The sequence below is a fragment of the Rattus rattus genome, chromosome 8 (assembly GCF_011064425.1).
Source record: "Rattus rattus isolate New Zealand chromosome 8, Rrattus_CSIRO_v1, whole genome shotgun sequence".
Classification (NCBI taxonomy): Eukaryota; Metazoa; Chordata; class Mammalia; order Rodentia; family Muridae; genus Rattus; species Rattus rattus.
The window spans coordinates 113,788,459-114,076,816 of NC_046161.1; the positions used below are offsets into that span (position 1 = coordinate 113,788,459).

The 288,358-nt window shown below is 44.1% G+C and overlaps 7 protein-coding genes, 1 long non-coding RNA gene, 1 other non-coding gene and 2 pseudogenes across 10 annotated transcripts in view; 8 read left to right on the plus strand and 3 right to left on the minus strand.

The window, feature by feature from the left end:
- LOC116908002 overlaps positions 1 to 7,266 on the plus strand; it is a 19,149-nt gene extending 11,883 nt beyond the window's left edge. The window contains exons 2-4 of the long non-coding RNA XR_004388867.1: positions 190 to 317; positions 4,480 to 4,545; positions 7,066 to 7,266. This is a non-coding gene — a long non-coding RNA (uncharacterized LOC116908002). The remainder of the gene's footprint in view (positions 1 to 189; positions 318 to 4,479; positions 4,546 to 7,065) is intronic.
- Positions 7,267 to 66,068: 58,802 nt separating this feature from the next.
- Topaz1 (testis and ovary specific PAZ domain containing 1) lies at positions 66,069 to 121,162 on the plus strand. The gene is made up of 20 exons (XM_032911269.1): positions 66,069 to 67,232; positions 67,908 to 70,335; positions 76,526 to 76,590; positions 77,722 to 77,846; positions 84,756 to 84,820; positions 89,163 to 89,299; positions 92,782 to 92,867; positions 93,500 to 93,625; positions 94,285 to 94,348; positions 99,059 to 99,210; positions 99,410 to 99,502; positions 103,221 to 103,336; positions 107,095 to 107,161; positions 108,225 to 108,399; positions 109,218 to 109,318; positions 114,400 to 114,565; positions 115,188 to 115,352; positions 116,804 to 117,007; positions 118,493 to 118,676; positions 120,877 to 121,162. The coding sequence occupies exons 1-20, from the start codon at positions 67,016 to 67,018 to the stop codon at positions 121,094 to 121,096; spliced, it is 4,956 nt and encodes a 1,651-aa protein (XP_032767160.1). The 5' UTR covers positions 66,069 to 67,015; the 3' UTR covers positions 121,097 to 121,162.
- Positions 121,163 to 123,081: 1,919 nt separating this feature from the next.
- On the plus strand, positions 123,082 to 154,179 carry Tcaim (T cell activation inhibitor, mitochondrial). The gene is made up of 11 exons (XM_032911262.1): positions 123,082 to 123,241; positions 126,238 to 126,307; positions 129,265 to 129,400; positions 132,511 to 132,667; positions 137,631 to 137,883; positions 142,860 to 142,982; positions 145,188 to 145,285; positions 145,659 to 145,750; positions 149,828 to 150,060; positions 151,455 to 151,586; positions 152,624 to 154,179. Exons 2-11 carry the CDS (start codon positions 126,249 to 126,251, stop codon positions 152,862 to 152,864), a joined length of 1,524 nt encoding a protein of 507 aa, XP_032767153.1. The 5' UTR covers positions 123,082 to 123,241; positions 126,238 to 126,248; the 3' UTR covers positions 152,865 to 154,179.
- Positions 154,180 to 155,777: 1,598 nt separating this feature from the next.
- C8H3orf86 (chromosome 8 C3orf86 homolog) lies at positions 155,778 to 157,004 on the minus strand. Its single transcript, XM_032911263.1, has one exon. The coding sequence runs from the start codon at positions 156,710 to 156,712 to the stop codon at positions 156,287 to 156,289; it is 426 nt and encodes a 141-aa protein (XP_032767154.1). The 5' UTR covers positions 156,713 to 157,004; the 3' UTR covers positions 155,778 to 156,286.
- Positions 157,005 to 162,607: 5,603 nt separating this feature from the next.
- On the minus strand, positions 162,608 to 182,010 carry Znf445 (zinc finger protein 445). The gene is made up of 7 exons (XM_032911264.1): positions 181,934 to 182,010; positions 176,629 to 177,268; positions 170,341 to 170,488; positions 169,965 to 170,023; positions 169,561 to 169,687; positions 168,365 to 168,475; positions 162,608 to 167,617 (listed from the first exon to the last, which is right to left on the minus strand). Exons 2-7 carry the CDS (start codon positions 177,049 to 177,051, stop codon positions 165,543 to 165,545), a joined length of 2,943 nt encoding a protein of 980 aa, XP_032767155.1. The 5' UTR covers positions 177,052 to 177,268; positions 181,934 to 182,010; the 3' UTR covers positions 162,608 to 165,542.
- Positions 175,167 to 175,268, minus strand: LOC116908325. The gene has a single exon (XR_004388882.1). It is a non-coding gene; the product is annotated as a U6 spliceosomal RNA (small nuclear RNA).
- Positions 180,623 to 181,132, plus strand: LOC116908274 (annotated as a pseudogene).
- A 28,772-nt stretch (positions 182,011 to 210,782) lies between the features above and the next one.
- On the plus strand, positions 210,783 to 240,122 carry LOC116908010 (zinc finger protein 660). 2 transcript variants are annotated; one of them, XM_032911268.1, is made up of 7 exons: positions 210,783 to 211,018; positions 212,392 to 212,915; positions 215,433 to 215,598; positions 217,047 to 217,120; positions 217,418 to 217,511; positions 219,776 to 221,180; positions 238,484 to 240,122. In XM_032911268.1, the coding sequence occupies exons 2-7, from the start codon at positions 212,508 to 212,510 to the stop codon at positions 239,352 to 239,354; spliced, it is 3,018 nt and encodes a 1,005-aa protein (XP_032767159.1). In that variant the 5' UTR covers positions 210,783 to 211,018; positions 212,392 to 212,507; the 3' UTR covers positions 239,355 to 240,122. The 2 variants fall into 2 exon arrangements, with proteins under 2 accessions (XP_032767159.1, XP_032767158.1); XM_032911267.1 differs by lacking the exons at positions 210,783 to 211,018; positions 212,392 to 212,915; positions 215,433 to 215,598; ... (1 more) ...; positions 217,418 to 217,511; positions 219,776 to 221,180 and adding exons at positions 228,274 to 228,480; positions 229,304 to 229,413 and having other exon boundaries at positions 238,046 to 240,122.
- A 10,043-nt stretch (positions 240,123 to 250,165) lies between these two features.
- Positions 250,166 to 263,840, plus strand: Znf197 (zinc finger protein 197). The gene is given in 24 exon segments (XM_032911520.1): positions 250,166 to 250,171; positions 251,500 to 251,700; positions 253,475 to 253,639; positions 253,881 to 253,997; positions 254,385 to 254,409; positions 254,412 to 254,452; positions 255,139 to 255,236; positions 261,421 to 261,579; positions 261,581 to 261,828; positions 261,831 to 261,872; positions 261,875 to 261,955; positions 261,958 to 262,005; positions 262,008 to 262,216; positions 262,689 to 262,779; positions 262,782 to 262,866; positions 262,868 to 262,882; positions 262,989 to 263,071; positions 263,074 to 263,143; positions 263,145 to 263,184; positions 263,187 to 263,345; positions 263,347 to 263,426; positions 263,428 to 263,587; positions 263,590 to 263,635; positions 263,638 to 263,840. Coding segments are annotated over 24 exon segments (2,472 nt in total).
- Positions 263,841 to 266,943: 3,103 nt separating this feature from the next.
- Positions 266,944 to 277,288, plus strand: Znf35 (zinc finger protein 35). The gene is made up of 4 exons (XM_032911266.1): positions 266,944 to 267,086; positions 270,327 to 270,615; positions 271,990 to 272,134; positions 275,853 to 277,288. The coding sequence occupies exons 2-4, from the start codon at positions 270,427 to 270,429 to the stop codon at positions 277,097 to 277,099; spliced, it is 1,581 nt and encodes a 526-aa protein (XP_032767157.1). The 5' UTR covers positions 266,944 to 267,086; positions 270,327 to 270,426; the 3' UTR covers positions 277,100 to 277,288.
- A 2,212-nt stretch (positions 277,289 to 279,500) lies between these two features.
- On the plus strand, positions 279,501 to 280,707 carry LOC116908009 (annotated as a pseudogene).
- The last annotated feature ends 7,651 nt before the right edge of the window (positions 280,708 to 288,358 follow it).

Here is a 288,358-nt window from a genome sequence, read left to right on the forward strand (position 1 = left end):
ATGTGTGTTCCTGTGTGCATCCCCATGTGTGTGTATGTGTGGCCTGTGTGCATACCCATGTGTACACATGTGTGTGTTCCTGTGTGCATGCCCATGTGTACACATGTGTGTGTGTGTTCCTGTGTGCATGCCCATCTGTGCACGTGTGTGTTAGAGACCAAAGATCAATATCAGCTGTCATTCTTCCAGGAGTCATCCATCTTGTTTTTGAAACGGGGTCTTTCATTGAACCTGGAACTCACTGACTGAGCTAGAGTTGCTGTTGAGAAAGCCCCAGGAATCGTTTCGTCTTCCACCCCTCAACATTTTCAATACAGGTAAGTGCCACTCCTGGAGATCTAACTGAGGTTCAAGGACTTGAACCCAAGTCCTGATAGCCTTGCATGAACCACTTTCCTGAGACTGAGTCGTTTTTCCCAGCCCCTTAAACACACTGTTGAAGTGTAGTCCAGGACTCCAGACGACCTCAGTGCCAGCTACAGGGCAGCATCACCAGCTGCTGCAGTAAACCCCACAAAGTCCAATCACAGTCTGCAAGGCCAGTAGTCCCTGTGCCAAGGTAGCCGTTAAGCTGCCTGGAGTAGTCGGGACTTGCGGCTTGGTCTTTGATTTGCTGGTCATTGTGCCACACAGCGGCTGGGCAGTGTGCTGGGTGTCTGCAGGTCTGAACGTGATGCAGGTGTGAGGCTGTGTTTCCATTGTCTTCCCGGCTCAGGGCTGCACGTGCAAGAGGTGGGGACTCCCTCGTTCACTCTCAGAAGCCATCCCTGAGCACTGGTTAGCCTCTCAGTAACTTATTCTATCCTGGAGCAGATCTGTGAATGTTCCTTCCTTCCGTTAAAGATTTATTATCCTCCACGACTTCACTGATGGCTGCACTTTTAAGAAGAGGATGTCTTGGGAGAAATACTGGACAGAAGGCAAACCTATCATGGCAAAAGTCATGGGTCCTTTCAAGAGAAGCATCGCAGGGCCTCACAGTGGGATTGTGGGAAGGAAGTGGGTCTGCTGAGGACAGATGCAGTCAACCAGGCAGTTCAGGGCCTCATATGCTGGGCCAGGTCCCCAGACCCTAACTTCGTTTCCTCCATGAGAAAAACTACTCCTCCAGCTCCATAGTTGTGTGTTTTATCTGACAAGGGAGCATTTGGTGCTGTGAAAATGGAATTGCCAAGAACCCCCGCTCGCCAAGGAAGAGACAACAGCTCGTTTGCTCTGGGCCTTGAGCCTTTCAGAAAGTCTAGAGCTTCCCCGGAAGTTCTGATGGAGCAGGCAGGGACGGGGCCCTGTAGGTAATGACCTTGCAGCCAGCATGATTGAGAAGAATTGTCTCAGCTTTGAACTGTGTTTGTGCTATGTGTTTGTCCTCCCTTGTTGATTTGCCTCCCCGGGCTGGCGAAGGGGTTGTGGATTTCTGGAGATATGTGCAGACCGCAGCTCTTGTTACCCAGGGGCATGTCCCTAAAATAGAGTGTCTTATAGGAAGTTCCAGGGGGAGCAGGGAGGTATCTTTCAGCAGAGCCTTACTAGAGCTCTGAAGGAAGTAGCTTTGTGTGTGTGTGTGTGTGTGTGTGTGTGTGTGTGTGTGTGTGTGTGTGTGCACATACGCACCTCTATGGTATGTGGAGGCATCCAGGTAACATGATTGGGGAAGGCAAGGGACCCACAACCCATCCCACAGTTCCTCAGGGTTGATGGATTCCCACAGGGTTCTTCACTTCCTGTTGTTATCCAACCCCCTTAACTAGCCCAGGACAGAGATGAGGACAGTGCTCAGGAGAGGGGGGGGGGGAAGTGTGGGAGGATGACACAGATTCAGATTCAGAAAAGCAGAATTTCAACAGCAAAGTAAAAGGAAGTCAAGATGTCTTAAAATCACCATATTTGAATTATTTGAGTAGAGACCACTAAGGACCCTGCCCCTCAACTCGGGCCCTAGGATCCCAAAGACGTGGAGACCTGGCGCATAGCCAACACTGATTTGGATAAAAAGAGAAAGGGACATATCACACCCATGCACACGTGCGCACAAATACACACACACTCATACACACACACACACACACACACACACACACGCATGCACACGCGACACCGGACTTGAGATGTGGAAATAACTCCAGTAGCATGTATAGAACGAATTTGCTGACTGCGATTTGCTCACATGACACAGACATTGTCCTCCCAAAGCCCTACTTATCGTTATGCTACCAAACCTAATTTTCCTCTGCTCTCCCCACGAAAGCTACACCCACACCCCTAGACCCATCACAGAAAAAGCTATGCCTCCCAACCTCCCAAGATGAATTACGAGCCAGGGCCATGTGTCTGGCTTGGAGCGTGATTGATCTTTGCAGAGGAAATGTTCAGGGTTGCTAATGGGAAGCTAATGTCTCTTATCCGGGTGCACAACGTTCAGAGATGTTCGCAGTCGCTAGGTAGGCAAGACTTGCTCCAGACCACGATGGAGAAACTGTTTTCTCAGCAATGCAGAGGCAGGCTTCGGTGGGCCTCCCCTGGGCCACCGAGGCCAGACAGTCAGAACTGCTAATTTTTGCAAATAGCCTGATTCCACCGTGTTTAATTAGCGTGGAATCGCAGACTGATCCTACTCAACAGATTGGCAAGTGAAAACTGGGTTAAGGTAGGGGTGTGTGTGTGTGTGTGTGTGTGTGTGTGTGTGTGTGTGTGTGTTCGTTCATGTTCTAATCATTGTGGTATGTGAGGTGCTGGGGTTATCATAAGACTATTTTTACATGTACCCTCATCCTACTTCCCCCCCAAAACACCTCAAATACAATATTCATCAAAATAATGAAGAAGACCAGGATGTAGCTCTGTTGATAGAGTCCTTACCGAGTAAGCACAAAGCTGTGGGTTCAGTCCCCAGCATAAACATAGCCTTGTGCTGGATACTTATAATCCCAGCACTTAGGGGTTACAGGCCGAAGGATCAGAAGTTCAAGACCATTCTCAGCTACATAAGAAGTTGGAAACAAGCCTGGGATGTATGACACCCTGTCTTTAAAATACATAATAAAAAAAAAGAAAGAGCAAACATGAGGTTGAAATTTTTGCAGGAGGCATAGCTCCAACTTGGAATTGGTGACTTGGGAAGCCCATCCATGCCCCCAGAAGCCATCATATCACATGAAAGATGTATGTCTGTATGTCGCAGCTCAGTGGCCTAGAGAGCCAGCAGCTCAGGGTTCAAGCCTGGGCTCTGTGGCATCTGCTAGCTACAGCCGCAGCTAACATGATCGATCGTCATGCCTATGCCCCAGTTTCCCTGGATGGGAAACTGGTAAAACAATAGCCTCTCTTTCTGGTCAAAACTCAGAATGACAAGGCAAGGCCTGACAGCTGAGTAGTTAAAGGCACCTTCTCCAGAACCCATATGATGGGTGGGGAAAAAAACAAATCCCACACGTTGTCCTCTAACCTCTGTACAAGCTCCCTGGTTTGCACACCCCCCACATAATAAACAAACAAACAAATGGTTTTGTTCTTTTTAAGAAAAGGTAACAACGTGGTGCAGAATCTGATGACATGAGCATAGTGTGGGTTCTGAGGAGCTCTATCAGGATCCGGGAGAGGAAAAGAAAGGAGTGGAGGTGGCTGGGTTGCTGAAGGCAGTGTACTGTACCTGCCTCTACCAAAATAAGTCTGTCTTCACGGCAAAGGTGGAGAATCCTGAAATGACACATCTGACCCCAGATAGTTTTAAAGCTCTACGTCAAGGCCATCAGGAAGACATGTGAACATTCACAGCAGGTCCGTGGTCAGCCGTGCCTCATTTGGGGCAGTTTCAAATCTACACATGGATGCCACAAGTTAAAAGTACATCCCATATGCTCGAGTCAACAGACAGGCTGCGTGGGGCTTAGGCTGTTCAGACACAAGCCGTTCAGTAACGCGTCCATGATGAGACAACGGTATGGCCACTTTACTTCCTGAGCCTGAGTCAGAAGCCCAGTGCTATGTTAGTGGGTTTTCACCTCCTCCAGTGTAGTGGTCTCTCCATGAATGCTGTGGAGAGACTAGAAGGCAGGAGCCCAGGGATGTAGTTCAGTTGGTAGAGTCATGGACTAGTAAGCACAAAGCTGGATGAGGACCAGAAAACAAAGCCCTGGTCCCTTGCAGGGGACTCCATAGCCACAAAGCCACAAGAGGTATTTCCTGTGTTTTTAGAAGTATGCCAGGCAGGTTCTACCTTTTGGGTTGAGGCTATTGCTTTGGGTCATTTATTTTATTCTTTGGTGTGTTTGCTGTTGTTGTTGTTGTTGTGTTTGGTGTTTTGTTGTTATTTTGTTTGCCTTTTTGTTTGGTTTTGTTTTTGAGACAGGGTCTTGGTATGTAGCCCAGCCTAACCTGGAACTCAAGATCCTCCTGCCTCAGGTTAACTAATTTGCCCAGAGTCACAGCAGCGACCCAGGGGCTGGGATAGAATCACTGGGCCTGTGCTTACTTTCCTTACAGTGCATCCTCAGGCCCACCAAAGTCTGCCAGGATGATGCAGAAGGCCACACCACAGGAAGAAGTGAGGTAAACAGGTTTCCTCGTTGCTTTGTTTCTGTAATGATCAGACAGGAGAGTGGAGTTCCTGTCCGAAGATCCTCAAAGATATGCCTGTGTGACGCTTTACCACCTACTCAGTGTAGGCTCAATCAGTTTCCAGACCCATGCAAGTGTGAGCTCTCCTTCTCCCAATGTTTGCTGAGTATATGCCAATACTGTTCTGCATGGCTAACATGTATTCTGCATGGCTAACATGTATTCTGCATGGCTAACATATCCCCGAGCTGTCATATGCAGAGGGTTTGTGGTGTGGCCCTTTTATAAATGAGCCCCCATGAAGGCCAGGAAAAGATACCATGTGTTCCAAGTCAGAGCAGAAGGTAGCTTCCCTAGGATCTGTTTTAATGTTTGCTTCTCTACAACACAGGGTCTCATGAAGCCCGAGCTGGCCTGGGACTCAGCTGTGTAGCTGAGGCTAGCCTTGAACTTGATTCTCTAGTGTCTCTACCTCTGGATACTGGGATTATAAGCATGTACCACCACGCCCAACTCATGAGGTGCTGCAAAAAGAACCCAGGGCTTCCTGAATGCTAGGAAGGCACGCTACCAACTGAGCTACATCCCCACACCCTTCTCTGGGGATATACCCAGGTTCAGATCCAAGGACTTAGCAACACACATGCTATGGGATCTGGGCATGCTTCTAACCTGTCTACTGATGGCGAAAGCCAGAGAGCCCAGCTTCCCGTTTTAAGCCGTCCTTGGCACGTTTAACTGATGGCCATGTGGGACTGCTGGAAAAAGTTTTTGAGATCACCAAGAGCTTTGACTTTCCTGCCCACAAAAACACAATCGGCCTTGGCAGATGTCCAACACGTGACCTTAGGTCCATTTAATGAAAACTGTATTGATTCAAAAAGAAAGAAAGAAAAACAAGATGAGGTAGGACAGGCAGCAGAGAGATCATGACAAAAATCTTATGTGTCCTTCCTTCCACCATTGCCGTGACCAGACAGGGCCAGGGAACCCATGTGACGGGATCAGGACAGTTGCTTTGTTAACACACAAGCGCAGCGTGACACGAACTCCAGAAAAGAGTCATTGGCAGGATTAACCTGCTGGGGATAAAGATGCAGCAGACAGGGCCTGAATTAATGGATCCCTGTGGCCGAAGTGAAAAAAATCAATTTGCATGTAATATTCACCGTGCTAATAAACTCCACGCCCGGCCCCTACAACCCAGGAGCCTCTGTGAACCAGGACTTCATTCCTGCACATCTTATCTCCAGCATCTGCCAAGATGTGTGAGTGCAAGCCGGCCGCCTCCAGATAACCACTCGCCCTTGGCGCCTGCTATCACACAGGCCCTTTACTGACTCCGGACTCAGGTAGACCCCATTTACAAGATTCTATTACCTATGGAAAAGCAATGAAGAAATGCGGGTTCAACACATTCAGAAAATATCCACCTGGGTCTGGAGGGATGGCTCAGAAATTAAGAGCTCTGGCTACTCTTCCAGAGGACCTGGGTTCAACTTGTAGCATCCACATGGCAGCTAACAGTCATTTAACTCTAGTTCCGGGGTGGGGGGGTGGAATCTGAAACCCTCTTCAGACATCTGCAGGCACTGTGCATACATGATGCATACACACACATGCAAAACACATAAAATAAAATATATAATTTAAGAAGAAAATGCCTACCTGTCCCAGGCTGTTGGCCTGACTTGTACATTCTGATTCCTTGAAAGTCTGTGTGGGACTAGGGTGAGCCTGCGAGTCTCCCGGGATGTGACATTTCAGTCCGGCTCATTCTCAGAACAGGGTGAGTGAGCACCCAGAGATCCATGCATTGCCCCAGACTGCCCTACTGCAGGTTACCATAGGAACGGTGTAACCTATATCCATTCGAAATCAATACACTTACAACAGACAGCTGGATGCTGGGCAGTGTGGGGGAGGAGAAGAATGTGGGCAGGTGGGGACCCCTGAGGGGGTCCCATAAAACACAGCTCAGATCATTCCAACCAAAGAGCAAAAGAGCCTGGTATTTACCCACCGGCTCTTTACTGTGCGTGGCTGGTAAGCTGTCCATGGAGAGTAATGCCCCACCATGCAGACCAGACAGAAGCCAGGAAACCTAGAGCCACGGCCTTCGTACAAGAATGCCTAGGCCATGTGGAGCGTAAAAAGGTGTGAGTCCAGGTGTGAATGACACCCACTGAATGACAACCAGCTTCTTGTGTACTTCAACAAAGAACTGGACCAGGAACGTAGAATAAAGATAAGAAATAAAAAGAAGAGAAAGTGAGCCGCAGAGCTGGAACAGGTCTGAGATTCAAAAGTCCCAGGCCCCAGGCATCATGGGTCATTTACACAGCACCTGCCTTCCCTTGCATTTGGAAGCGGCTTTTTCTCTTGTGGTCTGTTTCGTTGTAGGCAAAAGGGATATTCCCTCCCAACTGGTTTGGGGGGAGGGGGTTGAGGGAGGCAGGGTGGACACAGGGAGTCTTCCTAAACAGATCTCTACCTCTTTCACTGACACAGGGCCTCTCAGCGAATCCGGAGCTCACCAGAATGGACTAGTCCAGCTAGCCAACTTGCTCTGAGGATCCTCTGCATCTGCCTCCGGAACGCTGAGATTGCACTCTGCCAGCCGCCATTTCTAAGGTTCTACATCATCAGGCTTGCCCCAACAGAGGAACAGAGTTTTAAAGATCAGAGGGCTAGGGAGATGGCCCAATCAGTGAAGTGCTCACTACACATCCATGAAAACATGAGAGTGGTGGTGCAGCCCCATAATCCCAGCGCTGAGAAGTAGAGACAAGACTGTCCTGGGACTCCCTGGCCAGCCAGCCTAGCCTAATGGGTCAGTGCTTGGGCCAGCAATTAACCCTGTCTCAAACAGACAAAGTAGGTAGCTTCTGAGGAAGGAAATCCTAGGTTGACCTCTGATGTTCACATGCACATCTGTGATCTGTGTGTGTGTGTGTGTGTGTGTGTATGTGTGTGTGTGTGTGTATGCGTGTGCACGCACGCGTGAATCCATGACTCTGACAGGAATGCTGGCAGAACCTCCATGCTAGGGCTAGGAACTTGCTAGGTTTGTGTCCTTAAAGCTGATTCTAAGATAGATGGCAGAAAGTGGGAAATGTGACTTTTTACTGGATGACTAAGAACCACAAAGCAGGCAGGAGCCACTGGGGCCAAAGAGCTGTTCATTTAAAGCATTTATTGACATCTGGAAATGGGAATTAAACCTCTAATGCTATCTCATGTCAGTTGGTGCTTAGAAATCTCATAAAAGTAATAAGATCCAGGCAGATACTGAAAGGAAAAACTTCCAAGGTTACCTGCTGACAAAGAGACCAGTTGCTATGATGGCTCATTGGTGTGTGTGTGTGTGTGTGTGTGTGTGTGTGTGTGTGTGTATGAATATATGTGAGTGTGTGAATGTGTAAGTGTGTGTGTGTGTGAGGGCATGTGAGTGACAGTATATGAGTATATGTGTAAATGTGTGTGTGTCTGTGTGTCTATGTGTGTGTGTGTGTGTGTGTGTGTGTGTGTGTGTGTGTGTAGCTCAGAAGTCAACCCTGGGTGTTGGTTCCCAGGACACTATCCTCCTCAGCTTTTGAGGAAGGGTCTCTGGTTGGTGGAACTCACCAAGTAGGTTAGGCTGAGGAATCCATCTGTCTCCACCTCCCAGTACTGGAATTACAAACGTGCACCACTATGTGAGGCTTATATGTGAGTTCTAGGAATCTAATTTAGGTCCCTGCAGCAAGCATTTTATCAACAGACATCTCCCCAATCCCTGGGTTTCCTGAGGGCTACTTGATAACTATCTCAGTTTGTTTTTTCTTTTCTTTTTTCTTTTTTTTTTTTTTTTTTTTGGTGGGGGGGGTTGTCTGACAGTTTGAGTCCTTAGCAGTAATCCTTGTCATGTGTGGATGGCTCCTGAGGAATGACAAAAAGATTGACCACACACACATATATACATGCACACTCACATGCACACACTCTCACACACATTCACACACTCACACATACACATTCACACACATTCACTCACACACATTATACACATACACACTCACACACATTTACACACTCACAAATACACTCGCACACACTCACACATATGCACTCTCTCACTCTCATTCATACATCTGCGCGCGCGCACACACACACACACACACACACACACACACACACACCACAGGTCCTGGTCCTATCTTACTCCTCACTGTCACCCTGTCTCCACCTCCTCCCAGCAGCAGCATGCAGAGCAGCCCACGGATCATCAACTGTCTGCCCTCCTAGGACCACCCAGCAGCAACGCACATTCTACACTGGCCACTTCAGAGACCTCTGGCATGGTGTTGTGGGACAGCTGGTGTTGTGAATCAGGCCGTTGCCAATCAGAGAACGGCTACTTCACAACACCAGGGTCTCACTGCACTGCAGGCATCTGGCAGCAAGCAGCAAGCATCCAGACACCTGAGCACCAGGACACCAGCAAGAGCACCTGCCTGGGAGGCAACCTCCCCACCCAGGGTCACCCAGGACTCCTCCAGCTGTCTCCAGACCACAGGTGGCCACTCTCCAGCTCCTGCCCCGGTGGTGTAACTGGAGCTGATGTTGATTGCGACACAAATAGCTCAACTTCAGAAGAGAGCACCAACTCCGGGCAGCAGTAGCTTCCCACAAAGCAACAGCACAAACAGGTCTCCCAGGGTGAGGGAAGAAGATGTTCCCAGGCCCTTAGACAGGCTGAGGGCTCTTAATTGAATGTCTCCTCAGAGGGTCTGGAAACGCATGGAGATTATAGAACCGGGCCCTTTCCCCCTTTGTTTCCTTCCCTTTTTATTTTTCTGTTACTTTTTCTTCAAATTGTCTACATGTGTGGGTGTGGATGTGCATGCGTATGTAGGGGTGGGAGGGTGCGAAAGCCAGGGGTATCTTCCTCAATTTAACTGTACTTATTATTCATGTATGCATGTGTGCCTGTGTGAGTTTATGTGTGCCGTGTGTGCAGTTGCCCTAGGAGTTCCAAAGACCGGTGTTGAATCTCCTGAAACTACAGATATAGGGATTATGAATGGGCATATGAGTTCCACAAGGGCAAAAAGAAAAGTTCTTAAATCTCTTAACCATCTCCTCAGACCCATATCTATTCACTTGTTTAGTGTCTCTGTGTACGTGTGCTGCCAACACACGGGTAGAGTGATGGATTCTCCACCCAGGGGTCATTGACCCAGCAAATGACCCTCTCCTAGGGGTCAACCTAAAACCATCAGAAAACAGTGATGAAGTAGCAACAAAAATGGTTTCGTGGTCGGGGTCACCACCACATGAGGAGCTGTACATTAAAGGGCCGCAGCATTGGGAAGGTTGAGAGTGCTGATGTAGAGGTCAGAGAACAGCTTGCAAGAGTTGGTTCCCCCTTCTATCCTGTGGGTCCTAGGTTTGGCAACAACCTTCACCTGCTGAGCCAACCCACCAACCATCCAGCTTGTTCTCTTAATAAGAGTCTTAACTGAGCCTGGAGCTCATGAATTCAGCTAGAGTGGCCGGTGAGCAAGCCCTGGGGATCCTCTTGATTCTGCCTCTCCAGCACGTGTGCCCCCATGGCTGGCTTTCAGGTGGGTGCTAGGGACCTAACTCAGGTTGTCATGTGTCTTAGTTAGAGTCTTATTGCTGTGAACAGACACCGTGACCAATGTAAGTTTTATAAAGGACAACATCTAATGGGGGCTGGCTTACAGGTTCAGAGGTTCAGACCATTATCATCAAGGCAGGAGCATGGCAGCAGGCAGGCAGGCCCAGTGCAGGAGGAGCTGAGTTCTACATCTTCACCCGAAGGAAGCCAGGAACAGACTGAGCATCCTCAGGCAGCTAGGAGGTCTCCAAGCCCACCCCACAGTGACACACCTCCTCTAACAAGGCCACACCTTCTATCAGTGCCACTCCCGGGGGCCAAGCATATGCAGACCATCACATCACGCCCGAAAGCACTTAACTGACTGAGTCAACTCTCCACCTCATTAGCAATGGTATCTTTGACTTGGGCAGTGGAGGAGGGAGACGAGGTTACAGAGTGACTGTCTTAGAGAGTGACTCCACTGTAATCTGCTAAGGGCTCCCCTAAGGGGCAGCTGGTGTTTGTGTCCCAAATGGTCCCTGATTCCCTACACGGCTGACTCCATCCTTTGACAGCAAGATTTCCACGCTCTCCACTGGGCCCGTGCACGCATGCACACATACGTACGAGCCTGTCTGTGACAAAGACTGACCAAAGCCACACACTTGGCGTCACTAGGGCACTGAGATGGCAGAGGCTCCTGTAAGGTCACACACATGCTGTTACTTGTGTGGTTTTCTGGCCCCAGGCCATAGCCAGAGACCCTTTAGACCTGAAGACCTAAGGTCTCCTGAACTTGTATATTTTTGTGTCTAACAAAATTACTTGTGGCACTATTTTTTTCAGAGCCCAGGCAGACTCTTTTTTTTTTTTTTTTTTTTTTTGGTTCTTATTTTTGGAGCTGGGGACCGAACCCAGGGCCTTGCGCTTCCAAGGTAAGCGCTCTACCACTGAGCTAAATCCCCAGCCCCACAGGCAGACTCTTAAGAGCTGTATAGTATCCTTTCTGACATACTAAGGAAAAATAAAGATCTCCCTCTCTGCGTTTGCGTAGGATAAGGACACCCTTATCCCTGTGCTGCAAGCTGTTTGCACGAAGGCTTGTGCTGGGGCCCCATAGGAAGTGGACAAAAGCCAGAACAAAACCTCTGCAAACACTGCCCTGCGTGAAGGTCACCCAGACAGATCCCGGGCGAACCAGAGCCACTTAGGTCTCTGTCACCTTAGAGTTGGAAAGAAGAGCTTCTTGCTTCCGACAATCTCCTGTCCCTAACATTCCTAAACCTCCTTAAGTCCTCTCCTAATCCTCTCCAAGTTCCCATCTACTCTCTTCCGAGATCCTCCTGCCCTCCCCGTGCCCCGGCTTTAGATGCCCAGCCCACCCTCTCGTGAGTGATGCCTGATTGGTGTCCCCATAGATACTTCAGAAAGATCTAGTTTCCCAGTCGAGAGGAACAGGTAGGTGCTGGTCCATGACTGTGGCAGGAAGCAGTCCCTATCCTTTGGAGCCTTCCACCCTTCTGCATTCCATTGCAGGGTTTGTCTTTGCCTGGGGGCAGGGCTTCTGCTCATTGACTGTTACAGCCTTCTCCCGGCTCAATGGGCACTGAGAACGACAATGTCTGCTCAATGAATGGGTGAGTGTGCCCAAGCCATGAGCATCCTCCCTGAGCCTCCCTTGCTTTTTATTTTTGTCCTGCATCTTTTATCCCCCTTTGGGGGTGTTGTGCCTACAGCTACTGGTAGAGTGGGTCTTCTGCCAGGCGCTGCCCCATTCCTCTGTTTTTCCTATCAGGTGAGCTGTGGATCCACGCTAACAGAAAGTGCCACCGAGGTAACATCCGTGCCATCGGTCACCAGTGTCCCTGCTGTTCAAACCTAGGCCCTAAAGTCTGTCCCCTGAGCCACCGTGTCATGATGCGGAGAAGCTGGTCACTCCCAGTGACCCAGGAAAGTCCTCCAAATTCTCAGAATTGTCTACCCTAGTGTCTTTAACTAGGTGCCCCCAGCACCGACACACAGTCCTTTATAAGAGGCCTTAACCTTGTTTGAAGGGCTTCGTAATGGAATGTGATTCGAAACCTTGTAAAATATGGAACGAGGTCACATCCTGAGAAAATGAGGGAATCTTTTAAGGCCTAGAAGAAAGTCGATTTGGATTTGGCGTGACACCAGAAGGTTCTTTTGAGGTTTATATATGACCTTCAAAGGCCGAAGCTGCAAATTCTGCAAAGGCCTGCTTGGAACTCAGTGTTTGGGGGAGCACAGTTTGGGGTTCTCTTCTCAGTTCGTAACTCCACCAGAGCACCACTCCAAGCCACACGTGTCTGCCCATAGTGTGTCCTTCATTCCAAAGTACATTGTGCCTCACTGAAAGCATCATCAATCCCAGCCCCAGAACATTCCAGACCCTCCACTTGGGTGGATAACGCCTAAGGGAAAGAATCAAGACGGTGCAATCCGGCCTTTCTTAGCAGTCCGTGCTGTAGGAAGTGGTAAGCTTTTTTTTTTTTAATTGCATTTACTCATCCACTTTACAACCTGATATCAGCCTTTCCTCTTCTCCCAGTTCCCCCTCATATAAGTCTTCCCTATTCCACCCTCCGAGTGTCAACCACACCCCCACCCCCTACACATCAAGTGGCTGTGGGACTAGGCACATTCTGTCCCACTGAGGCCAGACTAGGCTGTCCAGTTAGCGGGCTCCACAGACAAGCAGGCACCAGGCGCAGGGTCAGTCCCTGCTACGTTGGGGGACCTCTGTGAAGACCAAGCTGCTCATCTGCTACATGGGGCCTAGGTCCAGCCTGTGCCTGCTCTTTGTGGTCCAGCCTGTGCCTGCTCTCTGGTCGGTGGTTCAGTCTCTGAGAACCCCCAAGAGTCCAGGTTAGTTGGCTCTATTGGTCGTCCTGTGGAGTCCCTGTCCTCTCCGCGTCCCTCAGTCTTTCTCCCAGCTCTTCTGCTTACTTCTTACTCCCGAGCTCCATCTACTGCTTGGCTGTGAGTCTCTGCATCTCTTTCAACGGCTGCTGGGTGGAGCCTCTCAGAGGACAGTTATGCTGGGTTCCTGTCTGCAAGCCTAACAGAGCATCATTAACAGAGTTGGGGATTGATTCTTGCCTGTGGGGTGGGTCTCAATTTGGGGCAGTCATTACTTGGCTATAGCCTCCGTCTCTGCTCTGTCTTTGTCCCTGCACATCCTGCAGCAGCACACGTTTGAGTTGGAAGGTTTGTGGGAGAGCTGCTGTCCTTATCCTCCCACTGGGGGTCCTGCCCGGCTGCAGGAAGCGGCCATTTCAGGTTCCATATTCCCCATTCCTAGGAATCTCAGCTAGAGCAGCCCCCTTGGACCCTCTGGGGCCTCTCCCCATCCCAGTTCTCTGGCACATCCTAGAAGTTGCCCCCCTCTCCAGCCGACCCCCTTCTTTTCCCCCTGCTCTCCCTATATATGATCTCCCCAGGAAGTGGTAAGTTGAGACTTTCTGTATCATAACTTCTGTGAGGCCTATGTTTACAGCCCAATTCCAAAAAAGCAGACTTTCTAAAGTGGTCCAGTGCAGACCACAAAAAAGTGTGTGCACAGTAGGCTTGTCACATGGGCATGTACACATATGGACACACACACACAAACACACACACATCCACCCTCATATTCACACACATACATACAACACTCATGCACACACACCCAAATTCACACATACTCACAGACACACACATCTACTCACACACACACACCCTCACATTCACACACACACACACACACACACACACACACATCTACCCTCACATTCACACACACACATACATACACACATCCACCCTCACATTCACACACATACACACACAGACACACACACTCATGCACACACACACAAATTCACACACACTCACAGACACACACATCTACTCACACACTCACACATGCACACTCACATACATGCACACTCACAGACACACATACACTCACATACATCAACACTCACACATTCACAGACACACTCAAACACATACAAACATATATCCACACACTCACACACATCCACACTCACACACACACATCCACACACACACACACACACACACACACACACACACACACTTCAATACCCAGTGTCTTGTCCTTTCCGACTGGTTATCATCAGCTGGCCTTGGCCAGTGCTTTTGGGAAAAACTGGATTCAGAAAAGAAGTTTCCTTCTAACACTGAATAACAAATAGAAGAGTGTTTTCCTTATTTGTTTCTGGGACCTGCAACCTGGCACCCCTGGGAACTTACTGGGCATGCAGTTAACCAGCCATACCCCAGCTGTGCTGAGTGTTGGCAAGCACCCCATGGAGTTCCACAGCACATTGATAGAAAGAAAAAGAAATGTTGAGACATGGTAAAGTGAGAGCACACGCGCACACACACACACACACACACACACACACACACACACACACACACACTCCAAACCAAGCCAGCAGGACCATGTTGGAAAGGAATGAGCCAAGAAAATGGTTTGAACATTGTACACCGGGGAAGCTTCCCAGCCTACCGTCTGCAGCCGTGTGAGATGCTTGTGGCTTTCACTGAATACTGAGTAGCAGTTTCTGAAACTCATTCTTCAAATCATAGCAGTGAGTCTCCAGGGACCCTGGGCTGTGGAGTCCTGACCCCTCTTATGTTCTGAACAAATATGCCCAAGGCATGTCTGATTCCTGCCACAGGGAGGCTGCAGGTACTGATGAAAGCCTTAGCTTGTTTCACACTCCGCATGCTGCAAAGGCGTACATGCTCTACGGAGTCCGCAGCAGCCTCCTTTAAAGAAGGGGATCTTGAGACTGAGAGGTTCGATGACCTCCCCGGGGGTCGAAGTGGCTGCTTACCATTGCAGAGTCATGAGCCTTCTGCTGTCTCCAACGCTTTGCTAGGCCCTGCCTTTGATGTGACCCCTCTTCCATGAACGCATATGAAACAGAGAAGCCATCGTGTCCAGCATAGAGTCCCCATGTCCATGGCATCCCAGAAAAATCACTCCTAATCAGCCTCTGGGCTGACGACCAAACATTAGGTGGTGGCGACAGTTAAATGTGAACATCTTGTGCCTCTTTGACCTCAGAATGTGTTTGTTGTCGTCCATGTTGCCTTGGTGATAGTTTTCGGTAACCTTTATGTTCACCGTGTGGATGATCTCATTCATTCTGGATAAACCAGAGGCAAAGACCTTCTAGCCCTAAACATAGCCTCTTGGTTGGTACTGGCCCAGACAAATACTTTTTCCCCTAAGAAAACCATAGTAATTCAGACCAAGAGTTCTGACCTTTTCCATGATGTGCACTGTGTTCAGACCAGGAGGAAGCTGTATTCCACTTCCAGTCGCTACCCAGGAAATTGCACGTATTGCTAATGGTGAGAGAAGAGCATGTGGGCCTTGGAGATAGGGTTGAAGTCCCAAGGTCTTCACCATAAGTTTGATTTTCAGTGGAAAAATAAAAAAATCTGACCTCCTGTTCCCTCTATCCCCTAAAGGGGTGTCCAATGGCGTTGGAAATGCTATTTTTAAAGACATTAGCACGAAAGGGGCTGGGGACAGCACTCGATTGGTAAAGTGCTTGCTGTGCAAGCATTAGGAACAGAGTTTGGTCCCCAGCATTCACATAGAAAAGGTGGTTGGAGCAGCATGTCCTTGTAATCCCAGCAGTTGAGAGGCAGAGACAGGCAGACCTCTGGATCTCACTAGGTAACCAGCTAAGCAGCAGCATCTCAGAGCCAAGAGGTAGATGAGGAACGCTAAGAAACCTGCCCTGGGCCATGCGGCCTGACCCTTTGTTTCCAGAACCAGAGTTTTTCACGTCTAGTACAAAGACAGTGCCCCCAGGACCCTGGTTGAATTTACCATGTGCTAACATGTGTGTCATCTCAGAGTCCCCTAAGAAGGCAAGCAGATTCTTCCCAGATTTATATGAGGACCAGTTCAGGTCCCATAGCTGGGCAGTGGGCTATCATACCCTCGGAGGTGGGCTAATCAACTACCTAAAGGACATTCTGCTTATACTCTGTAAACAACCCCTGTCATGCACCCCCAGGCTGTGTAGACTTGACTGATTTCAAAGGTTCCTAACTGTCTCCAATTTGAAACCTGGGGCTTGGGGCCAGCATGCTGAAAGTGAGAAAAAATGCAAATTAAAACAACCATCAACCATGCCTTTTGGGAAGAAAGGTCATGTGGACCCACAGAAGTCACCTGTGATCCAGTCTTCTCCCACTGGACCGTGAGTCCCTAGGGCAGGATTCACTGTCTATTTTGTTGCATGGGTGTACCCAAAGGTCACACGGTAGGGCTTAGGAGACAGCTGGCGTTTGGTGCAAGACTGTGCTGTGAACAGCCATGGGTTCCTCTACTGACAATGGAATGCTGGAAGCCCAGCCTGCCAAATGTATACGGTTCTCATGGGAGACTCAGGCTGTCTGCATATTAGCTCAGCTCAGCAGAAAAGGAAGGCCTCTGGGCCCAGAACCCCGTATTGGTAATCTGGGCACTAAAGCCTTCAGCAGAGGCCTCTAGCAGTGAACCTGGGGCTGTCCCAGACAAGCTTTGTAACTGGTTGCAACTTGCTGACCTTATTAAACACAGGAAACAATTCTTATGCTGCCTTTCATGAGCTCCAAAGCCGACCTGGCTCCTCTGATGTGCTCACATGGTGCCACGCCCTTTAACAGGGTGCACAGCCACCACTGTGCAAGATAAACCTCTGGAACGCAGAGCGTGGGCTGGCTCCCCCATCAGGTTGGCATGGTAGTCGGTATGGTACGTCTGCAGGACCGCTGACTTGCCACTCATACAGTGTCCTGCTGGGTCTGTTAGCAGGAAGGTTGCTTGTGTTCCTCAGTATGTCAAACACGGGCAGTGCTAACAGCCAAGTGGATGCCCTTTCAGGCGGCTTGGGAAAAGAGCATCAACAGCAACAACAAGAACACAGTGTCTCTCTACTCAGGCACAGAGGAAAGTAAGATGGTGTGTCCTAGGGCCTAGAGGGGAGGTCTCAACAGCCAAATCTTAAGTAACAGCTAACCCAGCTGTTCTGTCTGCATTGTCAACTGGAACAAGAAGCCAGGAGACAAGGAGTTAATGCAAAGCTCTGACCTTGTCTTTCTATGCCACCACCCTCTGTGATCACAAAGGGATGCTGGCCTTCTACTCAGAACCCCCGTGTGTTCCAGGAGAAAGAAAGGGACTTGGAAATCCTGGGCAGAACTCCATCTCTGGTGGGGAAAGCCAAAGTGTCACGGTGTTGGAGATTGGTTCTAATGCCTTAATTCAATCTGGAAACTGCGTGTCCAAATGCTAAGGTCCTTGTCACCAACTGGTTTTTGATTGATCAATAAAGATGCCAGCAGCCAATGGGACCCTTAGGGTTTCGTGGGCTAGGATACGGGAGAGAGGAATCAACGTGACTTAGGGCCGGAGAGAGAGATGGATCAGATTTAGAGATACAGAGGGAAGATCATCTGAAATGTAGGTGTAAAGGGAGGAAAAGTGGCCCCCAGAAGGGCTGCCCAGAAGCATCTTGGGCAGCAAAGAAACTAACAGGGCAGCAGAGTTAAATGTAGATCTAGAAGCTGTTGAGCGAGGAGTCCTGGACGGTAAAGCAAGCTACCCAAGGGAGGCTTAGAACTGGCAAACCCTTGAGTAGCCAAGGCATTTCAAAAGTAAGCTTGTGTGTGTGTGTGTGTGTGTGTGTGTGTGTGTGTGTGTGTGTGTGTGTGTGCGCTTCATTCTCCATCCAAAGAGTTCCTAGACAGGCAGCTAGAATCACGTGACCCGCCTCTACATCACGGTAGAGAATAAAAAAGCTAGAGCTGCAAGAAAGACGGCTCCTGAGCGCCCTCACCGCTAATAACCAGCAGTGTCTGAAGAAATGGGCGACAAGTTAACAACTGTTTTGTGGGGCTTCCTACTACAGTTAAGACATAAAAATGTGAGGGGCCGGAGATGCCTCAAAGCTAAATGCCCTCGCTGGTCCTTTCATTCTCAGCATCTTAGAACCATCTCAACTGTTCTAAGGGATACAGCGCCCTCTTCTGGCTCCCATGGGTACTGCATGCATGTGATACAAATACAGACATACAGGCACTCATTCATACAGACAAAATAAAAACAAGTAAATAAACTTTAGCTGCTAGGCTAACATACCTCGGGGAGTGGGGGAGGAACCTAAAACCTCCACACCCTTCACAAATAAGCCCTGAGTTCTCCTGCCTTACTCATCTGACTCCCATACTTAACAGGGATAGAACCACAACTCTGAACTTCGACTTTTCTGGTAGTATGGAGAATTATAATAATAATAATAAATCCAGGTCATTAAATGTCCTTTGCTGAACTGTGCATTGTGGCTGAACACTCCCTTGAACAAGGTTCCACGATTTGTTTGTCTGGTCCCTTGATACTAAGCATTCCGACGCTAATAAAGATAAAAATGAGAGGGGTTACAGGGCTTCTCCTCACAGCTCAATATTGGATCCAGTAACTCCCTTCTGAGAACATGGTGAAAAGGAGACTTGGGGGTCATACTTTCAGGAGCTTCTGAAATATCAGCCAAGTTGCCTTCCTTGTGGAAGTGCCCATGACCCCCAAAGTTTTCTCCTACCTGATAAATGGGTGACAGGGGAAACAGACAACTGTTGCCCAGCTAGCCTGGCTCCCTGATTGCCCAGCTGAGGTGGGGAGGAGTCACCTGCACAGGCATGAGGCAATGCTAGCCCTGGAGCACAGGCCTCAGGACCGAAGATTGGCCCCAGGTTCTCAGCCTGGGACACACAGTGGATGATGTGGGGTAGGCCACAGGTCTGAAGGTGTCTGTTAGGCAACCTGGGAAACGGCTTTGATTCCAGCTTAGCATGATGTTGCCCCTTAAGCTGTGTGATCTTGGGCTTCTCACCTCTGTGTTCTAAGACCTGTAGAGAGAAATGGAGACTAATAATGTCTCCTCTTTCCTCTGTCACGTCGTGGACCGAGTTGTGTCTGCCTAAGAGAATATGATGAAGCTCTGAGTCTTGAATGGGACCTTTAAAGAATTAATACTAAACGAGGCCATAAGGGTAGGGTCTCAATCCAATACCACCAGTATCCTCATAAAAAGCGACTCCAAGGCAGATTCAGAGTAAAGGCCTTGTGAGCACTCAGCAACCGTGTGTCAGTCTGCAAGGAAGGATCGAGGCCCCGGAAGAAACCAAACCATCGTACACCCTGGCTCTGGACCACCGGACTGCAGATTAAGGTCCCTAAGACACAGCTGCTGCTTCTTTAGCTAACCTGAAGTGGGTTAGGTTAGGAAAGCCACGGGCAGTAAGAAGCCCATGGCTGCTGCTTGCTCGCACCAAAACCTGAGTCTCAGGGCCACATACCCTGAGATACACACACGGCAAGTGTGGTAAATGGTATGCCATCATTCCACCCAACGCCGTGTTCCTCAGTATTACCCCAGCCGTCCTAAGCTGTGCCCGTACCCCAAACCCAGCACAGCTTGTCCTGGCCTCACAAGTAACAGCATTGCCACCATGCCCAGCTTCAAACCCTACCAACGAGCTCTAGTAGGCTCAATCAGGAAGTGCCTGGGAGCTAACGCCTCCCCTCCTGCTCCCTCTGCTCCTGAGACTGCAGCTGCCCTCTGCCTTGGAGGACAGGGCAGCAGATCACCTCCCCATTCAGCACAGCTCCTGGGCATTCTGCTACAGATGGAGCCCCATTGCCCATGCCGCCTCTTGTACGGCTCCTCCCTCGCTTCTCTCTCTGGCCCCAGACTTGTGATTCTGGAATGTTCTATCAAATAAACCATCTCCTCAGGGTCTGCTTTGAGGGAATCCCAACAGAGGGAAGGCAGCTATGGAGATTCCTGTTTGGTTTGCTGTATTTTTTTTCCATTTTTGCTTTATTTTATGTTTATTTATTTGTGGGGTGAGCACAGGCCAGGGCACATGGGCGAAGGTCAGAGGACGAATTGTAGAAGTTGGTTCTCTCCTTCCACCACAGGGCCCCACGGACTGACCTCACGTTGCCAGGCGACAAAACACCTTTAGCAGCAGAGCCCACTCATTGACCACCTGCTCCTTTTTTTTGTTTTTTGTTTGTTTGTTTTGTTTTGTTTTAGTCATTTTCTGTGGGGTTTTTTTTTGTTGTTGTTGTTTTGTTTTAGTCATTGATTTTTGGTTGTTTTTTTTTTTTTTAAGAGTAGTTTGAGCTGACAGCAAAACTGAGTGAAAGGTACAGACATTCACTCAACCCCTTGCCTCCACTTTTGTCAGCATTCCCCACCAGAGTGACATGTTTATTATTATTACTGTGAGCCCACACAGAGGCTCATCATCACCTGAAGTCGGTAGTTCGCATCAGGGTTCATCAATGTGCACTCTGTGGTGAGTCTGTCATTACCGTGTAAGTAGCAGTATTGCCTCCACCTACACACACACACACACACACACACACACCCACACACACACACACACACACACACACACACACACACACACATACACACATACTCACATTTACACAGTCACATACACACATACCTACACACTCACACTCAACATATATATATACACACACATATACACTCACACACATACACACACATACACTCACATACACACACACATACACTCACACAAACATGCTCATACTCACATTCACACAATATCACACACACATACATACACATTCACACACCTACACTCACACACACATACACATCCATATACCCACACATATACTTACACACAATCACACACTCACAGACTCACACACTTACACACACAAACACACACTCATATATACAAACATACAGTCTCACACACATACCTACACGTTCTCACACATACTTACATGCACACATGCTCATACACACACACACATACACATACACACACACACACACACACACACACACACACACACACACACCTGGCAACCACTTTTCTCTGCTGCCCAGAGGGGATATGTAGTTGAAATTGTGCATTATGGTGCATTTTAGATTAATTTTATGATCATTTTATATTGAACTCATGGCTCACCTGTCCTGGCTTCACCATGCCCAGCTTCAAACGCTACCAACGGGCTCCAGTAGGCTCAAGCATGGCAAACATGACTCTGGCCTGCAGGCCTTGCCCTTCCCCATTCCTTCTCCCCAATGCTAAAAACTGTTAGATTAGATTCCTAAAGCTAGCCCCCAAGGTCTATTTCCTTATTTGCTATCTCCTCCTCTTCCTTGGGCTGACTACCAAGGTCCAGCTATCAAAGTATTGAAGTCCAGCAATCAAAATCCCTTTTGGCTCACCTGATTGATCTACCCAATCAAAGCAAACCAATTCATCCTAACACAGGGATGGGGGAGGGTTTCCTTTCCCGTTATAAACAGCCATTTGCCTACTGGCCCCATCTGTCTCCTCTCTACCCAGAGGCAGTTCTTTGTCCCTCTGGGGCAAATAAGTCTCCTTTGTGTTGAGAGCTTGGCGTTGATGTGTCCTGGGCTGGCTCTGGCCGTCACCTTCCAAAACCAGAAAACACCTGTTTGGGTTGCCCCCTCTAATGCACTCAGCCCTTGCCCAGTTGCTGTGATGTACGGCAGCTGACTTGGGGACACCAATAGACACTCACTCAGAGAACCCGGATGACCGGTCCCTTAAAGGTTGTTTCAGATTCCCCCACATTTTTAGATCAGCTGCTCATCTCAACACAGAATGATCCGGTCTCTAGGGAGACCACCCTGTTACAGCTGGGCGGGGACGCCCCCTGCAAGCGATGTTGTCCCAGGCTCACAGCTGCTTAAGCCACTCTCTGCCCAGGGGGGCTTTGTGTGTTTTTAGAAGTTTTTGCTTTGGTTGTTTGAAAAGTCAAGCTGGATGCACAGAGCCAATGCCTCGGAGAGGAACACCAAGTAATGACAGTTGAGGAGCGCTGCTCTCTCGCCACTCTCGCCCCAGGGGACAGACACCTCAGCAACCTGGTTTTGGCAAGACTGTCCTCTGTTTGTCCACACAATCACTCTTACAAAATGACCTTAACCAACCTCCTCCTGCACTGACAGGGCCCCAGAGCCAGGCATCTGTCAAAGCAGCCAGTCCTGCCCCCGAGGCCTGGGGAAGTGCCAGAGGTGGATGCTGGGAGCTGGAGAAATAAGATACCCCCAGCCCTTCCTGCAGATAGGCACATTTCACACTGACAGGCTACCGGGGGTGTAGCACTATTTTTATTTAAACCACCAGTTGCCATGGAAACATCTACATAGCCCAATCTTTATTCTAAATCACACAGAAAATACCCTCAGGAAGTGAGAGAGAGAAGCCCTGGTGAGCAGGGGCCACCCTGGGACTCAAACAGCAAACAGGCAATTCCTGGTGTGAGAAGGTCACTGAGACCATCTGTCTGAGCGGCAGCCACGTCTCTCCCTGTGCCTCACTTTGCAGTTGGAAAGAAGGTTCAGAGAGGCATGGGGGAAGCCTGCGCTCTGTTCGGGTGGCTTGCAGACTGCAGCTGCTCCCTGAATGTTTCTTCTGCAATGAATCCAGCCATTTGTCCAGACTCTAATGGATAAAAGGGAGAGGAGTGGCCAAGAGGCCCTGCTCATAGCCCCACTTAGCTTCCCATACCCTGTAGGGAGCCCGCATCACCAACATCAACTGCAGTGGGGGAACCAGGAAGGCACAGGAAGTCATCAGTGTGGTGGACTCTTTATTCAGGGTACCAACTACTCAACACCACTGACTCCGGATAATCCTTGGCCGTGGATTTTAACAGAGGGCATCTCGATGCATTCACAAGCTTGTTAGACATTCCCTACTCTCTGAACAGCTTCTTCTGCTTTGGGATCCTATTGGGCAACAAATGCTCCCGTGACAAATTCTTTTAACATATAAAGATGGCAGAAAAAGATTCCCTGCACTCAAGAGACAGGCAGGTGCGTCTCTGTGAGTTCTAGAGCAGACAGGGCTACATAGTGAGACCCTGTCTTAAAAAGAAGAAGAGGAGGAGGAGGAAGAGGAGGACAAGGAGGAAGAGGAGGGGGGAGTTCCATCTTTGAGAACGATTTCTCTGATAAAAAGCCCCAATAACACAAAGCGAACAGATCTGCCCTGAACAAACCTACACTAAGGTGTAGCTGCTCGTCTCTAACTGTGGGGGAGAAGGTGTACAAACCATGGCTATCTTGGGCAGGTCACTAGCAAGCCATCCCTTCCCCCTCACGCTTTGGTGTCCAACCTTGATTTTAAAGGCAAACCTAGAGTTCACAAATGGGGTGAGACTAGCAAGCCCCAGGGGTCCTCCTGCCTCTGTCTTCCCAGGCCTGTGCCTAGAAGTGAGCATCACCTCATGCCCAGCTGCTAGGAGCTTCAGGAGTCTAAGGATCAAGCCCAGGTCTTCCGGTCTATGCAGCAGGCACCTTTTTGACTGAGCCTTCTCCCCCAGCCACTAGCATGGACTTTTTTTAAATTCTCATCTCCCATACTTTAGAAAAAAAGAATTGGAACCTGCAAACACATTGAACAGGAGCCGCATTTGTGACCTCCACTGTGAAACTCCTTGGTTCTGTTTACCACCAGCCTTTGTGTCTTTAATTCCACCCGGCCCGCTCTGTGCGTTTACAGAGAAGAAAGCAAAGGAAGATCAAACACCTACAGCAGAGGATTTGAATCAGAAACCTGAACTGAGGTCGGCGTGCTTCATCCGGTACACTCATTCTCACTCAGAGCAAGAGATGAGTTAGAGGAAGGCTGGGGACTCTTGAATCCAGTTTCTCTGCCCCATCCCAGGAGGCTTTGAGATTTGTTACCACGAGAATTCGGGTCCTTCCAGTGAAGGTCACCTTTAGATCCTGGCAATGTTCCCTTTTACATTAGCATTTCTCACTAGAACATCCCTCACCCCCTCCCCGTTCCAGCCGGTGCCCACAGGTATTTGAACAGATCACAGGATACCACCGCTTGTGTATCAAAAGCAAACAAAACAGTTTGGAAACCTGATCCTCCATAAAGCATGTGTGCCTCAAGGATTAAAAGCCCGCAAATAAACCAGTTTGTTCATTCCTGCTCCGGAGAATAAACATGACTTTTAAATCTGTGGTTATTTATAGATTTCGGGAATTTGAGCTTGCCGTGGGGAGTGGCCTCTGAAGAGAACACACATCCCACCCGACAGAGAGATATGCAGGCTGCCCTCAGAGGTGGTTTGCCAGGTACCTGGCAGGTGAGCACTGCATAGACAGCTCCTGGGGTTCCTACGTCAGATCTCCACTCAGTTCTTATGCCCAGCATAATCCTCAGGTTTTTGTGTGTTTGGTACATAGTGACCTTCATTTGGATCAAAATCCAAGAGAACATATACTCATAGCATTAAAATAGTTAATGAAGGGCTGCTGGGATGGCTCAGTGGGTAAAGGTGCACACTGACAACCTGGGTTCCATACCTGGGGCCCCCATGGCGGAAGGAGATAGCCAATCCCACAAGCATCTCATGATGTCTACACACTTGCCAGGTCACATGCACACAGGAACACAAATAAATAAATGACTTAGGTAAATAGGTACCTTTTTTTTTTTTTTTTTTTTTTTTTTTTTTTTTTTTAGAGCTGGGAACTGAACCCAGGGACTTGCGCTTGCTAGGCAAGGGCTCTACCACTGAGCTAAATCCCCAACCCCAATAGGTACCTTTTTAAAGATAGAGCATGATGTTATAAGTAAAAAGATCTCCATGTTGGTGTGGCGGTGCCTGCCTTTAGTCCCAGCACGGGGGAGACAGAGGCAGGCACATCTCTGACAGCTCAAGGCCAGCCTGTGCTCCACAGCAAGTTTCATGGAGAGACCCTGTCTGTGTCTTAGTTAGGGTTTCTATGGCTGTGATGAAATACTGTGACCAAAGCAGCTATGGGAAGAACGAGTTTATTTTACTTATATTTCCGCATCCCTGTTTACAATCAAAGGGCATCAGGACAGGAACTCAAGTCGGCAGAAGCTAATAAAGAGGCCATGAGGGAGTGCTGCTCACTGGCTTACTCCCCATGGCTTGCTCAGTCTGCTTTCTTATAGAACCCAAGACCACTTTACTTCTCCAGAGGTGGCATCACCCATAAGGGGCTGGGCCCTCTTGACACCAACCGCTAATTAAGAACACGACCTTCTGGCTTGTGTGCAGCTGGTTCTTATGGAGGCATTTTCTCAGCTGCGGCTCCCTCCTCTGAGATGGCTTTCGCTTATGTCAGGTAAAGCTAGCCAGCATATCCTGCCTTTACAAACAGACAATGCCTCCTCCAAACCCTCTGGATTCGTTCCTGCCCATCTTAGGTAGCATTGTTAAGTTTTGCCTCCTGGCAGTGTCTCACTATGTATAAGCTAGCCTCTAACTCACAGAGATCCAACTGCCTCAGCATCCCCAGTGCACGGCCGGTAGCTTAGTATAGGAAAGCTTTAGGAAAGTGTGCGAGACAGATGTTCAGTATCCACTGAACAGTGCCCAGTGCAGCTGGCCCAGCAGCAGCAGCCGCGGAGGAGTTAGTGCCCTCAACAAAAGCTTCCTCTTTTGCAGTGGGTGAAAGGAATGGCACATAGGAGCTTCAGGACACATATTTCCAACTAGACTGATAGGAGGGTCAGGGCCAAAGGTCAGGATGCCCATAACTCCAAGTAAAGAAGGCGGCAATGAGTTCCTCCCCTCACCATCAATGCTGTAAGAGATATATGGGGAGCCTTAGATACCCGCCCAGATACAGAAGGCAACCACTGTCCTGGGTTTATTTGTTGGTGTCACAACACATTCTGACCAGTAGGCAACTTGGGAGAGAAAGGGATTTATTTGTCTTACAAACTCCAGGTTATAATCTACCACTGCAGAAGTCACGGAGGCAGGAGCTTGAGGCAGCTAATCACATGACAGCCACGTCCACGAGAACAAAGAGAAATGAGTGTATCTATCCTGCCTGCTCAGTATTTAGTACTTAGCTCAGCTGGCTTTCTTCACAGTACTTAGTACTTAGTACTTAGCTCAGCTGGCTTTCTTCACAGCACTTAGTACTTAGTACTTAGCTCAGCTGGCTTTCTTCACAGTACTTAGTACTGAGCTCAGCTGGCTTTCTTCACTGTACTTAGTACTTAGTACTTAGCTCAGCTGGCTTTCTTCACTGTACTTGGTACTTAGTACTTAGCCCAGCTGGCTTTCTTCACAGCACTTAGTACTTAGTACTTAGCTCAGCTGGCTTTCTTCACTGTACTTGGTACTTAGTACTTAGCCCAGCTGGCTTTCTTCACAGCACTTAGTACTTAGTACTTAGCTCAGCTGACTTTCTTCACAGCACTTAGTACTTAGTACTTAGCTCAGCTGACTTTCTTCACAGTATTCAGTACTTAGCTCAGCTGGCTTTCTTCACTCACACAGTTCGGGGCCCATGAAGTCGTGCTGCCCACATTTCAGGCTGGATCCTCTCACCTCAACCAATAATCAAAACAACCCCCCAACAGACAAGCCTACAGAGCAATCTATTTCCCGTGAAGACCCTCTTTCCAGATAATTTTGGGAATGTCAGGTGGACAGTGAAAACTAACCCCGCCCACCCTCAAAGCCAGCTTCGTCCCAAAGAAGGGGCAGGCTCATCAGCTTCCAGCAAGGGCTGTCCTTAGACAAATTTTTGGTCACATGGAAAATGTACAAATATCCACCACCTTGTTGTTAGTTCCTACTGGATGAGTGTCTAGAGCCTTCCCACTACCTTCGTCCCTTCTTTGATTTCACAATCTTGCTTAAGAGTACAAGTGTGGGGGCTGAAGAGGTGTCTCAGTAGTAAACCACTTGTCTTGCAAGCATAAAGACCCGAGTTCAACCCCAAAATCTAGTCAAGGATACATAGTAACATGTACCTGCCCCCATCCCCATACCTGCCCAACCATCACTCTCTTAGTTCTTCAAGATAGGGTTTCTCTGGCTGCCCTGGGACTTGCTCTGTAAATTAGGCTGGCCTCAAACTCAGAGATCAGCCTACCTCTGCTAGGTTTAAAGGCAAGAGTCCCCATCCCACCTAAGCCTGTCTCAAATAATAGACAAATACATACACAGATGTAGACATACAGACACACACTGAAAAAGAGATTATGTTGCCTGTCCAGTGTCAGACCACTCTAGGTCTTTATGTGCACCTACACACACATGCACCTGTAAGCTCTCTTACTCCAAACACTGCCACTGAGCTCCTCTACAGTGCTCAGCCCTTCAGTCAGACTATTCTTGTCTCTCTCTAAATTCAGATTTTAAACAAAGGGCTCGCATTGCATACAGGGCATCTAAAGAGTGACCTTACAAAGCAGGAGACAAGCAATGGGATGTGGGGGAACTAACCATAGAGAGAACTGTGTACAAATGAGCAAGTCGCTGCTGTGGACAGTGAACTCGGTCCTGCTGGGACCCTGCATCAGAGGTGGGGCTGCACGCTCAGGTCCCCATCCCCGCAGTCCATGATCTCTCTGGCACATTTTTACAAGTCCCATGAGGAAAGCTTGGGTTTCCTTGGAGCATCCATAGAAGTTTACTATGAGTTTCTGTGGAACCTGGTTTGAGGGATAAGTCACCTGGTGGACCCTGCCCCCATGTGCCATAGTATACTTATCCCATGGTGAGTGTATTGCACCCCAACAATATTGAAACCATGGCCTCTTGACCTTGTGCAAAGCCCCTCTTGAAAGACAGTCTTTTTGCTCAGGGTTTCTCTGTCAAGAGAGATAGCCTGGTCAAGACAGATATGACAGGAGCCAAAGACAGCACAACACAGACACACAGACACACAGACACACAGATACACACACACACACACACACACACACACACACACACACACACACACACACACACACACACACACACACAACGCACATGCACACGCACACACACCGAGGTGAGGTGGAGGGGTAACCATTCAGAGGTCTGAGGCTTCCCCCAGATGATTCTCTACCTCTTTTCTTACACAAGTGGTAGATCCACGTTGTCATCTAAGGCTCTCGACTCCTGCTTCCTCCCCCCATCCTTCACAGCTTCCCCCCCCCCCCCGAATAAATCCCTTTCTCATCTAGTTCTGTTTTAGCATCTACTTCTAAGGGCTGAACTGTCAAGCAAGCTGGCTTGGAGCTGTCCGACACCATGGTGCTGAAATCAGAAACCGTACTGAGAAAACACAATGCAGACACAAAGCACCCGTGTTCCCCCTCTGTGATTGGGTGACTATTGTGTGAATTCTGTTGGTTATCCTTATCAAGGGAACACACAGCTGGTGTTTTCAAAGGACTTATGCAAGTGCAGAGGGTGGAGCATAAAGACATTGCAAGGATCATGAAAGGTAGTTTCCTTGTATGCCTCTCTGGAAAACGCAAGTGCTGTTGAAATCTGCAAAGTCACCCTCAGTCAATCACATCTCCAGAAATAGGTTCATGCTGGCTTCTGTCTCTCCTACTCTCCACCCTCCTTCAAGTGCCTTACACTGAAATCCAACAGGAAAAATCTCATCTGAAAATGCAGTTTCATGTGGCAGAAGAGGAGAGACCACAGGAAGAGTGAGAATAACAAGATTCTGCCAAGATGGTCAGCAGTGTGCCCTTTAGTGCCAGCAGATGTCACCAACTATGTGAGGTCATGTGTCTTAGTACCAAAGAGGTGGTGAAGTGGACAAAGAGAGCTTCTTTCTTATCAATGAGGCTTAAGGGCCATTACTGCCAGGGGCCCGCTGTCTGACATTGGACAGGCAACTAATCTGAGAGTCTCTCTCAGCGTATGTCTGTGTGTCTACATCTCTTGTTTGTCCACTATTTGAGACAGAGTCAGCCAGGCCTTATGACTCTTGCCTTTAATCCTAGCACTGGGAAGGCAGAGGCAGGCTGCTCTCCAAGTTTGAGGTCAGCCTAATCTACAGAGCAAGTCCCAGGACAGCCAGAGAACACTGTTTTTGAAAAACCAAGAGAAAGATGATGACAGTGTGTGTGTGTGTGTGTGTGTGTGTGTGTGTGTGTGTGTGTGTATCATACTATGTAGCCTTGGCTGGATCAGAAATCACCATGTACACCTGCATGGCCTCTGACTCATAGAGATTCCCCTGCTTCCACCTCCAAAATGCTAAAATTAAAGGTATGTGCCACCACATTAATATCTTTCTCTCCCTCTCCCTTTCCCTCTCCCTCTTTTCTCCCTTTCCCTCTCCCTCTTCTCTTCCTTTCTCTGTTGCTTTATATATAAAGAAGAATGAAATCCTGTCGTCCATTTGCATCAGTAAGAATGAGTCTACAGTGTGACAGTTACATAGTTACATGAAAGAAAATAGACACAGGAAAAGAAATAACATATTTTCCCCTCACATACGGAAGGCTATCTAAAAAGAAAAGTCAGCCTGGAAGTAGAATAGAGATTATTAGAAGTTTTGTGAGAAATGAGGGTAAAAAAAATGGGAGAATTGGAATTGATCCGTGTTTGCATGTAAGAAAAACCACTCTGAACCCCATTAGTATGCATGATTTATGTGTTACCTTTTAAAGTAAATAATAAACAAGATAAAACCAGAAAGGTACCTGACCCTGACTGATTTATATAAGGAATAAGAAATTCTTGATTCCTTGATGTAGATGTTAACAATAGCCCCTAGGATTCAGTAACTAATTAATAAATGCAAAGTAAATAAAATGTAGGGAAACAAGAAAATACCTCCCCAAAGTAATCAAGGCCACTGATTCACTATCCCTTGAACAACACTTTATCCCAGCTTAAATTTTCACAAGAAATATTCAGGAGAATATATGATATATGTGGAATGGTGTAGAGGACTCACCACATTGATAAATTATCATAAACGCTGTATCTACTTGGAGATGTTGTAACAAACAAAAGGAAACATTGTTACAATGTCAAGCCTCGTTAGCCTACGTGGGAATCCGAGGGGAAACATGAGAGTCTGGTGGTTTACCACAAGCTCTTGGCCACGAGGAGTGTTTTCTTTGGCTGTGTATTTAGTTCTGAGGTTCCAGAAATGTTACCAGGAAAATTAGAGCTTTCTACCATCTTCTAGACAATTCCACATAATCCTTTTAAAACCATCAACTGTTTATGGTTTTGGGTTTGTTTTGTTTTCTTGGTTTTCTGGACAGGGTCTCTTTATAGCCCAGACCATCCTAGAAATCCCTGTGGTGTTCCCACTTCAGCCTTCTGAGTGCTGGAACTGCAGGCAGTGCAGACTCCTCCCAAGTGTCTCTTCTATCTGTGTCAAAACAGCAGAGTGTATGCAGATTCCAATCCCTGGTGTGAGGAGGACAACATTTAAAATGACAGAGAAGAAAAAGGTTTAACAAAGGCCCAACTCAAGCAAGAAGAATGTGAAGCAACAAGCAGGAAACTCTGTCCCCTGTGTCATGGTCCTATAATCTTCCGACTTGCTAAGAAAGAGATGGATGGACACAGACGCCATCTCCTGACAGGGTCACAGCCTCTGGTTTCCAGACGCAGCATCTAAAGGCTTTGAAAGACTTATTTGTAACTCAGTTATAAACCCTTGCCCTCCACTGATGGGAGGTTATTTTTAGTTTTGATGCTATGCTACATGAATATTCATGAGTTTGGTTGCAGAAATATTAATATGTTGATGATGTCGTGCCTCTCTAGACTCGGCTGGAGGTGACAGGAACATGATATTCATGCTGGATTGCCTTCCTACAACCCCCAAAAATCTGACCTCTGGATATATTGAGGTTTTGAGACAAAAGATTAGATTTATATTTCACACAGTCCGCAGCAGTAGTAATCTCTTTTAAAGATAGCAAGCTAGACTCAGAGATGTTAAGTAACTACACAAGAGCACCCAGTCAAGAGTAAAATGCAAAAATAGACAGAACAAAGTATGTGGACTATAACTCACAGAAAACCAGATGTGGTACAGACAGGGGCTGATTATTCCTTAAGGTGAGGCTGGGACTTGTGTGTGTGAGCTTGTGTGTCAGAGGTCAGCTAGCCTGTATGGATATCACGTCCCAGGGACCTTCCTGTCTCTGCCTCACAACCACTAGGACTATAAACCATGCTACCATCCCCAACTTTTTTTTTAATTGTATGGGTTCTGGGGTTGAATTTATGCTTGCACAGCAAGCACTTTACTGACTGTGGGCTGGCACTGTTTAATAGACTGAACAGTATAAAAAGAGTCTTGCCACTGGCTAAGCCATGCTGTTGGCATTTCGTACCAGTTCTGAGAGGCCTTCCCATCTGCAGCCTCTGAATCCAAGAAGATGAGTTTCTTCTTGTCCTTTAAAAGCAAAGGAACTTGCCTTGAAAAAAAGGAGGGGGAAGCTTACTACACTGGAATCAAAACAAATCATTTTGCATATTAATCAGGTGCCTGATTGAAACTACACTAGATGCTTCAAGAGAAGAATATTAAAAGCAAATTACTGCTAATTTAAGCATAACTAATTTAAAAAACATACCTAGAAATAGACACATGGAGATTCTCTTAACTCTATCACCTGCTTTGTTTGATGGGGCATGCCTAGATTGGGAGTCCCAGTGTCATGGCCTTTATTCCTATAGGGTAGGTGGTAATGTTGACCATCCCTATAGACACAGGACTGTGGATTTCACCAATCCATCCCAATTTATTCCTGCTTCCTGAATAACCAAAAGGAATCCAAAGGAAAGACCAGAAACAGAGATCCAAGGATCATGAAGCCAGTCTCCCTCAGAACTGGGAGCTACTCCTCCCAAGAATGAGGTCCCATAAGAACAATCACTGGCTCTGGACAGCCCTTCTATAGCTGTCCCTACTCTGAAGCTGACGGGAAAAGGAAATGCAAGATCATTCGGCTTCCATGCCTCTATTCCAATATGCTCCAGGCTCCAAGACCTCTGGATTAAGACAAGAGAAAATGCAGCTTCTTCAGAACTCTTTTCTGTCTTTTTTTTTCCTTTTAAAATCTGTAGCTGGTCAGTGGTGGTGCACGCCTTCTATCCCAGCACTCAGGAAGCAGTGACAGGAGAATCTCTGAGTTCAAAGTCAGTTGGATCTACAGAACAAGTTCCAAGACAGCCAAGATACATGCAGAAACTCAGTCTCAAAAATCCAAAAATAAACAAACTAATTAATTAAGTTTATATTCAGTGTGTGTGTGTGTGTGTGTGTGTGTTTGCATGTGTGCAGCATGCATGCTGAGGTCAGAGAACAATTTGCAAGTGTTGATTCTCTACTGCCATGTGGGTACCAGGGATCAAAATCAGCTTATCACATTTGGCAGCAATCTCCTTTACCCACTGAGCCACAACACTGACCCAAATCTCGCCTTCTGCATTTCCCTCTCTCTTTTCCTGCTTCACCCACTCCTCTCTGCTCTCTTAGCCTACAGAAATTTAAACAACAGCAACGGCGGCAGCAGCAACAGCAGCAGCAACAACAACAACAACAAAAACCCAAGCAAAATAAAATACCTCTGCTTTCACGTTACTCTGCCTATGATCACTGCTCCCAGGTTTCAACATCTCTGTACAGAAGCTAACTGACATGCTTTGAGGTGAAGGACAAACTTGGACTAAATTCCATTTCTGGCAAGGACCAGCTTAGAAGATCAGCTCTCCCTGGAGAATTCACAGCTCAGCATCACGGCTGCATGGGGACAGGAGAAGGGAAGAGAAAGGAGCTGATCGGACCTCTCTCCAGGGTAAGGGAAAACACAAGCAAGCTGTGGGCGTACTTCACGGGACTGCTGGCTGAGAAGTCTCTTCTCCATCCTCCCCATCCTCTCCAGCAATGAAAGCCCAAAACCATAAACCAGATGTGTTCACTCAGCTAGTCTCCATTCCTGTGAGATGCGGCCATGCATCTAAGAAGACAGCCATTTACACACCTTCCTCATGTCCAGGGCGTGCCAAGGAGAAGAAGCAACTGACCCTGAGAATGGAGGGAGCCAAGAGTAGAGAATCTCGCAACCTAGGTCTCAATGTCATGGATCCCCCAAAACTGTCTCAGGACCACAAAAAGCACTCCTCACAATAAATCAAGTTGTTTGAAGTTCTGTTGAGTAGTCAGATCAATAACCCAGATAATGTGGTTGCTTAGGGTAGAGTGAAATTACTGAGTTTCTAACTAGATGGTGAATGAGAAGAGATGAGGCTGCCTCAGCCTCAATCTCCCCTAAAAGCCCCCAAAGTGAGGATTAACCAAGTGTTGTGTTTGAGAGAGAGAGAGAGAGAGAGAGAGAGAGAGAGAGAGAGAGAGGAAATGGAAGGGAAGAAAGAAAGAAAGAAAGAAAGAAAGAAAGAAAGAAAGAAAGAAAGAAAGCAAGCCAGGGATATGTTTGGTAGAGGCAAGGTATGGGGGGAGTGGCAGGGGGTTGGTGTTGGAGCCTCTGTGGGCCCATGCTGAGGCATCCCTTAGGGCATGGAGAGGGGAGTTGAGGGAGTAGTGGAGACAGAGAAAGGTAGAGAGAGAGAGAAAGAGAGGGGGGGCAGACAGACAGACAGACAGACACACAGAAGGAATAGGTCGGCCATGAACACATGGAGAGAGGGGGGAAGGGGACAGAGTGGAAAGAGGGTAAGAAAGCAAGAGGGTGAGGAGAGGGCAAGCAGCCCCTTTTATAGTAAGTGAGTCAGGCACACCTGGCTATTGCCAGGTAACTTTGGGGCAGAGCCTAGAAGCTATGCTAAGGTATGCCAAGTGTTTATCAGAAAACACTCCCAGGACACAGAAGACAGAGAAGTGGAAGAAATCGGACCACAAACAGCAGCAGGCAACGCCCTCCCAGGGAACTGTGGGATCGGCGTTTCTAAGGACACTTTAGGTCCAGTTGAAGCATGTCAAAAACATGGGCAAAGACCTGCCCTCACCGGCCTTGAGGTGACACAAGCTGAGAGCTCTCTCCTCACATCAGACTTTTCTGTAAAGCTCTGTCTCCAAGTCTCAGCCAGGGATGTAATGATTTCCTGAGAACAGACAGAGGTGGATGTCAATGTTACCGGTTGCATCCTGTTCCTGCTACCACAAGATGGACCATTCTCCTTCACACTGTGAGCAAAGCAAACGTTTCATTGTTTAAATTGCTTTTGTCGGACATTTCCCCACACCACCCGAACAGTGGTTAACACACTCTTCCATCAAGGGTTCCAGGAACCATGTGATGGGTTGTATCTTGGAAAACACGAGCTTCGGATATATTGTCAGCTATCTATACTCTCCCCCAGCCCACTCCCCCCCACGTGCCTTTCCCCCTCCCTCTTCCATTCCCTTTTATCTTTTCCCTTCTCAAAAACCACAAATAACCAGCAAATTCCTGCTCTTTTCTTTCTCAGACTATTCTGTTCTCAGGCCCCTCCAGATTCCTAACACTTCCCAAGGGGCTGACAAAAGCGCTGCTCTCAAACGCACCCCGTGTCTCTGCAGGAGAGCATCTGGTAAATAGCGCACTCTTTCAAAAGCAACCGTTGCTGTACTTCTTCTTATTCCTCTAATGGGTTTTCTCAGTTAATGAAAAATTGCTAGGAAAGCAACAAGCAAATGATTCAACCTACTTAAAGGGAGAGAGGTGAGACTGGATGGATACCCTGAAGAACTGTATGAAAGAGGAGCTCAGCAGTCAGGATGCTCTGAGGATCACCACACTGGGGAGAACAGCCGCTAAAAATAGCCCTTGACCCTGGGTACTTGAAGGGAAGTGATGAAAATGGTAACCAAAGAGTTTAAAGTCTCTTTGAAGAAAAAAGAAACAGAAAAGCACACCCAACTTTTTAAAGGTGCATGGGCGTCACCCACCCCACACTATCTGGAAAGGAAAACTTATTTAACCAAGATGTGGATTTTTAGGGATAACCTTTAGCTACCCTTCGAGCAGATGCTGCGAGCACCAGAGTAGCAAAGAGAATAGTAGGTGTCCCCAAACATTAAAGTGGTCACAAAAAAAGAGTGGCTAGGTCAGAAGCACAGCCATCACTGAGGCATCAAAAGTAGCCAGAGCTGCTTCTGTTGTCTGTGGAGGGAGGAATGGGGGGGTGGGGGCTGCAGGAGCTGGGACATCCGGAAGCTGAACCAGGGCTTCAGGGATGGACTCTGATCCTAACCTCTTACTACAATTGTGCTTACACCTGGGTCATAGTCCAGCCACCTTGCAAAAGGGCTCTGATCCTCTCCCAGGCCATAAACTGCCTGTGTAAGGACAGTCTCATCTTCCAGTTCTCCAGAGTTCCTCGTGTGTGGTGAACCCTTCACTATTTAAGAGAAAGGGAGCTCTCTCTGGGCTCAAGCCTAGGCCTTGGTGATAAGTCTCTGTGCACCAGTAAGTGAGCATCCCTAATAAACACCCGGTCCACTAGGGGGCCTCTCTCCGGAAGCCAGCTACAGTCATGTACACTTGGTCCTTCTGTCGCAAGACCAAGCTGAAGAGATGGGCTGTTGGCCTCTGGCACTGTGGTTTCTTCATGGAAACAGTGTCTGATGGGGCCTGGACCTGCAATATCACTTCTGCAGCCAACGCCAGAGGACTGAAGGTCGTGAGTTGTCCCCAGCCTACAATAACTGGGTTAATTTATGTAGCCAATGATGGGGCAGCATGTGGTAATAGGACATTTCACCTATAGATTTGTTTGGGAGAACTGACGTCCTTACTGTGTTAAATTCAACTTTCCACTGTTTAGACCTGGCCTTTGATTTCTTGTGCCAGTATTTTGCTATTCTCAACGAAGGGCTCCTGTGCACACTCTAGTTTTATACCCTAAGCATTTATTTTTCAAAATATTATAAATAGTATTGTGTTTTATTCGTGTGTTAGTTTCCTTGAGTTTGTTGTTGGTGTATAGATTTCAAGTTCTCCTATAGGCTCCTGTCTCACCAAAATCACTTACTAGTTCTGAAAGGTTTTTGTTTTGTCTTTTTCTGTACCTTGGGTTTTCTGCTTGTTTTTTCACACAGAAAAACATATCACCTATAAATAAAGTCAGTTTTAAATCTTTGTTTCCAATCTGTATTGCTTTCTAAAATTTTAAATGTTTATTTTAGTATACATTAATTTACTATCTATATTAAATATATTCTCAGAGGAGAAAGCAAAGATTGAAATAAAATTTGGAAGAGTCAAACATTAGTCCAAGAAACAACGCAGATGTCAGTCATCAAAGAGGGTGCAGAGGGGCTGGGGATTTAGCTCAGTGGTAGAAGCGCTTACCTAGGGCGCAAGGCCCTGGGTTCGGTCCCCAACTCCGAAAAAAAAAAAAAAAAAAAAAAAAAAAAAAGGGTGCAGAGCTGAGCCCTGAGGGGCCACTGATATTTAGAGAGCCCATGAAGCAGCATACGGGTCTCCTTGTCCCACCCTCACCTCAGAACATGAGACTTCCTGAAATACACACCAGTTCCTCTTAATAACACAAGAAACACAACTGGCAGCTTGCCGGGTCCATGGCAGCCAGTCAGCCCTCATAGCTACTTCAAACAGTGGTTTTTCCAGCTCACTGCATTACAAGTTGCCCAGCCTTCCACTTGCTCAAGTCATTTGACAGCAATATCTCTTAGGAAATCAAAACACGAACCTGCGCTCTGATGAGCAACCCAAAGGACTTCCCACAGTAATCCCTGGGGCACAACAAAGGGCAAAGGCAAAGGAGAAGAAGAATCAGGGCTTTCTTGCCCCCAAAACTCTCATCCGAATCCTGCCTCTGTGGGCTGGCAGCTGGGTAATTTCAAGCAACATATTTAACCTCAGAAACTACTTTCCCATATAAAATGGAAACAATGTTGCCTAACACAGAGATTGTTTCTTTTCTGATGAATGACTGGAAATCTTTCTCTGCCTGCTGTCCTGGAGACATCTAAGTACTGACAACAACACTATAGAAGTTTCAACACACAGAGAGACTTGTCTTTCTCTTTGTACTTCTCAAGATCACCTTAATTCCTCTTTGGACTAATACAGAATAACAGAGCGAGATTTTAGTAATTACACTGGGGGAGTAGGAGCTCCGCTGCCCATTTGGCTGGGGTTAGAAAGTAATCTGTAATTCAGAGACAGACTAGATGGTTGCTTTGATCTTCCCATGTATGAAGGTTGTGACTTTTTCACTGTCTTTGGAGGCCTTTATGAAATAGAATTGTGAGTGCCCACACTGAGCACTGTTAATGAGGTTGCTGGTCTTATCAGTACATAGGTCACTTGAATACTGATCACATGGAGTGCTGCAAACAAACTTGTCTGAAATATGAAGGCTGGGGAAGAAGGTTCCATTCATACTCCAGTAGCACTAACTTTTAGGTGACTCCTGTTTAGCCACTGAGGTCTCAAATGGGAATTTCTGCAAGTCTGTAACATTTCAAAATGCCTCCCCTTCAAACCTAAAAAATATGCAACGAATGAATAAAACTCATGGTCTTTTCTTTTTAATTCTTTTTAAGTGTGTGTGCATGAACATGTTTGTGTATGTACACATACCACAGCACATGTGTGGAAGTCAAAGGACAACTTCAGGGAGCTGGTCTGTCCTTCCACTTTGCTGGGCAGGGTCTCTCTTGCTTCTCTCACTGGGCTAATCCAGGCCCAGCTGATTCTCCTGCCTCTGTCTTGCACAAGGAGTACTAGGCTTATGATTGCATGCCACCACTTGTGAATTCCAGGGTTCCAGGGTTGAATGCAAGCACTTTTGCCTGTTGAGCCAGCTCACCAGCTCCCTGCAGATTTCACTTCTTTGGGGGCCTTTCTTTTTTTTATTATTATTATTATTATTAACTTGAGTATTTCTTATATACATTTCGAGTGTTATTCCCTTTCCCGGTTTCCGGGTAAACATCCCCTTCCCCCTCCCCTTCCTTATGGGTGTTCCCCCCCCCCCCCCCCCCCCCTTGCCCCCCCCCCCCCCACCGTCCCGTTCCCTGGGGGGTCAGTCTTTGCCGGGCCCAGGGCTTCCCCTTCCCCCGGTGCTCCTTCTAGGAATTCATTGCTACCTCTGAGGTCAGAGTCCAGGGTCAGTCCATGTATAGTCTTTGGGTAGTGGCTTAGTCCCTGGGCTCTGGTTGGTTGGCATTGCTGTACATATGGGGTCTCGAGGCTCCTTCAAGCTCTTCCAGTTCTTTCTCTGATTCCTTCAACAGGGGTCCTGTTCTCAGTTCAGTGGTTTCCTGCTTGGCATCGCCTCTGTATTTGCTGTATTCTGGCTGTGTCTCTCAGGAAGCGATCTGCATTCACATTTTGATCATCCGTCTTGAGTTTCATTTGTTCTAGGCATCTAGGGTAATTCAAGCATTTGGGCTAATAGCCACTTATCAATGAGTACATACCATGTATGTCTTTCTGTGATTGGGTTAGCTCACTCAGGATGATATTTTTCCAGTTCAACCATTTGCCTACAATTTCATAAAAAGTCATTGTTTTTGATAGCTGAGTAATATTCCATTGTGTAGATGTACCACATTTTCTGTATCCATTCCTCTGTTGAAGGGCATCTGGGTTCTTTCCAGCTTCTGGCTATTATAAATAAGGCTCACGATGAACATAGTGGAGCACGTGTCTTTTTATATGTTGGGGCATCTTTTGGGTATATGCCCAGGAGAGGTATAGCTGGATCCTCAGGCAGTTCAATGTCCAATTTTCTGAGGAACCTCCAGACTGATTTCCAGAATGGTTGTACCAGTCTGCAATCCCACCAACAATGGAGGAGTGTTCTTTGGGGCCTTTCTGATAGGCTTGCTTCTTCCTTCTTTTGTAGCTCTTATTTGATGTCCACTCCCAGGGCCTGCTGTATGCTAGTCATACCGAGAGCTTCGTCTGCTCCCCATTCACATAGCCCCCGACATGTCTCATGGAAAGAGCAGGTTCAAGATTGCTTCCTTTTCCCAGCCTGGTGGCAAACACCGGCTTGTACTAGACCTCTTCTCACTCCTGAATCTCAGGGCCCTTTCAATGCAGACAAACCAGGTCCATTGTATAGGTTCATTGTGTGACCCAGCTCTGAAACAAGCTGCCATGACTGAAGATTCAAGGACGAATGAAAGGGTGACTCCTAGATTCTTAGCATAAGGAATGCTGGTTTCTCCTTTCAAAAGGCAGCTGCACATTGTAACAGCCAGAGGTCAGGGTTGGAGATGGGGTGCGAACCAGAGTAATAGTACAGTATCTTCTGAACATGACAGGGACCAGGGCACTCAACCATCAAGAGTTTTTGCAAAGCTGACAAGATCAGAGAGAAACTTTCGAGTAGCTATTTCCAGGCATCTCTCTATAAACAGCACAGCACAAGTGCACATAGCTTTTGCTCCTAATAACTGAAGGGAATCCAGAGTGGTTTGCACCATGTTTTCCCCAGCACTGGATGCTTCACAGAGACAGGGGAAGATCAAAATCAAGCAAATGGTATCTCTCAGGTCCAGAGAGAGCATCTTGAAGATGATATGAGGAATTGCCACGTATTCTCACATACGTACTTCAATCATGATGCCTCTTGTGCTTCTACTCTTCACTGGACAGCCATTAAACTCTGTGACTGAGAACAAAACTATTTATTTATAGTCCTGGCTACACACACACACACACACACACACACACACACACACACACACACACGGCTATCCTGGAACTCACTCTGTGAACCAAGCTAGCCTCAAACTCAGAGATCTGTCTGCCTCTGCCTCCCAAGTGCTGGGATTAAAGGCATGTGCCACCACCGTGCAGCTAACAAGTTATAATACTAGAGGACCATGGAGCCAATGAGATGGCTCAGCAGGTAAAGGCACTTGTCCTTGTTACCAAGTCTAGTAACCTGAGTTCAGTCTCCAGAACTCGCATGGTGTAAGGAGAGAACCCGCAGGCTGTTATTGGACCTAAGCATGAGCCCAGACGTGTAAGACCATACGTAAGTGTGAAGAGGTAAAAGCCTGCTTATTCTATGAACAACGGGGACAGGTTCACACAATAGACTACGCCCAGCAGCAAGCTTACTTCATAGAATGTACCCTTTTATTGGGACCTCACTCTGAGATTTTGCCCTACCCGAAAGCTAATCAATTAGCCTGCCACTGCTTCATAATAGAATTGTTGGGGAATGTAGTCCTCTGAACAAAACAGCTGCCGTCTTCATTGGGGCAGTTGAGCCCGTTTGCAAGAGGCCTTCAGAAGCAAACCTGTGGACTGGTGACCTCCTATCAGAGAAGGAGTGCGTGTGTGTGTGGGGGGGGGGGTTACTGGATCCTCCCCTGAATTTCCAGTCAGTCCTCCCAGCCATTTGTATACAGTTTTTCCCTGACTGCATTATGGGCTCTGGGTCTCCAGGGGTGCTACTGTCTACCTTCTGAGGAAGGTTGATTAAAGCGGGAAATTCCATCTGTGCAGCCGTGGGGAAGCTGTCACCCACACTGGGTGAAGCACGGCTGCTCTGGATTCACTCATGCTCCCATCAGTAACCTGAACCACTGAACCACTGCTCTGTGTCTTAGGTCTGAGGGAGATCCTTCTGCCTCAGTGGGGGTGGGGGAGGGTGCCCCGGGAGGGGGGGGGACAAAATGCCCAGGTGTCAGAGTGAAAATTCCGTCAAGTGAGAGGTGACAGAGATTCAATCAGGTGATGGGAAGATGGAAAGAGTGGGTAGATTTGTGGGCAACGTGCAGCTTGAACCAACGAATCTCGCGTATGGATTGGAATAGTATTTATTCTTGGAATAAAGGAAGATAAGGGTTTCTAACTTGAAGGAAAAAGAAAGCAGAAGAGGAGAGTAGGTAGGAAATTAGGCTTTAGCCATCAGAGGGAGAAATAACTCGTTTTGTTGTTGGCTTGGGTTTTGGTTTTTTGAGTCAGGGTCTTATGCATCCCAGTATGGCCTCAGACTCACTGTGTAACAAGAATGACCTTGAAGTCCTGATCCCTCTGCCTCTACCTCCCAAGTGCTGGGATTAGAGGCCTTACGGCCATGCTCAGCTTGAATGGCGTCCTTTGAACAAAGCAGTTGGACTGTGTAAGCATATTTAAATCCGACCTAGCAGGTGAGCACAGAGAAAAGATCGGAGCCAGTCCCTTGGTAAAACAGTAGCCAAACCCTCTGACTGGAACTGAAGTGGACTACGTTGTCAGTTAAGGTGACTGCATTCAATAGTGTAATTACACAGAAAGGGATTCAGGGTATTAGAAGAGCTACTAAGTTGTAAATAGGCTGTTTGTTTGTTTGTTTATTAATTCGAGGTGCTCTTAGGCCAGTGAGGTTGCTCAAGCAGATAAAGGCACTTTCTACCAAGCCTGATGACCTGAGATTTGATAACTGGGTTCTACATGGCAGAAGGAGAGAACGGACTTCCATGATTTGTTCCTCTATATTTGTCATGGCATGTATGCACACACACACACACACACACACACACACACACACACACATATTTTCCCCATCACACACACGTGCATGAACACACACACTATCAATAAGTGTATTTTCAAAGTTTAAATAAACAAAAGGGAGATGAAGACGTGGGTCAACAGATAGAGCATTTGCTGTTCTTCTAGAGAACCTGGGTTCAGTTCCCAGAACCCACAAAATGGCTTACAACTGCCTGTAACCCTGTTCCAAAGGATTCATTGCCCTCTTCTGGCCTCCTTAGACTCCTGAACACATATGGTATACATAAAGGACAAATATTCATACACACAAAATAAAAAATTAAATATTTCAAAAAGAAACTCTTTAAGCACCTACTTACAAGAAAAGTCATACATTAAAATACACACCAAACTATTAAACTGCGAGTCTGTGTGGTTAAACTAATTTTTATGTCACTATGTATTCTGAGCTTTATTCATTTAACAAAAGTAATCTGCATAAGAGGAAAATAGCTAAAATAAAATGTAAGCTTCTTCCCCATAGCTCATTTCTGGGATCAAACCCTCCTAGGGAGTCACATGCAGCATGACGTCCAACTCTGTCTTCTCCCAGCATTCCTTGTGTGTCTCCAGTGGTTCTTAACTCTGGTTGTACATTAGAATCACAGGGACGTAATCACAGGGACGTTCCCTTTCCTAGGGCAGGGCCTAGCTGCTGGAGATGCTGACTTAAATGGCCTGGAAAGTGGCCCAGACGTAGCTATTCACTTACTCTGAACAATTCAGCTGCACAAGAAGGTCCAGTAAACACCGGCAAGACCTGGCTTGGTTCTCCAAAACAGTGTTCTCCAAGTTTACAGAGGAAGGGAAACTTAAAGCAATGAAACCATGGAAGTTACTTGAAAGAGTTTGCAGAGAAAGAGGATCTCGGGACACGAAGTACAACGAAAATCACACCAAGCAACAGACCTTACACTAGAGACTTATTGGATGCGGGGGGGGGGGATGCAAATTAGCTGCCTGTGGGCGTGGTTGGAGCCAGGCAAACTCGCCTTGATAGCGGGCTTCACAGGGGGCGTGGAGCATGCGCATAGGGAAAATAATGTCACATTAGCCATTGGCCCAATGTGGGCAAAAATGCTCAAGAAAAAAAGAAGTTGGAGATAAATAATAAAGAGAGATCCAGCCACAATTCCGAGAGGAAAAGCTGAGAACTCCCACCACCTTGAAACAAGAGCTTTAATTAGCTGTGAAAAATCTGATCCTCACGTGGAAGTCAACAATAAGAGGCTATTCCTGATGTGACTGAAGCAGATGTTTCTGCCAGAACAGCAAATCCTACTTTGGAAGTTTCCAGGCCGAGGAACTCTTATTCTGTGCCTCTGCCATCTGGATAGAGTCCCCACTCCATTTCTGGGGCAGCCTACAGTTTGCATTCTTGCCCAGCGTGTGAATGGAGGGGGAGTTCCTTTGACTAGGCAGCCCAGGGATGGGATCCCCTGCCCTCAAAAGATTCGCCAGCGACCCCAGTCCCGCTGGTGTCCTCTCTAATTGGCCCATGCTGCGAAGAGCAATTGAGACTAAATGGCTGCTTGCTGGGTGGCTGGGAGGAAGGGCTTGTCACATTAGGCATGTGTGGTGCTGTCCCAGAACTGAACGGAGCAACTGCTGATCTGGAAGCTTGCTCGCAGCTTTGCCTTCAACCTTGTTCATTTGGGTTTGCAGAAACACCTCCACAGCCAATGCAGCCCACGGTGGAGCCAATCTAGGCAAAGGGACACTACAGCAGAAGCCAGAAGCCATAGAAAGGACCCCTGTGCTGCTGCCGTGGAAGAACAGGGACCAATAACTTCTAAAGAGCTAACATCTCCATACTGCTGGGCAACTACAGGGGCAAAGGTTGTCTCCATTATGACTTGTTGGTACCAAGGCTTAACCCTTGGGTCTGCTAATGGCAGACTGGGGAGAGGTCTCTGGGACAAAGTGCTTGCACACGGGCATCAGGACCTGAGTTCTAATTTCTGCCACCCATATAAAAGCTTGCTGCTGCCAGCACATAAACTGTAACCCCATTGCTAGAGAAGTGGGGTCAGGGCCAGCTGGCAAGCTCCTGGTTGATGAACTAGGCAGCCCAGGGATCCCCTGCCCTCAAAAGTTTCACCAAAAGACCCTGTCTCAAAAAAAAAAAAAAAAAAAAAAAAAAAAAAAACCAACTAGGTGGAGCTGGGTGTAGAACACACATTTAGTCCCTGCTTGGGAGGCAGGTAATCTCTGTATAAAAGCACAGAGTGGTCTATACGTTATAGGTTAACAAAAGCGACATAGTGAATGCCTGTCTTTTAAAATATAAACAAGAGTGGCTGGAGAGATTACTCAGGGGTTAACAGAACTTACTAAGATCCTACAGAGGACCCAGGTTCAGTTCTCAGCACCCACATGGCAGCGCGCAACTGTCTGGAACTCCAGTTCCAGGGAGTCTGATGCCTTCTCCTCGCCTCCACAGGCTCCTGAACACGTGTGATGCAAAGCCAAAACACTCATACACATAAAGTAAAACAAACCTTTCTTAAAAAGTTAATAAAGTAGAGAACAGTGGAGGAAGGTACTTAATGTCATCTCTGGCCTTGACACACGTGCACACACATGCACACTTCGGTTTCCTGCTGGTGGTGCAATTTGGGGAGGTTATGCACCCCCTAACCATTAGGAGGCACAGCCTTGCTGGAGGAAGTTTATCTCCGAGGGCCAACACTGAGGGTCTATAGCTTTGCACCATTCCAGTTCACTCAGCTTGCTGTGTGAAGAAAGACGATGTTAGTTTCCTGTTTTGGCCACCAGGCCTCCCCTGCCATTATGGACTCTTCCTCTGCAACCACAAGCCCAGATAAACTTGTTACTTAAGTTGCCTTTGGTTCTGGTGTTTTATTGCAGTAAGGAAAAGTAGCTGATAGACTGCTGTTCCAGATTACAGGCTAAAAGCAATTGCATATTGGGAATCATCAGTAGTGCACGAGCCTTGATTCTAGATCAAAGTATCTGACTTGGCCAATTTGTTTGAAAGGTTGTGAAGCATTCACCCTACTAGAAGAAGTCAGTCACTGAGAGGCAGGTCTTGAAGTCTTTCAGCCTAGTTCCACTTCCTGTCAGCTTTCTGCTTCCTGCAGTGCGACCTGACAATTGCCTCACGCTCCTACCACCACCATGATGTCCACACACCATGGACCGCAGCCCTTCTAAACTATAGACCAAACGAGCCCTTCCTCCTTTAAGTTGCCTCTTTTCAGGCATTAACAAATACAAACTCTTTGAAACTCTGACGCGGTGTTTTGTGTTTTAAGCTGCAAGAATTTCATGTGTTTTTTTTAGCACAGTTTACCCCCCACCCCCACCCCTGCATCAGTAGATGAGATCAACATTGAACTTAGAGATGATTGGCCACTGAGAAGTGCTCAAGCGTGGCCCAGGCCTTACTTATTTCTAACAAGGCCAAACGAGGCCCCCACCCCATGCTACAAGAGCTCCTTCAGGAGAAAGGAGCTTGATGGTCAAGAGTTGGGGAGCCATGCCCTGCGCTGGACACATCTGCTCTTAACAGAGTGGTACACGGGACCGAAACATCAGCAGGGAGGCTCACTACCCACAGCGCCAGAGAAGCCAAGTGTGTTCCAATCAGGTCTCCCGGAAACATGGAGGTAGAACCGCAGGACCGAGTTGGGTGATTTAAGGTAAAGAACAGTTTTCAAGAGCAGCAAATCTTTGCAAGTCACTATTTTTCCTCCCACTCTTAGGAAAAAAAAAAAGCACAGAAGGGGAACATTTGCTGTTTTTTAGTGCCGAGAGCCGTCACATCTGCCCCTTGCCATTTGGAAATTTACGATGCTGATTGGCCGCCACTAATCACTCAAGACAGAAAAGACATCACTACGTGCAGGAGCACCAAGCTGCTTTGGCCCAGTATTTCAGCTCTACACCTCCGTCCGGCATTGGTCCTGTGGATGCTGAAGTCATTGGGTACAGCCAGACAGTGAACTGGTGCTTGTGAAAGAAGAATGGGGAAGTCTGTGGGGGTCCGCTCCGGAGACTCCCCGTAGCCTTTCTCAAAGGAGGCATCTTGTAAGAGACTATTTTCTCAATGACCTGCATGACTTCCCTAAACCATAGGTGGTGGTCTATCAATGACAGAGTCCGTATAACGCGTGTGTGCGTAGAGAGAGAGAGAGAGAGAGAGAGAGAGAGAGAGAGAGAGAGAGAGAGAGAGAGAGAGCAAGCTCTGCTTAGGCAAAACCACATTATGCATTTAGTTCAATGGTAACCTGAAGCTGCTCCTTGAGTGATCCAGCCTTTAACAGTAAGCAAACTTATTCCCCTGGCCAATGCCCTTAGCACCTGCCAGTAGGCAAAACAGCAACGGGCAAGGTGAGGGGAAATCTCCATGAATCGAGTAAATAGTTCAAAGATCAGTCAGGTTTTTCTGATCAACTTAATCTTCTTTCCTCTAAGATTTACCTAATTGTATCTTTAAATTTTGTATACACGTGTATGCACGAATGAGCATGGACATGTGTACATGAGTGCAAATACCTGGGAAGGCCACAAGAGGGCACTGGAGCCCCTGGAGCTGGAGTTCTAGGCAGTTGTGAGCCCATTTCACATGGGTGCTGGGACCTGAACTCAGGTCCTCTGGAAGGGTCGTACATGCTCTTAACCACTGACCCATCTCCCTAGCCCTCAACTTGTTTTTATTAACTTCTACTCGTGCTGATACACTGATTCTGAGGCACTAGGGACTGTACTTCAGGCCTCTCATGTGCTAGGCAACTGCTCTATCCTGGCCCTGATACTCTGATTCCTACAGTTAGAAGAGACAGGAGAAGATGAGGGGGATGGAGATCTTAAATCAATTATCTGAGATTTGTATTAGCTAGAAATAAAACAAAGTAAACCCAAAGAGAGTAAGTTAATGAAATAGATAAAATTAATAGTTTAAAAAATAGAGAAAATGCGGCAGGAGGGGCAGTTGGAAAGGTGACTTGGTGGTTAAGAACACACTTGCTACTCTTACAGAACAGCGGGGTTCAATCCCAACACCTACACAGTAGCTCAGAACCATCTGTAATTCCAGTACTTGGGATCCAATGCCTTCCTTCTTCTGGTCTCTGTGGAAACCAGGAACACACAGGGTCCACTACATACATGCAGGCAAAACACTCATCCAAGCAAAATAAATAAAATCTCCTTAAAAATAAATAAAGTACGAAAAGAAAAAATAAGGTCTAAAGAAATTCAAATTCCTTCTTAATTCTAGCAGCAGACTAACAAAAATCATTTTAAAAAAACTAGCTATGCTAATGAAATGTAATACGAGTTATCAATATTAGGAAGGAAGGGCTGTAAAGATCAGAAGATCAGAAGAACTTTATTTATTACAGGTGAAATGAACAATCTCGTGAGAACTACAACTTACTAAAACTTAGGCAAGAGAACTTAAGTCCAGAACTAGAGTACCCAAGCCTTAAAGAGAGTTTCCAAGGTGCTTCTTCCAAGGAAATTCAAATCCCAGACAGTTTTGTTAACATATTTTATGAACTTTTAACAACAACAAGAACCATATATTAGTTTGACGTAAACTCTTCCAGAAAGTAGATGATTTATTAGCATCTTATGAAGCCAACTTGTTCATGAGGCCAGCATGTCCCTACACCAGCACTAGGGGGAAACAGTTCTGTCACTCTTGAGTGTGACCTTCAGAGGGAAGTTCAGGGAACTCCTGAGGGTCAGTGCCACAAGTCAGCCGTGCCCACAGTTATCCATTTTTAAGAGCTCTGAATGAGGGGAAAGAACGAAGTTACAGTGGAGGAGCCGTCCATTAAATGGGAGCACAACCCAGTGCCCACTGAAGAAATCACACCTAAGGCAAATGCTCCACAGCTGGAGTTGAATAGGAGCGAGCTCTAGGGCTGACGGGTGGGGGAGGACACTGTTAAGGTGTGTGCAGACACAGGCACTGGGCCTTGCTTAGCAGAAAGCCCAGTGGTGCAGCTTGCTCCCAGAAATTGCAATTAACGTTTGCACGAGTAGATGCTGAGAATAGAACTCAGTTGGCAGAGTGCTTGCCTAGCACGTATGAAGAAGCCCTTGTTCCGTCCGCAGCACCACATAAACCTGGAGTGGCGATACACGCCTGCAATCCCAGCACTCGGGAGTGGAGCAGGAGCAAAAGTGTAGCTGGGCGAGGATGGCACACCCCTCTGCACTCAGAAGACAGAGGCAGGCAGATCTCTGGGTTCGAGGTCAGGCTGGTCTACAGAGCTGGTTCCATGACAGCCAAGGCTACCCAGAGAAACCCTGTCTCAGAAAACTAAAAAATAGTAATTAAATAAAAAAATGTTTAAAAATTACAAGTCTACAGTCAAGAGGGGTTGACACAGAGCTTAATAGTACCAGGCCTAGTGTGTGTGAAGCCCTGCGTCCAGTCAGTCGTGGGAGGAGGGGGGGGGAGAAGGAATCACAGAGGAGAGGCAGAAGAAGGGAAGGGGGATAGAGTACATACGGTTCCATTTATGCCTTTTCCAAATGGGGTGGTACATATTCCAGTGGGTGCAGAGTTGTAATGGTGCTTGTTGATGTGTTTCAAGTGAAGTTCATTGGGAACAGGAATTTGATTATTGGAGTTCTGTCTATGGGCACCTTAAGATAGGAATAGGCTAGTTAGACTCGAGACACTTTGCATTCAAAAGCTCTCTGCCACCGGTCTGGGAGTGAGTCTCTTGAGTCTTGAACAAAGATTTAGGATTCTCACTCACCAGCATTTTGTCAGGCACATTCCTGAAGGAAGAGGCCTGACCACTAAATGTTCCCCTTTATGTTCTAAATTCCAACAAGGAAGGCAAGAGGCAGGGTGCCAGATCCACCATTCAGTGTGTGGATTATGTACGGTTTTAGATGAGGTTCTTAGACAGCTCCAGGTTGGTGTGTAACCACTAGAAAGGGTGTCATAAGACACATCTACAGCCCTACTGATACAGCGACAGTCATTAGTGCTGTGCCACAGACTAAAGAGAAACTTATGAAATTGCTTCTGGTCTCATCGTAGAACAATAGCCAACATTATCAATGAGGGAGGGGTTCTTCCAAGATGCCTGGCAGTTATCTGAAAGCCTCGATAATACCATATCGTGAATACCCTGGGGTTTCCCCCACACCTACACACCTATGATACAGCTTAATTTCCAAATTAGTCATGGTAAGAGATTAACCGTAACTATTAGTTATAAAACAGGGTAATTACCACAGGCTGCAATCAGAGTTATTTAAAATTTGCGAATTGTTCATTTCTAGAGTTTTCTATTTGAGGGTTTACCATGGTAACAGAAACAAGAAGGCAAAACTGTAGCTAAGCACGGGCTCTGTTCACATAGGGCATCAAACGGGCCAGCTCCTAGTGAAGCAAACTGTGTTTTTATTGTTTAGCTACATTTGAGTAGGAGTCTGAACACTAGTCCTCGCAGTGAGGAGTCCCCGCGCAGAATTTCTGTAAGACGACCGAGAGAAGACCCTGATGTCAAGGGGCCTAAATTCTTATCCCCTCAACACACTCAGCACTCACTTGTGAGCTTCACTGCAGAGTTTCTCAAGTTTTAGATGCTGGGGACTCTGTGGGCATCGGGGACTTTAGTATGAAACTCTTGGCCAAGGCTGTAAAGCAAGCCAAGGACACAGTCAGCCCGCTGCTCTGCAATTGTAAACCGGCCATAGGGGACAGGGCCAAGTAGGACGAGACGTACCGTTTAACCAAATCAAGAAGCATTTGAGTTAAACTGTGCTGGGGCAACACAGGGGCATGTCGAGAGCGTCTGGGGCAGGTTCCCAGCTCACACATAGAGATCCTGGGCATAATTTTATGTCCTAGAACAAGGTAAAATCGAGGAGCAGTCCCCGGCTATTAGAGGCCTGGAGGAATAGCCTTTGGCACACTGCCATCTAGTGGCTACAAGGGAAAACGCACAACACAGAAGGGAGGCTTGAGGATTCTAGGTCCTCTCTGATGAGCAGAGTGCCTGTTTTAAATAAAGCCTCTGCCATTCCTTGTAGGACAACAGCATCTGTCTCCAAACTGGATTTGAAGATAAAAATCTGTCCTGTGCAAAGCTACGCCTTCATCTGGTGGTGAGCTGAAGCTCACACCCCATCCCAAATATGATGTCATAGGGAGACTGAGGCAGGGAGACTGAGCCTTCAAGACCAGCCTGGGCTGCATAGAAGACTACATCAAAGAACAAATAAAAATAATTTGAAACTAAACACCCACTGTTCTTTAGAAATAAGCCAACCTGTCACTCCAGGCTCTTCTGGGTACACTGGCAGACAAAGCCAGACTCCCATTAAGTGGGGAAGCCACCAAAGTAAGAGAATTTAACGTCATTTGCTTTGTATGTATGCATAAGTGTGTATACAGGTCCACATGTGTGGAGGTTCAAGGGGTACAAATGCATGTGCAGGGTATGTCTGTGTGCAGGAGCTGTGTACGCAAGTCCTCTGGAGGCCAGAAGTCTACCATCTGTCTGGGCAACAAGCCCTTTATCTCTGTCCGTTAACCCATTCAGGGGACTTGTGCTGTCTCATTTCAGGTCTCACGGAAAGGCGCTCTCCACGTGTCTAGACGTTGTGCCTGAGCCACTCTGCCCGGTTACCTGAAAAGAATCAGCAGCAGGTTTCTCATCTCCGTCCTGATGAATCACAGTCTCCACCACGAGACCCTCCTTACATTCCTGGTCACATCCTTGGATGGAACAGAAAGAACAGGAGGCTTCTCTTTCCTCAATGTCTAATGCCAGCAGGGTTCCTTTTGTCTGTCCGTATCCCTGAGTCACCCAGGCGTCTGAGCAACGTGGATGTTCCTCTTACCACCGGGGAAGTAGCAGGTGGCGGCTTTCCCAAGGCAGTGTTGGGAACAGAATGAAGCCAACCCTGCAAACCTTCCCCTCCTATCTCCCAGCTACCCCACGCTCAGAGGGCCTACATTTCCGGTCTCCTCACCGTGCCGAGTGTCCAGCTGCTGTAGACTGCTGCAGACAGTCTAATGGGTCGTGAATTTCTAGCAACTATAGACACTTGTGGATAGAAGGGCACACCTGTTGAATGGAAGACTCCTGGGCAAGTTCAAAAGAAACAAATTTCCTAAAGGATGTTACAAAATGTGTTTTATTCAAGGGGAAAAAATGAGACCCTTGGCATCTCACCACAATCTAGAGCTGAGGACTCAAGGAAGGAGCTTGGATACAAGGGTGTCTATTGGAATCCACACCTCTTTAAATGTCTCCCCACACTGGGGAAACTGAGGCCTCTGAAGCCAGCAGGAAATGAATTCCAGCTACTTTTTGTTAAGTATTATTTATTTATGCATGTAGTAAGGTATGTTGTGTATGTGTACATGTCGATCGCTTGGTCCCCAGTGTTGGAGGAGCAGCATAACCAGAGGCAAAGATTGTGTGCAAGTGCACATATGTGTGTGCACTTCAATTGTGCTTTATTGAGTTTTCACTTCCAGTATTTCTGAGTTTTTATTTCCAATATTTCTGAGTTTTCACTCCTACTCTCGATTACTCTGTTGAATTTCTTAGCCACGTTGCTGGCTTCCTTGTTCATGTTTCACATCGACTTCTTCTCATTTGCTTATTTATCTGAATTAAAGAAACTTTCTTTTTAGGATTTCAGTTACTCAGTGAGGAGTCATGTGCTTTTGCAGGAGCCATACTGCCTGCATTTTCATATTTTTTGTGTTTCTGCATTGCAATTGTGCATTGTTTTGTGATAGATATGTATTTCAGGGGTCTCCCCACGTTCTTCCCTACTATTTACTTTATGAAGTCCTTTTGGGGGCAGGCGTCTCTTGGGTTTATGATCCTTATTACCACTTAGAAGGGAGAAAATGGCTGCAGTATTAAAAACAACAATTTGGGAACAATGGAAGTATTAGAATGTAACAAAAGGCAACCGACAGTATCAACTACCTCCTCAATAAGGTCAGAAAGAAAGACAAGACACTAAAGAGGATCGGCTATGACTCAAAAGTTAATGAAGGCTGTGATAATTAATCTGTAAAATAAGACGTCAAGTGTGGCCATTCATCCTTCTGATCACAGCACTTGAGAGGCTGAGCAGGGGTCCTAAAGCAAGGTATGTCATTCAGACCTATGATCCCACACTTGGGAGGGAGAAGAGGGCCAGCTTGGGCAATATAGCAAGATGCAGCATCTCAAACAAAACAAAAGAGGAATAAGGAGCAAGGTAGCAAATAGCCAAAGATTCTAAGCCCTCTCCTTGGTGGACATATCTCCAGGAATCTTGACTTTAGTGCCTGCGGGGTAAAGAAATAAGAGATGAGTCTTTGGAGATGGCTTAGTGAGTAAAAGTGTTTCCTGTGCAAGCATGAGGACCTAAGTTTAAATCCCAGACCCACATAAAAGCCCGACACATACAGTGTTTGTCATCTCTGGGGGCTCAGAGGCCGGCCAGCCTAACCTATAAAGAACAACAAAAGAGAACTTGTCTCAAGAAAAAAGATTGTCCAAGACTGTCCTCAGCCCATATTCAGGCCGTGGGGTACCTGCATGCTCACACATGAATATATATGTGCGCTCTCTTAAAGAAAAAGAAAACGTTTAAAGCAATGGATGGAAAACTGATAATGATCTGCTAACATTTCATGTTTAGAATGACAGCAAGCCCTTCACTTGCAAACGTATGTATGTTGACAACACTGTTTCAGAAAAACACTCTCCTCAGAAGGATGCAAGAAGGGGGAAAAGGATTCCGGATGGTTCCAACCAGTTTGAGTATTAACTGAAAAGCTATTTCAGACGAACGTGCAAATATTAAAGAAATTTGCCCATCAGATTCCTAGAAGGTGCTGAGCCCTGGGGTCCCTCTTCTTCCAGCCGTTAGGACTGGCCTCGGCCAACAAACAGAGACAGGGTGTGTAAGTGAAGGAGATGGGAAGAAAGTCAGATTCGGTCAGAGGCCATACTTCTCCACCATGGAGACCCATCATCTCTGTGTTTGCAGCAGGTAATGGTAATGGAGACGAGGTTGCTGCACCTCACAGAGGTGCCACTTGGAGCTCCAGTGTGCCGGCTGGCTCAAGAGGTCTGGCTGGACACCCGGAGCCAGGTCTCCATACAGAAACCTTGTGCATAGAAAAGGACAATTAAGTAGTAATTGAAGAAACAGGGGTAGGGGAGGGTTCACTAATGCTTAGTGCCTGCGTGAGACACTATTTCCAGAATGCACTGGTTCCATAGCAGGTTAGGTAGGCATCTTGGCTGGCTTTATGTCAAGTCGGCAGCAGCTAGAGTTGCCAGGGAAGAATTTCAGCTGAGACAACACCTCTATAGGATGGCTGGCAGGCAAATACAAAATGCAAATTTATAGGGCATTTTCTTAATCAATGACTGATGTGGAAGGGCCCAGCCCACAGGGAACAGCTACCCTTGGGGAGATGATGCCAGGTGACAACCATGAGAAGCAAGCTCGTGTTCCTCCACAGCTTCTGCCTCCGTTCCTGCCTTCGGCTTCCTGCCCTGACCTCACTGCATGATGAACTGTAAGTTGGAAGCCACATAAGCTCTTTCCTCCCCAAATTGCTTTTGGTCATGTCCCTTATCAAAGCAACATAGAGCAAACTGAGGCAGCAGGTGACTCCAGCTCTACAAAGGTCTAGATTTCTGAAGCAAAGGGCGGTGCTGTCCCCTCCTTATGACCCATCAGCTCAAACTTCAGCCACTTATTAACCTCCATCTGGAGCTGCTGGGGTCTTAAATCAACGGTTGCTTGGGAAGGCCAAAGCAGAACTGAGGAGACAGCAGCCAATGTTTAAAAGCAAAATGCTGGTGTTTGTTTTGTCTAGTTGGTGCGTTAAACGAGGTGAATACTACGTCAGCCCAAGGTAGATGCACCGGCAACCAATTTTGCAAGCCTTTATCTCACTGCCACAACTTCTTGCCTGTACTCTGTCTCTTGCTTCTATGAGGTCAAGTGTATTGTGGTAAGAAATCGATGCATCACTTGTCAGGAGCTCGTGCTTGCAAGGATATTCCAACAGCTTCAATCTATGGAAGGTTTCTGTATTTTTTCAAAACATCTGAGTCTCATTTTTATGGCCATTAAGAGTAGCTTATTCCTATCACCCATTGTGCAAAACTACTTGGTGAATGTTGAAAGTCTTGAAGCAGTTAGAGGAACAGGTAACAGGCTCGGTCACGTGACCAGCAAGCACAGCTGTGCTCTTCCCACTGTACTCAGTTTACTTTTAACTTTTAAAGGAAAAGTTACATGGGGATTATGGATTAATGCACACAGCACTGAGTGTCACCAGCCACTAAGTCACAGAAGACTAGGGATGTGTGCCTCCCACTGGGAACAAAACAAATGAACACCAAAAAATGCATCACCACCTACCATCTTTTTAAAAACCAAGCGAACCTGAATAAGTAAGTTCAGAAAATGGAACTAAATGACAAGTTACCTCCAAGTAATTTAACCGCCCAATCCAGTCTGTGGAAAACTTTATAAAGCAAATAACTAACTACCTATCTTCACATTGCAGCAACAGAGAAGGGGAAGAGGATGGTAGCACGCTGTAGAGGGGCCTAAGGAACCTTTTAATTACATCTTTTATTTACTTGAATAAGTGTACAGTGTAGGCATGCGCAGGCCATAGCTCACAGGTGGAGGTCAGACAATAATTTAAAATACAACAAACCCTTTTGCAAAGAAATGGATTTTTTTTTAAAGTTCAGGTAGCACGAGAATGTCACAAAGAACTAGAAGTAATCAATCCTGCTATCCTCTTTATTTTAAATATATTTTATGTTTACATGATTTTAAAAGATTTTTGTATTTTTTTAATTAACTTTTTAAATAATTTTCAATTATATGTGTGTCGTGTGACACGGCTTTCCCTGGGGAGACCCAACCCGCACATCTACTCGCCCCGATTGTGAGCCCAGGAAGACCAAGGCGAACCTGGATTCCAAATCCAGACTCCACCAAAGTCCTACATGGAGAACCAACTCGGGGTTTGGGGATAGGGGTGGGGCACCTCTGCAGGCTGGAGAGTGTGCTCTCCAGGTACTCAGTTGACCTAAGTCCCTTCCAGGCTCCTTGGCTGGTCTCAGAGTCTTCCTTGCAGCTTGTCTTGTCTGAGAGTGCGTCTTAACAGTTTCAGGGGCCTCCCGAAGCTGTTTTGAGTTGTTTTTTTCTGGCCTGAATGAGCTCCCCTGCAGGATGGAATGCTCTCATCTCTGAGGAGACTGCTACACAATGCTCTGTCTAGCACCCTCTCTGTGTACCCTCTTCCACAAGGATTCCTGAGTGTTGGAGGCGGTGGCCATAGATGCCCACCTGTACCAGAGAATTAGGCCACTGTGCCAGAGCAACAGGGACATCACTGCTGGTTTTGAGTTGGGGCTGACAGCAGCGATCAATAGATATAAACACAAATGTTTGTGTTTGACAGGCATCTCACATCCGTATGATAAGCAGCAGCCGTGGTGTTCCCACTAGAGTCAGTCATGTTTTTAATCTATGTTCCCGTAAATGGATGTAAACGTCTCCTTGTGGAGAGAAATTGGGCTTGATTGGTTGTATCCACAACCATTATACTAGATGGCACAGCTTGCCTAGAATTCCCATCGTGGCGCATGTGCTTCCTCCCCTCCCCCTCCCCCTCCCTTCCCCACCCCCCTCCCCGCCATCCCCCAAGACCCTTTGTAGCAACTCTTGGCACTGCAGGAGCTAGCTCACAGGAAGAAGACCTTGCAGGCCGAAATCTAGCTTTATTTCTCCAAGTCCTGAAACCAATGTATGCAATGTCTTCACCAACAGGGCCTTATTACTCAGTTCCGTAACGCGACCAACAACTGTGGCAATAGCCTTCTCCTTTTGGGCATCCTTGGGGCCTCCTTTTACAACAACCCCTAGAGAGGTAACTAAGACCTGGTACTGGGAGTTTCGAACAACCCTGTGGGTTTTGGTAGCATCTGTTTTTCTCCTTGCAAGATACCCTTGTTGACTCTTTGTGAACTAAAGCCTCAGACTTACTACTCCTTAAGGTGCCCTCACATGTCACTCCACCGGCTTTCCAGTTGTCTTAGTCAGGGTTCCTATTCCTGCATGAAACATCCTGACCAAGAAGCAAGTTGGGGAGGAAAGGGTTTATTCAGCTTACACTTCCACGTTGCTGTTCATCACCAAACAAAGTCAGGACTGGAACTCACAAAGGTAGGAACTTGGAGGCAGGAGCTGATGCAGAGGCCATGGAGGGGTACTGCTTACTGGTTTGCTTCCCCTGGATTGCTCAGCCTGCTTTCTTATAGAATCTGAGACTATCAGCCTAGGGATGGCACCACCCACAATGGACCCTTCCACCTTGATCACTAATTAAGAAAATGCCTTACAGCTAGATCTCATAGAGACATTCCTCAAGGAAAGCTTCCTTCTCTGTGTTAACTCCAACTTGTGTCAAAAGCCAGTCAGCACACCAATCTGTCAATCACTGAGGATAGCATTATGTTATCTATATAACAAACCTTTTTCAGAGGATGGGCAGGACAACCCAACAACCTGAATCACAATCTCACAACAGATAGTGGGATTACAAAGTTAACCTTGGTGAAGCACTCTGAAAACCGGTGCTATCTGTTCTGAGCAGTGGCAGGTGGCCCCAGAGTGTCACAACTAAGAGATACCAACGTGGGACATGAGCAGCACCTGATGCAGCCCGGAGAGGTCCCACCCACGTCTATTAGGTGCTTCCTCCACAGATCAAGGTTGGGCACCAAAGAGTGGCGTGGCGCGTAACTTAATTAGTTCCCTGTACTCCTCAGTCTGAGCCATCATATTTCCATAACCCGGAGGTCTTCCATGAAGACTACCTACACTTCCTACACTGACTGACCCAGTGAGTTTGGCTTAATGTGATTAACCCCCTAGATCTAAGGGAGAACGTGGCCCTGCTCACCCCCGCTGCATCTGCTGGCTTCCTGGGTCGGAGAGGACCTGGGTTGGCACATTGCCTTCCCAGTTATAATATCTGGTTGTAAGAGGAGTTCCTAGTTGGGCAAACATCACCACCTCTAGCATAACCTTTTCTTAAAGGAAAATGAACTGAACCCCCTTAGTTGGGGGGAGGGGGATAATTACCCACCCTGGGACAGGCTTGATCAGCTTCACCTGTACTGTTCTATGTTTTCTGTGAACTGCCCCTCAGGTTTTAAAGCCATCCAGAAGCTTCTCGGTTGGTCTCTCTTCAATTCGGGTGTCAATGACTGCTGGTCCACAAGGACGGAGGGAGCAGAAGTCTTGAGTGGAGTTCGGTTGGCTGTGAGTATGAAGGAAAGACTTCAGAGACATCTGCGGTGAGGCAGCTCAATTTTATTGTTAGGGGCACTGGAGGGAAGGGCTGGTTGGTTCTAATGCAGTACCTAATTGTCATACAGTGGGAAGCTAGACTAGGACTTTTGTGCTGTGTCATGCATGGGGTCTTTGTTTAGAAAAGCCAGGCATCTGTGCTCAGAGACGCTCTCCAAGTAAGGTTAGGCAGAGAAATGGAAACCCCTCTGAGAAAAGGAGTCCTCCACTTTGCACTGAGCTCGAGAGCTATGTGAGTGTGATGTCAGGGTTCTCCAACCCCTTAGCACACAATTTGGCATTCTGTCAGTTTTTTCATTAGGAGCTCCAGCTTGACACTAATGCTGCCACACGTGCCTTTGCGTAATACAGGCCTCTTCCTCTGTTTTGCCTTCTTTCTTCTCCTCCAGGTCACACTTTCTCTTTGCAGGCACTTGTTTCATGAGAAGACGTCTACAGTGCTTACGTCTGCCAGAGCCTCTTTTGGCACAGAAAGTCTATTTTATAAAGACTTCGCCCCCACAAAAAGAGCTCGGCAAAGCTGCTGAAGGCCCAGACCACCCTCCCGGTCCTTATTGAACCCATCTTCTCTTTAGCTCCTGTGTGAACAGGCTTCTATCTGGCCCAGTGAATTGGAATTCAAACACGGCTTTTCCAATCCCCAGTTCCCTCAATAGCAGCTGGTCCTTGGCCCCTAGCCCTTGATATGTATGAGTACCTCAGATGAGGATTAGAGTGTTCCTACTGGCTCTGATAAGCCAGTCCATCAGGAACTGACGTCCCTTTCAGGCTGTCTCAGGTTAGGCAACCCTTGCCTTGAGGAAGAATGGATGCTATGTTACTCAGTTTTTCTGCCTGCACAGCAGTCAAACTGATCGCATCAACTCCTGTGTCCCATAAACTCACAGCGAAAGGTTGTTTCATTTACTTTTTAAAAGACTTCTCCAGTTCCAGCAGGTCAGGTGCGGGATGTTTCCTGATCACCCCGGTTTCCTGTACAGGACCACTGTTAAGGTCCCTATTGTCAGTCTGAAACCCCTGATCACTTCTGCAGAAGCTGGGAAATCTCATCTGCCCTCCTTCCCCCAACGCTTCCTGCACTGAAAAACTCCAAGCAAAGGAACTGCCAGCTCTCTTCACCGCAGCTGTTGAAACATCCTCCCCCTGATGCTGCCAGACACCCAGGTCCCCGCCTAAGTGTTCAGCTCTTGAGCTTATGTGGGCACTGACCCAGCCTGTGGCTGTTGCCATCACCCCTCACCTAAGAACTATAAAACTGCTCTGCCCTAGCCAGGCTGTGCAACTTCCTCAGCCCAGTTCTTCTGGACTGATGAATGCACCCAGGAGTAGCTCCTAATAAACCTATCTTTATCTGCTTTTAATCTGGTCGAATCTGGCCTGGATCTGTGTCACGCAGGGAGAGAAAAGGCCTAGCATCTGGGTGCTGAAACCAGGAGGATTTAAGCCCTAGCCCAGTAGTCTGGGCCCCTGTTGTGTGGTGCCCACTCCTCTCCCTCTCTCTCCCGGCATTAGATTTTTAACTCTGGGTGAGCCACCATTTCTCAGCCACAGCCTAAGAGGTGCCTCTTTCCAGTCCAGATCCCCTGGGATCACCTGCCAAGCAGCAGCCGATCCAGCAAGCCCATACATTCTAGAACAAAGACAGTCTTAATTCTGGGCAGCCTCGGGAATTTGGAGAAGTTCTTTCCAAGGCTATCCCACCTCCCATTGTTTGACCACAAGCTATTTCAAGGGACACCTCACAGTAGTCTTTGGTTTCCAAAACAGGCTCAGAGATGGACGGCGCCGAGTCTAAACCCGATCCTCAGTCGCCCCTGGGTTGCCTGCTACAAAGTTTATCCAACTTGGGTTTGTCTCAAACCTTGGGTCCAAAGTGCCAGATTCTCCTTGGTTCTGTGGCCTGGCTTCCGTACGTAGTCTAAATGGCCACCAGAGGGCAGTCTTGACTTTAACATCCTCCATTAGCCTACTCTTTTTCTGCCTGTTTATGGGCAGATGAGCCCATATTCTGTCCAGGATTTTTTGGAACCGTGCTCTTGACCCTTCCTCAGTTGTCAACCTTCTACGGCTCAGATCCTACTAGTAAGGATGGTTACACTAGCATCCCGCATGCCTCCAAGGGCTCAGACCCCAAAGCCAGTCCCATTCCCCAACTGAGACCCACCTACTCCTCCCCTTTCTTCACCACAGCACGCTCACGCTCACCCGTTGTTCCAACTGCAATGGGGGCTCCAAACCAAGCTGCTAATCTAATCACTCCCGAGGCATGTACAGGCCTTAGTGACCCATTTTTCCCTTAGGCCCATGTAGGGCTACTGCAACAACCCCCCCCCCAAAAAAAAGACCCTTTCCCCACCCTCCACTGCCATGGATCCCAAAACTTGTTCCATATGCACCACTCCAACAGCCCCTCCTCCTCCTCACTGGCACCTCCAAAGTGTCCCCTCCTTTCAGCCCAAAATAAGCTACAATGCAATTTATGGCCTTGTGATTGCCCTCTCTCAGCCAAGGTCCTTGCCATTTTCCCAACTTATTAACCCTTCCCTGTCCTGACAACTGCCTTCAGCTTTAACCTAAACATACAACACTTATGAACTGCAGTGGGTTGGCCTAATGCTGCTTGTGTTCTAATGCTAACTTGAGGCCCCTAAGACTGGTGCCCCAGAGATGAGAGTCTGCACGTGAGACACTGAGTGGCCCTGCCCCCATTTAATTGTGATTGGTAAAGATGCCAACAGCCAATAGCTGGGAAGAAGAGACATAGGCAGGGTTTCGGTTTTGTGGGCTTGGGGAGAGAGGACCATGAGGAGGAGAGAAGGGGAAGAAGGAGCCACCATGGAATGAAGGAAGAATGAGCAGGCGGGAGAAGGAGAACCACCATGCGCTAAGGGCCAATGTAGCCCAGAGGGCTGCCCAATTGGCGTCAAGTACATCCCAATGAAACACAGTAAACAGTATAACTTGGGGTTATCGATAGGAAGGTGGGCTCTAATAGCCTGGAGGGTAGGCAGCGGCCCAGCTACTGTGCTGCCTAAGGCTATTTAAAAATATAAAAGCTGTGAGTGTGTGTCTTGCATCTGGGAACACAAATGGTCTAAGACAGGGTAAAAGCCTCGGGCTGGGATTTTTAGTAATTTTTACTTCCATAAAGTGTTAAAATAATCAAAACATACAAATTAATTATCAATTACTTCATAATCATATTCATTAATATGTCCATATATACACTTATAGTATAGCTATGATTAATTACCAACACAAAGTTTATTTGGCCTCCTATGTCTGTGTTTTTGATATGAGATTCAATTCTCTCTATATACACTGTAAGGGTCTGTAAATTGATGGAGAATGACACCCCAGACTCAAAGAGTATATGCGAAAGCAAAGAGCACTTATTCTACAGAAATCCAGCATGCAGCGGACTACCATTCATCAAAACGGAGAGTAGGAGGTGAGCTCACAGGCTCAATTTAAAGCCAATTAGGGGAATTCCGGTGAGGGGTAGGTGACCTTTATCATAGTTTGTCAGCCTGGTCTCTAGGGCTATGGGTGTCTTTGGGATTGGCTAGGGTTCTGGGGACTTTCCAGCACCATTGCTGGAGCCTGGAAACCTTTGCCGACTCACTCGGACTATTTTTGCCTTGGGTCAGACGTCGAGGCAGCTCCTGATTGGCTGTAGTTTTCCTAGGAACTGACCTGTGCAGACTTGACCAGTTCTGGGAAACAGGAACTTAGGCCTAGTCTCCTGAACTGCCAATTTGGGGCCTGTCCTGGAGTCAAGATTTATCTACACATGAGCGCGCGCGCACACACACACACACACACACACACACACACACATCCCTTGGATCCACCTCTCTCATTTACAGAAAAATATCTACTAAAAACACAAATGCTTTTAAACAACACCTCACCAGGATTAAGTGACCACAGGGCTTGTAACCTGCCATGTAACTTCACTATCTTAAGATGACCACATGATATAAAGCAACAATTACAAAACTTATTAGTCATAATGGACTCTATTTTTGTATCTCCTTTTAGACTATGAAAGCTGCAAGTCTCAACTATTTTAGACTGATAGAGACTTTATATGATGATAGAAGTTCAAACTATATTTGCTACAACATATCATATATAATTCAACTCTAATTTAAAATATGCTATGTATATAATAAAAAATTTTAAATTATAAAGATCCATTTAAATTAACAAAAACTAATTTAAGATATATGTCTAACTACTATGGCTTCACTAATTGTTCAATGCCAAACTGATAAAAATGCAGTTAAGTATATGTTCGATGAATACAGTATATTTAATAATCAAATTTATAAGCTCCTAAGGTTTACTCATGCTCACATTAACATCTGTCTAGCTTCTTAATCTTCTAAGGTTCAGGTATTTGGATAACTTTTTCCCTTTCACCCACAATGGCTAACTTGATTTCTTTACTGTGCTCATTTCAGGGTCAGTAAAGTCGCCAGCCTACCTAGGGACCTTATCTAAGCTTAAATGTTTTATTTTGCTACTAAAAGAACTTTGGTTCAAAGATCGTTATTTTTAAGGCTCAAACTAAACAGCAGTAGAGCTGTAGAATGCTAACCTTATGTAAACTATTGATTAATTGTTAAGGATAATTAAGACATGCACGTCAATAGTCAGTTGCCTTATAAATGATTATATTCTTTAATGTGTTCAGAACTATATTTGTAGTCACACTAAATACTAATGTAATTAATTACAAAAGAAAGCCTTAGTTAGCCTCCTGAATAGATTTTCAATGTTAAGCCTATGTAAAACAAATAAAGCATTCTAGCTAGCCCATATAAAAGACACACAATCCAGGTATTTTCTTTACAAGCTGTAAGCCTACGTGGAGCAGAACAGACCTATTCTGACTTACTTCCCAGCTATATGTCCCTTGTTACTTGATGTTTCTTTTGGCCACATGCTCAAGGTCCATCTCCTCTCACGACAGCCTCCTCTTCTCTCCTTTCTTCTCCCTTAACTTAATCTCCTCTGTATTCACCTTTATTTAAACTCCTTTCTATCTTAGTGCCCAAACATATCCTCAAACTTATTGTATGCCCAGAGGTTTCTTCTGGGTTATGTATGATGTGCTAGGCTGAGTCGTGGTCAGTTCTCCCATGGGAGCCCCACATCTAAGAAGACTGGTTGCTCAGAGCAGCAGGACACCCTGTTTCATGATAGCTTTCATGATTAGTCTTCTGGGGCAGCCCCATGTTTTATATGGGACTCTGTTGGCTGCTCAAAGTACTGTGATATCTTACTTTATACTTGTTCTCTATAAGTCTTTGCTGCTGGAGACATGCAGCTTTTCTGAAAGAGCCAGAGTTGGGACCAATCTAGAGCAAGTGGGAAAATTCCCACCAAAAACCTTTGAGCACAAGGACCCCTCCCTTCCAGGAAGAAAAAGAGCTGGTTTAGTTCCTAGGACAGCTACAAGCCAAACTGTCACACAAAGCTACCTGTGGCTTCCAACCAACCCCCCTTGGGAAAGTCTTGAATGGTGCACTGAGTCCCATCTGAAAGTTGTTTCGCTCCTCCAAATGCACATAGTAACCTGCCTAGTTACCATTGTACAAATTTTGCCCCAATTGTTTGAATTCTGCCCCAATTGTTTGCAAGTTATATAACTCTCTGTTAGAGTCTGCCGAGGGTCGTCTCCCCTTGAAGTGGGGGGACCCTGACATGTCGGAATTAAACTCCTCTTGCTTTTGCATCGATCACTGCCTCTGTGGTGGTCCTGGGAGAGGTTCAATTTGGATCTCACAGTTCCAAGTGGCAGCTTCTGCAACATTGCTTGAGACCCTGCTGGTCTCTGCATTTGCTTAACTCTGAAGCAGAGCGTTCCAGCATTGGGTAGAGATGCATCAAGGCTTGGTGCATGGTTAGCACCAGGGGCACAGCTATACCTTAGCTCATGCTCTGCCTTTTTGAGATCATGTGTGCCAAACTAGCATGTATTCTGACCCTTGTCCTGAACCATGCATGGTTTGGGGGAAGGGAAGTAACATTGCTATGGAACCATCCCCCCACCCCCACCCTCCTAGACACCATCATGGCTTCTATCTTAAGGGAACAATGAGCCTTTAATCTGAGAATCTGAAGTCTTAGTTTGGGTTAGAAGTAAATTTTTGCCTGATGTTGATTTGCAAAAATGTGGTAAATATTACCTGGAGCTTCCTTTTCCCCTGTGTCCTCTCTTCTCTACTCTTTGAAGATTTCTATCAATATAGATTACTTTACCTTCCTTTTTTTCTATTATTTGGTTAGCCATCATGGGGCAGAGGGATTCTGAGTGGATGGCCATAAGGGCCAGCCTGTTGGAGTAGGAACAGCACGGGAGGAACAAGGCAGGTGATATCTCAGGATTATTGAAAGGGAAGTAGACAAAATAGCACAGAGGGTTGATATCTGTCCAGCTCTAGTGCTTCAAGACTTATTATAAATATAAAGGTTTTATGTCTTTTATTTGTGAACTAAATGATCAAAGGTTGGGTAGAAACCCCCAAATAATATTTACCACAACAAGTCTAGGACAAATAACTAAAAACAAGCAAAGTTGGGGCTGGAGAGATGGCTCAGCAGTTAAGAGCACAGACCGCTCTTCCAGAGGTCCTGAGTTCAATTCCCAGCAACCACACGGTGGCTCACAACCATCTGTAATGGGATCTGATGCCCCTCTTCTGGTGTGTCTGAAGACAGCTGCAGTGTACTCATATAAATAAAAAATAAATAAATCTTTAAAAACACAAGCAAAGTTTGTTTATGCAGATATCCTTTAAATAGATAGAATGGTCCTCAATACTTCATGGATCTGCAGAATATGACATTTAAAATGTTTCATATAAAAGCTTTTCGTAACATCTATCAGTTCTTGGCAGCACCCCTAATCTCCTCCAAAGATGATGGTCTCAGAACTCCCACCTGACACTTGCTTTAAATGTGACAGAAGGGGGTACCAGGTTATAAACTGCCCTTTTACCTCAATGGCTAACAGCACACTCTCAAGACCTTGGGCAAAAAGGACACTGGACAGTTGACTGCTCCACTTTGAAGAGACAAGGTGGGACAGTCCCCCTAAGTTCCTACTCCACAGGAAAGTCTGTCAAATCTTTTGGGCCTGGTGACTGAAGACTGATGCCCCATCAACCATGGAAAAACCTTGGGTGATGTTCAGGTAGCAGTAAGCCTCTGCCATCTTTAATAGACTTGGAAGCTGCTCGGTCAGCACTTCCTACTTACTCAGGTGATGGGATTCCTGATGGGTTTGAAAACTAGATTAATGAAAGATGTACCAGTTTAACAGCAGAAACCAGGGTTTCAGCGGCCTCCTCAGTTCTTGTAATGTGTAAAACTCAGTCTTCAAGCCTCACTTTCCTAGAGCTCCTACTACTAGGTGTAGACATAGACTACCTTATTAGCAGACTTGGGAAACAGGTTTCAAAGCAACTCCTTACTATTCCTTTATCTAAAGGAACTCGCTTTACAGTGACTCCTCCCGATAACCAACCACCTGTGTCTCATGTGACCTGACAGGAAAAGATGGTAAAGTTCCGTAAGGTCTCTCCAAGGATACTGAAGGAAATTTAAAATCTTGAGCTTGTGACTACAATATTAGCAGTACTGTACCAGAGCTATATAGTAAATGGTTTATCAGAACTCTATTGATTAATGTTAAAACTTGGACTTTTTGAAGTCTTAATACAACAGTAGCATATAGGAGGTGGAGTAACATATATAGTGAGGGGAAGAAATCTGAAGTATTTTTCATTTTTTAAATATACCTTAAATCATTTTTATCACCATTTAAGTTTTTATATAAGTATAAAAATACTTCTAATTGTACTAAAAGTATATAATATATATATATATATATCTCCAGACTTTTAGATAGAGGAAAGAAGTCCCCTTTCCATGGTTTATAGTGATATTAAAAACCAAGATCAAGCAAAGACCCCAAATGGCATAAACAGCCCACTTCTCCCTTACTCTGATGGCTCTCCCCTCAGAAGTTGCTCCTACCCCTCCCTGGCTCATCCAGGGAACTCCAATATTATTTCAATGTGACCTAAGTGAAAGCTATGTGTGGTGTTAGCTTATTTAAAAGGGCCTGTCTCACGTGTTAAGTGTGAAAATGTATTGTCTATTTCTCTCATCAGGTACATTTTATAACTACTGGTTCACAGCTTCAGTAAGAAGAGCAAACATATTTATGGATCAGGAGTATTGAAACAATAATGGAAACAACTTAAGTGTAAACGGAAATGAACTTCTTTGCAATAGGATGGGAAATCGGTTAAACTGTTAGAAAGAATTTGCATGTGTATGGACGATTATCTTGAGTTTCTGTTGCTTATCACTTACATAGCTGCTTAGATGGGAAAACAGAAAGAAAGTAAAAGCTCCCATTAATTCCCTGTGGTGGCTCAGGCCTGCGGTTCCAGCACTTGGGAGTCAGGCAGGAGAATCATCCTAGTTCAAAGCCAACCTGAGCTACACGGTAAGTTCCAGGGCTACAGAGTGAGATTCTGTCTCGAAGCAACAACAAAGCTCAATGAATTAGCAACAATTGGAAGTTACACGGTTTTCTGTAACGGTGAACATTGTCTGGAGGAAACACTTATTGTGCTAATTAAAAACAAAATTGTTTTTAACTTGTGTAAGCAATGAGGAAGTTGCTCCTACCTTGAATGTACCCTGTGAGCCGACCTGAAAATGGACTACTTCCTGGTACAGTTGGGCTATTCTCTTTCTTTCTTTCTTTCTTTCTTTCTTTCTTTCTTTCTTTCTTTCTTTCTTTCTTTTTTAATGCTGATTGTTGCAAAATATTTCACTGTCTCAGTGATTCTACAAGGTAATAGGCCGCAAGGTTAAACAGGCTAAACTGCTAAGGTCCAGTTTTGTATCAAATGCTTGCTTGTTTGGATGGGTGAGACACCTGCCGGATGCCTGCCTGAACCCAGACAGGATATGAGTTAATTTAGCTCACAAAACTATTACTTTACGGTTTTTTGCCTTTATAATCCTTAAGCTAACAATAACTGGGGGAACTCTGGTCCTGGCCAGTTTCTTTTTAATAAAAAGCCTCTAATTTACTAAAAATAAAACTTGAGTCAGACTGGTGAATCTCTGAAAGACCACCAGATCCACAATGTTTTCCACTGTAGAACACTTTTCTTCTACAAGCGACAAAACTGATTAAATATTCATGAACGGACACAGTAGACCGGGTCCAAAATAACACACAAGGTTAAACTCCATTCCAATCGTTAAGCAATGGAGGCTTGTGAAGGGTCAAGATGGGGCATACCAGGACCCTCTTTCAATGGAGAGGCATGGCCTGGCAACCTGGTCAAACTTGATTGAACTGATACAAGTATGGAGACATCAATAAAATTAGAAGCATGATGTTGTAGGTCAACTGTCTGAGAGCCAGAGCCACACTAACGGGAAAGGGAGCTTTAACAAAGAAAGTAGAGCCAAGTTGATTTGGTAAATCTGCATGCAAGGAATCCAGACGGGCAGCTAGACGCTTCTGCCCAACAACACCATAGAAGCAACTTTTACAGAAATAAATGATATTTTGCATGTCAGCAGCTAGGGTACCTCTGAGCTATCTGGATAAACGTGAAGGTAGGTATTAAGCCAAAGTGGGCTCCCGGGAGTGTAGGAGAGCAGTTAGAAGCCACTGGTAGACAACCATTGTCAGGGTGTTGAGGGGTGGCTGCTAAGAGAAGGAGCCCAGACACCTCCATAAGTCCAGGCCTGGAGGAGGGTGAGGAGACCCAAGGAGGCACCACCACAAACCTGTGCAGTGAGGCCCTGCCTGAGGTGAGATCCTGTCACCTCCGGATGCAGCCTGGGCCCTTCAAGGGAGCATGTGGACGGGCGGGCTGACCACGAGGCCCTCAGCCGGTTGCCCCAGCCGAGCCCAGGCCGTCCACTTCCGCTTCCTGTTGCGTCGGGTACAGGGTCCGAAGCCAGGCCAGGCCAGGGTGGGCAGTAGCCTGTGTCCTGCAGCGGGAGCAGCGGCCCTAGGGCGTCTGGGCTTTCCAGAGAGGCTGCGTGGGCGGCCACGGGCGGATGCGGCCGCCAACAACGCCCCCAGTCCCCACCACGGCGCCAGGGCGTCAAGGCGCCACCCGGGGCCTGAGAAAGCGAGGCCTTCGACTGACGCCAGAGCCAGTCGAGGGGGGAGGCTGCAGCCTGGAGGCCAGGGGGCGCGAGGAGGAGAGCAGGCAGAAGAGGAGGATGGTGGCCCAGGCTTCTGGGAGAGAAGAGACAGAAGGTGACAAGTTGGGTGAGACATCCGCGGTCTGGAAGGCAGCAAGCAGAGGGGTCAAGGGACCAGGGAGGCCTAGAGCAATGAAGAAGGCGGAGCTTCCTCTCATCCCAGAAGGCAGTAAGGAAACTGGTGGTCAACCCCGGACCCCCAAGCCTTTTTTCCCTCAGCTGCCTCTTTCTTTGCTCTACTCCTACCCTTTAGTTGTTTTTTGTGTGGTATTTATCAGTGCATTTGATGAGGAGAGGTAAGGTGGGAAGGATCTTTTTTTTAATAAGTGTATACCCATTTAGGAGCCTGTCATTATAATTACTGGTCGAAGGAATTAATAATACTAGTGGTTTGTCTTAACTAGGGTAAATGATGTTATAAAGATTTTTTTGTGCTGTTTTAGAATTTGTGGAGGTTTATTTCTAGTTCTTAATTAGATCTTAAGGCTGGCCAAGGCGACGCACACCCATAATCCGACAGAGTGGGAGGCTGAAGCAGGAGAATCTCAAGTTCGAGGTCAGCCTGTGTTGTGCAATGAACCCTGTTTAAACATTTTAAAACTTGATATGAAAGTCAGTTTGTATTTCTAAACAGCTCTTTGGGGAAATACAAATGGCTTCACAGCTTTTCTGTTAACTGGTATTGCTTCTTTCTGCCCAGTGTAAAAAAATGTCTTCCGGTATGTTTTCTTGTTTTGATCAGCCAAAGAGAATGGAAAAGTCACTGAAGCCCCAAGTGATGAACCACAGCCAGGGACTGACCTGGTAAGAAAGACATCAATAACCAATTCGGAATCTTTGCAAACAGTGGAGTGCAGTGAATTTCAAAGTATGGCTTTCTTACAGTCTTTGGCTAAGGAAGAATTGGTAGAAGGTATTAAGAGAAGAATTCAAATTAAAAAATGTAAAAGCTCAGAAAATCCACCTCTCAAAATAACTAAAAATGAGGCAACACAAAATATTATGGTTGAATCACAAGATGAACTGTTCAAGAATACACCGAAATATTCTTGTAACAGCTTATCACCCGGAGTAGAAAAAAATTGCAGTTTTGAATCACATGATTTCAGTTTCCTCCATTCTGAAGGTTGTAATAATAAAAACAGCCTTGAGGATGAGCCTCATGGTGTGTGTCTACATGCAGAAGAGAGCTCTTTGAAGTTAAAGAAAGAAAACCTTAGGAATCTTGCAGAGAAGGATGACACAAAAACTACTAAGTTCTTAAAAACTGAAAAAAATGTAATAGCCAGTAAGTTACTGCTTGAAGAAAGTCATTTATACCAAAATAAAAACAATGGCTTGACTTCTTGCCTTCAAAGTGAAAAGAACAAATATTCAGTAGAGGAGAACAACACTGGGAGAAAACACAGGAAAAAGATGAAGTTATCTGAAAAAGAAGAAAAAGGTATCGATCTTACTTTGTCTAATGTGTGTAACAATTCTGAGTTGGTGCTACAAGAAAACCAAATAGGTATGGAAGGGAAAGAAACAGAGACCTTAGAACATAAAAAAAGTTTTCTAAAAGCTTTAAGAAAAATGAACCATAATACACTCCCTCCAGTGGACCATTTATGTCTCCCAGAAACAGTAGGGAAAACAAGTTGTAGACATTCCACAAATGCTGTGCTTCAGAAAACCCTTGAATCAAGTTTGAAAGAGGATACAAAAAATGCTTCAGAGACCTTAGGATGCAGAAGGCTGCAGCCAGAAGAATACTTTAAATCAATGACAAGCTCTACGGTGAAATCCCCTAGTGACAGCCATCCTATGGGAAAGAGATCTCCACGGGGAGATTTGAAAACTGACACTGAAGAGTCAAAGGTTAGCTGTCGTAGAATAATACCAATGACTGGTAAAAGGGTTTGGCCTCTTTATTCTTGTGCTAGAATATCTGCCGAGTGTTGGAAGAAGACGTCCTTGTCAGATTTAAATGACTCACTTCCAGGGTCTCTGGGAAATGTTAGGCAACATGATTTTCTAACGCACCAAACGAACCAGACTCACTTACCTGACTCCAAACGGTTACAACCATCCTTAATAGAAAGAACCATCGAGCCCTCGAGTAAAGAAGTGTATGATTCTGAGTTAAGTAGCTTATCTTCAGTTTCTTCAGTAGAACCTACTTTGTTGGATATAAAGGAAGCTATACCCCATGATAAGAAGACAAAGTTAGAGGAACCCAGCCGAAATGGGACAGAAGTAGTTTCTAGTGCTACCGAAGACATCCAGTTAAGTAATATAACTCAAATCTTAACAGGAAACAAGAAAAAGAAAGGGAATTTATCAAAACTTAATTTAACAGTGGCACCCCAAGAGAGCCAGGAAGCAAATAACTGTGCAAATAAAACTGTTCATCGAAAAGCTTGTATTACTAAGCAAACACTTGTGGCTCCGGACTTGGTTAAAATATTAAACACAGGACGGCTGACTAATTTTAAAATCCCTTTGCTGAAGAACAAGACAGGAAAAAGAGGAGAAGTAAGTGCCAGGTCATCTGAAAGAGAGGCTTATAGTCCCCTAGAGCTACTTGACAGTTTATCTGGAGTAGAGGCAAAACAAAATAGGAATAAGGAAAATATCTGTACAACTTCAGGACCTCAGTCTTTGAATATACATAGTGTAACTCCTGGGCAAACCAGTTCTCATTCGTTCTACAGTAAGAATTCCTGCACTTCTCCAAGCTTTACAAAGAAAGGTTATGATAATAAAACATGCAATCACATCTCTGAAACAGGAAATACTATTTCGAATAAGGAATCTCTCTCTATTAAAATTGAAAATAATACTTTTTCTTGTGATCTTGGGTATATGGAGCAAAGTTCCTTCTGCTCTAAGAAACAAGAAGCATTTGTGCCAATTTCCTCTGAAATTAGTGGTAGGAAAATGACTAAAAGCATTTCAGAACTCAAATTGGGGTTTCCAGATATTCTTAAAGCATATGAAGATGATGTCCTCTTGATTGATGTAATTCAAGATGACCCAGAGCTCTTTGGAATCTCCAGTGAAGGGGATCTCTCCTTTGCTTCAGAAGTCTCCAAGATAAGCCAGGAGCCCAGAGTATCTGAAGAGCACCCATCAGCAGACTTTAAGCACAGGCACCTTCCAGGGAAAAAAGAACCAGGCGATTTGAGGTATGCATGTTCAGGAATGCCTTTGGCTCAGATGATTGTTGGGTTTCAAAGCACTCTTTGGTGTTGACATACCATTTTTAATAGTTATTTATTTAAATACAGCATATTACTGCTAATACCTAGAAATGCTATGCTAAAGTTAAATATTTCTTGAAACATATAGAGCAGATTAGCTTTTAAACTCAAAATAATTTATAAAGTGACTTCATCAGTTGAGTTTTTTTTCATTAGAAATATGTATGTAAACTCATTTTAGCCAGTTTACTGATGAATTGGCCCAGTTGCTATGGATTTCTTGTTAGATTTTTTTTAAAAAAAAATCTTTTAGGAAACAGAGAAGCCTTGAAATTTATTTGAAATAAGACTTGCAAATAGACTCAAAAGTTAAATTAATTATCAGAAGAAAATGGTGTGTTTTCCACTTGACTTCTAAGATAACCATTTTAACTCATCACTGTCCTGATAGCACTCATTTCTTTGGAGCAACTGTGTTGTACTAGTAATGACTTCGTGCTCAGGAGGATGGCCTATTCTGGCTGGTACAGAACCTGTGTAATATCACACTGGACTACGTTTGTATAATTCTTTAGGCTCTGGGTTATATTTCCATACTTTGTTTAAACACTGGAATTTTTCATGAATAGATGAAAAAGTAATATGACCACACTCAAGTGGTCATATTCAGTGATACATGGCTTAAATCTCTAGTATGTATAACTGCTTTTGGGTTACTGTACCCTTCCAATATTCTTAGTGCTTTGGGAACGAGTAATTTATCAGCAAATTGAATGTTCTCTACTTTACTATGTAAAGAATTGACTCTAAAACATGCCCATTTTAGAGACGAGAATAATGATGGTAAACTGTCATTTGTCCAAGGTCACCTGCTAGTAAAAGAGACTGGGCTTGAATCCAGACTTATCTAAATTCTAAAACTAGTGTTTAAGATCTTTACCTTTATAGCCTGTCCTATGTTTCATAATTTATCATTACCAATGAAGAGCTGTGTAATTTTGTACACAAATTTAATACTGTGAAAAGAGAAAGAATTTCCATCAGGATTGTGAGGCCTGAATCAAAGAACAAATGGGAGGTATTTCAGCATAGCATGGATAAGCATCAAAGGCTTGTGTTGACATTCTCACCTTTGTAACAAATGTGTGAAACAGTTAAAAAAAAGTTTGAGAGGTTTCAGTTTGTAGCTTTGAGCCTGAGGAGGCAGACTCTTAGGTTGATAGGAGCATGTGGGAGAGGACATAGCTTACCTTTTGGTAGCCAGGAAGCAGAGAGAGGAGTTCAGGACATGATACGGACTTCAAGGTAACTGAGAAAAGGGTAAAGTGCTTATTATATAAACATGAGGACCTGAGTTTGGATCCCTACAGCCACATTAAAGCAAAGAAACAAACAAAAACAAACAAATAAGAACACCCCAGGTGCTGAAGTACATGTCTATCACGCACACACTGAAGGTGCAGAGACAGGGTAACCCATGGAGTTCACTTCCCAGTCAGTCTAGCTGAATTGGTGAGCTCCAGGTTCAGTAAGAGACCTTATGTTCGAAAATAAAGTGGAGAGCTTGAGAAGACACTGAAGAAAGCACCACCATTGACCTCTGGAATTCTCACATGTTCACACACAGGGAAGGCATAGACACCAAGGACACACACCTTGATGACCTTCCTCCTCCATCTAAGATCCACCTTCAAGTTTTCTACCACCTCCCAGTAACGTTGAGTCCATCCGTGGATTAACCCATTGGTTAGGTCAACCCTCAACATCAAGTTACTTCCCCATGATTAGATCCACACAAGCCTTTGAAGTGTCACTTCACAGTCCACTCATAATAGGGCTCAGTAAGAGATAGTAAAGACCTTTTGAAAATATGCTATTCCATGATTCATTTGAAGAATACAAAGGAAAATTAAAACAAGTCCTATATTTAAAAATAACATCTTGGAGTTGCACAGGAATCTCAGCAGTTAAGAACACTGCTCTTCTGAAGGACTCAGGTTTGGTACCCGATACCCAGCAGTCACATGGTAACTCGTAGCCATCTCTATGTATATCCAGTTCTGGAACACACAAAGCCCTCTTTTGGTCTTATAGGCATGCATATAGTACACAGACATACATGTAGGCAAAACACCCATGCACATAAAATAGCAAATATCTTTAATGTCTAGGAGATGTAGATCAACATTGTAAACTAAAGTGTAGGACATTTTCTTTTGTTTATTTGATTTGTGCATATGGTGCTAGGTACTCAAATGCTAAGCAAACTTTCTATCAGTGAGTCATACCCCAACCCTCAAATTTTTCTCTGGTACTTTTCTAACTTCTTTAGACTTGATCTGTCCTCAGATAAAGAGCACCAGTTACACTTTATCCACTCTTTGCCTTCCATATCTGCTTCCAAAATTTCTGTTACTAAATAAAGTTAATTTTTTTCTTCAGTAGCTTAATAATTCTATTTCTGTTCTGCACTGAAAATATGTTGCCCATTCATCTACAGTGCTAAACTAAACCTTAAAAGAGAAAGAGAAGCCACCATACCCAGAGGATCTGCCAGTGGTTGCACAGAAGGTTAAGTTCTAGAACTAAACAGTGCCTAAACTATGGCTGTATGTTTCAGCTCTGTTCCTTTTTCCTTTCAATTACTAACTCATGTGCTTCTTTTCCTGCTATGAGAATCGCACTCTGAACTGCCTCTTACTGGTAAAGCAAGAGGCACAAGGCTGAGTGCACCTCCTGATTGGATGATTAGTATTCTCAGGCATGGTTGGGGTGTTGTGGTGAGATGTTTATATTTTGATAGGTTTCTTATTTTTGGCAGTCTCCACGGTGAAAGTGCCCTTATTAAAATCCAGAGTATCAAATGCTTATGAGAATTAATTCCCCAAAGCCTACAGTGATGGGCTTGCAACTGGTTATAATGGTTAAAATTGGTAAAACTTTTGAACAATAATTGGAAGTGATTTGAGGGTGTTTGTGGTAATGCAGGATGGTTACTCTGTTCTAGCACGGGTGCTCAAATGTTAGTTGAATGGTTGGTGCCCTAAGATGGAATTTTAAGACTGATATTTAAAGGAATTTCTCTGTTGCTAGGAATGGAGAGAGTTGAAAGTGGCTGAAACAAAGTTCTAAATACTAAGAAAAACAGAAGTAGGAGTTAGCAGGAATAAGGCATCCTGCAAGAGTAAAATTATTGGTCTATAAATTCTGGATTGTTTCTGACTTGGCAAGAGAAGAGGAATTTGTCGATACAAAGGGAAAGATGGATGTGAGCATAATTGTCAGGAAAAGTGACTTTCCTCAGTCACTTAGTCATTTAGTAACTTTTCCTTAGTCACTTAGTAACTTAGTAACTTTTCCTTAGTCACTTAGAACAGGCAGCTAGGACATCCTGCATATTTGCAGAGCACTCGTGCTACCTAGTTGTTAGGACACCACTTTGTGGGAATATTGCTCATTTCTCTTTCTCCTGCTTTACCACTCGACTTCTCAAGAGTAGGAAATGTCCATGTTTTATTTATCTTTATAAACCCAGCACCTCATGTAGTAGGGAAACCCAGTACTTCATATAGTGAGGGAAAGAAGACCGACTTAAAGTTTCAGTTTTGGGAGTCTGGGAAGATGGCTCAGTGGGTAAGAGTGCTTTCTGCCAAGCGTGAGGGCCCGAGTTGGAATTCCTTGTATCTGCATGGAAACAAGGACCTGTAGCCGCAATACAGGTGGTGGAGACAGGAGGATCTCTGGGGCATATTAGCCAACCAACTTAACCAATAACCAGTGACCTCCAAGTTGAGTGAGAGAACCTCTCTCAAGAGAATAAAGCAGAGAGTGGTAAGACCCCAATACCTGACATCTCCCTGTGGCTTTATATGTTCATTAATAATAATAATAATAATAATAATAATAATAATAATAATAATAATAATAATAATAATAAAAAAAATTTCAGTTTCTATATGAGAATATTGCAAACTAATTCTGAACAAACTACATTGGTGTGTGTGTGTGTGTGTGTGTGTGTGTGTGTGTGTGTAAAGGATTCTTTTCTAAGGCAAACCAACACTGAAGGATGCTGGGAAACAAGGTTTAATGAGTGGATAGTGTTATGTTGAGACTGATAAGTTAGATAATGAAAATTTGAGTTCTATCATATAGAATCAATGATGATACTGAGTAGGGAATCAGCTTATACCATCTATACCACTTAAACTTAAATCCATAAGGAACTATAATAGATTCTGGAGCTGATTAGTGGATACAAACTTATCCCTAGGAGGGAGATACCTAGGACCACACATAGAAAATAAAGGTCTATGGGCTGTAGATGGCTCAACAGTTAATAGTCCTAGTTGCTCTTCCAGAGTACCTAGATTCTGTTACTAACACACACACATCAGTTCCCAGCACCCACACCCACCAGCTCACAACCACCTGTAGCTCTAATTCAAGGTATCAGATGTCCTCTTCTAGCCTCTGCAGGCACCTGCCTGTGCAGGGCAGGCATGTGCCCAAACATAAATAAAAATAAGTTTTAAAGAAAAGCAAGGCACATCTCCTGCCTGCTCCTGCTAGAGCATGAGGCAAAGTATAGTGGGCTGCAGTGGACAATTCAAGGCAGCCCCGCAGCCCCATACCTGGGATTAAAACAAAAGCATGCTCTTATGATATCTCTGTGTTGTGTTTTTAAAGATTTATTTATTTATGTATATGAGTACACCATTGCTCTCTTCAAACACACCAGAAGAGTGCATTGGATCCCATTACAGATGGTTGTGAGCCACCATATGGGTGCTGGGAATTGAACTGAGGACCTCTGAAAGAGCAGCCAGTGCTCTTAACTGTTGAGCCATCTCTCCTGCCCATATTTCTGTGTTTTTTTAAAGAAACTGAAATTCCAAAATTCTCACTACACTGTATACGTGCTGTACCTACCATAAGTGGGTAAGTAGAAATTATGGAAATATCACTTAGTTATCTCCCTCATTCTGTTATCTCATTATCTTGTGACTATCTCCATTCTCACCCTTACTATTCATCTGTCATCTGGATTATTGTGGTAAGATCCCAGTTAATACTCTTGAACTCCCATAGAATATTCTAAGCTAGAAATCAGTCTATCATTCACTGTTCAGTGTGCCTCACTAACTTTCAGCTGCCAGAAGATAGAGTCACTTTTAAGGCATTTGGTGGGTCTGTAGTCTCCTTTGTTTCACAGCTGAGGTCTTGGAGGATAAAATAGTGTTTGTTTTATGTGCTCTCATGTAGTAAGCTTATCTGAATTTTAGAAATGGAAGTGTTTATCCGTATCGGTGAGTGCCTACCACATGTGTTTTTTCACTCATTAAGCTGTTAGAGGTAAGAATATGTCATTTAAGCCTCACAGTAACCTCATAAACAAGTGTTACTCTCATACTTGATGTAATTAGATGAAAAACGTTTAGAAGAAACAGGAACCCAGAGTAGTCCAACTCTGACATCCAGAGCCTTAAATACAAGCTTTACTAAGGAGCAATAACAAGCAGGGCCAAAAAAAAAAAAAAAAAAAAAAAAAAAAAAAAAAAAGAAAAGAAAAAAAAAAAAAAAACCAACAAACCTCAAAATCAACTCATCAGCTCAAGCTTTCTTGGGTTTTCGTTGTTGTTGTTGTTTGGTTGGTTTGGTTTGGTTTGGTTTGGTTTGGTTTTTTGAGACAGGCTTTTTCTGTGTAGCTCTGGCTGTCCTGAAACTCATTTTGTAGACCAGGCTGGCCTCAAACTCACAGAGATCCACCTCCTTTGCCTCCCAAGTGCTGGGATTAAGTCACTTGGCAAGCTGTCCTGTTTTCACACTAGGAACAAGCTGTGCATGCACACGCTCTAGCGTAGACGCTAAGCGTTCTTGCACTGGTGCAGCCCTTTACAGTTTTCTAAATGCCTCCTCTATCCGTTAGGTCCTTCCTGAGAAGCGCAGTCAGGATGATAGCACTCTAGCCATGGCCACACACTTTGGAGTAAACGGCCCAGTGAGAACCCAGGACAGATGTGCTGGGCTCTGAACCCCACTGCAGTCACTCCTTTGTCCTGGAGAACCTGGTGGCTTAGCCAACCTCAGAAGCAAATGTTACCCACACAATGCTGCATGATTGAATAGTTCTGCTGGAATCTGGTACAGTGTTTGAGTTCTGTTTGCTTTATAGTAAAGAAGTTGCCTTGCTGGACCCTGGATTGCTGAAATTGGAAATCTGTCCTTCCTTGTCAGCAGGTAAAATTTGATACTTGAAGAATATAAAGTATTGAAATATCTGTATATCTGTATTCAGGCCACTCACTGAATTCATTGGAATGGGAAGCTTTTTGCTTAGCATCTGCTAAACTAATGTCAGAGTTTGTCAATTTTCTTCCATTTTAACTGATAAGTTGGCAAATCACATTTTGAGATATGTTCTATTTTAATTATTCAATGTATAACTTTGTTATGCATTCTTTACAAGATGGATAGTTGATCTCGAGTCACTTTGAAATTGAATTAATATGTTTAACTTTATCATTCTTGAACTGGTCATTTAAAGTCACAACTAACACCTAATCATAATTTTAGATGACAGAGCAACAGTGTTGAACTTAACTTTGGCTTTCAAGTTTAACACTATTTTTAGAAGCAGCAGGATGGATTAGTAGGTGAAGGGACTTGCTGCCTAGCCTTGCAAGGTGCCATCTGATTTCCACAGCTGAACCATGACTGCAAGTGCACAGTAAAACATAAATTATGTGATGTGAATGCCTTTAATCTCAGTGCCCAGGAGGCAGAGGCAGGTGGATCTCTGTGAGTTTAAGGCCAGCCTGGTCCACATAGTGAGTTCCAGGCCAGGCAGAGCAGAGTTACATAGTGAGACCCAGTTTCAAAAATAGATAGATAGATAGATAGATAGATAGATAGATGATAGATAGATAGATAGATAGATAGATAGATAGATAGATAGATAGATAGATAGATAGATAGATGTGTGTATGTATGTATGTATGTATGTATGTGTGTATGTATGTCAGGGTTGAGTGAGCAAGCGAGCTTGAGATGGGACCCTACTATAATCCTGACTGGCCTGGAACTCACAGAGCTTCGGCCTCCACGTGCTAATTTTAAAGGCATGCACCAACAAAAATACTTTTAAATGACTGGGACATAAGAACGGTTCTCACACATCACATTGTCAAGTATTTTTATACCATATAATGTAATTATTTTGGTAGTAACTGGGGAATTACATAATTTGCTGAAGTTCTAACGTGGTATTTGTCATGTTAGGACTTGAGTACTTCTGAATTCTGGGATTTATGGAATGGTCTTTGGTTGTTTCATTTAAATTTTATGTGGTTGAATGTTGTTTCTCTTCAGCAAAGGAGCCTCAGCATGATCCTAAAGGGGCAGCCATCTCCTTAGAAGCTACTGAGGAGACTGTTATAAGTGAAAACCTAGAAGACCTCAGTGAACAAGCACGAGCTTCAGACTCAGACACAAAGGTACCAGAGAAGCTTTTGTATGACCCCACATCTTGGTCTTAGGTAGTAGTAATGCAGAAGCCCATTTCAACAGTGCTGTGAGAGACAGATGAATTCTTACTGAGTAGGACTGCCACATCACTGGCCAGCTGACAGGTATCTTGGTGGTCTATGTAAACACAATATAAATAGGAATTTCTGAGAAGTAGAATGTGCTGTGTAATTGTATGAGCTTCGTAAAGTTACCATAAACTTACATGATCTTCCCTGAAATTTTTGAGTGTAGTAGCACCTGTGGGCCATGAATGTGAGCATCAGTCACATATCCACCGATGGAGAAGCTTAACTTGACATAGAAACATACTGCTTACACCTCATAAGGAGGCAAATCTTGGATATCAGACAAGAAAAGTTCTGCCAGAGAACGTTGGTGATTCTCTGACCCTTTTACACAGTATGCTGGATTCCTCAGCTGCTGTTTCGTGCTCTTTCCCCTTGAATTGCTCTTCACTCACCTGCACAGCTAGCAACCTTGTTTGCTCTGTCACCAAGAACTGAAGTAATGGAAGAACACTGAGTTCTCACCAGTACATTAGGCTGCCTGCCTGAACCCTGGAACTCGCGCTTCTCTTGTGCAGGCATCAGCTCTCTGGTGTCGTCCCCACTGCTGATAAATCTGTGTCTCCATCTTCACATTCATCCCCTGCTTTCTTTGCAGCTTTTCTCACGTGGTTTTTCAGAATGAATATTTGGTTCACTTTACTCTGCTTTTGTCTGCCACCTCCCAGGTTTTGGGTTTTTTAAGTTTTTTTTTTTCCAGTCTCCCTGATCTGCACATTATACAGTGACCCAGAGCCCAAACCATGAATCTGTTATTCTCTGCCTAGGTGTGCCCGTTTGCATTATCCCATCCAAGTTCATTCCATAAATACACGTGCTAACTCCTTCACACTTCTATTCGTAGCTCAGACTCCTCCAAACTTCAGACCTTTGTCTCATCACCTGCGTGCTCATGTGGAGTCCAATCAGGCATTTAAAACTTAACACAGCTTAAAACAAAAACCCCTCAGTTACACATTCCCCTGCCACCGTGAACCAACTCCCATCACAACCCCCATCTGTGTTCATGACAACACCATTTTTCTTAGTTATTCGGTCTCAAAATTTTAGCTTTCTTAACACTTTATCCTCATCCATATATAAACAACAAAGTTCTACCTTCACATAATGTCTAGAAATGGTCTCGTTTTTACCACTCCATCAACAGTACACTGGCCCCTGGTCTACATTGTAGACTATATGTAGTCTACATTGTATACTATGCAAATGATACAGAAGCCTCCTAACAGGCCTGTTTCTTGCAAAGAGTAAGAGGACCTTGCCCTCTTACAAAGTATTCTCAGTACAACACAGGTTTTCTTGTGTCGTTATTTCTTCCATCTCAGATTTTCCAAAAGCTTCTTATGTTATTCATAGCCAAACCCACAGTCCTTAAAATGATCCACAAGGCTCTGTCTTGAAACCCCCCTTACTTTATCGCCTCTAAGTTCCCCTTATCTCTGACCATTCTAACTTGATTATGTGACATGCTAGGGCTTTTTCTACTCCAAGGCCTTATACTTGCAGTTTGATCTGCCTGTGATATTCTTCCCCTAGAAAATGGTATAGAAGTTACTTCTATTTAGTTCAGGTTTAGTCATACTGATGTCCTAGGGGGCTTCTCTATCCACAAGGTAAAATGCAGTGCTCGCCCCTATTTCATGTAGTGCACACCTTCTTGCTGTTACTATGACCTGGTGTGTACTACTGGTGGAGTATCCCTATGGAAAATGCTGGAACCCAGAAGTATTTTAGATCTCAGAGGTTTTATATTATAATTTGGGTGGGTTTTGTCTTGAAGTAGTGTCTTTGTAGTTCAGCTCACCTCAGACTTGGCAGTCATCTTAGCCTCTGGGATTGCACCACCATGCATAAAGTCTGAAACGTTCCCAAAATACTGGAGCATCAATTTAGCACTCACAAAGTTTCAAGCTTCACAGTGTTTTAGGGTTAGATTTTCAGATTATATATGCCTGCCAAAATACATGTATTTACTTTGTCTCCTGCTAGGATAAAGCCCTATGAAAACAAGAGTTTTTGTTCATTTTGTGTAATGCTTGAAAATCTAGCTTGAAGAGCACTGGGAGTGTGCTAGAGAACAGGGCCTGTGAGCATTAGAAGTGTGCTAGAGAGAGAGAAGGGTCGCCAACACATAAACACTTAGCAGGGGCTGTCATACATTATGTATGATGTAATGAGATGTTTGGAGTTTCCCAAGACTGCCCTGAGTGAGGGTCAGCGATACGCCACAAGAACTCACAGAGGTTAGTCAAGCTGTTACACCCATGGCTTCATTGACAGCAGTAAAGAATAAGTCAGAAGGGGAAGAGACGCCCAGGGCAGAGACCACAGCACAATCTTCTTGGAAAGAGTGCAGAGCGTAGCACAGGAATTCTTACAAGGCAAGGCATTTGAAGGACTTAGAGGTGACCTTCTGGAATCAGGACCAGAAGCACTCTTTTAAATGAAGTGTGTGAGTGACCCAGACTTGCTTCGTCAGCCTTCACTGTACGTGAGATTTGTACTGTGACTTCCTTTTACAAATGAGGGCACCAAGTCAGAGTGTCAGCGACCTCTTCTGAGGTCACACGTGACCGTCCCACAACTCTGGCGAGAGCACACTTATTCCTTTAAAGGGCCTAGGTGGTACTCTGTGACTTTGTGGCCATTGGATTGGTGTAGCAGCCATGTAACTGCCACCGTAACACAGAAGCCATAGACATGTGGGCGTTGCGTGTCCACAGTCACTTCACCTGCAGAGAAAGGCAGCGCAAGCGGCCGACTCCAGCCCTTCCTCTAAATCATTGTCCTCCAGACTGGGAAACTGTCAGGTCACCATAATCTTCTAAAAAGCAAATTTTGATTTTACTGATTCTCTTTTGCTTTTTTGTTACCCATTTCACTCTGGCTTCTTTTTTCCCTTTCTTTGCCATACTTTGGATTTAATATGCTATTTTACAGTTTCTTACAGATTTACTTCTTTTTACTAATTTTATGACTGTTTATGCATGTATGTAATGTATACTATGTCCATGCCTGGTCCCTGTGGAGGTTAGAAGAAAGCACTGGATCCCCTGATGACAGTGAAAGAATTGTGGAGGAAGTTCTTATCAACATCAGAAAGGAACAAGATTCTCAGGGCAGAATTACAACTATGAGCTGAATGTGGACACTGGGAGCTGAACCCAGGTCTTCTGCAAGAGCAACAAATGCTCCTAACTATTGATCCACCTCTCATAACTTTATAGTTTATTTTATTCAATTTATTTATTTAGCTCTTTTTTCAAAATAGGGTTCCTCTGTGTGGCTCTGGCTGTCATGGAGTTGTACTATAGACCAGGCTGCCCTCAAACTCAGGGATCACTTACCTCAACCACCTGAGTACTGTGATTAAAGTGTGCTCCACCATGGCCTGGCCTCTTTTATAGTTTCTTAGAGTTATAGCTGAGACCACTGATTTAAAACATTATCTAATGATTAATATGTTTAGCACTGCCAATTCACATATCCCAATTTAAAAAATAATAATTGTGGATCTATCAACAGTGCTAAGAAAACACATAGAATGTACCCTTTACTTCTCCCGGTGGCCATACTGCAGAACAACTGTAGCGCAGTATGGCAACTTGGGGGCCACTGGAGTCTTATTCAGGAAGCCCTTGCCTTTGTCTGTCCATTTGCAATAACACAGTTGAGATACAGATCTTCCCTCTTACCAAAACTATCCTTCATGTTAACCCTTACAGCCAATCCTACTTCTTTCCTGCCCCAACCCTCCCTAACCCTTAACAAACACTGTTTCCATTTCTACAATTTTGTCATTTTGAAGATGTTACATAAATAAAATTATGTAGTTTGTAATCACCTCAAATTGAGGATTATTTATTCAACTTGTTCACCAGCAATTTGATATTTTACTCCTTAGTAATGTTCCATAGTATAGGTGTACCACAGTTGGTGAGCTAACACTTCATTTGCTGATGGACATCTGGATGGCTTTCAGTTTGAAATATTACAAATAAAGCTGCTGGCTGCAGACATCCCTGGTTTTATGTGCACCTAAGTTTTCATATCTTTGGGATAAGTGGGCTGTGTAGTAGCTGCCACCTAATGTTTAGAATTCTTAATCTTAGCTAGGCTGTTGGGAGTCTCCCTCTCAAAGTATGTGTTGTGGTTTGAATGATAATGGCTCATAGACCCATATACTTGATACTTAGGCCCCAGATAGGGAGCTGTTGGGAAGGATTGGAGGTGAGGACTTGATGGAGAAGATGTGTTGCTGGGAGTAGGTTTGAGGTTTTAAAAAACCTACACCAGGCCCAGTCTCTCTCTCTCTCTCTCTCTCTCTCTCTCTCTCTCTCTCTCTCTCTCTCTCTCTCTGCCCGCCTACCTGCCTGCCTGCCTGTCTGTGGATCAGGATAATGTAATCTCTGAGCCCCATACCCACATGAGCCACCATTCCTGCCATGATAATGGACTAACCCTCTGAAACTGTAAGCCAGCCCCTAATTAAATGTTTTCTTTTGTAGGTTGCTTTGGTCATGGTGTCTTTCCCTAGCAATAGAACAGTGACTAAGACAAAAGTTGGTTCCAGGAGTGGAATATGCTGTGAAAGGCCTCACCATGCCTCTCCATGTTTGAAGAAGTAAAGACTCTGGGACTTTGGACTAGAAAAGCAGCTGATGTGTTCGGTGGAGCCCACTGGACCATCATCCTAGTTGGAACATAGATGACAGTGGTGCTGAGGAGGTGTGAGCTGTGAGGCCCAGATCAAGAGGCCTCAGAGAGAGAGAATATTAGTAAAGGTTATGTTTGTGTGCTTTTCTTCTCTTTGTTTTGTTGCCAAGACGATTAGTTTCTTGCTTTTTCTAGGATGTAGCTTGCCTCCTTATGTTGGGCTTTACCATTTATTATCCATTGTAGGGCTGGATTTGTAGAAAGATATTGTGTAAATTTGGTTTTGTCATGGAATATCTTGGTTTCTCCATCTATGTTAATTGAGAGTTTTGCAGGATACAGTAACCTGGGCTGGCATTTGTGTTCTTTTAGGGTCTGTATGACATCTGTCCAGGATCTTCTGGCTTTCATAGTCTCTGGTGAGAAGTCTGGTGTAATTCTGATAGGTCTCCCGTAAAAGCATTTTTAATTAATTCCTAGAGTTAGATTGTCAGATTGTCAATGCAGAGATTACTGCGATCTGTCCCTTCACACAGTATTGCTGAGAGAGCTGTTTTCTCCCCATGCACATCAACTAATTAAATACTTACACCTGTCCATCTACTTATTTTCACAAATGGCTTTGTTTTAGTTTTAATTTGCATTTCTTTTTAGTCCAAGTAAGCATTTTTCAGCATTTTAGAGAAACATTGTCATTTTTCTGTGAGCTTCTCTTTATGTTCTTTGCCCATTTTTCTGGAATTTCAGCTGGCATATATTGGAGTCCTGTAGACAAAGTCCTTACTTCTCCTATACCTTGAAATATTTTTCTCTGTTTTCCTGTGGTGCTTTTAACTTCCTGATCTTAGAGCTACTGTCAGAATTTGTTTTTATATCTATTATTAGTCTTAAAGGAGCCTGAAAGGTATTTGACTTTACAATGAATATCATTACAATGACATCATTATTTTTCTGTGCAGTTAACTAGTTGGTTCTACCATTTATTGAATCATTTTCTCAGAAACTTCAAATGCTATCTTTAACATATTGTTAAAAAAAATCTAGCCAGGCTGTGATGGCTCACACCTTTCATCCCAGCACTCAATAGGCAGAGGCAGGTGGATCTAGGAGTTTGAGGCCAACAGAATGAGTTCCAGGACAACCAGGACTACACAGAGAAATCCTGTCTCAAAACAACAACAACAATATGTTTTTTCATGGTGTATGAGTGTTGCACCTGCATATGTATCTGAACCGAGTGCATGTCTGGTTTCTGTGGAGAGTAGAAATGGCTGTGGGACTCACTAGAACTGGACCTACAAAAGGCTGTGGCTGGCATGTGGATACTGGGAATTGGACCTAGGTCTTCTGGAAGAACAGCTAGTGTATTTAACTGCAGCCCTATCATTAACATCTTAAATATTATATGTAAAACTAAACTCTCTCTTTCCCACTGATACTTGGTTCATGCTTCTTTATCATACTGTCAGTCCTTTGGAAAACAGAAGCAATAGGAAAGCTTGCTCTAAAACATACTAAACATATAACATAACATGTGTTGTATATAAACTTAAAGCGTTTTTGATTCCCTTTCATATATTCTAACATATTTCAAACTCAACCAGAAAATAGCTTTCAGTATATGAGAGCTTCCTGGAGAATTAGCATTTTATCATCAACATTACCATCTGGGAACATGACACATCTCTCCACTTGATGCTTTGTCTTGTGAAACTGAACGGAGGACCTCAGGTTCCTGCACATGTGGTTTAACACTGAGCCACACCTTAGTGCTTTCTACTTGTTAATATGTTACATTTATTCAGTGTTGTTTGTCTGTCTGTATATCTGTCTGTCTAAGACAAGATCTCCTCTAACCTAAGCTGCCCTCAAGCTCAGTAGATCACTAAGGGTGGCCCTGCGCCACAGCGAGGGACAGCGAGGGATCTGCCTACCTCCACTTCTCAGGCTGTGGGTGTGAGCCAGCGGGCCCAGCATCAGGAGGACATTTTACGTCCTTGTTGAGCATTTAAGTTATGTAGAGTAAAAAGTCTTCAGACCATCTAATTGTTAACTTACAGACCACATGTTTCTAGTAAATCTGGGAGGCCTCGCGGTTCAAATGTTTCATAGAAATACTTCACTTCTACCTCCTTAACTATAATCTCTTTACAGTGCGTAAGTTCAGACAAGGCAACTGTTGTGGAAGAACAAGAGAACACTCATGAAGTTTGCAAAAGGTCTGTGATATAGTTTTTAAGTCTGTTGAGCATCATCAACTAACATCCTATAAGCTATGCACATGGATATGGTTTAATTAGTGTGTCATTTGTTTCCAGATAGAAAGGTAATTAAGTTACTTTAAAGCTTGTGGTAAAGTGGTGTCATTCTTACTTTTATTCTTTGCATGAGGGTGTGTGTGCATGTTTGCATTGTGTAGTTGCGTGTGTGTGTGTGTGTGTGTGTGTTGTGTGTGTGTGTGTGTGTGTGTGTGTTTGAATGCATGCATGGATGTGCAAATGTGAGCCAGAAGTCAGTGTTAGATATCTTTCTCAAAAGGTCTATACCTTATAAAGAGAGACAGGGTCTTTCACTTGAGCTCAAGGCTCTCCAACAAGAGTTTTCTGGCTCATCAGCTTGGTCTGGTGATTCCCTGCCCCCACTCCCAGCCTGTTTTTACACATTTACCTCAGCATTTATGTGCTCCAGTTCTTATGCTTGCCTGGCAGGCGCTTTACCTGCTGAGCAATCTCCCCAGCCCCTGGCAGTAAGCTTTTGAGTCATTAGAAATAGTGATAGGTGTTAGAGAAATGCCTCAGGTGCTTGCTGCTGTAAGGGAAGGATCCAGGTGTGGTTTCCAACACCCACAATGGGTGGATTACAAGCATCTGTAACTCCAGCTCTGAGGGGTCTGGTGCCCTCTCCTGGCTTTTGAGACCTCTCTCTCTCTCTCTCTCTCTCTCTCTCTCTCTCTCTCTCACACACACACACACACACACACACACACACACACACACACACACACACTTAAAACTAAAACGTTTAAAATCACAATAAATTCAATAGAAAAGGATGTGTAACTCCATGAAGGTCATAATAGTTTAAACAGTTAGTACTAAGAGAATACACTTACTATAAAATATTAAACTACCCCATTTATTTGTCATCTAAACCGTCTTCCACCCTCATTTAGCTGCTGTGACAGGGCACACCCAAGTCAGAAAGTGAATGTGCTCCAGTCCAGTTTTGTTGGGGTTAAGATTCCCATGTTGTACCCTCAGAGCAGCAGTAGCACATGAGAACTTGTCAGAAATGCAGGTGTAGGTCACACCCCGACCTGCTGAACCAGAGACTCTGAAGATGAGGCCTGTCACCAGCCTGGTCAGTAGGAAGCCACCCTGGTGGGAGCTCAGAGGTGAGAACTAGGTTAAGGAGAACGCAGGTGAGAGAGCCTATGGAAGCCGAGTGTGTTTCATGGCTGTCTTAGTTAAGGTTTCTATTGCCCTGAAGAGACACCATGACCACAACAATTCTTATAAAGGACAGCACTTCATTAGGGCTGTCTTATAGTTCGGAGGTTCAGTCCATTATCAACATGGCAGGAAGTATGGCAGCATCCAGGCAGGCTGGGTGCTGGAGAAGGAGCTGAGAGTTCTACAAGGAATCTGCAGGCAGCAGAAGAGTGAATGAGCCACTGGGCCTGGCTTGAGTTTCTGACACCTCCAAGCCCATTCCCAGTGACACACTTCCTCCCCCAAGACCACACCTCCTAGAAGTGGCACTCCCATTTAAACCTCCACAACAGCCATTGCATATCTTCAGCAAGAACACTGGAAACTAAGTTTTCTTTAGAGAAACATTTTCCTTACAACCTGAGGTAGTGATGATGCAGTCAGAAGGTTTATGATCATGTGGGCTTTACTGCAGGAGCCATCATATATCATCCAGTCATCATCCCTCAGCCTGTCTTTCTGCTGCTGCTTCTGTCTGTTTTATTAGGAAAGAATGTTGATTGTATGTATCAGTAATACCTCAAATCAAGGAGACAAGGGAATATCTTTTTTAATTTTTAAATTCTCTTAATGCTACTAAATTTCAGCTGTTAAAACTATAATCCCTGCTTCTTACTGGTTTTTCTCCTCTGCTACAACTTCCCCCACCCCCAAGATAAATCCAGTGAAAAACCTTCCTGTAACTGTTTCTAAGTTTAAAAGATGATAGTATCTGAATATTGGTATCTTTGTCCTAAAGAGTCAATTATTTTGTACTTTTTAGAAATCAAGTTATTTTTCTACATAAGTAACTTCCAGACTTATATCTTAATGAAGTTTGTTATATAGCATATTATATGCTAAAGTGAAGATAAAGTTGTTTATATTTTCAGCCTGGTAATATTTTTATGGTTCTATTATGAAAAACTCTCAAATGTGTATAAGTTTATTATATTTACTTATCCAGAAAAGGAATATATATAGTAACCCCTCTTTATTCATAGAGGATAGTTAGTTCCAAGACCCTGTAGACACCTAGGATCTCAGATGGTATCGAATCCTATGGCATGGTGTGCTTTCTCTTACACATACATTCTATAGCTCAGGTATGCTAAGAGATCAGCAGTGATAGAACTGTTGTAACAATGTTGCACGAGTTCTGACACTGCCCTGTTCTGTCACATCTCCTGATGATGTGCTTATGTGAAGAGGAGTGCAACAGCAGTGGCCATGGTAGAGTTGGGTGGTTACTAAAGATTCCTTGAAAACAAGCTGTGTAGCACAATGACAGTTGGCCTTGTACCAACATGGATAAGTCACTGACCGGTGTCTGGACTTACTGATAGGAGGATAGCTCATAGCCTCACAGTACGAAGCAGGGTGGCCAGGTTTCTTCCTGCTCTACAGGACAGGGTGCAATTTAACACTTAGGAATTGCTCTTGGAGCTTTCTGTTTATTGTTTTAGCTTGTGATTTACCCTGGGCATCTGAACCACAAGCTGTGAAGCCAGATAAGGGAGTTGTGCTCTGATGTACTGGCCTCATGCTGTGGGCAGGAGAATAAGTAGATGTGTTTTTGTCTTTAGAATGCATACGTTTACTATTCCTTGAACCTTTTATGAGGTATGGTAAAAATATTTCCTGTCAAGCTCAGTGGTATATTCCTAAAACTCTCAGTCTCAGGAAGCTGAGATAGGAAGGCATCTTGACCTAGGAGTTCAAGGCCAGCATAGCGAGGACAGGACAGGATAGTGATATTCCATCTCAGTATGTTTGGGTTTTGGTGTGGTAGTTTGGGCAGTTGCTATAGTGTCTCTGTCTGTCTGTCTGTCTGTCTGTCTGTCTCTCTCTCTCTCTCTCTCTCTCTCTCTCTCTCTCTCTCCCTCTCTCTCTCTCTCTCTCTCTTTCTCCTGTGTGTGTGTTGGGGAGTTGGATCTTTGGTTTTACCTTTGAGGTAAGATCTTGCTTGTAGCTAACACTGATCTCAAACTCATGATCTTCCTGCTCCTTATGTCCTACACTGGACTTATTGTGGTGTAACCCACCACTCTGTGCTCATGATTTGTTACTGTGACAAAAAGTGTCAGAAGCAGCTTGAGGGAAGCAGCTCTGGCTCATAGTTTGAAAGGATGGATCATGGTAGAGGAAATATGGCACAGTTCATGACAGTGACTGCTGGCAGGGACTCATCGCGTCCCAGCGGGGCAGGAAGCAGAAAGGGGGGTTGGGGATTTAGCCCCGTGGGAGGGCGCTTGCCCAGCAAGGGCAAGGCCCTGGGTTCGGTCCCCAGCCCCGGGGGGAAAAAAAAAAAAAAAAAAAAAAAAAAGAAGCTGCAGGAAGCTTCAGAAAGCTCAGGCTAGAGAGCCCTCAAGGCCTGGCTCCTAGCCACTCACTTCAACTATCCCCTGCCTCCTAAAGGTTTCATAGCTTCATCCTTTGGAAACCAAGTATTCAAATACATGAGCCCCATGGAGAACACTTCACATTCAACCCATAAAATACTGTTCTTATCCCTACCAGTGGGAGCTACAAGCAAGATCTTATCTCAAAGTTAAAACCGAGGATCAACTCCCCAACACACACACACACACACACACACACACACACGAGAGAGAGAGAGAGAGAGAGAGAGAGAGAGAATAAAACAAAAAACACTATAGCAACTGTTGGTCTTTTGTTAAGAAGACAGGAGCTATGAGACCACAGGCTAGCAAGATGGTTCAGCAGGTAAAAGTACTTACTTTACAAGCCTGACAACCTCAGTTGAGGATGCAGATCCCACAGAAAGATGGAAGGAGAGACCCAACTTCATAAAGTTATCCTCTCACGTTCACAAGCTCACTGTGGTATGGGCACGCCTCCCATAAATTACTAAGTAAACTAAAATGCTTTGAGGAAGACAGGAGCAGCCCATTGTAAATATTGCAGAATCGTGATGCACCATGCACAGAACGGTGCACAGCACTGTTCATATGTAGCAGTATGTGCTATCATATAGAGCAGTAGGTTACATTCCTTACTACTTGAGTCGCACTGCTTCACCACTTTGTAAATAGGATGGCATCCTGATCTGTTCTTTCTGTTCATACAGCAAAGACTCTAGAAGTGTGGAGGCGGTGGCTACTGAGTGTCAGTTGGCAGCTCTGGGCCCCAACCCTCTGTGCTCATCAGCGCCTCCTTTGAATCTGAGCAGTCACCAAGATGTAGCGCCAACGCCCTGGACAAACGGTAACACTGTTTGCTTACTAAGTTCTTGTCATCGTCAAGGACTTTGACAGAAGACATTGCTATTAAAATAAAAACATCTGTATTTACGTAGCAGTGGTATTATGTGAAATACCTAAAATATTCATATTTTAATTAATTACATTTGTACATGTTTAGGATTTATATTATTTTTCATAAAATACAGTTCTCTAATTCTTTAAACAGAATGAGCACCGTTGAATGGGTTAGAAGCTTAAGTTTCTTTATACAGCACACATCTCACTCTTGGGAACCTTCTCAACACTTAGGTCATGCTATCTGCCATTACAGGCATGTGCAGCAAGCCCACGTGGTTGTGTTTTATTCAAACCCTTCTAACTTTCCTAATGTAAAGTGCTATAAGGTTATAGGCAGCATACCTTCAGCCTATTACAGATTACATTCAGATGCTACAGAGGTAAAATAGAAATAATTGGAATAAAAGTACTTGTGCTGAGGAGATGGCTCAGTGGGTAAGTGCTTGCCTCACAAATATAAGGCGCTGATAGCATAAATGGTGGCACATTGCTCCAGCCTGTGGGAGGCAAAAGTAGGTGGATCTCTGTGATCATGGTGTACCCTGATCCAGGCTGGTATATACATAGCAAGTCCCAGGATAGCCAGAACTATATAATAGAGAAACTCATTCCCAAAAAAGAAAGAAAGAAAAAAAAGAGAGGAAAAAAGGAAGGAAGGAAGAAAAGAAAAGAAAGAAAAACAAACATAAGGACCTGAATTCAAATCCGTAGTATTACTGTAAGTTGGGTGTGATGGTGCATATCTGTCAACCCGACGTTGCAGGAGAGGAGTGGGTGAACCTCAGGGGCTCACTGGTCATCCAGCCTTGCTGCAGCAGTGAACTTCAGGTTCAGTGAGAGACCTTGTCTCATGTTCATGAACTGAGGGACTAGAGAGTTGGCTCACAAGTTAAGAGCACACGTTGCTCCTGCAGAACTGGGGCTCAATTCCCAACACACACATGGTGATTCACAACCGTGTGTATATATCTCCAGTTTCTGAGTTTCTGACTTTCTTAAACATCAAACACAAAGTTGGTATACACACAGACAGTCACCCAAGACATTCATAAACATAAAAGGAAAAACAAAAACATGAAGTAGAAGCTGGGCATGGTAGTTCCTATACCCCAGAGGGCAAGGCCAGCTTGGTCCACATAATGAGTGCCAGGCCAGCAATGGTTACACAGTAAAATTGGTGGTTCAAAATCAGCAGCAAAGAAAAACGTGGTAGAGGCTGATAAGATAAGACACCTCATGCATATGCAGAGGCAAGCACACTTGCACACACACATACACTACATAGAAATTGCCTTTAGAAAAGAATGTTTTTAAATGTCCTAGTTCTTGTTTTAAAAGGCACCATCAGGTCTAGAGAGATGGCAGCATGTCAGATCACCTGCTCTTCTTTCAGAGAACCTGTTCAGTTCCCAGCACCCATGATCGAAAGCTCACAGCTCTCTGTAATCCCAGCTCCACAGTATCCAATGCCTCCAGCCTCTGCGGGCACTGCACTCAGGTGCACAGCCACATGCAAACACACACATTACACACAACTGAAAATAATACTAAATTTTTAAAGGGCACTGTTAAAGAGTGCACTGTAAAGAGTACTGTGGCTACTGTACTGACCAGCATGAAATACTGTAACAGAGCACTAACTATCACAGGCTAGGGATCTAAAGAGACATCAATTCTGATGGGTGTGGAACAGCATAAAGTACTATAACAGGGCACTAACTACCACAGGCTAGGGATCTAATGATCTCAATTCTGATGGGTGTGGAATTCCGGATCAAGACTCAGGCAGGTCTTTGATCTTTTCTGAGGATCCTCTTTACGTCTCAAAAGGCCACCCTCTTCCTCTGAATGTGTCAGGAGAGTGCAGTCCTTGGTGTCTGTGCTTATATATCCTGATCCTGATGGAGGATTGGGGGGTGTAGGCTATGAACCTCTCAATGATCCAATGAAGTTCCTAGCATGGATTTGTCAGTATTCTTCTTTATGGAAGGTTTGGATGAGGTGTTTAACTGGACTAGGACTCAGGGTTACTTAAGTCTTTTAAGAACATTATCTGCAGCCTATAATTAATGTTACATTTTAGGTTCAGATATAGAAGTATTTCAGGAAACCCAATATATAAGTCTGTGGGTGTTCTGGGTTATGCAGGAGGATTGGTCAAAGAAAGAGACACTGTAAGATAAATTTAGATCAAGCAGCAGTGGGATAGCCTCTCAAGGACAGAACTTGAGCTTTATTGTTACAGAAAGGCACTTTTAACAAGCCAGCTTCTGAATACCAAACTCTTAGCTGATCTAGGAGTTGGCTTGAAAGAACCATACCTAAACCATCTCAGCCATAGGAGACTTTGTGGTTTGCCAGGCATGTCTCCAGACTAAGTTATGCAAAGGTCCATACAATCTCAGATAGCAATCACTGACAAAAGGCTACTTCAAAGCCAAGGTGCCATCACTCCTGAATTCACACCAGCTAAAACAACTCTAGTAAAATCCTGCTGTATAAGTCAATCAGTATTTCACAGTAATACACATGGCAATGCAAATCTAAGTGGAATTGAATGTGCTATGGCAGGGCCTCTGAGATGGCTTAGGCAGTAAAGGCCCTGGCCACCCAGCCTGACCACTTGATTTCTTTAGGTTGTCCCCTTACCTCCAAACAATGTGCTGTGCTGCATGGGAATGTATGCCCAAGTGTGTGTGAGACACACACTCTCATTTAAATGGAAGGAACAAAAAGATAAAAGAGGGAATTGGAGAGATAACTAGTAGTAAAAACACTGGCTGTTGTCATAGAGGACCTGGGTTGGATCCCAGTGCCCACATGTCAGCTTACAACTGATCCCTTCCCATGGGATCTGACCCTGTCTTAGCGGTGTTCTGTTGCTGTGAAGAGACACCAAGACCAAAGCAACTCTTATAAAGTAAAGCATTGTAGTTGGGGGCTTGCTTTATGGCTTACAGGTTTAGTCCATTATCATCGTGAGCCTGGTGGGCAGTGTGCAGGCAGACGCAGTGCTGGAGAAGTAGCTGAGAGTTCCACACCCCAACCTATAAGCAACCGAAAGAGAACTGGGCCTGGTTTGAGCTTTTGAGGCCTCGAAGCCTGCCCTTGGTGACATGCTTCCTCCAAAAAGGCCACACCGCCTAGTCCTTCTCAAAGAGTGTCACTCCCTGATGGCTAAGCACTCACTCAGATACAAGAGCAGAGCCTGAGGGGGCCATTCTTATTCAAACCACCACAAACACCCTCTTTTGGACTCTTGGGGCAGCAGACATTACATATGGTGAACAGACTTTTGTTTAAAAAAAAAACCTATATACATAAAAATAAAATTACTTTTTAAACTAAGACAGACAGGAGTGACTGTCAGTGTTGAGAAGTCAGTCAGTGTTCGTGTGCTTGTTTGTAATGCTCTTTTACTTCTAGATTTCAGATTTCCAGGAAGATATTCTGTCCTACAACTGCAGAATCCTGAAACTTGTGAAATATTTAAAAGGGAAAAAAATTTTGGGGTAAGTCCCATACTTAGGGTCCAGTTCCTTTTTGAACAGTTGCAGACACCCGGATTGGGGTGGGCACTGAGCAGGAATAGGCAGCAGAGTGTGACTCATCACTGACAGTTTGTAACAGAGGGAGCCTCTGATTGGAGGGAAAGCTGGAGGGAAGGGAGGACCATAAGCTGTGGGAGGCGCTGGGTTAAGTCCAACTTTATCATTTCTCTTTTCTGTGTTAGAAAAACCAAGGAGGGTTTGTTTCTAATACATGCATCTGAAATGCACTGTGTGCTATGGTTATAATGAGCTTTCTATGAAGGAGGCATGAGAACAAGGAGCCCTGTGTGAGCACTGAAAGGCAGATGAGTGGCTGGGCAGTCGTGTGCACACCTTTAATCCCAGTGGGAGGCAGAGGCAGGTAGATATCTGAGTTCAAGTCCAGCCTGGTCTACACAGTGAGACCCTGTCTCAAGGAAAAAGAAAAAAAAACTATGAAGCAGAACAGATAGTCCTGGCAGAATCTTTTACATGAGAAGTTGATAAAATCACAGAGAAATCCTGCTGAACTAGTTTTTATGTTAAAGCTTCGGAATGTGCCCTCACTTGACTATGTCTTATGATTAACATGGAAAGGATTTTTAATCTTCTAGGTGTTCCAGAAGCCCTTAGGATTGATGATACCCCACAGATACTGCAAGCTTCATTTTAACACGTTGCGTGGCTGTGAGCGAGCACAGTGCAAGTTTGTCCATGTGCCTGAGCAGGGGGATGAGAAGGTAAAGTCCCATCCGGGGGAGACGGTCTCACCTCATACATTTTATCTGGCTGTCCTGATGCTCTGTTAGCACAACAATCTTTGCCTGGGCTTATGCTGTATGTAAATTATATGTGTAGGTCCATACAGAGTCTTTGGCGTTTATCAGGATGATCTCAAACTCCTGCTGCCTCAGCCTCCCAAGTAGCCCAGACTGAAAATGCATACAATAGCAACTGGCTTGCCAACTTTGGCTCAGTATTTCTGACATCTAATTATTATCTAATTATTTTTTCTTCCTCCATACTGTGTAATAGTTAATATTCTAGTCTATGAGTTTATCAACAAGCATTAAGGTTGACAGACATTTGCGTTGTTTCCCTATTTGGTTAATAAAACAGCGACTCTTGGTACTCTTTTCATGTCTCCTCATGAACATTCAACCATGTCTGGGAGTTCTGGCTACACCGATCTTTGCCTGCTCTTGGCATCGTCACAACCATAGCATCCAGACCTGAAATTCCAGAACTTGGGAGGTGGAGGCAGAAGGATCAGTAGTCTAGTGTACATTTTAAGCCTGTGAATTAACTTAAACATCAACTCTTATTCTAAAGCTCCAAACTCATAAATTTTTGTTTGTAAAACATATGAAGGTAATTTACTGTTTTATGACTTTTGTAGATCTGCATGGATGTGTTTAAGAAATACATAAGTGTCAATGAGCAGCGTTTGCTGCACCGAGCAGGTATGGAGTAACTGGATGATAATTACATATTCCTGGGAGTGGCTTCACACATGTTCTGTTTGTCACTGCATGTTACAGTTATTCCAGGAAGGTGAAAGGGCTATGACAGCTTAGCAGCCTGAGTTCGATCCCCATATCTTACCTCACTGGAAGGGGAGAGCCAGCCCTACAAAGGTATCTTCTGCCTTCCTTACTCCAGCCCCACTACGTGTGCCACATGCATGCGTGCACAGCGATTTCAATTAAAAACCTGTTAGCCAGGCATTGGTGGCACAAGCCTTTGATCCCAGCTTTCAGGATGCAGACACAATCGGATCTTGAAGTTAAAGGCCAGCTTGGTCTACAGAGTGAGTGCCACGCCAGCCAGGGCTACACAGAGAAACCCTGTCTCAAAAAACAATAAACAAACAAACAGTTAAAATTTATTCTTGGGTGGGTGGATGGGTGGGGGAACACCCTCATAGAAAAAAGGGGAGGGGGTTTATGGATGGGAAACTGGGAAAAGGGGATAACATTTGAAATGTAAATTTTAAAAATCCAATAAAAAAAGAAAAAAATATTCTTAAACTTAAGTATAAAAACTGAATAGAATACCTTGCCAAAGATTGGCTCCATTGGCCTTAGAAATGATTAAAGAGAAATATTTTATTTTTGTCAGTTTAAAAACTATGTTCACCTAACAATGTAATTCCCTTATGTACTAGTATGTCATTTACTTATGTAAAGGGGAAAGTGTCTTGCTCTCTGTGCAAGTCTACTTTAGATCCTGAATCTTCCCTCTTCGTTCTTTTTCCACATTTCCCATCACTACCAAGGCAGCATCCTGTCAAGTCCCACACAGTTTGATCCACAGGCCCCTGTGCCATGCCTTGGTGCTGCTGGCACTGTGCTGTGTGGTTAACCCTCAGGGCTCAGACCTTACTGAGAAGACTGCTTCTTCCATTAGCCTCTGTCTGAGTCCACAGCTTCACCCTGCTCCTTGCCTCCATCTCCTTACCATGCTAGATTATAAGCCCCCAGAGGATAAAAAACCAAAGTTCATGCCTTTGTTCCCTGACACTGACCCTGAAGCCATGCAGCATGGTAGTAACAGCAGTACAGCTCCACATCTCAGCTCAGTCTTCTTCTCTGAAAACATCCAAGGGCACCCGTGTCTAATATGGACGTTGGTAACTGGAGGAAATAGGACCCTATATGAAAACTTTTCTTGTGATCTAGGAACTGTGACAGCCAAGGAGGAGGTAGAGAGGATTAATATAGGTGAGTTTTCAAGCTTCAGAAATCATTGCAAAGCCTGTGAAAAGAGAATAACATGAAAGGGAAGCTCCCGAGATATAAACTGTAAAGATCAGTGGTCACGAGAAAAGCATCTGATGTGTGTGTGTGTGTGTGTGTCTGTCTGTCTGTCTGTCTGTCTGTGTGTCTGTGTATGTATCTGTGTGTGTCTGTGTGTGTGTCTGTGTCTGTGTCTGTGTGTCTGTGTGTGTGTCTGTGTCTGTGTGTCTGTGTGTCTGTGTGTGTCTGTGTCTGTGTGTGTGTCTGTGTGTGTCTGTGTATGTATCTGTGTGTGTCTGTGTGTGTGTCTTTGTCTGTGTCTGTGTCTATGTGTGTGTCTGTGTCTGTGTGTCTGTGTCTGTGTGTCTGTGTGTGTGTCTGTTTGTGCACACATGTATGTGTACCTGTACAAGTGTGTGTGTGAATGTGCATCTGTGTGTGTCTGTTGCAAGGTATCACTTCAAGGTAAGTTCCAAGGGGCCTGAAGAGATGTTTCAGTGGTTAAGAGCATGCACTGCCTTTGCAAAGGACCTGAGTTTGGTTCACAGCCTCATGATGAATGGTGATAACTGCTTGTAACTCCTGGCCATCCAGTGCCTCCCCAAGCATTTCACTCATATGAGTAAACCCCCACACAAACGTTCATGTGCACATAAATTAAAAATGAAATGGGACAGGCAATAGTGCCTTTAATCCCAGCACTCGGGAAGCAGAGGCAGGCAGATCTCTGTAAGTTTAAGTCCAGCCTAGTCTATAGAGAAAGTTCCAGGATAGCAAGACTACACAGATAAACCCTGTCTTGAAAAAATAATAATAATAAAATAGAATGAGGGTGGAGAGTTGGCCAGTGGTCAAAAGCACTGGCTGCTTTTCCAGAGAAACCCAGGTTTGGTTCCCAGCATCCACATCAGATGTCTCACTCACAACTATCTATAACTCCAGTTCTAGGGCATGTGATGTGCTCTCCCAGTCTCTTCAGGCACCAAGCACACACATAGTGCACATAGACTCTTATAGGCAAACAGTTATTCACACAAAGTGAAAATAAATCTTTAGAAATAAATAAAATTTAAAAATTAAATTCTTACCCAAATTTTGCGTGTAGTTTGTCCCTCTATGCCTGTGAATCTTGGTGCACAGTTTATGAGGGTACAGCATCCTTTTGTGTAAGTGTGCTGCATCCTCCATTGCAGTAAACTATACATCACTTGACTAAACTCCCCTTTACTGTTTTACTCTGACCTAGGTTCCAGTCCAGGGTCAGATTTTCTAGTTCTGTCTGTAGCCTCTGGAACAATCTGGTCCAGTAAGATACACACAAGGTACAGTTCCGACACACTTAAGAGCACTAAGTATGTCCACAGTGCCGTGTGATTGGCAGCATGGTTCATTCTGCTTGTAGTGTAAGACTGGCAGAGGCTCAGCCGGCTACTCACAACACACAGTATTGTTTCCTACTGTGAGAACTGACAACGTCTAGAGAGGAAAGCCAGTAGTTTTAAAAACAGGTGCTCCTAATTTTTTTTAAAGGGGGCGGTGAGCTAGCGCCCCAGCATACCCAGCTCTAAGCTAAGACATACCAACAGCCTTTCATGGTAGAAGCCATTAAATGTTTAAACCTTTCCAACCAGACAGGGAGGATCTTCTTTTTAAAAAAAATATTTATTACCTTGTGTACACGAGTGCGAGAGTGTGTGTCTCCACATATATATGAGCCACAGTGCACATTCGAAGGCCAGATGACAATTTTCAGAAGTCGGTTCTCTTTTGTCCGTCATGTGGGTCCTAGGGATCAAACTTAGTTCTTCAGGCTCAGCAGCAAACACTCATTGAACCAACTTACCTTGACCCGGGAGGATCATTTTGAAAGAAAAGGGCTTACATTAAAATTTTTAAAATAGATTAATGACAAGAAGAAAGGGTACATGTTGGTAATCAGTGCACAGCAGACACTAGCCACCTAACTGCTCCTTTCAAAGGTCAGTACTCCTAGTTTAGTCATGAATTACATAGTAACAGACATTTCATATTAGCAGTTCTTTTGCTTTTATACAGGCAACTATATTAATACAAAATAGAATGTTGTAAGAATGTATCGTAGCTGGGCTTGATGGTGCACACCTGTAACTTTAACACTGCCCGCCCAAGGAGGTGAAGCAGGAGAATCACTGTGAGTTCCAGCCTCACCTGGGCTGCACGGCGCTCCACAGAACACAACGGGGCTGGAGATTGTGAACATCTCAGGCAGTCAGTGACCGCGTCACACGAGTTCACTCCTCATAGCCCACATGGTAGAGGAAGAACACTGACTCCCAGAAGCTGTGCTCTGTCCTCCCCATGCATGTGCCCTGGCACACATGGCCACGCTCGTGTACACGCAAAATAAGTAAATGTAATACGTAGTCAGAAAACAGACGTATCTGTATGTTCTCAGGGAAAGCATGTAATAATAAAACAGCTTTATGACAAAGCCAACCATTGTTACATGACAGTTTTGGTTTGAGGTTTTTTGTTTTGGTCAGTTTTGGATTTGAGGGTTTTTTAAAATATTTTTATTTATTTATTTATTTATTTATGGTTGTTTGGTTTGTTTTTTAGTTTTGTGAACCAGGGTTTCTCTGTAGATCAGGCTGTCCTGGAACTAGCTCTGTAGACCAGGCTGGCCTGAAACTCAGAGGTCAGCTTGCTTCTGCCTCCCAAATGCTAGAATTAAAGGTGTGTGTGCGCCTACACCACCCAGCTGTTAGCGTATTTTTAAACCTATTTAACTTTATGGTTTTGCTGAACTTTTTCATTAACTAGTGACTTTCCCAGGCAATATTGGGTAATTCAAATAGTAATGAGTATTTGTGGTAGAAATAACATAAAATTAAGTGATTTTTTTTGCTCAGACAGTTTTAGCTAAAATGTGCAGATTTGGGCTAAAATTTTGGAATGGGAACAATGATTAAGTCAACTCCGTCAATTTTAGTAACATTAATGTGGGAAAAACTGAAAATTGTTAAGTGTTGTACCAAAAATAGATTAAGGAATTAGATTGACATAAACTACATTCTTAAAGGTAATGGATAATTTCTTAGTCCATAACAATAAACTGAAATAAAAGATTCCAGGTCAGTTTGTTGACAGAGTTGAAGCAATGAGTAATAAGTGTCAAAGTAGCCCTCACCCCTCACCGCACTACGTGCATCTCCCTGTCCATGCCTCGGAGCCTTCTGGGAGTTGTGCCTTTGCAGCTCACTCACACTGTGCACTTCACACCGTGCACACTGATGCTGAACGTGACTTCTCGTGTCACCGCCATTCGTCATTTTGACTTTTTGCTTTCATTCTCATCGAGTGTTTCTGTCCCTTTCAAGGAATGAACTGATATAAATCTTTACAGAAGATTGTACTTAAGAGCAGCAAATGACTCATTTTTTTTTTCACTTTCAGCATACATATTTCTGGAGTACTACAGAAAGTTCCCCCCAGGGATACACTTCAGTTTACAAGTGCTAAATGACCTTTTGATTTCTTTACTCAAGCATTGCTTATTGAAAGAAGTCTTCCAGGTAGTGCAGCTCAGCATAATGGCTAAAATGCTGGTGAGTACCCTGGCGCCTGCCCCTCTGCACGCGTGTGTTTAAAGCTAGCCCTTCCACCTCTGCCTGCCATGTATGCACAGACATGTGCACAGACTGACTCCCCAGACCACAGATGCTCAGAATTGGTGATTTGTAAAATGCAAGGCACACTGAGAGACGTGAAACTGAGTGTGATTTTCTGCTTGTCTGTTTCATTCAGCCTGCTCTGAAAATATTACTAAAAATATTTGAGTATGTGGCAGCTATGAAGCTAAGGAATGCTGTACCTGCTTTAATTGAGATTTTTTGCAAGGTATGATTTTAATCTTTTATTTCTCATAGGGAATAACAAAAGAAGACTCTTTGCACATGATTCTTTATCTGTCTTTTATTAATGTTCTACTTGTTCATAAATGATCTTTTTTTCTCCAGAAATAGTTCAGAAGCACTCTCCACTGTTTATCTTCCCCTTAAACAAATCCTTCTAAGAATTCAAATGACTGCTTTCTTATTACAAATTACCCTTGTCTCTATTTCCTAAATATAGCTAAGAGAATTCTTTCTCTGAAATATTTAAGGTCACAACAAAACAAATCAGTATATAAATAGAAAATTGTAACTAAAATAAAGTAGTTAGGAATTGGTTTTAAAGTTGGCATTAAGTAAAATGAGAAATAAGAATTTTAATGCTCCCTAAAAACACATTAAATGTGTGTGTGTGTGTGTGTGTGTGTGTGTGTGTGTGCATACATGGAGAATTAGGCCAAGCTGCCTAGATATCAAGACCCAGGAATCCTGTCTCTGCCTCCCTACCACTGGGATTGCAGGCCTTGGCCTCTGCGCCTCGGTCTCAGGGGTCCTCATGCTTGTGTAGCAAGCATTTTACCAGCTGAGTCGCGTCTTCAACTACCAAGACTAACATTTGTTGAATGCTTCAAAATACCTGATAAGCACCAACCAGCACTGGATAAAAACAGGGGTGGTGGCAAATGTCTACACTTCTAGTCCTCCAAAGGTGGAGGCAGGGGGCTCGGAAGTAGCTAGTCTGAGTCCAGGCTGGGCAACATGAGACCCTTCCTTAGAAAAGTGTTTCTCAACCGCAGCAGTTACAGAGAAGCAGAGAATGTCTAACAAACAATGATTTGGTTTATCTTGGGGGCTGGGGGCGTTGTGCAGAGGTTGTTGGTTCCACAGTTAGTGTGAAGCCATTATTCCCAAAAGTTGTTTAATGTAGTTTCAGCATCTGGAGACTTTCAGGGTCCAACAATGGCAATATAATATTTCTTTGACTGTTTTTGCTCCTTATTCTAGCAGTATAATGTACCCCATCCAATAAACTACAGACATGGAGAAAACAGAAATTCAGAGTTTATTTTATGTTTGTAAATAGGCTGTTAACCTAACCTCGCTTGTTAAGACAGATTTATACTTGGTTTTGGAGCAATTTTAAAGGATAGTGGTTTTTTGGTCTTGTTTTGCTTTTCGAGATAGGGTCTCATCGTATCGTTCTGACTGCCTGGAACTGACTACAGAGACCAGGGTGGCCGCAAACTCACAGAGAATTGCCTCCCTCTTAAGTGCTAGGATTAAACATATGAGCCTCCATACCCAGCTAGCGGGCAGCTTTGAGTGGAACGGGTTCCCAGGCAGCTAATTTGTTCTTTCACAGCTATTTTAGTTGGCGCTGTCCATCTGGTCAAACATCAGAGGATGGTAGGGAGTGCAGAGACCTGCAGGTGTGGTTTGAGATGTTTCAGAGTAGGACAGTGGCCCTCATGGGGCTTTCTGTATTGTGTCATCAAGTTCCATAGCTTTAGAAGGGAAGCTGTCTTCCTTTTTAAAAATAAAATTGGCCATGCTTTACATCCAGAGGAGCTAAAAGACATAGTTCAAAGACTCAAGTTTGTAATAAGCAGGAAGCAGTTTTTCACCAAAACAGTTTCCAGTTTGTTTAATCAGATGGCTTAGAAAGGAGTTTCAAGGACCTGCTCAGAATTCAGTATTGAGTTTAAGGCAGTTTCCCTACAAGTCAAAAAGAGGAGATCCTCGGTGAGTTTCTACTATTCCCTTTAGTAAAGGAAACTCTGATTTGAGCTTTAAGTTTTTAGTGACCAAATGGCAGGAGAAGGCACCCTCTCCACTCTCCTGCTGCTTTGTTATCCCATCTGTCTTAGGTGAGGTCTCTATTGCAGTGGTAAAACTCCATACCTGAAACCAACCTGAGCAGGGGCCTGTGGGTTTCGGTTTACATTCCCTAATACTAGGCCTTCATGAGAGGACAGCAGGATAGGAAACTGAAGTCAGGAACGGGATCAGAAGCAATGGAGGAAGCTGCTGACTGGCCTGCTTCTCGTGACTTACTCTGCCTACTTTTTCATGCAGCCAGGACCCTCCGTCCAGGAGCAGCACTCTTCTCAATGGGCCACATTAGCCGCCGTTTAAGGAGATGCCCCACAAGATTTCCTATTCATCAGCCTTATGGAGGCATTTTCTCAGTTGTAGTTCCCTCTTCTCAGATAATTATAGCTTGTGACAGCGTGACAAACAAACACATAAACAGATATAGCCAGGATACCGCCCTGATTTGTAATCCCTCCTCCTCCCTTCAATAGATGGGGAAAGTAAGTCAAACATTCTCTCAAGGACTTAGGACAGGGTGCAGTGGGCTACAGTACTTGCCATGAAAGCATGCGGCCCTGAGTTTCAGACCCAGAACCCACTGTAAAGAACTACTGCAACACGGATTCTGTAAGCTACAGACATGGGGGGGGGGCAGAGACAGAGGAGCCGAGAACACGGATTCTGTAAGCTACAGACATGGGGGGGGGCAGAGACAGAGGAGCCGAGAAGCCAATGGGGACAGCTAGTCCGGGGTACACAGATAATGTATCTGACTCAAACACGGTGGGAGGTTAATTTACTGTCAGAAGTTGTCTTCTGATGGAGAGAGATGCTCAGTGGTTCTGACTGCTCTGCCAGAGGTCCTGAGTTCAATTCCCAGCAATCTCTAGTGGCTCACAACCATCTAATGGAATCTGATGCCCTCTTCTGCTGTGTCTGAAGACAGCAACAGTGTACTTACATAAAACAAATAAATCTTAAACAACAAAAAAAAAGTTGTCTTTTGACCACATGCAACCATGGCAAATGTGCTCCCCAAATCACACACACTTCGTGTGTGTGTGTGTGTGTGTGTGTGTGTGTGTGTGTAATATTTATATATATTGTATATTTATATATATATCATATATATCACACAAAACAAGTAAATGGTAAGGTATGAAGATCTCACTGTGTAAGTAACTTCCCAGTAGGAGACTATAACCACAGTAGACTCTAAGAAGTGTTGTTCATACACCTTCAGCTGAGTCAGTCTCCCAGTGGTGAGGTAGCAGAAGTCACCATAGCTTCAAGCCTTCCCAGCGTATTAGGACAACTTTGGGATATCTGCCTCCTGTCAATCCAGCCTCAGACCACAGGTATCCAGGTACTTTAGTCAGCACTCTCCATCCAAGCTGAGGTACATGAAAACGACAAACAGCAGGGCCAATGAGAATTGGGGGTGGGTGGGGAGAAAGCCTCAGAATTAAGTAGATGACTGCATGCAGTCAGGTAGTCGGGCAGGTGGTTAACTTATTAAGTAAAGGCCAGGTCTTCACTGGCAAACCTCTCACCATTTACTGCCAGGGACGAGGCTTCAGACCAGAGCACACTGGGACAGGCAGTGCCAGATAAGAATTACACAACAAAGTAGTTGAGACAACCCAAGAATGGAAAGAAAGTTCAATTTTGATATTCAAAAATATTGTATGCATGTTCCCATGTTCGCTTAAAAGTCTGAGGACATCTTTGTGTGGTTCTCAAACACTTGATAATATTATGCTTCAAACTTTGCAAAGTTTTGATATTTCAATTCCCCTGTGCCCATGTCTGACCCCTGCTGCCACTGTCTTAGTCAATTCTCACACATTGGCCTCTCAATTCTCTCACATTTTTACAAGAATTACTACTCTTTTTTTCTCCTTCTGCAGTTCATTGAGGCTGGGATGGTACCTGACCCAGAGCACTTGAACTACATCGTAAAGCTTTTACACCAAGCACAGGCATCCCAACAAGAAATATCTGCAGTTCTGGAAGCCAAATCGAGGTAAGATAAGAAACTATCGGGTCTGTATCTTGGTGAGGACACCAAGAGAGGTAAAATCAGAGCTCGTCTCAACAATCCTGTCTCAGGGGTAAGTTTGTCACCCATTATAAGCCCCTTCCTGTCTCTGACCACCGCTGACCAGAGTCTGACTCTGCTCCATCCCTCATTTAACCACAGTGTCCACTAAGGGCAAAGAATCTTCTCTTCCTTACGTCTGACGGCTTACTTAGCTGTGCTCAACATCATGCTCCACTGTGTGTGTGAATCACTTTAGCGCTTACTTAACCGTGCTCAACATCATGCTCCACTGTGTGTGTGAATCACTTTAGCTTTTGTTTTTTTCCTGGCTCACTCTTGTTACCTTGGTGCTCTCACTTTCCCCTTGTTCACTATGTCTACTCAGCATATGAAGCCACCATTGATTTAATCTCTAATTTAGTATACTGCCCTAGGACTGGGTGTCCTCTTTGGGAAAGCACTTGCCTGGTATGTTCTAGGTTCCATCTCTAGCAAACAAGTAGTGCTACAATAGACCTGTATTGAGAATGGGAGAGAAAATCTTGTTGGGTTGGCGAGATAGTCAGTAAAGTGCTTATCACCTGAAAGTGAGGACTTGTTTAGTCTCTAGCTGGTCATAGATACTTGTGATCCTGGTGCGAAGAGAACGAAGAAAATACAAGTAGATACAGACAGAAGTATCTTGGATCAGGTAGTCTGGGCTGTCTGCTAGGGAAACTGTGGCACACCAGAAGCTCAGCGTGTTTACTGTATAGAGTTCTTACGTGCAGCTGAGTAAGGAGGTTGGTGATTACATATAGATTAACAAGGAGGCAAGGTCTATGGTATGCAGCTGGATCAAGGAGTCAGGCTGCTAATCTTAGTAGGAGCAGTCTTCAGGAATAAACATCCAGGGAGAAAGCGATGGTAGACATTTTTTGCACATACTACCAACATATGGACCAGAAGAGAAGGCATTACCATTTCCCTCTGAGTCACCCTTGAGGAAGGGCTTTGCCATTCTTCATACGTCTGAGGCTCTGGTTCCCTCTGCTCCTACAGGACAGATCCTGAGGACTGACCCTGAGGTTCACCTCTGAGCACTCCTCTCCCCCTCTACACACACAAAGTTATTTCTTTAAAAGAAAAAAGGCATAGACATATGTTGCTGTAAAATAATAAAAAATAAAATGATTTTAAATCCCTCACTAGATCCGGCACCACAGTGCCCCAAGATATCTGGTAGACATCTTCATCTCAGTCAGCAAAGCACCTCACCTGCTCTGCTCCATCCCATATCACACTGATGATGGCCTCTCTCTGAGCCTGGCAACAATCTCTCTACCTATCTAGTCCCCAAGGCAGGCTGCCACCATGCCAGAAACACACATCCCACCTCTGTGGTGGCCCAGAGTCTCTAGCTGCTGCACACTCTCTTAAACTTAAACCGCCACATGAAAGAACACACAACACAATAACCTCTGATTCAACTGATAAGATGTAATTGCCCACCTAGACACACAAAGCCCTGTACACGTCCATCCCTTACGAACATTCATAACAATTGTAAAGGTGCAGAGTGGAATCTTAACGTCAGCCTCCATGTTCTCTCCACGTGTCTTCCTCCACTCTCCCATTCCAGTCCCCTCCTCTTCCTTCAAACTTTGCTCCCGCCCATCCTTCCTTCTCGTCCAATGACAGGCCTTGCTCTATCTTGTACCTGCCTACACCTGCGTGATGACATCATCCTACAGACATAAATTGTAAATCCTCAGGAATAAAGGGATCAGTACAGACCCTCCTGCCACTGAACACATGAATGTTCACTGTGTGTGAACTCAACAAATGAAATGAAATGGAACGATTTCTAGGTCTAAATACTTGTATAAAGTATAGAAGATATTTAATCCACAAAAAGCTCTCCTAGTGGCCAGATAGTTTCTCTTGAGAAGGCTACTCATATTTTAAAGATGAGTCCGGGGGCAGGGAGGAGGGTGTGAGGGAAAAAAAGATGTGTTTGAGTGAATTTACACATAATTCCAGAAAATGGGAAAGACTAATATTTATTGGCCTATATTTCTTTCTTTCTTTCTGCAGTTGATTTGTTTGTACCCAAGTGGTCTCACTATATATGGTCAGCGCTACACTTGGACTCCCAATCCTCCTGTCTCTATCTCCCCCATGGTAGGACTGCCACCCTGATTAGCTTATCAGCATTTTAGAGGCAGGTATTGCCCATAAACAAAAATCACAGTGGGCCCTCACAGTGACACACACCTGTCACTCAGAGGCAGAGGCAGATGGCTCTCTGTGCGTTTGAGGCCAGCCTGGCCTGTATAATGAGTTCCAGAACAGCCAGGGCTGCATAGTGAGACTCTGTTTCAAAAAATTAAAATTAAAAACCAAAGTGGGTACAAGAAATCAAGAGATACCAGGTGTGGCAACTCATACCTGTTATCTAGCTCTGGGTGACAGAGGCAGGAGGATCAGGAACTCAAATCTATCACTGGCTACATGGCATGTTTGAGGCCAGTCTGGGTTACATGATACTGTCTTCAAGCTGTGGGGCTGGAGCAGGGCCCCAGCAGCAAAGAGCACTGGCTACTCTTCCAGAGGACCCAGGGTTGATTCCCAGCACCCATGTTGTGGCTCACAGCCATCTGCAACTCCAGTTCTAGGGGATCTGATCCTATCTGCTGGCCTCAGATGATACCAGACACTCCTACTGTGCACATACGTGCAGGCGAAACACACTTTTACATGTTTAAGAGCTATAAACCAGTGTCTTTCATGAACTTAAATGTGAAAGTCCTTGACATACTAGGAATGAAAGACACATTCTTTAACTTGGTAAAGAAAGCTGTAACAAACCAACAGACATACTTGAGTAAAAACAGGAGTTTTCTCTTCAAAATTGAGAACAAGGCAAGGTACTACCCAAACTTCCATTAAGACCATTTACCCTTACCTTCTGGCCCACGTGATACAACATGAAAATAAAAGATGTATAAGTTGGAAGTAAAATAATATCCTGTACTTGTAGGTGACATGAATTGTAAATCTGTGTGACAAAGAACCCTAATGAATGGGTACAGCAAGGTTGCAGAATGAGCACCAGCCCACAGATGAGCCCTGTTCCTGTACAACAGCAGTGAGCCTAGGAACCAGCATCTAAAACAGCACTATTGATAATAGCTCAAAAAATGAAATGCTAGGTAAAAAGTTTACAGAACATTCTCTAATTGTGTGCTGGAAGCCATGAAATATTGAAAGAAATAAAACATACTGTTTATGAATTGAGGGACAAAATAAACATGTCAGTTCTCCCTAAGTTCATTTATTGGTTTAATTCAATTACAGGCTATTTTTTTGTAGATAGAAAAATAATTCATTTCATTTCACATGGTAGCACATATCTGTAATACCATGAAGGCTGAAGCCAGGAAATCAGACGCTGGGGCCAGAAGGTGGCTCAGCAGCTAAAGGCACTTTTCATCAAGCACGATGATCTGAGTTCAGTATCCAGAACACGTGGTGAAGGAGCAGCCTGACTGCTGCAGGCCATCCTCTGACCGCCACACGCATGCTGTGGCGTGGACGTGCACACATATAACATACGCCCACATGCATAAGCATACAAATGTGGGTTAGAGAATCGGCTGGCAAAGAACTTTGGGTGTGTCCTCTGTGCGTCAGTCTTTCTCAGAACATTGGTGACTTGGGGATGAAGTGCAAGTAACCAACTCTTCTGTCGTTTGAAGGTTGCAAGTGAGGCAGCTGAGAAAGAACTGGACATGTGACTTAGACTCGGCCCTAAGTGAAGTGGAGGTATGACATTTATCTTCAAAGGAACTGCTGGCCTGTGAGAACCAGTAACAAATGTTTGAACAGTCCACTAGGAATAGCTTTAGAAACATCGCTGCTAGAGAAAATGCTAAGGAGGAAAAGTCTGGTAGTTACATTTTAAAGATTAATATTTTGAAAGGTAAACATGGGTGGAGATCTCTTTCTGAGTGTGCACACCCTGAGTTCTAATTCAACTACCTGTTCCCCAGCATACAATAAATCTAGGATTGCTGTTTTAAATTAATCCTGAAAGTTACTTCCATTTCAGAGTTAACTTGTATAATAGTAAAATCAATTTAAAACTTGATTCAGTGCTGGGCAGAAGCTTGGCTGATGATAGATGGCTGTGGACTGAGCTGATGGGAGCTAGGACCATAGTACACTGTCCTGGTATTTAGAAAAGAAAGAAGGGGTGGCTAGAGAAATGGCTCAGTGATTAAGAGCTCTTGCTACTCCCGCAGAGGACCTGAATCCAGCTCCTATCGCCCAAGCCAGGTAGCTCACAACTACCTGTAACTTAAGCTGTGATATGCGGCCCCGCCTTTGGCCTCCACATGGTAGATCCTTGACACAACCTGCGTATGCCACAGAAATCTTCTCTTAGTTTGTTATTCAAAATAGAAGATGGTCTGTTTGCTGAAATCTCTTCTGTGGGCCCCAATTCATAAATGGCCAAATAGTGGTAAGGCGTGCTCCCTCCAAAAGCAGCGCAGTGATAACGTATTGCTACCGGGATGCCCATGTGCCCTGGGGATGATGGGGACGGCGGGGATGGTGGGTCTCATGAAGTTCTGAACCATCAAGTCCTGGAGTATTTGAGCAGCCGAATAGTTACATGTTCACAGGCTCAAGTGCAAGGTCAGTGGTGTTGCTGTGTGTGGCTTGTCAGGTTTTCAGTTCCCACTTATTCTAACAGACAGCGCCTTCCTTCATGTGCCTGTGTGCCAGCATGTGCTTGCAGAGATAGCAGAAGTTTTACTTTTTCCCTCTTCCTCTTCTTCCTTCTTTTTTTTTTTTTTTTTTTCATCTTTACTAATCTTAACAGAATTGTAAAGAAAAAGGTGACTGGACCAAATTGGGAAACCTGTACATTAGCATAAAAATGGGCTGTGAAGAATTTGCAGATTTCCAGAGATTCTGTGCCTGTGTTGCTGAAACACTCACAGAAGATTATAAAGAAGAAAGGCCAGGTGTTCCCTTTTGTGAATTTGCTGAAACAGGTAAAATGTTACTGTTTTGTTTTGAGAATTGTGTGGTTCTTAGCTGGAGGGTAAAGCTCTCCTGGTGCAGAAGGCCCTGTTTCAAGTTTCAAATAGACTGAAATCTATGGACTTTTCCATCGACTTATTATGTTAGGTTACAGTTAAAGGACAGAAACTTGTTTTTAGTATCAAAGTTTTTGTAGAACATAAATGTATTTTCTTTTTATTTAGGTTAATTATTATGATATGGGAACACCCAATTTTTTATGCCATTGATGTTTCTACTATCTACAAATCAAAAAATATTGTGTAGCCTTAAAAAAGGCATTCTCCTGATATTGTCACCATGCAGCTTGACCTGGCCTTACATTTGTAATCTTTCTACCCCTGCCTCCAAGTGCTAGGATTACAGAAGCAGGCAACTATGTGGGGTTTCAGATGTTGTTCTGAAGTGTCACCTCTATCATCGAGTGAAAGGCCAGAGAGTGACTCTCCTAGGCTATATATGTAGCCCATACAATCTCAATTTTAAACAATTCTTTGAGAATAAATCAACTGTTGGACACATGCCTCTAATCTCAACACTTGGGAGGAAGAGGCAGGTCAATCTCTGAGTTCAAGGCCAGCCTAGTGAACAAAGTGAGTTCTAAGACAGCCAGGGCTGTGTAGAAAGACCCTGCCTCAAAAGCACAAAAAAACAACAAGCACTATTAACTTTCAGGATGGATTTATTGGAGGGACAGGCTGTCAACACTAGGTCTGTGACATGCTGTCAGTAATTCTGAGTCATTGTAAGTGACTGTCTCCATGTCTTCCCATGTCTGCTTATGTTTCAGTTAGCAAAGATCCGCAGTACAGTGAGGTGGATAAGACTTTGTTGGGAAGGATCGGAATAAGTGCTGTGTACTTCTACCACAGACTGTTGCTGTGGTCTAAGGTATTTCATTATATATTAGTTTGGTTTAGTACAGAGAATCTTAGTTTTAAAATCACGAAGAGAATATGGAGTAATCCTTCAAATCAGAAATTTTCTAAGAATCACTTCAGCCACGACAGACATGAACCCTGACTATTTAATGAGTTCTTAGTTTTCACATTTGTTTCCCTACCAAATAGATGTGGAAAGGGGGTGATGAGACACAGGTTTGCACAGGGGGTGATGAGACACAGGTTTGCACAGGTGTGTACAGGGGGTGATGAGACACAGGTGTGCACAGGGGGTGATGAGACACAAGTGTGCACAGTGGGTGATGAGACACAGGTGTGCACAGGGGGTGATGAGACACAGGTGTGCACAGGGGGTGATGAGACACAGGTGTGTGACACAGGTGTGTACAGGGGGTGATGAGATACAGGTGTGCATAGGGGTGATGAGACACAGGTGTGCACAGGGGGTGATGAGACACAGGTGTGCACAGGGGGTGATGAGACACAGGTGTGCACAGGGGGTGATGAGACACAGGTGTGCACAGTGGGTGATGAGACACAGGTGGGTACAGGGGTGATGAGACACAGGTGTGCACAGGGGGTGATGAGACACAGGTGTGCACAGGGGGTGATGAGACACAGGTGTGCACAGGGGTGATGAGACACAGGTGTGCACAGGGGGGATGACAGGTGGCACAGTGGGTGATGAGACACAGGTGGGTACAGGGGTGATGAGACACGGGTGTGCACAGGGGGTGATGAGACACGGGTGTGCACAGTGGGTGATGAGAAACAGGTGGGTAAAGGGGTGATGAGACACAGGTGTGCACAGTGGGTGATGAGACACAGGTGTGCACAGGGGTGATGAGACACAGGTGTGCACAGGGGTGATGCGACACAGGTGGGTACAGGGGTGATGAGACACAGGTGGGTACAGGGGTGATGAGACACAGGGGTGATGCGACACAGGTGGGTACAGGGGTGATGAGACACAGGTGGGTACAGGGGTGATGAGACATGAGTGTGCACAGGGGGTGATGAGACATGGGTGTGCACAGGGGGTAATGAGACATGAGTGTGCACAGGGGTGACAGGTGTGCACAGGGGGTGATGAGACATGGGTGTGCACAGGGGGTGATGAGACATGGGGTGATGAGACATGGGTGTGCACAGGGGGTGATGAGACACAGGTGGGTACAGGGGTGATGAGACACAGGTGTGCACAGGGGTGATGAGACACAGGAGTGCACAGGGGGTGATGAGACACAGGTGTGCACAGGGGGTGATGAGACACAGGTGTGCACAGGGGTGATGAGACACAGGTGGGTACAGGGGTGATGAGACATGGGTGTGCACAGGGGTGATGAGACACAGGTGGATACAGGGGTGATGAGACACAGGTGGGTACAGGGGTGATGAGACATGGGTGTACACAGGGGGTGATGAGACATGAGTGTGCACAGGGGTGATGGGACATGGGTGTGCACAGGGGTGATGGGACATGGGTGTGTGCACAGGGGTGATGAGACATGAGTGTGCACAGGGGTGATGGGACATGAGTGTGCACAGGGGTGATGAGACATGAGTGTGCACAGGGGTGATGAGACATGGGTGTGCACAGGGGGTGATGAGACATGGGTGTGCACAGGGGGTGATGAGACATGAGTGTGCACAGGGGGTGATGAGACATGAGTGTGCACAGGGGGTGATGAGGGGTGATGAGACATGGGTGTGCACAGGGGGTGATGAGACATGGGTGTGCACAGGGGGTGATGAGACATGGGTGTGCACAGGGGGTGATGAGATACCAACTGCTCTATTGGATTCTGGAGGCCATGCTAAAATATTTTCATTTGAAAGTTTTGAATTTATAATTTATTTGACAACTCCTGAATTGTCATTATAATCTTGAAGGATCACAAAAAATTTTCCTTTTTTATTTATTAACTTGTCTATTTATTTATTTAGACAGGGTCTTTCTATATAGTCCTGGATGTCATGGAATTTGCTGTATAGACCAGGCTGGCCTTGAACTCATACTCCTGCTTCTGCCTCCTGAGTACTAGGTTAAGAGGCATGCACAAACCATGCTCAGCCTCAAAATACCTTCCTTAAGATGAACCCAAGATGTTCACAATCATCAAGACTCTTTGGAAATCACTCGTTGAATACTCTGAGAGACCATGTGCCACATGTCTAAGTCTAACTATTAATAGAGCCCATTATGCAGGTGCTCTGGGGATTCAAGATGTACTGTTCTGTTTAATTTCATTTAGTTGTATATGTGCACATGTGTGCATACATACATACATATATGTATATGGCGGCATGCATGTGGTAGTCAGAGAACAATTTACAAAAATGTCCTTTTTTTCTCCTGCCATTAGTGTAGTCGTAGGGACCTGGCTCAGGTCCGCAGCCTTTACATCAGAGCCATGTCCTTCCTCAGCCTTCAAAGCTACACTGTATTTATAGCCTTTGGGTTTCCCTCAAATGATAATTGAATTGTAGGCTCGATAAAGTTCACATAGAGGGAATGAAAAGTCAATGTGAAGGGAGGAGCTGAGGATGGACTCAACAGAAAGTGAGAGTAAATATCATCACTATAAATCAAGTGTTAAAGTGTAGGTTCTGGTAACTCTGGTTATTTCAGAATTGAACAGCTGTGTACTAGCATTTAAGCATAGGTTAACTTGAATATATGCAATATACATGGATTAAAAAGAATTTTTGCACCAAGACTGGCTGAACAGAGAGTCTGTAGGTTTCCAGATTTAATGCTCACTGTGTAGGATGGGTCCTCTGTGCTGCAGGGTCTAGGGGACGGCAATCATAGCATTCATTTCCTGGGCATGAGTGCCTGCACACTGGAGACTGTTGAACAAAAATCTTTTTGACAGTGTACACATTAAGCTAAAACTTTAGATTATTCTGATTTATTTAGTTGTTATTTCTTAGGTCATTAAGACATTGGTGAATTTTTTCTATCTTAACAAAATTAATTATTATGCTCGGAGAGTTGATTTTGAGTGTCATCACTAGGAGGTAGTTTGGGGTGTGTGTGTGTGTGTGTGTGTGTGTGTGTGTGTGTGTGTGTGTGTGTTCTGATTTTTTTTTAGCTTTCTTTTGGTTGAGGACAGGAATCTAAATACCCCTGACTGTCATAGAACTATGTAAACCATGCTAGCCTTGAACTCACAAAGATCCCTCTGCCTCAGCCTCCTGGATGCTCTGATTATAGGTATGTACATCAGATCCAATTCAAGCCCATTCCTTTTTGAATATAAGGTAACATTCTTGAAATTAATCTAAAATTTATAACCTGAAAGATATATTTATTTATTCAAATTAAAAGTATTTTCACATCATAATAAAAATCTGGTTAAAGGGGCACAGAACAATAAGGGTCTGTGAACTAAGACCCACAGTCCACATTGTGCCTGTAACCTGGTTCTACATAGCCCACACACTCAGAACATTTTTAACATATCCTTAATTTAGACATTTATTTCTTGTGTGTGTGTTTATACATGTGTATACATGCATATGTGCTTTCCCATGCTGATACATGTGGAGACATGGGTTGTTTTCTTCTGCCATTGTTCCACCTTATGAGGCAGGGTTTCTCTTATATTTTTGGTTGTGAGCCTAGCCTTTAACGGCTGAGCCATCTCTCCAGCCCGAGGCAGGGTTTCTCAATGAAGCTAGAACTCTCCCTTTCAGCAAGCCTGACTAGGCAGCAAACGTCAGGGAACCTCCTGTCCCTGCCTCCTCAGCACTGGGGCTCTAAACATGTGCTACACTGCCCAGTGTTTACCTGGTGCTGGGGATCCAGGCTGATGGCTTCAGGTTGCATGGCAAGCATTGTACCAGCTAAGCCATCTGTCCAGCCAGTGCTCTTAACCACTAAGCCACTTCTCCGGCTGCTTTTTTTTCTTTTTATATTTTTAAAGGGTTATTCATTAAAAACAATAGAACTTCAGCCACCAAATGTTGCTGTCAAAGACTAAGTACTTACTGTCGTGGTACTGAAGAGGTCGTTCAGTGGTTAAGAATAGGTACTGCTCTCACAGAAGACCCAAGTTCAGCTCCCAGCACTGAAATCAGGTAGCTCATAACTTCCTGTAACTCTAGCTACAGGGAATCCAACACCCCCTCCTGGATTCCTCAGACACCTACCTCCCTGTACACATAGCAATAACTTAAAATGAAAGAAATATTTTTCTGAAAGTATTTATTGGCTGGGCACGATGGCCCATGCCTTTAATCTCAGCACTTGGGAGGCAGAGGCAGGCAGGTTTCTGTGAGTTTGAGGTCAGCCTGGTCTAATTATAATTAAGGTATTTACTGTTGAACTACTAACAGAGATGGTAGAAGGCTGGCCCCTAATTTAAAATAGTAATACACACCCAAATTCTTATGTCCAAACCAAAGGCAGTCTTCATGTAGAATCTATCAAATAATTCATTCACTGAGTTAAAAAAAAATAACTGTTTTCAGCTAACAATTTTGCCTCCACTGCACTAGCATTTCATCCAAATTTGGTGACAAATTATCTCCATTTCCACCAACTCTTTTGGATCTCAGGATGGTAAACTATAAAAGGAACAAAACACACGATAGTTTTCCATATTAACCCATGGAAGCCTTTTCCCAGACAATGACATTTTTGTTTTGTTTTGATTTTGCTTGTGTGAGTTTTGTTGAAACAGAGCCTTCCTATAAAACCACGCTATTCTTAAACTATCAGTAGTCTTCTTGCCTCTACTTCCTACGTGCTGAGTATGTAGGCACGAGCCACATGCCCAGCTCCACAGTCTTCAGGGAAGACACTTAATGCATAAACATCAGTGAGAGAAGAGCTGATAGAGAGGGAGGGGATGGGTAACTCAAGGTCAAGTGTTCGTCTCCTTTTCCTTCTTTCTACCTTTATGACCAAATAGTAAATGCTCGAGCAAAGTCTTGTTGCAGTTTGGTGGCTCTGAGTCTAGCATAACAATTGAGACGTAACTGTCTCCTGCATGTTACCACTGAGTTTGTGTCTCTAATACTGTAGATGAATGATACTAGTGTTCTTTACTTTTATTCCAGGGAAGGAAGGTCTTAGATATACTATATGAGCTAAAAATACATTTTACAAGTTTAAAAGGACTTACAGGACCTGAAAAAATAGCACCAAGATGTCAAATTGTAAACGTTGCAGCAGAGATTTTTATCAAAAGTGGGAGCCTAGATGGTGCCATTTGGGTACTGAGGGGTAAGTCCTGACATCTGCATGCACAGAACCTGTTATCTTCTTGTATCCCTGTGTATATAATTGCCTCAGCTGACATGAGCTCAAGTCGATAGCTTGGTTTGAGCACCAGTGAATATATAGACAGGAAAAGTCACTATGGTATAAACTGATTCAGAAAGTGGCTTTAACTTTTTTTTGACAGAACTTTGTTCTTGATAAGGCCTAGTTGTCATAGAAACTGTGAGTCTGAAACTATTACAGTTCTATTCTATTGATTTTTAAAACATTATTAGAAGCCGGGAAGTGGTGGAGCATGCCTTTAATCTCAGTACTTGGGATGCAGATGGATCTATGAGTTCAAGGCCAGCCTGGTCTACAGAGCAAACTCTGGACAGCCAAAAACACTGTGTCAGAAAAAAGTAGTTAGATGTGTTAACAAATTGAAATATAACATGCCAAATTAAATTCAGGTAATCCACCTTTAGAAGGCAGGTTTGGCTACTATGGGAAATCTTAGCCGTGACTTCATGGCCCCAGTATCGACATGTGTAGGCAAAAGTGCCTTCAAACGAGATAGTTATTCCAACTGTGATCACCCTAAGAAGTGTCGTTTTCATGGTGCGCTTGTCTTCTCTTTTGGGAGAATCGGAGTGGATAACCAGCACACCACTTTGGCCTTGTGACAGAGCGGATGTGCTTCATCGTCACAACTTGCTCTGTGCCATCGCACATGAGATCCTGGGCAAGAATCTGTACAAACAGACATTTGAGGTCTTGCGGAACCTTCCAGGCTTTCAGAACTCTCAAGGTACATTTTTAAAAGTCACCTTCATAATCTTAAAAAATGATTTATTTTTACTTTATATGTATGAATGAGTGTTACATATGTGTATGTGTATCACACACATGCCTGGTGGCTACAGAAGGAATTCAGTCCCTCTGGACTTTAAGTCACAGTCGGTTTGTGAGCCATTTGATGTGAGTGCCAGGAACTGAACCCAGGTCCTCCACAGGAACAGCAGTTAACTGCTGAGCTGTCTCCCCAGCACAGCCTTCATCTTCTGCCAGTTAATAAGACAGATCTCTGTTCTGCCTAGGCCTTATATTCAGTATTTTTAATGAAACTATTTTCTATAAAATATGTTCTATATAAACTCTAAATGTATGCTTTTGAAGATGCTTCCGTGGGTTATTTGTCAGCAGCTCCCGTCAGCATATCCTTGTTCCCTGTCCACACCTCTGTACATTATGAGCATACCTCAGAGCTTAACTTATTCTGCATCTTGGCAATCTTGGAATTAATGAGTTCTATTAAAGGTTAAAGCTCAAGCTTTAAGATAAGAGGATGGAGTCTATGAGCAGAAACTTTGGTCACAAAAACCGTAAGAAGTTCAGAGAATGATACAAAGAGTACAGAGAGTGATGTAGGACCTTCCCCAGGTCTCTCTGTTTCCTCTCAACTTCATCTCCATTGATTGATGGAGATGCTGTTGTAGGAAGTGCCTTCCTGCTGATGATGCTTTTTACCTCAGTGTCCCTAGCACAGTGTCTGCTATTCCACTTTCCCTTAACAGACAGTGATGTTGATAATGAGGCAAAGCCGGTGTAGACGTGGACAGAGTTGTGCTGCATCCTAGAATGACAAACTAAAGGAGTTTCCTTCTTTATATGTAGAGCACGGTGAGGGGCTATGTAATACGTTTAGAGTTTTAGGCAAGTGTTTAAGAAGTTGTAAAGGGTAAAGAAATTAACTTTCTGATAGGGTCAGGACCACTTAAGATCTGACAGTGGCATGGACCTAACTGAGTAAAATAATTCCCTACAAATTAATTATTATGATACCCATTCAAGTGTTTTTTAAGTGAACATTAGAATTAAATATATTTGAGTCATGAAAAACTGAAGGCAGAGGTCTGAGCTGTACAAACAGATCCATGAAAAATTTTCAAGACTGCAGATTCAGGGCTATGTAGGGACCAAATGCAGAGAAGTGAGTGCAACTTCTAGGCCTTGGTCAAGCTTTTGACATTCCCCATTACAGAGGAACCCACAGTGTTGCTTTTGCCTAGAGGTGTTTTGTTTCTTACTTGGAGAGTATGAAAGATGATCATACTTCAGTGAGTCTGATGTCTGCAGTGGGGAGATGTGGGGAGCCGTTCTGAGCTGTGCAGCCGGCGGGTGTGGGGAGAGAGGTGGAGTTTATTGGTCTCTGTCACTGACCACTTTCCTTTCATTGTGTCACTGCTTCCTTCACTTCAGAAGCAATGGGGGTGTCCCAGTCCAGCCTTCTCTTTAATGAACTCCTGGATGCCTGCATAGAAAGCAACAGTCTTGGCATATCCTCTTCTGTAGCAGACTTCATGGTTGCAAAGAGCATCCCGATTGACTTCTCCTTCCTCAGGAGGCTGATAACGTCCTTAGGAAGGAGCTGTTTGTGGCTCAAAGCCAGAGCCCACTACAAAAGTAAGTTCCATTGAAATGTTTTGAGGAATATGTTGGTTTTGATTATTTTCTAACCCAGGATCCATCTATAATATTTAAAACTAAATTTTTACATATGCAAAAATAATGGTTGGTATATATTCAGAGGCGGTGGTCTGACAGATGTCTGCTGTCTTTTGAAACCTGTTTTTTGGGGTTTTTTTTTTGTCTTTTGTTTAAAAGTGTCATCTTTTTTCTTGGCTGTTAATTCTAGTAAAAGGCAAGCAAAGGACATAAAGGACAAAATTTAAAATAGTTTGACATATCTTAAAACACTTTGTAAAAGGGTTGGATGAATTGAAATTTAAATGTTTGGGTGTCAGACATCCTGGCTACCCACCTGAACTAGAAGTGTTTTCTCAAACTCCCAGCTACAATCATTTTTAGCAAGTGGTAACTTTTCTTCCCAATGAAATAGGAAAATAATTAGACTGCATTATAGGTAATAAGTTTAAGTGATTAATACACTTTTTTTGGAGAGTTCCTTAGGTTTTAATTTTTAACAGTCTCAGGTTTCATGCATGTACACACACCTAAACATAAAATAATTAAGTTTAAATATTAACGTGTTAATGGAATGTCTTTGGATCATGTCTCAGAGATTAGCGTCATCACCTACACTGGGTTGGTTTCTTGAAGGAAAAAATAATCCCAAACATTTTAAACAAAATCTGCATAGCTTTAATTTGATCTTGGTAAACTGTATATAATACTGTCTATGTCCAGCTGGATAGTTAACCTAAGAGTACCAGCTATCATTTCTAATAATCTGCCAGAACTGTTCCCTGGAAACATGAGGTGTTGGACTTGAGCCGGTGACTGTGGCAGCCACACAGGGAGCAGAGCTCATTTGTTCTTGTGCTCGGCACTTGTCAGGCGGAGTAGGAATACTAACAGCCACGTGGTTTGACGGCACCTCTAAGTAAACTCAGACTGCCACAGAGGCAGTTAACAGAGGCGGCACGCTCCCATTACGGTCTATCTTTTGTATTTGGAATTCAGTGTAGACAGTGACCATAAAAGCATTGGTTCTTCATAGACCAAACCCCATTAAAACCTAAATAGCTGTTCTGGCTATGCTCCAGTCAGGAAGTCTTTCTTCTTGTTTTGGAATAATCTCACGATACGTAGCACAACTCGTCCCTCCAACTTAGTCCTCCTGCTTTAGCCTAAGTGCTAAGATCTCGGGCACGTGTCACTATACCTGGCTCTCTAGTCTGAAATTATGTCATCTATGATACTATGGACCAGAAAAACATGGGCACTTACTTCGGATTTCTCACAAAGAGCAGTCTCAAATGTACCAGGCTGCTCATGGTCATAGAAAATGTAATAAATCTGCCAATGTGTAATGCTACCCTGACCTGTAAGTGGCTGCCAGCTGCGGACAATTAGAAGCCAGAAGCCTTGCCACTAAGTCTTACCCATTGAAGTTTGGTGAAGTGTGACCTGTTGTTTGATTTTCAGGTGCTCTTTCACTGGGTTGCTACCCACCATTAGAGGGAAACGTATACCGGAAACTTCTACTGGTTCCTTCTTATTTATCTGAGATTGAAATGCTTTTAGCTATTGAGATATTTCTGGTGTCTAACGCTAGTAGTATTCAGAGCCCAGGAGCTCCCACCCAGGTGCTGCAGATCGTTTTGAAAAGGTGAGTTAATGCAACCCAGCCGCACTGACACAGAAGCAGCTCTGTACTATGCTGTAATGCAGTGTGAGCATGTTATAGTTCACTGTACTCTGTATGTGTATTATAAACGTGGCTAACATTTAAACTGAGAAAGAACAGGACATACTGCAGGCTTAAAACCAAACAAATGAAGGAGCTAGGGGTGAACTTCAGTGGTAGAGTGTGTTCATTCATGGGAACCCTGGGTTTGATTGCCCCCACCCACCCTCCTGCTGCCAAAAAAAAAAACCAGAGAGTGAACCCAGTGAACACTTTAGTGATGATAGTTGTCTTAAAATATGGATCTGCTTTCTTGTGTTAAAGAATGTGGTACCTTAAAGGGCCTTTATCTTAAAAAAATTAGCTATGACTCTTATTTATTCCTTATGGATCCAGAATGACACAATCTGACATAAATGCCATGCCACTGTGCACACTTACATGACCCTTATCTCTGGGAAATTCTTCAGTTTTCCATCTGTACAATCTTAACTTTTAAATGTAAAATTTTATATAAAACACATTTTAAAAATAAAAAAAAGCTACTGGAGTGCCAGATTCTCCCAGAATGAGTGATCCAAGAGACAAAAGGCTAGAAAAAATCAAGTGCATTTTGGGACTTCTCTCAAGAAAGATTATGAAGGTCTGAGATTTTGCCCATCTGTAAACTGGTGTTCCACAGGCCCATGAGACACAGGACTCCTGTGTTGGGAGACAAGGTACATTCTTGCTGTGGAACAGCAGCCCGATGGTCAGCTTATCACCCAAAAGTCTCACTGATAACCCACAGGGACTCCTGACCATGTGGCAGGTTCCTTGACAGGAAGGCAGGCCCAAGCCTCAAGAACCCAACGCCTACTTTCCATTTCTCTACAGGAAGACACTGCCTAAAGCTGTCAGAGGCCTGTCTTTTGCTCCAGGAAAAACTGCCTTTCTCTTCCAAGTTTCTTCACTGTTTAAAGATGCTTGGAAATTAGAACAAGGAATAGTCAGTGTCTGACAAAAGTTCCCAAATCCGGTCGGCCCATGGCAGATTGTCCCTTAACATCTGTTCCCTTAACACTCCATACTCAGAAATGCTGGGTCTGCTTTCTTCAGTTTGCTTTGGAGTCATGTGGCACAGCCCCTGTTTAACAAGAGGACTAGCCTTTGTTCTTACAGCTATACCTTCAGTAAAGGATGGACTGACTGACACCATGCACTGTGTGACATGAGGTGTCGAGGTTTATTGGAAGGATTGTATTTCCATCTTGCGCCGTCCCCACAGTCTCAGCCGTCCTATTCACTGCTGAGGGTGAGGTGGTTGCAGCCTTAGTCCATAACTAGTGACATATCTAGATCTTTAATGTTATGAAGGCCAATATGTTGTGTCTTGCTGGTGTGCTAAGCCCTGCCTTAGGTAACTAACCTCTATCTATAGGTTATCCGTTTGTAGACATTGGGAATATGCCAGCCACGCAGTTTGTCAGTCCATCAGGCTCTGAAGTTCCTCGTCTAATTTAGGAGGCCCTGGAAGGTGCTTGGATACTCATTCCCACGTTGAAGCAAGAGCTTCATTTAGGTCACCAAGTGGCCTACACTGGTTTTAATTTAAGTAGAACCATTCTCAGAGCTTGATGTTCTCTGACATGCAAGGTACCAAGAGCATGAAACAGTCTCATTGTAAATACTTTTAACTATTTCCTTTCTCCACAAGAAAAGCTACCATAAATTAAGAGTTTCATGCAGTAAACACAATCACAGTTGGTGACAGATGGAGCTCAAAGAAAATTATAACACTTAATAAAGTACCCATCAGGACCAAAGAAAACCATACAGCTCTACAGTTTGTTACTAAATGTTAGCTGCATATTAAATACCTGCTTGAAACTAGAAACAACTGATACCAAGAGAAAACTAATGTGGTTGTTTATCATTCAAGCTGTGCTGCACTTAATACCAACATTTACAGCTTAACATTATAGTTACGAGCTTTGAAAATACCAGCATAAAGGTAACTGTTCTAGAGCTGTGTTTCTCAACTACCAACTGCTACTGGGTCCCAGTGTAAAATGCCCCTCATACTGTAAGCCATGGTTCAAAAACCCTAGGAATCACTGCTAAAAAAGTAAATGCAGATGACTTTCCTACAGAAACCACACTGCTGCTTCTGAGAATTTCTGCCTTGGGGTTCACTTTACAGATGTGAAGAAAGCAAACCTCGAAGCAAGGACGACTATCAAGCTGCAGTGGAAAGACTGATCATGGCTGCTCGGATATCCGACCCCAAGCTTTTCATTAAGCACATGACCGTCAACATTAACAAGGAGCAGGTGTACAGTCTGGAGCACTGTTCTGCCTTGAAATGGCTGAAAGAGAATATGAAGTGGGCTGGAAAGGTTTGGCTTTTCACTAACCATTAGTTAATAAAGGGTTGTTGTTGGGTTTTCTAAGTTCAAGTAATCATTGTTGAAAATAAAAGAATAAAAATAACTCATTGTATTAAGCATTTGTATCTTGACACTAGAAATTATCAAATAGTTTTCAAGCAAAAAATTTTCATTTACTTGCAAGGGTTTTATTAACAAGTGATTTTTTAAAATTGCTTTTTTACTTAAATTTAGAAGGATCTCAGTATGGTAAATTCCTTTTTAGTAATGTAATTCAAAGTGAAAAGCCACACCCCAGGTGCCTTTAACATCAGTGCCTACAGGTGCTCAGTTTGGTAACTAAGAATCACCAAATGTTATGGATGACGTTTACCTCGTCAGGATTAACTACACTGGGATAAAATGACAAAAAAGCAACGTGGGGATAAATGGTTTGTTTGGCTTGTGCTTCTGTATCCTAGTCCATCACTGAAATCAGGGCAGGAAGCTGGAGGCAGGAACTGATGCAGAGGCCATGGAGGAGTGCCTTAGTTGACTGCTCCCCTGTCTTGCTCAACCTGCTGTTTTCTTAGAACCCAGGACCACCAGCTCCAGGATGGCAGTGCTCACAATGGGCTGGGACCTCCTACATCAGTCACTAAGTAAATACTTTCGTACAGCATGATCATAAGAGGTGTTTTCTCAATTGAGGCTGCCTCTTCTCTGAGGACTCTAGCATGTGTCAAGTTGACACAAACTGGCAGCACAGACTTAAAATACTAAAATCCAGGGCATTATACCAAACGTCTAAATTACACTCACAACAACTTCCTTTCAGTGTGTCTCATATGATTATTATGTATCTGATGTGGGAGGAGCACACATGTGCTTTTTGGAGTCTGTTCTTTTCTTCCACCTTTATCTGGTTCTGGTGGTCAAACCAAGGTGGTCAGACTTGTGGGTCCAACAGCAAGCATTTCATCTGCTGGTCGACTTGGCTGTACGCCTTATGATAATGCGAGACTAATGTGTGTTAGGTTAGACTTTGCTAAAGAAAATATTTTAAACAAATATGCCAAAACATAAATATGTAATAAGGATTGTCCCAAAACACTAGAAGTTAAAACTTCAGAAGTTGTCTGGTGGTGGTGGCCCATGCCTTTAAGCCCAGCACTCAGGAGGCAGAGGACAGCAGCTCTCTCAAGTCAAGGCCAGCCTGGTCTACAGAAATCCTGTCTAAAAACAAAAACAAAACAACAAAAAACTTCAGAAGCCATCTTCAGTATCTTTAACAAAATCCTCAATCTCAATACTACTGTAGGCCACAAATTCGTTTAGGGGGGAAAAAAAACCTAAATAGGGTAATAAATGGGACAAGTATTTAAAGGAGTAGAGGAAGTGTCCTTAGATCTACAGTCTCACAAAGGGCAGGACAATTAAGTCCCAGCACACTTAAGTTTGAGTGATGTGTGGCGTACACAACTGCCTCAGAGACACGAGATGAAATTCGCGTGGGTAATTATATAATTATACGCTCCTGCAGACAACGGGCAGCGATGCGGGCCGCAAGGAAACCTTCAGAATAAAGAAGATCCAAGAGAAAGGGTGGGAAAACGCAGACTTCTGGCTGGTTGACAGAGCCAAGAGGTAGCTTCTATTCCATCACTTGCAGGTCTAGAGATCAGTTACAGACATCCAGTAAAGCAATAAAAAGCCCGAAAACATTTATAAACAGCCTAATAGCGAGGCGTGATGTGCCACACCTGTAATCACAGCAGTTAGTAGGCAGAGGAAGGAGAATTGCCGCAAGTTCAAGGCCAGCGTGGGTTACAGTGGGAGCCACTGTCTCAGAAAATAATGAATAAATCCAGATACTGCTTGAGGCAAAGTCAAGTGGGAAATGTAAGCCAGAGGAACGAGATCTTTCAAATCCGGCTGCATCTGGGAAGCCGACCAAAACTACCAACGGCTCCTCAGCTAGGACTGCGTCACCAGAGCGCCCTGCGCAGCTCCGCCCCCCCCCAACAAGGGGGCTGCGCGTGCGCGCATTGGCCCCGCCCCCTGGCTCCGGCTACTCCTTCACCTTTGCCTAGCGTCCTCCCACCTGCCTGCCAATCATCTTTTTCTCTCAGACCTAGTCGGCGGGAAGAACCTGCTTGTGTCTCCCGAAGCTCCCCTCGGAAACCCGCAGATAGCGGGGTAAGGACACGGACAAGTGCGGCTTTGAAGCGGGGAGGGAGGCCGCTGAGAGCCGATGTCCTGGCTGGGAGCCGCTTGCGGGCCATGCGCAGGCGTTCTAGGAGGAAGGTCGGTCCGCCTTAGCCAATGAGCACGGTTCGTGCGGCCTGCAGTCTCAGAGTGACGGGGCCCTCCAACCATGGACCCAGGCCTGTGCGCGTCTGAGACAGTGGGCGAGACCTGTCAGGAGCTCTTTGCTTAGCGAAAGTTGTCCAGGGACTCCACACTTGCCCAGAGGCCTTGGCTTGTGAGTGTCAGGTGGGAGTTGGGTTTAGACTGCTGCTGGGAGAGCCTTGAGGCTGGTGGGGCCCTGGGAGGAGCTCCACCCCCAGTTGCAGCCCCTACAGTTCACCTCTAGACCTGCAATCAGACTTACGGCTAAGTAGACTCTTAGAGGGGAGTCTATGGGGCGTAGATTACTAAAGTATAGTTCATGAGGTGGTGCACTACACCACTAAAGAGCCTAAAGAGTGTGCTAATTCACTCAAGACATCTGTGGAATATTTGTGCGAATGGATTTAAGATTGTAGGATAATGGTAAAATGGAACGGGATCAGGTGGAGTTTATCAGTTTGAGACCACCGAGTGGAGATTCCAGAATTAGTATAGAGCCCATATAGTTCTAAAAAGGCGTCAAATTTTTGGTTGGTTGCTTGGATGAAGCATTTGCCTAAAGATGGCCTACTGAAAAGGAGATGGAAGTCCCAGAAGCATACCCTACACTAATCCTGTAAGATGCAAAATGGTTTGAGGAACAACAGCAGGTTTGAAGAGTTTTGTTCTCACTCTTTTTCTTGTGCCGATCTTAGGGTTCAGTGGGTTTAAATTGGACCTTGGAGTAGCACCAGTGCCTGTGTAGGTGAGGCTGGGACAGAAGTGCCTGTATCCTTCTTGAAACTGTAGCGTTTGTAGTTATGATTTAACTCTCCAGCAGGACACAAAAGAAAAACTAAAGAATTTCTTATCCAGACGGACGATGGTGGAGTGCCATCAATCCCAGCAATGGGAGGCAAAGGCAGTTGGATCTCTGTGAGTTCGAGGACAGCCAGGGCTGTTACACAGAGAAAACAAACAAACAAACAAACAAACAAAATCTAATACTGTTTCATGATTTTGCTTTAGTTATTTACTTGGTACCCTATTCTAAGTAGAAAGCCTAAAAGCATTTTTTTTTTTAAAGCCTGGTGTCTAGGCTTTTAATCCCAGCCCTCCAGAGGCAGGGACAGGTAGATCTCTCTGAGTCAGCCTGATCTACACAGTGAGCTCCAGGCTGCCAAGTCTATACAATGATCTCTTGTCTCCGAATACAGAAAAGAAAGGCAGGTAGGTAGGTGTGGTTTTACCATTACTTGAGAGAACAATTATTTTCCATAAAAAAAAAATTACAAGGGAAAACCATAACTAAAGTAAAATTAGTGTGAAGTTAACTTAATTGAGATAAGTTACTTTCAAATACAGATTGTGCCAAAAGGTCAAAGCTCACTCTTGAAGACCTCTATTTGATGATTTCTGTGCTTGTCAAAAGTAATGGACAGAGGCAGTTAGATCTACACAGCAAGTTCCAGGCTCTCCTGAGCTACATAGAGGTTGCAGACCAAGGGAAGGAAGGAATGGAACAGAAAATAATATCACTATTAAGTAGACTCGGGTAGTCATCTATACTGGCTTGTAAATGAATTTTATCCTTCCATATCTACCTTCTGTCCACACGGTAGACCATTTCTTTAGGACAAGGCTTTCCAGGATGTCCTCCCTACCCTGTGTATCCCTGGGGAAGTCTCCCGTTACCCTGGAAGTCCAAATCATTGCTGCTGTCTTGTTGGTCACCTGCTTGTGTCTGTGTCCTGCTTCTCTACCCTTTCCTCATAGACTAAGTTTAGTGAAAACGACAGTTGTCTTAATGCTGTTTCCTCGGTGTTTTACCCTGGACCTAACACAGAAGCATTGGTGAAGTGGTAAATTAAGGACTTGTAATGCCATCTGAGTCTGATGAGAGGGTGAGGAGTGTCTCTTGTCCATCTGTAGCATGCCTGAGGTTTTCTCTAAATGGAAGGGCAGTATATTCTGTGGAGTACTGACAGGAGTCATGAGAATTGGTCTGCAGACAGAACTCCTGCAGCTGACACACCACGGTAGCCTGTTAGAGCCAGCGTCACTAGCGCTGCCCAGAACCTGCCCATGTTCTGAACAGCGTGTCTTCAGTCCTCTGAGAGTCTGATTCTCTGTGTAGCTGACTGCAGCAATGGAAGAGACAGCCCCTTGCCACGGCTGTACAGACTGAATTCTTTCAGGGATTTTTGCTTAGTTGAAGCTGAGATCTTGATTTACACTCCAGAAAAAAAATTTTTTTTCAGGTTAAAACAGTATGAAGACAGGTTAGAACTTATTAAGGAAAGGTTTTTGTATGCAGTTAAGGGTGCTAACAGGAAACATCTCTCTTCCCACAAAGGTAGTAATTATAGAAAGTGTTTATATTACATATCAAATATGAATGACTATAGTCTGGGAAGATGGATTCAGGTTTCCCTGAATGATATATTCCAACATAGAAGCCCTTTTAGTCACAGAACAAAAGAGCTGGTGGCACTCTTCGAGAAGGTTACGGAAGGTTAAAGAGTTGGAAGAAGGACATCACAGGGGCAGCCTTGACAGTTTATAGTCCATCTCTCCTGCCATCATGCCTTCCCTGCCTAATGCTGTGTCTTACACACACACACACACACACACACACACACACACACACACACACACACGGACTGTATCCCAGCCCCCCTCCTGGAACTAAGCCAAAATAAACTCTTCTTATGTTGCAGGGCATTTTAACCACATCCTCACACATGTAGCTGTTAAACATCTTAAGTTAATCCTTAGGCATCTCACTTGGAGGATGGTAACATGACGGCAGTACATTTTTAACTTCTCACCTGTTCATTTCTTCTGTTCACTTCATCCGTTAGGCAGTTGATGGATGCTTGGAAGCTGGCGTGCTTATTCGGAAATGTTTTGCCACCTGAGGCCTTGGAGGAGGTAAGCCCTGTGGTCCGCTCTGTTTGTTTAGAGGAGGGTCTGTTATGTATCGAGCTAATTTCAAATTGTTTTTCAAATCTCAAAACAATATCATTATTTGGTTTTAGGCAGGAACAAAGAGAAAGAAAACTAATATGAGTAGCCAAACTGAGGCTCTCCCTGCAAAGCAAGAGACTTCAGATCCTGGCAGAATAGTTCCGTATGAAACGTGAAGAGAAAAAAAGTAAATTAAACCTCTCCCAGAATGGAATTATGTTTCCAAACTGCAGAGTACACATTTTAATGCTTTAGCGTTTAAAAGAAAATTACTATAATAATTATACAAATTCCTCCTCCTGGTGCCTAGTGGATGTGCAGCATAGGTGGAAGTTGGTGGGTTTATAAATCACGTAAAGGAGAAGACTAAGGGAGATCGTTGGGGCCTGGCTGAGGGGTCTGTGGAAGAGATGATGAGACAGTCTCATAGCCCAGGCTTGCCTCAGATTCATCATGTAGCCATGGCTAGTCTTGTACTCCTGATCCTTCTCTCTCCACCCCACTGGAGTTAGAGACTTCTGCCTCCACACTTGACTACAAGCTTTTATGAGGAGTTAAAAAGGATCGATTAAAGACTCAAAAATGTATCTTGCCTTGTAGGAACTATGGAAGCCATCCAAACTGTTTGTATAAGAAATACAGTTGCCCTGCCCCCACCCCACCCTGACTCTGCACCCGACTGGGCAGCACAGTAGAGATGACCTTGATTAGGGGTGGAGCCAGACAAACAAGGGACAGCTGGTCCCATCACTCATCCGTACGGGGTAGCGCCTCCTGCCTCTCTCTGTCTGCAGTGGGTGGGTGAGCTAGCCTGAGGTCCTAAGAATGGGAGTGCTGGCCCTGTCCCTCACTGACTGCAGCATTCAGGAGAGTGGGCCCTGCACCTCACCTGGGCAGCAAAGTAGAACTGGCTCTGGTGGCTAAGGCACAGGTAAGAGCAGGCAAGCTGGCCCTGCCCCTTGCTTGATGCAGCATTAGATGAGCTACCCAGAGCAGTCCTAGAGAGCTCACCCTGGTGATGTGGCAGCAGGTGAGCTTGTGGGACACCAACTCAGTTATCTCCCAGGTCCAGATCCAGGGCCCTGAGTTGGTCCACCCCAACATCTACCTGATCCATGATCTGCTAGTGCATGTGAAAGAGCCAAGGCTACAGGATCTCATGACACAGGGCGAAAAACGGGATATCCAAGAGGAATCCCAGTGAGGATTCATTATAGATAGTACAGCAGAAGCCAGCGGCCGGTGACTCATTGCAATGAACATGTGCAAGTAAAGATGTGTAAACAACAGGGTATATAGTGTGTGACACATTGCAGCTTCCACAGTGAGATTTTTTTTAATTCTAATTTTATTCCCTTGGAGGGGGGTGTTGTAAGGGCAAAGAGCAGTTATGAAGGGATGGGGATGAGTGAGATTGGGATGCGTGATGTGGAACTCCCAAAGAATCAGTACAAAGGGTTTTTTGGGCTTGTTTTGTTTTTTTGTTTTTTTTAGGTTTTTTTAAATAAGTTTTAAAAAGAAAAAAAAATGAATGACATGTAGTATTGTTTGGGAAAAGACAGACAAGCAGGCTAGTGAGGAGGCTAGTGCGGCAGCAATGACAGCCTGGTAGACAGGACTGATTTCGGGAGAAGCTGCCAGGCTCACTTGAGAGCAGGTGTAAGTGGTGACCTCGTTGGGGTTTTGTGCTTTGGCAGCATTGAGAAAGGACATTGTGCCACAGAATCAAAAATAGCAGTGCAAAGGTGGGGATCCCAGCAGTTTGGAGAGGAGATGAATAAGGGCTGAACTGCCTTCCTTGCTGTCCATCTGTCTGTCAGAGACAGGTTCTTACTGTGCATCACTGGCTGGGATCAGACCCAGGTTTTCATACTTACATAGCCCTTTACCAGCTGAGCAATCTCACTAGCTGCCTTATTATTCAATCTCCCTTACTGGACCACCTGTAAACTAACTTTATAAAAGGTTCGAATACATGCAAAATAAAACAAGGTAACCTGAAAATATACTGGTGTTTTCCAGACAGTTAAATCTTGTATAGGCTGGAAGGATGGCTCAGGCTCAAAGCTCATACTGTTCTTACAGAGGTTCTGAGTTTGGTTCCCAGCACCCACATCAGGCCGCTCAAAATTGCTCATATGCATCCAGTGAACCCCTCTGGCCTCTACAGATACCTGTGCACATTTGGCATTCAGTCACATAAACACACATAAAGAAAAACAATCTTTAAAAAAAGAAGTCTTCAAGTTAGTTCTAGAATCTCTGTCACTTTACCAGACTTAAAACATTTCCAGAGACTCAGCTTGCCTGACAGGTTACAAAGTGTGCCCAACACTTAGACACGTCTGTTTAGGATAATTAAACGGAAATGTAAATTGCAATACCCAAAGATAGGAACTGTGGAATTGCTCCTTTGGACTAAAATACTGTAGCAGTATTTTCATTGACAAAAATAAACAGTACTTTAAGAACATTCCAAACAGTTTGAGACATGATTTAAGAATAGGAATGTCGAGTTGTCTGATTAGAATTCTGTTACCACTCTGGTAATGAGGAAAACTGAAGGACATCTTCCTCTTAATACTGAGGTCCTCGGGGTATTCTCCACTGCACTGGAAAAGTACACTGATGGGAATTAAGGAAAACAAAACAGAACTTCAAAAAGAAAAGTATCATCTGCAGTGAAGCCAGATCTTAGAGTGACAGGGAGAGAAGTTCTGCTTTCACTGCCACTACCACTCATGCCGCAGTAAAGAACTAGAACCACTATCTAGAAACCTGACAGATTGCAGCAAATGAGTGTCTGCCTTGTGACTCTGGTTTGCCCCTGCATGGTACTTTTAGGTTGGCTGTACCTCCTGTGTGGTGATGATCGTTGGGAGTATGTACGTCATGGAGAATAATCCCTATGTCTCTGATAGGTTCTGCCTGAGGAAGGTCCTCCCTCCTTGGCTTCACTACTCTCGAGCTTTATCAGGGGCAGAAGCCATCAATGCCTTGAGGCCTTTCTACTTTGCAGTTCATCCTGATTTCTTTGGACAGCACCCCAGGGAAAGGGTAAACACTTATTTTTTTAACTTACTGTCTATGTCTAGTTGATTTACCTCTCAATCAATATATTTCAGAAAGTCCTGTAAATCTGGATTATTCTATCATGATAATGTTGACATTGAAGCAGTACTAACTTGAAAAATAATAAAGTTTCCATATTAGTAAATTTAGTGAATGTTTGTGATATAGCAGTTGAAACCATTGTTTATTCAAAGCTGTCATTATTTATATAAACAATAAAGTCGCCACATAAATCGAAGAGTATAATAATCATGTTTCTGTACGAGTTTTTGGATTAAAATAAAAGGCTTAAGAGAAAAACGCCTTTCTTCAGCTGATGGAGCCTTTCTTGTAAGGATATCCTAGCAGATTTCCAGTGCCTGGAGGCTTCCCTGCATGCTGGGGGCTACTGAACTTGTGCTACCTGTATTGTGCTCAGGGGATACAAACTGGCAAAAGTCCTGGGGCAAACTCAGAACCATCAATATTTTTTAGTATTAGATAATTTGATAAGTGCATTAGAGTTACCTCCCTGGTCCTTTTGTTGTTAATTAACATTGATCCCTGATTTGACCTGAAATAATAAAGCCTGGGCACCAGGCTCAAGTGAACATCCCTGCCTGGTAGTGGTGTGCAGCACACCTTGAACACTGCTGCACTTCACTACTAGGGATGAAGACCGGGCCGTAGTCTACACCGGAGCAAACAAGAGCAAGCTTGCTCCCTGCCCTGTACAACTAGCCGTCCACGGCCAGCCCCTGAACCTCAGTGTGGTCTTGGAGACTCACTCACTGGGTGTCTCTGGGCTGGTCTTGTGCCTTCCCTCCCTCAGCCACTGTACTCTGCACACTCACCCTTTGCCAAGCCTTTGTGCTCACTGCTCCCCCATTTTGGACTGTCCTCCTCAGAGATGGCTTACCTCCACGTCTCAGAGAGTCTGTCCCAGGCCACTGACAGCTTCTACTCTACCTTCCTTTCCAGCGGCTCCTCTCCTTACCCATCAGTATTTTCTCTGTATCTGTTTTCATCCGGAGGTGTCTGACCCCTTATTTATTAGGTCTATTATTTGTCCTTTGTCAGTGAATGCAGGCCCATAAAGGCTTCTCACTCTTCTGGCCGTTACCACGCAGCTCTGGCTCACCAAAACCTTGCCTTCTGCTGAGGACAGTCAAGGCTCCAAATGCTGTAGCATCCTACTCCAAGTCCAGGATTTCACACTGGCACCCACTGGTGTGGTTCTTTTCCTTTTGGTACTGTGGGCTATTAATAGATTTCAAAATTCACAGATTAAAGTTCGCGTTAAAATCTCGGTCTGGTCCGGATTTCCTTTGCCCCCATTCTGTTTGCTTTCTACAGATCATTGTGTATATTGACTCCTGTGAGGCCCTTCCACTATTTCTTCTGTCAAAAATAAAAACATCAAAAGTAGCTTTGAAGATGTAGGCATATAGACTTTAAATTCAAGTTCAAGGCTATCCTGAGCTTAGTAGAAATACTTGGAAAAATAAAATAAGGCCAGCCACTTAGCTCAGCCAGGAAAGGCATTTACTGCCAAGGTGGTCAGCCTGAGTTCAGTCCCTAGAATCCACATAATGGAAGGAAAGAGCAGACTCCAGGACATTTTTCTCTAACCTCCACACATGTGCTGTAGCATGCACACAACACATCCATACACCTTTAAAACAGAATTAAAGAAGCAGTTACTGTCCCTGCCATTTGTCACCAACAATATTTCTCCTACAATAACTGACCTTGGCATCTCTTCATGTCTGTTTATCTGTATCCCCTCTTTATGCTTCTCCTCCTCTGGGGACTGTACGACTGCAGTAATCAAGAAGATAATGTTGTTATATGTATCAAAGAGCACATCCTAACCTTTACTAAAAATACACTGGATTTTCTCCTGTATGGTTATTTGCCTTATGGCTCTGTTTACTACATATATATGGGCATTTTCTTAGTTACTCTGTTTTTACAAAAATGCATCTCAGAGGTCTGTCATGGAGGTATTATTAGATCTAATGAATCTAATTATATAATCACTAGTTTGTTGCTTTGGGATCGCAGCCATAGCTAAGCTGGTTTTACCCAGACATGATGAAGGACTTTAACCACTTTTTACCCTGATGCTCACATGATTGTGATTACAAGTTCTGTGTCTCGCCATCATCGTTTATCCACTATACACTGTGTACTGTGGAGCTAATCTTTCCTTTTACCAAACAGTCTGTGAATGTGTATATGTCTGTGTCTTTGTTTGGGTGAGTGAATACATGATGTGCCCATGGAGGCCAGAGAAGGGCATTGAATCCCCTGGAGTTGTGGTTGGAAGCAGTTATGTATGAGCTGACACATGGGTGCTAGAAACTGAACCCAGGTTCCGTGCAAGAGCAGTCAGTGCTCTGACCATTAAGCCATCTTTCCAGCTCACTTTAAAAAAAAAAAAAGGCTTGTCACCGTTTAGCTATTTTTGTTTGTTTGGAAACAGTTGTGGCAGAACCTTCCCCTAATGAATAAAGATTTCAGGGGACCAATCACTGGGCGAGGAGTAAGCAGGACTTCCGGTCCTAGAGGGGGACAAGAAGAGGCAGGATTCGCCACTGGAGGAGTTTAACTTAGAATGGCTTACAACATTAGGGTGCTAGTTGCTGAGCCCAGCGATTGTGTTACCTGTTGATTCTAAACGAAGATTGTGTGGTGTTTTCCTTCACACAGCGACTCAGCTGGGTTCTAAAGTGTGGTTTTGGGAGAAGTGCACCCCAGCTAGCCAACCGTGTGAATTTGGATGTGTGGGGCTGGCGTGGCAGTGACCCACCATAGGGTGGAGAGATTTTGGAGCTCCGGGTCAGAGATTGTGCCCAGATGAGAACAGGCCGGGCTGTGGGTAGCATGGGGGCTTTTTTATTATTTCACGAAACAAACAGTGGTCTGGAATTCACTGAGACCTGCCTGCTTCTGCCTCCAAGTGCTGGGATTAAAGGCTTAAACCACCAGACTAGGTTCCCTCAACATTTTTAACAGTAAATTACTTATTATATTCAGTATATCTAAAGACCGCATATAATTTCTTCTTTCTTTACTCACATGTAAATAAATGTCCTTCATATTTTTTCCAGGAAGTCAATGAAAATTCTCTTAAGAGATTAAGTGTCTATTTAGAAAATCTCCAGAAACCAGGCTTCAAGTCTCTGAAACCAACTCAGCTTACATTTTATATAAGAGAAAAAACAGTGCAGAATTCCTCTGAAGGCCAGGAGCCTGTCAGTACTACCGGTACGTTGTTTATTTCTGTTGTGTCCCTGCCTGCGTCATGTGAAATGTGTAGTTAATTCTGACATTATCTGACATTGCCAGAATACCTTTGAATTTGAGTCTTGATTACTGAAAACTGTCATACTTGTTTTTCTAGAATTAGATTCTGTTCCTAGCTGGATGCATTTGAGCAAGTCATTTTTGTGTGTTTAAACAATTGTTTCTCAAAGTATTCCAGCCAAGTGTTGGCTGAGGTGCACACCTTTAATCCCAGCACTAGGGAGGCAGAGCAGGCACATCTCTGTGAGTTTGAGGCCAGCCTGGTTACATACTGAGTTCTAATTTATCCGTGATGGTGTATGGCCCAAAGACAATCCAGGTGATGGAAGAGCAAGAGTGCTTCAGTCAGTCAGCGGGCGGGGTCTGAGCTGATGCACACTGTTCAGGTAACCAGTGAACCAGATACCTGGGGATGCCATGCCAAGTTTAGGCTTCTGTATACCTGGTCAGAGTCCTTCTGTTTGGGACATTGTCACTAGCACTACTATTTCTGAGGACCATTTTGAACCTAACAGTTATAAAATTAAAATTAAATTATTGTTCTTCATCACTGAATTTTCATCGACAGCTTGACATTACTAGGAGATCGCTGTTTCCATTCTTTGTCAGTCTCATACGTGGATGACTTTGTGGACATTGGAAACCCCCGATCCTCCTCCCACCCTCCCATTTCCACACGGCCTTTTCCTGACCTCGCTCTCAACTTCCATCCTTCTCTTTATTGCTTTGTCAGGGCTTTCATGAAAATACATTGCATTCTTAAGAACCTAATCATTTTTCCAGCTCTGGGTTCTTTTGGTGGTCCAAGTGGAAGTGAACTTTATTATCAGAGTAAGCATTAAAACAAGATAGGATTCAGTAAGAATTTCTCTAAATTAATACTTAAACAAGTAGCTGTAGCCAGCCGTGGCTGAGCAAGGTCCGGAAGTCCTCCCCTGTCAGCTAATGGTTAACTGAGAACTGTTCACCAACAGGAACAGGAGGAGGCAGAAATTAAGTTACAGTAAAGCACTCTTATACCAGAAGAAAGCAGTTTACCTCCCTTACAAATGGACTGTAGCTCAGATAGACGTAAGGAGCGAGTGGAGATGATCAGCTGCTCTGTCTGCTGGTGAGCCTTCCACATTGATGTGATTTGCACATAGTAAGAGTGCTTCTGCAGGCCAGGTGTGGTGGGGCAAGAGCAGAAGGATCTGTTGAGTTTAAGGCCAGCCTGGGCTACAGAGTGAATTACAGACCAGAGCTACATAGTAAGACCTTGTCTCACAAAAAAAGAAAAGTTTCTTGATGCTCTGGCTGGCTATGTAAATTCAGACTTTCTTTTTAGTTCTGGGGATAGCACCGAGGGTCTCATAGACATTAATTGGCCAGTGCTTTACGAATGAACGACATCAGCAGCCCCACAGAGACGTCTGCAGTGTACCTTGGAATGATCTCACCCAAAACAGCAAAACTGCTGCTCCCAAAAGGAATCCTAAGGAATCCTGTCACACTGGATAACAGCCTGTGTGACAGAGGCAATAATCAATGAATTGATGAATTAATATGGAAAGTACAGTTTAGTCCTTGACTTAGTTTAAATTTTTTTTTTTAGATTTAATATTTTTTGTTTTTGTTTTTCAAGACAGGGTTTCTGTGTCTAACAGCCTTGACTGTCCTGGAATTCACTTTGTAGTCCTGGAATTCACTTGGCTAGCCTCAAATTCAAAAGATCCACCTGCCTTTGCCTCCTGAGTGCTGAGATTAAGGGAATGTGCCCTCTGCTCAGCTAGACGTAACCGTTTCTTAGTTGAGTATTTTGCCTGCTTGTATGTCTGTATATCATAGGCATGCTTGGTGCCCGAGATCAGAAGGACATCAGATCCCCTGGAACTGAAACTGAAGATTGCTGTGAGCCACCATGTGGGTGCTGGAATTGAGTCTCGCATCTCTGCAAGAACACGTGCAGAACCACCTATCACCCAACCCTGCTTGTTTTAAAGCCAGAGCTTATGTCAACCAAGTTGACCCTCACAGAGAGTCCCCTAGCTTCTGCCTCCCGAGTGCTGGGTGTGTTCCTGTTAGGCTATTAAATTAGCTATTTTAAGTCTGAGCTGCTTCTTCCTGGCCTTCAAGGGGAAAAGTTTGACTATTTCTTTTCTCTTGCCAATAGTCCTCAAAACGATCCTATTAAGAAAAACGTCTTACACGTTCTGTATTGTGTATGTTTGTCAAACAGTATATCTGCAAAAAGGAGGTAAGCTCTGGCTCTTACTAAGCACTCACATCTCAGGAGGGCTGAGAAGATAGTTCAAGAGTAAACAAGAAAAGAGGATAAAGACCTGATCTCAGATTCCAGCACCTACATAAACCAGCCAACTGACAGCCTGCCATGCAGTCCCAACACTGGCAGGGAGGGGGTTGTAACAGGAGGATCCCTGGAACCCAGGAGTGAACCAATTTCACCTAAGGCGTTACCCAGATCCCTCAAAACAAGTCGGGCTGTGTCAGAAGAGCAACACCAAGGTTGGCATTGACCTTCACAAACACGACCGTACAGATGTGAAGGTACATACACCAACACCAACCAGAAGGGAAGGCAGGCGAGCAAGCACATTCCACTCTCACATAGAATACTGGAAACTACTTTCTAGCCCATCACTACGGGAGTGATAAATATGTCGAGTTGTTAAAGTGACTAGCATGTAGCTGCTGAAAAAAATAGGTTCGTTTCTATGTGTAGATGTGGAAGGTGTTGATCCTACCGAATGAGAGAAAAACCACCAATCCAAGTGTTGTTTTCTGTCAGACAGGGCTATCTTCCTAAAACAGGGTTTGAGAAAATAGCACTGAACATCCGAGACAGGGTGGGAGGTGGGAGACAGTGGGGCTGTGGCTTTCCAGGGCTGGGGGATTTGTGGTCATGTAGGACATTGGCTGAACATGTCAAAATTATTTGGCAGAACATCTTACCAGGTTGAAGGTCGGGGTATAGTCAGTGTATGGGGTGTGGAACAAACTAAATTCTAGAAAATACATCAAGACATAGTCAAACCTAAGTTTTATAGAAAACGAGAATGAACTTCTTTAGACCTTGTAACAAGAAGCCAGGCTGGTCCACCAAGTTAGGTGCCAAAGGTTCAAAACAACAGATCCATAGTGGTACCATCATTACTAAAAGGAGCATAAGACGAGTGAGTGTGTATCTATAAATATACGTGTGTGTAGACATGATAGCATTAGCATGTATGTGGTGTCTGCAAATATACATGTGTAGAAACATGACAGCATTAGCATGTGTGTGGTAATACAGTTCAGGGAAGAATACAGGAAAGGTTCAGACCCACACTAAGAGAGCTTGTACCAGGGAAGCAAGTGTTCCACAGATGAACCCTCAAGTATGGCTAGCACTAGTCATGTGACTCTGAGTACGTGAAAGGTTGCTCATGTGACCAAGGAATAGATTTTAAGTTTTATTTAAATGTTTCTATGGTGACTGTGATGGTGGGTTTGAGAGGTGGCTATTGTTTTGAGAAAAAAAAATCTTAGCCCAAACTGGCCTCAAACTCACCTTGTAGCCAAGAATAACCTTGATGTCCTATTTATCTGCCTCCCGCTCCCACAAGAGCTGGGGTTACATGCCTGTACCACCATGCCCAGCTTAGTTTTAATTGTTTAATTAATTTAATTGTAAATATCCACATTGTGTGGTTAGCTACATGATTAACACATGTTGTTGGAAGACTGTACCAACAGTTAACAGTGGTTATTTCTAGTAAAGGTGTGAGATTATATGCCTGTTAACAGACTTTTACTCATGTGCATGTGAAACGTTACAGTGAGAGTGTGCTAATAAAGTTTTGTAGCCCAAAATGATAGCATAGTTTAATCCCATCACTCAGAAGGCAGAATCCAGCAGTGTCTGTGAGTTTGCGGCCAGGGTTACATAGTGAGAACTTGTCTAAATTTTAACTAATAATAATAATAATACTTAACAGAATTTAATTTTCTGTCAGGGCTGTGAATCAAACCTAGGACCTCATGCGTTCTAGGCAAGAAGCCTGCCACTGCACTACATTGGGTGCTCCCTTGTGTAATTTTCAAGCTTCTTTTAAATTTTGAGGGTTGATCCTGGAGAGATGGTTCAGTAGTTAAGAACACTAACTGTTCTTCCAGAGGACCTGGGTTCAATTCCAAGAACCCATATGGTAATTCACAACCATCTGCAACTCTAGTTCCAAGGGGATCTTACAGCCCCTTCTAGCCTCTTTGGGCACCAGGCATACATGTGGTACACATGCATGCATACATACATGCACACACACACACACACACACACACACACACACACACCATTTAAAACATTTTTTAAAAGATTTAATTTTATGTATATAATAGCTGTCTTCAGACACACCAGAAGAGGGCATCAGATCTCATTACAGATGGTTGTGAGCCACCATGTGGTTGCTGGGAATTGAACTCAGGACATTTAGAAGAACAGCCAGTGCTCTTAGCTGCTGAGCCGTCTCTGTGAGCACCAACACCATGCAGAGAGCCTGAGCCTCCCCTAGCCTGCCCTAGCAATGCAGGTATCCCCAGTACCCTGCTCCCTGCTAGAGTCTTTACAATGGATATGGTAACACTCTCTTCTCTTTAGTGACAAGATTCACCACAGGTAGAACTGAAAATCATCTCCATGCCCTTGGATGGAGTGGCACCTACTTCCTGGTGCAAACCAAAAGGAAATCCATGGAAATGAAAATTCTGCTGTAGAGTTTAGAAGAGGAAGTTTTTTCATTTGTTGACGATTTCCCAATGGGGAGAGTTTAGTGGATAATGAAATGCTTTTAAAGATTCTAATTTTATAATTGTTTCATGAAAAGTGATTCTAAGCTAAAACAAGTAATCATCTGTATTAATTGTCTGGGGGAATTATATTCTCTAGGATTCCGAGCAGTCAGATTTACTTTGCACAGCAGCGATCTGCTAAGCACAGTATTATATATTCTCAACTCCTGCAGTTTGCCTGTTGAACACGTCCAAAGCTTGAACACTAATGTGCATTCCCAGCCTCTCAAGGAAGCTACAGGGATGCCTGACAGACCCATCAAATGGCATAGGTCCTATTATTCCTTTACTGGGTTCAAGGACCCTGACGAAGACCTCGAACATGTCTCAAGAGTGGAAACAACCCTCACGTAAGTAAAAGGTTTTATTTAAATAGCCTCATATAGTTGCTGTTTAAATGTTGTTCTGTTTTGCAGGAAAAGAAATTTTAGTAAAATATTTGAGGAAATATATTTCAAGTTTCTTAGAAACTTCCACTTTTTGTTATTGTTTAATACCAGATACATGCATAAGATTTAAGCTTTTAAAATCAGTTTTTTACACATTGAACATTTGCAGTCTGTGTGTAGAGTTCAGAGGTAATTAAGTTTAATAATCCATACTTACAGAAAAACACAGCAGGGGTAATGGCACATGGCTGTCATCTCAACCTTTGGGAAGTAGGTAGGAAATAGTTACGAGCATGGACAGATCAAGGCAGGCCAGTCTGAGATACACAGTGAATCCCTATCTCAAAAATAAACAGACAGACAGGCAGATACCTTAATAAAATATCATCTTGAAAGATAATTGAAGAGAATATTTTTAAATTATAAAAATTAGATATGAGTAGGGTGGGTAGTGCTTTCTTTTACTCTCGGCATTTGGGAGACAGAGGCAGGAGGATCTCTTTTACTTTGAAAGCAGCTTGGTTTGAGGCCATAGTTGAGTTCCCAGGGCAGCCAGAGCTACATAGTGAAACCCTGTCTCAAAAAGCAACAGCAACAGAAAATAGATATGGAATATTTGGCATACTTTTTTAGTAAACTGCCATTAATGTTTTGATAACTTTAAGTATAGAAAACTGTTTGTAAAGCACTATGCCCTATGTGAGCCCATTTTTATAGAATGTATTTATAAAGTAAAAGGACAGATGGTTTATCAAAATATTAGCATTATATATTTCAACATATCATTTTGGTAATTTTGCATAATCCTATATTTTTTGTTTTATTTGTTTGTTTGTTTTCTGAGACAGGCTAACAGCCTGTGTAGCCCTGGCTGGCCTAGAATTCCCTATGTAGACCAGCCTGGCTTTGAACTCACAGAAGTCTGCCTGTCTCTTACCTTCTGGGATTCAAGGCCCAACCAACCATGCCCAGCCAAGCCTAATACTTTGTTTTTCTTCTTCTTTTTCATTTTTTAAGAGTAGACTCCTTAAAGCCAGTCCCATTCTGTTATCAGCAATTTTATCCAAAGAAGCCAGTGACTGGCCGTGACTTAGAAAATTATCCTTTGCTGTCCACTGTCACTGAACCTTCCATGTATTATCTGCTCTGATGCAGGAGGCCATGTCATCTAGCCACACTCCTCCAAGGTGAAGAGGAAGTTAGCAGAAAGGGGGAGAAGTGTGCGGCTGTGGCACGAGTGTGTGTGGGCGGAGTCTAGCTGTGGTACCTGTGTATATTCATGACCAATAGACACATCACCTCTTACATATATCCCATTGCCTGGGTTTCCTTCTGCAAATATGCTAGAGGGAGATGGAGATTTGGGTGATGATTTGTTGATGGGGCAGACGTGAGGGTAGATGTGAGGGCTAGTCATGAGGGTGGGAATTGTCACTCAGGTGCTACCTGAGCAGTCCAGAGGAAAGTGGACAGAGACGGAAGAAGAAAGAAGAGGGGGAGGCGGTGGAGGGAGTGGGGGAGGGGAGGAAGAAGAGGAGGTGAAGGGGGAAGAAGAGGGGGAGGAGGTGGAGGAGGAGGGGGAAGAAGATGTTGGACCTTGCTCAGGCTAAGGGGTTTAAGGGTAAAGTATTAAAGAGTTCTCAGACAAGCATTATGTCTGTGGCTCTGTGGAGTGTTTTGTAGAAGACAGTTCTGGTCTCAGCTGAGTGTTATTTAAAGATTGTCCCAATGACCCAGAACTAACTAGCTATCTGGCAAATAATGAAAACACACTGAAACCAGAAAAAAGGTAATTCATCTGTATTCTTCAGGATTTCATGTATTAGATGGTTTTTTATAATTCTTCGTTTAAATATTCAATAAGATCCCATCATTAATATGATAGACTTTATTACATTGTCCTAGATCGTGAGTTCTCAAGAATAGGGCATTTGTCTGTCAGCACTAAGTGCTAACCTGCATCCGGTGTTCACAGAACCTACCCCATACTGAATTTAAAACTCTGAAATAAATATGAAGGTGGGAGGTGTAGCTCAGTGCAAGAGTTCATCAGCACGCAGGGGAAACACACGCATTGCTTCAGAATTTGCTGTTTTCCTATGAGCCACACTGCTGTGAATTCCCAGTGTCCTCAAGAGCCTGCTTTGCTTTCTGTTCAGACTTTGGTGGCTTGCTCTGTACTCTTAAGGAGGAGAACAGCTTTGTAAACTACTGTTTCAGGAAATAAAGTCGGGGAAAATGTATCACTGTCAATCAGTCCAGTTGTCTGTAGCTATTTGTCATGACACGGTGGTGAATTTGTCACTAGTTCAATAGAATCTTTCTTAGCTTCATAGATGAAATTGATAATGACCTAGCATTAGGATAGATGCTTAACAGCACACAAAGTCCTTTAGATGATTTGTCGTTGGTATCTTCAGACTTACATGAACCCATTAGAAGGCCTTATGGAGTTGGAGTTTAGCGTTAAGCAAGTATAATTTTATGGCAGAAAGTGCAGCCAAACATGAGAGAGGGCAGTCCTGTAAGAGGAAGAGTTCTAAAAGTGAAACTGCAGTGCAAACTGAGCCTCAGAGCCGACACGATCTGCGATCCCTGTACTTCTGTTTTGTTTTGGTTTTGACACAGGGTCTCACTAGATATCTGTGACTAGGTTAGAACTCACTGTGTAGTCCAGGCCAGCCTCAAACTCACAGATATCTGCCTGCTTCTGCATCCCATCTGCTGGAATTAAAGGAGTGCATCACTATGCTCAACTTTGGAACCTAGAATTCTTTAAAAGGAGTATGGATTCTTTAAAAGGATTAATCGATATGCCAAGTAGTGAATCAAAAAGTAATGAGCACATTTCCCTGGCAGCGAGGACCCACTTCCCCGTTCTGCCATGCAGAACCCTTTATGATCTTCCCTCTTTCCTTTTATCACATCTCAGGACTCCCCTCCATCTGCAGAACCATCTGATCTCTACATTCTGGTTCATCTGTAGGTGAATTGGTGCAATCAGCACACCCTCCCTTCTTACCCACACACCCCAGGTTCAGGCCCACATTACCCGTTCGTTGTACAGAGCCTTCCAACCAAGTTAATGTATGAGTCCTCTCTTTCTTTTTGTGACCCTGTTCTCCTTTTAGTAAGTCTTCTTTTACAGCGAAAACTTTATCATCCCTATAGTACCAGCACACCACCATACTGGATATCTAGGATAAATATATGTTTGATAAATTTATAATGATTTCATTGTTCTGCAGGTTTTAAACTTGATACATCTTAATGCTTTAGCTCAGATCTAGAAGGACTGATGGAAGCACCTCCGTCAGGGCTTTGTCAGGCACATTTCAGCTCTCTCTCCCACACTTCTTCAGGTGTTCCCTTTGAGGAGTTGTGTGCATGTTCTGCTCACTCTTTAAAGTAACTGTCTCTTTCAGCTCCTGGAGCTTTCTCTTGCACAGGCATCCCTAGGGCCATCCACACTGAAAGACTCTACCCAAGTATCTTCTTTCTCTATACCTCCTTTGAACAGCCGAAGACTGCCGCCAATAGCAAGCATGCCTGTGTCTGGCTGTTCTTAGCACAGCAGGTGACTTCATCAAGAAAGGAATTTAGGTGCCTTCAATACATCTTCCGACAGCTACTCCTCTCTAGTCCTTAAAACATTCTTTAAGATTTATTTTTCCTTATAAAGAAAACATTGTAAGAAGTGACAATAGGAGAACATCTGTTCTGCTGAGCCTATTTTATCATGCGTTTGATGAAGATGAGTCAAGCCTTCAGCTGGGCACTGAGCTAGGGAAAAAGAAATGGACCCCAGGGTGGTAGAAAGGCATGCCTGGGTGTGCTCAGGAACTCCTTGGCTAAAGAACTAGAAGGCTGGGCAAAGGAGGAGGGCAAAGGAGGAGGAGTTGTCTCTGAGAGCATAGGGTACTGCACCCCAATAGTAAAGGAGGCAGAATGGGATTCTGCCAGGTTAGAATCCACAAGTAGTCTTGAAACTCCTTTTTCAGGATACATTCCCTCTCTCTTACAGCTGTGCACGCCCCCATGTTTGCTCACGTGCTGCGTGGCTCTCAGTTGGGCCCTCACCTGTCGAGTGACTCTGCAGAGTAAAGAGCTAATGCAGCCAGCAAGGTGGCTTACACTGGTTACTGCTGACAGCAGTAAACAAGGTGGCTTACACTGGTTACTGTTGACAGCAGTAAACAAGGTGGCTTACACTGGTTACTGTTGACAGCAGTAAACAGACTTAAAGGCTTACAAGAATCGTATGTATGTATTTACGTATTTATTTATTTATATTTATGTACACTGTAGCTGTCTTCAGACACACCAGAAAAGGGCATCAGATCCCTTTACAGAGGTTGCTGGGAATTGAACTCAGGACCTCTGGAAGAACAACCAGTGCTCTTAACCACTGAGCCATCTTTCCAGCCCAAGAATCTTCATTCTTCATAACTGTTTCATCTCTAAAACCTAGTGATAGATTTGGTCTGATTAAAATTTAATATTTTGCAATACTTAAAGAAGTTGCCATAACTGTAGCATGATTCAGCAAGGGTAGGCAGCCTCTAAAAGTAGGATTGTTAGAAGTAAAAGTCTGAGCCAGGCAGTAGTGGTGCAGCCTTTAATTAGCACGTCAGAGGAAGAGTTAGGCAGATCTCTGAGTTTGAGGATAGCCTGGTCTACAGAACAAATTCCAGGACTGCCAGGCTCTGTTGCATAGAGAAACCCTGTGTCAAAAAAAAGAAAAATATCTGATTCACAACTCAGCCTAACAGAGGACTAGTTTAAGGTGTGTGTTTGAACTGTTGGTTGGTTTTATTTTGTTTGCAGTCCTGGGGATGGAGCTAAGACCTCACTTGTTCTAGTCATGTGCTCTGCCACTGGCCTCCATCCACAGCCACATGTGGAAAGATAAAGTGTTTCTTCTGTTTTGGGTCTAGGTCCTGGTTAGGTAGCAATGGCAAAGGTGCTGTTAAAAAGCTGAAGAACAGTCTGCCACTTAGGAAGGAGCTGGATCGTCTCAAGAACGAGCTATCTGAGCTTCTGCAACTGTCAGACATCAGGTAATAAAGAAAATGTCCTAGTTGTCTTAGGCACTGTCCTATTCCTGTGATGAGACACCATGACCTAGGCAGTTTACAAAAGAAAGCACCTAATTGGGAGCTTGTTGACAGTGTCAGAGGGTGAGTCCATGACCATCATGGTCAGGAGACAGGTATGGCGTTAAAACAACAGCTAAGAGCTTAGGTGTTGAGACAACAACCATGAGATGGAGAAATCCTGGGCTATTTAAACCCCGAAGCCCATCCCCAGTGGCACACTTCCTCCAACAAGGCCACACCTCCTAATCCTTCTCAAATAGTTCCACCAACTAGTGAACAGCCAGTGTCATTCAGACCTCCACACTTGAACACACATTTAAATATGCAGGAATGAATTAGCTCAGTTAATAAAGTGCTAGTGTACAGTGGGCCCTGGGTCTCATCCCCAGCACCATAAAACCAGGTACACACTTGTAGTCACATGATTACGGAGGGAGAGGCAGACGATCAGAAGATGGACATCTTTGCCCAAATGACAAGTTCCAGACCAGCCTGAGATTAATGAGGCCTTGTCTCAGAAAATACTTTTTTAATTTAAAAAAAAAAAGGAATAAAAGTACAGGAATTACATAGTGTTAATGCTTTCCAGTAGTTAAGTATTTAATTTCTCTCTGATAATCCAATATTTTTCAGTTGTCATTTTGTGAATACAATCAAATATCTATAGGAACACTCTGATGAATTTTTGTTTAAAACACAGAAGTAAGATTTAAGTTCTGATATTTTGGGCATAGTTGAATTTTTTATGACATGTGTGTGCGTGTGTGCGTGTGTGTGTATACATATGCCACAGCATATGTATGGAAATAGGGGCTGTCCTTCAGGAATGAGTTTCCCTCTTCCACCATCGACATATGTGTGTGTCCCTTTAATGTGGAGGACTGGACATAAATGTTCAGAGTGGTCCAAGTCTGCACTCTAGCATTGTGCTCTACTCCAAACCCCATGCTCTTATTTTAAAATAGGAACAAATGCTTGTTATTTAAGTCTTTGCAGTACATTGACCATGGCAGAAATGCTTTTACTCCCGTGTCTTCGTCACTGTTGTTTTGCTGAGAAGAGACACCATGACCAAAACAACTCTTATGAAGAAAGCATCTAGTTGGGGGCTTGCGTACAGCCCTAGAGGTTTAGTTCATTGTTGTGACAAGGGTAGGAAGCATGGCGGCTACAGGAAGACCGAGAACAGTGGATGGCAGTTCCACATCACGATTGGTAGGCAGAGACACTGAGCCTTCCAAAACCTCAGCGCCCACACTCAGTGCCCCACTTCCTCCAACAAGGCCACACTAATTCTTTTGAATAGTGCCAGTCCCTGGTGCATTCAAATCTGTGAGTCTGTGTGGGTCATTCTTATTCCGATCATAACACCTGATAGTTCTTTTTCTTTCTTTATTTCTTACTCTTTTTTGGTTGCTTCATTTAAAAGTCCACTATCTCTTGGGGTTTGCAAGATGACTCAGTGGTTGAAGGCACCTGTCATCAAGCCTGAGGACCTGAATTCCAGCCCCTAGATCTCACATAAAGGGGGAAGGAGAGACTTGGTTCCACAAAGTTGTCCTCTGGCCTCCATAAACATAGACATGTACACACATGTACACATATGCACCTATATACAGACATCATGCACTCATAGTAATAAGTTTATGTCTACAAATCATCTAATACCAAGTATAGTATGTGGTAGCACGCATCTGTAATACCCAGGATCCCCACCGCAGAGTCAAGTGGCTTGGGTTACAAATATAGTGAGGTCCTGAGGGTTTAGGGGAGGTGCAGGTGGAGCTGGAGAGATGGTTCAGTGAGTAAAAACGTTTACTGTGCAAGCTCGGCAATTCGAGTTTAGTCTTTAGATCCTACTGTGGAAGTGAGAACCAATTCCTGGCAGTGTCCTCTGACCTTGTGGGCATGCAGTTGCATAAGCCCTACCACCACCACCACCACCACCACCACCACCACCACCACCACCCACAGCTATAAGAATAGTAGGATTTTTTTTTAATGTAAGAGAGAGAGTGACCTCTTAGAACTGTGGGGTCAGTGAAAGCACGATGCGTGTCTGCTTCAGGAAGCAGCCGTTGACCTTGTCAAGAGCAGGCAGTTGGGATGAAAGCCTGCTCATCCTCCACGGTGCTGCTGTTAATGTCATTGTGTCTGTTGGCTTAGGTGGCAGAGAGGCTGGGGAGTCGCCCATCGCTGCAGCCAGCTGCATAGTCTTAGCCGCCTGGCACAGCAGAATCTGGAGCCGCTTCAGAATGTAAAAGGTAACTGCTGTCCTCTCTCTCTCACAGCAGCATGTGCAGCAGTGCCCTACAAAAGTGTAGTGGCATCTGACTCCATCAGAGTTAAGTTCTTAAAAGGGGGAGCACACGCCTTTAATCCCAGCATTCAGGAGGAAGAGAGAGGCAGGAAGATCTCTACAGTCAGGGCTACACAGAAAAACCCTGTCTTGAAAAAAAATTTTTTTAATGTTTAAATCTATTCCATTAAATGAGCAGAAATATAGTACAAGCCTCTAGAATCTAAATCAGTACTGATTTAGTCCTGCATGTGCACACTAAGTTTAAATAAGTCTTTGCAAGGTGTTTTAAGGACAAATCCTCTAGGCCATAACCAAAAGTTTGTGTTTGTCACCAGGGTGCACCATTGTATTCACAGACCGCTCTGGTATGAGTGCACTGGGCCACGTGATGCTGGGGACCATGGATGTCCACCATCACTGGACACGGGTAAGAAAGAGCCAAAGGCAAGCTGGCCTCTCTGACTCGCCTCTGTGTACTTTCATGCCACACGACACTATTACGCCAGCAGACGGCAGCATCTGAAAGCATAGCTCCAGTTTTCCAGTCCGTAATCTCACATGACTAGTGCTTGAAGGTGAAGACAGCTCGTTGTTACATGTGTGTATGTTGTATATATGTCTGCATTTGTGCACACAGAAGTCAGAGGGCAGGCTGAAGTAGTTGTTCTCTTTTCCTGACCTGGGCTCCCGGGAATGGGTTCAGATCCTAAAACCTGAGCGCGTGCTTTTACTCACAGATCGCCTCACAGGCCCGTGGGATAGTTTTAAAATCTTAAATAGAGCTGACATGAACAGTTTTTTAACATTGTTAAGTTTTATTTTTAGATTTATTTTATATGTAAGTGCATGTGTGTATGTCTGTGTACCATAAATGCACCTAGTGCATGAGGAGGTCAGAATAAGGTGTTGGATGGATCCTCTGAAGCTGGAGCTACGGACAATGTGAACCACCATGCGGGTGCTGGGAATCGAACTCCAGCTCCTCTACAAGAACGAGTGTCATCTCAACAGTCCCTGATGGGAACATTTTTGTTTACTTTGTTTTTCTTTTTTTGTTTTTTTGGGTTTTTTTGTTTAGAAAGAGTGTCATTATGTAGCCTTGGCTGGACTAGAACTATGTAAAGTAAACGCATCTGAAACCTTTGGCAATCCTACCTTAGCCTCCAGTGTCCTGGAATTAAGGTGTGAGCCACTTATGCCTGCTTTATACAAACATGGGAAACAGTTTTCATCTCGCGGGTAGATTCCTGGGGTAGTATTGTTGGACCATATACCATTTGATCATATCAAAGAGAGTCATGTTTTCAATTTTGATGAAAATTTTTAATTATGACACCCTAGTAGGTGTATGATGTTTCACCTGAAGTTTAATTTGCATTAGGTGATAACTTTTGGTGATGGTGTTTTTATGGGATTTTTTTGTTTGTTTTTGTTTTGCAAGACAGGGTTTCTCTGTGTAGTCCTGGCTGTCTTGGAACTCACTCTGTAGACCAGGCTGACCTTGAATATACAGATATGCCTGTCTCTGCCTCCTGGGTGCTAGGAGAAAAAGGCATGTGCCACCACTGGCAAATATCTTTATGTTTTTATTTTCCATCTCATCTCTGTGATTTTTGGTGATTTATTCAATAAAATACGTGGTAAAGAGACAGGAGAGATGGCTTAGTGCTTAAGAACACTGGGTGCTCTTCCAGAGAACCCAAGTTTGATTCTCAGCACCCACATCTCAGTTCACAACCATCTGTAACTCCAGACATCTGAGGGTAGTAGGTACTAATATGTTGTAGAGATGCACATGCAAACAAAACACCCATAAACATAAGATATAAGATAAATAAAATAAAATACATCTTCAACCAGGCTTAGTGGCACATGCCTTGAATTCCAGCACTCTGGAGGCAGAGGCAGCCAGATCTCTTGAGTTCGAGGCCAGCCTGATCTAAGAGCAAGTTCTAGGACAACCAGTTACATAGACAAACCCTGTCTTGAAAAACCAAATGATAATAATAATTGTTGTTCTTGGTATTTCAAACCACATATTAAATAGGTATTTTGTATCTAAAATGTATAAGAACTCTTAACACTCAGAGTTTAAAAAAAATAGAAAATGTGTAAAGACATGTCACAGAAGAGAGTGTGCAGATGACAGACATGCAGAGCAGGGGTATGGGACAGAGCCAGAGTGCTCACTCACAGCCTGTAAGGGGCTGGGTTCCAACCCTGGTGCAGGATATTCAGTCACCTATGAGCCCTGAGATTGTGTTGTTTACTAAAAAAAGAAAAAAGAAAAAAAAAAGCTGTTTCTATTTGTGATGTAGTTCAGTCTTAGCACACCCCATTAATCCCTCCGCCCGGAAAACAAACTTGCCTCTAGTACTCACCTTTAATCCCAAACTATGGAGGTAAAGTTAGTTTGTAGAAGGAAGCACCTATGTTTGAAAGTGATGAATCAGAGAAAGATTTGACAAAATAGGATATGCCCACCTCTCATGAGAACAGAGAGGAAAAGGAAGCTGCTTAAGGGATAATACAGGGAGAGGAGAGGAGAGGAGGGGAGGGGAGGGGAGGGGAGGGGAGGGGAGAGGGAAGGGGAGGAGAGGAAGGCAGTTTTTCAGGGAGTTTTGCAGAGACAGATTGAAGAGAAAACAAGCTAGACACAGATAAAAACAGAAAGGACCAGAGAATAAGAAACAGCCAGAAGATTAGAACAGATTGCTAAGAGGCCAAGCACAGCAATTCAGGAGAGGCTGAGAGAAGCCAAATTGAATCAGTCTGCTCAGAGAGGATTTGAGCCAGAATAGCTAAGTTGAACTAGCCAGATAAGAGTTTAGAAAGAGCTAGAAAGGTGAGCTTATTCTCAGAGGCCTAGATTAGATTGTACAGAGGTGAGAAGTCTCTAGGTCTCTGCCTAAGTTAGAGACTGGGGCAGTAAGCCTCTGAGACAGCAATTACTACAGGCAAATAAAAGTTAGTGTTACACAACGCCATGCTGATGAGAGCTGCTGATTGGAAACGGCAGCACACAGTGATAAGGATGCAGAGGACTGGCTATCCTGCACTGCCAATGCGAATCCATGGACGGGTCCTCTGCAAGGAGCACAGCATAAGAACATAAAGAACATAAAGAACGTGCTTGGCCTGTGACCCAAAAGTTCACTGCTGGGCATTTATGCTGGGAATGAAAACTGTCATGCAGAAATTGACACATAAACACTCATAGCATCTAGGGGCAGAGGACGTCCTCATATACTTGATTGAGTATAAGTCCTGCTCAGAAGTGAGGAAAGACCCTATTAGTGCAGAGGCCTGGGGCGGGGGCGGGAAGTCAGTGTCCGGGGTGTGTTCTATACACAGGAAGGATGAACAGTGCTGTGGATGCCCAGACATGGGACCTGCAAAGGTCCCTGGCCACTGACAGGCCATGTGGCGGGTGCTGTGGTGGATCTGCACATGTGAAAAGACAGTATAAACAAAGCACACAAGTTGACAGAGTGCTTATAGCCTCACTAGTGTGTCTGAACTCACATGCAGAGACACGCACCACTTCCTCTTACAGAAACGCAGTGCACGCTGTATGACTCCACAGTTCTCCAAGACCCGGGATGTGCTTACCACATGTGCATAAGTAACCCAAGGTGAGGAGAGTCGAGGCAGCAAGTGGGATTATTTTTACAAAACAGCTAGTAGTTGATGGATTGTTACAGAACTCGGTATTTACCTCCATGATAGACTGCCTGGTGCCTTCTAGCCCTCTTACCCGTATACAGATCCCAGTTTTCAGTAGACAGCCTACATCCTTAAGGTTCTCTGACCTGTGTTCCTCCCTCCCCTCAGCCTCTCCTTTTTCCACTCACCAACAGACATGCGTGCACCAGTCACACTCGGCGTCTTGTTGGTTTTGACCTCCCCTCCCACCCCCAAATCATCTTACTTCTATGTCTCTAAACCCTGGTCTACTTTGGTGAATCTTGGCAGCCACTGTGTGAGCCTGGCTTTGCCTGGGATCTGGCAGCTGACGTTAGGGCTCTGAGGGAGGCTTAGGAAATGGAATCTACACGTGCACATCTAAGCCTGGGCCTGTCAGTGCCTAGGGCTGATTTACTCAGGGTTTCTCTTTCTCTGCAGCCTCTTCTAGTTCCCGTCTAAGACCCCCAGACTAATAGTTTATTTCGAATACTAGTATTTCCAGGATTATATTGTCTTTTTTTTACTGTATTTTACTTGAACATTCCATCTGCAAAAATAATTTTTAAAACTTTCTCATTTAGTCAGGCAGTGGTAGCACACCTCTTTAATCCCAGCACTCAGAAGGTAGAGGCGGGAGGACATCCAAACTTGAGGCCAGCCTGGTCTACCAAACTAGTTCCAGAACTGACAGGGCTACACAGTGAAATTCTGTCTCGAAAAAAAAGAAAAAAAATAAAATAAAAAATTTAAAAATTCTCATTAATTGGACCCCTAAACTTAAGACTAAATACATCTCTCTTTTTGTTTACTACTATAGCTTTTTGAAAGCTTGCCAAATTATTTTGACCTTCAGAGGAGAATGTCAGCCTTAGAAGACCAAATAAGCCATCTCCTAGGGGGAATCCAGGTGGTTTATATCGAAGAGCTGCAGCCTGCACTCACGCTGGATGAGTATTACTCGCTCCTTGACACCTTCTACAACCAGCTGCGGCGGAACAGGGTGCCTCCCCGCCCTCAGAGTCTGAGTGGTTTGCAGATGATCCTCAGCAGGTGAGCATCTGGAACTGCACGGGGTGTGCGTTTCTGTACATTGAAGTGTTGTCTTGTCTCACTGTGTGGTTCTTGTAAAGTAATCGAATAAAATAAAGGAGTGGGTAAGAGTAGATAATCCTTTTGTAAAGGATTCAAGTTCAGATCCCCCGTGCCAAAATCAGGCAGCTTACAACCACCTGCAGTGCCAGCTTCAGGGGAGCCACTGCCTTTCACCCCCTCAAGCACTGCACTCACATACAGAGACTGAAAGATACACATGCAAGTACTGTATATCATGTATAACAATATGCCCTTGTATTTATAAATTACTTTAGATAATATATAAATTATATATTATATATATGTATGTGTTGTGCTATATTCTATATAATTTTACATACATATACTATATTATGTAATTATTTCTTATTTATAATTATATAATCATATATTAGTTATTTATATAAAATATATCTTTATAATAACATATCTGTAATATAAATATGATTATATATATTATTTAAATATAATCATATATAATTATATATTGCTTATTTATATAATTATATAAAACTATATAATATTACATATTTTTATATTAATATATAATTTTATTAGTGTGGCTTTATATAAGATTATGCATATTATATAACATATGTGTTATGTTATATGGCTTTATTTAATGGAGGCCAGGCATGTAGTGCACAACTTTAGTCCCAGTACTTAAGAGTCAGAAGCAGGAGGATCACTGTAAGTACAAGGCCAGCCTGAGCTAAACAATGTAACCCTATCTCAAAAACACAGCAAAAGAATGTCACTGCTTGTGAAAAGAATTGTGTTCACAGCCCTGTTCTGCATAGCAGAAACCAAACTAACCAGACTGGAGAATGGATCTCTAGAACGTTCTTTGAACATATGGCCGCTGACCAGTGAAGTCGATCATATAGAAGCATGAGATGCTAGGTGAATAGCTAGCATGCATGCACTCATGTGCTCTTTACCCGAACTTAGCTGTGTGCTACATAAATGCAATCTCAGGTCCTCCCTGGCACATAGATCACTGTCACTCACGGCCGTGGGCCACGGAGAACAGTGAGCGTGTCCTCATCATCAGTGTCACTATCAATTTAAGGTGGACTTTCTTTCTGCTTTCTTTCTTTTCTGTTTTGTTTTTCTGAGACACGATTTCTCTGTAGAATCCTGACTGTCCTGCAGCTAGCTTTGTAGACAGGCTGGCCTCAAACTCAGAGATCCACCTGCTCTGCCCCCAAGTGCTGGAGTTAAAGGTGTGCACCACCACACCCAGCTTCAGGTGCACTTTGATGGTTACTTGTCAGTCACTTGCAATTAAAAAAGAAGAAGCGTTGTCTTTGGAGGTGGTGATATTTCCCTTAATACATGCTCCATCTCAGTGACAGGTATGCACCAAGCTTGCATGAACTTGGACATTTTAATATCCCAGCCCTCTCGGATCCAGCAAGCCTGCAGTCATTTATGAGAACCAAAGCCCAGCAGGCAAGAGAAAATATGAGAAGAAGAGAGAAGTAAGTACAATCTGCCTCCAGAGGCTCAAGGCCCGTCTGGTGCAGAGGGTCTGGCCTTGGAGCAGGCACTACAGAGCATTACTCGCATTACAGCTGTTTTATTCACATGTTGGTGTCCTGTCTGTTGCCATCTATGGGGACCAAAGAGGGCAACTGAACCACCAAAGCTGCAGTTACAGGCAGCACCATGTGGGTGCTGGGATTTGAACTTGCATCTCTGGAAGAGCTACAAGTGCTTGTAAGGACTGAGCCATCTCTCTAGTCCTGTTATATTTAAATTCTAAAGTGTCGATGGTTGTAGTTCGTAAGAAGTCCTGTCTCCATGTTGTTTGTACTTTGAACCGCTTGACAGCCAGTGGTTTCCTTCTTACAGATGTTAGGCTGTAGAGCTATGTCCAGTGTAGAGGAGAAAGGGTAGAAGAAAGTCCATGACAGAATGGGCAGACAGGTGGGCTGCAGTTTCAGACAGATGAGCAAGAGATGAGCAGCTTAGGTCAGGCACAGCCCGTCCTCAGCATCCCAGGAAGGACTTCTACTCCTAGTCACTAGGAGTGGCTAAGGGGCATATATAAAGGTTTTTTAAACTATGTATTATTGGTCTAGAAAGATGGCTCAGTGGTTAAGAGCACTGACTGCTCTTCCAGAGGACTCACATTTGATTTCTAATACCCAAATGGTGGCTCACAACCTTCTGTATCTCCAGTTCCAGGATTCCACCACTTTCTTCTGGTGTCTGAGGGCACCAAGCACACGGGTGGTCCACAGGCATGCACGTAGATAAAACACCAAAACATTAAAAATATTCAATCTTCGAAAATTAGGAATGAGATGCATATTGTTTTTACCTCCCTTGTGCTAAAAAGATTTATTAAATACTTGTCGAGTTAAAATATTTAAAGAGTGAAAATAAATCAGCCAGGGTAAGTCTTGACATGTCACTTGACTGTCTTGTATGGACAGTGCGCCATCACCCCATATTGAAGAGTATGTTCGTATTCTATTTAGTAATGACTTACGGTGCCTTTTTTATTTAATAGGTTAAAAGTTATTGAAAATGAATTGATACAGGCTTCAACAAGGAAATTTTCTCTGGAGAAGTTATATAAAGAACCCAGCATTTCTAGTAGACAGATGGTAGATTGCTGTAAGAGACTTCTAGAACAGTCGCTGCCTTATCTACATGGGATGCACCTGTGTGTTTCACATTTCTATTCTGTTATGCAAGATGGAGACCTGTGCATCCCATGGAATTGGAAGAAAGGAGAAGCCATGAAGTAACACAGATCTGTTTTATTTTCTGAAGAAATGAAAAACTGTTGAATTTATTTAAATTCAGTTTGATATAACATTAGTATTTACATGTTAGAACAAAGTGTCTAACTGCTGCTATAAAAGTGGGGTGGGTTTTCTTTTTAGTGATTTTATGCTAAGAAACTTGTTTTTAAAAGGTTTTATCCTTATGATGCTGATGGCAAAAGATACTAGAAGAAAACTGTTTTAAAGATACGCAATAGAAGGTTCTGTAGGAGTCATATATTTTTATATAGTGAAGTGAGTGTATGTAAGTTGGTCTCCTTCAGTGTAGCTCTTTAGGACTGGAGCTCAGCTTTTACATGCAACACAGTTTAATGTGCACCTCATAGTTACATCTTGTAGGCACACACACTTTGTAGCCCATAATCAACAGTTATTCAAAGCAGATGACTGACAAATAGCAAAAATTAAATAACCAAATTAAAAATTAAACAACCAAATTTTGCTTAAAAGAAAGATTTTTAAATATATATTATTAACATTGTCTGATACTAGTTTACTAAAACATCAGTGGCTGAGAATTTAAATATGTGATTTTTCTACCAATTAAAATATCAGTGGAGCATATTCTTGGTAGGCACAGGCATCCTCAAGATGAGTAAGATATAATATTCTAACGTAGCCTGAAGCTCCTTAAAAGGCTTTCTTCATTTCTTCAGCTCTGGCCCAGACAGCCTTGTGCTACAGCTCATTCTCAGGCAAAGCATGGCCTCCCCTGGTCTCAGCTGTCTCCTGCCCAGTGAGAGGTCTGCTGTCTGTTCAGAGCAGACCCACAGTGCATTATAACAAAGGAGATGCTAAAGTCAGTTTTTCATGTTTGGGGTTTTTCTGAAACATCATTCATTTAAACAATTCAAATATATGTTCAAAATAAGAAGTGGTTTATAAAAGGATTGTGTGTGCCATGTGGCTTTTGACCCGTGCTATTATAAATGTTGCTGTAAATACTATCTATAAGAAACAGTCCTTAAGTAGATTTGGTGGCACACATCTTTAATCCCAGCACTTGGGAAGCAGAGACAGGTGGATCTCTGTGAGTTTAAGGCCAGCCTGGTCTATAAAGTGAGTTCCAGGACAGCCAGGGTTGTTAAACATAGAGAAACTCTGGGGCGATGGGGAGGGGTCTCGTCAAACATGAAATTTATTAGAAAATTGGTCGGATTATGCTATGTCTAGTATCAACTAACATGGAATCTTGTATAATCTGTGTTACATTGGATTTGTCTCAGAACTAATTGTTTCATAATAAACTATGCCTTGGCCACCATGCGGCTGCTTTCCATGTTCTCTAGCCATTGAGTTTCATGACTGTAGTGGTAGGAAGTTACTAGACAGGATCCTGTGAACTTCATTGCAGAGGTACATCCTCTTACCACCACAGAAGGCACAGGTGAAGCCTCTGGTACAAAATGGTCTCCAAAGGAGCCCGAGCTCAACTCACATCTGAGCTGTTCCCCATCCCCTCCAAAGAGAGCTGGAGGCTACATCCTTAACTCCAGCATGGGCTGCTAGAGCCCCCTCTTCCTTCCTTTGCACCTTTAAGGCTTCTATCCCTACGCCGCCTCTGAGCTGATGAGAGAGGAAGGCTTTCAGAAGTGGGCTCATGAGATAAAGTGCCAGGGCCACTTGACTCCTGGAACCTAAAGACTGAGCACATACCAGCAGAGGGCAGTCTAGGCCCTGTGGTGGTGGGCGGGCTTACTCTGCCCACGGACCTAGAAGCACACAGGGGAGGGAAGACAGCCTGTTCTTTTTGGTCAGTGTGCAGTCACTTGATGACATCAAAGGCAGACCCGCTCCAGTCCCAAGCCCAGAGTGTTACGGTATTGTTTGTCTTGAGACTGGCCTTTTATGTAAAGCATTGTGGGTCACTAGGAGCTCCAAACGGTTACAGGCCAATAGTTGAGGGGTAGGAATCCTTTTATTTTTGGCCTTTTGTCTCTACATAAACTACCTATTTCCTTTGGAGGAGTGTTTTCAGTCTGTGTTGAAACCTAGTAAAACACAGCTACATCCAATCAAGAACCAATGTAACGGGTCCATTACCCCCAACCCCAAAGCCTACAGACCAATATACTAGATCTGAGCATACTTTCTGTGTCCTTGTTACCTAGCCTAAAGCTCTTCTTAGCTGAATACTATTGCACCTGCCTATCCACCTCATCAAGAGTCAGAAGAAAAAGAATTGGAAAGATTTGACCCTCCCCAGAAGTTTTCCTGATTTTCTACAGGTTGTATTTGCAGCCAACCGAAGCCATCCTGGGAGTGGGTACAGGTGCTATGGTATCGGCAGGTTGCTGGGCCAATAAGTTGACTAGGATCCTTTCGCTCTGGTAGGAGAAGTTCTTCAGTGCTGATCATTGGCAGCCTCTGTAACCCTCCGCTTCTAGCAGCAAGTGATGACAGCTGAAGTCCGAAAGCAGCAGGTACCAAGAACCGAGCCAGATTCCAGCCTTCACAACACTTCCTTATCCAGAGTCTTCATCACAAGAGGTTCAGGAAAAGCTTGGTCAGGCTGGAGAGATGGCTCGGTGGTTAAAGCATTGGCTGCTCTTCTAGAGAACCAGGGTTCAGTTCCCGGCACCTACATGGCTACTTATAACTGCCTGTAACTCCAGTTCAAGAGGATGTGTTCTTGCCTTTGTGAGCACCAGGCACAGATGTGGTGGATGGATGGATGGATGGATGGATGGATGGATGGATGGATGGATGGATGGATGGATGGATGGATGGATGGATAGATAGATAGATAGATAGATAGATAGATAGATAGATAGATAGATAGATAGATATGGATGGATGGATGGATGGATGGATGGATGGATGGATGGATGGATGGATGGATGGATGGATTATAGACAAAACATGCATACACATTAAATTAAAACAGTAAAAAGTGGGAATCCCAGCTCTGGGAAGCAGAGGCAGGTGGCCTGGTTTACACAGTGAGAATAGCGAAAGACTGAGGTGACCACCTTTCAAGGAACTCTGACATGAGGGCCTGTCCTAGGCAGGAGCCGGAAGACACTAGGGACACTAAGCAAAGTCCTGAAGCTTGTGGAGTGCTAACCTGAAAAACAGGTTAGCACTTGGCTGTGCTCTATGTCCAGTGAGTGGATCCCTGGCCTGTTCTCATTCCACCCAAGGCCTGCTTCTGTCCCACAGATGATTTGACTCCAACACCAAAACTGCTGAGTTCACCCTCAAAGTGTCAAGACAGCTGAGGAGGTAAAGGAAGCTGTAGAAGGCAATCAGAAAAGTTTGTATTGGGTCTGAAAGCGTTTTGCCGATTCCTGTAAACTTGTTCTTCTGGGGGTGCGGCTGATGGGACCTTCAGAGGGCACTGCAAGTGTAGATGGGCGACCGCTCCCTTGGCACTCCCTAGCTCAAAAGGAAAACCGGTTGTTTCCTGTCAGCACGTTCCTTAGCTTGCAGGACAGGGCCCAGGGCGGAGAGGGGCTAGCTGGAAACACCCGGGCCAGTGGAGGGGACGCTCCCAGGTGGTCCTGCGTCGGCAGAGCGCTCCCTGGTGAGGACAGGACACAGGGCATGCCCAGGTCGGGTAGAAGCAAGCTTCCTGTCCCGGGGCCTCTGCCCACAGCCTCGGGGTTCACTGGGGAAGCGGGTCTGTGAGCAGCCACCGAACAGGGTATGTTCCCTCGCGGAGACCTCGACCTTGCCGGACGCTTCTCTCCAGAGGCTGCAGGTGTGGTCCCCTCCCCTGGAGGAAAGGTGGTTTCTCCAGTGATCTCGTTTACCCAGACAAAAGAATCTAGGAACTTCTTCTCCTGTTCAAGCTGACTCCTAGACATATCTAAAACGGAGAAAACGGGATCAGGCGGCACAGGTGAAAGCTGCCCTTAACTTTTGGATAATCTTTTCCGATTTTTCTTTTTTTCGAGACAGGGTCTCTCTGTGCATCCCTGGCTGTCCTGGAGCTCATTGTGTAGACCAGACTAGCCTCCAACTCTCAAATCCGCCTGCCTCTTCCTTCCAAGTGCTGGAATTAAAGGTATGTACCACCATGCCCAGATTCATTTTCTTGAGATAGAAGGGTTCTGGAATACCAACATTCCTCCATGACCTCTACTTGGAGGTTCCTGCCTCGATTTTCTACACTGACTTCCCTTAGTGATGGAATGTGACCTGAAAGTTGTAAGCTGCAATAAATTCTTTCCTTCACAAGTTCCTTTTTGTTATTGTTTTTTATCACAGCAATAGAAACCTAAATAAGATGTATGGATGTGCTGAACACACACAGGTGTTTCTTATTACTCCCTGAGTTCCATGGCATTTGCATTACATTGTGCTTTAGAGATGGTTTTAAGAATTCGAGAAGATGACAGTATACTGGATGTAAATACCAACTCATTTCTAGGAATCCAAGGTCAAGGTGCCAGGCTAATTTATTTTGGCTTCTATTAAACTACCTACTTGTGCAAAACCCCCCTGAAGCTGCCAAGCAAGATTACAGGGCGTAGTTTTGCCTTTAAAGGCCCCTTGCTCTAAACACCTGGGCTACATTTGGGTCCCAAATACCTGAGTATAGTCCCAGTCAACTGGAATCAAGACTTACAGTTGGCTATAAAGTATGTCTGAGTGGTCTTCTCTGGTGGGCTCCCCATCATAATCTAAACAAGAGAAGGATTTAACTTAAGTTACTAACTTGAGCATGGAAGGAGCTAAGTGGAAACCATGAGAAGGAAACTAGTTAAAAGCTGACTCTTCCATTTCTGCCTTCACTATTTATTTTTTAAAATGAGTTGAATCATTTACTTAATCTGCTAAGAGGGCCTCCATTCTTCCTTTTGCCTCATTTCCATGATCTTGATATTTGTACTTCTTAAGTAAAATGAAATTTATGTTTCTATTGTTCAAACTCTTTTTCAAATCAAGAGACCACAAAGACAACCTGAGAACTAGGTCAATGTGACTTAAAAAGCAGAGCTTTTTGAAACGGGCAAACCACAATGACTTCAAGAACTTTTGACAGTGTGTTTGTGCTAAATGCTAATCACCAAAGTTCCACTTCTGTATTAGGCTTTGCTTGCTTGCAGAGATCATGAAAGACCTATAAAAGATTCCCTCTGCTGCAGCTGAGGGCCACTTCCTTCTCCTCCCACTCCCATGATGAGCAAGTCGGCCTGGCTGTAGTAGAAATTTTTGCCTTGCAATATTGCTGTCTCTGGGACTCCAACACTCCAACAGAAAAAGCTATCAATAAAAGTGAGGGAGAGTCAGACATGGTGGCATTGTTGTGTCTCCGAGCTTTTAAGAGGTGGCAGGAGGATCAAGACCTCCAACAACAATAAATAAGTCAGCAATTGTTCTAGCAGCAGCAGGAAGCTCATGCAAATTCTGCCTGGAGCAGGTGCAAGGACTGTAAGTCTAGGACACTTTCCAGAGAGCTTGGCAACAACTTTGCTTTCTTTAGAATGGACACAGCAGCTATTGCCTTGAGTAACTCTACTTAATCTATCACCCAGGCTAACCAGCAGGATTTTGACTCTGCATTCTCTGAGCCTCTGTGTGCACAGGCAAAGGAGCCTCCCTCCTGTCATACACTCCACTCCACCCTCTCAGGCCCACGAGGCTGACCTGCAGGAATATTGGAAGGTTGTTGGGTGGTGAGTCTGTGCAGATAGCTTCACAGAGTAGGAGTAGTGTTAGAAGCTGGGTGTTCCTAGCAACCTGGTCTTTGTTATGTAAAGCATTCCATCCTGGCCGTGCCTGATTCCTCCTGGGGACCACACACCACTTCTCTGGGCCTCTGGGTTATTGTGCCAGATGTTTCCACCCTGGAGGTGAGCCTGGCATTGTCTTTGTTTCCCACGGCTTCTGCTTTATGGCAGTCCACCACACGGCTTCTCTTCCAGAACATACATGTGTAACCAAGCAGGAATATGGCAGGTTAGTATACATTCTACACAGACCACTTGCCACTCACCTCACACCTCTTCATGTGCTTGTTTTCATCAGAACAAGACCCCACCTATGAGAACAAGTTGCCTTGTTCACATCTGCCTAGACTCTACCGGAGCCTAGATGCACCTCAAATCCTCAGCAGGCTGCTTCTGGCCTGGGTGGCCCAAACTTTTCAAGCCTCATGTCTGTCAGGTGACAAGTGGTGCTCCTAGATAAAGAACATGACTACTCCTAGATATGGTAGAGGAGAAAGTTTATTGTAGATAAAGGGCAGCATAAGCAGAGGCAGACATCTTGGAGAGAGTGCGGTGTTGAGTCTGCTGATCCTCCTCAGTGAATGAGAGAAAACAAGACAATTTCAGAGAAATCTTTTGTGTCAATATAAACACGATAGTAGTAATCTCAGAGTACCCCAAATGCATCAGTGTCACATAAGGAAAGAACAAAACAAAGCAAAGCACTGTGCCTTGGAGAAGTTTAACCAGGAGTGAGAATTCTCTACTTCTCCCTGTGTCTTCCATCTTCTCCTGTCTGTACTCTGTTGTAAGGTCTGCATGAATGCTGTCTTGTGAATCTGTCTGTCCCTCATGTATGTTTCTAAAGGCTTTGCTCTTTCTTTTATTGGGGAGCACATATCACATGGGGGAAAGTGAGAGATATTTTACAGTTTTATACAGAATTAAACTTTACTGACTTCTCCTGACCCAGAAACACTAAGCAAACATTCACTTAACAATAGCTGTATGCTGTTTCTAGCATTTATGGCAGGTAGTTATGGTACAAGGTTGCTTTTAACCTATTAGTATTCAGTACCATAGCACACATATAAACATATATATGCATTAATCATTGGGTCAGAGGAAGAATACATAACTTGAAATTAAAGCTATATATTAGCTTAGGTTGTAAAAGATGATTGCCAAGGCAAATAAAATTGGTTGTTAAATTGTTATCTAACTTAAAGGCAGGTTAAACACAACTGGGTGGTGGTAGCCCATGTCTTTAATCACAGCACTGAGGAGGCAGGTTAAACAGACTTTGCACACAATAGGAAAGCAGTCTTAAGTGACCTCAGGGTGTATTATTTGTTTGGTCATGAGGTCCAACAGAAGTTCCAGACTCTTAGAATGTAAGAGACATTTTCATAGTATGTCACCACAGCCTTTAATTGGACCTAATGCAACAGCACAATGGAGCATTACAGGGGATTATCTTCCTGCTGAACAGTATTGATTATATACAGGGAGGGAAATTGGACTGCAAATGAAGGACAGTACATGTACCAATTACGTCACAGCTCTTAATAAGCTAGAGGAGGTTCCTCCACCCATTTTGGGAATAGCTTCAAGGCCATCTAAATTTCAAGTCTGAGATGCTGCCTTTATAGTGGTTTGTCTTGGTAAATATTAAAAATAAAAATCCCTGAACCTTTTAACCTGTGCTAGTGCCAGCACCCGCTTAGGGCCACGTGGCACTGTGGGTTATTTTTATTTCAGTGGCTTGCCACACTGGTCCCTAGAGTGGGGCCGTATGGAACTAACCATAATTTATCTCTGGTTAGTATCTCTCCCGGTGGCTCTCTACTTGCCATGAACTCTCTGGTTCCAGCTACCCAGTAAAATCAAGATGCAACAAACTGTAACCCAGCAATCAGATTTACGTTAACTTCTCAATCCACAATACATGCACACAATAAACTCACAACCAGTTGATAAGGATCTGGAGAGATGGCTCAGTGGTTAAGAGCACTGACTGCTCTTCCAGAGGTCCTGAGTTCAATTCCCAGCAACCACATGGTGGCTTACAACCACCCAATGGATTCTGGTGTATCTGAAGACAACTACAGTGTACTCACATACATTAAATAAATAAAATATTTTTTAAAAAAAGGATATGAACCGCCCACTTAGATAAGATAAATTGATCTATAGAGATCCATCCCTTAAAAAAACATACACAACTGCCTAGGGCCATTCAAGAACACCCAGATCTGGGTCGTCCTTCTCGGTCTCCATCTTGATTCTCCTCCCCCTGTCCCTTCTCTCCCCCCTTACAAAGCTTTGTCCCCGCCTTATTTTTTTACTGTCCAATCATGGCCTTGACCTAACTTGTGCCAGCCCTCACCTGCATATAGACATCAACCTACAATAGTTGGGCTGAGGCAAGGCCTCCTGAGACCATTGCGGTTTCCAGATACTTAAGTTCCTTGCCGCTAGAATTTTCTAGAGTGTAGTTCACCCAGTTGACAAGAGATGCTCTAGGCTGCCAGACTTGATGGAGAAGTCTATTCACTGAAAAGCCTCAACTGTTGGTTTCTGGCAATTTCACTCATTCTCATGGAGGGGAAGGGGAGAAGGGAGTCTAGGATAACCTATAATAAAAATTTAAAAGCTCAACACAAACATCCCCACCAGCACTGAACTGTTTTTCAATGTGCAAAAGTGCCTAAATCCTGCCCAGTGCTGACCAAAGTTCAGTCCCTCTGATCTTACTTCAGCCATATCCTTAAAGGGCACTCCTAAATGTTCCCTAGATTTGTCAGTAAAAATTGACAAAATGATGCCATTATGTGAGTATATTGTCCCTGTTCAGCCACTCTTTTTAACCTATTGAGATAAGAATGTGGCTGTTCATTTACGATTGTTTTATGGTTATGTATACGAATATGTACACACCATTGAGCACAGATACCCACAGATTCCAGAATACGGCATTGATATTCCAGAGTTAGATGCAGGTCCTATTAAAGACCTGACTTGGGTACCAGGATCCTAACTCAGGTTCTCTGGATGCTGATTCAAAGATGGAAGACAACAGTGGGGGAGACTCAGAATACCTTTACGTAATTGTTTTTCAGGCAAAAGGAGACTCACCCAAACAATTCAAGCTTAGTCTCACTGAACTGTTAGCTCCTTCCACAAAATCATAGGTCTGAAGGCCCTGCAGGGCCTCTCTGGCAGTCTATGGTGGTCACAGAATGAATGAAGGCCCAGGTGTACTAACAAAAATCAGGGTTTACACAGGCTGAACTTCCCTCCTCCACCAGCTTGCCCAGATGTGAGAAAAGGTCTTGGTCAGCATCCAAATCTCAAATATGGGGGCAGACATGATCACAGCTCTCCTGATCCTGGATAGAGACTGCTAGAGCAGTTTCTGCCCCAATAACACCCTGGCATTCCTTTTCTGTCTTTACTTCAACATATACAGTCGATAGTTCCAAGCTGTTTAAATAACTGATACGGTTTTTGGCTTTTCAATAAATGCTGGCTGACAATTTTGCCATTTATAGCACCATAAATATTAACTTGGCACATAAATACTCATCTTTTCCCCATTTGCTAGGAAAGTGGGACGGCTAGCAAGCATCACTGTCCCAAGCTCCATGCCATCACTGGAATCATCATATCTTTTCTAGTTTCACTTTTTTGGGGGGAAGGGGCGTAAGAGGTATTGAAAACAGCTCACAATCTCATAACTTGGAGATAATGCTGAGGAGACACAGAAAACTGTTTTCTTCAAACTGACACATTTCACTGTCACACTGCAGCCGTTAAACAGTCTCTTCACCAACAGCCATTTTGTTACTCCATATTTGCCAGGATAATGCTGAGAATTTAGGAGAAAAGTAGGCCAGATGTAGTGTCACATACCTTTAATCCCATTATCTGTAGGAAGACAGGAGGATCTCTATGAGTTTGAAGCCAGCCAGGTTGGGGAGAGGAGGCAGCAGCATTGCAAGTGAGTGTCAGAGCTAGGTCTTCTGTATAATAACTACATAGATATCAGAGGCCATCATTAATTTTTGTTTATTTTGACTTTTAACAGTTGAAAGAAGTCACCATATTATTCTGTTAAATCGTAACTTTATGTTGTATCTACATCAATGATTAGAAAAACAAGTGAAGAACATTTCCCTTCTGGTATCACGAGCATCTGGAACCCACAGAACATGGAGCAGTATGCCTATACCATCCCATTTCATGAGTGTACACGCTTATGTCATGTCTTTGAATCCACAGAAAATTGTGCAAAATATTAACTTGTACATTAGGAATGGTTATATGACAGACACTATTCCAACGTCACACATGCATTTCATTACTGTCCCCACCACCGCCCTATGAGGTTAGAACTCTATCCCACATACAGAATAATGAAACCCAAACCAGTGTAAGTGATGTGAGCACTTTGAACGTGCTTAAAATTCATATAAATGGAGTATTATGTACAGCTTCTGCAGCTCAGCGTAATTTTCTGAGTTGGAGGACAGAAGTCTTCCACGTTTGCTATAATTCTCGTTTTGTGTGTGGTAGGTGCTTGAATAGTATCTTTTTATCCTTTATCCCCAAGTGGCTTTGTGGCCTCTTGCACCCCACATTAGGACTACAGTGTGAACCACCACACTGAGCTTTACGCTCTTTCTGAACTACCAAACACCTCTGCACGGTCTGTTCTGCTAATGGCAAACAGGATTCTGCTGGCCCACTAGCTAAACACTGTTGTCGTGAGTTGACTCACATTTATCATTCTTCACGTTGGTCCAGAACGGGACCCACTGAATAGCACACACAATTTTATAAGTCTTTCCAAGTTGCCTGGCAACCCGTCTTTTGTAAAAGGGGGTCTGAATCCCAGTTGTTCCACCCACTTCATACTTAAGTTTTCAAAAGATAACTTCTCTAAGAGATTACTAAGAAAGTCCACATGGTTTCTTCTCTGTGGTTTGACATCCTTCAGTAGGGATGTAACTGATCACACTAGGCAGGTTTAAGACCATCTGATATCCATTACTCCATAATGGTCTCAGCCCATCCCTAATCAGTTCCTCAGGCAGTGGAGAAAGGCCATGTTCAAAGAAGTATTTTCCAGGCCAAGTTCAAGTATAAGATTAGACATGGTTGCCAAGACAATGAGAAGCGGCCAACCAACACTCTACTACTACTCAAAACCATCAATTACTTGGCTCAGACCTAGCAGCTGTGTACTTTTAAGTACAACTCTCAATACTTGACTCAAGGCCTGTTTCATAAAGTATCCCCAATCTGTCTGATCAAGACCCACTTAAAGTTCTACTCCTGACTTGGCAGAACTAGATTCTTTCAGAGAGGCAACTTTAAATACAGATATAGAAATATATGTATATATAAACACACAATCATGCTATTTTTAAAATGTATTTCACATGAGTGTTTTGTATGCATGTCTGTGAGCCATGCACATCCGGTGCACACATAATTCAGAACAGGGCATGGGATTCTCTGGGAATGTAGACGTTTGTGAACAGCACGTGGATGCTAGGAACTGAACCCAGGCAAGAGCAACACAAGTACTAGGAAGACTCATTTTTCCAGATTGGAGAAGCAGCATTTTTTGTTTGATTGTTTTTCCAAAATCTGTCAACATAAACACACTAGCATAGATTTTCCAAGTGCTTGGTCAGGCTGCAGTGGCAAGCATTAACTGGAAACCCAGGTTACACTAGCAATTAAGCACAGTCCTCAAAAGAGAAGGGAGCAGGAGAGATTAAAGGAAAAGGTTCAGGATAGTCATGACTATGAACAAAGAGGTATACCAGAAACATCCTTATAACTAGCGTGTGAACAAGACCTCTGTAAAGCTTGGTCCCAGGACTGACTTCCAGTTCATTCTTCAGACAGCTAAGTTACTCCACCCAAAGACTACTAAAGTCCAGACAAGATCCTACAGACAAGATCTGTCTTGTATTCTTTCCCAATAGAGCGACATGGCTCACCTCCCAATCCAACATAGATTTTTGGTCAATTAGGGATTTTGTTTGTTAGGTTGGGGGTGGGGTGAGTTTTTTGTTTGTTTGTTTGTTTGTTTGTTTTTTGAGATAAGGTTTCTCTATGTAGCCCTGTCTAACTGTCTTGGAATTCCCAGGGATGCCACTGCCTCCCAAAACCTGGTCCCAGTTAGTTTACTGTTAGCAACACGACTTCCAGGACTTGTTTAACAATCCACAGCCTAACCAGATTCCTTGCCATTCTTCTCTGGATTGCTTTGTCCTCAACACATATTATCATCCAGAATACAATCTAACTCATTTATTGACTTATAGATCCAAAAACAGCAGGGCTTTACTTGGTTCTGGTCACTGGCATATGGTAATCCTCTTATATCTCAGCTGAAATGATGGATTAATGCTGCTTGTCTAGATCATGCAATGGAACCCAGCACCCTGTCCATTTCACTCACCTCTGAGATTACTTTAGGACCATAGCTAATAACCAAAAATCTATTATACACTGAGGCCAAAGCTCTTTAGGAGACAGCTGAGAATGTAAGTTCTTGGTCTTAAAGTCAACAGAACAGGCACCAACACAAGCCGACACTAAAGAACTGGGGAACGAAATGGCCCCTTCCCAACAGACACAGCTTACTAGGTTACAGACATGCTTCCCAATCACAAACAGCAAGAATTATCTAAGGAGTCCTGGCTGACAGAGTCCTGGGATAAACCTAGGGGCCAGGACCTCTATAAGACCCCAGAGAACATTCTGTTCTTTACCAACATCACTTTTCAGCAGTAAGACTGAGGTGTCTCTGAATTTTGAAACCATCAAGCTTCCACACCAAGAACATCCCAGCCAGAAAGGCCTGGGCCCTTACAAAGGTTTCCCCAGTGCCTACCACTTAAGTTCTCTAGAGATGTAATCAGGAACTACTCCCCACCCCACTGTCATCAAAGACCCCAGGCTAATCTCTAAAATGGCTTTTCACATGCCTAGTCAAATTGGAAGACCACCCGAAGGTCTTCCCACACACTATGCATTTGAAGGGCCTTTCTTTTGTGTGACATCTCTTGTGGCTAATGAGATGTGAATGCTTCCTAAATGTTTTCCCACAAGTGCTACATTTGTGGCAGGGTTTCTTAGTGGGCACATTCTGGAATGCGGTGGACATGGAACTCTCATGAGAAGGGTTATCAAGGGGCTTCTTTCCACTTAGTTCTAATTCCTGAATATTTACCCTTACATCCTGACAGTAGGATAAGCCAGGCTTATCTGATTGTAGGCTATATTCAGACTGCAGTGTTCTGTGTTTTCTCTGATCAACAGAATGGGCATGTGTACCAGCAAAATCTTTATCATGCCACTGAGATTGAAATGGTTGCTCTGTAGTGTGGATCCTCTGGTGATTAACAAGACGATAGTTTCTATCAAAAGATTTTTCACACAAGTTGCACTTAAAGCGTCTCTCTCCACTGTGTATTCCCTTATGATCTAAAAGGCTTCTTTTACGTGTAAAGGTTTTCCCACATTCTTGACACCAAAAGGGCTTCTCATCAATGAAGATTTTTGACTGTAGATTTGAAGTCTCTTTACTTTCATGATACTTACGCCGCTTGTGCAAAAAGTGTTTTCTCTCATGTCGGTAGAGATTGGACCTCCATCGGAAAGCTTTTTCACACTCCCTGCACTTATAGGGCTTCTCTCTAGTGTGAATTCTCTCATGAATGAGAAGAAATGAGCGATTATGGAAGGCTCTGCCACAGTATTTACACTGATTAGGCTCCTCTGTATTATGACCACTCTGAGGAATGGCAAATGCTGTATCCTGACTAAAAGGTAGAGAGCCACTTTCAGGTTTTATTTTAATAGCATGTCGCTTTCGCTTCATATGAATAATATAAGAGGACCTAGAGGCAAATGTTTTCCCACACCCACTACACTGGTACAGTTTCTCCCCTGTATGAATCCTCTGGTGCTCAATGAGTGACTTCTTTTGAGTAAAAGTTTTCCCACAACTCTGACACAGGAAAGTTTTCTCTATAGTAGAGATAACCTGAGACTGACTATAATTCTGCTTGAAGTCTTCATGACATCTCTCTTGATTACGGACCTCTTTGCCATGTAATTTCATATGACGAGTAAAGTTTGACTTCCACCGAAAGGTTTTCCTACATCTGATACAATTATAAGGTTTCTCCTGTGTATGAATCCTTTGGTGTTCAAGAGCATAGGACCTACAGGAAAAGTATTTCCCACACTGGCTACAGTAAAAGTTTTTATCCTCATCCTGGTTTATCAAACAATGACTGACATCCAAGCTGCAGGGGAGAGCATTGTTGTACTTCCTGGATTCATGTTTCTGTTTAGTATGGGTTTTCTGGTGCAGACGGTAGGTTGACAAACGCTGGAAAGCTTTCTCACATGAACTGCATTTGTAAGGCTTCACTCCAGTGTGAATTTTCTCATGTCGGATACAGTTTGATCGCCACTTGAAGGCTTTCTCACACACCCTGCATTTAAACAGGCTTCCTTGACTATAATATCTCTGATATTCAAGATGGGAATGGGAGCTCTTCCTTAAGGTCTCCTCACATCTGTCCTTCTCATTCTCTTTCAGTCCAGTATTCTGATATACACCAAAGCCCTCAACCGTGTCTCTGAGCCCCTCCCCATATTTATTATTATAATGGTGTGAACTTTTTCTGAAGTTTCTGTCATAGCCATGCTTAAAGGATAGCTTTTTCCTAGAAACACTCACACACTTAACATGTTTTAACTCAAGAATATCATTGTTTCTCAATATTTCAGATTTTCTTCCTGTCTTTTGACTAATGTCAGTTCCTTCCTTCATCTCTTTCATTTGTATGGAATCCCCACAGGACTTTTGTAGCCTACTCTTCTGTTCAAAAGATTCTTTGAGTCCCGTTCCCTTAGAAGCACTTGTCGCAGGACATCCTGATGGCTTTACACAGGTTTCTGTGTATTTTGAAGGTTCCTGCTTCAAGATGAACTTGCTTGGCTCAATTTGAAGCTTACCTCCTGAGGGAAAACAAGAAACAAAAACACATGTACACACACGCACCCACACAACACAAAAAAGTGTATTTTTCTTCCATATTTGGAACTGGAAAAGGCAACAAGGAAGTATAAATATGATTCTTGGTAGCAAGAATTTTGACTGACTGTCATTACTTTATACAAAATAGTTAAGGATAAGACAAAGAAAGAGTATCTCAAATAACAGGAAAGGGAGGAGAGAGGGCCAGATACAGCAGGTAGAGGGAGGGACACAGAAATCAAATCTAGCAGGGCAATAAACAGACCTAAAGAAGAATATTAATAGCAATAAAGAAAAATTATGGCATAGAAGCACCACAGAGAAATCCCCAAAAACCAAGACCTGAAGCTCCAAGTAGGGCCTTGCTGAAAAAAAACTAAATCTCAAGCTCATCATACAAGGAGAACCAAACAAGGAAGAAGAACCAGAATGGGTAGATGAACACAGGCAATTTAGACTTAGCGCAGCACAGAAATGAATTAGAGCTCAGTGGGAAGAGAACAGGGAAGCCCTGTGATGAGCAAGAACTGACACTGAGTTGCCTCGGAATGGTCGAGCCTGGAAAGAAATGGCCTATTATAAGCCAAGCAGGAAGAGCCCCAGGTCCATAGCATCCCTTAGTAACTCCTGGCAAATAATGGACTAAGTCCCCAGTGAAATATTTAACCATATGAAAGAAAGGAACAAAAGTAAGAGGGGAATGATGTGGTAGGTTCGACCGAGCTCACCTTCAGGGGCAGCATCAGGTTCCCTCTTAAGCTGAACTGTGCAGATATTCATGCCCCATGGCTTTCTTGCTTCCAGCCAGGAGATCAGAGCAGGTTTGGGAGAAGAGCCCACTGCAGAAAAGAAATGAGATGTGAGATAAGACAGGTCACACAGAACCACTTTCTAGGACCTACAGTCCTGGCAGAGAGGAAAAAAGGCCAAAAAGACAAATGCAAGAAGCTAGGAAAGAATGCCTGGCCAGCCATTTGTGATAGCCCTAAGACAGTGATTCTCAAGCTTCCTAATGCTGAAACCCTTTACAACGGTTCCTCATGTTGTGCTGACCTCAGCCATAAAAGTATTTTCACTACTACTTCATAACTGTAATTTTGCTCCTGTTATGAATAATGTAAATATTTTTAGAGAAACACATTTGCCAAAGGGGTTGAAACACACATGTTGAGAACTGATGCCCTAAGCACAGATGAGAGGATGAGAAAACTTACAGGCAAAGGGGAACTGGAAAGATACCTTATCAGGTATAGAGCACTGGCTGCTCCTCCAAAGGATCTGGCTCAATTCCCCACATCCACATGGTGGCTAACAATCATCTGTAACTCAAGTTCCAAGGGATCTGAAGCCCTCTTCTGACTTCCATGAGCAATATATGCAGGTGGTGCACAGACACACATGCAATCAAAATACCCATACACATAAATAAAATATCTAACAACAACGATAATATTCCCCAGAGGCGAGAAGCACACAACTACTCAACTGGCTCCGTCAGCGGAGTTTGACTAGGAACTCAGTCTTCCCATGACCTCACATGGCAGACATCACCATCTCCATTACTCAAGGACAGTTTAGTCACTGATTAAGTAATAAGCTTGGTGGCTACAGAACCAAAATCTACAGCAAGGGCCCTTTCTAATACATTGTAATAAAAAACAAGGGCCAGTGAAGACGGCTCGGGAGGGAAAGGCCCCTGCCACCAATCCTAACTAGAGTTTGGTTCACAGGAGGAAACTCTTCTCGCTAGCTATCCCTGACTGTGTGAGCTATCCTGACTGTATGAACCACCGCATGCGAGCACCTACATGCATACATGGCCATGCACATAAATGAGTTTTTTTTTTTAAGATTAAAAAAAGAAAAAAACAAAAAAGAAAGAAAAAAACAAAAGTGAAGGTAACTAGGGATACTAAAGACTTACCCACAGAAACTACATTCCCATAATTCTCCAGGATAACATCCCGATAAAGATTGCGCTGAGCTGAGTTCAAACATCCCCATTCTTCTTGAGAGAAGGTCACCTCCACATCCTGGAAAGTCAAAGTTTCCTGAAAAAAAAAAAAATGAAGAACTATGATTTAGAGCTGATTCACAGCTCTTAGCTACCAAGAAGGTCATGGGCCTGACATAGAGTTAACACTGGATAAATTTGGCAAAGGTAAAAGGCAGCAGAAAGCTCTGGACTCTGACTATAAAGTTATATGGCAACCCAGAATGAAGAGAAGAGAGCTGCACCACCCATAGAACAGCCATGCACGTGACACCAGGAAAGACCCAGAGCCCTAGGGCTCACCTGCAGCCTGATTACCAAAGGCTTGCTGTTACCTGGTGTTCTATGCTCTCTTCTATCTGGAAGTAGTCAGGCATCGAGACGGCAGGAGAATCTGAAGGAAGAAAGAGTCATGAAGAGTTGTCCAGCTCTGGACACCCAAGAAGCTTACACTTCTCACTCCTAGGGGATTCCAGGACCTACAGGCAAGCAGACTGCTATTCAAGAGGCACAAACATCCTCAGTGTCTGTTGGGGACTAGGAAAGGGAGAGTAGAATGGAAGAAACCAACCAGAAATGAATAACAGAAGCATTCAAGAGAACCCAGAGCTAGGTGACAAAAGATTCTTGTGAGAGAATAGCTGATAACAAGACAACAGTATAGGAAACACAAGAGGTATGGTATTAAGTTAGTGTCTAGGCAATGAGTACCAGTTTGTCCTATTCCATGTGGAGTCTCCAAGTAGTCTTCTAGAGCAGAACTCTTCCCGAGATGTGATGCAGGGGACCATATCTGTGCAGCTTGCAGAGCTCCAGTGCCTATCCAATGCACATCTGGGTTCTGAGTAAGGCATGAGTCCTGGCAAGAAGAAAATGTCATGAGAACATTCCTATAGGAATCAGAAAGCAAACTCAGAGAATACTCCCATGGGCCAATCTGTAAAGGCTTAGACCACCAGGCCCTTTAATCACTTCCTGGCAGAAGGGACCCAGAGAAAAAGGTGATAGAGAAACTTTTCGCCCCTTGGCCTCCCTGCACCAGGAAAGAGTCCAACAGGGTCCCACTTAACATAAGGACGCACTGGGCAAGTCAACAATAACAATCCTCACATGCACAATGAAATCTCTCTACCACCCAATACTTGACTTTAGGCCTAAAGATGAGAAAAGGAGTAAAATGAGCACTGGTTCACAGCAGAGACCCAGACACAGATACTGAAATGTCCAGTGACCTCAGAGAACCTCACAAAATAGTATCACTACTCGAGAGACAATATTAATTTTAAGGGTCAACCAGGAATCAAACCACAAAGAAAACCTCTCCTCCTATCCCCACTGAAGCAGAGATCAGGAAGGAAGGCTTTGCCAATTGAACTTCAAACAGCTCTATCTCTGAGACAGGGCTTCCTTAATGTAGAAAAGAGTGCAGAAGGCTTTGGTTAATGAACTTAAAGGAGTCTTCCTGGCACAGTGGCTGACACTATTTCTAAATTGATGTGAACAAGCCTTAGACTGAGGCCACTGAACATATGACAGCGACCAAAAACCTACATCTAGACCTAACCATCTACATCTAGTCATGACCAAGCTATACTTCTATGCTCAACCTTATGTCATTTCATAAATTACTACCACATCCCTGTATACATCTGTTTTGTTAAAAATGACAAATGTACTTTTAGATTTTTAAAAAGGTACATTTTAAAATAAGCATTACTTATGTTGATTTATTACCATTTAACACTGATAGACTATGATCAAATGTTAATCTAATTTTTGTAATAAATTTGAGGGATAAACTCAGAATTATTAGTAATTTTCAATGCATGAATTGTGCATATAGGCTCATGTTTTTATATAAATGAAATTTTGAAAACTAAGAAAAAAATGAATGCTTTTTGAAAGAACTCAAAGGGGGCCAAATGTGTTGGCACAAACATTTAATCCTAGCACTCAGGAGACAGATAGGTCTTTGTTGGTTCACTGACAGGGCTATATAAGGAGACCCCATTTCAAAACATAATGAAAACCAAAAGGCGGGCTGGAGAGATGGCTCAGCGGTTAAGAGCACTGACTGCTCTTCCAGAGGTCCTGAGTTCAATTCCCAGCAACCACATGGTGGCTCACAACCATCTGTAAAGAGATCTGATGCCCTCTTCTGGTGTATCTGAAGACAGCTACAGTGTACTTATATATAGTAAATGAATAAATCTTAAAAGAAAAAAAAAAAAAGAAAACCAAAAGGCAAAGGACCAGAAGGCAGGAAGTAACATAGCACCACTTTACTGACAGTTGTGCTTCTCTATACTAGGAGTTAGGACCAGGCACATGATAAAACATTCAAATAGTTACTGAACAAATCCCCATAATTATATCGTTCTTGCATTTCTTTATCAATAAACTGACATCCTAAAAGGGTGACTATGGTGACTTCATTTTGTGACCTCAGATAAAATTTGTCTTTCTGAGCAAAGTGCCAGTAACTAAAAACAAACAATTCCAGGATGACTCACAGGGAGTAGCACTATTTGAAAGGATTAGGAGGTCTGGCCTTTTTGGAAGGTGTTTATGGAGGTGGGCTTTGAGGTTTCAAAAGCCCACATCAGGTCCATTTTCTCTCTGCCTGTGGGTAAGGATGTAGCTCTCACCTACTGCTCCAGCATCTACCAGCAGGCTACCATGTTCCCCACTGTTGGTTTGTACATGCTAGGCCCAGGGAGCAGCACTGCTAGAAGATATGGCCTTGTTGGAATAAGTGTGGCTTTGTTCAGTAGGTATGTCACTGTGGGTGTGGGCTTTAAGACTCTCATCCTAGCTCTTGGAAGCCAGTACTGTGCTAGCAGCCTTCAGATGAAGATGTAGAACTCTCAGCTCCTCCTGCACCATGCCTGTCTGGATGCTGCCATGCTCCCACCTTGATGATAATGGACTGAACCTCTGAACCTGTAAGTCAGCCTCAATTAAGTATTCTTCTTTATAAGACTTGCCTTGGTCATGGTGTCTGTAAACAGCAGTAAAACCTAAGATAGAAGTTGGTATTGGGGACCAGGGGTATTGCTGTGATAGGCCTGACCATGCTTTTGTTTGGAAGAATGTGGATTTGGGGACTTTGGATTGAAAAGCAGTGGAATGGGGGTTGGGGATTTAGCTCAGTGGTAGAGCGCTTGCCTAGCAAGCGCAAGGCCCTGGGTTCGGTCCCCAGCTCCGGAAAAAAAAAAAAGAAAAAAAGAAAAGCAGTGGAATGCTTTAAACGGAGCTTAACTGGCTATCTTAGTAAGAATATGAAAGACTTTGTTGCTGAGATTGATTTGAACTGTGCAGACATGGCCCAAGAGGGTTCAGTGGAGAAGAATTTCAGGTATGTGGCTTAGAAACTGTTTTTGTGGTATTTTGCTAAAGAATGTGGCTGCTTTTTGTTCTTCTCTGAAGTGTCTACCTAAGTCTAAGGTAGAGATTTATGTTAATTGCATTGACAAAGGCCATCTCAAAAAGGTCAGCACAGACTTTGTTCTCTGCTTAAGTCTTATGAAGAGCATTTTGAACAAGTGTAGCAAGCTGAGAAAGGAAAAATATAAAATACATAGTTTGCGTATTAAAGGGGCACCAGGAAGTGAAATGGAGCTGAACCCTGTGTTCTATGAGATAACAGGCTAAGGGATGTTGGGGCAAGATCCTACCCAGCTAAATTTAAACCCAGGCATGGTGGTATACACCTTTAATCCCAGGAGATAAAGCCAAGCAGATCTCCTGGAACATGGCTAGCCTGGGACAGAGTAAGTTCTAGGTAAAGAAAAGCTTAAATCCAGGTGTGGTGGTACACACCTTTAATCCCAGGAGACAGGCATGCAGATCTCTGAATTCAAGGTCAATGGTCAATTTACAGAGCAAGATCCAGGCCAGCCAAGCTTAGGCAGTGAAGGAGTAGGAAAAGAGGAAGCTGGTGATGTAATAGGACAAGGGAACCATATTCTAGCTCCTACAAGCAGCAGAACTCAGGAGAGTCCAGAATTAAAGGGACGACTGGGACAACTGATGCTGGTTAGCTGGAGCTAAGAAATTAGCAATGATTAAGAAGAGACCAGCATCACTGAGGTAAAATCTTCTGGGAAATGTTTTCTGGGAGCACGAGGAAGCTGTGTGTAGGTTGATGTCATTATGCAGGTGAAGGCAGGTACAGGATAGAACGAGACCTGTCATTGGATGAGAAGGAAGGATGGGCGGGAGAAAGTTTTAGAGGAGGAGACTGGAGCAAGAGGGGGAGCAGCTGAGAACACGGAGACGGACATGGAGATTTCTCTCTGCACATTTACAGGTTGTCATGACTAGTCCTAAGGGATGAATGTGTACAGGGCTTTGGGTCTAGATGAGCAAACTATATCTTATATAGGTGGGTGATTTATATCCTTATCAATTGGTTGTAAGTTAATTGTGTGGATGTATTGTACATTGAGCAATTAACACATAAATCTGGTTGCTGGGTTCCAGTTTGCTGAGCAATGATTTCACTGGGTAGTTGGGAGTGTGAACAGTCTGTGACAGGAAGCCATGTTAGGCTATAGAATGCTTGGGGCCATGCTAGGCTATAGAATGCATGGGGCCACAATAGCACGGCCCGCAGAACACAAAGGGGACTGTGAAAGTGGTAACAGAGAAACAGGTAGAGGTCCTAGAGTGCACGGATCATGTGCCAAGTGGGAACTCCTTTTTTAATTTTACCACAACAGCTGTGTCCCAGTGATAGCCAACGTTACACCTCATGCTGCAGCTGGACTTGGTAACGTGTAAGAGTCAACCAGGTGGTACTGGTTTTGAAGGTATGAAGGGATCATGAAGAGAAGCTAAGGTTTGGCACTGTGAGAGGCCATGGAAGGCCACTGGTGAAGGTGCAGCCTCAGATGTAGTTGAAGTCCCAGGACTGAAGGGGTCATGCAAAGGAGTTGAGGCTTGGCACCATGAAGAGAGCCTATGAAAGGCTAATACTAAAGCCTTGTTATAGCAGAAGACCCCAGAATATTGGAGATGCCAGTACCATGGGATGGGATGACCATCAAGAACAGCGTAAGCAGAGGAGTGGGTCAACCTGAGCTTTGAGTACTACAAAGGGCAGAGCTGGAGGAGTGATACAAACCCTTTGGAGAAATTCAGAAGACAGTGTGTGGATCCCAGACATTGGAACAAGAAACTGTGAAGTTGAAATTGCCTGGAGACCCCAAGATGTTCAAGATGCTATTGCTGTAAGATCTGCTGAGGAAAGCTGCTATCAGGGAGTGGAACCAGCCAAGGAGAAAGAAGTTTGTTGCAGTCAACAAAAATAAAAAAGGAGTTGGGGATCTGAAGACCGCTTTGACATCAGACATAGAGATGCAGAGTTTGGAGTTTGCCCAGCTGGTTTCCTGTCGTGCTTTGGAGATTACAGTTAAATGATTGGATGAAATCTCAGAAGAGATTTGAACTTTGGACTTTAAACATTGTTCAGACTGCTGTAGACTATGAGGGGTTTGGAAGTTAAACTAAATGTATTTTTTTTTTTTTTTTTTTTTTTTTGGGAACGCTTCACGAATTTGCATGTCATCCTTGCGCAGGGGCCATGCTAATCTTCTCTGTAATGTATTTTTTATTATGCTATGTTCAGGTATGGCCCCCATAGACTCATATGTTTAATCAAGCCTATGGAGGCCAGGGAGTGGAATGTTACAGTTTATATATGCTCAGCCCAGGGAGTGGCACTATTAGAGGGTGTGGTCTTGTTGGAGTAGGTGTGTCACTGTGGGTCTCGGCTTTAAGACCCTCATCCTAGCTGCCTGGAAGCCAGTCTTCTGCTAGCAGCCTTCAGAGGAAGATGTAGAACTCTCAGCTCCTCCTGCACCAATGCCTGCCTGGATGCTGCCATGCTCCTGCCTTGATGATAATGGACTGAACCTCTGAAAGTATAAACAAGCCCCAGTTTCCTTTATAAAAGCTGCCATGGTCATGGAGTCTCTTCATAGCACTAGAATAGTGACAACACAGGATCGTTGCAAAAATTAGCCTGACTTCCTCATTTTTACTAGTTGGGTATTTTGGCTTTCATAACTGTCTTAGTTTGCAGCTGCAAAAAGGAAACCTTGGGAATTTTCCAGCCAGGATGTGGTTTTCTTGCTTAAATATAAACCCCAAGAAAGGATCAGGAGTACACTTAGGGGTCCCAAATACCCATATACCAGGCAGCTAGAATAAAGGCTTTCAATTGGCTCACAGACTGTATCTGGGTAGTCTTACCTGGTGGGAGCCCCACAAAAATATGTGTAAGAATAGTAAGTCTAATGGACAAAGCTTAAAGTTGAGGCCTTCCAACCTTCCAGCCCAGAGGATGGCCCCAACCCTTGTGCCCATTCCCACTCCTATATCCTCAAAAACATTCAGAAAAGGAAACATGGCTCGTGCAGACTTCTTTTGTGGTTTTCATTCAGATATCAAGATTCCTGACTCCTTTCAGTTCCCTTCAGCCCCTATCACTCTACAAGGCTATGGTCAGTATCAGGCAAATTCAGATCTTATGTGGAGATGGACCTTCTATGACATAAACACATATCCAAAAACTAATTCTATGATGTATCAATACCTGCCGATCCTATTTTGATGTGGTCTTCATCTGCAAAATGCAAGGAGCACCTTGCTAAAGGATCCATGATCAGCCCGGTTCTCAGATGCTCAGGTACCAAAAGGATTAACAAGGAGAGGCTCCCTACGTTTCTCAAGCTTACAGATCATGAGGACCATCTCACTCACAAAAAGGGCAGGCAGGACTTACTGTGCACACCTACCTTCAGTGGTGTCCCATCTCTGCAGGACTTACTGTGCACACCTACCTTCAGTGGTGTCCCATCAAGATCTCTCTGCAGGACTTACTGTGCGCACCTACCTTCAGTGGTGTCCCATCTCTGCAGGACTTACTGTGCGCACCTACCTTCAGTGGTGTCCCATCAAGATCTCTCTGCAGGACTTACTGTGCGCACCTACCTTCAGTGATGTCCCATCAAGATCTCTCTGCAGCTCTTCCAGCAGAGCCACAACTTCTGCACCACTCTCAGGGCAATGGAGTTGTACCCATGCCCGGAGCTCTCCAGGCAGGATGCTCAGAAATTGCTCCAACACCAACAACTCTAACATCTGTGCTTTGGAAAGAACATCAGGCCTCATCCACCAGCGGCAGAGCTCCTGGAGCCGACTCAGAGTTTCTAAGGGCCCAGACGATTCGTGGTAGCGAAGCTGTCGGAAGAGCTGACGGAACAGCTCCTGGCCAGGGCGGTTAAGTGTCTGCGGCCTGGCAGTCTCCACTGAAATACAGCCATCCTCCTCTTCTTCCTTCTTTACCATACGAAGGCGGCCGTGTTCCCTTGACATCTGCACTGAGCGGGCAGCATAGCACCTGCCTGGAGGCATCCCTCCTATCCAGGGTCACCCAGACGAACACAAAACAAATCTGTTGCTGTCACCTAGTCACTTCTGTATCCTTGCGAGTATCTTCACAGCACTGCAGTGTGTGGTGTTATTTGCTAGGTCATCAGAAGTCACTGGTAAGAGACTGAAATAACCAACACTGATGTTCAGAAGAGAAGAGATAAGAAAATGATGTCCCCACACATGATGGAGCTTAGTCCTAGAACAGAGAAGAAAATGGTGTCTGCACATGATGGAGCTAGGTTCTCGAGATGGGGATCACTTTTTTGTGTGAGAAGACACATGGGCTTGAGCACCTGTGGACTGAGACCTAGGGTGGTAAGCTAATAAAGTATCCATGAATACAGTTAAGGCATTTAAAGGGCTAGAAAACACAAGGGGCTGATAAAAAGATCAAACGGCATCTAAATAAATAAGTAGACAAACACACCACACGCAGTCGCATATTGGGAGACATGGCATTAAAAAGCTTACCAAGTTGATATTTAGTTTATTTCCTATCAAATTCTCAGGAAGATGGAAGGGAAGGTGGGAAAGCAATTTAGTGGTAGAACAATTGCCTAGCACACACAAGTCCCTGGAATTGATCCTCAGAACAAGAAAAGATGCTTGGCAAGAGGAGAGTTATGTATGATGATAATACAGTCTGTATTGAAAGGCAAATGGGGATTAGCTAAAAGTTACTTTGAAAACTAAAGTAGAAGAAATAGGTGTATGTGAATTTGTTAAATTTTTATTTTGTGTGTCTGAGTGCTTTGTGTCATAGCATGCATGCTGAGGTGGTCAGAAGTCAACTTATAGGAGTCATTCATTGGGTTTCAAGGACCAAGCTCAGGTGCCTTTACACACTTAACCTTACTTGATTCAAGACTTAAGGCCACACAGATAGCTTGAGAAATCAAGCCAATGTAGTATTGGTGGAGAAAAGCACACAGATTAAGGAAAAGCATATGTGGAAGCAGAATCTGTAGAGCCTGGATGAGAAAACAGGAGTTTTGTTGTTCCAACGCGTTGGGGGTCACCCCACTTCAAGAGGGAGACAACCTTGAGTAGACTCTAACAGGGAGTTATATACCTTTGATAAGGGCAGATTTTAAACAATAAAGGCAGAATTCAAACAACAGTAACTGGGTGGGATACTATTGGTGGAGCAAAGCTACTACTAGGAGCTAAGCCCACTTATACACCCTCTGTTTCAGGAATGTTTCAGGCCCACTTATACACCCTCTGTTTTTGGGAAACCTAGCCAGTTATCTGTTTTTATCAGTACACCTACAACTTGCCCGTTTCATGAACTGAAAGAACAATGGGAGGGTGGTGATGGTGATGAACTGGCCTTGGGCCCTGTACGGTCTTCCTGCTTGCTTGTCTTTATAAGCCACTGCCATGAAATAAAGTTTGAGAGCTTGTTCAGACAACAACTTGCTCTCCTTCTTTGTACCTCCTGTCCCCCATTCTTTCACCCCCTCCTCAGGTCTCCACTGAGCACCCCCACCCCGAAGGTAGGGGCTCCCGGCACAGCAGTGACCTTCAAACTGACTGGCTGTCGGTGTGGGTCGTTTGGAAGTCATGGGTGGCTTTGTCTGATAGTTGGCTTGAAGTTGTCCCAGGAAATAAGCTGGCTCTATTCTTGCTGAAAGAGAGGGGGTCTTAGTGCTAGGAGGTTTGTGGTAGAATGATATCACTGGCCTTAGATTGACCCCCAACTCTGGCTCTTTCAAGAGGTAGAGCCTTCTGCTTTAGTTACATGATGAAATTTTTAAAATATTGAAATTTATGTAGCAATTAAGCAGAACTATAGGGACTGTAGAAATGTTTCAGTGGTTAAAAGCACTTGCTATGCAATTATGAGGACTGAAGTTCTGATTCCAGCACCTACATAAGAGGCCAAGTGTCTGTTACACTCCAGCTCTAAGGGATCACTGTTCTTCTGGACTCTGTATGTACATATAAACATACATAACCACACATACATGTTTGCATACACTCACTCAGACACACATAAATAAATCTAGAACTTGGTTTCTAAATACCATTCTCCAATAAAAGAATCAGGGTTCTATGGAGAAAATACAGGTGTTTTGCAATATCAGAAAATCAGTGAAAGGAAAAAATTATATACTTAAGCAGGAGCAGGTAGCTCAACAGGTAAAAGCACTTACCTCACCAGAAGCCTGAGTTCCATCCCTAGAACCCAGATAAAAGTGGAAAGAACTGACTCCATTCCCACATTAGTACATTGTGTGTGCAGACACAGTGAGAAATAGTAAATTAAATTTTAAAACAATAAAAAAAAAGAATTAAGCAAGCCAGGCATGTGATAATGCTGTTCTATCCAAGCACTTGGAAAGTGGAGGCAGGAAGATAAGAAGTTCACACTGATATAGACTAATTAGATTTTAAGAAGGTTGGACAGTCAAGTCAGCGAGTGACATTACTTTAATCCCATCATTTAGGAGACAGAGGAGGGCAAACTTTTGTGACTTGAAGGTAAAGCAAGTTCTAGCCAGGGCTATGTGAGACTCTGTATCAAAAACATACAACAAAGAGAAGAAATCTTCCTCACAAGACCTCCCAATAAAAATGTAGAACACCAAGCTCATTGATACAGGTAGGGTGCTAATCAGGAAGAGAACGTTAAGGAGAAACAGAATACTTGAATGCAGAACTCAAAATTCTTTCCTCACCCCAAAACAGTACAAATTACAAAATTAAACAGGTTTTAAAGTGGTGAAATTTCACAAGTGCCAATAACAAGAACGCATCAACCTTATCTAAGCATCAGCTAAAAGGACATTCTAAAATTCCAAATAACAAAATACTTCAAAAAAGAACTTGGGGACTGGAGAGGTGGGTTGTTGATTTAAGAGCACTGGCCACTGCTTTCAGAGGAGCCTAGCTGACCCTAGTTCAATCCCCTGTGCCCACCTGTAAGCTTATAACAGTTCTTTAACCCAGTCTTATCTTGACACTCTCTTCTGGCTTCCACAGGCACCAGATACACACATGATGTACAGACACTCACACAGATGAAACATTTACACACTAAAATAATTTTGTTTTAAGTTTTTGTCAGTGTTGTAAGTATGGCTATGCTTGGTAGTGACCAGTACAACAAGGGGAAATAAGAATGTAAAGGCCTACAGGGTGGCCACGGAGTAAAGTTATCTAGTGACAAGACTGCGGTTCAGCTGACCCTGAGTTCAATGGCCAGAGCCAGCACAGCAAGAGAGAACCCACAAGTTGTCTTCTGATCCCCACAAGTACACTGCCAACACATACACTCACACAAAAATAAGATGTAGGGCCAGGTGTGGTGGCACCCACCTTTAATCCAGCACTCAGGAAGTAGAAATAGGTGGATTTCTAGGAGTTCTATGCCAGTCTGGCCCACAAGTATGATGTATGAGTGGCCGGTTAGGGCTAAAGCTTGCATTGTACCAGGGGCAGAACCCATGACAGAAGTTTCAAAGTTTCTATAACATAGGTTTCCAAAGTTTAGTTAATTAGAACAATCAGTGGACGTCCTGGAGCTGTTTATGTCTGGTCAAGAATGAAGCTCTGGCTTTTGGCCACGGCAACCATCATCCAGTTAACTCAACAAATTGACGAACACAAGGGAAAGAGGAGAGGCACTCCATATATATTCTCTAGGAAACATGAAGTTGTTCCTTTGGCCACATACATGCGAATCTCCAAGAAGGGTGATATTGTAGACGTCAAGGGAATGGCAACTGTTCAAAAAGGAACGCCCCAAAAGTGTTACCACAGCAAAACCAAAGAATCTACAATGTCACCCAGCATGCCGTGGGCATCACTGCAAACAAGCAACATAAGGGCAAGATCCTGGCCAAGTGGATCAATGTGCTGATTGAGCACATCAAGCACTTGGAGGAGCAGAGACGGCTTCCTGAAGCGGCTGAAGGAGAACGATCCAAAGAGAAGGGCACCTGGGTTTGGCTAAAGTGCCAGCCGGCGCCGCCGCTGAGAAGCACACTTTATGACGACTATGGGAAAAGAGCCTGAGCTGCTGGAGCCCATTCCATACCGATTCATGGCCTAATGTGCAAAAATGAAGTAAAGTGTTTTCCTTAGACTGAAGTGTGCTGTCTTCTCCCTGAAAGAAAATGTTAAAGCAAAAAAAGGAAAAAGAACGAAGCTCTGCTGGGCTGGGAACTGGAAAAGGAAGCTCACGAAATGGAGTCACCTAAAGCTAAATGGGGTTCCCCCATCAGTTCATTTGCTTCTTTTTAACATTTTACTTTCAAGCAATTCGGACATCACCAAATACTTCCTGGATACCAGAAGCCACACCCCCAAAAAATTTTTTTTGAGGTTGGGACGGTGAGTGATTTTCAGCTTTCAAGTGCGTTATCAAGGTTCAATTTCAAACGCGCCCTTTCTGCTTATAAAACATTTCTATCTTTATTACTTTAAAATTTGAGAGAAGGGCTCATTGAGCTGCTCATGTTCCCGGTCTTTCTGCCTCAGCTTCCTTAGCGGGGTTCACAGGCCGAAGCCACCACACCAGGCTGTTCCAAGCTTGGTTTTATTTTGTTTTGTTTTGTTTTTTGTATTTTTCACATCTCAAACACTTTACATCACAACCGTAGGGCTTTTTTTTTTTTTTAAAGACTATAGCCATAATTAACCCACACAGTTAAACGTGGATCGACGTATGGAGTTTCTGTCTAGAAGTTAGAATGCCAAAGAGTCATAATGGCGGACACCGGACTGCAGGGCAGCACCGTTCCAACCATCGCTGTTCCCTGGAGAACCCCCCTGGACTATGACGCCACTGGGGACTGGTCACTGCAACTGTGCCCCGCCACCCGCTCCAGCACCGGTCCTCCCAGTCACTCACCAACTCTCAGCGGAGAACTCCGCGCTCCTCCTGATGACTGTTAGCTCGCTGGGCCCACTTCCTCCGCGGGCCTCTCTAGGAGAGCGGAAGTACACTTCTGCTGTTCGTCTAGGAAACCCGGAGGAATGCCATCTCGGCTGCTCTCTACCCAAACTCCTCCCAGGTGTTAAACCTCCAAGGTCTTAGCCTAGGTGTGTGACCCCACAGAACACAACTTGACGACAGATCCATTCGGTGCAATGGCAAGAGGTTTATAGATCCGAGCTGCTCAGCCTCGCAGGGAGAGTCAACCCTCAAAAAGCGCATATCTTTTATAACATCCTTGTAAGTGGGGGAGTGAACTACTATATTATGATTGGTAGCAAAGCAGCAGTATATATATATTTAAACTCATTGGTCAAAGGTCGGGAGGGGGGCAATTTTGGCGGTAAGGTTGTTGACAGGTTGCGGTTCTTCACGGAATTCAGTACAGGCAGGAGCAGGGGAGTTATTCCGAAAACAGTTATTGTTTTGTCTTAACTTAGCTTGGTCAGAATAGCCTGGTCATCCTGACCACTAAAACTTTGTTGTTTTACATTTTTCAGTACCTTGTTTCCACATTCTCAAAAACTTTGTTTCCACACTTTGAGACACCCCTCACCCCCAAGTAAGAAACCAAAATGCAGATCAATGCAAAACCAAAAGGTTTATTTTCTGTCGTGTCGACCTTCGATTAGTCCCTCAAGGCAAGTGACTAGAAGGCGACCTCAAATGGCTATTACAAGAAATTTTTATACTTTTTAAGGGCACAGGTTACATCAGCAAGGTTACAGCTCAAACTTATTAGCTAAGCATATTGACCTTTAAATCTGTTGGCTAGCAAGCATCAGTCAGTACATTCTGAGAATTTTCTACTCAAGATTGTTCCTTTGGGTGGAGAATGGAACTTGGCCTAGCCTTGACCAGAGGTGGGTGGGTATAAGGCTGGCAAAAGCCCCTAGGGTTACACACACACACACACACACACACACACACACACACACACACACACACACACACCTTTTTCTTGTACAAGATCCAATCTTGGAGCTGCGCTCAGGGGTCTCTAGTGAGCGACTAACTCACATTCTTCAGGTCCTGTCCTTAGGGTCTCATATTGTTGGAGCAGGACCATCAGCTATACTGCACCTATTCTCTCTTTTATGAAGACTATAAACTTGTTGTCCAAAGATCAACAACAGCAGGAGAACAATTAGGGGTCTTAATAAGGTGGCTGAGGGTGGTTAGCCAAGGGGAGGCATGAAACCAAGGCTAGAACCAGCACCGACTCTGTTCTCTTTCTCTCTTCTGTTTGGCTAGCCCTCCTCTTGCCTTGGCCATCATCATACTCCAATCCGTACAACCTGAGTCCCCAACTTTTTCCCTTTAGCCATTACATTGCTTCTTTGCCTTTCTCAGTGAATCTGATCATTATTGGGTTGCAGGTGGCGATTGCCCCGGGTGGGGGTGGCGGAGGAATCCCAATACCCTCAGGTGATGTGTCCTAGGATGTGCGTTCCCTACATGAACGTATCACCTGTGGGAGACCCCCATTTACGTTTGCCCTCGAGGTGGAAGAAGCCGGGCAGAAGTTCACTGATGCAGGGTTCCAGACCAGTTTTATTGCACCACCTGGGGACAGGAAACCACAGGAGACACCTACTTGAACCCTTCTTCTTGGGACTTGATCACTGTAAAATAGAAATTACATGACTGGGGGGGGCTACCAGGGGGACTGAGGGTATTGGGGTACCAAACAGGATCTCAAAAGGGGTCAGGTTAAAATGATAGGGAGTGTTCCGGGCTCAGAACAGGGCCTAGGGGAGGAGCACCACCCAGTCAGTGCCAGTGTCCAAAGACAATTTACTTAAGGTCTCTTTATGGTTTTGTTCATTCTGCCATGAGCTCTAGGGACAGTATGCACAATGGAGCTTCCAATTAGTCCCCAGTATCTCTGCCAATCCCTGACTCACCTTAGAAACAAAAGCAAGACCGTTACCTGATCCAATTACCTTGGACACTCCGAACCTCAAGAAAATTTCTTCTTAATTTTCTTGGCTACCACGGTAGCTGTTTCCTGCTTGGTGGGGAAAAGCCTCAACCCATCCAGAGAAAGTATCTACAACCACTAGGAGGTATTTGTAACCATATTTTCCAGACTTAACTTCTGTGAAATCAACCTCCCCAATATATCCCAGGTCGTTCTCCCCTAAGTCTCTTGCCCTGTTTGCTCTTGACTGCATAAGCATTGATAATAAAAGACTGAACCTCTGAAACTGCAAGCCAGCCCCAATTAAATGTTATCATTATGAGTTGTCTTGGTCATGGTGTCTGTTCACAGCAGTAAAACCCTAACTAAGTAGTTGGTACCAGGGATGGGTACAAAGAGCTAGGGTATTGTTGTAATAAGCCTGACCATGCTTTTGTTCAGAAGAATGTGAATTTGGGGACTTTGGATTTGGAAAACAATGAAACATTTTAAGTGGAGCTTAATGAGCCATCCTAGAAGGAATATGGAAGACTTTGTTGCTGTGAGTGATTTGAACTGTGCAGACCTGGCCCAAGAGGTTTCAGTGGAGAACTTCAGTATGTGGCGTAGAGACTGTTTTTTACAGTATTTTGGTGAAGAACATGGCAGCTTTTTGCCCTTGTCAGAAGAGTCTTCCTGAGACTAAGGTGAAGAGACTCAGATTAATGGCATGAACAGAGGAAGTCTCGGAAATGCCCATCATACACTTTGTTCTCTGGTTAAGTTTCATGAGAGCATTTTGAATAAGCATAGCAAGCTTAGAAAGGAAAAACATAAAATATATGGTTTGAGTATGAAAGGGGCACCAAGGAGTGAAATGGAGCTAAATCCTGTGTTCAAAGATATTAAATTGAATTAAGGGAGTGGTGACCTTGGAGCAAGGTCCATCCAGCTGAGTGTTACCAGGCATGTTGGTACAAGCCTTTAATCCCAGGAGGCAAAGGCAAACAGATCTCTGAGTTCAAGGCCAGCATAGGACAGAGCAAGTTCAAGGTGTAGAAAAGCTTAAATCTACAAATGGTGACACATGCCTTTACTCCCAGAAGGCAGAGCCATGCAGATCTCTGAGTTCAATGCAATTCTACAGAGCCAATCTAGACAGTGAAGGAGTTTGAAAGCAGAAAGCTGGTGATGATGTAATAGAACAAGGGGGTTTTGGTGGGGAGATGTTCTAGCCTTAGCTAGAACATCTAGCAACAGAACTTTGGCAGCTTTGACTATGTGTCTCTGGCCTTATAGTCAAGAGGAGGAGACTACTGAGACAGTTGTAATCTGATCAATGGGTCCCCCTGGTTAACTACCCTGATGTTCTCTTTGACTAGCCCATTCTTTATACTGCTCTTGTATCCTTTTTTTTTTTTAAAGATTTATTTATTTACTTAATGTATATAAGCACACTGTAGCTGTCTTCAGACACACCCAACCCCATTACAGATGGTTGTGAGCCACCATGTGGTTGCTGGGAATTGAACTCAGGACCTCTGGAAGAGCAGTCGGTGCTCTTAACCGCTGAGCCATCTCTCCAGCCCTGCTCTTGTATCCTTAATAGACTAGTTAACTTTGTCAAAGACTGAGTTAATGCTGTACAGCTCTTGGTCCTTAAGTCTCGGTATCAACCATTAGAACTTGAGACCAGAGATGATGAGGTCCTACGATTGGGTCCCTTTCGGTACTTTTGAAGAGGGGGATGAAGGGCCCAGCTTCACATTACAAACTCTATTTTGCTTTCAGACTGCATTTTATGATTAACTTGCCCTCTAAACAAACTCAGCTACTGGGAAAAATAAACAACTTTTTCCAAGAGCCAACTCACTGTTAACAACAAATATAATTCCCCTGGGCAAATAGCCACTCTACTCCTAGCAACAAGCAATCAATATCTAAGGGGAAAGTCTTAAAGTATATTGATTAAGCTAGCAGCCATCATTCATACCAAGCTGAATTCATTACTAGCCAATAGAAGTGCACCAAGCAAATATCAACCAATCATGTAACTGCTAAGTTGGAAGCCCCCAAGGCAACCATAAATAGGTGTGGAGGTTCTGCCCTGACTTGCATCGCAGGAGTTGCCTAACCAGCTGTTTTTGCTAGCCCAGCACTTGAATTTCCCCACCAAAGCTGGGAGTTCCGCTTTTGGCCTGATCTCAGTTTCCTCTTCCTTTAAGAGAGACCTGTGCTGAGAAATGAAACCCTATGCCATTGGCTGCCAGCACAGGGTGATTTAAGTCATCAGTCATGCCCATGGTTTGGGTTTGTGGATTTTTTGCCTTTATAAGCCTGCTGCTTTGCCATCAAGTTGAGCCTTGATCTGAACTTTGTCTTGGCCCCATTCTTCTCTCGTCCCTGTCCTTTAATTCCCAGATTCCCATTTTAGGTAACTACCTTGACTGGTAGTTGCAGGTTGACTACAAATAGACCAGCTCAGGACCTTCCACAACTTCCACTGGGTTGGAAAGGCCAGAGGGTCTGAGCTTGAGCTTGAATAAAGACTCTTAGCTTTTTCATACAAGTTGGACTCCTGGCAGTCTCTCGTGGTCTGTGGGGACCTCACCATCTGGGCATAACAGGGAGTAGAATTCTCTTACATAAGTGTTGTACTCTCTACCTGTGGAAGTGTTAAAGCTCTGCTGCAAGAGGTTTCCTGGCAATTGGGAGCCAGGAATACAACAAACCTCACATGGAAGGTTCACTGGGGTTGAAGTAATGCAGGAGGGACCAGAAGCAGCAGAGAACTGAGCAGAAGGCAGGGTTTGTATGTGGTTTCTTGGGGAAAGGGGTGGAGATTTCCAGGATGAAGATTGATGGGATTTTAATTCCTGAGCTTGGGTGAGCTCAAGAATTGGTAGGTTCTCCTATTCAGGGATTGGTGGGGTGTCCTGATCAAAGACTGGTGGGTATCTTAATTAGGGTTTCATTGGTTTGAAAAAAATACCATGACCAAGGCAACTCTACAAAAGAAAACATCTAACTGGGACTGTAAAAGTCCGTCGGAAGACCCCCACTCAATAAGGCCATGGAGACCGGAATTGCTGCAGTCCGCAAGAGGGTATTGTTCCAACATATGTTGGGGTCCCCCAGCATGCAGGCAAGAGGAGACCCCTGAAAGATCCCAGAAGAGAGACCCTTATTCAAGTCTTGGGAAATCGCGGACCCCAGACACAGAGAGACCATTTTGGATGTAATAAGCAAAGGCCAGGTTTATTACGGAGATTTATTACAGAGATCTCCGGGCCAACACGTATCCCACGCAGGAGACAGAGGTGTTGACCTGGACTTTTAGAAGCAAGGGGTTTTTATAGGGTGAGGAACGGGGATGGGGAGAGTCGGCGCGGCTATAAGTGATTGGCTCATTCAAACATAGCAGTGACATTATAGCACAGCAGAAGAGTACGTGCTGACTGGGGCATTCGGGATTTTAGAAGCCAGGGGCTTATCAGGGTTTGAAGGACGTCTGGTTAAAGTGTGACTCTGAGTAAGGTGGGGGAGATGTCCTCCTGTCAGATGGTTTATGAGTCAGTGCTGATAACTCGGGCTGGTTCCTGCATTCCTTTTCTTTATCTTTATGGTCTGTTAGTCCTAGTGGCAGGGCTGCCTGGACTTGTCTGGGCTTGTTTCTTATAGTTTAGCCCTGAGTCTGTGGATTTTGAAACTTACTCTTTTAATTTTATATTTTTAAACCTTAAATCTGTATAATTTTCCTTTCACCCCGAACTCACAAAGCACACACCTTTTATAAACATTTTGTCAGAGAATTCAGTGATCGCCTGAGTTGGACGACTGCTATTGGTTACCCTGAGCAACATTTAAAATTATTAGGGGGGCTGGAGAGGTGGCTCAGCGGTTAAGAGCACTGACTGCTCTTCCAGAAGTCCTGAGTTCAAATCCCAGCAACCACATGGTGGCTCACAACCATCTATAAAATTATTAGGGGGCTGGAGAAATGGCTCGGTGGTTAAGAGCATTGGCTGTTCTTCCAGAGAACCTGAGTTCAAATCCCAGCAACCACATGGTGGCTCACAACCATCTATAATGGGATCTGTAATGAGACACACCCTCTTCTGGTGTGTCTGACAGCTACAGTGTGCTTATATAAATAATAAAATTTAAAAAAAAAATTATTAGGAAGCTTGTCTCCTTCATTTGGCCCTCTCCTGCCCATCTTGTGGAGTTTGTGGTATTTCCTGGCATTGTCTTTTTTCAGAGTCACTTCCCTCTCTGTTCTCACCCTAGGCAAAGTGGTTCCCAGTTTAGGCCATTTCCTTATCTGTCCTTCCCCCAGGCAGGGTGGTAACCTGCTATTTCTGACAGGGTTCTCACAGGGCTGGGGCTTACATTTCCAGAGGTTTAGTTCATTACTGTCATGGAGAGGGAAACATGGTGGCATCCAGTTAGGTATGGTGTGGAGGCAGCTGAGAGTTCTACTGTAAGACTTGACCTGAGTCTTAACTACCAGGAGACTGCCATGAATGAGATGTGAGATCAGAGATCGATGCAAAAGCAAGCGGATAATTATTCCATTGGCTGGGGTCCGCCTACATCGGGAAGAGAGGCAACCCAGAACAATCCATTAGTACAGTTTTACACATTTCATAAAGAGCAGGCAGGTTACAGCAATAGTAATTGGGCATACACGCATTGGTGGGCTCAGTAGACCTTTAGGTTGCCACAGACTAGGGCAGTTTCAGGGTCCTTGATCTACATTCCTCAGGAAAAAGTTGAGACAACCTGCAGGGAGGAAAGGGCTCCCTGGCATCTTGGAGACATTCCAGGAACTGTGCCAGTTAAGATCGGGGCTCTCCCTCCTGGATGGGAGTGGCTGTTTGATGCCCTGAGACTGGTGGAAAAGTACCACCCCTTTTCTTTCACTACATCTTGATCTGGAGGCAGCAGAAGGCGACTGTCTTCCACAGGCAGCCAGGAGAAGACTGTTCTGCAATGGGCAGAGCTTGAGCGTTTATATGAGGCCTCAGACCCCACCCCAACAACAACACACTTCCTCTAACAAAGCCACACATACCCTACAAGGCCACACCTCCTAATAGTGTCACTCCCCATGGGCCAAAGATCCAAACACAAGAGTGTATGGTCCAAACCTATTCAAATCACCACAGTGGGTTTCTGTGGCAAGAAAGTGGGTTTCAGGGAATGGTGGGGTCCTGTTTCTTGACCCTGGTCTTGGGCTTAAATTCAAGTCAGGTTGGGGTGATTTTTCCTTAAGTTCTTTTACTCTATATCATTCCCCCTTTTTGTTTATTAATAAACAATCAATAGTTGGAAAGAGGTGAGTGTTATCCACTACTGATTGGGGGAGTCAAGGTCTCTGATGCAAATTTCATCTTCACTGTCAAGGAATAATTGTGTGTTGCAGACCTCTGGCTCTGAAACCAGGGGCCAGTAATACTGTGATAGTGAAAGGTAAAAGTTTTAAAGTTGCCCCCCTAGACACAAAGTTTAGAGCAGAAGGAAAAAAAAAACAGGTTAGGCCCCAGAACTGTATGTTCCAAGAAGCCTCTCCTAGGGCTATAGAATGGGTAATTACATTGGCCAGCTCAACAGCTTTCTCCCAGAAACTAGCTGACCATAAATCTTAGAGAACAATCTTGAGAAGCAGGAAGCAACTTCTCCTAGGAACTAGCGGACCATGAAGTTAAACAATCTGAGAAGTAGGAGACAGCTTCTCCTAGGAAACAATCTTGGGGGACAGAAAGTTTTTCCTTGTGATTTTTCACTGTTATTCTACACACTTTCCAATGACGCCATCCCTGCCCCCTCAGGTTGTGGTTTCTCCCTTTAAATACCTCTTCTCCCAGCCTCTCAGGGTTGAACTCCACTGCCCCTTTGTGGGATAGGAGTCTTGACCCCAGTGCACTGGTTGCTATCGATAAACCTCACATGATTACAACAAAGATGGTCTTGTGTGAGTTCTTGGGGGGTCGCGTCATCCCGAGACTTGAGTGAGGGTCTCCCTACTCTGGGGTCTTTCATTTGGGGGCTCGTCTAGGATGGGTGACCACCCTTGTCTCCAAAGACCCACTTGGAGGTGAGATAGCGTCTGTGTCTTTGTCTGTGTCTGTGTTTTGTGCCGGCTAAACTCTGGGACTGTATTTGCTACTCTGGGTCTGTATTTGCTCTCAAGTTCTGGAGTTCTGGTTTCGCAGTCACTCCCATCGGGCTGAGAGGGAGGCTCGTGTCTCAGGAGAGACTCGAGTGTGAGCGGTAGACATGCCAGGGGCTCACTGATTGTGATGCCCTGGGAGATGTCCCAGGAGGTGAGGAGGGACCCTAGGGACGCCTGGGAGATTCCCATCTGGGTGCTGGTGAGGATTCAGTGATTCTCCTGGATTGGAGAACAGACCCGCCCTCCCAGCCATCTGTATTTCCAGAGTCTTTGTCTGTGTGTCTTAGGTCTTTGTTTTGTGTTACCACTAGATTGAACACACAATTTGTCAGTTGAGATTCTGGTTGGGAAAGAGGAGTGATATGGAATCCGCTCCCCTTCATCTGTTTTTGGTGAGCTTACAGAAGTTACAAAACTGAATCAGTTCAGTTTTGTGGTGATCTTTTGGGCGGTCACTTGTTTTTTTGTTTTTGTAGCGCACTTTTTTTTTTTTTTTTTTTTTTTTTTTTTTGTCTGTTAATCTTTTGATTGTCTTTCCGTGTGACTGAATGCTTTTGTCCTTTTTGGTGGACCTCTATTTTCTGGACTCTCTTCTTGTTTTCTCACCATCCTACTTGAGATGCTTGCTAATAGCGTTACAGGAAATACAGAATCCTACTAGAGGCCAGAAAAAAATGTTCCAGACACGGATGGAAGGCCCTCACTTCTGCCTGCTCTCTTCAGACGCCTAAAGGTAGGGAGTGCTCCGGGTCTGCTGCCAGGCTCCAAGGGTGGGTCTCCGAGGGGCTAAAAAATGCCCCACTAATTTGGCTAAAGTAAAAAAAAAAGAAAAGAAAAGAAAGAAAAGGTTACACAAACTTAAAGGGTTAAGCTAAGTCGCTGAGAGAATTAGTGTACAGAGAGACTGAGAAGCAGAAAGCTAGAGAAAGAAGAGAGACAAAAAGAAGAGAAAGCTAAAGAACTAAAGAGAGATAAAAGACAGGAGAAAAACTTATACAGGCCACAGTAGTTAGAGTCTAGGAAGACAGTACCTGACAACAGAAGAGAATTCCTGGCTAAAGATCAGAGTGCCTATTGTAAAAAAAAAAAAAAAAAAAAAAAGGAAGAAAGAAAGAAAGAAAGAAAGAAAGAAAGAAAGAAAGAAAGAGAGAAAAAGGACACTGCCTCAGGGACTGCCCCAAGATAGAGGGTAAGCCCAATCAGTGTTTTGTGGATACAGGGACCCAACGCTCTGTGCTCCTATGTCCCAGTGGGCCACTGTCCATCAAAAAACCTTGGGTACAGGGAGCTACCGACAACAAACAATACTTATGGACTACGCGAAGAACAATGGACCTGGACATGGGCCGGGTAACCCACTAACTAGTTCATGGTCATCCCTGACTGCCCCTATCACTTGCTCATGAGAAATTTGCTCTCCAAAATGGCTTGCGTGGGCTGAAATGGCTGGGTGAGGCCATGTGTATACATAGCTGCAGACTGTGTATGTGGAGCTTAAGACCTGTCTCAGTGCACCAGTACCTGATGCTGGGAGATGTAAGATGTGTGGCGTAGTGCTGTTCTGCCTGGAACACATCGCTCCTGCCAGCCGGGCACTAACAATTATCACCCAATCCAGGACTTAAACTGTGATAGAATGGCTAATGTTTTGCCTTTAAATGGAATGTCCCAGAGGATGGGACCACTGTTCAGCTGACATGGACTAGATTCTCCACTGGTTGGGGGCAATCTGGTCACCTTGCTGCCCAATCCTAACCTGGAGCCACCACAGCACAAGTGTCAAACACTGGCAGAAGCCCATGGGTGGAGGGAAGACCTCTGCGACTGGCTGATCGACCCCTGCTGAAAGCCAAGGCTACCTTGTCTACAGACGGGAACAGTTCTCTTCATGAAGGTCAGAGATAAGTGGGTGCTGCCATGGTGGACAACACAATGTCATCTGGGATGGCTGAACCCCAACCCCCCAGCACATCAACACCACAGATGCCTTTGCCATCTCTTGGATGCCCTGGTGAAGCCAACAACTGTGAGTACTATTCATTGTTCAGGATATCAGGAGAGAAGAGATTCAGTGACATGGGACAGTAACAAAACAGATAAAGTGGCTCAAAAAATGGCTATACAGGAGCCTATCCTGGTTGCAGGCCTGCAAGAGACAGCCACTGGGAACTGGGATCAGACTAAGGGATGGCCTCACTTAAAATGTACAACAGAAGAAAAGGCCCAAATTGCTTTAAAAAAAAAGATGATGACACACTTGAGGGAAAACTATATTCCCCAGAGAACAAACAAAAGACTCACTTTGCCAAATACAGAAATGGACTCATTTAAGAGATAAGAAGTTTGTCCAAGTAGTTAAGGTGTATATAATAGACTTTAAGATTTTAGCCAGAGAGGCAGTAAAAAGGTATAAGGTATGTCAGTAAGTGAATGCTTAACAAACAAACAGGGCAAAGAGACCTAAAGAGTTTAATAAAAAGTTGAAGTGAACTTCACTGAGATAAAACCAGGAAAATATGGTCACAAGTATCTCCTAGTGCTTGTAGATACCTTTTCAGGAATAGATAGAAGCTTTCTCCACCAAGCAAGAGACGGCCTCCGTAGTCATCAAGAAGATACTGGAAGAAATCTTCCCCCGGTCTGGAGTGCCCAAGGTAATCGAGTCAGACAACAGCCCTACTTTCGTTGCCAAGGTAAGCCAGGGTGTGGCCAAGTATTTAGAGGTCAATTAGAAATTACATTGTGTTTACAGACCTCAAAGTTCAAGACAGGTAAAATAAATAAATAAAACTCTAAAAGAGATCCTGACCAAATTGACCATGGAGACTGGCACAGACTGGGTGGCACTCCTTCCCTCTTGCTCTCTTCAGAGCAAGAAATATACCTTCCAGATTCAGCCTACCTACTTTGAGATCTTACATGAGGCCTCAACTCCTCTGACTGTATTAGATGATGTTATTAAACCAACATGTCATAGTAATAATGATTTATATGCCAGGCTAAAAGACCTACAGGTGGTACAGAAAGGAATCTGGTCACAGCTGACAACAGCCTATTCCCTGGGGACTCCTGAGACATCTCATCAGTTCCAGGTCAGAGACTTGACTACATACTATGGCACTGAACCCAGACACTTGAGCCTCACTGGAAAGGACTGTACCTGGTGCTGCTGACAGCTGTCAAGTCTCAACCCTCACCAGCCACGTCCTGGCTGTTGGGGCTGAGAGCTGAGACCTAGAGGGACACTCAGATCTTCAAAAAGTTCCCTAGACTTGCACATCAGATAAGTGGATACATCAGAGACATGACTGGGAGGTTGCTGTAATGCTCACTTAAAGAGTGCGCTTTAGAAACAAGAATTTCATGTTTGCCCTGGGTTCCATCGAGAGAGGTCCCCCAATCGTAGGTGTGGGGGTAGACTTGATTTTTATTACAAATGATGTAACATTACATACGTTAGTACTCCTAACACTTCTTGAGACTGTGCCTCAGGGATCACAACTTATATAAGTTTAGAAGTTCTAAAAGACAGTCATGACCTTTGTATGTAGGTTCAGATAGTGTCCAGATTGGAATCCTGATACTAAAGACTTAGTAAGACACAAAAAAGACAGTTGAGAATTACTTAGGGCTATCTTAAGGCTGAGTCTAGGTGCTCCAAGGACAGCTACAAGGACATCTACTGTTGCCCTGCAACGCAAGGCTTATGGAGAATTCAGAACTGCCATAGATTTAGATATAAAAAGAATAAAAAAGACTTTTTAGCTGACCTCCAAGAATCCCTAACCTCCATCTCAGAGATAGTACTTCAGAATAGGAGAAGATTAGACCTGATAGTCCTTAAAGAAGGAGGTCTATATACTCTATATACTACATTAAAAAATGTTGCTTCTATGTAGACCATTCAGAAATAATTAAAGACTCCATGAGTAAAAACTTAAAAAATGATTAGACAGAGAGACAGAGAAATACAACAAAGATGGTTCGAGAGCTGGTTTAATAGATCTCCTTGAATGACTACTCTGATATCTTCCCTTATGGAACCCTTCTTAGTTTTGCTTCTGTTTCTGATTATAGGTCCACGTGTATTAAATAAGCTAGTTACCTTCATTAGAGAAAGAGTGAGTGCTGTTCAGATTTTGATGCTATGCCAACAATATCATGCTTTAGGAGGATAAAAAAAATCAATATTATAAAGATACAGAAATTTAGTTCTAAGATTAGAACTAACCACTAGAAGAAGTGAGGAATGAAAGGTAAAGGTTTTAAAGTTGCCCCCCTAGACACAAAGTTTAGAGCAGAAGGAAAAAAAAAACAGGTTAGGCCCCAGAACTGTATGTTCCAAGAAGCCTCTCCTAGGGCTATAGAATGGGTAATTACATTGGCCAGCTCAACAGCTTTCTCCCAGAAACTAGCTGACCATAAATCTTAGAGAACAATCTTGAGAAGCAGGAAGCAACTTCTCCTAGGAACTAGCGGACCATGAAGTTAAACAATCTGAGAAGTAGGAGACAGCTTCTCCTAGGAAACAATCTTGGGGGACAGAAAGTTTTTCCTTGTGATTTTTCACTGTTATTCTACACACTTTCCAATGACGCCATCCCTGCCCCCTCAGGTTGTGGTTTCTCCCTTTAAATACCTCTTCTCTCAGCCTCTCGGGGTCGAACCCTTTGCCCCTTTGTGGGATAGGAGTCTTGACCCCAGTGCACTGGTTACTATCAATAAACCTCACGTGATTACAACAAAGATGGTCTTGTGTGAGTTCGTGGGGGGTCGCATCATCCTGAGACTTGAGTGAGGGTCTCCCCACTCCGGGGGTCTTACAATAGCAACTGACTAAAATTCTGGTTGGAATCTGATGTTGAAGAAATCTAAACAAGAAGCTTATGAGGCAGAAAAGAAGAAGAGAGGGCTGGAGAGATGGCTCAGTGGTTAAGAGCACTGACTGCTCTTACAGAGGTTCAGTTCCTAGCACTGGACTGTCAGTCATCCACTGGTGTGGGTTCCCAAGCAAGATGAGGGATTGCAGGGAGCTGCCCACTCCCCAGGCAGCTCTCCGAGACCACGATAGGAGTGGGTACACTTCCTACCCATGCTTGAGCCTACTCAACCCCATAGAGAAAAAGGCCATGTCCTGATAAAGCCAGTTAACCTTCTGTTTCCTTGCCAGAGAACTGTTTTCTCAGAAGTCATGTGATAACCCAGTTTATTCTCTCGGGGGATGCCTGCCTCCTGCACTTCCTCTCTTATCCTTTTTCCTCCCCTGACTCTAGCTATATAATCTAGCTCTTCTATTTCAGTAAATGAACTGTCCTCTGACACAGTCTCACCATACTGCTACCCAAAACCCCTCTCCTCAGCTCTTCCACACCCTGAGACTGCTGGTGGGCAATGGCTGCCGGGCTAGGGGCCATACACCTGGCATCCAAACAGGGACCCTTCAGGAGATGCAGAAGACCTTCCCTCCAAGGGACATTGATATCTTGCCTTGCCATCCCAACTGAGAATCAATTGGTCCTTCCTTCTTTACTTTCTATTTGAGCTGTCTGGAGGAACAAAGGGGCAACTGATGTCTTTGGGCCAGGAATGCTTCCCAGCATTGACTGAAGGACCTTAGGCCTTTTTGCATTGGCAAAAATCACCTCTCTAAATTTCTCTGGGGGAAGAAAAAGGGGGGGGGGTAATGACCAGTTAAAAGCCCTAAGGGCCATCAGTGGTTTTCTTAAATTTATAGACAAGCTTTGTGTCCAGCCTCAGTGAAATCCCCCAAGCCCCTGCAGTCCTTGGAACATTCCCTCTTTGACTGAGTGCCTCCATCCTTTCCCTTAAATTCTGCTTCTTACCAGAAGGATTCCCAAATTAGGGGCCTTTGGTTCCTCCTCAAGCTATAGGAGGTTAAACTTTCCCAGAAGGAAGTAATTTCTGAGAGGGGTTCCTCAGCTAGCTCCTTGGATGGTCTCCAGGCTGAGGTCTGGACTTGGGTGACCTACCTCGAATGAAAGCAAGAAGTCCAACAAGGGACACCTCCCCTTCCTCCCTAAAATTGTGGCCATTCAGCAATGCTTCGGTCCTTCCCAAAGGGAAAGTAAGAATTAAACCCAAACTCTTTATTCCCACCAATAACTCTGACAAGGAATGCCCTGCCCTACATTGGACCTCGCTGTCCTTGAACAAGCCATTGAATACATCAGACAGAAAATAGCCCCTGACCCCCACACATACTCACTCCTCTTTATTCCCCATTGTTGCCTTGTGGTCCTTCTGCCTGATCCACTAAGGATACTCAATCCCTTCCGCCCCTCTACAAACTACCACAAGTATGTGAGATTAGAGACTCCTCCAAACTTGCCTACAGTGGAAATAACACATTGGCTTTCCCTGTTAATGTTCAACACACTCACTCTCGGCCCCAAGACTGGTATCACCACAAGGCCAATGAATTAAAAGATCCAAAACAACCGGTATGAGAAGATGGCATTCATGCCCCTTGGACCACATCCATTCTCCCAAGTCTTCATGCTGCCCTTAATATACCACGGTATCTGTCAGTCCTGTTACTTCAGTGGGAAGCTTTATATAGGGATAGATGCCTGCAACAGATCAGAAAAAAATCAAAACCAAAACCAACAAAATGTCCCTTGGGGCTTCCATGAATTTTTGGGCCAAGGAAATTGGTCCACAGGAGCACAACAGCCTACCCAGCCTCCAGGGTACTTTGGTCAAGTATGCCTTTGTGCCCTTCAGGCCTGGGGTTACATAGCCTCCACTCCCTTCTGAATCCCAAGACAGGGATTCCTTGATTCTCTTCCTCTGTCAGAAACCTGAGGAAGGTTTCTCTCTGATGTTGTTCTTAGAACAAAAATTGGAGGTGACCAAGCCTCTGCTGGGAAAGGTGCACAAGTGTAGCACAGGCTGCTCTCTTTATGGCAAGGCCTGAGGAGTTGGGTCCCCATATGACAAGGACCTGTGGAGGTCATGTAGAATCTCGTGGCCTTTCCTGAGAGAATGCTTAGCTCACTTTTGCCTTGCATTTTTGGCTTTGCTATTGGAAGTCTTTACTTTCACGTTGTCTGTGACAGATGTTTCCACAGAATCAGAAAAAGAAAGCTCAGGCCATGTTACATTCTTGTTTGCTTCTAAGGTTGGGTAGGTTGCTCCTCTTTTAATAATGGTAATGAGGTTGAGTCAAAATAAGGCCCTGATCTGCGTACATCAAGATCAACATCCAGATATTCTCTTCCAATGGAAACTTAGTTCTGACAAAAATTTGCCTACCAACATGTTCCAAACGACAGTTAGTTGGTTATCAAAACATTAAAAAGATCTTGCTGGATCATTGGATCCAAGAACACATGGAAACATTCAGAGGTGAGGCAAGCAAATACGGGGAACTGACTCAGGTTAGTTAGTACTTGCTGGGAGGCCTTGGTGTTAGACTAATTAGATCTCCTGATCAAGATATGGAGATATGCTAGATGCCAATAAATAAATCAGAATTTCCTGGGTATGTAGATGTGATAACCTCTCTATACTGTAACTGCAGTTGCTGCCAACCACGGTCACTTGGTTATGTACCATGTGCTGGGTTAGATGTTAACTACTTGCTGGAGCTATGTTTTGTCTTTCTTTTTTTTTTTTTCAGAGCTGGGGACAAAACCCAGGGCCTTGTGCTTGCTAGGCAAGCGCTCTACCTCTGAGCTAAATCCCCAACCCCATGTTTTGTCTTTCTTAATGTAGTTCATGGGTTAGCAGAAGACTGTAGAGATTGAGGAGGAGAAGGGAGGAAAAAAGTAAAGGGAACACGTTATTATTAAACATAGAAAGTTCTTAAAAGAGATTGTACTCAAGAAAATGGATGTAAAACCTTTGTGGCAGTGAAGAAAAATAGATGTATAAACAAAGGTGGCCTGAGTTGTCTCAGAATGTGTGAGTTGCACCTCTGGGTTGAAGTCTTCTTTTGCCCGCTCCACATATCCTCCTCCAGGTTCTGAACCCCACTGGGGCTGGACTCCCAGCAAAAAATGAGCCTGGAATGCTGAATTTCTTATCCTATGGCTAGAGAAATCCTCCTTATAGTTGCCACTCAAGCATCAGAATGGCTTCCACTTTTCTCTCCCAGGCCTTGAGGCAGCCCTCAATACAAAGGAAATTTTTTAAATGTGGAAAGGAAAAAAATGTGGAAAGGAGGGACATTGGAGGGGTGAATATCCTATGTCTGGCTGATCTGAGGACTTGGAAGCCACCCCTCATAAAACCATCTGTACCAATGCTGTAAAGGATTCCATTGGATAAAGGATGTCATTCTGCATAGGACAAAGATATCCTCTTGAGCCTTTAAACTCTAAAAGTGGCAACTCTCAGCCCCAACAATAAGAGGGAAACCCCAGACAATCACATGGGTCACTAACATCTTGGAAGACTCATACCCCAGATATAAAAATTGGGGGGAAACTGTTTAAAAAACTAATTCACACCAGGGCACACAACTAATCCCTGTGCTACAACTGATATACTCCTCCAGGAGGAGGAGTATATACTACATAGGAGGCTCCTCCAGGTATATACTACAAAAGAGGCCTTCAAACGGGAGGGGCCAGACAGTGCTTCTGGCCTTATCAGACATGTTATTTTGCACATGACCACCAACCTTGAGGTTGGGGAGAGATATCTTAGAAGCCCTGGGTGTGGTACCTGCCAAAGACATGGAAAGTGAATATATCCAGATAGAAGGCTACAATAAACATCCTCCCAGGGCTCACCCCAAATTCTAAGCGCCACTGTTAGGTATGATTCCCTGCCCTAACTGGGTCTCAGATGAGTCCATCCCAGTTAAACAATGGCCTTTACCCAGGGAAAGAAGCTCTTACTCAGCTCATTAAGGAACAACTCCAACATATTCATCCTTCTACACCCCTCCTACAGCCCATGGAATATTCCCACCTTTGCAATTAAAAAGAATTCCAGGGGATGACAGCTCTTACAAGACCTATGGGCCACCAACAAGACCATGTAGATCTCGTGATTACCTCAGAGGTGACTTCCCCTTGTTTCTGCAATCCTAGCCAACACTCCACTATTTGCCATAGATATTAAAGATTGGGGTTCTTTTCTCTATCCCCTACACCACAAAGATTGTCAATGTTTTGCCTTTTCAGTCCCTCACACTGACATCTCTGGGCCAGCCTTTAGCTATGAATGGAGAGTCCTTCCTCAAGGGATAGCCAACAGTCCCAGTATATGCCAGGAAGTGATTGCTTCCACCCTAAAACCATACTTAGAAAGGAAATACACAACTTGAGTGGCAGGTCCCCTGCGATCCAGACACCGCCCGGACCTGAAGGGACCCGGTCAACAGTTCTCTGCACCCAAATCCCGTGGGAAGGAGAGCTAAACCTTCAGAGGGGCAGACACGCCCCGGAAGCCAGAAGAGACTACACTATACCCACATTTCTGACTCCAGAGGAAAGCACCTAAGGCTATCTGGGATACCGGTGCGCGGGGGCTCCGGGAAAAGGCAGCGCAGGCCCTCCTGGTTGCCGCCCTCAGGGAGAGATCAAAAGCAGCCCCCATGAGCAACTTGAGCCGTGGGACCACAGGTAAGACCAACTTTTCTGCTCCAAGTGACCTGCCTGGTGGACTCAGGACACAGGCCCACAGGAACAGCTGAAGACCAGTAGACAGGAAAGACTACACGCCCGAAAACAGAACACTCTGCTCCCATAACTGGCTGAAGGAAAACAGGAAAACAGTTCTACAGCACTCCTGACACACAGGCCTATAGGAAAGTCTAACCACTGTCAGAAATAGCAGAACAAGGTAACACCAGAAACAACCTGATGGAAAGAGGCAAGCGCAGGAACCCAAGCAACAGAAACCAAGACTACATGGCATCATCGGAGCCCAATTCTCCCACCAAAGCAAACACTGAATATCCAAACCCACCAGAAAAGCAAGATCTAGATTTAAAATCATATTTGATCATGATGCTGGAGGACTTCAAGAAAGACATGAAGAACTCCCTTAGAGAAACACAGGAAAACATAAATAAACAAGTAGAAGCCTATAGAGAGGAGTCACAAAAATCCCTGACAGAATTCCAGGAAAACACAATCAAACAGGTGAAGGAATTAAAAATGGAAATAGAAGCAATAAAGAAAGGACACAGGGAAACAACCCTGGATATAGAAAACCAAAGGAAGAGACAAGGAGCCGTAGATACAAGCATCACCAACAGAATACAAGAAATAGAAGAGAGAATCCCAGGAGCACAAGATTCCATAGAAATCATCGACACAACGGTCAAAGATAATGTAAAATGTAAAAAGCTACTGGTCCAAAACATACAGGAAATCCAGGACTCAATGAGAAGATCAAACCTAAGGACAATGGGTATAGAAGAGAGTGAAGACTCCCAGCTCAAAGGACCAGTAAATATCTTCAACAAAATCATAGAAGAAAACTTCCCTAACCTAAAGAAAGAAATGCCCATAAACATACAAGAAGCCTACAGAACTCCAAATAGATTGGACCAGAAAAGAAAATCCTCCCATCACATAATAGTCAAAACACCAAATGCACAAAACAAAGAAAGAATATTAAAAGCAGTAAGGGGAAAAGGTCAAGTAACATATAAAGGCAGACCTATCAGAATCACACCAGACTTCTCACCAGAGACTATGAAAGCCAGAAGATCCTGGACAGATGTCATACAGACCCTAAGAGAACACAAATGCCAGCCCAAGTTACTGTATCCAGCAAAACTCTCAATTAACATAGATGGAGAAACCAAGATATTCCATGACAAAACCAAATTTACACAATATCTTTCTACAAATCCAGCCCTACAAAGGATAATAAATGGTAAAGCCCAACATAAGAAGGCAAGCTATACCCTAGAAAAAGCAAGAAACTAATTGTCTTGGCAACAAACCAAAGAGAAGAAAAGCACACAAACATAATCTCACATCCAAATATGAATATAACAGGAACCAATAATCACTATTCCTTAATATCTCTCAACATCAATGGCCTCAACTCCCCAATAAAAAGACATAGATTAACAAACTGGATATGCAATGAGGACACTGCATTCTGCTGCCTACAGGAAACACACCTCAGAGACAAGACAGACACAACCTAAGAGTGAAAGGCTAGAAAACAACTTTCCAAGCAAATGGTCTGAAGAAGCAAGCTGGAGTAGCCATTCTATTATAGAATAAAATCGATTTTCAACTAAGAGTCATCAAAAAAGATAAGGAAGGACACTTCATATTCATCAAACGAAAAATCCACCAAGATGAACTCTCAATCCTAAATATCTATGCTCCAAATACAAGGGCACCTACATACATAAAAGAAACCTGACTAAAGCTCAAAGGACACATTGCACCTCACACAATAATAGTAGGAGATTTCAACACCCCACTCTCATCAATGGACAGGTCATCGAAACAGAAATTAAACAGAGACATAGACAAACTAAGAGAAATCATGAAACAGATGGACTTAACAGATATTTATAGAACATTCTATCCTAAAGCAAAAGGATATACCTTCTTCTCACCACCTCATGGTACTTTTTCCAAAATTGACCATATAATTGGTCATAAAACAGGCCTCAACAGATACAGAAAGATAGAAATAATCCGATGCATCCTATCAGACCTCCATGGGCCAAAGCTGGTCTTCAATAACAATAAGAAGAACGCCCACATATACATAGAAGGAACAATGCTCTACTCAATGATAACCTGGTCAAGGAAGAAATAAAGAAAGAAATTAAAGACTTTTAGAATTTAATGAAAATGAAGGTACAACATACCCAAACTTATGGGACACAATGAAAGCTGTGCTAAGAGGAAAACGCATAGCTCTGAGTGCCTGCAGAAATAAACAGGAGAGAGCATATATCAGCAGTTTGACAGCATACCTAAAAGCTCTAGAACAAAAAGAAGCAAATATACCCAGGAGAAGTAGAAGGCAGGAAATAATCAAACTCAGGGCTGAAATCAACCAAGTAGAAACAAAAAGGACTATACAAAGTCAGCAGAACCAAAAGGTGGTTCTTTGAGAAAATCAACAAGATAGATAAACCCTTAGCCAGACTAAACGGAGGACACAGAGAGTGTGTCCAAAATAACAAAATCAGAAATGAAAAGGGAGACATAACTACAGATTCAGAGGAAATTCAAAAAATCATCAGACCTAACTATAAAAGCCTATATTCAACAAAACTTGAAAATCTGCAGAAATGGACAATTTCCTAGACAGATACCAGGTACCGAAGTTAAATCAGGAACAGATAAACCATTTAAACAACCCCATAACTCCTAAAGAAATAGAAACAGTCATTAAAGGTCTCCCAACCAAAAAGAGCCCAGGTCCAGATGGGCTCAGTGCAGAATTCTATCAGTCCTTCATAGAAGACCTCATACCAATATTATCCAAACTATTCCACAAAATTGAAACAGATGGAGCGCTACCGAATTCCTTCTAAGAAACCACACTCTTATACCTAAACCACACAAAGACCCAACAAAGAAAGAGAACTTCAAACCAATTTCTCTTATGAATACCGACACAAAAATACTCAATAAAATTCTGGTAAACCGTATCCAAGAGCACATCAAAACAATCATCCAGCATGATCAAGTAGGCTTCATCCCAGGCATGCAGGGAAGGTTTAATATATGGAAAACCATCAACGTAATCCATTATATAAACAAACTGAAAGAACAAAACCACATGATCATTTCATTAGATGCTGAGAAAGCATTTGACAAAATTCAACACCCCTTCATGATAAAAGTCCTGGAAAGAATAGAAATTCAAGGCCCATACCTAAACATAGTAAAAGCTATATACAGCAAACCAGTTGCTAACATTAAACTAAATGGAGAGAAACTTGAAGCAATCCCACTAAAATCAGGGACAAGACAAGGCTGCCCACTCTCTCCCTACTTATTCAATATAGTATTTTAAGCCCTAACCAAAGCAATCAGACAACAAGAGGAGATGAAAGGGATACAGATCGGAAAAGAAGAAGTCAAAATATCACTATTTGCAGATGATATGATAGTATATTTAAGTGATCCCAAAAGTTCCACCAGAGAACTACTAAACCTGATAAACACCTTCAGCAAAGTGGCTGGGTATAAAATTAACTCAAATAAATCAGTAGCTTTCCTCTACACAAAAGAGAATCAAGCCGAGAAAGAAATTAGGGAAACAAAAAAAAAAAAAAAAAAAAAAAAAAAAGAAAGAAAGAAAGAAAGAAATTAGGGAAACGACACCCTTCATAATAGTCCCAAATAATATAAAATACCTCAGTGTGACTTTAACCAAGCTAGTGAAAGATCTGTATGATAAGAACTTCAAGCCTCTGAAGAAAGAAATTGAAGAAGACCTCAGAAGATGGAAAGATCTCCCATGCTCATGGATTGGCAGGATTAATATAGTAAAAATGGCCATTTTACCAACAGCGATCTACAGATTCAATGCAATCCTCAACAAAATACCAATCCAATTCTTCAGAGAGTTAGACAGAACAATTTGCAAATTCATCTGGAATAACAAAAAACCCAGGATAGCTAAAACTATCCTCAACAATAAAAGGACTTCTGGGGGAATCATTATCCCTGAACTCAAGCAGTATTACAGAGCAATAGTGATAAAAACTGTATGGTATTGGTACAGAGACAGACAGATAGACCAGTGGAATAGAATTGAAGACCCAGAAATGAACCCACACACCTATGGCCACTTGATTTTTGACAAAGGAGCCAAAACCATCCAATGGAAAAAAGATAGCATTTTCAGCAAATGGTGCTGGTTCAACTGGAGGTCAACATGTAGAAGAATGCAGATCGATCCATGCTTATCACCCTGTACAAAGTTTAAGTCCAAGTGGATCAAGGACCTCCACATCAAACCAGATACACTCAAACTAATAGAAGAATAAGTGGGGAAGCATCTCGAACACATGAGCACTGGATAAAATTTCCTGAACAAAACACCAATGGCTTATGCTCTAAGATCAAGAATCGACAAATGGGATCTCATAAAACTGCAAAGCTTCTGTAAGGCAAAGGACACTGTTGTTAGGACAAAGCAGCAACCAACAGATTGGGAAAAGATCTTTACCAATCCTACAACTGATAGAGGGCTTATATCCAAAATATACAAAGAAATCAAGAAGTTAGACCGCAGGGAGACAAATAACCCTATTAAAAAAATGGAGTTCAGAGCTAAACAAAGAATTTACAGCTGAGAAACACCTAAAGAAATGTTCAACATCTTTAGTCATAAGGGAAATGCAAATCAAAACAACCCTGAGATTTCACCTCTCACCAGTGAGAATGGCTAAGATCAAAAACTCAGGTGATAGCAAATGCTGGTGAGGATGTTGGTGGGATTGCAGACTGGTATAACCATTCTGGAAATCAGTCTGGAGGTTCCTCAGAAAATTGGACATTGAACTACCTGAGGACCCAGCTATACCTCTCTTGGGCATATACCCAAAAGATGCCCCAACATATAACAAAGACACGTGCTCTACTATGTTCATAGCAGCCTTATTTATAATAGCCAGAAGCTGGAAAGAACCCAGATGCCCTTCAACAGAGGAATGGATACAAAAAATGTGGTACATCTACTCAATGGAATATTACTCAGCTATCAAAAACAATGACTTTATGAAATTCATAGGCAAATGGATGGAACTGGAAAATATCATCCTGAGTGAGGTAACCCAATCACAGAAAAGCACACATGGTATGCACTCATTGATAAGTGGCAATAAGCCCAAATGCTTGAATTACCCTAGATGCACAGAACACATGAAACTCAAGAAAGATGACCAAAATGCAAATGCTTCTTTAAAAGGGGAACAAGAATACCCTTGGCAGGGAATAGGGAGGCAAAGTTTAGAACAGAGGCAGAAGGAACACCCATTCAGAGCCTGTCCCACATGTGGCCCATACATATACAGCCACCCAATTAGATAAGATGATGAAGCAAAGAAGTGCAGGCTGATAGGAACCGGATGTAGATCTCTCCTGAGAGACACAGACAGAATACAGCAAATACATAGGCGAATGCCAGCAGCAAACCACTGAACTGAGAACGGGACCCCCAGTTGAAGGAATCTTAGAAAGGCCTGAAAGAGCTTGAAGGGGCTTGAGACCCCATATGAACAACAATGCCAACCAACCAGAGCTTCCAGGACTAAGCCACTACCCAAAGACTATACATGGACTGACCCTGGGGTCCAACCTCATAGGTAGCAATGAATAGCCTAGTAAGAGCACCAGTGGAAGGGGAAGCCTTTGGTCCTGCCAAGACTGAACCCCCAGTGAATGTGTTTGTTGAGGGGGAGGGTGGTAATGGGGGGAGGATGGGGAGGGGAACAGTCATATAGAAGGGGAGGGAGAGGGATTAGGGGGATGTTGGCCCGGAATCCAGGTAGGGGAATAACAATCGAAATATAAATAAGAAATACTCAATTTAATAAAGATGGAGAACAAAAAAGAAAGGAAATATACATTGATCATTGTAGGGAGCCATATTGGATTTAGGCCTAGCCGCTTTTTGACTGCATGGCTCAAAGTGGGTAGGTGACTCTGGGCTGTTTGGCCACAGATATTCACCCCTAAGATGACTGCCATAAATCTTAAGATTGTTGGACAGAGGCCTCTCCCATGAATTTCCGGCACAGGAAGATAACATTCAAGGGATGCCTCAGCTCGAGCAGATACCAGTTATCTCCTGAGTCAACACCTGGTGTCTACCGCCTGACCTTATCGTCTGACCTCTTTGCCTCCAGCTATCACTGCCTATGCCCTCATCTCCCCCTCCTCTGTGTTTCACAAAGGACACTCCCCCTACCTGAAAGCCTTAAAAGCTGTAACGTTCATCCCAGTAAACGAGACCTTGACAACAGAACTTTTGCTTGGTCTCCTTCTTCTCTCGCCCCCCATTTTGCCCACAGGTAGAAAGCCTCTTCGGGACCCTGAATAACTGGGTCCCCGCTGGCGGGGACAGATCATTATATGGATGATATCTTGGCCCAGGGAGATCAAAAAAAGTTCACCCCATTGCCTCAAAGATTTACTGGTCTCCACTCTAACAAAAATGGGATTCCAAATATCCCTGAATAAGATACAACTCATTTCCCCATCATCGTCTTGAGGACAGAGATTTCCTTAACCTCAGTCTGTCCACATAGCTGTTGTAACATCCTCCCAGATGTTAAATCTCAGTACCTCCCAGAGTTACCTGGGAAACCTCAACTGTCTCTGGCCATGGCTACCCATCTTCATGAAAACCCTACAGCCTCTTTTTGACCCCTCAAAAGGAAGTAAAACCACACACACACACAGCCCCAACACTCATCTTCAAAGTGGGAGAAGCCCTTTGTAAGATTAATGAGTTGTTGCAGGGCGTGTCCCTGGCTCAATACACGCCAGACAAACCTGTCAAGCTTCTCATATTCAACCCTTCCCCAGATGTCCAACGTTTACTTAAAAATCACTCCTGCTGTGCCATCAGCCTAATGGGGTTCTCTGGGCAAATTGATAACCATTATTCCAGCCAAGCCATTGTTGACATGGCTGCCCACTCTGGCCTTTTTTCATGAAAACCAATTCCTGAGGACTATTCCATCCTCATTGATGGGGAGAGATGGGGGAAACCTGCAGTCATAATTTTGCACCTGGAGATCTATCCCTATTCATTTTCCAGAGCTCTTTGACTGCTCCCCCAAATCCAGAGAAGTCTATACCGTCTACACAGACCTTAAGGAGAAAGACGGCTCTTTCAACTTATTTTCTTTTTTTCTTTAAAGATTATATTTATATGAGTTAACTGTAGCTATTTTTCAGACATACCATCAGATCCTATTACAGATGGTTGTGAACCACACCCTGTGGTTGGAAGAGTAGTTAGTGCTCTCAACTGCTGGCCCTGCCTTCATCAGCATTCATTTTAAGGCCTTCTCCTCTACATGGGAAATTACTCATGCAGGGATCCTTTATAACCCCAAGGACTACATACAATTAAAAGAGCAGACCCTCAAAACCCAGATAAAAAAGGCAACATGCAGCCTTTTACCCTCCTAATATTCAGTTGACAATAGCCCTAACAACACTAAACTTTTTTTTTTTCGGAGCTGAGGGCTGAACCTAGGGCCTTGCGCTTGCTAGGCAAGCGCTCTACCACTGAGCTAAATCCCCAACCCCAACACTAAACATTTTTAATGTGTATAAAAAACACCGAAATACCCCTCCATTATTCTTCATTGGAATACACCACAACTGATCCCACATACACTTGTTGGTAAGATGGTGGGACCCCTAGACAGGATATGAAAGGGACCTGACCCCCTCCTCACTGGGGAGAAGGGGTTTTGTTTATTTATTCTCACAGGATCAGCCTGGGTCTCTCTGGATACCACCATGGACAGCCACCAAGAAAATGACCTGCCTGTCACTGACAGGAAAGGGAAGGAAGAGACCCAGAAGGAGTCATCCAAAGCCAAGGAACAAGATCACCTGGAAGGACAAGCACAATCTGATAGCCACTGCACAGCTCACATGCCCTCTTCAAACCTCTCTCTGCTGTTTTAATGGCACAGTCTTTGTTATATTACAGGCCTGTTCCACCACTCATCAAACTCCCAATTCTCTCCCCAGCTCCGACCACTGGTGATTTTCCATTCAGCAAACCTACAAGGGCAAGACCCAGGAGGACAGGTGAGCTCTCCACCCCAACCACACATGCCAAAGCTCTATTTTTATCCCCATGGACCCTAGCTCCATGTCTGTGACCCTAACCCCTTTCTCTGCCTCTCCTATTGACAAAAAGGTCACAAAAGAGAAGCAGGCTGCCTTGTGGATCAGGAGTTTCATGGTGGCTGCTATTATTGGTCCTATATAGTTGAACTCAGCTCTCAGAAAATAGCCTATTTCAAGGTTGGGATTTAGCTCAGTGGTAGAGCGCTTGCCTAGGAAGCATAAGGCCCTGGGTTGTCCCCAGCTCCGAAAAAAAAGAACCAAAAAAAAAAAAAAAAAAAAGAAAAAAAAAAGAAATAGCCTATTTCAAAACCTGAATAGCTGTCTCATCATTGTGATAGATGACCCCTGGGATGAAATATGGATAATGGAAATCATGGGGAAACTATATCCCACTGGTTATGCTACAGGCCCCTCTGCTGATATTCATGTCTCTCAATAGCTGGTGCAGGCCTCCCAATCCACATTAACCCATAAAAACATTCTTTTTAAAATTTATTTATTTTATGTGAGTACACTGTAGCTGTCTTCAGACACACCAGAAGTGGGCATCAGATCCCGTTGCAGATGGTTGTGAGCCACCATGTGGTTGCTGGGAACTGAACTCAGGACCTCTGGAAGAGCAGTCGGTGCTCTTAACCACTGAGTCATCTCTCCAGGCCCCACAATTATTCTTGAACAGGAAACACAACTGAGAAGGAATGCCCAATCCTGGCTACAACATGTTCAATGCCCTTCTGACCTACTGTTCCTCACATCCCACCTCAAGGTCTCCTGATGTTTCTTCTATGACTCCCTTCTGGATTCCCTCTTACTCATGGCACCTGTTAATGCTACCTTGCATGCTTCCTCCTCAGACCCGGGTTTTTTCTTTAATAAACCCTTACAAGAGGTCCCCCTCTTTGAGGGACCCCTACCTCAGCATTCCTGTTATAATTATTCCCCAGGCACAGGTCACCACTATTGCCAGAGTTGTACTATATAACAGAAGGATGCTGGACCTCCTGACAATATGAGGTGGAGGGGGGGTGGTGTCATCCTGGGAGAAGAATGTTGTTTCTTGTAAATGAATCAGAATTGATTGAACAACCAGTTAAGTATTTGTAGGGAGCTGCGAAGTGCTGAGCCTCAAAGATGGCGCTGGTTTCCGCCTTCCACCCTCCCAACAGTGAGCGCTCCTTGTAGTAAACAAGTCCTTATTTGGCTATGCTTGTCTGGCCTACTAGCTTCCGCACAGTGACAGCCTATCTGCATGACCCACGTGGCTTGCTAGGATTGGCCAGCGCTAGCTATTTAAGTGTGGTCAGAAGATTGTATCAAGGTTCCTGAGTAAAACTGCTTGAAGAAGATCTCCTCTGGTCCTGTCTTCCTTGCTGGTTGAGGTTGGGCCCAGCAAGTATTAAGTCCCTTTGTGACCTCTGCAACAATTTCAGGTCCCAATAAGCCTTCAATGACCCTGCCCCCTGGTGCTCCAACCCCTCATTACCTGCCCCTGGACTCCGATGGGCCTGATCTCAGCCATTGGAGCCTCCTTCTTCCTTCTAGCCCTAGGTCTTATACAGTTTCTCAAAAAACAACTTACTAACATAGCCAACTTACTAACACCAACCAAGTTCTGGGACAATATCAAGCTATTCCCACAGACTATGTGACACACAGTCCACCTGAATCTATTTTCCATCTGAAAAATACAAACAGTAGAACTTGCAGATTTGTGAGCAATGCCTGTGTTTTTTGTTTTTTTTTTTTTTTCTTTTTTTCGGAGCTGGGGACCGAACCCAGGGCCTTGCGTTTGCTAGGCAAGCGCTCTACCACTGAGCTAAATCCCCAACGAGCAATGCCTGTTAACATAGACACCCCAAGCTAGAGGCCTGGTATGTTATGTCATTTGTCTTGACTAACTTGTGAGTCAAAACAGCAAGCAGCAAGCATCACACCTTACACGCAGAAAAGCAAGCCCATCCATTGTGCTATTTGGGTCCATAAATGTAGATTTGATAAATCCAAGGCACAGGAATAAAAGGATTTACCAAACTATAATAGTTAAAGAAGTTTAAATAAAGAATATCTGCTGTGGGACAGACAGAATCATAATTTGAATTTATAGTCTATGAAGTTTGCTATCTTGTTAGTTAGCAAACTTTATAACACAATTTATCCTTCCTGAGACTGGCACTTTGAGGTGAGATGAAAGAGATAAATTTAAGGTAAAGGGACCAAGGAAAGAACACCCTGGCCCGGACTTGACCCCCAGACCAGCGCCAAGAAACAGAGTTCTGCCATTCCCTGAGCTTGCCCCAGCTTCCCACAAATCCCAGACCACCCTGGAAGCTCCATTCCCTCAAGGAACCCTATATGAGGTCTGCCTTCTATTCAGTTCCCGGCTCCTTGACTGAGCAGAGGCAGCTACTCTTCTGGGGTTTTCCTTCTAATAAATCTATGTGAGGTTTGTCGCATGGTGTGACTTTGTGGTTTTCCTTGGCTCCTGATTGCCAGGATACCTTTCTGAGGAGAACTGTAACACTTGCATGTGGAAACCTTTCCCCGCCCTCCAAGCAGAGCTATACAGTTAGGGGAACCTTCCCTTTATTAGAACAGAGTTGAAACTCAGGAATTGAGCTCTAATTGTATAGGACATTATCAGACAGGGTGGTAGCTGTCAAAGTCTGATTGTTGGAAAATATGGATTTTACGCTTTTTTCTCTTTCTTTGGCATTTTTGTGTCAATAGTGAGGCCGCTGGAATCTGAATGGCTCATGGCTCGAAGTTCAGCATGACACCTGTTTGTTCCACATATGTGCCTTAGGCAAGATCCTACCATCCAAGATTATCGCTTACCTTGGCAACCAAGACTTCCGGAATTCAAGATATACCGGAAGTGACGTTTCCTTGCTTCCGGTCCCGCCATTGTTGCCATTTCTTTGTGTCCTGGAGGTGTGTGGCGCTGGTGAGCCATCACGCATGCCGGTGGCGACGCGGTGGGAAGTGCGGCCCGCACTCGGGGCGCGACACCGGCAGTGCCGGGGTGCTTGCCGGAGGCGGAGCCTCCTCGCGCTCGGGTCGCTTGGCTTGGGGTCGGCTCGGGTTGTTGGCGCCCGTGCGTCAGCGCTGCACGGGTCAGACGCGGCCAGGTGAGCGGCCACCGAGGCAGGGCGGTGACTCTGGAGCGAGCCCCACGTGAGCTCGCACCATTGATGTGCAGCGAGATCAGCCGCTAACCACTCGGGACAGTAAGGACAGCAGGAAAGTGTCCTGTGCTCTTGTGTACTCTCGGAGAGTTCACAGATTATTCTGTCTTAAAAAAAACCAAACAAACAAACAAAACAGACAGGTTCAGGAAAATGTCTAATCCTGGGGTCTCCAGTGCCTGATATCTCAGACCACAGCATACACCCCAGTTGCCCCAGAGGATGCATAAACGGCATTCATAAACGGGAAAATGTTTTTCCCAAAATTTGTCCGCTAAACTAACCGCATTCGTTTAATATGTCTCTGTCCTTGTGTAACACATATGCACGTGTGCATGACTGGAAAGCCAGTCCTGCCTTTTAAGTCTTCCCAGGAAACGGAGCCCACGTCTTTGTAAACTGCAAACAATGGCATTAAGAGAAGTGATCCGGCCGAGGTATGGGTGGAGAGAAGTCAGATTATTAAAGCTATAAGTACTGGTATGCCCGACGAGACCAGAAAGGCTCCAAGTTAAGTAGAAAAGACTTCCAAAGATTTTTATACTAGTTCCTCCCTTTGGTTGGCCCTCCTGTAGTTTAGAAGCCATGACTGGTGAGTTCTGCACAAAATAGTTGAAGTACACTGTTATATAGTATGAAGTACAGCAAGGGAAACAAGCCATTGTTTTATATCTGGGGCAAGCAGGAAAATATTCTTCAAGAGTAGTATTTATTCTGGGTCTTAACACTTGAGAATTCTTCAAGAGTAGTATTTATTCTGGGTCTTAACACTTGAGTAGAGTTTGTCAGAAATGAAAAAGAACAGGGAAGGTGCAGACAGTTAAAGTGAGTCTTCCCCGCCCCACCCCCTGGCCCCATTTGTAGAGCGTCAGTCTCAAACTTCTGTACGTCTTCGGCAGTTGTAGAGTTTTGAGCCTCCACTCCCAGCACAAGTTTAATAAAACTTAAAGATAAATCCTATTAGAATTTCAGTGCTTACTACAGGGCATATTAAATAGGAGTTAAATCATTTAGTATTTTAACACCCTGTTTTCTTGCATACCCTACTTTGTAGGTCATTGCTGTCCTTTTAATTTGGGTACTTGGGGAGAATGGGTGAAGGTGGGTGAAAGGCTATGAAAGGTAAGCCTAGACATTTAGTTAGCTTTACCCTGCAGGTGACTAGAGCCACTAAAAGTTTGAGAAGAGCAGTCACTTGGAGTGATTGTTCTGTTTGTACTCTTTCCCCCTGAAGTTTGGCTTTTAGCTGCAGAATCTGTCACCAGCTTAAGAGTTAGACCTCCAGGACTCTGATTGTTCTCTTTGTATTTCTGTAGGTGACACTCTCCTCACGTCCTTTCTTGGCTCTGAAAAACAGTTCCTGCAGCTTGAAGCAGAGACTTATTTCCAGTGTGCCTGCTGTAGCTGGGACCAGCGTCTCTCTGGGATCACAATGACCATGGAAGGCAGGGGGACACTAGATATCATCCCCAGGACTGCGGTGTATCAGAAGCAGGAGGGGAGCTTGACTGTAAAGCAGGAACCAGGAAGCCAGACCTGGGGACAGAAGAACTACCCTCCTGTCTGTGAAATATTCCGACTGCACTTCAGGCAGCTGTGCTACCATGAGATGTCTGGCCCTCAGCAGGCCCTGAGTCGGCTCAGGGAGCTCTGCCACTGGTGGCTGATGCCAGAGGTCCACACCAAGGAGCAGATCCTGGAGCTGCTGGTGCTGGAGCAGTTCCTGAGCATCCTGCCCAGGGAGCTTCAGACCTGGGTGCAGCTGCATCACCCCGAGACTGGCGAGGAGGCTGTGGCCGTGGTGGAGGATTTCCAGAGACACCTTAGTGAGTCAGGGGAGGTAAGCAGTCAGTCTGTAAGAACATCTAGAACCACTCTCTAGACTTGGGCTAGCCTGAGAACAAGTGTTCGCCATTTCCCACATGTTAGGCTCTTTTGCCTATAGGATCCATGAACTTGATCCACTGACTGAAGGGAAATAGTTTTCTGCTGCCAAGCCATAGAAAAAATACAACTAGCTTTCTTAGTCAATATTTTATTGCTGCAAAGAGACACTGACCAAAGCAACTCTCTCTTTTTTTTAAGATTTATTTTATTATATAAAGGACACTGTAGCTGTCTTCAGACACACCAGAAGAGGGCATCAGATCTCATTACAAAGATGGTTGTGAGCCACCATGTAGTTGCTGTGTGAACTCAGGACCTCTGGAAGAGCAGTCAATGCTCTTAACTGATGAGCCATCTCTCCAGCCCCCAAAGCAACTCTTATAAAAGCATGAAATTGTGGACGTTCTTCCAGTTTTAGACATCAGTCCCTTAGAATGACAGGGAGCTTGCTGGCACACAGCCTTACGTGGTGCTGGAGAAGGAGCTGTGAGCTCTGTGTCCTGATCCTGGGGGCCATTCTTGTTCAAACCACCACACAAGCCAAGCGCTTAGGCAGGTGTGTTTATGTGGAGGGAAGGTGGGTGTAGAGGGGCGCGCGTGTGTGTGTGTGTGTGTGTGTGTGTGTGTGTGTGTGTGTGTGTGTGTGTGTGGCGTATGCTATAGAGAACAACCTCAGGCGTTCCTTTTATGCAGAAAAGATCTTCCTGACCTGAATCATTTGTTAGACAGGCTGTTGGCCTATGAGCCCTGGGAGTCTGACTGTTATGCCTCTTCAGGACTGGAATTACAAACATGTGCTATCATTCCTGACTCTTTTACATTAGTTCTGGGAATCCCAACATAGGTTGTCATGGTTGCATGTAAAGCACTGTATTGACTGAACCAACTCCCCAGTCCTGGTTCATTTTTATAAGTAATTGTAGATGAAAGCTCTTTAGGGCAATAGCTGTAGTTATAGGCAAAAGACAGAATTTAACATACTGTAGTAACCAAATCTTCTGATCCACTGGCAGTTAAATCCTGCTAAAGTGCTAGTATTTTATCCAGGACTCGGGCACATGGGTTTCCTTCCCTTAAGCCACCACACGAACCATTTACAGGCAATAAAACTCATTAGAGACACACATCTCTGTTTCTGCTTTCCTACTTGAACATGGTTATGCATAGATATATTAGTTTTTTAAAACAGGATTTCTTTTTTTTTTTCTTTTAAAAGATTTATTTATTTATTATGATTAAGAATTCCAGAAGAGGGCACCAGATCTCATTATAGATGGTTGTGAGCCACCATGTGGTTGCTGGGATTTGAACTCAGGACCTTTGGAAGAGCACACAGTGCCTTAACCGCTGAGCCATCTCTCCAGCCCCAAAATAGGATTTCTTTAACCAGGGAATCAGTGGTTAGGCTAGGTTTCTGGCCTATGAGCCCCAGAGGATCTGACATAGACCTAAGTAAGGCTAAGAAGGCCACTTAGCCCTGTGGTTCTTAGAAGGCAGCTTTTGCAGTGTCATAATTCTTACACACGGACATAGATACTGAGTGGCTGATGCCTAAGGAAGAGAGACAGCTGAAGTTGTCCTTCAGCTCCTACACATGTGTGCGTGTGCACCAGCATGTGCACGCACGTTCACACCCACATTTATACCACAAGGATTCATTCAGTAAATAACATGGGAACTAAAGTCCCTAGGCTTAGCAGTATTTACCACCTGCGATGGCTTAAATAAACTTGGCTTAGGGAGTGGCACTATTAGGAGGTGTGGCCCCGTGGGCATGGGCTTAAGACCCTCATCCTAGCTGCCTGGAAGTCAGTATTCTGCTAGCAGCCTTCAGATGAAGATGTAGAACTCTCAGCTCTGCCAGTACCATGCCTGCTGGATGCTGCCATGTTCCTGCCTTGATGATAATGGACTGAACCTCAACCTGTAAGCCAACCCCAATTACATGTTTTCCTTATGTGAGTTTCCTTGACTAACTAAGAAGCCATCTGAGCTATCTTAATAGCTACATACAGTTCTTAAGCTAATGCTCTGACACTGTGGAGCTGGCTATCTGTTCTTCTATCTCCTAGGAGGAAAGTTAAGGGATGGATGGCAGGGAAGACGGCAAGCTTTGCGATTAGTGGAAAGATAGCCCGGTCCAGTCCTTCGTTTGCCTGGCCTTTTTCCTGTATAGAGTATCTTTGAGATCTGGGTTCTCTGCCTTCAAGAATGCACTTTGAGTGGACTGGAGGGATGGCTCAGTGATTAAGAGCACTGGCTCTTCTTCCAGAGGACCTGGGTTCAATTCCCAGCACCCACATGGCAGCTCACAACTGTTCATAACTCCAGTTCCTGGGATACAACACCCTCACACAGACATACATGCAGGCAAAACCACCAATGCAGATAAAATATAAACAAACAAATTTAAAAAACAAAAAAGAATGTACTTTGAACCTGGTTCTGTTTCCTCATCTCTAATCTCTAGGTTTCACCTCCAGTACAAGAACAGGATGTGCATTTAAAGAAGATGGTAGCTCTGCGTGCCACAGAGCAGTCGCCTACCTTAACCTCTGGTCGGGGCTCAGCCGCTGATGACCTCTTGGATCTTCCCTGTGACCCAGGAGCACACCACTTCCCCAGTGGACACTTCGGTACTCATCTCCTCAGTTCTGCCCCCTAGAGTCACTTGCTTACCTCAGCCCAATTTACACCTCACTGAAATTCCATGTCCCCTTACAGCAGGCCTCTTCCTCAGTGACCCTTTTGCCTATTCTCTAGTTGAGCATGTACTTACCAAGTTTTCCTCAAGCAGGAGCAGTCTCCTACCTCACTGGGGACCAGAGACATGCAGTCTACTATGATTGTCTTTAAGAGTTCTTATGGGTGGCAGGGCGTCAGTCACATACATAAACAGAAGCAACCTCATAAGATACGTTTGGGTGAAGCCGGGCATGGTGAATCCCACCTGTTAGTCCAGTACTTAGAAAGCTAAAGCAGGAGAATTTCTGAGAGTTGAAGGCGAGCCTGGACTACTTTGTAAGTTTTGGGCTAGCCTGTGTCAAACAAAATGCACAAAAAAAACCCCAGCTACCACAAACAAAAGATAGATCTGGGTGGTATCTGTCCCTAGGCATAACCCTGGCAGTGTAAAAGGGGATTATTAGATACAGTGCCACACGAGCCACAGTAGATATGGGGTACTTGAGGAACAAGCAAGAGATTTAACTGCTAGAAAGTGGAAAATGGAGGATGCAGTGCTATATGCCGTTAATCCTAGCACTTAAGCAGAAGCAGACAGATGTCTGTGAGTTGAGGCCAGCCTGATTTATATAGCAAGCTCAAGGCCAGCCAGGGATACATAGTGAGAGCCAGTTTTTAAAAACAACAGAGAGAGGGAGAGGTGGGGGAGAGAGGGAGAAGGAGAGAGAGAAAGTGAGAATGAATCTGCTGTGTTCAGGATGCAGGCATGTGGCAGGTCTGAGAGATCAGTGAAGGCTGGGAGGTATGACTAAAGCTGGGAAGACGAGAAGGGTCACCGATGGAGGGAGACGGAAGCACAGAGCTGGGCTCCAACACTGCTCCAGATGGCTGGCGGCCGGCTGAAGACATGGCTGAGGAGTGAAGGCACTGGCTGCTCTTCCAGGCTCAATTCCCAGCACCTACACAGTGGTTCGTCACCATCTATAATTCCAGTTCCATGGGATCCAACACCACCTTCTGGTCTCCATACCAGGCGATGCACAGACAGATGTGCAGACAAAACACCCACACCTATTACAATAAAGATGTTTTTTTAAAGGCAGGAGTGTAAATCAGTCTTGGAAGTGGTAAGAAAATTAAGGCAGAGAGACTATACTTGGAAGTAGCGCTTTAGACAGGTTGTAGAGGTTCCTGGAAGGAACCCCCAGTTCTCAGTTTGACAAATATTGCCTGTTGTGCCCTCTGAGGAACATTCTCAGCATACTTAGGATGAGGACTCTAGGAAGAAGGTAAGAGTATGTATGGAGTTTCCTGGATGCCTGTAACCCCACCTTAGGCACATGGGTCTTAGGGAGCTGAGAGCAGGGCTTGGCCCACTGAGTTCACCTTTCACCCCCAGATCCTGCTTTTCCCAGAGTGGGGAACTCCAGAGCCCAGGCAGTGGCTAGTGTGCTTAGGATGGTCAGGCCTCAGGTGAGTGTGGCTCTGTTTTTCTTGAGTCCGTGTCTGGGTGTGTGGCTAGGGTGTCGGGAGGTTGGCTGGGACTCACCTGCAGACCCTACCCACCTGAGGTAGCTCCTTTGGCCTTCCTGCCTAGTTCTTCCCTTGGAGCTAGGCCCCTGCTCCTGGCTTTAACAGGTTTCATTTAACCCCAGTTCTGTCCTCTTCGATGTGTTCACTACCCTTTTGTTCTGGGTGACTTCTATGTGCCTGAGAACTCTGCTCCTCTGGCTGGGGTTGTTTCTGAACAATAGAAGCTTGTCGTTCCAGGAGACTGCAGTGAACAAGGCCTGTATGCAGGAAAAGTGGAGTGTCCTGTGTGAGGCGGAGGTGGTGAGAGATGAGCACGGCCCGGCCTATCTGGGTAATGACTCCCAGTGACTAGCAGTCTGCCTCTGCATCACATCCCCTGGATTCCTGTTTTGATTTGTTTTAACTTTTTATTATACATATTTGCAAACATGAAGCAGATGTGTATGATGAACCCCCCTGTACCTGTCACCCAGTTTAAAAATAATCATCATTTTCTTTATTTAATGACTGATCTAACTTGGGTTTTCTCAGCCATAAGAAAGAGTGCCTTAGGTTCTGGAAGTAAAGATCTTTGTGTTTGAGGACTTACACGAATGGTAACCCAGAACAGTTAGATTGGGTGGTGGGAAATGGTGGTCTGGGAGACACAGCAGTCCAAGCACATGAGTTTTAAAATGTGACTGGACGGGCCAGGTGACTAACACAGACTGGCCACGTGACTAATGCAGCTGCACTCGGCATGTTTGTTTTTTGTGCCTTTCCTTCCACTAATACTCTTGAATTCTGAAACTGTCCCTATTGTAGCTTCTTCTCACCTCTGTTTGCAGTTCTCTTGTGTTTACTGCTCACCGTAGCTTTGCCCGGCTCCATATCCATTCAGCTTTAGATCTTACAATTTTGCTCTGTTTTAGGGTCAGGATCTCCCTAGAAAGAACTCTGACCAAGACAGTGATTAGTCTCTTCTGTGTTCTAGAAGTCACTGGCCCAGGCCCCAACAGATGCTGATGACAAGCTGCAGATAGATAAGTTAGACTCGTCTTTCTTGTACCTGGCGCAGGTCTAATCACCTTTTACCTCCTGAGGCATATTCCTTTCTATGAGATTCCCTTTGCAAGGCCTCAGATCCATACTGATTGATAAACTGAGGACAGTAGACAACTTAGCAGAGGGTGAACAAGAAAACTACTAAGTATTTTATAGTTTCATTTGTTAAGGATGTGTTGGCCTTGGCCTCATTGCAACATGGTTTAAAGGAACCAACATTTTGGTATTTGTTGATAACCAGGAATGATTATGGCACAATTTCCCAGATGCTGCATTTGAATCTCCAAAACTACAGACCAGTGTTTAACTATTTGTTTTCTTTATTACTTGTAATTATTTAATTAAATTATTATTTAAGAGACAAGCTCACAAGGGCTTGCTTTAATTTGTATTTCAAATCACTAGGTTCTTTTAATTTTAGAACTGCCTTTGCCTAGTCCAGTATTCTAACTCTGATGTCCCCTTCAACACTGTTCTGAACCAATGTACATGCTCCCATGGCCACAGAACACAGATCCGTCTGTGCTCGTCTCATAATGCCACACAGACCCGTCTGTGCTCAGCTCACACATGTCACACAGATCCGTCTGTGCTCAGCTCACACATGTCACATAGATCTGTCCATGCTCAGCTCACACATGTCACTCAGACCCGTCTGTGCTCAGCTCACACATGTCACTCAGACCCGTCTGTGCTCAGCTCACACATGTCACTCAGACCCGTCTGTGCTCAGCTCACACATGTCACACAGATCCATCTGTGCTCAGCTCACACATGTCACATAGATCTGTCCATGCTCAGCTCACACATGTCACTCAGACCCGTCTGTGCTCAGCTCACACATGTCACACAGATCCGTCTATGCTCAGCTCACACATGTCAATCAGATCCGTCTGTGCTCAGCTCATAATGCCACACAGATCAGACTGCTTACCTCATACTGCATGTTCCCATTGCCATGTCTCAAAGCTGAATCTGTGCTTGCCTCACACCATCACAGCACAAAGTCCTACCAGCTCACTGCCATTTTGCCTCCTTTATCTCTTACCTTCCTTTCCTCCCTCTCTCAGCTGAGTTCCTCTACTCTCTTCATAGGTCTTACTGTGTAGCTCTGTCTGGCCTAGAACTCTGTGTAGACAAGGCTGGCCTTGAACTCACAGAGATCTGCCTGCCTCTCCTCTCAAGAGCCGATATTCAAAGCACCACCACACATGGTCCAGCATCTTTTTGGAGACATGTGGAACTGTACGACGTCATGGTTAGCCACTCACTAAGAAGACAGTTCCACAATGGCTCTGGAAGATGATATAACACCGTGCTACTAGCTCTGACTTTAGTCTGTCTCCTACCTAGCTAGAATTAGCTCAGGTTTCCTCTGTCCTGCCTTTCCTCCCCATCCTCCTCTATGGACCATAGTCCTGGAGGAAAACAGGAACTAACCACTGCTTCTCAAATGTTGTTCCATTCCTTAACTATATAATATGACTTTTTTTCAGCTACAAAGCAATAAATAAATAGAAAAAAATGTTTTCTTACTTCTTTTGACAACAGGTAAGAACAGGATGGGAAGTTCTGAGTACAGCCCCAAGCAGGGCATTTCTAAAGGATCACATTCACTTGACACATCCTCAGGAGGACTCTTTGGAGTGGCCCTGGTAGAACCAGAGTCTGGAGATATCTGTGAAGACCCTTTAGCACAGGTGGAAGGGTGTCCCTCAGATGAAGAAGGCAGTGAACTAGAAAGTGATTTCCTGGAAAAGAATGATGAGAAAAATTCCACCAAAGACAGAAACAAGGACAGTAAAGATGTAAGGGAACATCCAGAATCACCCTCCAGTCCTGTTGAGCATCAGAGAGAAGCAAAGAGGCAGAATTCCTATCAATGTGATGAATGTGGCAAAATTTTTAACCGGAGCTCACACCTCCTTGGACATCGGAGAATCCACACTGGAGAGAGACCCTCTGAATGTAATGAGTGTGGGAAGACCTTCGTACAGACATCTCAGCTAATTGTTCACCTCAGAACACACACTCAGGAAAAACCTTATGAATGTCAAGAGTCTGGGAAGACTTATTGTCACAGTTCCCATCTTATTCAACACCAGAGACTCCATAATGGGGAGAAACCTTATAAAGGTAATGAATGTGTAAATATTTCCATTCAGAGTTCCCGGCTCATAGACCACAAGAGAGCCCACACTGGAGAGAAACCTAATGAGTCTGAAGAGGCATTCATTTGGAGCAAAAGTCTTCTCCAACATCAGGTCCTTCATACCAGTAAGAAGCCCTATGAGTGTAATGAATGTGGGAAAGCCTTCTGTTCCAACAGAAATCTTATTGACCACCAGAGGATCCACACTGGGGAGAAGCCTTATGAGTGCATTGAGTGTGGCAAGGCCTTTAGTCGGAGTAAGTGTCTTACTCGACATCAGAGTCTCCACACTGGGGAAAAACCATACAAATGCAGTGAATGTGGGAAAGCCTTCAGTCAGAACTCTCAGCTCATTGACCATGAACGAATTCACACTGGTGAAAAGCCTTTCGAATGTAGTGAGTGTGGTAAGAAATTCAGTTTAAGTAAATGCCTTATTCGGCACCAGAGACTTCACACTGGAGAAAAGCCCTACAAATGTGGTGAGTGTGGAAAATCCTTCAATCAAAATTCTCACCTCATTATACACCAGAGAATTCACACTGGTGAGAAACCTTATGGATGTAATGAATGTGGGAAGGTCTTCAGTTATAGTTCTAGCCTTATGGTGCATCAGAGAACCCATACTGGTGAAAAGCCCTATAAATGTAAAGACTGCATGAAAGCCTTTGGTGACAGTTCACAGCTTATTGTGCACCAGAGAGTTCACACTGGTGAGAAGCCTTATGAATGTATTGAATGTGGGAAAGCCTTTAGTCAGCGTTCCACCTTTAACCACCATCAGCGAACTCACAACGTGGAGAAGCCCTCAAGTCTGCTTCAGACAGTATCCTAAGGCATGGTTTCCTGAGACAGAGAATAAAGAATTCTGACTTGGTTTGTTTAGACAAAGGAAGCCAGGCAGTGGTGGTGCATGTCTTTCTTCCCAGCACTTGAGAGGCAGATGCAGAGAAACCTTATCTTGAAAAGCCAAAAAAAAAAAAAAAAAAAAGATATTTATTTTACTCTCTTTCAAAAGAGTGCTTTCTATTTGGTCACTAAGGCAGGAGAATAATAATAACTTAGTAAAGTCCTTCCTTCCTTACTACTGGAAAAGTAAAAACCACATATTATCACATATTTTTATTTACTTCTAGCTTTTTTTTTAAACTATATTAAAACATGTTTCATTTTTAAATTTTGCTTTCCACAATTTGCGATTTTCAGGCACAGCGATAATACCTCCTCCACTTCATTCTAACCTCTGCATTTCATCCTTTATTTAAAGACTTACTGTAAGACTCTCATCACTCTTACTTCTTGCCAATAGCTCTCTGCACTTACTTTGCCCCTTCATACTTTCTATATGTGTGGGTGAATACCACTTAGGTGCCTGGCATCTACAGAAGAGGTCATCAGAGCCCCTGGAACCGGACTTAGAGCTGTCAGCCACCGTGTGACAGTGGGGATCAACCAGAGTCCTCTGGCTGAACTACCGAGCCATCTCTCCAGCCTTCACATTTGTTTTTTAAAGTTAGTCCAGTTTAGAGCTTATCACTTAAATCCCCCTCCCCAGAAAAAAAATTCCCTTTGTTAGTGTTTCTTCATAGCCTTGAAGATCTGTCCGGTTTAAGGACTTTTAATGTTTTGTTTATTTTTAAATGGAATATATTTATAATGTCTGTACCTGTGAGTGCACTGGTTCTAGAGGACAGGAGAGGGCATTGGATCCCCTAGAGCTGTGGATTGTGAGGTACCTGACATGGGTGCTGGGAACTGAACTTGGGTCCTCTGTAATAACAGTACATATTCTTAACCACTGAGCCATTTCTCCAGCCCCAGGACTTTTTTCTTTACATGCTTTTCTTTTAAACCTCTGTTGATCTAATTTCAATGCTTTGGTACAACTGTTAAATTCCCTTGTAAGTATTTGTACACTTTAACACTAGCTTGTAGGCTCATTGTGGGTATATATTTTTCATACATAGGTAGTTGTACTGATTACTAAATAGGTTTTAAATCTTTGCCCAAATAATCCTTAAATTAGGGACATACTCCCCTCTCCCCCAAGCTTTTAAGGTGAGAGGTGCATCTGCAGTGTCACATACCCTAAAACCCATTAATGTTGTCTATATCCACTCTATTGGTTTATTGTCCTTAAAAGGCTAATTTGTGTGTGTGTGTGTGTGTGTGTGTGTGTGTGTGTGTGTGTGTGTGTAACAGAGACAGAGCACATATTTGTATCTATTCAGTTGTGCACTCGTGACCCTCTTAGATGTGCATTGTGCTGTACACTGACTTGCTAAACACATCCTGGCTCTTCAGTGAGCAGATTGAGACCACAGTCAGAATTTACCAAAAGGCTTGTTGACGTCATGGCTGCCCTGGGGCTATGGGCATACGCCGCCATGAATTCTGTGTGTATTCTGGAGATGTGCATTCAGGTCCTCGTGCCAGGTGGCAAACACTTTGCCTACTGAGCCATCTCCCCAGACCTCGCATACACACATTTTCAGGAAATAATCTGAAAGAAAGTGTGGGGAAATTTTCTATTCTAATATACAGTTATTGGCCCCTCAAGGTATCTGTGATGTAGAAAAGCAGTCTTAATCTCGATATGGTAGCACATGCCTATGATCCTAGCATTTGGGAAGCAGAGACAGATCTTTGTGAATTCAAGGTCAACTTAGACTTCATAGCAAGTTCCAGACCAACCATGTTGAATCACTGTCTTCAAAGGAGGTGTGAAGTTAGGTATGACTTTACTTAGGTGTCTTTTTTTTAAGTTATATTTTACATTCATGTGCTTGTACCCATGGAGATTACAGGACAGCTTGTGGGAGTTGGTTCTCTCAACCAAGTAGATCCCTCAGATAAAAGTCTGAAGTTGGGTTATCAGGCTTGGCAACAAGTGCCTTCACCTGCTGAGCCATTTCACTTACTTAATTTTTAGAAACTACCCACTCACACAGGGACATACTGTGGGACACACTGTGACAGACCACAGCTTCTAGAATGAAATATTTTCTAGGCTTTGTTGTTCATTTTTTTTATTTTGGGTCAGGGGAGGCTGCAAGGGTGAAGGGTGAACATGGGGACAGAAATGAATGGGACTGGAGTGCATAATGTGAAACTCAAAAAGAATCAATAAAGTTTTTAAAAGTCTACCTCCCCCTTTTGTGTGTGTGTGTGTGTGTGTGTGTGTGTGTGTGTGTGTGTGTGTGTGTGTCACAGCTTGTATCTGGAGACCAGATAACAACTTTGAGGAGTTGGTTCTCTCCTTCCACCTTTATGGGAGTTCCAGAGATCGGACTGAAGTCACCAGGCTTGCTCCAAAAGCATCCACCGAGCCATCATGGTAGCTCCTTTATTTGTTGCTTTTCTGTTGCTGTGATAAAATACCATGACCAAAAGCAACTGAGAGGAGAAAATGGTTTATTCTGGTTTACAGTTCAAAAGAGATACAGTCTATCATAACGGGGAAGACATGAATAGAGGCAGGCAGCTAGGCAGTGGTGGTGCATAGCTTTAACCCCAGCACTCAGGAGGCAGAGGGAGGTGGATCTCTGAGTTGGATGCTAGCCAGATCTACAGAAACCTAGTTCCAGGATAGCCAGAGCTATACAAATCCTGTCTCAAAAAAACAGGAGGGGGTGGGGCACTTTGGCTACAGCAAGGAGCTGGATGGTCACATCTTACACTCACACAACAGAGAGAACATGAAATGGGATGTCTAAAACAAGGCTTCGCCTCCTAAAGGGTCCACAACTTTTTCAAACAGCAACAACTGAGGATAAAGTATTCACATACATGAGTCTACGGACATTCTCATCTACCACAGTCTCCAACTTACTTTAATTTTTAAAAGGCAAGTTATTTTAAAATATAAACCATAAGCAAATAAAGATAGGGAAATAACGCCAGGCACATTTGAAAAAGCAACAGGAAACATTAGTTTATACATGCACTCACGTAGACATACGCACATATAAAATTCAGATGCAGTAACACCTTACAGGATGATAAAATTCCCGACAAGAGCCAAAAACTAACAACAACCTCATAGGCAGGGAAAATATCCCTTTGAGCTGTTGGTTATGGGGGTCTAAATAAACTCCCTAAAGAGTATGGCTATACCCGTTGTCCTTGGTTGCTTGCCAGAACCTGAAGTTAAGACCCTATTACTGAAGACCACACATGTGGAACACAAAATTTGGAGAGAAATTGAACTGGAACTGACCAGAAGCCGCCTCCTCTGAGAGCTTAGCTTTCATAGGATTTGAAGGTGTAGTGCAAGCTGCCTAGGGAGACGAGCAACCAACACTCCAACCCAGCTGTTACCATGCCAACGTGGGCTCCGACAATGTCCCAGTGGAGCACAGTGGTACTTTTATTGGGCAGTCGGTAGCTAACTGCTGTCTAATGGCCTTTAGGGCGTCTCAGTATGTGTGAGCTCATGCTTGGTACTGTCAAACCACCTGACTACTCGTGGCTGGAGAGGTCATAGACCCTAGAGGAGGTCCAACTTACTTTAAATCAGAATTCAAACATGGAAAATAGTTCTGATAGCCAAACATGACAGCAAAGGGGCAAGGGAGTATACACTGAACCCTTTGCTTCAAACAGGAAATAGTTCTGGTGATCAAACACGATCATAAAGGGGCTAAGAGGTATGCCCTGAACCATTTGCTTTGACACACAAGATAACACACACCACAACTATATTCTGCAGCTAGTAAGGAAAGTCATCAGTTATAACATTTGTATAGATGTTTTGCCTACATGCATGTCTGTGCACGTCCTGTGTGTTTGGTGCCTGCAGGGGCCAGAAGAGGGCACCATATCTCTTAGAACAGGAGATGGTTATGCGACACCATGTGGGTGCTTGGGATTGAACCCAAGTCTTCTAGAAGACCAGCCAATGCTCGTGACTGCTAAGCCACCTTTTGATCCTAGGTATTAGGTACTCATGAAGCTAGCTCATGAAGAGGCCTTGCCCTTTTATTCTTCACTGAACCAAACCTGTCCTCCCACTGATAGATGCATTGAGCTACTGTACAGAATACTGTACAGGATACCCTGCAGAGTGAGGGGCAGATTACCGTTTAAGGCATACAAATGTTTTGCTCCAAAACACAGTAGAAGATAAATGTCTGATGGTCCATTCCTTTTCCTTGGTAGTAGGTATTCCTGAAAAACTAGCTGATTGGAATTGCTAGTTGACGAAAACTACAATGTTTCCCTCCTTGTTAACCAATTCCACGCACTTAAGAAACATTTTAGGAATGAGTGTATAGCCAGCATCACACAATGACAGCCAATAAAGTTCTCCCCCGGATTCCTCTAGTTTCATTGTCTTCTGTATAGATAATGCACTGTTGGGTGTTCAGCTTCCCAACTTGTACCATAAGGATGATGGATTCAGTTTTTCTAAGGACTGGCAGTCACTCAAGGATTGAGCAAAAAGCAAGTAAGCAGACAAAATAACCCCAGGAAAAATGTATTTATCGTAGGCTAGGTAAAGGGTGGTAGCCATAGCTGAAGGGTATGGGACACATTTCTATGTGTCCAGCCACAAGACTGGATGCACTAATTCCACCTGCATGCTTAGAAATGGAAAATGCTACATTCCTCAAGGGTGTGCGCACGCTGTCCTCTAGAGCAGAGGATGCCAGAACTATTGCAGTAATAGCATGCCTTTGGCAGGAAGCCTTAGAAAAACTCAGAGCATATTGTGATGTCAGTAAGAAGCCATAGTGAAACTTTTCCAGTCACCATTAGGTTGTCTTAACAATGGGCAAAACAATTTCTTATGAGAGAGCCACACAATGGGTGTCCACAAGCTGTGTAGCTACTTCCCTTGAATTAATAGCATTTCCACCTAGAGGAAGTAGAGATGCTACTAACACTAGGGAAGTAAAACTCATAAGGTTCAGGAAGTAAACACAACTTACAAGGTATTGTTAGAAAGGTAGTTAGCAGTTACAAGTCCTTACAGGGAACCCAAGTTAGGTTCCTAGTACCCATGTTGAGAGGATCTGTAACTCCAGTTCCAGAGATCTGGGACTCTGTGGGCACAAACATGTATGTGTACACACACACGCACACCCAAACACACACACACACACACACACCATTTTTTATCTTACAAGGCTCAGGAAGATCCTGAAACCTAGAAAATTCATAAGACCCCTCCCTAAATTTATAAAAGTAGTAAGAATATAAGCCGGGCACTGGTGGTGCCTGCGTGTAATCCTAGCACTTGAGAGGCAGAGGCAGGTGGATCTCTGAGTTCGAGGCCAGCCTGGTCTACGGAGTGAGTTCCAGGACAGTCAGGACCACACACACACACACAAAAAAAACTGCATCTCAACAAACAAAACAATATGAAACAGGAGAAAAGAGACTCTCTGACCAGTCAAGATGTAAGTTGTGCAGAACTCTACTGGAGCAATATTTGGATATTTGGGAATACTCGCCCAGGCATGTGTGGTTTCCAGTGATGCAGCTGCTCCTGACTCGTCCGTGTTCTTATAAGGAATCTCTCATCTATGTTCCTACAATGCTTTGGTCTGTTGGTAATGACCTATCTGGAGGAAATAGAAATTGTTTACATATCCCCTGGAAAAATTACACAACACAGCTGACACAAAAAGAAAAAAAGATGCAATAAGTTTTTAACACATGAGCCTCTGAGAGACATTCCAGATTTGAACAATAGTGACTAACATATAATTCATTAGTAATAACCTTCAGAATATGCATAGCCCCCATTTTTACCAGCTACTTCCTTTCTAGTTGAAGGCACCGTTTCCCATTGCACAAAATGCAATACCTTCTTAATACATCTGTGTTTGTTCTTTCTGTCTCTCAGCCTGTTCTCCAAAGGGCAGCAAGCACTACTAACTTTAAAAGGCTAAGACCAATGGTTAAGTTTTCATACAAGGTCATTTTAGAAAATGTCCAAACACAGAGTAGAGAATCCACAGAAGTTACAGGAACAGGTTTCTTGGCTCATTTCATACCTCATAGGCAACAAATATTGGAATGTGTGACAAAACCCAAAACTAACAACAACAACAACAACAACAAAAGAGAGCTTGTGTCTCTCCTTGGTTCCACTCTACTAGCAGCTTGCTTCCTGCAGCATCCAGAGAGATCCAAAGCCCTCACCGCGGCCTGCAATATCCTTACCTGTCTCACATTATTCCTGACCCAAGAGTTTTGCTCCTAATGTTCCATCAGGGACACACTTTTCCCAGATTTCTACATATTTCCACCATTTTCTGAATATGCTCGGTCTATGCAAACCGTCTACCGCCTCTCCCTCTCTTTTGATTCCCTACCTAGTAGCTGCGGGTATTTTTCACCTCCATTTATGTAATTCGGCCTACAAGGCAGGGAGCCTCATTTTTTTTTTTTTTTAACCACTGCGTGTGCAGTTCTTAGAACAGTGACACCAAATTAACCCACCATTATGTATTTTAACCCACCGTTTTCCACCTGTTTCAATAAATAGCTGATTCTGATCGTGAAGCAGGGGTCGTCTCTGGGAGCCTCAGTATCAGGAAGAGGCCTGGCTGACCAGGTAATTGGTTTCTACTCCAATGCTACCTGAGGCCTTGGCTGAACTCTCCAAGTTTGCTCACCCCTCTAATCATAGTGATGTCTGGGGGCCAGGGCATCTGCAGATCTTCAGAGCTTCTAAGGTACCTGAACAGTTCAGCTCTGGGGCACAGAGATGAGGAGACCTCCGGCTGCCTAGAAGGGCCTGAGGGACTGAGGGGCGGGTCGGTTGGACGACTCAGGCCGGGGTACAGAGATGCAGAGACCTCCTGGTGCCTAGAAGGGCCGCAGGCACGGGTCACTTGCTGGCTTTGTTCTGGGGACTGGTGGTTCAGTGAGGGACACGCAGCAGTAGCGCTCTGGGAGCCAAGAGCTCCCGCGGGTGGTGCCGCCCTGATCTCGGGGTGCCTGCCTTTGTCCAGCATCGCCTGTGAGTGTGGAGGATTATCAGGACCTGCCAAGGCGTCGGGGACCAGGCTCTCCCTGGACGACCCAACCGCAGAGCTGTGTCCAAGCCCAGCTGTGTCGCCAGCGAAGACGCTGGGGTCTGGAGGAGGGGGTAGGCTTACCCAGGAATAGTTACTCATTTATGCCCTCAACCAACACTACCCATCGCTGAAAGAGAAGATATGGAAAAAGCTTATAGATCGACCCTCCTCATTGAAAGGGTAAACAGCATATTCTGAGGCCGAACATTTTTAAGAAATCAGTTATCAGGAAAACAATTAGCATCTATTAAAGGCCTCATGTTTAATAGTTATTGATCTTGTTACTGTTGTTACTACTATTGTTGTAATTTGACATAGGGTCTCACTATGTAACTCTGGCCGACTTAGAGGACAACTTTGAAGAATTTCAGGCTTGCTCAGCTGACATATGCATGTAAGTCTAGAAGTAGAGACTAGAAGAGGGTTGGAATTCACTTGACATGGGTGCTGGGTCACTTGAACTTGGGTCTTCTGGAAGAATAGTATAAACTTTTAACCACTGAGCCACTATCCAGGCACTCTCCAGGCCTCTATCCTAGTCTTCTTAAAGATACTTTAACAGCCGAGTTACTTGTTCTTCTTCATCCAGTGCAAAAGCAGGACTTCAGGGGAATTCTCATTTGAAGTGTATTTTGCAAGAAAAAAAAGATGGAGTGTCTTAGATAGCTACAGAAGTGGTGAATAGGAATGGGCTTGCAGTGTTAGAATGAGGATTTCTTTCAGACCCAAGGCTTGCTGCTCGTAACGTGTTCTAGAGCAACTCATCCCCTCTCTGGGAACCGCGTATCTTCATCATTAAAATGACGAGGATGATTCACAGTTCTGCAGGTCAGGACGATAACAGAAGATGGGACACTGCCCTGAGTGTAAATCTCTCCTTTAATCTGTTTACAGCGACTCAAGCGCCCATTAGGAATGTCTGCACTGAACCCAAGGAGGTGATCAGGAGAAGTCTGTTGGACAGATCCTTCTGAGCAAAGCATTTGCTGTGCCTGAGAATGAGGGTGAGTTGTTCTCCTTTCTCCTGAGTGAGCAGACATCCAGTCTGCCTGTGAAGTTAGTCTGGAGGCCGGAATCTTGCATACTAAAGGAAATTGGGTCAGGAATGAAAAGGATTCTTTCCTTTCTCCTCCCTGCAGTTCCCCTGCCCCATCTCCCTTCTCCCTCCCTTTCTTGAGATAAGACCTCAGTACCCTAGGCCACCCTCAAAACTGCTATGTAGTCAAAGGCTGGCCTTGAACTCCTGATCCTCCTGTCTCCACCTTCCAAGATTATGTACTTCTACCACTATGTCTGGCAGAAAAGGAAAATTTCTTGAGGATATTATCAGGTAATAGAAAACACAGAGATGAGAAGAGGGAACCTCTGGACCTTGAGGAGAGAAGTTGGGGTGATGGGAAAGAATGACATAATTAGACTGGGGAGTCATGAGACTTAAATTTGAATCCCATAAGGTTCAGTCTCTCTATCTGTCCATTGAATAGAAGACTTGGAGCTGGATCATCACATGAAATAGTGGGGGCAGTTTCCAGAACTCGAGATTGCTGTGCGTTCCAGATCAGCCTGGGCTCCCTAGTGAGACCTTGTCTAAAAAATAAAACCAAAAACTCGGGGTTGGGATTTAGCTCAGTGGTAGAGCGCTTGCCTAGTAAGCGCAAGGCCCTAGGTTCAGTCCCCAGCTCCAAAAAAAAAAAAAAAAAAAAAAAAAAGAGAGAAAAAAAAAAAAAAAAAAACCAAAACGCCTAGTCTGCTGGTATGTCTGTTCTAGCTTCCAACATTCTGACAGTCCCTGAAAAATGTGACCGGTCACTTTCCTAGTAAATGTCGACTCTTGGACCGTTTATACTGAGATATGGTTGCTAGGTCTACAAATACATTGTCATATTTGTTTAGAATATGGAGTCTTTTTAAAGAAAATTATTGCAGCCTGGCTTGGTGGCACATGCCTTTAATAATAGCACTTGGGAGGCAGAGGCAGGCAGATCTCTGTTAGTGCAAAGCCAGCCCTATTGACAGGAAACCAGAGCTGCAAATATATATATATATTGCTTATGGGTTTTTACCTCCATGAACATCTGTGCATCATGTGCGTGCCTGGTGCCCATGAAGGCCAAAGAGGGTGTCTGAGTCCATAGAACTAGAGTCACAGATGGTTGTGATCTGCCCTGTGGGTGCTGGGAACGGAACCCAGGTCCTCTGTAAGAACAGCAGGAAGAAATCACTGAGCCATCCCTCCAGTCGCAGAGTAACCCTTCTCCATCAGATATGATTTCTATAGAAACACCGTAAGCCTCATCACAACGATTTATTAACTGTTAGAGAGATATTAGTGAGAGGATAGCAAATTTTACTTTGACAGAAGAATAAGTTCAGGAAATTTGCTGGTCATAGTTATAACATCATGTTGTGTACTTAAATTCCTTTCACTACGTACACAATTAAGTGGTTACACTAGCCTCACTTAACTATCAGAGAACACACTGTGAATACACAGAATTTTTAGTTTTAGCTTTCTTTTTTGAGGCAGTACAATGTTTATTGAATCGGGGTAAGGACGTAGGGTGCAGGGTTATATCTTCTGTATGTTATTCAATGGTATGTTCATAGTCTGAAGGAAGCACAGTGTGAGGACATGTGCATTAGTGTGATGCAGTCACCTGTCCATCAATGTGCTTTTTTTTCCCCTTTTTTTCCCCCTTTTTTCTTTATTAACTTGAGTATTTCTTATGTACATTTTGATTGTTATTCCCTTTCCCGGTTTCCGGGCAAACATCCCCCTAAACCCTCCCCCTCCCCTTCTAATATGGGGGTTCTCCTCCCCATCCTCCCCGCATTACTGCCCTCCCCCCAACAATCACGTTCACTGGGGGTTCAGTCTTAGCAGGACCCAGGGCTTCCCCTTCCACTGGTGCTCTTACTAGGCTATTCATTGCTACCTATGAGGTTGGAAACCAGGGTCAGTCCATGTATAGTCTTTGGGTAGTGGCTTAGTCCCTGGAAGCTCTGATTGGTTGGCATTGTTGTTCATATGGGGTCTCGAGCCCCTTCAAGCTCTTCCAGTTCTTTCTCTGATTCCTTCAACGGGGGTCCTATTCTCAGTTCAGTGGTTTGCTGCTGGCATTCGCCTATGTATTTGCTGTATTCTGACTGTGTCTCTCAGGAGAGATCTATATCTGGTTCCTGTCGGCCTGCACTTCTTTGCTTCATCCATCTTGTCTAATTGGGTGGCTGTATATGTATGGGCCACATGTGGGGCAGGCTCTGAATGGGTGTTCCTTCTGCCTCTGTTTTAATCTTTGCCTCCCTATTCCCTGCCAAGGGTATTCTTGTTCCCCTTTTAAAGAAGGAGTGAAGCATTTGCATTTTGGTCATCCTTCTTGAGTTTCATGTGTTCTGTGCATCTAGGGTAATTCAAGCATTTGGGATAATAGCCACTTATCAATGAGTGCATACCATGTGTACTTTTCTGTGATTGGGTTACTTCACTCAGGATGATATTTTCCAGTTCCATCCATTTGCCTATGAATTTCATAAAGTCATTGTTTTTGATAGCTGAGTAATATTCCATTGTGTAGATGTACCACATTTTCTGTATCCATTCCTCTGTTGAAGGGCATCTGGGTTCTTTCCAGCTTCTGGCTATTATAAATAAGGCTGCTATGAACATAGTGGAGCACGTGTCTTTGTTATATGTTGGGGCATCTTTTGGGTATATGCCCAAGAGAGGTATAGCTGGGTCCTCAGGTAGTTCAATGTCCAATTTTCTGAGGAACCTCCAGACTGATTTCCAGAATGGTTGTACCAATCTGCAATCCCACCAACAATGGAGGAGTGTTCCTCTTTCTCCACATCCTCGACAGCATCTGCTGTTACCTGAGTTTTTGGTCTTAGCCATTCTCACTGGTGTGAGGTGAAATCTCGGGGTTGTATTGATTTGCATTTCCCTTATGACTAAAGATGTTGAACATTTCTTTAGGTGTTTCTCAGCCACTCGGCATTCCGCAGCAGTGAATTCTTTGTTTAGCTCTGAACCCCATTTTTTAATAGGGTTATTTGTCTCCCTGCGGTCTAACTCCCTGAGTTCTTTGTATATTTTGGATATAAGCCCTCTATCTGTTGTAGGATTGGTAAACGTCTTTTCCCAATCTGTTGGTTGCCGTGTTGTCCTAACAACAGTGTCCTTTGCCTTACAGAAGCTTTGCAGTTTTATGAGATCCCATTTGTTGATTCTTGATCTTAGAGCAAAAGCCATTGGTGTTTTGTTCAGGAAATTTTCTCCAGTGCCCATGTGTTCCAGATGCTTCCCCACTTTTTGTTCTATTAGTTTGAGTGTATCTGGTTTGATGTGGAGGTCCTTGATCCACTTGGACTTAAACTTTGTACAGGGTGATAAGCATGGATCGATCTGCATTCTTCCACATGTTGACCTCCAGTTGAACCAGCACCATTTGCTGAAAATGCTATCTTTTTTCCATTGGATGGTTTTGGCTCCTTTGTCAAAAATCAAGTGACCATAGGTGTGTGGGTTCATTTCTGGGTCTTCAATTCTGTTCCATTGGTCTATCTGTCTGTCTCTGTACCAATACCATGCAGTTTTTATCACTATTTCTCTGTAATACTGCTTGAGTTCAGGGATAATGATTCCCCAAAGTCCTTTTATTGTTGAGGATAGTTTTAGCTATCCTGGGTTTTTGTTATTCAGATGAATTTGCAAATTGTTCTGTCTAACTCTTTGAAGAATTGGATTGGTATTTTGATGGGGATTGCATTGAATCTGTAGATAAACTTTTGGTAAAATGGCCATTTTACTATATTAATCCTGCCAATCCATGAGCATGGGAGATCTTTCCATCTTCTGAGGTCTTCTTCAATTTCTTTCTTCAGAGGCTTGAAGTTCTTATCATACAGATCTTTCACTACCTTGGTTAAAGTCACACCGAGGTATTTTATATTATTTGGGACTATTATGAAGGGTGTCGTTTCCCTAATTTCTTTCTCGGCTTGTTTCTCTTTTGTGTAGAGGAAGGCTACTGATTTATTTGAGTTAATTTTATACCCAGCCACTTTGCTGAAGTTGTTTATCAGGTTTTAGTTCTTTGGTGGAACTTTTGGGATCACTTAAATATACTATCATATCATCTGCAAATAGTGATATTTTGACTTCTTCTTTTCCAATCTGTATCCCCTTGATCTCCTTTTGTTGTCTGATTGCTCTGGCTAGGACTTCAAGAACTATATTGAATAAGTAGGGAGAGAGTGGGCAGCCTTGTCTAGTCCCTGATTTTAGTGGGATTGCTTCAAGGTTCTCTCCATTTAGTTTAATGTTAGCTACTGGTTTGCTGTACATGGCTTTTACTATGTTTAGGTATGGGCCTTCAATTCCTATTCTTTCCAGGACTTTTATCCTGAAGGGGTGTTGAATTTTGTCAAATGCTTTTTCAGCATCTTATGAAATGATCATGTGGTTTTGTTCTTTCAGTTTGTTTATATAATGGATTACGTTGATGGTTTTACATATATTAAACCTTCCCTGCATGCCTGGGATGAAGCCTACTTGATCATGCTGGAGGATTGTTTTGATATGCTCTTGGATTCGGTTTGCCAGAATTTTATTGAGTATTTTTGCTTCGATGTTCATAAGGGAAATTGATCTGAAGTTCTCTTTCTTTGTTGGGTCTTTGTGTGGTTTAGGTATAAGAGTAATTGTGGCTTCATAGAAGGAATTCGGTAGTGCTCCATCTGTTTCAATTTTGTGGAATAGTTTGGATAGTATTGGTATTAGGTCTTCTATGAAGGTCTGATAGAATTCTGCACTAAACCCGTCTGGACCTGGGCTCTTTTTGGTTGGGAGACCTTTAATGACTGCTTCTATTTCCTTGGGAGTTATGGGGTTGTTTAAACGGTTTATCTGTTCCTGATTTAACTTCAGTACCTGGTATCTGTCCAGGAAATTGTCCATTTCCTGCAGATTTTCAAGTTTTGTTGAATATAGGCTTTTGTAGTAGGATCTGATGATTTTTTGAATTTCCTCTGATTCTGTAGTTATGTCTCCCTTTTCATTTCTGATTTTGTTAATTTGGACACACTCTCTGTGTCCTCTCGTTAGTCTGGCTAAGGGTTTATCTATCTTGTTGATTTTCTCAAAGAACCAACTTTTGGTTCTGTTGATTCTTTGTATGGTCCTTTTTGTTTCTACTTGGTTGATTTCAGCTCTGAGTTTGATTATTTCCTCCCTTCTACTCCTCCTGGGTGTATTTGCTTCTTTTTGTTCTAGAGCTTTTAGGTGTGCTGTCAAGCTGCTGATATATGCCCTCTCCTGTTTCTTTCTGCAGGCACTCAAAGCTATGAGTTTTCCTCTTAGTGCAGCTTTCATTGTGTCCCATAAGTTTGGGTATGTTGTACCTTCATTTTCATTAAATTATAAGAAGTCTTTAATTTTTTCTTTATTTCTTCCTTGACCAGGTTATTGTTGAGTAGAGCATTGTTCAACTTCCATGTATATGTGGGCGTTTTTCCCTTATTGCTATTGAAGACCAGCTTTAGCCCGTGGTGGTCTGATAGGACGCATGGGATTATTTCTATCTTTCTGTATCTGTTGAGGCCTGTTTTTGACCAATTATATGGTCAATTTTGGAGAAAGTACCTTGAGGTGCTGAGAAGAATGTGTATCCTTTTGCTTTAGGATAGAATGTTCTATAAATATCTGTTAAGTCCATTTGGTTCATGACTTTTCTTAGTTAGTCTACGTCTCTGTTCAATTTCTGTTTCCATGACCTGTCCATTGATGAGAGTGGGGTGTTGAAATCTCCCACTATTATTGTGTGAGGTGCAATGTGTATTTTGAGCTTTAGTAAGGTTTCTTTTATGTATGTAGGTGTCCTTGTATTTGGAGCATAGATATTTAGGATTGAGAGTTCATCTTGGTGGATTTTTCGTTTGATGAATATGAAGTGTCCTTCCTTATCTTTTTTGATGACTTTTAGTTGAAAATTGATTTTATTCGATATTAGAATGGCTACTCCAGCTTGCTTCTTCCGACCATTTGCTTGGAAAGTTGTTTTCCAGCCTTTCACTCTGAGGTAGTGTCTGTCTTTGTCTCTGAGGTGTGTTTCCTGTAGGCAGCAGAATGCAGGGTCCTCGTTGCGTATCCAGTTTGTTAATCTATGTCTTTTTATTGGGGAGTTGAGGCCATTGATGTTGAGAGATATTAAGGAATAGTGATTATTGCTTCCTGTTATATTCATATTTGGATGTGAGGTTATGTTTGTGTGCTTTTCTTCTCTTTGTTTTGTTGCCAAGATGATTAGTTTCTCACTTTTTCTAGGGTGTAGCTTGCCTCCTTATGTTGGGCTTCACCACTTTTTATCCTTTGTAGGGCTGGATTTATAGAAAGATATTGTGTAAATTTGGTTTTGTCATGGAATATCTTGGTTTCTCCATCTATGTTAATTGAGAGTTTTGCAGGATACAGTAACCTGGGCTGGCATTTGTGTTCTCTAAGGGTCTATATGACATCTGTCCAGGATCTTCTGGCTTTCATAGTCTCTGGTGAGAAGTCTGGTGTGATTCTGATAGGTCTGCCTTTATATGTTACTTGACCTTTTTCACTTATTGCTTTTAATATTCTTTCTTTATTTTGTGCATTTGGTGTTTTGACTATTATGTGATGGGAGGAGTTTCATTTCTGGTCCAATCTATTTGGAGTTCTGTAGGCTTCTTGTATGTTTATGGGCATCTCTTTCTTTTAGGTTAGGAAGTTTTCTTCTATGATTTTGTTGAAGATATTTACTGGTCCTTTGAGCTGGGAGTCTTCACTCTTTCTATACCTATTATCCTTAGGTTTGATCTTCTCATTGTGTCCTGAGTTTCCTGTATGTTTTGGGCTAGGAGCTTTTAGCATTTTACATTATCTTTGACCGTTGTGTCGATGATTTCTATGGAATCTTCTGCTCCTGAGATTCTCTCTTCTATCTCTTGTATTCTCTTGGTGATGCTTGTATCTACGGCTCCTTGTCTCTTCCTTTGGTTTTCTATATCCAGGGTTGTTTCCCTGTGTTCTTTCTTCATTGCTTCTATTTCCATTTTTAATTCCTTCTCCTGTTTGATTATGTTTTCCTGGAATTCTTTCAGGGATTTTTGTGATTCCTCTCTGTAGGCTTATACTTGTTTATTTATGTTTTCCTGTGTTTCTGTAAGGGAGTTCTTCGTGTCTTTCTTGAAGTCCTCCAGCATCATGATCAAATATGATTTTAAATCTAGATCTTGCTTTTCTGGATATTCAGTGTTTGCTTTGGTGGGAGAATTGGGCTCCGACGATGCCATGTAGTCTTGGTTTCTGTTGCTTGGGTTCCTGTGCTTGCCTGTCGACATTAGGTTGTCTCTGGTGTTACTTTGTTCTGCTATTTCTGACAGTGGCTAGACCATCCTATAGGCCTGTGTGTCAGGAGTGCTGTAGAACCGTTTTCCTGTTTTCCTTCAGCCAGTTATGGGAGCAGAGTGTTCTGCTTTCGGGCGTGTAGTTTCTCCTGTCTACAGGTCTTCAGCTGTTCCTGTGGGCCTGTGTCCTGAGTTCACCAGGCAGGTCACTTGGAGCAGAAAAGTTGGTCTTACCTGCGGTCCCGAGGCTCAAGTTTGCACGTGGGGTGTTCCTTATGAGCTCTCCGAGGGGGCAGCAACCAGGAGGACCTGCGCCGCCTTTTCCGGGAGTCCCCGTGCACCAGGGTCCCTGATGGTGCTTGGTGTTTTCCTCTGGAGTCAGAAATGTGGGCAGAGTGCAGTCTCTTCTGGCTTCCCAGGCGTGTCTGCCTCTCTGAAGGTTTAGCTCTCCCTCCCACAGGATTTGGGTGCAGAGAACTGTTTATCTGGACCCTTCAGGTTCCAGCCGTGTCTCCAATGTGCTTTTTTACACCTTAGCACCTCCAGGTTTGAGGGCTGCAGAGGTTTGTATCCAGTGGATCAGGAAATCCCTGTTTATTTCTGATACGTGGTTTGATGTCTGAGCCCCTCTCGATGGTGCTGTCCCCTACTCTCTCTGCCCACATTACTGTTACACCGTGCATGGTCCTGACAGAGGTCCTGTGTTACTCTTATCCCTTGTCCCTCAACTTGACCCTTGAACTGCGAAACACACACCTAAAACCTGCACAGAAAGCTGGCTTTAGCTTTAGGTAAGCCCTGAAAGCTTTGCCGTGCTGGACTCACGTCAGTATTAGGAGGATGGTGTGGACAGCCACCAGACAGCTTGCATGCAGAGGTATGGGCCAGGGCCTGGAGAAAAACATAAAACATTAGCTGCACCCTAAAGCAGTTGTGATTCTGTCGTTCTGATGTCCATGACATCACTGTTGCTTAAGGAAATAGTCCGGCAAGAAGTAAAAGCCAGACCAGTCTGAACATTAGGCATTTCAGCTACCTGAACCAAGGAACTTTGGGCATACTTTTTCTCAGTACAGGAGTATACCTGATCCTGCCTTTCAGTTGTTTTGCTCCCATTGTAGAGAGTTGAACAAGAAGAGGACAGAGTGGATTTTATACTGTCCGTTGCTTGTTCTAAGACTGGACATACTGGGCTCTTCTCTTTGTCTTTAACTTCTATTGCCTTTTATCTAACCTCACTCTTCTCATTATTTTGAACAGCTCTCTGCTTTTGGACAGTCACCCCTCTACGTGAGACTCTGTGACCTACTCCAGCTTGTCTTCCTTGAATAATTCTCACCGTATTACAGAACAAGTGGGGCCTATACACCTTCTCTTTCTCCTGTCAGGTGGTGAAGTAGACTGAGGGGGTATTCATTCTAAAGCACCAGTCCTGAACATCAGAATCCTGTTTGACCCCCAAGAGAATTCCACATAAGTGTTGCAGAGGACGTAAAAGATTTAACAGGAAAAGATAAGAGGAGGAAGGCCACTGGTATGCCCCCAGCTGGAGAGGATGCGGAGAAAGATGGGAAAGTTCAAACATAAGACATTAGAGGATAGCAAGTCACCCGATGAAGGAAGTGACCAAGAGGGTGAAAACAGTGGCCATCAGTTCTGTGCCTCTGCAACGGAGAAGAGAGGTCATGGTGGAAGGAGACAGTATGTGTGTCCTGAGTGTGGAAAAGCCTTCAGTCAGAGTGCCAACCTCACTGTGCACGAGCGAATCCATACAGGAGAGAAGCCTTACAAGTGTACAGTGTGCGGGAAAGCCTTTAGTCACAGCTCCAACCTCGTGGTTCATCGACGAATCCACACTGGACTTAAGCCGTACAAGTGTCGTGACTGTGGGAAGTCATTCAGCGGTAAGTCACACCTCATCGGGCACCAGGAAGTCCACAGCGGGGAAAAGACATACGAATGTAAAGAGTGTGGGAAAGCCTTCAGCCGGAGCTCAGGACTTATCGCTCATCACAGAGTTCATACTGGTGAGAAGCCCTACACCTGCAGCGAGTGTGGGAAGGCGTTTAGCAGGAGTTCAAATCTCACTCAACACCAGAGAACGCACAGAGGGAAAAAGGTTTACAAATGTAAAGAGTGTGGAAAGACATGTGCTTCTAATACAAAGATTATAGACCATCAGAGGATTCACACTGGGGAGAAGCCCTACGAGTGCGCTGAGTGTGGGAAAACCTTCATCTTAAGGAAGGCCCTTAATGAACACCAGAGACTCCACCGCAGAGAGAAACCTTACAAATGTAAGGAATGTGGGAAAGCGTTTACCTCTAACCGAAACCTCACGGATCACCAGAGAGTGCACACTGGAGAGAAGCCTTACAAGTGTAACGAATGTGGGAAAACCTTCAGGCAAACATCTCAGGTTATTCTCCATTTGCGAACTCATACTAAAGAGAAGCCCTATAAGTGTAGCGAGTGTGGGAAAGCTTATCGCTACAGCTCGCAGCTCGTCCAACACCAACGAAAGCATAACGAAGAGAAAGAAGCCTTACTGTTTACTGGCCAGGTGTAATGGCATTCGCCGTTAATCCTGGCATTGAGGAGGCAGTGACAGGGAGGTCTTGGTGACTTTTAGTCCAGCCTGGTCTACCTAGTGAGTTCTACACTAGCCAAAGTTACAAAATGAGACTCTGTGTTAGGAAAACAAAATGGCAACAATGTTAATCACTACTTTTCTGAAAATTAGATTTTTAGTAACATTAAACTTAATTCTGCTTCTATAAATCCATACAGGGAAAATAATAAGTAGCTAAAGTGTAACAAAAGGGATATTTATGCCAGCATCATCATAACTGAAAGGGAAAACAAACAAACAAAATACCAAGCCACCCAAACAAACAGAGACCACCCAAACTGTAAATTATTACATGTGCAGCATGAAAGGAATCATTACACGTCTGAAACTATTTTGTCTTTTAAAAGAATTTTTAATGTATGCCATGGGAGAAATTTCTGGGTAAAATGGAAAGTGAAGGGATGGAATGTCCAGATAAAATATGTTCGCCTAGGAAAAATGGGGAAAGAGAAGGAGAACCAAACCTACATTTTAACAATGGTTATCTCTAGGTGATAGACTGTAGGGTGATTTCTATTTTCTTCTGTATACTTTTCTATGCCTTCTAGATTTTCTACAATAAAAGGGTTACTTTTATATTTACGAGAAATATACTCTAAATGCAAGTACATACTTGTTTTTATTCAGTGGTAGGAAAAGTACCTATTGTGTAGTCTTTAAAATCTCAGGATTCAGGGGTTGGGATTTAGCTCAGTGGTAGAGCACTTGGCCTAGCAAGCGCAAGGCCCTGGGTTCGGTCCCCAGCTCTGAAAAAAAAAAAAAAAAAAAAAAAAATCTCAGGATTCGCCCTAATCCCGACACTGGTGGAAGTAGAATTAGGAGCCAATCCATTTCTTTTAGAATCCACTTCTTGCTACTGAAACAGGTGCTGCCTTTTGTTCTCTGCAGTGTCAGACTCTGTGATCACCAGTGCTGCCTTTGATCCCTCAGAGTCAGACTGTGATCATGGGCACTGCCTTTTGTTCTCTGCAGTGTCAGGCTCTGTGATCACCAGTGCTGCCTTTGATCCCTCAGAGTCAGACTGTGATCATGGGCACTGCCTTTTGTTCTCTGCAGTGTCAGGCTCTGTGATCACCAGTGCTGCCTTTGATCCCTCAGAGTCAGACTGTGATCACTAGCGCTGCCTTTTGTTCTCTGCAGTGTCAGGCTCTGTGATCACCAGTGCTGCCTTTGATCCCTCAGAGTCAGACTGTGATCATGGGCACTGCCTTTTGTTCTCTGCAGTGTCAGGCTCTGTGATCACCAGTGCTGCCTTTGATCCCTCAGAGTCAGACTGTGATCATGGGCACTGCCTTTTGTTCTCTGCAGTGTCAGGCTCTGTGATCACCAGCGCTGCCTTTGATCCCTCAGAGTCAGACTGTGATCACTAGCGCTGCCTTTTGTTCTCTGCAGTGTCAGGCTCTGTGATCACCAGTGCTGCCTTTGATCCCTCAGAGTCAGACTGTGATCATGGGCACTGCCTTTTGTTCTCTGCAGTGTCAGGCTCTGTGATCACCAGTGCTGCCTTTGATCCCTCAGAGTCAGACTGTGATCACTAGCGCTGCCTTTTGTTCTCTGCAGTGTCAGGCTCTGTGATCACCAGTGCTGCCTTTGATCCCTCAGAGTCAGACTGTGATCATGGGCACTGCCTTTTGTTCTCTGCAGTGTCAGGCTCTGTGATCACCAGCGCTGCCTTTTGTTCTCTGCTTAGGTGAGAACGCAGTAGAACATCAGTGCACCTTCTTTTCTGCGTAGTGAAATCACCATCCTGTAATGTCGGGCTACCAGAGCTCCATCCTTTCAGCAGATGTCTAGACAGGAGAGAAAGTTTTTCTCTTAATGAGCTGGACTCAAAAACTAGGAAGTAGAGAATTTTGCCTTCACCTTGTTATTATGTGAGGTGATTGGGTGAAATGTAGTTAGGATGGGAGGCCTGTGTCCTGATCCACCAGCTGAGCGCCAGCTTAACGACTTTGGATGAATGAGGGAAAGGTGGTTCACCTCAAAGGGGTGTGTGAGGATTAAGTGAGATGATGCTAGCGATGATGCCACACCTGGCAGGTGGCAGAACAGACCATATGCCTTTAATCCCAGCACTTGGGAGGCAGAGACAGGCAGATCTCTGAGTTGGAGCCCACCGTGATCTACACAGTGGGCTCCAGGACAGCCAGGGCTACACAGAGAAATCCTGTCTTGAAAAACAAATATAACTTATCTGACTTGAGAGGAAAATGGGTAACATCATTTTATCTTGGGTTTTTTAGTGATATTGCTATTTTTCTTGCATGTGTGTCTGTGTGGGGGTATTAGATCTCCTGAAACTAGAGTTACAGACAGTTGTGAGCTGCCGTGTGGTTGCTGGGAATTGAAACCCAGTTCTCTACAAGAACAGCCAGTGCTCTCAACCGCTGAGCCATCTCTCCAGCCTCCAAGATATGATTTAATATGGCTTTGATTAAAGGGAAATCTGTAAGACAAAGCTGAAGGATGTTTTTAAATCGTGTACTACATTCTAGATGGCACTCAGTAAGCTGATTCTCCACGTCAGCTTTCTCTGCCTTTCTAGTCGTCTTGTAGGCTGACAATAACTACCCTAAACGTTTGACATGTCTCTAGGGCAATAGTTTCCAGGCTTCCGGAGATGGATTTGTTTTTGTGTTTAGGGATAATCGATTGTCATTGTTTTATAACTTGAAAAAAAGCAGCCATCGTCTCTATAGAGGAACTAACATTACTGAAGTAAGAAGACTGTAAACTCAAGAAAAATGCGGTGCTCTGTAAAAACATCCTCGCCAAACTGGCAATAGCCACTCCTTTCGGGTTTTTTAGCCTAACAGATTAAAGCTTTATCTCCAACTAGTGACTGGAAACATTGTCTTGTAATGTCTTGTCAGTATGGTGTCAGGCGCCAAGTCAGATGGCAAGTTTTGGATGTTGGGGCTTAGAATCCTTGGATTCATAGTTTCCTCCCATGCAGCATTCCCTGACGCTCAATGTGAGCCATTCAGCTTCTGAGTCTACCTGTGACTGCTGCTTCACAGACCTTTTGTGAGAATCGAGAAAAACGAGGGGTTCGTTTTTGTGTGCAAAGTATGAAACTCAAGGGGGCAGGTCAGGTGGCCCAGTGTGTAAAGGCACTTGCCTGACCCTCCTGAGTTTCATCCCAGAACTCACACAAAGGTGAAAGGAGAGAACGGACTCCACAAGGTCGTCTTCCAACCTCCATACATATGCCGTGGCATGTGAGTGCCTGCACACTCTTTCACACACAGGCACACATATGGCACACACATAACAGTGAAAAACTTTACAGTAAGGAACAATCAGCTATAGAAATTCGTTTAGAATAACATTACAATCCTATTCCTTCAAGCCTGATGTGGTGGCACCCACACCGGGGAGGCCAGAGAGATAGGTGCATCTCAGCTTGATGCCAACCTGGTCTAAATTCCAGGACAACCAGGGCTGTCCCGATCCAGAAGTCATGAAGGAAAAGGTCTATTACATATCTCCAACCATGAAAACCACAAAGTCAGATACATGACAAACTGGTGCTGACCGTCACAGCGGATGCCTTTCTCCAAGCTCTCAGGAAGTGGACCTCTGTGAGTAGGAGGCTAGCCTGGTCTACTTAGCCAGTTCCAGACCCTGTCTCAAAGAAACAAACTGGGAAAAATATGTAGCTCCAATTGTCAGAGTTGGGTTTGGGATTGAAGCGGAGGAAACTCCAAAAACGGAAGCGTAAAAATGGAAGCTTTTTGTTTTCTGAGCACTCGGGGAGGCAGGCAGCTCAGGATCTGAACCTTGTCCCCTGTGGAGGACATAGAGGGTGAAACTGCAAATTGAGGAGGGCATAGGAAAAAGGTGAGCTTGTTGGGGGTTCATCCAATTGTGTTTTGACAATAAGGGTTAAGTGAGGAAGTAGCTGTTGGAGACTGGCCCTTTTCCAGGACTTCGAGACCCTTAGCTCATCCTCCTGGACATTTGGTCTGGAGCTCAAGGGAATGAATGGGTTAGCTGCATACAGTTGACAAGGGCTTGGCAGGCAATTGGTTTTATACATGTATCCATTTACAATTCAGACACCTTTGTTAAAATAGCAGCAGGTTTACATTCTTCTACCGGTTTGTCAGACAATTAAGAAAATATTTGGAGGGGAAGGGTAGGAGCAGGTCCCTGAGCCTGGAAATAGGAACCCGGCTTGACCCTGTTAACAAAATGGTGGCTTGCTCCTTACAGTCGAGAAAGCACTGACATTCCTTTGATACCAGGAGCATATGAGTCAACAAGACTCAGCTGTCACTCTCTTTCTTTGAAAACAGTGTCTTCCTGAAATGCTTTCCTGAGTGGGCTTTGTACATTTTTCCTTCACCTGCAATTCGGGGTCACCTCTCACGAATGCCATCTGTGCTTGTGTACTTATGCATTCTGTTAGGTGTGTTCACACACTGAACTTTTGTTTAGAATTTTGCCTCCCCTGATCGGTTATCAGCAGTTTGGAAGGGTCTGACTGTATTAAATCGACGAGGAGGCTCATAAATCAGTGATGTAACTGTTAAACCTTAAAACTTGAAAGATGATTGCACCCTCTGGCCTAACTGAGGGTTAGGTGCAACCGTTTTTTTCTAGAAGCATATCCTGGAGAAATGAACAAGAGATATAACTAAACGTTTAATAACAACTAGTCTCTGTTTTGTGTGTATTTACTAGTTTCACAAAATTTTTTGTTTTGTATCCAAACAGTGCTGTTTCTGATGATCACGTGTTTCTGGAGAGCCACAGCCCAGGATCTTATTCAAGGTTACTAAAATATTCCAGTTAACATAATGAGCATGTCTTAGAGAAAACTGTTTAGGTCCAACACAACTAATCCAGCATCCCTTTGTTAACTGAGCATTGGGATCATCCCATATGTATGTCAATGTCTAGTGACCTACGGGTAAGGAACACTAAATCCAAGCATCTGGCACTGTACAGAAATTTGAACAAAGGTTTAAGGATACAGCTCAGTGGCAGAACATACACCAGACATGTGCCCCCGGTACCACAAGACAAACCAAAGCAAAAGCCTTGAAGTATTCAGACATCACGGTCTCACAACGCCGTACAAACTACTGTGGTCCCTGTCACAAGCTAAGAAACCAAGCTTACATATGAGGTAACCTGCTCCGGCTACAGCAATATCCAGGAAGCCTCTTGGTCAGTGTTGGGTAGTTTTTTGTAAGATAGGTGTTGCTGTAAAATTATAAAAAATGCTGTCTTTTATCCCGCACTAGATCAGCACAGTAGTGCCCCAAGATATCTGGTAGATACCTTCATCTCAGTCAGCAAAGCCTCTCACCCGCTCTGCTCTATCCCATATCACACTGCCAATGGCTACTCTCTGAGCCTGGCAACAATCTCTCCACCTGTCTAGTTCCCAAGGCAGGTTGCCACCATGCCAGACTTATACATCCCAATTCCATGGTGGCCTAGTGTCTCCAGTCACCACATACTCTCTTGAACTTAAATCGCCACATGAAAGAACACACAACACAATAACCTCTGATCCAATTGGTAAGATATAATTGCCCACATACAAAGCCTTGTACACATCCATCCCTTAAGAATACTCATAACGGGGCTGGAGAGATGGCTCAGTGGTTAAGAGCACCGACTGCTCTTCCCGAGGTCCTGAGTTCTAATCCCAGCAACCACATGGTGGGTCACAACCATCTGTAATGAGATCTGATGCCCTCTTCTGGTGTGTCTGAAGACAGCTACAGTGTACTCATATATAATAAATAAATAAAATATTTAAAAAAGAGTATTCATAACAACCTGTAAATGTGCAGAGAGGAATCTTAATATTCACCTCCATGTTCTCTCAGCTGCTTCTCTCCTTCCTCCTCTCCAGTCTCCTCCTCTAAAACTTTTCTCCCTCCCATCCTTCCTTCTCACCCAATGACAGGCCTTGTTCTATCCTATACCTGCCTTCACCTGTATAATGACATCATCCTATAAGTAGGTGGAAGAACTTTTGAGTATATAGACCAAAGCCATTCTGTGTGGCAGGGAACTTTTGTCAAAGGAGGTACTCTATAGAACCTTACACCCTGAAAGAGTCTGCTCCTGGAGCTGGTTGGGCTCTAGAAGTCACGGATTTTGCTCCAGGGTAACTGTTGTACTTTTTATCTATAGTCAACATTATCCAGTTTTGAGTCAGTTGGGAAGAGGGACCTCAGCTGAAGAATTACCTTAATCAGATTAGCTTATGGAGAGATTGTGGTGTCTTCACAGATAATTATGTGGGAAGGCTCAAAACCAATCCCTGGGCAGGTGTGTCTGGGCCTGAGAGTAAGCAAGCAAGCAGCATTCTTCTACTGTTTCTGTATGAGTTCTGGCCCTGACTCCCTACGATGGACTGTGACCGGAAATATAAGCCAAATAAGCCCTTTCCTCCCCCTTATGGTGTGTATGTGCTCGGCCCAGGGAGTGGCACTATTTGGAGGTGTGGCCTTGTTGGAGTAGATGTGTCACTGTGGGTATAGGCTATCAGACCCACTTCCTAGCTGCCTGGAAATTAGTCTTTCTCTAGCAGCCTTCAGAGGAAGATGAAGAACTCTCAATTCCTCCTGCATTATGCCTAAAGACTTGCACTGGTCTTGTCTGTTCATAGCAATAAAACCCTAACTAAGACAGAAGTTGGTACCAGAAGTGGTTCTAGAGGAGCAGACATATAAGGATGAATCTTTTAAGAATCTGGAGTTGGTTTGATAATTCACCAGTCCCTTCAACTACTGAAACCTCTCCAGATACTCTCTCTCCTGGGAGCTCAGATAATATTGAAGATCCGTGGTTCGAACTATATTTCAAATTTAAAGAAGCTAATGCCTTTAATTAGCTTCATGAGTTAGGTGATTTGGTGTGGAAAACCTTTTATAAGTTGGGAGGGGGAATCATAAAATTATTTTGCTGCAAGCGCAAGGCCCTGGGTTCGGTTCCCAGCTCCAAAAAAAAAAAAAAATTATTTTGCTGGCTTGTTGCTCTTAGTATCTCTGGAAAAAATTAATGAAGGAAAAGAATGAGCTCTATGGTAAAACTGAATGGCTCCAGATGCAAGTACACAATCTAAAGGTTTCTAAGTGTGACCTTGAAGAGAATCGTCTCTCCAGCAACCGTAGAGCTTGAGTTGCAGAAAACCAAACTGAAGCCCTCATTACAAGGTTGGCTGAATTACAGCGAAAATTCAAGTCTCAGGCTCAGAGGGTGTCAGCAGTTAAAGTAAGGGCATTAATTGGCAAAGAATGGGATCCTATAACTTGGGGTGGGGATGTGTGGGAGGACCCTGTTGAAGCTGAGAATTTTGAATCTTCAGATTCTCAAGGGTTTACCTCATCTGAGGAATTAATATCCTCAGCCCCACCCCTTGAAATAATGCCTTTTTCACATGAGGAAATTAATCCCTCAGAGTCTGATAAACCAGCAGTGACTTTCTCTGAAGAAAATGCAAGACAAGACAATATTGATTTTTCTCAAGGCCCACCAACAGTTCCTTCTAGACCCATAACCAGACTCTAGGCAAAACAGGCCCCTAGAGGGGAGGTAGAAAGTGTAGCCCATGAGGAAATGTGCTACACTACTAAGGAGCTTAATGAGTTTGCTAATGCACTCAAGCAGAAGTCTGGGGAATGTGTGTGGGAATGGATTTTAAGGGTGTGAGATAATGGTGGAAGGAGAGAATATAAAACTAGATCGGGCTGAGTTTATTGACATGGGCCCTCTGAGTAGAGATTCTAGGTTTAATGTGGGCGCTCCCACAGTTATAAAATGTGTCAGAAGTTTGTTTGAACGGTTGGCCGAAACGTTTATCAAGATGGCCAACTGCAAAGGAGTTGGAGATGCCTTAGTGTCGATGAGGGGATTTTAAGGCTCAGGGAAACTGCAATGCTAGAGCGGATTCGTTGTGTAAAACCTAATCCTCCACAATGGGAAGGCCCAGAAGATACGTCCTTCACGAATCCTTTAAGACGCAAACTGGTGAGCGGGGCACCACACATTGAAGAGTTTCGTTCTTACCCTTTTCCTTGTGCCAGACCTTAGGGTTGGAGATGCTGCTGCTCAATTAGATGAATTAAATGCAATGGGTTTGATTGGGCCCCAAGGTAACAAGGACCAGGTGGCAGCACTGAATCACCAGAGACAAGGTGATCATAGTTATTATAATAGACAGCACAGACAAAACAATGTTTATAATGACATAGTCCATAATGGCCAGCACGGGAGAGGTGAAATTTATAATGGCATGACTCATTTGGACCTTTGGACTGGCTAATCAGTCATGGTGTTTCCAGGCATGAAATAGATAGGAAGCCTACTGCTTATCTGTTTGATCTCTATAAGCAGAAAAACTCTTAAACAAATGAAAGAAAGGCTACATTGGATCCTGGCAAAAGGCAATCTCAGCCAGTGAATCAGTTTCCAGACTTGATCCAGTCTGCAGACCCAGAACCCCTTGAATGAAGGGCCAGGTTCCTCTGAGGAAGGATCTTGATAAGGCATCTAAAAGTTTTGCTGTGAGCCTTTCTCCAGTTCTTCCCCAGAGGGACCGATGGTCTTTTACAAGGGTAACTGTACACTGAGGGAAAGGAAATACTCAGACTTTCCGGGGTCTATTGGATACTAGTTCTGAATTGACGCTGATCCCAGGAAATCCCAAGAAACATTGTGGCCCTCCAGTGGAAGTAGGTGTTTATGGAGGACAGGTGATTAGTGGAGTTTTGACTGATGTCCGACTCATAGTAGGTCCAGTAGGTCCCCCAAAGTCATCCTGTGGTCATTTCCCCAGTTCCAGAATGTATAGTTGGGATAGATATACTTAGAAATTGGCAGAATCCTCACATTGGTTCCCTGACCTGTGGAGTGAGGGCTGTTATGTTAAGAAAGGCTAAATAGGAGCCTTTAGAGCTGCCTTTGCCAAAGAAAATAGTGAATCAAAAACAGTATCATATTCCTGGAGGAATTGCAGAAATTACTGCCACCATCAAGGACTTGAAAGATGCACAGGTGGTGGTTCCCACTACATCTCCCTTTAGCTCTCCTATCTGGTCAGTGCAGAAGACAGATGAACAGAGAATGACAGCTAACTATCGAAAACTAAATCAGGTAGCAACTCCAATTGCAGCTGCTTGATCTGATGCAGTTTCATTACTTGAGCAAATTAACACATCTCCTGGTACCTGGGATGCCGCTATTGATCTAGCAAATGCCTTCTTCTCAGTGCCTGTCCATAAGGGCCACCAGAAGCAATCTGCATTCAGCTGGCAAGGCCAGCAGTATACCTTTACAGTTTTGCCTCAAGGATATATTAACTCTCCTGCCCTGTGTCATAGCTTAGTTAGAAGGGATCTTGATCATTCATCTCTTCCACAAAATACCACATTGGTGCACATATATTGATGACATTATACTGATTGGACCAAGTGAACAGGAAGTAGCAACCACGTTGGACTCACTAGTAACACATATGTGTATCAGAGGATGGGAAATAAACCCAACCAAAATTCCAGGACCATCTACCTCAGTGAAATTCTCAGGAGTCCAGTGGTGTGGGGCATGCAGAGATGTTCCTTCTAAGGTGAAAGGTAAATTGTTGTACCTGGCCCCTCTCACCACCAAGAAAGAAGCACAACATTGAGTGGGTCGATTTGGATTCTGGAGACAGCACAGTCCTCTCGTGAGTGTGTTACTCAGGCCCGTTTACCAAGTGACTGGGAAAGCTGCTAGCTTTGTGTGGGACCTGGAACAGGAGGCTCTTAAACAACTCCAGGCAGACTGCTCTACCATAAGATTCAGCAGACCCAATGGTACTTGAGGTGTCGGTGGCCGACAGTGATGCCATTTGGAGCCTCTGGCAGGCCCCTGAATCTCAGAAGAGACCAGTGGTATTTTGGAGCAAAGCTCTACCATCCTCTGCAGACAACTGTTCTTCTTTTGAAAAACAGCTCTTGGCCTGCGGTTGGACCTTCGTGGAAACTGAATGTTTGACAATAGGACACCAAGTCACCATGGGACCTGAACTGCCCATCATGATCATCGGTGTTATCCATCGGATCATGGGTGTTATCCGACCCTCCAAGTCATAAAGTAGGACATGCACAGCAGAGTCTATTATCAAATGGAAGTGATATATACGTGATCAGGCTGGAACAGGTCCTGAAGGCACAAGCAAGTTATGTGAAGAAGTTGTTCAAGTGCTTATGGTCTCTACTCCTGTTAAAATGCCGTCTTCTGCCAAGCATGCACTTATAGCCTCATGGGGTATTCCCTGTGATCGGTTGACTGAAGAAGAGAAGACGAGGACCTGGTTTACTGATGGCCCTGCATGTTATGCAGGCGCCACCCAGAAGTGGACAGCTGCAGCAGTGTATGCTCTAAATCAGTGTCCGATATATGGTACAGTTTCTCCCATAGCCAGAATCCATGGGCCCAGGAATCAAGGGGTGGAAAGGGGGATAGTTCCACTCACTATCACTCTTAGTGACTCTCTAGGAAAATTTTTGCTTCTTGTCCCCACAACTCTAGGTTCTGCTGGCCTGGAAGTTTTGGTTCCAGAAGGGGGGTGCTCCTACCAGGAGCCACAACAAACATTCCATTGAGCTGAAGCTCAGACTCCCCCCTGGTCATTTTGGGCCTTTAATGCCCTTAATCAATGGCTAAGAAAGGAATAGCAGTGTTAGGAGGGGTGATAGATCCAGATTACCATGGGGAAATTGGATTGCCTCTCCACAATGGAGGTAAAAAGGATTATGTCTGGAGTACAGGAGATCCTTAGGGTGTCTCTTAATACTACCATGTCCTGTGATTAAAGTCAATGGGAAACTGCAACAGCCTAATCCAAGAAGGATGACAAAGGGCTCAGACCCATCAGGAATGAGGGTATGGGTCCTCCTCCAGGAAAAGTACCAAGACCTGCTGAGGCTACTGCAGAGGGTAGAGGAAATACAGAATACAGAGGTAGTAGAGGAAGGGAGTTATAAATACCAGCGAAGGCCATGTAACCAGTTGCAGAAATGAGGATTATAAAGTAATATAAATGTTTCTTCTGTTTTATTTTGTTAAGAACACTTTGTCTTTCTCCCAATTTCTTTAACATCAATTGGTATTTAAGTTTTGATACTAAAAGAATGTTCCCAAGGGACATTGCGCCATTATAAATTTACAAATGCATTTGCGATTGTACGAGGAATAGTAGTTGCATCATGTTAGGCGGCGTATTCATGACCTTGTTATTGTTTCATGTGGACATGAGATATTTGTATCAAGTTGACAAGAGGTGGATTGTAGTGGCTGTTCCTGGTTGTCAACTTGGCTATATCTGGAATGAACTACAATCCAGTATTGGAAGGCTCACCTTTAATCCTGATCTTGAGGCTGGGAGATACAAGTTTCTGACCTGGATCTTGGCATGGAGATCTTGAGGCAAAGTGGCTATGAATCCCAGCCATAAGAGATCTCTGAGTTCAAGGTCATCTGGGACAAAGCAAGTCTCAGACCCAGGTCTGGTGGTATATATACACCTTTAATCTGGGACTCACCTTCTGCTGGAGACCTACATAAGGACATTAGAAGAAGGAAGACTCTCTTTTCTTCGCTTGCCTGCCTTGTGGGACTGAGTAACTACTAGATCCTTAGACTTCCATTCACAGCTGCTGCTGACCATTGTTGGGGAGTTGGACTACAGACCGTAAGTCATCAACAAATTCCCTTACTCTATAGAGACTACCCATAAGTTCTGTGACTCTAGAGAACCCTGACAAATACACTCCCCTAAGCTGCTTTTGGGTGCAGTGTTTATCACAGCGTCAGAAAACAAAAAAGAATGCTAATTTTAATGTTTGCTTGAGGTCTGCCAGGTAGCATTCTCCGTGCTCTGAGGGAGATCTGAGCCTAAATTGAGGTGAGTGGAAAGGGGCTTTTCTTGAAAGACAATAATGACAAGAGAAAATTGGTTCCACAGTGCTGTAAGATAAGAGAGTGAAGGGGAAGGATGATTCCTGATGTCAGGGAACCAGCTTCCAGGAACGTAGCCCCTCTATGTGGGAAACCTCCCACTGTGTCTTAGTTATGTTACCATGAGACATCCCGACCCCAGGAGGCTCCGACCCTGCTGAGGGAGCTCTCTGCCACACGCAGCTGTGGCTTGAAGCACATGCCAAGGCTGGAGCCTCTGGTGCTGGAGCAGTTCCTGAGCATCCTGCCTTGCAAGCTCCAGGCTTGGGTGCAGCTCCTCCCCTCCCCTCGCCGCCCCGCCCTCAAAGGGCAAGTAGGCTGTGGCTCTGGTAGAGGAGCTGCAGAAAGATCTCGAGGGACCAGAACCCAAGGTTAGTGAGGCTGGCCCCACGTGTAGTGGGGGAAGGGAAGAATTAAGGCTAGGCTGGCTGGTGATCCTGTCATTTTGCTTAATCATTGTACACTAGCAGCCTAATGCAGGTTTGTGAGCTCTTCAGAACAGAATGTACGCACAGAGACAAAGGTAATGGTCTTAAGGTGTTTGAGCCCGAATGAGAATCTCATTGAGTCCACTTTGTCCCTCAGGATGAGGATCGCAATGCTGGGTGTGTTCCACATCTTAGAGAAGATGGTTACAAGTGTTTCCCTAAGCCACCGGTTCTCAATCTGTGGGTCGCGTGTGCGCGCGTGCCTGCGTGCAAGATATCCTGCATATCAAATAATTTACATTATGACTCATAACAGTAGCAAAATCACAGTTATTAAATAACAACGAAATAATCTCATGTTTGGGGGTCACCACACCATTAGGAAGATTGGGGACTGCTGCCCTAATCTGAAGCGAATCTCTGTAAGTCTGATTAGAATAGTGATGTGGTACTGCGGTGCAAAAGGGGGTGAGCACAGCAAGAATGATACTGTTGTTGCAGGATATTTGATCACATTGTGAACCCCGAGGATATGTACTGGAAAACCCGTGTTTGGTGTGCCGCAGCCCTAGCACACACTTTTAACCCAAGAACTTTCTGTAAACAAGCTAATTAAAGTCAAAGGTAGGTCAAGAGGCAGAGCACGCAAACCAGCTAATGGAGTAAACAGAAGTAGGAGGGAGGGACACTGAGCTGAGGGAACTTAAGACAGCATGGAGAGGGGGCTGGAGAGATGGCTTAGAAATTAAGAGCACTGTCTGGGGGGTGGAGAGATGGCTCAGCGGTTAAGAGCCCCAACTGCTCTTCCAGAGGACCTGAGTTCAATTCCCAGCAACCACATGGTGGCTCACAACCATCTGTAAAGAGATCCGATGCCCTCTTCTGGTGTGTCTGAAGACAGCTACAGTGTACTCATATATAATAAATGAATAAATTTTTTTTTTAAAAAAAGAAGAGCACTGTCTGCTCTTCTAGAGGTCCTGAGTTCGATTCCCAGCAACCACGTGGTGGCTCTTAACCATCTATAATGAGGTTTGGTTCCCTTTTCTGGTCTGCAGGCATACATGCAGGCAGAATGCTATATACATAATAAATAAATCTTTTTAAAAAAGGATAACATGGACAGCTCCATCATGGAGAAGAAACAGCAGGAAGAGCTTCTTCCTTCTGGGATGTCAGTGCAGTAGGAAGGTCAGCTGGATTCTTTCTCTGCCTCTCTGAGTTATCGGGCTTTCACCACAGCATCTGGCTCCTGGGTCTTCATGTGTGTAGTGGACTCATGAAGATAATCCCAGTACAAACCTGGTACAAGTTTTGGGCCAGCCTGGGATACTCAGGGAGCTCCTGTGCCACCTTCACCTGAGCTCACCTGAGTGTAACCTGAAACTTGGCCTGAGGTTAGACCCATGCTCCTAGTTAGTGCTCCCTCCTCCCATGCTTTCTTAACCCACGCCAAAGTCTAACATCTTTTCCATGGCCCTGACAGCCTCCTGGGTGAGGTCAGGGAGCGCGTCTTCTTGCTGTTTGATGTTCCTTCCAGAGGGAGGTATTTCAGATCACACAGGTCTAGATCACTGACAGAAAAAGATCCATAGCAGCTGGGTGAGTCCACTTTCTGAAAGTGCAAAAACAATCTCCTTCAATTTCACTTGGTCCCAGGTTCCAGTCCTTGTCCAGTTCCTGAATAATCAGCAGGAAAAAGCAGCTGCTGGACAAAGGTCAAGCACTACCTTTTCCACCTCTGATGAGTCACTCAACAATTCAAAAGTCCCCAGAATCCCCTCATTCAGCCAACAGTATTTAGCATCCAGGATCCTACACAAGGTACCTACTTCTCCAGGACTTTTCTGTGCCTCATCTTCCACTGTCAGGCAGTTGCTTCTGCCTTGTGTAGGAATCCCTTGTGATGCTAGTCTTTGCAAGCTCTTCCTGCTCTGTCTCGTCTCTCCCTGGCTCCCTCCTACCAGCTAGAACAGGGAGGCTACTCAGAAAAGGCCTGTGGGCCTTGTTTTCAGACATCACTGTCTGGGCCTGAAGGCTCTGAGTCTGTTTGATTGATTTGTAGCAGATGCTAGGCAAGAACAGCAATTGGTTGTTGTCACAGTCTTCTGTTCCTGAAGCTTCAACCCTTTCCCAGGAAGAGAGCCCAAGAAATCAGTTGTTGGCATTCTCATTCCTTCTGGCCTGAACTTCCTAATTGCTGGGAAAGAGGTCTTCTTCTTCTTCTTCTTCTTCTTCTTCTTCTTCTTCTTCTTCTTCTTCTTCTTCTTCTTCTTCTTCTTCTTCTTCTTCTTCTTCTTCTTCTTCTTCTTCCTCCTCCCCTCCTCTTCCTCCTCCTCCACCCTCCTCTTCTTCCTATTCCTCCTATTCCTCCTCTCCCTCCTCTTCCTCCTCCTCCACCCTCCTCTTCTTTCTATTCCTCCTATTCCTCCTCCTCTTCTTCTTCTTCTCCTTCTCCTTCTCCTTCTTCTTCTTCATGCTGTGTCTCTTTCTGTCTCCTTATCTCATGGTCTTGCATGAAGTGCTCTCTGCAAGGAGAGCTCATGGGCTAGAGTGATCTCACATGTAGTTGTCATTTCAGGAGTTGGTCATGTTTAAGAGGTATTTGTGTGCCTCACTTCAAAGGAATGGGCACATGTACTAGTCAGGGTTCTCTAGAGTAACAACTTTTGTATTGTCTCTATATCTTTTTTTTTTCTTTTTCTTTTTTTCGGAGCTGGGGACCGAACCCAGGGCCTTACGCTTGCTAGGCAAGCGCTCTACCACTGAGCTAAATCCCCAACCCCCTTGTCTCTATATCTTAAGGGAAATTACTGGAATGACTTACAGTCTGCAGTCCCACTAACCCAACAATGGGCAGCTGTGAATGGGAAGTTCAGGAATCTAGTAGTTGCTCAGTCCCAGGAAGTTAGCTGTTTCAGCTGTTCTCCTGTATAAGCTGGGATCCTAGAGAAGTAGCTTCCAACAGATGTGTTGGCAAGTAAGTGCAAGCAGTCAAAGAGGAGTGACCCTTCCTTCTTCCGTTGTCCTTATGTAGGCCTCCAGCAGAAGGTATAGTCCAGATTAAAGGTCTACCCCTGGACCTAAGCTGTTCTTTACTTGGAACTTGCTCTGTCCCAGGCTGGTCTTGAACTCAGAGATCTGCATGCCTCTGTCTCCTGGGATTAAAGGTGTGTCCCACCTTGCCTGGGCCTAAGCTTTTCATGATCACTATGCATCAAGATCTGGATTAAATCCTTTGTCTTTCAACCTCAAGATCTGGGTCACAGGTGTACCCTCCATTTCTGGATTGTAGTTCATTTAAGATACAGTCAAGTAGACAGCTGAGAATAGCCATCACAGTGTGTCTAGGCCCAATTCAGAGGGCTTTGTACTGGGATGTGATGCTGGAGAATTATGGGAATGTGACCTCTTTAGAGAAGTACTGCTTCCTCCCATAATTTTCACCTTCAGTTCATAGGCCTTTCTGTTGTAGTTGTCATCATTATCACCACCGTTATCGTCATCACCACCATCATCATTGCCATCACCACTACCACCATCGTCATCATCATGATCATCACCACCACCACCATCATCACCATCACCACCACCATCATCATCACTATCACCATCACCACCATCATCACCACTACCACCATCATCGCCATCATCGTCGTCGTCGTTGTTGATGTCATCTTTGGTCCTCATCGTTGTTGACGTCGTCGTCAATGTAGCATTAACTTTGGGAAACAGAATGTGAGACAGACGACATTTATTCTCTTTTGAACTTTAAAATGGACGTGGCGGGGTTGGGGATTTAGCTCAGTGGTAGAGCGCTTGCCTAGGAAGCGCAAGGCCCTGGGTTCGGTCCCAAGCTCCGAAAAAATGAACCAAAAAAAAAAAAAAAATGGACTTGACATTTTTCATCAATGCTTCTGCCTTTGTTTGTCTGCCTTGGCTTGGTTTTCTTTTCAACTCAAGGTTCCTCTGTGTAGTCCTGTCTGTCCTGGAACTCACCTCATAGACCAGTCTTGCCTCAAACTCAGAGATCCTCTGCCTGCTGAGTGCAGGGATTAAAGTTATGTACCACCACACCCAACTAAAACCTCATTGTTTTCTTCATATAGTAATTTTATATCTGGAAACCTTATAATTTCATTGTCTATAGATAGCAATTTGCATGTGTAGTTTTACATTTATGAAACTGTGTTCCTCAGCATCTCAGCCATCTGTGGTGGTGGCTCAAGTATCTAAAATTTAAATGTTGAAACATATTCTCAAGCTGCTTTTGACCAGTGAAATTTCAATTTGACTGCCCCCCCCCAAATGGACAAGAGGGTCTACTTCCTGCACATGCTTGTGATATTATTGGTGCTTCCCCAGACTCCACTAGGCAAATTAACAGTGGGCGCTTTCTCTTCTTTCTCTTCCTGGTGTGTGAGTCATTCCTATTCACGTCCCTCCTGCACTTTTCTTTGATATAACTAGTTCTCCACGTAAAATGTTGTGCTGGGTTTTTTTGTCTGTCTGTTCGCTTCTCAGTGTTGTCTATGAATTTTTTTTAAGCCTTAGGAAATTGCTTTCTTGAGCTAAGCACATTTGAGTCTTGTACTGGCTGGTTTTGTGTGTCAACTTGACACAAGCTGGAGTCATGGCAGAGAAAGGAGCCTCCCTTGAGGAAATGCCTCCATGAGACCCAGCTGTGAGGTGTTTGCTCAATTAGTGATCAAGGAGGGAGGACCCATTGTGGGTGGTACCATCCATAGACTGGTGGTCTTAGGTTCTATAAGAAAGCAAGCTGAGCAAGCCAGGGGAAGCAAGCCAGTAAGTAACATCCCTCCCTGGTCTCTGCATCAGCTCCTGCTTCCTGACCTGCTTGAGTTCCAGTCCTGACTTCCTTTGGTGATGAGCAGCAATGTGGAAGTGTAAGCTGAATAAACCCTTTCCTCCCCAACTTGCTTCTTGGTCCTGATGTTTGTGCAGGAAGAGAAACCCTGATTAAGACAGGGCTTAAGAGCTGGTTCAGGGGTTTAAAGCATTTGTGAGTTTGTTTGTTTCTTTGTTTGTTTGTTGGAAGACCCAGGTTTCACTCCCAGAGACTATATAATGACTTATAACCATTCATATTTCCAGGTGCAGGGTACTGTAGGCACTAGGCAAGCATGTGGTACACAGATATACATGTAGGTAATATACGTAGAATAAAAATAAGTAAGGTTTTTAAAATTCATTTATTTACTTTAAGGGAGGGGAGAGACAATGTCCTGCTTTGCTATGGACTCTCATGTGAAGTATAGAGGAATAGAAGTTGATTTTCTCCCTCCATTACATAGCATTAATTTTCATAGTATTGTCCTATGGTCTTTCTCCATATAACATATTTCTTCCACATCGTTGTTTATATTTTTATGTCATGGTTTTGTCTAGTTTATCTATCAGGATAATTCTGCCTTGTGGCCTGAGTTTCCTCTTCTGCTTATTACAACAGTTTATTGGGAAAATGGAACCAGTTCTTTAATGCTTGGTAGAACTTACACTGAGCCAGTTTGTGCCTGAGGTTTTTGTTTTGTGTGTGTGAGTAATTTGTTTATAAATCTTTAACTGTCCAGACATAGTGGCACATGCCTTTAATACCAGCACTCAGGAGGCAGGTGGATCTCTGAGTTCAAGGATATCCTGGTCTACATAGTGAGACCCTATCTTTAAAACAAAATCAGAAACAAACAGACAAAAATAACAGAACAAAAATAAACAAAAAGCAAAAATTAACTGATCTACTTGTCAGAGTTTTAGATTTCTTGGATCGGTTCTAATATTTTGTCTAATAGACTTTCCTCATTTCATCATAATTGTATAATTAGTTGCCACAGAATCTTTTATGGTAGCTTATAATGTTTTTAAAACTTTTTATTATGTTTATTTATTCATTCGGGGGATTATGCAAGGCACATGTGCTAATATAAGAAGCCAACTTCCATCAGGAAGGCCTGGGGATTAGACTTGGGTCCCCGGGCGCGTCCACAAGCACCTTAACCTGCTAAGCTGTCTCACTGGCTCCTAGCTCCTGCCTCCAATGTTCTGGAATTACAGTGCTGCTACGTCAGGCTCAGAGTCGAGTTTTTAAAGGTATAGATAAAGGGATTATAGCAAGTTGAAAAGAACCTGACGAATTGGGTAAAGGAAAAGGTCATGGGCTGGGACAAAGGTACAAGGGAAGCACAGTGGGCATGCATGTTGTGAAACAATTAAGACACTATAGTTGTCTTCAGACACACCAGAAGAGGGCATCGGATCCCATTACAGATGGTTGTGAGCCACCACGTGGTTGCTGGGATTTGCACTCCGGACCTCTGGAAGAGCAGTCAGTGTTCTTAACCACTAAGCCATCTCCCCTGCCCCCTGAAGTTTCCAAAAATTAAAAACTGCCTTCCGTGCTTCTTCCTCCTCTTCTTCACACACATCAATTGTGCTTTATAAGTAACATTAAGTTTTGAGTGGCAAGTACTATGTGAAGTTTAACTATGAGACCATTGGCAGTGAGTGCACATGGACTGAGCAGATGAGAGACGGGAAAAGGAGGAAGGAAGCCCGTTCTTTCATGGCTCACCAAGTTTGTTGCGAAGAACGAGATCCGCCCATCATCGTATTTGTTACTAAGTCTCCCTCTTAAAGTCACCAGTGATATAGGCAGAATCCTATATCAAAGCATTAGACAACTTGCCAGAGGATAAGCTACTCTTGGGTTAGACACTGTCCTGTAAGCCGTACGTACCTGAGACTGACCCCAGGACTCACATGGCAGAAGGAGAGAATCCACTCCCTTGGGCAGTCCTCTGAGCTCCACAGTGTACTGCTGCACTAGCACACGCCCTTACACACAAAGACACACCCACACACAGACATACACACATTCACTGTGACGGTTTGTATATGCTTGGCCCAGGAAGTGGCACTATATTAGGTGTGGCCCTGTTGGAGTAGGTGTGTCACTGTGGACATGGGCTTTTAAGACCCTAGTCCTAGCTGCCTGGAAGTGAGTATTCCACTAGCAGCCTCTAGATGAAGTCTCAGCTCTGTCCGCACCATGCCTACCTAGATACCGCCATGCTCCCACCTTGATGATAATGAACTGAACCTCTGAATTGTAAGCCAACCTCAATTAAATAAGAGTTCTTTGTAAGACTTTCTATGGTCATGGTGTCTGTTCACAGCAGTAAAACCCTAACTAAAACTCTCACAAAATAAATATGCAATGTAGATATTTGTGTGTTAACCACTTCCTAACTCAGTTTTCCCACTTAGTAACACTTCAACTTCTCTAGGGTTTGTTTGACCGTATACAGGAAAACCCTTCCTCCTCACATCCTACTTGACTTGTGGACCCATCTCATAATCAAATTGCTCCACTGACAGGAAACTGAAATACTAGTACTGAGTAAGCCTCAGACAGACATACATCCTTATGAATGCTTGGTTCGTATAATTGATGTTCCTGATAGTCTCAAAAATACAGTTGAGGTATGAGGAACTAAGAATGTCTATAGCTTACCTGGGCGTGGTGGTGCACACTTTTCGTCCCAGCACTTGTGAGGCAGAAGCAAGTAGATCTCTGAGTTAAAGGTCAGCCTGGTCTACAAGTTGCATCTAGGATGGACAGGGCTGCACAGAGAAACCCTGTCTCAAAAACCAAACAAGATAGTGAAAGAGAGAATGCCTATAGATAAAACTAATATTAATTGCATCTTTCCTATGTTCACCCTTCTCATAAACATAAAGGACTTTATAGTGAAATATAGCTACCCCGTTATAGTCACAGAGAAGTTAATATTTACTATTTTCAGCAGAATGTACTAGATAGCTTGGGGAAGTACCTCATTATTTGTCTCATACTTTGATAATTTGAAGCCAAACTTCTAAAACATTTTCATAAGAATTAATTTCCCATTGAGAATGTAGGCTACGAGGATGTCCTAGTCACCAAAACAAGCTTAAAAACCTGGATTGGAGTCCACAGCATCTTGTGCAATACTGGGCATATTGGTGTGCACCTGCAATCCTAGTGCTAGCAAGATAGAAATGGGGTGATACCTGATCTTGCTGGTTATCTAGTCTTGCCAAATCAGTGAACCCCTGGGACAGTGAGATACCCTGTCTCAGGAAATAATGTGTAGAATGATTGGATATTCCTGATGTTGACCTCTGGTTCATCCTGTCTGTGTAGTATTCCGCTCTATACCTCCTTTTAATGAACGTTTCTCCTTTTACATATCTATAGAAGCATATCCTTGAGAGGCTGATCAGATGGCTCAATGGTTAAGAATACTAAATAGTTTTCCAGAGGAGCAGGGTTTGATTCTCAGCACCCACATGATGGCTAACAGCAGTGTATAACTCCAGTTCCAGTTCCTGTCTAGCCTCTGTGGGCACCAGGCATGCATGTGATGCACAGACATGCATGCAGGCAAAACACATATTCATATGAAATAAATAAATAGAAATAAATAAATTTAAAAACATGTTTTTAAAGTACATCCTTCTAGAGGACAGAAATATAGTCTATTGATGGATCACTTGCCTAGCATGTGGAAGGCCCTGGGTTCCATCCCCAGCATTGCATAAGTGAATAAATAAACACACACAGCATGTACCCTTACACACAGCATGTGCCCTTACACACACAGCATGTGTCCTTACACACAGCATGTGCCCTTACACACACAGCATGTGTCCTTACACACACAGCATGTGTCCTTATACACAGAGTATGTATCCTTACACACACACACACACACACACACAGCATGAATCCTTACACACAAAGCATGTATCCTTATATACAATGTATCTTTATACACAGGCAGCATGTAACCTTACACACAGCATGTATCCTTATACACAATGTATCCTTATACATACAGCATGTATCCTTACACACATATGTATCCTTACACACAAACACACCATGTACCCTTACACACATAACATGTATCCTTATACATACAACACATGCCCTTATCGTATATTTTAGGCCATTTAATAAGTTTTGTTCTCAAACTAGGTGTCATATTACACATCAGTAATATTTACAGAAGCTGAAATGGAAGAGCTGTGAGTTCAGCACTGTGCTGGGCCACATGAGAGAAAGAGACTGACAGACAGACTGTCATGGTGGTGCTACCCTGCAATTCCAGTGCTTAGGAGACAGACAGACAGGATGCTCATGGGTTTGAGAATGTTCTGATCTACACAGTAAGTTCAAGACCATTTAAGTTACATATTGAGATCCTTTCTCAAAGGAAGCATTGGCTGAGGGTGTGCTTCAGTGATAGACTTTGCCTCACACAAAGCCCTAGGCTCCATCTCTGGCACCATAAAAAAAAGAAGAAGACGAAGAAGACGAAGAAGACGAAGAAGACGAAGAAGACGAAGAAGACGAAGAAGAAGAAGAAGGAGAAGAAGAAGAAGAAGAAGAAGAAGAAGAAGAAGAAGAAGAAGAAGAAGAAGAAGAAGAAGAAGAAGAAGGAGAAGAAGAAGAAGAAGAAGAAGAAGAAGAAGAAAAACAAATCATCTTTTCAAAAATATAATATTTGATAACTTCACACTTAATTCCATTTACCAAAAAGGAAGAGCATTAAGGAGAATGAGGAGGTGACATCAAAATTAAGTGTTTTCCAAAGAGCAGACTATCAAAAAGGAACATCAAGACAATTTCAAGGACGTATTTCTCAGGCCCTTGCTTTTGAAGAAGAGTGTCAAGTTTTGTCAAGTCAGTTGGGAAATGAAAAGGGAAAAAGTAAATATAGTGAAGAAAGTTTCCCTTGGTGAACAAGAGAAGAAGAAAAGGACTCCACCAGAAAAATGAGGCCAGAAGTGGGGGAACTGTGAAGAAAAATTGACCTTAGACTCAGGTACTTGTAAAAATTTAATAGGTGTTAAAGAAAAAAAGCTTTACAAATATAACATATGTTGTAAACTTTTTTAATAGAATCTCCCATCTATGAACCATCAGAGAATCTACACTGGTGAGAAACCTCATGTGGAAAGGGCTCTTTTCAGCACTCAAACCTTCTAATGCACTTAGGAGCCATTCTGTGGAGTGACCTTTCAAATGCAGTGAATGTGGGAAACCTTTCTCCCAAAGTGCTTGTCTTCTAAACCACCGAGAATCCACACTGGGGAGAAACCTTATAAAGAATTTGGAAAGGGCTTTCTGAGCACTCAGGCCTTATACATTGATGACAGCATTCGGAGGAGAGATCATATAATGTAATGTCTGTACAGTATAACATAATGAATGTTTTCTCAGAATGCTTACCTTATTGACACAAAGGGTAAGAACCTTATAAAAGCAACACGTCTTGCAAAGCTTTCATTCTGAAAAAGAACCTTATCCTGCACCAGAGAATCCACTCTGGGGAAGTTGTTGGGATTCAGGAGTCACCCCACAAACCACACAAACACCAATCTTGGTCAGACAGAGATAGTTTATTGAACACACAGCCTAAGATTGATCAATCAGTGATGCAGCTTCAGACTCAGGAGCTGGGAGCTGCAACCTCTGACATTTCTGAGAGCCAAGCTTATAAAGGCTAAAATCACAAAAACCACATTGAGCTCATACACAGGTGCTGCCCTGTGGTCAGCCCTGACTCAAGCTATTTTTAGACATAACAGTTCACATTGACCTTTAATTTGATGGGTCCTACATAAAGCTGTAGAATTTCTCAAGATTGACAAACCTCATGGCATATAGAATATAACAGGGTATGTGGTCACCATGACCCTGCTCTGAGTCGTTATTTTTCTGCATCAATGACTGGCAGGCATATTACAGCAACAATATGAAATGGTTGGTAGGCATGGAACAAAACGGCTACAGCTATGTAGGGAGGGAGGCCTCAATACCTATAAATGTGTTGAATGTGGGAAAACGTTTGCTCAGATCACCTACCTTGTTGACCACCAGGGACTTTACAGTGCAGAGACCCTTACAAGTGTAAGGAATGTGGAAAAGTTTTCATTCTAAGTAAAAGCCTCCTCTTATACAGGTGAGTCCAAACAGAAGAGAAACTTTGGTTGTAAAAAGTAGGATGACGGGGTTGGGGATTTAGCTCAGTGATAGAGCGCTTGCCTAGCAAGCGCAAGGCCCTGGGTTTGGTCCCCAGCTCCGAAAAAAAGAAAAAAAAAATAGGATGACTTTTAGTTCCAAGTCAAACCTCTCTGACCATAAAAGGATGCACAGCAGAGAGAAGCCTCACAAATGATCCGAGTGTGATGAAGCTTTAGCCAGAGTGCTTATCTGTGTGACTCTCAGAGACTCCACGATGGAGAAAAGCCCTGTGAACTATGGGACAGTTTTTATTCTGAAGAAGAGCCTCATTTTGCATTTCGAAGCTTCCACACGGGAGAGACTCTCCATGAGCGCAAAGACTGTGGAGTCAACAGGAACCTTTTTGACCATGAGAGACTCTGTAACGGGGAGAGGCCGTATAAATGTGGAGAGTGTGGGAAAGCCTTTATTATGACCAAAGGTTTCATGGTCCATCAGAAAGAAGCTCCATACCCAGGAGAAAGCATTCAAGGGTGAGGACTGTGGGGAGGTGCTTAGTTATCATTCAAGCCTGCTTGTACTGTAGAATCCACACGGGAGAAAAGCCCTTTGAACGTAGTCCTTTGGAACGTGAGCGTGGGAGAGCTTTCAGTTCAAACGGGAACCTCGTTGAGCACAAAGTAATCCAGAGCGGTAAGAAACCCTATGAATGCAATGAGTGTGGGACGGGCATCATTCTGTGGGGGAAAGCCGCATTGGGAGTCACAGGGTTCATACAAGGAGAAATTCCTTAAGTGAACTGACTGTGAGGAAGTCTTCCGTTACCACTCAAACTTGATAGCGCACCAGAGGATAGCGCACCAGATAATCCACGGGGGTGAAAAGCCCTATGAGTGTACCAAATGTGGAAAGGCTTTACCTGTTGCCTGTGCTTGGACTGCTCTCCGCCCGACCCTACCTGCCGCTGGGGGTTGGGGATTAGTTGGTCAATGACACAGACGTGGGGAGCAGGTGAGAAACACAGCAGTAAGCTCATCTGAGCACTGCTGCAAGCCCCTTTAATACCCTCCATCCACACCCCCATTGGTCCTAAGAAAGTATCTATTCAAGACAGCAGTTTCTGATTGGCTGTCATTGTTTGCACCAGCAATACTTGCTCTCTCAGGCTGTCCTCCTGTAAGAGATGCTTTTGCAGCTGCACTGCCCCAGTGTTTACATAGAGGCAGCCCTATTGTCCCTGCTATATTTACCCACAATAGAACATCAAAGAATTTACGGTGGGAAAATATCTTATGTATGTCATATATGCAGAAAAAAAATCGTTACCTCTAGTAGAAATCTTATGGTCCATCAAAGAATTCACACTGGAGGAAAAAAACTGATAAATGTGAAGACTGTGGAAAAGATTTTAGTCAGATAAAAACTTGGTGGTACATCAGAGAATAGATACTGGGGGAAAAACCTTATGACTGTGTTCTCACAGTCAGGAAATCTTTTGCCTCTAAGAGAAATTTAATTGGCTACTAGAGAATACACACGGGGAGAGATCCTATAGGTGTAATGATTGTAATAAAGTTTTTAGGCAAAAAATAAAACCTCACTGTACACCAGAAAGTTCCCACAGATGAAAATCAACATGAGTGTGTGGGGTCCACAAAGGAATTCTTACAGACTTCAAGACTTCACCATTAACAAAAAGTTCATACTGTAGAAGAATTATTTTGGCTGCAAATTTGAGGCCAGTGAGTCTCAGAGAGAGATTCAGAAAATCTAGGTATGGCTTGGCATATGCATTATTATAAGAGTGCTTACCAGCATACATAAGGTCCTGGGCGTGATGGTTTGTATATGCTCGGCACTATTAGAAGGTATGGCCCTGTTGGAGTACGTGTGTCACTGGGTGTGGGCTATAAGACCCTCATCCTAGCTGCCTGGAAGTCCGTCTTCCACTAGTGGCCTTCAGATGAAGATGTAGAACTCTCAGCTCCTCCTGCACCATGCCTGCCTGGGTGCTGCCATGTTCCCACCTTGATGATAATGGACCGAACTTCTGAACCTGTAAGCCAGCCCTAATTAAATGTTGTCTTTATAACAGTTGCCTTGGTCATGGTGTCTGTTCACAGCAGTAAAACCCTAACTAAGACACTGTGTTTGAACCTAGAACATAAAAGAGAAAAATACAGTCATGGGAAATGGCACACAGTCATAGTGAAGTAACTGTTGAGCTGTGATCCCTCAGTCTTAGTGGGGAAAACTCATGACCACTTTATGACAAGTTGAAGAAACTTCCCCTAGATTTTCTGTTGCTGTAAAATTATAAAAATAAATAAATAAATAAATAAATAAATAAATAAAATAAACTCTCTTTTTCGCCTGCATTAGGTCCGGCACCACAGTGCCCCAAGATATCTGGTAGACATCTTCATCTCACTCAGCAAAGCCTCTCACCTGCTTTGCTCCATCCCATATCACACCACCCATGGCTTCTCTCTGAGCCTGGAAACAATCTTTCTTTACCCGTCTAGTTCCCAAGGCAGGTTGCCACCATGCCAGAAATATACATCCCAATTCCATGGCAGCCTAGTGTCACATACTCTCTTGAACTCAAATCGACACATGAAAGAACACACACACAATAACCTCTGATCCAATTGATAAGATATAATTGCCCACCTAGACATACAAAGCCCTGTACACATCCATCCCTTAGGAACATTCATAACAACCTGTAAACGTACAGAGAGGAATCTTAACATCCTCCTCCATGTTCTTTTGGCTGCTTCTCTCCTTCCTTGTTCCAGTCTCTTTTTCTCTAAAACTTTTCTCCCACCCATCCTTCCTTCTCGTCCAATGACAGGCCTCGTTCTATCCTATACCTGCCTTCACCTGCATAATGACATCATCCTACAATTTCCAAAGTCTTAAACAATCTCCATTCCAATTAAAAGATAACTGGTACCAAATCACTTACTGTGACTCTGGAAAGAGGCTTTGGAGCACTTGAAGACTGAAGAAACTGTTTGTCTCATAAAAAGGTAATGGTGAAGTTGTGATAGCGAAATAAATTTTTAAATGTAAAAAACTGTGCATTGTTTTTAAACATGCAGGTCATACATTTTTTTTTAAAGATGGTGTGTAGGTGTTACAGAAAGCCTATATAAAAGTGTGATCCAGAGTTGTGAGATACAGAAGTGAGTAGGAAGAGTCTGCTGTCTGAAAACAACCTGGGAAGAACACTATATTTAGAATCAGAAGACATAGGTTTGGAGTCTGGATTTCCCCTAGACTATGTGATGTCGTCGATGGCCTCAAACTTCTGGTGACCCAGCCATAGCCTCTCAAGAGCTGGGATCACAGATGTGGCCACTAGTCCTTGGCTTGATGCTGTGTAATTATTTAAAATTTACTCATTGAGGGACCTGAGTGAAGGGTGCTGTCTTCCTCTGATTTTACCTTTTCAAACACACAAAACTACAGACACCTAAGTGGAATGCTGTGGAACTCATTTGAGGGCAGAGAGCAGTTTTGAAATGTTTGTGAGTTTTCTTATTGTTAGATTTGATTTTTGTTCATGGGACCTTGTCTCTCTATGCAGCCCTAGCTAAACCGGAACTCACTGTGTAGATCAGGCCAACTCCAGTGCACAGAGATCCGCCAGATTTTGCCTCCTGAGTGCTTACTGGGCACCACCACTCCTAACGGGTTTGAAATATTTTAAGACAGTTAAATACATCTGAATGTGAATGGTTGTTATTTTTCTTATTGGCAATGACGGTTAATGTTTATAATTTCCAAAGTTGACCTTAATTATACATGAGAATTAAGGCAAATGTTGTCCCAGATGAAGGATAGGAGTATCCTCTGCCCATTCCGCCCGTTTTTCTGTACCATTTGATATTGTGAAGATAAAAATGGTGAGGGAACTGTCTACCATCGTCAGCTCTGCTTGGGAGAAGGCAGCTGCCTAACCGGCTAATGCCCCGCCCGCCCTCGGCACCGAGGCGGACGACCCCCGTAGATTCTTTCCTAGAGAGGCCGGCCTGCCTGGGAAGCCGGAAGCCCAGCGCGAGGCACTTCCTGTCCGGTCATTGTTCTCGGCCCCGTTGCTGCTGAGAGGCAGTGGAATCTCAGTCCGCGAAGCTATCGCCCGCCCGGCTGGACCAACGTGGCGAGCGGGTCGCGGCGAGAGGCGTGGGATTGTCCTCCACCGACCATCGCGGACAATCGCGGGGCCGGGAGGTAGCTTGGGGCGTCCGGGTCGGGCGGCGAGCCTGTTGGCGGGGATAGAGGAAGCGTCCTGTGCAGATGGCTCCGGCCTGCTGGGGCGAGGGGCCCGCGGGGGTCTGTCTGGCCAGAAGACTCAAGCACATGGTGGAACGAGTCTCAAGCTCTTGTGCCGGGAGACTTAGCCCCACTTAGAATAACCCGCCAGAATTACTGTTTGACGCCGTGGTGAAATTCGTGACATTACTTAAAGAATTTCAGTGTGTACAGTAAAGTTGATGGTGGAAAAGGAGTAAGATTACCCTTGAAGCAGCAGCTGAATAAGGCGATTTAATAAACATTAGCACCAGTTTCTAGAAAAAGAACCAAAGAGGAATAGGAGCAAAAATTTCAAACTCCTTACATACAGCTAAAATAGATCGTTTGGCTTTATTTAAAATAAAATAAACAAAACCCCTGTCGGCTTATTTGAGATAAAGAGGTCCTGTTAACCAGTAGTTGTGTGCCTGGCTTTAGGCGCTGCTTTAGAAAGCAGTTTGACAATAAATATAAACCCTTAAGCTAGTTCCTTCTAAAGGAGTATTGCAGCAGGTGAAAGGAATTCTTTGTACAGGAAACTATTACCAAAATAAGGATATGGTTAAGTAAATTTAGAATACTCTGCCAGAATGAGGTGTGTGTGTGGTGTGTGTGTGTGTGTGTGTGTGTGTGTGTGTGTGTGTGTGTTCTGTATCTTCTGTATATTGAAAGATTATTAAGACTGTTTTGAAACACTGATTGAGTCAAGAACTGGTTGTGGCCAAGGGTATACCTTAGTGGAAGAGCATTTGTCTAGTATACTTTAGGCCTTTGTATAGATTCCCAGCACGGTAGAAACAATGAGCAAAACCACCGGTACAGAGTGGTGAGACCCGTGCAAATGCAGTCCGAAGGTGCACACACAGGGGACCGGGGTATCACCCAATCTGTATGTATATGTTTATGCAAATGTCTGTAAAGGTCAACTATGTGTTTAATTGTTAGTGAGACTAACAATTAAAGATTATTGGGTAACAATTTAAAATAAGGGTAAACAACATCAATGTGAATAATTTTGTTTTAAGTCCAATATTTAGTCTTATCAAACATTTGGAAGATGTGGGAACTATAAACATCAAACAGACTCTGAATGGCCTTTTCTTCAGTCCCTGCCCCACTCTTTGTCCCTGTATTTCCTCCTATGAGTATTTTGTTTCCCCTTCTAAGAAGGAATGAAGCATCCATATATTGGTCTTCCTCCTTCTTGGGCTTTATATGATATGTGAATTTTTTTCTTAGTATTCTAAGCTTTTGGGCTATTATTCACTTATCAGTGAGTGCATACCATGTGTGTTCTTTTGTGACTGGATTACCTCACTCAGGATGATATTTTCTAGTTCCATCCATTTGCCTAGAAATTTCATGAAGTCATTGTTTTTAATAGCTGAGTAGTACTCCACTGTGTAAATATACCACATTTTCTGTATCCATTCCTCTGTTGAAGGGCATCTGGGTTCTCCCCAGCCTTTGGCTATTATAAATAAGGCTGCTGTGAATATAGTGGAGCACGTGTCCTTGTTATATGTTGAAGCATTATTTGGGTATACGCTTAGGAGTGGTATAACTGGGTCCTCAGGTATTACTATGTCCAGTTTTCTGAGGAACCTCCAGACTGATTTCCAGAGTGGTTGTACCAGTTTGCAATCCCACCAGCAATGGAGGAGTGTTCCTCTTTCCCCACATCCTCGACAGCATGTGCTGTCACCTGAGTTTTTGATCTTAGCCATTCTGACTGGTGTGAGGTGAAATCTCAGGATTGTTTTGATTTTCACTTCCCTGATGACTAAGAATATTGAACATTTCTTTAGGTGTTTCTCAGCCATTTGGTATTCCTCAGTTGAGAATTCTTTGTTTAGCTCTGTACCCCATTTTTTAATAGGATTATTTGACTCTCTGGAATCTAAGTTCTTGAGTTCTTTGTATATATTAGATGTATCTATCGGATTGGTAAAGATCTTTTTCCAATCTGCCCCACCTGGGGATCCATCCCAAATATTGTCACTAAACCCAGCCTCTATTGCTGATGCCAAGAAGTGCTTGCTGACAGGAGCCAGATATGGGTGTCTTTTGAGAGGTTCTGCCGAGCCCTCCTGATACAAATGAGGATGGTGGCAGCTTACCATTGGACTAAACAAAGGGCCCAGTAGAGGAGTTAGAGAAAAGACTGAAGGAACTGACAGGGTTTGCAACCCCAGAGGAAGAACAACAATATCAACCAGCTAGACCCAACCAGAGCTCCCAGGGACTAAACCATTAACCAATGAGTACACATGGAGGGACCCATGACTGCAGCCACATATGTAGCAGAGGATGGCATTGTCCAGTATTAATAGGAAGAAAAGCCCTTGGTCCTGTGAAGGCTCATTTTCTCCACTGTAGGGTAATGCCAGGGCATTGAGGTTGGAATGGGTGCATGGGAGTGGGAGAATCCTCATAGAAGCAGGGGGAGAGATGGGTGAAAGGGGATAACATAAAATATCCAAGAAAAGTAAAATTAAAAAAAAATAAAACAGACGAAAAGAACCTCAAAAATAATTTTAATTATACTCTCTAAGATAATCATTCTTTTTCTCCTTGGCAAGGAGTCTTTGTAATATCCCTCTTTAAAAAAAAAAAAAAAAATTAGTCTAGCTGGGCAGTAGTAGCACATCCCAGCACTCAGAGGCAGAGGCAGGCTGAGTTTGAGACCAGCCTGGTCTATAGAGTGAGTTCCAGGAAAGCCAGGGCTACACAGAGAAACCCTTTCTCAAGGAAACAAAACAAAACAAAATCAGTCTAATTCTGAAAATAGCTGTCCCCATAGTGAAAATAAATTATAAGTAAAATAATAATTATCACCGGGTTGGAATTTTTCCTTAATCTTTTTCTATATAAAAGTTTTTAGTTCTTCCTGTATTTCCTTTTTTCCCCCTTCTGAGTCTCAATATGCAGCTGTGGATGGTCTATGTAGGCTTCCCAAGTGCTGGGATTAAAGGTGTACACTACCACACCAGGCAAAATACTATTTTGTATCAAAAATAAAAAGTGGTTTATACATCTATTTTTGTTATGTATTTATAGTCAGCTCCCATCATTTGAAGGATCACTAGCTGAGAACTGGGAACATCAACCAGTGGTTGATGGTGAGCGTTATCCATGCTATGTATCTGTTGCTAACCATGTTTTCTGGTTTTGCAGTGAATAGCTCATCTTGGCTTTGGAGACTTGAAGATTAGATGGAGCTTAACTGTTTGGGGGTGCCTGTCAGCTATCAAAGATCCTGCACTGAACAGAGAAGATGACTGCAGAGTTGAAAGAGACCATGGGCAGAGCCTCTTGGAGCCCAGTGAAGGTGAAAAAGGAAGAAGATGAAGAATGTGTCATAAGTCAGGCATCCAGCCAACAAGTGTTCTCTGGGAACATCAAGAACTGGGCCCTGGGGGAGGGTCCTTACGTGAGCATCTGTGGATCAGAAGAGGAGGAGAAGGTAAATGACGAATTTGGGAGGAGGAGAAGAAAAGTGCAGGTCTCAGATGGTTTCACAAGCACTGTCCTGTCAGACCCAGATGGTTTCACGGGCACTGTCCTGTCAGACCCAGATGGTTTCAGAGGCACTGTCCTGTCAGACCCAGATGGTTTCACGGGCACTGTCCTGTCAGACCCAGATGGTTTCAGAGGCACTGTCCTGTCAGACCCAGATGGTTTCAGAGGCACTGTCCTGTCAGACCCAGATGGTTTCAGAGGCACTGACCTGTCAGACCCAGATGGTTTCATGGGCACTGTCCTGTCAGACCCAGATGGTTTCACAGCACTGTCCTGTCAGACCCAGATGGTTTCACGGGCACTGTCCTGTCAGACCCAGATGGTTTCACGGGCACTGTCCTGTCAGACCCAGATGGTTTCACAGGCACTGTCCTGTCAGACCCAGATGGTTTCACAGGCACTGTCCTGTCAGACCCAGATTCCTTTTTCCTGGTTAGGGCCCTGACCTTTATTCCTTTGGAATATAGTGAGAATTTTCCTTCTGAGTGATATGCTGGTGTTCTCTATAAATCTGCAGCTTCCAACCATTGCTACATAGAACTTGAGCCTTATGGCATCTCGTTGCCCACATTATACTCCATTGTAATCAAACCAGATTCTGAGAATAAGACCTGGGTTTCTGTGTTTTTACGAATGTGTCAAGCTCCTTATTGTGGATGACATCTGCCACCTGGGGTTATTAACGTATAACTTGGGTGTACGAGATCTGGGTGTTGCTACAGGTACTGCTCCTCTATAGACAAATAACATAGTTCAACCTGGCTTGAATTCCTGAGTCTCCTGCCCTGCCTTTACTGCCCATATGCTGGGATTAAGGGCATGCATTGCCACACTTTGGCTTGCCCTTAATGGTTTCAAGCACACCCCAGGTTCATTCAAAGGTCTTCCCAAAGCTCTCTATGAAACTCTGTGATTATCTTTGGGGACCAGAAAATCCTGCTGAAAAATGTGTCCCAGTGCTGCGCTCAAACTCTGCTAACCTCAAACCTCTGATCCACCTGCAGCCACTCCCCAGGTGCCAGCACACCTGATTTCTGTAGCGTGAAGTGAGTGCTGTGTCCTCTGAGCTTCTTAAAGCCATGCTCCCTGCTGGTCCAAGCCAGGACTCAGCAGCAGACTAGAGTATGCGTTGTAGAGCTGAGTGAGTAATAATTCAAAGTGGTAGCCTTGCTTTTCCCCCAGGTCTCCTGGGGAGCTGGGGGAGGCTCCTCCCCAGTGTCTGTGATCTCCACGAATGTGTTTTCATCCTCAAAGCTGTGATCACAGCGCTCCAGTCTTCAGTCCCCTTCATAAACAAACTATGCTCACTTGTTTCTAGGGTCAGAAAATGTTCTGGGACATGGCAGTGGTACTAAAAGCAACACAGGAGGCTGCTGCTGCTTCACCCCTTGGGAGCTACTCATTGACAGGGACTCTGGTCAAGAGTGAAATCCTGGAGCCTCATAGGAACCCAACCCCACTAGGTAAAGTTCAGCACCCTGATCTCAGTCACATTAAAACATGTGGGCAGGAGTCTGGTTTCTCTTTTTGAACCATATAGTGTGAAGGTGTTGACCCTGTCAACCCTTCAGAGCTGCTCATCCAGTGGCCATAGTAAGAGGCTTACTTTATACAGTCTGAAGACCACACAGGTAAGTTCTAAACTCACTTATTCATCATGCTTACTTTTCAGCACTTTCCATGTCCACACACATGTAAGCCCATGTCTTCATGTGTTTTATGGTTATTCATAAGTTGCAAGCAAAGGACAGTGCTCTGCATGTGTTTTCATTTTCTTTTCTGAGATGGTCCTATGGCCCGGACTAGCCTGAAGTTCACTAAATAGCCAAGACTGACCTTGACTGTTGGTCTCCTGTCTTTACTTCCCCAGTGTCACTATGTGTGTTGGGGATTAAACCCAATGCTTCATACATGCTAGGCAAGCAGTTTACCAATCAAGCGACAACCTCAGTCTTAAATGTCTTAAATATCTTGAGAAATGGCTCAGTGGGTAAGAGCACTCAGTGCTCTCCCAGAGGACCTAGGTTTAATCGCAAGCACCCACATGGCAGTTCACACCTGTCTATAAGTCTGGTTCCAGTGACTCTGCCCTCAGACATATTTTATATGCATAGGTAAAATACCAATGCATATAAAATAAAAAGAAAGAAGTAATTTTTTAAAGCTAGTAACTTTAGGGCTATTGAGACAGCTAAACAGGTAAAGACTCCTGATGACCTAAGTTTGATCCTAAGACCCACATAGTGGAAGAAAGCAATACATTGACTCCCAAAAGTCAACCTCTGACGGCCACACATGTGCTTTGACAGGCTACCTTCATCTCCCAGTAAATGTAACCTTAAAATTCTTAAAGGATACCTTTAGCTTGTATCATGGCCTTTAATCCCAGCACTCTGAGATAGTGGCAGTTGGATCTCTCTGCATTTGAAGCCAGCCTGGTCAACATAGCTGGTCCAGACCAACTACATAGTAAGGGCTCTCAAAACAAACAAAAAATACCTTCAACATAGAAGAAGTTATTATAAACCATTAGTATGAAAATGATTTAAAAAGTTAATTCAGGCACTGAGTATGATGGCTTATTCCTTTAATCCTAGCACTTAGGAGGTAGAGGCAGGTTAGGTCCCTGACTTCTAGGCTACCCTAGCCTTTAGAGTGAACAAGGGCTACACAGAGAAGCCCTGTCTTAATAAAGCAGTAGCTCAGGGCTATCAGGTAGCTCAATGATAAAGGCAGTTGCCACGGTTTTTGACCCGAGTTCAATCCCATGGAACCACATGGAAGAAAGGGTCAGCTCCTGAAAGTCGTCCTCAGACTTCCACATGCACACTGCACACTGTGCGTGTGCACAGACACAAGACACAAATGTTGGGTGGGTGAGCAGTTTATTCAAATATACAGAGATTAAAAGGTACCCAAGAAGCAGATGGAAATGTTCATCTTTATAAGAGACAACACAGACTAAAAACAGTAAGATGTTCTCACTTAATTAAATCTTTATTAATATTGTTGTTGTTATCATCTTGGTTTGTGGTTTTGTTTTTGAGACAGGGTCTCTCTACATCTCTGCATAGCCCTGGCTGTCCTGAAACTCATCATGTAGACCAGGCTACCCTTGAACTCACAGATATCAACCTGCCAAATGTCTTCTAGTTACTGGAATTAAAAGTTTATACCACAACACATGGTCCATGAAATCAGTCTTGATTGGTTGTAGCAGAATATTGCCTGTGACTAAGGGTTGAAAATGTCAGAGTTGTCTCAAGGGAGAAAAATTATGCTTCATAACTAGAGTACACAAAGTTGCTTAGAGGGCCAACAATGTAAATTTCAAATCTTTTCTGTTCTGTTTTGGTTTTTTGTTCGTTTTCCCTGACAGTGTTTCATGTAATCTAGACGACCTTGAATCTTTGAAGGTCCTGCCTCTGCTTCCCAGATGTCGAGATCACAATTAGGCTTTATTTATCTGTTTACTTTGTGTATGTATTTATGTACCCATGCCACAATGCACTCACAGAGGTTGTGGGGTTAGCTTTGCCCTTCCACTTTTTCCCCCCTAAGATTTATTTAATTTATGTGTATGAGTACACCATGACTCTCCCCAGACACACCAGAAGAGGGCATCAGATCCCATTACAGATGGTTTAAATGGCCCAGGGTTGGGTAGCAAGAACTTGTACCAGCTAAAGATTATACAGATTACATGTTCTTTGAAATAGTGAAAGGCGTGAGTTTATAGTTCAAAATGCAGTGCAGATATTTAACATATTGCTGCCTTTTGCTCAGTCTTCTGCACCAGGGGGAAGGAGTAAAAGGAAGAAAGTCAGATACTGATGAGAACTCACTGATGCTCTGGCCGTGGTTTGGTGATAGAATATTTGTATAGCATCTCAAGTCCCGAGTCCTTTGGAAGAGCGGCCAGTGTTCTTAACTGCTGAGCCACACCCCAGCCTTGATGAGTTTTTGTTTTTTTGAGACAAACTCTCTCCGTTTAATCCTGGCTGTCCTCGAACTTGCTGTAGATGAGGCTGTCCTCAGACTCTGAGAGATCCTCCTTTCTCAGATACCCATGTGCTGGGATTACAAGTGTGTGTCACCGTGTCCAGATTTTATCCTTTTGCTATCATTTTCATACACAAAAGCCTAAGTTGGAATGTCTTTTGTTTATGGATAGAGATTATAATTAACTGATCAGCTCTATGCTTTTTTTTTTTTTTTTTTTTTTGTAAAAATAGTTTTATTCTCCTTCAAACATAAACCATCACTCTTGGGGAAAGGAAGGTGGCAGGGTGGTCCATGGCTCACTTGAGTGGGGTGGGGGGAGATTAAGAAGTCCCACCCCACTGCCTAGCTCAGATATGATTACATCCCTAACACTGTGTATAAATATCTCCTTACATTAAAACAATTTTTCAGGTTCCACTTCACTCTACCCCAAGCTGGGAAACCATTATCTTCAGTTTGTGACGTTACAGATCCCAGAGAAAGGGTGTGGGGGAGAGGCAGACATGAGACCACTGGAAAACAGGAAGGGTATAAGGCAATGAGCAAGAGGCCCCACATAGCTGAGCCCCCCTTTCCAGAAGAGCAAGGAGGGGCCCCTGTAGAGCAGAGAGGCCGAGTCGAGTACCTGTGCGCATGATCAGCTCTATGCTTAACCATACTAGCAGCTCAAGAAAAAAAGGCAAGTTGAGGAAGGGCTGGTATCCTTCATAACTGGTCACAGTTGTGAGACTTGTCTTCAGGTAACCAGAGTGTTGTCTAGAGTTTTGGCCTGTTTCTCTGGTTAAGTGTCCGGTATTACTGACAGAAGTAAGGAGGGAAATATCTCTCTTAGTTTACAGGAGCAGCAGTTTTAGTTCAGAGTAATTTGTACAGAAAATGATAGCAGGATTATGTAGAAGATGAAACTGTTTGTCTCAGGAAGCACAGGGCTAGGACTTTGCAGAACTTTCCCCAAAACACTACTAGCTAGAGGCAAATATTCAGCATGCAGTCTTATATGTGACACTTACAACGGAACCATAATAGATTCTGGTGGGGGCAAGTGTGTGGCAGAGCACAGAGCCTTCCGTGGTATCCCCTCTTTGATGAAGTCTTTTATTTTTCTGACCTTGATGAGCCTATTCTTTTTATAGGCAAGAGGAAACTAACATTTATATTATCTGTTTCTTGGTACAGGTACCAAAACCAAGAACCTAGAGTTATTGATTCCTAAAACAGAGATATGTGATGACTCGGATAAGCCCCCCATGATTTTAGGAAGAATCCAGAAAGGTGACCTTCAAAGCTCTGAGCTAGGAGAATCTTGTGAAAAGGGAAATATGTTTAAAAAACCGAGAATAAGGAGAGAAAAAGGAGATTTGAGAAAAGCGACAGTGAAAGACTGTCCATTGTCTGGAAGCTTCCAAGACGAGGAAGAAGAGAAATCTAAGAAGACTAGGGGGAAATATAGCCTTAGTTCTGCTCCTGCTAAAAAACAGAAAATACAGCCTGGGCAGAAGCCGTTTACGTGTAGTGAGTGTGGGAAAGGCTTTAGTCAGAGTGCAAATCTGGTTGTGCATCAACGAATCCACACTGGGGAGAAGCCCTTTGAGTGTCATGAGTGTGGGAAGGCCTTCATTCAGAGTGCAAACCTTGTTGTGCATCAGAGGATCCACACTGGACAGAAACCCTATGTTTGTGGAAAATGTGGGAAGGCTTTCACTCAGAGTTCAAATCTGACTGTCCATCAGAAAATCCACTCCTTAGAAAAAACCTTTAAGTGTGGTGAATGTGAAAAAGCCTTCAGTTACAGCTCGCAGCTTGCTCGCCACCAGAAAGTCCATATAACTGAGAAATGCTATGAATGCAATGAATGTGGAAAAACATTCACTCGAAGCTCCAACCTCATCGTCCATCAGAGGATCCACACTGGGGAGAAGCCTTTCGCTTGCAATGACTGTGGAAAAGCCTTTACCCAAAGTGCAAATCTTATTGTGCATCAGCGAAGCCACACTGGGGAGAAGCCGTATGAGTGTAAAGAGTGTGGGAAAGCCTTCAGTTGTTTTTCTCACCTCATTGTGCACCAGAGAATTCACACTGCAGAGAAACCTTACGATTGCAGCGAATGTGGAAAAGCCTTCAGTCAGCTCTCTTGCCTTATTGTCCACCAGAGAATTCATAGTGGAGATCTCCCTTATGTGTGTAATGAGTGTGGGAAGGCCTTCACTTGTAGCTCATACCTACTCATTCATCAAAGAATCCATAATGGGGAAAAACCTTATTCTTGTAACGAGTGTGGGAAGGCCTTCAGACAGAGGTCAAGCCTCACTGTCCACCAGCGAACCCACACGGGAGAGAAGCCCTATGAATGTGCAAAGTGTGGTGCAGCTTTTATTTCTAACTCACACCTCATGCGACATCATAGAACTCATCTTGTCCAATAGCAAGGAAGAGGGTGAAACCCTGCTCTTGGTCATAACCTACTGCTCCTAATAGCAGGCACCTCTGTTCTTTATTCTTCCTTGGCCAAAATGAGGACTGTACCTTTTAAAGTTATTTTTCTGGAAGGTAATGTAAACACACATTTCAAAGGCTAATTTAAAGAAAATAAAACTTAAACACCTAAAAGCCAAGAACTTTGTTTTAACTGTATATATCCTAAGCAGTCATGTTTTCTAAACAGAATGTGAGTTTTTCCTCCCGTGCATGTACTGATCTTAATCCTGCTAAGTTTCTAAGGTCAGATGAAATCATGCATTGTGGGAGGTGTGGGAGCAGATGCATTACAACTTTTATAGAATGAGTCCTACACATATATTTATTTATTTGTATGCATGTATGTATGTATTGAACTTATTTGGAGAAAGTTTTTTCCTCAGTATTTCTTTAAAATTATGAGTTGATTGACCTTTGATCCTGGCCAAATCACATGAACAAATGAATTTCTATACTGATACATTACCCAGCTAATAACAACTCCCAATTCAGTTATAACCCTAACATCTGCGACTGTTTTCCTCAAGTTTTTAGTAGGGGTAAAGGGGCTTTCCTTGTCAAAGCTGTCATAGGTATTCCTGCTGCATTGGGTCATCCCCCTCTTCCTTAGGCTGGACTTGCAAAAGCCGGTTGAAAATGCCAAAGCCTCACTTCCACAGTTGCTGGATGTGAAAGGATTTTTTGCCAGTCCTGATGATCAGCATTACGAGTAAAGCCAGGAGGCTGCAGAGATGGCTTAGTTGGTAAGTGCTGTATGTGCAAGCCTGAAGACCTTAGCACTCACTTAAAAAGCAGACATGGTGTGAGACCGGAGAGATGACTTAGTTGTTAAGAGCACAACACTGTTATGGAGTATCCAAGTTCAGCTCTCAGCACCTACATTTGGCTCAACCTTTAACTCCAGTTGCAGCAGATCTGACATCCTCTTCTTGCTTCCTCAGGCTCTGGGCACAGACATGGTACTCGTTCATACATGCAGACCAAACAGAATAAAACTACAAAATCTTAAAAAGGTAGACATGGTGGTACACATCTATAACCCCGACACAGAGGCAGGAGGGAATGGAGAATATGGTGGGAGACACAGGTGGATCCCTGAAGATCATTAGCCAGAAAGACGAGTTTAATCAATGAGCAGATGAGGTATGAGGCTGTCTCCAAAGAAGTAGAGAGCCATCAATGGAATGTCTCAAAAGTTGACCTCTGGTCCTAAGCACACTCAAGTATATAAAGAATAGAACCAGAAAATTCAACCCACTCTCAAATGAGGATAATAGTTGTAGAGTGAAACACTACTGCAAAACATGAAGTCATACACAGATATTTTGGCAGTACAACATTTTACCCCCAAGTTAATTCCTTCTGGTTTGGGAAGAGGTGTCCTTAGGCATTTGTTCCTTCCTTGGTGATTTGTCCATCCCACATCTGTTATTTCTCCACCACCCCCTCGTTCCTCCCTTCCCTAGGCTTCCTATGGTTGTAACTCAGAAGTTATGAAAGTTCTTTCTAAGGACTGCACATTGCAGCAAGCTCTGCTCATTGGTAGGTCATACTAGCTACCTGATGTTTCTTAAGGCCACCATGTAGTGCTGGGAATTGAACTCTGGTCCCCTGGAAAAGCAGCTGGTGCTCATGACAGTTGTTTTAAAAATAGAGCCAAGTTTACAGTCTCTCAGGAGTCTGACCCAAATACATAACCTTTAGATCTTGTTTCTTTTGATTGCCTTCCTCACCAAATGGTACCTTTTATCTACCACTAACATGTTTGACTAGTCCTTGTCCCAGGTCTGATTCCAAAGTGATCTAAGAATAATCCTATTGCTTGGGGAAAAAAATACAAACAACAAAAAACCCTAGTTCTCAAAGACATAGACAATTGCTCTCGTGAGGTAAATAATCTAAGCTCTACTATTCCTAAAATCCAAAGATTGGAACAATAATTTACTCCTCTGATTTCAGCATTCCTTGTCTTTAATATATATTAACATTGTTTTAACAAATTGCTTATAGTTTCTGCTAGGTGTGAGACTTCCGATTAAGAAACCTGAATTAGCTGGATGTGGTGGCACACACCATTAATCCCAGCACTGGTAGGGCAGAGGCAGGTGGATTGAGGCCAACTTGGTCTACACCGTGAGTCCCAAGACAGCCAGAGCTACATATTAAGACCCTGTCTTGAAAAACAAAAGGGAAAGAGACAAGAAACCTGACTTAAAGTTAACTTAAAAATCTGTGTCAAGGGGTTAGGGATTTAGCTCAGTGGTAGAGCGCTTGCCTAGGAAGCGCAAGGCCCTGGGTTCGGTCCCCAGCTCCGAAAAAAAGAACCAAAAAAAAAAAAAAAATCTGTGTCAAGCTTTATCCAAGTGCTACACAGCAGTTACATTTTAATGCAGTTTGTTGCTCAGTTAAAACTGACCTGAGTGCTCTTCCTCTCGGTCCCATATTGAACTCGAGTTGGAAGAGGCGAGTCCGGTCTCAAAATGGAGGGCCACGATCCAAGGGAACCAGAGCAGCTGAGGAAGCTGTTTATTGGTGGTCTGAGCTTTGAAACCACAGATGATAGCTTAAGAGAACATTTTGAGAAATGGGGCACACTTATAGACTGTAGTGAGAGATCCTCAAACAAAACGTTCCAGAGGCTTTGGTTTTGTGACCTGCTCTTGTGTGGAAGAGGTGGATGCTACAATGTGTGCTCGGCCACATAAGGTTGATGGACGTGTGGTGGAACCAAAGAGAGTTGTTTCTAGAGAGGATTCTGTGAAGCCTGGGGCCCATTTCACGGTGAAGAAGATTTTTGTTGGTGGTATTAAAGAGGATACAGAAGAATATAATCTGAGAGACTACTTTGAAAAGTATGGCAAGATTGAAACGATAGAAGTTATGGAAGACAGGCAGAGTGGGAAAAAGAGGATTTGCTTTTGTAACTTTTAATGATCATGACACAGTTGATAAAATTGTTCAGAAATACCACACTATTAATGGGCATAATTGTGCCCTTTCTAAACAAGAGATGCCGTCTGCTGGATCACAGAGAGGTCGTGGAGGTGGATCTGGCAACGTTATGGGACGTGGAGGAAACTTTGGTGGAGGAGGAGGTTATGGTGGTGGAGGTAGTGGCAGCAGAGGCAGTTATGGAGATGGTGATGGTGGATATCATGGATTTGGGGTGATGGTGGCAACTATGGCGGTGGTCCTGGTTACAGTAGTAGAGGAGGTTATGGAGGTGGTGGGCCAGGATATGGAAACCAAGGTGGTGGATATGGTGGTGGAGGAGGAGGATATGATGGTTACAATGAAGGAGGGAATTTTGGTGGAGGTAACTATGGTGATGGTGGGAACTATAATGACTTTGGAAATTGTAGTGCACAGCAACAATCTAATTATGGACCCATGAAGGGGGGCAGTTTTGGTGGAAGAAGCCCAGGTAGTCCCTATGGTGGTGGCTATGGATCTGGAGGTGGAAGTGGTGGATACCGTAGCAGAAGGTTTTAAAATAAAACAAACAAACGGCTACAGTTCTTAGCAGGAGAGAGAGCGAGGAGTTGTCAGGAAAGCTGCAGGTTACTATGAGATAGTTGTCCCAAATGCATTAGAGGAACTGTAAAAATCTGCCACAGAAGGAACGATGATCCATAGTCAGAAAAGTTACTGCAGCTTAAACAGGAAGCCCTTCTTGTTCAGGACTGTCATAGCCACAGTTTGCAAAAGTGCAGTTATCGATTGATGCCGTGTAGTGTCAATTAGATGTACATTCCTGAGGTCTTTTATCTGTTGTAGCTTTGTCTTTTTCTTTTTCTTTTCATTACATCAGGTATATTGCTCTGTAAATTGTGGTAATGGTACCAGGAATAAAAAATTAAGGAATTTTTAACTTTTCAAAAAAAAAAAAACTGACCTGGGTGTTACTTTGATACCATACTTGGAAGTCTATGCTTATGTGAACACATGGTCACAGAACCCATATTTGGCCACTACCCCAAGTCAGCTCCATCCCAGGGACTAAGGGCACTCTCAAATGTCCCTACAGCTCTGATAAGTTGTCGATCTTCTTGGTCAAAGGAGCCAGGAGACCCAGTGCCAGAGGTTGGAGTGTAACCAGTGTACGTACTACAAAGGAGAAAGACAAAACAAGGAAATGCCCTCAGTACTTCCAAGAGATGCCACACGGTCAGCAAGGACCATAACTCAGCCCAGCAGTTGGCACAGCTGGTAAATGCTAAAGGAGCCCAGTGTCTCCCGTCTCTAGGAATCAGAGTACCGCACTTGGAACTGGCCTTATTATCAACAAATGGTTCATTCTGACCACATACACAGTCCTGAACAACAAGCAGTAAGGACGAGCAAATTGAAACCCTAACCTTTAAAGAGAGAGATGCCACCAGTCCAGCTTACAGGCCTTTGCATGAGTTACTGACACAGTAGATAAGTATTCACAGGCTCGCCAGTTGTAATCAGATCAAAATACTGCCCAATGCCTCTCCTAATTGTAGGCAAAATGTTTGTATGCTGTTGATAACTCTAACTTCTCCTTTGCTTTACAAGATCTAAACAGCAGACTGAGGCCCCTGCCAAATATGACATTGGAAAAGTAACTTTTTCCTGTTTATATTTTTTAAGATTTGTGTATGTATATATGTATGTATGTATGTATGTATGTATGTATGTGCGTTGTGGTTTACCTGTTTGTATGTCTGTGAAGGTGTCAGATCCCCTGGAATTGGAGCTACAGACAGTTGTGAGCTGCTATATGAGTGCTGCGTATTGAACCAGGGCCTCTGGAAGAGCAACCAGTGCTCTTAACTGCCAAACCACCCTCCAGCTCCCCTCCCTCCCTCCCTCCCTCCCTCTCTCCCTCTCTCCTTCCCTCTCTATGCTACAGAGCCTTAGCTCTGACCTTAAACTCACTGGGATCTGCCTGCCCGTGCCTTAAAAAGTGTGTACCACCATACCGGCTTCCTTTTTTTTTTTTTTTTTTTTTTAATAATATATTTTCCTTTCAGATGTTGGCCAGCCTCTCAGCGCCTGCTCCTGTGGGGTGGACTTTTCACCATTTCCCGAAATGCCAGTTTTTTTTGTGGTGTGGCCGCCTGTCGACCTCCATTGCAGACAGCATGGCCTTCTCCCTTCCTCATATTCATTTACTTTCTCTAGGCAGCTGCTGAGATCTATAGCTAACTGGTCCATTGTTGTTGTTGTTTTCTTATGCTCTCATAACATTGTTCTCAAGTTTCCCTCTGAGTCTGTCTCCAAATTCTTTTATTAATGTGACTAAAACCCCCCAAAAGGGAACCTCAGTTTCCCCAGTAACAGTCCTCCCACAAAATAAGTAAATGTAATTTAAAACTAATATTAAGATTCCTTGAGGAGACAAATCCTCTCTGGTTCCCAACTACACCTTAGGCTCCTTTCCTGAGAAGGATAAATATTACCTGAGTAAACGGGAAATGTAACGCAAGCAGCTTCCAAAACTATAGAAATGACAGAACCTGCTGGCTGCCTGGACCCTAGACTCCTCTGCAATTGTTGGAGCACCTTCAGCCTACTGGCCCAGAATATCTGACAGGTTTATCCGTGAAGCAGGAATATTGAAGCACTTGCCCACCTTGTCTTGGCAAAGCTCAGCGTTTGACTTCCTTCATGTCCTGCTTGTCCATGGTTTGGACAGCAGGCTGTGAGCAGTTGAGGCAAGGGCAGCTTTTTTGCCCGGTGGCTAGCTTGCCACATTTTAATCAAACTCCACATGGGTGTTCTTCGATGCCCATCATCATCTTTGAAGTTGAGTAGGGATGCCTCCAGGAGCTGATGTGTCTCACAGTCACAAAAAAACTTTTACTATTAAAACATCTTATTTTTAAAAGATTTATTTATTATATGTGAGTACACTATAGTCTTCAGACACACCAGAAGATGGCATCAGATTCATTACAGATGGTTGTGAGTCACCATGTGGTTGCTGGGAATTGAACTCAAGGCCTCTGGAAAAACAGTCAGTGCTCTAAACCACTGAGCCATCTCTCCAGCCCCTATTAAACCATCTTAAATGCCATATACTGTAGTATATATAGTATATATATAGTATTTAAAGACTATCTAAGGTATGTATGGATAGGTAAATGTTGCTTGTTTCTAGCTACTTGCTATCTGATTAAATGTGAAAATATAGAAAGCTAAATAAAGCTTGCTTTTGTAATAAACTAAACGTACCTACCAAGACTACAAGCTTGATCACTAATTTGCATTTCCAAGTTACCTTAAATAGTTTGTAATAGCTTTCAAGAACTAGAACTTTATATTACATTTTAAATGAGTTGAAGCATATACAGTATATTGTAGCAAAATATAATCTTAAATTTCTATAATATACAGTAATCTATATCAAAATAAAATATTTGGCTTGTTGCTAGTTTAAAAGTAGATTCAATAATTTACCCTTTTAACTTATTCCTATATCCGCCCTTTTTTTCATTTCATTCCCTCTCTGCCTTTCCCCCCTAATACTAGTTAGAAAGGGATAGAAGAAAGATCCCTGAATATAAACTCCTTTACTTCGTTTTTCTGACCAAGACCATTATCAACTTGTGACCACCCCCACCCCCTAAAATCTATCACCCATCGAATGACCAAAAAATTACACATTCCAGTTCTTGGAAGTGAGGAGGCAGCAGTGTTCTCTTAGAATTGCTTTCTGCTTTCTGGGGGCAATGGCATCTTGGGATCCCTAAGAAAATTGTGATAATGACCAAGTCCTGGGAGAGCTAGCTGTACCATTTGTTGTCCAGTCTCTGTGTAATGAGAAAGTGCAGGTCTTAAAGTTTAAAAAGCACAATGTAATCTATCTCTGGAAGTCTGTCTTCCTTTCTGTTCATTAAGCATAGCTTTTAAAGTACGATCAGCTCTTTCTATACCTGCTTGTCCTGTAGGATTGTGTGGTATACCTGTAACATGCAAAAAACTGCTTTGTTATTTTTTATAACAAAATCACACGTGTTTGACTTACAAAACGAAGTCTTAGGAGCCAGGAGCCTGTTGGTTAGCTCAGAGAGGCTGAGAAAGCACCCAGCTGAGCTTCCTCCTCAACCCACGTCCCAGAAGGAAAAAGAAGAAAATAAACCCTTCTCTGCCCGCCTTAAAATGCCTTTCGAATTCACTGTTTCTAATTCTGCTTTCTGTGCATCTCTTTATCCGTTTCCCTGTGTTCCTATGCCAATGGTTGTTTGCTCTGCCTCTTGGCCTGTGGTTGATTTTATTCCATCTTGTTTACAATAAACAGAAAGCTCTTGCATTAAAGGTGCGAGCGAGGACTGAGCTACACCACAACCACAGACAGGGTTTTCCGGTTTACAGTCTTGGACTTCACACTGTGAACGCTAATCCCCACAGAATGTTACCTGACTCTCCCATCACCTACCACTGGTTGAATGCTAAGCTTAGTCTGCTGCATTCATCTTTAGAAGACCATGTAGCAGACCCCTTTCTAGGTCTTGCGAGAGAGGATCTGTAGGACCCTAGTAGTCTTTTCTTAATCTTAAAAACCTCAGTGAGACACAGCTCTGGGTTGGGAGGTGAATAGGACCAAGTTGTCCGTGTACTGTGGCAGGCTCATCGAGTTCTTCAGGCAATGACGCACTTGACTTTGATAAATGACCCTTGTCTTATCTTTCCCTCAAAATAGTGTTGCCATGTCTTCTTCATTATGGTTACGCAGATATTTTTTGATGAATATTTGATCAGTATTATATACAAAAATACGTTGCATTAAGTTTTGCAACTTACTTTTTTGTGAGTCAACAGTTGGATAAAGACACTTGTGTTTGATCATTGGTACCCTCATAATGGTGGATGGAGAGGATCACCACCAGGTAGTTCTCCTGTGATATTGATGCACACACACACACATACACACACACACACACACACACACACACACACACACACACACATACACACGCACATACACATGCACGAACGCACACACACACACACGATGATGATGATTATGATGGTGACAAAGGCTATTTTATTCTATTTAGTATATTTTGGCTTTAATGAAACAGAGCCTCTTTATTTAGCCCCGGCCATCCTGGAAGTTGCTCTGTAGCCCAGGCTAACCTCAAATTCAGAGAGTCATCTGTCTCTGCCTCCCAAGTGCTGGGATTAAAGACAAGCGCTACCACCACTTGGAGAGAACAACAATTTAAACATTATTTTCACTGGTTTTTAATTTTATTTTTCTCACATTCACGTGTGTATGGGTACATGTGTATGAGGGTGTTTGTGGACATGTATGTGTATAGATGTGGAGGTTAGGACAATGTCCAGTGTTATTTCTCAGACTTTCCACCTTGATTTTTGTTTTGATTTTTAAAGATTTATTTGTATGTCTGAGTACTCAATCTGCATGTATACCTGTATGCCAGAAGAGGGCATCAGATCACATAGATGGTTGTGAGCCACCATGTGGTTACTGGGAATGGAACTCAGAACCTCTGGAAGAGAGGCCAGGTGCCCTTAACCACTGAGCCATCTCCCCAGCCCCTTAGTCTTTAATTTTAAACAGCAGCCTATGCTGTGTTAAAGTGGGCCTATAGAAAAACTTAAAACAACATTGAATTTGTACTGTGTCAAGAGGAATTCCATAGTCACTGTCCAGGATCACTGCTAGCCTGTGAATGTGGGTGAAGGAGAAAATACACTACCAGCCTTACCATGAGACTGTTGTCTTGTGATGGTTTTGATTATATTAACTGACATTTTTTTTAACATCGCATGGTGCACACTCATTGATCTGAGCATTCCAGTTCCCTTAATCTTTTATCAGGACGAAGCAAAACAATGCTGCTCTGACTTGCACCTTCAAATATTTGTGTGACTGGTGAGCATAATTTTTATCTGACCCTGCTACTTTTGTAGTCAGCTGTAATTTATGAATTTAGAAGGCTACATGCCAGCCCCGCTTTTCACTGTCACCTGAGAGGTGTCGTAAGAGAGCTTTGCTTTCACAGGCAGCAGTACTTACTTGTTTTTCTGATTGTATTTCCCACTTTTTCCTCTCTTATGAGCAGGGCCCTCTGGTTTCCAAACCTAACGTCTTTTCTGATCAAAACAGAGATTCGTGATGCTGCAGATGCAGGAAACCAAGGTGGAAGAGACTCTTGTCTAGGTGAGTGAACAGTCTGTACAAAGTAATCATAATAATAGCTAACAAGGGGGCTATGGGAACATTTTAAAGGCACTCAGCGAAGCTTGGGGAGTGATTTGCAGTCTTTTGGGACATTGGAAACGGGGCCAGTTGAGCATCTCTGTAGCTACCCTCACCTCAAACTCATCTCCCCCCCCCCCAATCTGTGGCATGACCTGCTTTACATCAGTATTAGCTCCTGAGGTAGTTTTCCATTTATCTCCATTAACTATGATTCTCTATTAAGCACATTCCCTTGAAGATCTGTTTCAGATACTGAGCCCCATGATGGTGTGTGCTGCAGGTTCAATGCCATTCTTCCCCCTGCGTATGAGCTACTCACTGATTACTTCTATTTCAGTTTGGAAGAAACATGCTGATCCAGAGGAGGTATTTCTCAGATTGATTCACCAGAAATAACAGTGAAGAAATGACAGAAAATTAATATCAGGATTTTATATTTGAAGATAAATAGACTTGTGAAGACATGAAGGAAAACACCTCAGGAGAGAGTCTGAGAATTCACACTTTTCTTTTCATAAACAGTCAAATCTCATACAAGATCAGAGAACTCATAGTGGAGATAAACCTCATAAATGTGGGAAAGCCTTCCAAGCAAAGAAACTTCTTACAGCATTAGAGACTTTATCCATGAAAGGAATGCTATCAATGTAAGGACTGTGGCAAAGTCTTTTGTCAGAACCTGTTTCTTAATAAATGAATTCATACCAGAGAAAAGCTGTATAAATGTTGGGAATGGGACAAAGCCCTTCCTGAAAGTACCCCACTTAGTAAACATCAGAGAATTCACACAGGGGAGAGACCCTACGAGTGTAACGAATGTGGTACAGCCTTCGTTCAGAGCATTTGCCTTTCTCAGCATCAGAGACATCACACTGGAGAAGGCTGTATAAATGCAATGCATGTGGTAAGGGTTGTAACCAGAGCACTTGTCTGACTACGCATAGGAGAAGTCATACTGGAGAAAAGCCTCATTAACGTAAGGAATGTGGAAAGCCCTTTTCTCATAGCACATCTCTTACTGAACACCACAGGACTCACTCTGGCAGGAAGCTCTGTAAGCGTAGAGAACATGAGAAAACCTTCCAATAATATGCACTCTGCAGTGAACATGTGGTGAGCGACAGGCCTTATGAGGACATTGCTTGTGGGAAGTTCTTAAGACACATTCAGCCCTTTTTCAACATGAGAACCCACATGTGGCCGATGAAGCCTAACCTTCAGTTTATGTCATTTTCCCTAGTGGATGACTATGATTATTGTAGGAAGGAGAGGGATGGTAAGGAAGGAGCCTGGTGTACTGTACTCTGAAAGTGTCCCAGGAATGGAGAAGACAGAGCTTATTCTGGGTGGATGTGAGTTGAAAGGAGAAAAAAAAAAGGACAGTCTACGTTTTTTAGATAAAGCTTCCCTAGTTCATGCAAACCTCAAAGCAGAATTTCACTCGAGGTGCATTATCTTGATATACAGCTTCCCAAATTGCCAACCTTCTGTTGTGGTAAATATTAAAAATAACCACTAACCCTCGCTAGCCGGCATCGTCGAGCCATATGGCATTAGCAGGGTATATTCAACTCAGTGGTGGCAGGTTCTAGGGCACCACATCATGCTACCTCTAGCTATTCTCTGGCCCCAGTGGCGGCTGTCCTCCTGGCTCTTGGCCTCCGAACTCTGCTCATATTCTCAGCGACCTAGTAAAATCAAGACTCTAGAGGTCCCAGCATCTCTCTGTCATGGACTCTGCTCACATTACTTGCAACTGCCCCCTGCAGTCACTGTCATAACCCACACCAGCCCAACCAAATCAAAACTCCAGAAGCTTTTAACTTAACCATTAGATTTATCTCAGTAAATTTACACTGTACAAAACATCCACACAATAAACTCAGAGCCAATTGATATAATTTGCCCACCTAGTTAAGATAAATTGACCTATAAAAACCCATCCCTTATGAAACAATCATAGCTACCTGTGGCTAATTAAAGCCACACGGAGAATGATCCTCCT

Bases quoted from the DNA above. Each gene is read 5' to 3' on its own strand.
- LOC116908010 (XM_032911268.1), top strand. From the start codon at position 212,508: ATGACCATGGAAGGCAGGGGGACACTAGATATCATCCCCAGGACTGCG. The intron at 215,599-217,046 runs GTACTCATCTCC...TTTCACCCCCAG, and splicing joins CTTCCCCAGTGGACACTTCG to ATCCTGCTTTTCCCAGAGTG. The intron at 217,512-219,775 runs GTAATGACTCCC...TTTTGACAACAG, and splicing joins GCACGGCCCGGCCTATCTGG to GTAAGAACAGGATGGGAAGT.
- Znf35 (XM_032911266.1), top strand. From the start codon at position 270,427: ATGACTGCAGAGTTGAAAGAGACCATGGGCAGAGCCTCTTGGAGCCCA. The intron at 270,616-271,989 runs GTAAATGACGAA...ACTTGTTTCTAG, and splicing joins GATCAGAAGAGGAGGAGAAG to GGTCAGAAAATGTTCTGGGA. The intron at 272,135-275,852 runs GTAAAGTTCAGC...TTCTTGGTACAG, and splicing joins TAGGAACCCAACCCCACTAG to GTACCAAAACCAAGAACCTA.
- Topaz1 (XM_032911269.1), top strand. From the start codon at position 67,016: ATGCGGCCGCCAACAACGCCCCCAGTCCCCACCACGGCGCCAGGGCGT. The intron at 108,400-109,217 runs GTAAAATGTTAC...CTTATGTTTCAG, and splicing joins TTGTGAATTTGCTGAAACAG to TTAGCAAAGATCCGCAGTAC. The intron at 115,353-116,803 runs GTACATTTTTAA...CCTTCACTTCAG, and splicing joins AGGCTTTCAGAACTCTCAAG to AAGCAATGGGGGTGTCCCAG.
- Tcaim (XM_032911262.1), top strand. From the start codon at position 126,249: ATGCTTGGAAGCTGGCGTGCTTATTCGGAAATGTTTTGCCACCTGAGG. The intron at 129,401-132,510 runs GTAAACACTTAT...TATTTTTTCCAG, and splicing joins GACAGCACCCCAGGGAAAGG to GAAGTCAATGAAAATTCTCT. The intron at 145,751-149,827 runs GTAAGAAAGAGC...TTACTACTATAG, and splicing joins TCCACCATCACTGGACACGG to CTTTTTGAAAGCTTGCCAAA.
- C8H3orf86 (XM_032911263.1), bottom strand. From the start codon at position 156,712: ATGTCTAGGAGTCAGCTTGAACAGGAGAAGAAGTTCCTAGATTCTTTT.
- Znf445 (XM_032911264.1), bottom strand. From the start codon at position 177,051: ATGCCTCCAGGCAGGTGCTATGCTGCCCGCTCAGTGCAGATGTCAAGG. The intron at 170,489-176,628 runs GTAGGTGCGCAC...TCTTCTTGCCAG, and splicing joins TTGATGGGACATCACTGAAG to GACTCATGCCTTACTCAGAA. The intron at 167,618-168,364 runs GTGAGCTCGGTC...GTTTTCCCTCAG, and splicing joins ACCTGATGCTGCCCCTGAAG to GAGGTAAGCTTCAAATTGAG.